The sequence below is a fragment of the Cherax quadricarinatus genome, chromosome 16, assembly GCF_038502225.1.
Source record: "Cherax quadricarinatus isolate ZL_2023a chromosome 16, ASM3850222v1, whole genome shotgun sequence".
In the NCBI taxonomy this organism is placed as follows: Eukaryota; Metazoa; Arthropoda; class Malacostraca; order Decapoda; family Parastacidae; genus Cherax; species Cherax quadricarinatus.
The window spans coordinates 47,629,696-47,878,158 of record NC_091307.1 but is presented as its reverse complement, the minus strand read 5'-3'; the positions used below and the strand labels follow the sequence as shown (position 1 = coordinate 47,878,158).

Below are 248,463 nucleotides of genomic sequence, written 5' to 3'. Positions count from 1 at the left end.
GTATAATTTAAAAAAAATAAGAAAGTAGAGGAAAGATGACAATAACATATTTCACACATTATCCATATCTGAATAAATTGTATTTCATAAATCCACTGAGTACGAATGTGAATAAGTGTTTTTTTGTATTTGTTGCGATTGTTGTTGAAGAATGAATCAGAGTATTATAAGAATATTCTGACGATATTATTGGGGTCCTTATTTATTTCTGCCTTTTAATTGTTTGGGAAGACAAACGTGTTTAGTGAGTTCTATCATGTTTTATTCTATGTATTATATAAATTTTATGTTGGCTTAATTCTCACTCACTAATTAGCTCAGGGTAAACCTGCATACATATCTTCAAATATAACGGGTTGTTTCTGTGTAGTAAGGCTGATGCATGCAGGGGATGAGATGAAAAGCTGTAAGCCTTCTCCCTGAAAGCTGGCTGCCTTGGATCAAACGTGTAGCTCATGCTACACGCCAAGGTATTGTCCAGTGTGGGTAGATTGGTAAAGCATTGCGTACCTTGTCCTAAGGTTCGTAGGTTCGAGTCTCCTTCAGCCAGAGATCAGTGTTTGTGTATATTTCGCATCCTCTCGCGAATTCCTTGCATTGTTCAAATCTCTAGTAAGGCTGATGCATGCAGGGGATGAGATGAAAAGCTGTAAGCCTTCTCCCTGAAAGCTGGCTGCCTTGGATCAAACGTGTAGCTCATGCTACACGCCAAGGTATTGTCCAGTGTGGGTAGATTGATAAAGCACTTCGTACCTTGTCCTAAGGTTCGTAGGTTCGAATCTCCTTCAGCCAGAGATCAGTGTTTGTGTATATTTCGCATGCTCTCGCGAATTCCTTGCATATATATATATATATATATATATATATATATATATATATATATATATATATATATATATATATATATATATATGTCGTGCCGAATAGGCGGAACTTGAGATCTTGGCTTAAATAGCAACTCTCATCTTGCCATATAGGACAAGCGAAAATTTGTGTATGCAATAATTTCGCAAAAATTATTCTGAACCTAACGAGAAAAATATATTTCACTACGTTTGTTTAGTATTAAATTATTGTAAACAAATCTAAAATATATTTAATTTCGTTAGGCTAAAATAAATTGTTCTTGTTATAATAAGGTTAGGTAAGTTTTCTAAGATTCTTTTGGAGCAAAATTAAAATTTTTTACATTAACATTAATGAAAAAAATATATCTTTAAACGTATAAGAGAAAATTTTAGAAAGGACTTAATTTTAAATGAGTTCTTGCTAATTGACCAGTTTTACATATTCGGCACGTCATATATATATATATATATATATATATATATATATATATGTATATATATATATATATATATATATATATATATATATATATATATATATATATATATATATATATATATATATATATATATATATACATATATATATATATATATATATATATATATATATATATATATATATATATATATATATATATATATATATATATGTATATTAATATATGTTCATTTATTTATTTATTTATATATATACATATGTATATACATACAGTATATATAAATATATATATAATTATATATATATATGTATATATATATATATATATATATATATATATATATATATATATATATATATATATATATATATATATATATATATATATATATATATATATGTATATATATATATATATATATATATATATATATATATATATATATATATATATATATATATGTATATAAATGTATATATATATATATATATATATGTATATATATATATATATATATATATATATATATATATATATATATATATATATATATATATATATATATATTCATATGCAATAAGATCACAGTAAACAGGTGATTTCAGAATATGCAAAACGACCACTCTGAAAGAATAGAGAAATTCCAAACGCTTTCGTGACTACTCACATTATCAAGGAACTATGGAAAATATATATATATATATATATATATATATATATATATATATATATATATATATATATATATATATATATATATATATATATATATCGTGCCGAATAGGCAGAACTTGCGATCTTGGCTTAAATAGCAACGCTTATCTTGTCATATAGGACAAGTGAAAATTTGTGCATGCAATAATTTCGCCAAAATCATTCTGAACCTAACGAAAAATATATATTTCACTGTGTTTGTTTAGTATTAAATTATTGTAAACAAATCTAAAATATATTTAGTTGGGTTAGGCTAAAATAAATTGTTCTAGTTATAATAAGGTTAGGTAAGTTTTCTAAGTTCCTTTTGGTGCAAAATTATAAATTTTTACATTATCATTAATGGAAAAAATATATCATTAAACATATAAGAGAAAATTTTAGAAAGGACTTAATTTTAAATGAGTTCTAGCTAATTGGCCAGTTTTACATATTCGACACGACATATATATATATATATATATATATATATATATATATATATATATATATATATATATATATATATATATATATATATATATATATATATATATGTATATATATATATATATATATATATATATATATATATATATATATATATATATATATATATATATATATATATATATATATATATATACATATTTATATATATGTATATATATATACATATATATATATATATATATATATATATATATATATATATATATATATATATATATATATATATATATATATATATATATATATATATATATATATGTATATGTCGTGCCGATTAGGCAAAACTGGTCAAATAGCAAGAACTCATATATATATATATATATATATATATATATATATATATATATATATATATATATCTATATATATATATATATATATATATAAATATTTATAAATATACATGTATATATATATAAATACATATATGTATGAATGTATATATATGTATATAAATATATATATATATATATATATATATATATATATATATATATATATATATATATATATATATATATATATATATATATATATATATATATATATATATATATATATATATATATATATTCTTTTTCATCAAGTTGGCCGTCTCCCACCGAGGCAGGGTGACCCAAAAAAGAAAGAAAATCCCCAAAAAGAAAATGCTTTCATCATCATTCAACACTTTCACCACACTCACACATAATCACTGTTTTTGCAGAGGTGCTCAGAATACAACAGTTTAGAAGCATATACGTATAAAGATACACAACATATCCCTCCAAACTGCCAATATCCCAAACCCCTCCTTTAAAGTGCAGGCATTGTACTTCCCATTTCCAGGACTCAAGTCCGACTACATGAAAATAACCGGTTTCCCTGAATCCCTTCACTAAATATTACCCTGCTCACACTCCAACAGATCGTCAGGTCCCAAGTACCATTCGTCTCCATTCACTCCTATCTAACACGCTCACGCACGCTTGCTGGAAGTCCAAGCCCCTTGCCCACAAAACCTCCTTTACCCCCTCTCTCCAACCCTTTCGAGAACGACCCCTACCTCACCTTCCTTCCCCTATAGATTTATATCCTTTCCCTGTCATTCTACTTTGATCCGTTCTCTCTAAATAACCAAACCACCTCAACAACCCTTCTTCTGCCCTCTGACTAATACTTTTATTAACTCCACACCTTTTCCTAATTTCCTCTCTCCGAATTTTCTGCATAATATTTACACCACACATTGCCCTTAGACACGACATCTCCACTGCCTACAACCGTCTCCTCGCTGCTGCATTTACCACCCAAGCTTCACACCCATATAAGAGTGTTGGTACTACAATACTTTCATACATTCCCTTCTTTGCCTCCATAGATAACGTTTTTTGACTCCACATATACCTCAATGCACCACTCACCTTTTCTCCCTCGTCAATTCTACGATTAACCTCATCCTTCATAAATCCATCCGCCGACACGTCAACTCCCAAGTATCTGAAAACATTTACTTCTTCCATACTCCTTCTCCCCGATTTGATATCCAATTTTTCTTTATCTAAATCATTTGATACCCTCGTCACCTAACTCTTTTCTATGTTAACTTTAAACTTTCTACCTTTACACACATTCCCAAACTCATCCACTAACCTTTGCAATTTTTCTTTAGAATCTCCCATAAGCACAGTATCATCAGCAAAAAGCAACTGTGTTAATTCCCATTTTGGATTTGATTCCCCATAATTTAAACCCACCCCTCTCCCGAACACCCTAGCATTTACTTCTTTTACAACCCCTTCTATAAATATATTAAACAACCATGGTAACATTACACATCCCTGTCTAAGACCTACTTTTACCGGGAAGTAGTCTCCCTCTCTTCTACACGCCCTAACCTGAGCCTCACTATCCTCATAAAAACTCTTTACAGCATTTAGTAACTTACCACGTATTCTATATACTTGCTACATCTGCCACATTGCTCCCCTTATCATATGCCTTTTTTAAATCCATAAATGCAATAAAAACTTCCCTACCTTTATCTAAATACTGTTCACATATATGCTTCAATGTAAACACTTGATCTACACGTCCCCTACCCACTCTGAAACCTCCTTGCTCATCCGCAATCCTACGTTCTGTCTTACCTCTAATTCTTTCAATTATAACCCTACCATACACTTTTCCTGGTATACTCAATAAACTTATTCCTCTATAATTTATACAATCTCTTTTGTCCCCTTTTCCTTTATATAAAGGGACTATACATGCTCTCCGCCAATCCCTAGGTACCTTCTCCTCTTTCATACATTTATTAAACGAAAGTACCAACCACTCCAACACTATATCATCCCCTGCTTTTAACATTTCTGCCATGATCCCATGAGTTGCAGCTGCTTTACCCCCTTTCATTCTACGTAATGCCTCACGTACTTCCACCACACTTACATTCTGCTCTTCTTCACTCCTAAAAGATGGTATACCTCCCTGACCAGTGCATGAAATTACCACCTCCCTTTCTTCCTCAACATTTAAAAGTTCCTCAAAATATTCTCGCCATCTACCTAATACCTCCCTCTCCCCATCTACTAACTCCCCTTCTCTATTTTTTACTGACAAATCCATACTTTCCCTAGGCTTTCTTAACTTGTTTAACTCTCTCCAAATTTTTTTCTTATTTTCATTAAAATTTCTTGACAGTGCCTCTCCCACTCTATCATCTGCTCTCCTTTTGCACTCTCTCACCACTTTCTTCACCTTTCTTTTACTGTCCATATACTCTGCTTTCCTTATAACACTTCTGCTTTGTAAAAACCTCTCATAAGCTAACTTTTTCTCTTTTATCACTCCCTTTACTTCATCATTCCACCAATCACTCCTCTTTCCACCTGCCTCCACCCTCCTATAACCACAAACGTCTGCCCCACATTCTAATACTGCATTTTTAAAACTATTCCAACCCTCTTCAACCCCCCCACTACTCATCTTTGCACTAGCCCACCTATCTGCCAATAGTCGCTTATATCTCACCCGAACTTCCTCCTCCCTTAGTTTATTCACTTTCACCTCCCTCTTTCTTGTTGTTGCCACCTTCCTCTTTTCCCATCTACCTCTTACACTAACTGTAGCTACAACTAAATAATGATCCGATATAACAGTTGCCCCTCTATAAACATGTACATCCTGGAGCCTACCCATCAACCTTTTATCCACCAATTCATAATCTAACAAACTACTTTCATTACGTGCTACATCATACCTTGTATATTTATTTATCCTCTTTTTCATAAAATATGTATTACTTATTACCAAATCTCTTTCTACACATAGCTCAATTAAAGGCTCCCCATTTACATTTACCCCTGGCACCCCAAATTTACCTACTACTCCCTCCATAACATTTTTACCCACTTTAGCATTGAAATCCCCAACCACCATTACTCTCACATTTGATTCAAAACTCCCCACGCATTCACTCAACATTTCCCAAAATCTCTCTCTCTCCTCTACACTTCTTTCTTCTCCAGGTGCATACACGCTTACTATAACCCACTTTTCACATCCAATTTTTATTTTACTCTTCATAATCCTTGAATTAATACATTTATTGTCCCTCTTTTCCTGCCACAGCTTATCCTTCAACATTATTGCTACTCCTTCTTTAGCTCTAACTCTATTTGAAACCTCTGACCTAATCCCATTTATTCCTCTCCACTGAAACTTTCCCACCCCCTTCAGCTTTGTTTCACTTAAAGCCAGGACATCCAGTTTCTTCTCATTCATAACATCCACAATCATCTCTTTCTTATCATCTGCACAACATCCACGCACATTCAGACTTCCCACTTTGACAATTTTCTTCTTCTTATTCTTTTTAGTAATGTTTACAGGAAAAGAGGTTACTAGCCCATTGTTCCCGGCATTTTAGTTGACTTTTACAACACGCATGGCTTACGGAGGAAAGATTCTTATTCCACTTCCCCATAGATATAAAAGGAAAAGTAATAAGACCAAGAACTATTAAGATAAAATCAAAGAAAACTCAGATGAGTGTGTATAAATAAATGTGTACATGTATGTGTAGTGTGACCTAAGTGTAAGTAGAAGTAGCAAGACATACCTGTAATCTTGCATATATATGAGACAGACAAAAGACACCAGCAATCCAACCATCATATAAAACAATTACAGGCTTTTGTTTCACATTCACTTGGCAGGACGGTAGTCCCTCCCTGGGTGGTTGCTCTCTACCAACCTACTACTATATATATAGATATATATAGATATATATATACATATATATATATATATATATATATATATATATATATATATATATATATATATATATATATATATATATATATATGTATATATATATATATATGTTATTATTTTTTATTATCACACCGGCCGATTCCCACCAAGGCAGGGTGGCCCGAAAAAGAAAAACTTTCACCATCATTCACTCCATCACTGTCTTGCCAGAAGGGTGCTTTACACTACAGTTTTTAAACTGCAACATTAACACCCCTCCTTCAGAGTGCAGGCACTGTACTTCCCATCTCCAGGACTCAAGTCCGGCCTGCCGGTTTCCCTGAATCCCTTCATAAATGTTACTTTGCTCACACTCCAACAGCACGTCAAGTATTAAAAACCATTTGTCTCCATTCACTCCTATCAAACACGCTCACGCATGCCTGCTGGAAGTCCAAGCCCCTCGCACACAAAACCTCCTTTACCCCCTCCCTCCAACCCTTCCTAGGCCGACCCCTACCCCGCCTTCCTTCCACTACAGACTGATACACTCTTGAAGTCATTCTGTTTCGCTCCATTCTCTCTACATGTCCGAACCACCTCAACAACCCTTCCTCAGCCCTCTGGACAACAGTTTTGGTAATCCCGCACCTCCTCCTAACTTCCAAACTACGAATTCTCTGCATTATATTCACACCACACACTGCCCTCAGACATGATATCTCCACTGCCTCCAGCCTTCTCCTCGCTGCAACATTCATCACCCACGCTTCACACCCATATAAGAGCGTTGGTAAAACTATACTCTCATACATTCCCCTCTTTGCCTCCAAGGACAAAGTTCTTTGTTTCCACAGACTCCTAAGTGCACCACTCACTCTTTTTCCCTCATCAATTCTATGATTCACCTCATCTTTCATAGACCCATCCGCTGACACGTCCACTCCCAAATATCTGAATACGTTCACCTCCTCCATACTCTCTCCCTCCAATCTGATATTCAATCTTTCATCACCTAATCTTTTTGTTATCCTCATAACCTTACTCTTTCCTGTATTCACCTTTAATTTTCTTCTTTTGCACACCCTACCAAATTCATCCACCAATCTCTGCAACTTCTCTTCAGAATCTCCCAAGAGCACAGTGTCATCAGCAAAGAGCAGCTGTGACAACTCCCACTTTGTGTGTGATTCTTTATCTTTTAACTCCACGCCTCTTGCCAAAACCCTCGCATTTACTTCTCTTACAACCCCATCTATAAATATATTAAACAACCACGGTGACATCACACATCCTTGTCTAAGGCCTACTTTTACTGGGAAAAAATTTCCCTCTTTCCTACATACTCTAACTTGAGCCTCACTATCCTCGTAAAAACTCTTCACTGCTTTCAGTAACCTACCTCCTACACCATACACTTGCAACATCTGCCACATTGCCCCCCTATCCACCCTGTCATACGCCTTTTCCAAATCCATAAATGCCACAAAGACCTCTTTAGCCTTATCTAAATACTGTTCACTTATATGTTTCACTGTAAACACCTGGTCCACACACCCCCTACCTTTCCTAAAGCCTCCTTGTTCATCTGCTATCCTATTCTCCGTCTTACTCTTAATTCTTTCAATTATAACTCTACCATACACTTTACCAGGTACACTCAACAGACTTATCCCCCTATAATTTTTGCACTCTCTTTTATCCCCTTTGCCTTTATACAAAGGAACTATGCATGCTCTCTGCCAATCCCTAGGTACCTTACCCTCTTCCATACATTTATTAAATAATTGCACCAACCACTCCAAAACTATATCCCCACCTGCTTTTAACATTTCTATCTTTATCCCATCAATCCCGGCTGCCTTACCCCCTTTCATTTTACCTACTGCCTCACGAACTTCCCCCACACTCACAACTGGCTCTTCCTCACTCCTACAAGATGTTATTCCTCCTTGCCCTATACACGAAATCACAGCTTCCCTATCTTCATCAACATTTAACAATTCCTCAAAATATTCCTTCCATCTTCCCAATACCTCTAACTCTCCATTTAATAACTCTCCTCTCCTATTTTTAACTGACAAATCCATTTGTTCTCTAGGCTTTCTTAACTTGTTAATCTCACTCCAAAACTTTTTCTTATTTTCAACAAAATTTGTTGATAACATCTCACCCACTCTCTCATTTGCTCTCTTTTTACATTGCTTCACCACTCTCTTAACTTCTCTCTTTTTCTCCATATACTCTTCCCTCCTTGCATCACTTCTACTTTGTAAAAACTTCTCATATGCTAACTTTTTCTCCCTTACTACTCTCTTTACATCATCATTCCACCAATCGCTCCTCTTCCCTCCTGCACCCACTTTCCTGTAACCACAAACTTCTGCTGAACACTCTAACACTACATTTTTAAACCTACCCCATACCTCTTCGACCCCATTGCCTATGCTCTCATTAGCCCATCTATCCTCCAATAGCTGTTTATATCTTACCCTAACTGCCTCCTCTTTTAGTTTATAAACCTTCACCTCTCTCTTCCCTGATGCTTCTATTCTCCTTGTATCCCATCTACCTTTTACTCTCAGTATAGCTACAACTAGAAAGTGATCTGATATATCTGTGGCCCCTCTATAAACATGTACATCCTGAAGTCTACTCAACAGTCTTTTATCTACCAATACATAATCCAACAAACTACTGTCATTTCGCCCTACATCATATCGTGTATACTTATTTATCCTCTTTTTCTTAAAATATGTATTACCTATAACTAAACCCCTTTCTATACAAAGTTCAATCAAAGGGCTCCCATTATCATTTACACCTGGCACCCCAAACTTACCTACCACACCCTCTCTAAAAGTTTCTCCTACTTTAGCATTCAAGTCCCCTACCACAATTACTCTCTCACTTGGTTCAAAGGCTCCTATACATTCACTTAACATCTCCCAAAATCTCTCTCTCTCCTCTGCATTCCTCTCTTCTCCAGGTGCATACACGCTTATTATGACCCACTTCTCGCATCCAACCTTTACTTTAATCCACATAATTCTTGAATTTACACATTCATATTCTCTTTTCTCCTTCCATAACTGATCATTTAACATTACTGCTACCCCTTCCTTTGCTCTAACTCTCTCAGATACTCCAGATTTAATCCCATTTATTTCCCCCCACTGAAACTCTCCTACCCCCTTCAGCTTTGTTTCGCTTAGGGCCAGGACATCCAACTTCTTTTCATTCATAACATCAGCAATCATCTGTTTCTTGTCATCCGCACTACATCCACGCACATTTAAGCAACCCAGTTTTATAAAGTTTTTCTTCTTCTCTTTTTTAGTAATTGTATACAGGAGAAGGGGTTACTAGCCCATTGCTCCCGGCATTTTAGTCGCCTCATACGACACGCATGGCTTACGGAGGAAAGATTCTTTTCCACTTCCCCATGGACAATAGAAAAAATAAAAAAGAACAAGAGCTATTTATATAAATATATATATATATATATATATATATATATATATATATATATATATATATATATATATATATATATATATATATATATATATATATATATATATATATATATATTTATATATATATATATATATTCATATATATATATATATATATATATATATATATATATATATATATATATATATATATATATATATATATATATATATATATATATATATAATTATATATACATAATATATATATATAAATATATATTATATATATATATATATGTGGTGCCGAATATGTAAAACTGGTCAATTAGCATGAACTCATTTAAAATAAATCCTTTCTAAAAATTTCTCATATACGTTTAAAGATATATTTTTTCATTAATATTAATGAAAAAAATTTAATTTTGCACCAAAAGAATCTTAGAAAACTTACCTAACCTTATTATAACAATAATAATTTATTTTAGCCTAACCCAACTAAATATATTTTAGATTTGTTTACAATAATTTAATGCTAAACAAACACAGTGAAATATATTTTTTTCGTTAGGTTCAGAATAATTTTGGCGAAATTATTGCATACACAAATTTTCGCTTGTCCTATATGGCAAGATGAGCGTTGCTATTTAAGCCAAGATCGCAAGTTCTGCCTATTCGGCACGACATATATATATATATATATATATATATATATATATATATATATATATATATATATATATATATATATATATATATAAATATATAGTCCATGGGGAAGTGGAAATGAATCTTTCCTCCGTAAGCCATGCGTGTCGTATGAGGCGACTAAAATGCCGGGAGCAATGGCTAGTAACCCCTTCTCCTGTATACAATTACTAAAAAAGAGAAGAAGAAAAACTTTATAAAACTGGGTTGCTTAAATGTGCGTGGATGTAGTGCGGATGACAAGAAACAGATGATTGCTGATGTTATGAATGAAAAGAAGTTGGATGTCCTGGCCCTAAGCGAAACAAAGCTGAAGGGGGTAGGAGAGTTTCAGTGGGGGGAAATAAATGGGATTAAATCTGGAGTATCTGAGAGAGTTAGAGCAAAGGAAGGGGTAGCAGTAATGTTAAATGATCAGTTATGGAAGGAGAAAAGAGAATATGAATGTGTAAATTCAAGAATTATGTGGATTAAAGTAAAGGTTGGATGCGAGAAGTGGGTCATAATAAGCGTGTATGCACCTGGAGAAGAGAGGAATGCAGAGGAGAGAGAGAGATTTTGGGAGATGTTAAGTGAATGTATAGGAGCCTTTGAACCAAGTGAGAGAGTAATTGTGGTAGGGGACTTGAATGCTAAAGTAGGAGAAACTTTTAGAGAGGGTGTGGTAGGTAAGTTTGGGGTGCCAGGTGTAAATGATAATGGGAGCCCTTTGATTGAACTTTGTATAGAAAGGGGTTTAGTTATAGGTAATACATATTTTAAGAAAAAGAGGATAAATAAGTATACACGATATGATGTAGGGCGAAATGACAGTAGTTTGTTGGATTATGTATTGGTAGATAAAAGACTGTTGAGTAGACTTCAGGATGTACATGTTTATAGAGGGGCCACAGATATATCAGATCACTTTCTAGTTGTAGCTACACTGAGAGTAAAAGGTAGATGGGATACAAGGAGAATAGAAGCATCAGGGAAGAGAGAGGTGAAGGTTTATAAACTAAAAGAGGAGGCAGTTAGGGTAAGATATAAACAGCTATTGGAGGATAGATGGGCTAATGAGAGCATAGGCAATGGGGTCGAAGAGGTATGGGGTAGGTTTAAAAATGTAGTGTTAGAGTGTTCAGCAGAAGTTTGTGGTTACAGGAAAGTGGGTGCAGGAGGGAAGAGGAGCGATTGGTGGAATGATGATGTAAAGAGAGTAGTAAGGGAGAAAAAGTTAGCATATGAGAAGTTTTTACAAAGTAGAAGTGATGCAAGGAGGGAAGAGTATATGGAGAAAAAGAGAGAAGTTAAGAGAGTGGTGAAGCAATGTAAAAAGAGAGCAAATGAGAGAGTGGGTGAGATGTTATCAACAAATTTTGTTGAAAATAAGAAAAAGTTTTGGAGTGAGATTAACAAGTTAAGAAAGCCTAGAGAACAAATGGATTTGTCAGTTAAAAATAGGAGAGGAGAGTTATTAAATGGAGAGTTAGAGGTATTGGGAAGATGGAGGGAATATTTTGAGGAATTGTTAAATGTTGATGAAGATAGGGAAGCTGTGATTTCGTGTATAGGGCAAGGAGGAATAACATCTTGTAGGAGTGAGGAAGAGCCAGTTGTGAGTGTGGGGGAAGTTCGTGAGGCAGTAGGTAAAATGAAAGGGGGTAAGGCAGCCGGGATTGATGGGATAAAGATAGAAATGTTAAAAGCAGGTGGGGATATAGTTTTGGAGTGGTTGGTGCAATTATTTAATAAATGTATGGAAGAGGGTAAGGTACCTAGGGATTGGCAGAGAGCATGCATAGTTCCTTTGTATAAAGGCAAAGGGGATAAAAGAGAGTGCAAAAATTATAGGGGGATAAGTCTGTTGAGTGTACCTGCTAAAGTGTATGGTAGAGTTATAATTGAAAGAATTAAGAGTAAGACGGAGAATAGGATAGCAGATGAACAAGGAGGCTTTAGGAAAGGTAGGGGGTGTGTGGACCAGGTGTTTACAGTGAAACATATAAGTGAACAGTATTTAGATAAGGCTAAAGAGGTCTTTGTGGCATTTATGGATTTGGAAAAGGCGTATGACAGGGTGGATAGGGGGGCAATGTGGCAGATGTTGCAAGTGTATGGTGTAGGAGGTAGGTTACTGAAAGCAGTGAAGAGTTTTTACGAGGATAGTGAGGCTCAAGTTAGAGTATGTAGGAAAGAGGGAAATTTTTTCCCAGTAAAAGTAGGCCTTAGACAAGGATGTGTGATGTCACCGTGGTTGTTTAATATATTTATAGATGGGGTTGTAAGAGAAGTAAATGCGAGGGTCTTGGCAAGAGGCGTGGAGTTAAAAGATAAAGAATCACACACAAAGTGGGAGTTGTCACAGCTGCTCTTTGCTGATGACACTGTGCTCTTGGGAGATTCTGAAGAGAAGTTGCAGAGATTGGTGGATGAATTTGGTAGGGTGTGCAAAAGAAGAAAATTAAAGGTGAATACAGGAAAGAGTAAGGTTATGAGGATAACAAAAAGATTAGGTGATGAAAGATTGAATATCAGATTGGAGGGAGAGAGTATGGAGGAGGTGAACGTATTCAGATATTTGGGAGTGGACGTGTCAGCGGATGGGTCTATGAAAGATGAGGTGAATCATAGAATTGATGAGGGAAAAAGAGTGAGTGGTGCACTTAGGAGTCTGTGGAGACAAAGAACTTTGTCCTTGGAGGCAAAGAGGGGAATGTATGAGAGTATAGTTTTATAAACGCTCTTATATGGGTGTGAAGCGTGGGTGATGAATGTTGCAGCGAGGAGAAGGCTGGAGGCAGTGGAGATGTCATGTCTGAGGGCAATGTGTGGTGTGAATATAATGCAGAGAATTCGTAGTTTGGAAGTTAGGAGGAGGTGCGGGATTACCAAAACTGTTGTCCAGAGGGCTGAGGAAGGGTTGTTGAGGTGGTTCGGACATGTAGAGAGAATGGAGCGAAACAGAATGACTTCAAGAGTGTATCAGTCTGTAGTGGAAGGAAGGCGGGGTAGGGGTCGGCCTAGGAAGGGTTGGAGGGAGGGGGTAAAGGAGGTTTTGTGTGCGAGGGGCTTGGACTTCCAGCAGGCATGCGTGAGCGTGTTTGATAGGAGTGAATGGAGACAAATGGTTTTTAATACTTGACGTGCTGTTGGAGTGTGAGCAAAGTAACATTTATGAAGGGATTCAGGGAAACCGGCAGGCCGGACTTGAGTCCTGGAGATGGGAAGTACAGTGCCTGCACTCTGAAGGAGGGGTGTTAATGTTGCAGTTTAAAAACTGTAGTGTAAAGCACCCTTCTGGCAAGACAGTGATGGAGTGAATGATGGTGAAAGTTTTTCTTTTTCGGGCCACCCTGCCTTGGTGGGAATCGGCCAGTGTGATAATAAATAAAATAAATATATAATTATATATTATATATATATTATATATACATGTATATATATATATATATATATATATATATATATATATATAGGTAGTAGGTTGGTAGACAGCAACCACCCAGGGAAGTACTACCGTCCTGCCAGATGACTGTGAAACAAAAACCTGTAACTGTTTTGCATGATGGTAGGATTGCTGGTTTCTTTTTCTGTCTCATAAACACGCTAAGATAACAGGGATATCTTGCTACTCCTACTTACACTTTGGTCACACTTCACAGACACGCACATGCATATATATATATACATACATCTAGGTTTTTCTCCTTTTTCTAAATAGCTCTTGTTCTTTTTTTTATTTCTTCTATTGTCCATGGGGAAGTGGAAAAGAATCTTTCCTCCGTAAGCCATGCGTGTCGTATGAGGCGACTAAAATGCCGGGAGCAATGGGCTAGTAACCCCTTCTCCTGTATACAATTACTAAAAAAGAGAAGAAGAAAAACTTTATAAAACTGGGTTGCTTAAATGTGCGTGGATGTAGTGCGGATGACAAGAAACAGATGATTGCTGATGTTATGAATGAAAAGAAGTTGGATGTCCTGGCCCTAAGCGAAACAAAGCTGAAGGGGGTAGGAGAGTTTCAGTGGGGGGAAATAAATGGGATTAAATCTGGAGTATCTGAGAGAGTTAGAGCAAAGGAAGGGGTAGCAGTAATGTTAAATGATCAGTTATGGAAGGAGAAAAGAGAATATGAATGTGTAAATTCAAGAATTATGTGGATTAAAGTAAAGGTTGGATGCGAGAAGTGGGTCATAATAAGCGTGTATGCACCTGGAGAAGAGAGGAATGCAGAGGAGAGAGAGAGATTTTGGGAGATGTTAAGTGAATGTATAGGAGCCTTTGAACCAAGTGAGAGAGTAATTGTGGTAGGGGACTTGAATGCTAAAGTAGGAGAAACTTTTAGAGAGGGTGTGGTAGGTAAGTTTGGGGTGCCAGGTGTAAATGATAATGGGAGCCCTTTGATTGAACTTTGTATAGAAAGGGGTTTAGTTATAGGTAATACATATTTTAAGAAAAAGAGGATAAATAAGTATACACGATATGATGTAGGGCGAAATGACAGTAGTTTGTTGGATTATGTATTGGTAGATAAAAGACTGTTGAGTAGACTTCAGGATGTACATGTTTATAGAGGGGCCACAGATATATCAGATCACTTTCTAGTTGTAGCTACACTGAGAGTAAAAGGTAGATGGGATACAAGGAGAATAGAAGCATCAGGGAAGAGAGAGGTGAAGGTTTATAAACTAAAAGAGGAGGCAGTTAGGGTAAGATATAAACAGCTATTGGAGGATAGATGGGCTAATGAGAGCATAGGCAATGGGGTCGAAGAGGTATGGGGTAGGTTTAAAAATGTAGTGTTAGAGTGTTCAGCAGAAGTTTGTGGTTACAGGAAAGTGGGTGCAGGAGGGAAGAGGAGCGATTGGTGGAATGATGATGTAAAGAGAGTAGTAAGGGAGAAAAAGTTAGCATATGAGAAGTTTTTACAAAGTAGAAGTGATGCAAGGAGGGAAGAGTATATGGAGAAAAAGAGAGAAGTTAAGAGAGTGGTGAAGCAATGTAAAAAGAGAGCAAATGAGAGAGTGGGTGAGATGTTATCAACAAATTTTGTTGAAAATAAGAAAAAGTTTTGGAGTGAGATTAACAAGTTAAGAAAGCCTAGAGAACAAATGGATTTGTCAGTTAAAAATAGGAGAGGAGAGTTATTAAATGGAGAGGTAGAGGTATTGGGAAGATGGAAGGAATATTTTGAGGAATTGTTAAATGTTGATGAAGATAGGGAAGCTGTGATTTCGTGTATAGGGCAAGGAGGAATAACATCTTGTAGGAGTGAGGAAGAGCCAGTTGTGAGTGTGGGGGAAGTTCGTGAGGCAGTAGGTAAAATGAAAGGGGGTAAGGCAGCCGGGATTGATGGGATAAAGATAGAAATGTTAAAAGCAGGTGGGGATATAGTTTTGGAGTGGTTGGTGCAATTATTTAATAAATGTATGGAAGAGGGTAAGGTACCTAGGGATTGGCAGAGAGCATGCATAGTTCCTTTGTATAAAGGCAAAGGGGATAAAAGAGAGTGCAAAAATTATAGGGGGATAAGTCTGTTGAGTGTACCTGGTAAAGTGTATGGTAGAGTTATAATTGAAAGAATTAAGAGTAAGACGGAGAATAGGATAGCAGATGAACAAGGAGGCTTTAGGAAAGGTAGGGGGTGTGTGGACCAGGTGTTTACAGTGAAACATATAAGTGAACAGTATTTAGATAAGGCTAAAGAGGTCTTTGTGGCATTTATGGATTTGGAAAAGGCGTATGACAGGGTGGATAGGGGGGCAATGTGGCAGATGTTGCAAGTGTATGGTGTAGGAGGTAGGTTACTGAAAGCAGTGAAGAGTTTTTACGAGGATAGTGAGGCTCAAGTTAGAGTATGTAGGAAAGAGGGAAATTTTTTCCCAGTAAAAGTAGGCCTTAGACAAGGATGTGTGATGTCACCGTGGTTGTTTAATATATTTATAGATGGGGTTGTAAGAGAAGTAAATGCGAGGGTCTTGGCAAGAGGCGTGGAGTTAAAAGATAAAGAATCACACACAAAGTGGGAGTTGTCACAGCTGCTCTTTGCCGATGACACTGTGCTCTTGGGAGATTCTGAAGAGAAGTTGCAGAGATTGGTGGATGAATTTGGTAGGGTGTGCAAAAGAAGAAAATTAAAGGTGAATACAGGAAAGAGTAAGGTTATGAGGATAACAAAAAGATTAGGTGATGAAAGATTGAATATCAGATTGGAGGGAGAGAGTATGGAGGAGGTGAACGTATTCAGATATTTGGGAGTGGACGTGTCAGCGGATGGGTCTATGAAAGATGAGGTGAATCATAGAATTGATGAGGGAAAAAGAGTGAGTGGTGCACTTAGGAGTCTGTGGAGACAAAGAACTTTGTCCTTGGAGGCAAAGAGGGGAATGTATGAGAGTATAGTTTTACCAACGCTCTTATATGGGTGTGAAGCGTGGGTGATGAATGTTGCAGCGAGGAGAAGGCTGGAGGCAGTGGAGATGTCATGTCTGAGGGCAATGTGTGGTGTGAATATAATGCAGAGAATTCGTAGTTTGGAAGTTAGGAGGAGGTGCGGGATTACCAAAACTGTTGTCCAGAGGGCTGAGGAAGGGTTGTTGAGGTGGTTCGGACATGTAGAGAGAATGGAGCGAAACAGAATGACTTCAAGAGTGTATCAGTCTGTAGTGGAAGGAAGGCGGGGTAGGGGTCGGCCTAGGAAGGGTTGGAGGGAGGGGGTAAAGGAGGTTTTGTGTGCGAGGGGCTTGGACTTCCAGCAGGCATGCGTGAGCGTGTTTGATAGGAGTGAATGGAGACAAATGGTTTTTAATACTTGACGTGCTGTTGGAGTGTGAGCAAAGTAACATTTATGAAGGGATTCAGGGAAACCGGCAGGCCGGACTTGAGTCCTGGAGATGGGAAGTACAGTGCCTGCACTCTGAAGGAGGGGTGTTAATGTTGCAGTTTAAAAACTGTAGTGTAAAGCACCCTTCTGGCAAGACAGTGATGGAGTGAATGATGGTGAAAGTTTTTCTTTTTCGGGCCACCCTGCCTTGGTGGGAATCGGCCGGTGTGATAATAATAAAAAAAAAAAATATATATCAATAACAACATTGCATTAGCCAAGGACTCGAACCCGTGTCGTCCTGGCCCACCTCATGTGGTTCTAGCTCACCATGAGGCGACCCAGTACAACATGGGTTCGAGTCCTTGGGTAGCGCAGTGTTTTTATTGATCAATACCACTCGTTCGTGGTTAGCTCCAAGTGAAGATAAAAAGATCAAAACAACGGTTCAAAATGTGCAAGTGACTGTATTATACGCTAAATGACAAGTCAAGAATTAGACGGGGTGGTAGAAAAGTACCAAATGATTGATGGCACCAAACTTCTGCTTAATCATCATCCAGGTTATGGTGCAAGATGTTCAACTGATTGTAAGATGATCCAGGCGACATTAACAAGCTTCTAGATGACGATACAAGGAGTTCAAGTGATGTACACAATTTCCTAAGGAAGATACAAGGAAATCCTTAGGTGATGCAGGGTTTCTAAGCGACGGTGTGAAGCTTCCAATGTACGTCCTTTGATCATAAAGTGACGGAACACTTAATATAAGTTACAGCATCTAGCAAATAAATAAATAACGGAAAATAGAGAGGCGCGTTTACTATGAATGCTTAACTTGAACAAGGAAGACACGTTAGGATCTCCTAACTGTAAATTCTTTCGTTATTCACACTTATAAAAATTCAAGTGTATAAGAAACGTAGATTGATTCAAAGTATTACCTCTCATTCATGACGTTATCACGTCCACGTATTTCAGTACAACGCAACATGCAAGAAGGACATTCACTGTAAGAAGTTACTGAACCTCGATCATCTGTCACACTTCTCGAGAGACAGAAACCCTTATCTTGTAGTTAGACTTTCTCTTCAAATCTTCCGTGAGTTAGAGAAGCAACTTTGAATCAGTCTTTACTGTTTCTGTTTAAGCTTGCATTAAGCGGTAATGATTATAAAGAAAAATCGCTGACAGTTTTCTTCGTATGTCCACAGAGGAACATTATGCGGCCGCGGCGTCACAAGTGTGAACCAACAGCTCTGAGTGAGCGAGCCAAGTTTGTGAGTATGTGGGTGGAAGGTATGTCCCTCCGTGCCATCTCACGAGCAACTGGTTCCAGTGTGTCCACAGTGTTCAGGTGGATACACCGCTGGCTGAGGGAGGAAAACGTCGACGCTAAGCGTTGGGAGCACAGGATCCGCAGCAAAAATAAGAAAGTGAAAACAAAAGTAGTGCATAGCGGAATATCACAAGCTCCTATTTTAGTGATGGACAATATACCTCTGCCGAATTGTATCTGTTGGCCAGGAGCTTATATTCACTATTGTCCTGAAAGTCAAATCCGTCAATTTTCCTCATCGTTTTCTGATTGCTTGAGACTTCTTGCAGCAATTCATAATTATTGTCCTACACGAGGATTTTAAGTTCCAGAGAAAAATGCAAAACTTTTATCTGGCATAAAGACACTCAGTTTGTAAGCGACTCCGAGTATAAAACCATATAATATTTTGACTAAAGACACCTATTAAAAAATCTACAAGAGAGAGAAGAAAATGCTAAATGAAAGAATTATCAAATTCGTGTATCATTTAAATTATGATAACCTGTCAAGTGTTAACAAGCAATTCATCCTTAAATTGTCAGTTGTCTTCACTATAGTCTTGTTATCCAATATTCTTTGTAATGCTCTATTTCACCTTATTATCCTCCGGTTTTTATTCATATTTATTATCTTTTATTTCTTATCATTACTATGTTCAAGAATGTCTCTTCTGAGCAGAAATAAGAAAACGTTATTTTATTGGTGATCTTGGGGAAATTATCTTAATGTACTTTTATGTGTCTATAACATCTGTGCTCTCAATACCATTTGTTGAACTGTCTGTTTTTATTTTCTACTTCCAACTTTCGTTTTGATTTTGTCATTAACTTTATAATGGCTCATCCAGACAGCTTTAAAATTTAAACAGTTGTACATGGTTACCAGAGCAAGATTCTAGGAACAGTTGGCATAAGCAGCTGTCTTGATAGTGTCCCTGTAAATGGCTTGGATAACTTCAATAATCCTCAGTGGTGGAGCTTTAAACATTAAACTGTTTTGTCTTTCGTTCTTCGACAACGGAGGACAGTGGAAGCCAGGTGTATTCTCCTAGTTGTGGTTGCAGGGGTAGAGTCACAGCTTTTGGCCCCACCTTTTCATTGGGTCACTCTTACTGCTCCATGAGCTTTATCATACCTCTTCTTAAAGTTATGTATGGATCCTGCCTCTACTACAGGTTTGACCATTTTGTTTGGAAACCAGTGAGAAATTTATTCTCCCGTTAAAACGTGTTACATGCATTTAAGTTTACTTCTTCTTAATAGATTCTGTAATAAATGGCTCATTCAACTTGCTGCCCTGATGGCCATTGTAAGTTTTGTTTCCGTGTTGGTAAATTTCTTGATGTAGTAAAAAGCTTAAAAAACAAATGAATCATTGGAATCCGTGTTATAACTAGAGAATCACTCATCTGATTGGCTTCAAATTTTCATCGTTGGTGTGGTTTTCTGAATGCTGGAGTTGTACTGTAATTGGTTGCATGAGGCTAAATGCAAGAATTTTGTTTAATGTATAGTGAAATTCATCCATATTCAACAACTAAAGAATACTTCTGATCGTGATTAAAATATTAATTTTTATTTAATATGTTCCATGAATTAAATATGGAATTCCTGTTTTGACTCACCTGATACTCTGATCACTGGTGTATCTTAAATGGGAATATTCATTAATGGTGTTCGGTGTCAGTTTGCCCATTTAATTAAATATTTTTTTATCTTGTTGGATTTTCTTAAAAAAAAAAATCAAATATCTGTCTTAAAGGAATGAGGAGAACCTGAAATAGCATGTAAATGAGAAAATAAAACTGAAAAAACTCGCATTTTTAGGTTGTTTTTTTAAGGTGAATGGGAATAAACTTTACTATTTTCGAAACATCTGTTTCCAAACTCTGCCGATTCCTACTTCTAAATTTTCGTTTATAACTCAAGAATGTACTATTAGATCGACTTCTAATGTTTAACTCTGGTGAACTTCATCACAGACAACATCTACAGGAATATTTGCAAGAGTTAGTACATTATGGGCAATGTAACAAAGGCCATTACTAGATTTTCCTTCAGTGTTATAACTGGAGAATACCTATATATATATATATACATATATATATATATATATATATATATATATATATATATATATATATATATATATATATATATATATATATATATATATATATATATATATATATATATATATATATATATATATCAATAACAACACTGCCCTAGCAAAGGACTCGAACCCTGCCTCATGGTGGGCGAAAAAACATGACGCCCTTATCCACTGAAGCATACTATCCTTAAGAGTAGGGCATCCAGAGGAACTGGATATGGTACTCCCTACCCAAGGACACAAGATGGTGTGGATGACTCTAGGCTAATTTCATTCTAGTCCCTGTTTGGTGTACTAGTTCAACGAGCAGTATACATTATTATTATTATTATTATTATTATTATTATTATTATTATTATTATTATTATTATTATTATTAACACACTGGCCGATTCCCACCAAGGCAGGGTGGCCCAAGAAAGAAAAACTTTCACCATCATTCACTCCATCACTGTCTTGCCAGAAGGGTGCTTTGCACTACAGTTTTTAAACTGCAACTTTAAAACCCCGCCTTCAGAGTGCAGGCACTATACTTCCCATCTCAAGGACTCAAGTCCGGCCTGCCGGTTTCCCTGAACCCCTTCATAAATGTTACTTTGCTCACACTCCAACAGCACGTCAAGTATTAAAAACCATTTGTCTCCATTCACTCCTATCAAATACATTCATGCATGCCCGCTGGAAGTCCAAGCCCCTCGCACACAAAACCTCCTTTACTCCCTCCCTCCAACCTTTTCTAGGCCGACCCCTACCCCGCCTTCCTTCCACTGATACACTCTTGAAGTCATTCTGTTTCGCTCCATTCCCTCTACATGTCCGAACCACCTCAACAACCCTTCCTCAGCCCTCTGGACAACAGTTTTGGTAATCCCGCACCTCCTCCTTACTTCCAAACTACGAATACTCTGCATTATATTCACACCACACATTGCCCTCAGACATGACATCTCCATTGCCTCCAGCCTTCTCCTCGCTGCAACATTCATCACGCATGCTTCACACCCATACAGGAGCCTTGATAAAACTATACTCTCATACATTCCCCTCTTTGCTTCCAAGGACAAAGTTCTTTGTCTCCACAGACTCCTAAGTGCACCGCTCACCCTTTTCCCCTCATCAATTCTATGATTCACCTCATCTTTCATAGACCCATCCACTGACACGTCCACTCCCAAATATCGGAATACATTCACCTCCTATATACTCTCTCCCTCAAATCTAATATCCAATCTTTCATCACTTAATCTTTTTGTTATCCTCATAACCTTACACTTTCCTGTATTCACTTTCAATTTTCTTCTTTTACATACCCTACCAAATTCATATATATATATATATATATATATATATATATATATATATATATATATATATATATATATATATATATATATATATATATATATATATATATATATATATATATATATATATATATGTATATATATATATATATATATATATATATATATATATATATATATATATATATATATATATATATATATATGTGTGGGGGAAGTTCGTGAGGCAGTAGGTAAAATGAAAGGGGGTAAGGCAGCCGGGATTGATGGGATAAAGATAGAAATGTTAAAAGCAGGTGGGGATATAGTTTTGGAGTGGTTGGTGCAATTATTTAATAAATGTATGGAAGAGGGTAAGGTACCTAGGGATTGGCAGAGAGCATGCATAGTTCCTTTGTATAAAGGCAAAGGGGATAAAAGAGAGTGCAAAAATTATAGGGGGATAAGTCTGTTGAGTGTACCTGGTAAAGTGTATGGTAGAGTTATAATTGAAAGAATTAAGAGTAAGACGGAGAATAGGATAGCAGATGAACAAGGAGGCTTTAGGAAAGGTAGGGGGTGTGTGGACCAGGTGTTTACAGTGAAACATATAAGTGAACAGTATTTAGATAAGGCTAAAGAGGTCTTTGTGGCATTTATGGATTTGGAAAAGGCGTATGACAGGGTGGATAGGGGGGCAATGTGGCAGATGTTGCAAGTGTATGGTGTAGGAGGTAGGTTACTGAAAGCAGTGAAGAGTTTTTACGAGGATAGTGAGGCTCAAGTTAGAGTATGTAGGAAAGAGGGAAATTTTTTCCCAGTAAAAGTAGGCCTTAGACAAGGATGTGTGATGTCACCGTGGTTGTTTAATATATTTATAGATGGGGTTGTAAGAGAAGTAAATGCGAGGGTCTTGGCAAGAGGCGTGGAGTTAAAAGATAAAGAATCACACACAAAGTGGGAGTTGTCACAGCTGCTCTTTGCCGATGACACTGTGCTCTTGGGAGATTCTGAAGAGAAGTTGCAGAGATTGGTGGATGAATTTGGTAGGGTGTGCAAAAGAAGAAAATTAAAGGTGAATACAGGAAAGAGTAAGGTTATGAGGATAACAAAAAGATTAGGTGATGAAAGATTGAATATCAGATTGGAGGGAGAGAGTATGGAGGAGGTGAACGTATTCAGATATTTGGGAGTGGACGTGTCAGCGGATGGGTCTATGAAAAATGAGGTGAATCATAGAATTGATGAGGGAAAAAGAGTGAGTGGTGCACTTAGGAGTCTGTGGAGACAAAGAACTTTGTCCTTGGAGGCAAAGAGGGGAATGTATGAGAGTATAGTTTTACCAACGCTCTTATATGGGTGTGAAGCGTGGGTGATGAATGTTGCAGCGAGGAGAAGGCTGGAGGCAGTGGAGATGTCATGTCTGAGGGCAATGTGTGGTGTGAATATAATGCAGAGAATTCGTAGTTTGGAAGTTAGGAGGAGGTGCGGGATTACCAAAACTGTTGTCCAGAGGGCTGAGGAAGGGTTGTTGAGGTGGTTCGGACATGTAGAGAGAATGGAGCGAAACAGAATGACTTCAAGAGTGTATCAGTCTGTAGTGGAAGGAAGGCGGGGTAGGGGTCGGCCTAGGAAGGGTTGGAGGGAGGGGGTAAAGGAGGTTTTGTGTGCGAGGGGCTTGGACTTCCAGCAGGCATGCGTGAGCGTGTTTGATAGGAGTGAATGGAGACAAATGGTTTTTAATACTTGACGTGCTGTTGGAGTGTGAGCAAAGTAACATTTATGAAGGGATTCAGGGAAACCGGCAGGCCGGACTTGAGTCCTGGAGATGGGAAGTACAGTGCCTGCACTCTGAAGGAGGGGTGTTAATGTTGCAGTTTAAAAACTGTAGTGTAAAGCACCCTTCTGGCAAGACAGTGATGGAGTGAATGATGGTGAAAGTTTTTCTTTTTCGGGCCACCCTGCCTTGGTGGGAATCGGCCGGTGTGATAATAATAAAAATATATATATATATATATATATATATATATATATATATATATATATATATACATATATATATATAATATATGTGTATATATATATATATATATATATATATATTTCAACAAGTCGGTCGTCTCCCACCGAGGCAGGGTGACCCAAAAAAGAAAGAAAATCCCCAAAAAGAAAATACTTTCATCATCATTCAACACTTTCACCACACTCACACATTATCACTGCTTTTGCAGAGGTGCTCAGAATACAACAGCTTAGAAGCATATACGTATAAAGATACACAACATATCCCTCCAAACTGCCAATATCCCAAACCCCTCCTTTAAAGTGCAGGCATTGTACTTCCCATTTCCAGGACTCAAGTCCGACTATATGAAAATAACCGGTTTCCCTGAATCCCTTCACTAAATATTACCCTGCTCACACTCCAACAGATCGTCAGGTCCCAAGTATCATTCGTCTCCATTCACTCCTATCTAACACGCTCATGCACGCTTGCTGGAAGTCCAAGCCACTCACCCACAAAACCTCCTTTACCACCTCTTTCCAACCCTTTCGAGGACGACCACTACCCCTCTTTCCTTCCCTTATAGATTTATATGCTTTCCATGTCATTCTACTTTGATCCATTCTCTCTAAATGACCAAACCACCTCAACAACCCCTCTTCTGTCCTCTGACTAATGCTTTTATTAACTCCACACCTTCTCCTAATTTCCACACTCCGAATTTTCTGCATAATATTTACACCACACATTGCCCTTAGACAGGACATCTCCACTGCCTCCAACCGTCTCCTCGCTGCTGCATTTACCACCCAAGCTTCACATCCATATAAGAGTGTTGGTACTACTATACTTACATACATTCCCTTCTTTGTCTCCATAGATAACGTTTTTTGACTCCACATATACCTCAACGCACCACTCACCTTTTTTCCCTTATCAATTCTATGATTAACCTCATCCTTCATAAATCCATCCACCGACACGTCAACTCCCAAGTATCTGAAAACATTCACTTCTTCCATACTCCTCCTCCCCAATTTGATATCCAATTTTTCTTTATCTAAATCATTTGATAACCTCATCACCTTACTCTTTTCTATGTTCACTTTCAAGTTTCTACCTTTACACACATTCTCAAACTCATCCACTAACCTTTGCAATTTTTCTTTAGAATCTCCCATAAGCACAGTATCATCAGCAAAAAGTAACTGTGTCAATTCCCATTTTGAATTTGATTCCCCATAATTTAATCCCATCCCTCTCCCGAACACCCTAGCATTTACTTCTTTTACAACCCCATCTATAAATATATTAAACAACCATGGTGACATTACACATCCCTGTCTAAGACCTACTTTTACCGGGAAGTATTCTAACCTGAGCCTCACTATCCTCATAAAAGCTCTTTACAGCATTTAGTAACTTACCACCTATTCCATATACTTGCAACATCTGCCACATTGCTCCTCTATCCACTCTATCATATGCCTTTTCTAAATCCATAAATGCAATAAAAACTTCACTACCTTTATCTAAATACTGTTCACATATATGCTTCAATGTAAACACTTGATCTACACATCCCCTACCCACTCTGAAGCCTCCTTGCTCGTCCGCAATTCTACATTCTGTCTTACCTCTAATTCTTTCAATTATAACCCTACCGTATACTTTTCCTGGTATACTCAGTAAACTTATTCCTCTATAATTTTTACAATCTCTTTTGTCCCCTTTCCCCTTATATAAAGGGACTATGCATGCTCTCCGCCAATCCCTAGGTACCTTCCCCTCTTTCATACATTTATTAAACAAAAGTACCATTTATTAAACAAATATATATATATATATATATATATATATATATATATATATATATATATATATATATATATATATATGCTGCATTTTGGGCACGCGCCCCAGCTCTGAGGAGCTGGATGAGATTTTCGCCTTAAAATCGGTGATACACAAGTAACAACATGTACCGTATATGCCACCTTTATATCAACAATGTATCTCTTAAATCTTCTGTGCCATATTATGTAATAAAATATTCCTATTGGTAAAAAAAAAAATAGTTTAAAAGATGGGGTGGTAGGGGAAGTGGAATATTCAAATGGCTTCAGGAAGAAATCCAAATATTCTTCCTTGAAGCCTTTTTATCCACTTCTCCGAGGCTATGGGTCCCACAATTTACACCGGTGGACCCCATATATATATATATATATATATATATATATATATATATATATATATATATATATATATATATATATATATATATATATATATATATATATGTATATACATATATATATATATATATATATATATATATATATATATATATATATATATATATATATATATATATATATATATATATACATATATATATATATATATATCTTATATACATATATATATATATATATATATATATATATATATATATATATATATATATATATATATATACATATATATATATATATATATATATATATACATATATATATATATATATATATATATATATATATATATATATATATATATATATATATATATATATATATATATATATATATTATACATATATATATATAATATATATATATATATATATATATATATATATATATATATATATATATATATATATATATATATATATATATATATATATATATATATACATATATATATATATTATATATATATATATATATATATATATATATATATATATATATATATATATATATATATATATATATATATATACATATATATATATATATATATATTATATATATATATATATATATATAATATATATATATATATAAATATATATATATATACATATTATATATATATATGTCGTGCCGAATATGTAAAACTGGTCAATTAGCAAGAACTCATTTAAAATTAAGTCCTTTCTTTAATTTTCTCTAATACGTTTAAAGGTATATTTTTTTCATTAATGTTCATGCAAAAATTTTTAATTTTGCACCAAAAGAATCTTAGAAAACTTACCTAACCTTGTTATAACAAGAACAATTTATTTTAGCCTAACCCAACTAAATATATTTTAAATACGTTTACAATAATTTTGTACTAAACAAACACAATCAAATATATTTTTTTTCGTTAGGTTCAGAATGATTTTGGCGAAATTATTGCATACACAAATTTTCACTTGTCCTATATGGCAAGATTAGCGTTGCTATTTAAGCCAAGATCGCAAGTTCTGCCTAGTCGGCACGACAAGTAGTTATATATATATATATATATATATATATATATATATATATATATATATATATATATACATATATATATATATATATATATATATATATATATATATATATATATATATATATATATATATATATATATATATATATATATATATTCCTAAAAATATAGGGAGGTACCACCTCTGGAACTTTACTGGGCACCCTCATCCTAAGAGAAGTCAATAAACGTACTTCAGGAAAGTTCATGGTTCGCCCCGGCTCCGTTTGAATATTTTCTTCACTTACCACCCCTTATATTTTATATTGTACATGAATTTTTATTGATGGAATGCATTGACAGAAAACACAAACATGAATACATCGGTACAATATATAAAAAATTATGAATCTCCTCCAGCTCCTCCGAAGCCGGAGAAGAGCCAAGTATGCAGCATGCATTTTCCCTCTGGATGGCCATGCTGAGGTGCTGGAACATGAAAGTGGCTGCCCGTGGGTGCCTCGTGGTGTCGATGAGTCTGGATCATAGTTCTTTAAGGAAACGTGTGGCATTTTTCCCCATGATCCCAAGGTCTCTGATCCCACTGGAACAAATTGATAAACTTGCCTTTTGTCCTTGTACTTGATCTTGTTCTCTGTGATCAGCAGCTCCTCCCTGTCATCCGACACTGTGATGGAAGTATGTGTCAGCCAGCATGGATACACAAGCATAGTCCCATGGTAAGAGCTTGCAATTCTTCCAAGGATAGATGATGATCCCATCCGGGCGGTTTGTTGGGTTGTGGGTATTGTTAGCTGTTAAAGAGCCCTTGCTACAGCTGGGCATTCAGCTGTAGCAAGGGTTCTCTTTATGATGTCGTTAACTTCATTGTGTCTCGCATGCCAACTCTTGGTTTTGGAACAGTTAAGACTCTGTAGACCATATTGGTCGGCTTGCACATCGCCGCAAATACAAGTATATTCCGTGTGAACTGGGGCAGCAAGGCGCAGAGCCACTACAATACGGAGGGTCTTAGGGTAGAGGCATGCTCCCATTACCGAAATGGGAGCTGTTTGGAGGAAGTACCCAGAGTGAAGTGCACTCACAGCTTGGAGATGGGCAGTCTCACTGTCTGATGTTACAGCCCTAAACATGTTGGCAAGGACCTTTTTAGCGATGGTGCCATCCCAACTTCACTGTTTGTAGGCCAATCCTGCACTAAGTTTTCGTGCTGGAGCAGCAAGAGTCTCCCATTCAGTGATGTCATTGCATAGCTAGGGTCTTGTATTCCTGCTGAGTCACTGAGGTTGTCCGAAAAAATTTGTTTTATTAACTCATTTGATGCTATGGAAGAGGATAGGAAAGCTGGTAGGGCAATCTGGGAAGATTTGCGTACTCCCAGCCCCCCAGGCCTGACTTGAAGTGAGGCTTGCAGCCACTGTCCATCTTCGAGGGAAAGATTCAATACTCTCTGTAGCATGGTCTTAGGATAGAGTTATATTCCTTGAGTTTCGGACAGCTGAAGGCTGGGGAGCATCTCAAGAAGTAGGTAAGTTTTGGGGTTGAGAGGCACCTGGTGAGTAGGTGGAAGGCATCATGTGTGTCGATGTCTTTCATCCTGACATCCATCGTCCTGAGGTCTGAGATTTTTTTTTCCAGGATTAAATCGATAGTATTGGACCCAAGAGAGGCACCAAGTTTTATCTAACAAGTGTAAATTCTGGTGACAAATGTAAAGTTACATAATTACAAAATCTCAGTAGGTTCATGTACATTTGCTGCAAATGTTTTATTTTCGGTAAGTGATCTGAATGTATGAATTCATACACATACATCAATGAATATGTAATTGCTTTAAATTTATAAGCGTTTCTCCCGTAAATATTAATTATAACATTCGACTATGGCAGTACCATCAATGCTGCTACTTGTGTTGATCCTGCTGCTGCTGCTTCTAGCTGCTAGTGGCACTGCAGGAGCTGCCCTGTTGCCTCCTTCTTATGGTATGTACAGACCTCTCACAGTTCTGTTAAATGGCTGTATTTATATCTATAACTAATGTACGTCATTTTAATATTTTTCTCTAAGAAAGGGACAGTGATTTTTAGTTTCCGTTATCATTCCTTCTATTAAATTCATATTTTCTCTCACTACAATTTGGATCAGCCTTCAAATGAATTTATATGTATATTCTAATTGCTTCTTAACGAAGGTTGAGGAGTCTTGCACTCTGCACACCGACATTAAGAAATGTGTGAAGCCGATAAAATTAGGAAAATATCAGTTAAGCAAATACAGATTTTTTTTTAATTAAAATATAGCAGGATATCGGATATCATCTTATTTCAAGAATTTGGTCTTCGCTACCGTGCACAAATGTTAAATATTGGAAGCCGGTTGATTGAGATGTTCTAGAGTTATAAGCATAATTAACTAGAAAAGTTAGAGGAAGGAAAATAAAACAGAGCTACATATATTTCTTACGCTGAGCGTTAAGAAAAATATATCCCCCCGCAAAGCATAACCTCGGTTCCCAATGCAGGCAACTGGAATAATGGAGAGAATGGCATAAGTTAATGCAGTTAAAATTTAGAATTTAATAATTGAAGGGAATCAGAAGGGGCAGTCTTTCTAATCTCAACAACTCTCTCTGTTCCTTACACATCAAACTTACTTTTTGCCAAACTTTGTAGTAATCTGGTTCGTACCTCTCATCCTTCTATTAATGCCTCAGGAGTCTAGTCGATTTCCTATTCCTCTTGTCTTCTTCAATACTTCGGAGAGGCTGGCTGCTCTCTTTCTGACAGACTTCAAGTGTACAAAAGAGGCGTTAGACATGCCGACACCAAAAGTTCTCTCTTCTGTCATGTTAGAGATCACAATCTTCCTACTGACTGGTCTCCTCAGCTAATATTGTCAACCCTTCTTCTAGCCTTCACAGAGGCCGTCATGGTTAAGCATTCTGTACACAACTTTCCTGATTTGAATCTTAGTCCTGGCTTTCTCCCCCTCATGCCTTCCTTCCGATTACATTGTCAGATGCCCCATACTTCGGAGTTCTCGTGACCTGACCTGATCTTTTCTTCTCCTTTTCTTCCGCCTAGCTGCGTTCTGTCCCTAAGGGTTCCCCCCTCTGCTCTTTTTTTAGGTCCCACCTTTGTGGGCCATTACCTCTCCAGCAGTGCTCTTTTTTTGTTTTGTTTTTTGTCCTTACCTGGCGCCTGTCCAGGTAAGGACAAGGGAGCTAGGGGCCCACAAAGGGTAGGAACAGGAACACAGAGGGGGAAAAAATGGACCAAATACCCAAGGAAGAAAACCCAAAGGAGAAGAAGGAAAGGGAAAGAGGGAATTCCTACAAAGTTAAAAACTCGTATCCTAAAAATTGCTCACAATTCTACTTAGGAGGACATTTGGGTGTCACTAAAACCCTATATATAGTCTTAAAATATTTTTTATTGGCCGTGTATAAGACGAGATGTGCGTAGTTACATCCTTTCCAATTGTGAGTGTCAGCAAGTGGGTAAGCCAGGACACTATATTAGACCCGCAGATGGAGAGCCTTTTGCGGACATAATTATTGACTGTATAGGACCATTACCAAAGGCCAAATCAGAAAACCAATACCTGTTTACTGTTTTTGATAAAAATTACTAAGCGTAGAATAAACACCAAGGCCATTCGTAAAGCCATGATTAAGTTTATTTTCAGCTTGCATTTCTCAGTCTGTCCAAAGTGACCAGGGCACTAATTTTACAGTAAAATCATTTAAAGAAGCTTTAAGTAGGCTAGGAATTCGACAAAAGCTGTCCACAGCCTATCATCCTCAGTCCCAAGGTGCTTGGAACGGTTTCATCACTCCCTTTTGAGTGCGTATTGCATGTTGAGTGAGTATTGCATGCATTTTTCTACAGACTGGGATGGTCAGTTGTTTCAATAAGCCAAGGAAACTTTCCACAATAGTCATCTTCACCCTTAAGTGAAGCTCAGTTCTGGCTAAGTTAGGTTCTGAGTAGCAAGGAATTTTATGCATTCAAGGATTCTCTTCAAGATATCCCGCCACTTCTGCTTTCCCTTCTCTGTGATTGAAGTTCTGCGTCAATATCTCCTCTATCTTCAGATAAATTTCACTCCATGTCTCTCCACTGTGTGAAGCACTCCCGATGACTAATAGCTCAAATGGAGATTGATCGTCTGACCTGGAAAAGAGAAGATAACACATACAAAATATAGACCTTTTAGAAGGGGAATAAACTAGCCATGAGCGAGTCACTTCCTCACCATAAGCATTTCCCAATTCCCTCTGGAACAAAGTTTTGTTGGTAGGTAAGGCCCCCTCTCTGTTCTGGAAACACTTCGATCCAAGATATAGCTTATGTTCTCAACGCATCAGGCAGAATTGCTTTTTCAGTATCCTTATCAGAAGTCCACTGTCACGCAATTTAATCACTTTTGGTATGACAGTTCTAGGCTCTTCAACACCATCCAGTTCACAAGGTTCATTATCGCCTGGTTCAATTACGGCAGGTTAAATTTCGTCAATAAACTCAACATCTCCACCACCACCATCGTCTTCACCTGCTGTCATGTCCACGTTCTCTCTGGCATCCTCACTTTTAATCTCGCCAATATCTGATTTATCTGACTTGTCTTTCTCCTTGGCATGTGATGCCAGGTGCAGGCGACTCCATGGACCATGTCGAACAACTTTTTCTTAACTTGCTGACTTCCTCCACGTCCAACTTTCGTCTCTTCCGTCTTTCAACTCCACTTTCATTCTTCTTTGTAAAGAAATGTTTCATGGTCTTTTTTACACAATGCTCGGAAATAACGAAATGACACTTTTAAAAAGAACATTAAATTTAATATGTTTTGCAAAAAAAAAAAAAAAATAGATTACCTCACTAGTTTGCGCACATGAACGGCAGGTGGCACTGAGCAGTGGTACTGTGAGGTACGTGGGTAATGTAGCTCCCAGCACTGTATTTTAAGTAATAATTGATATAAGTGGTTTAACAATCTATTCATCCAAGTGCTTCTCACGAGTGATAATCTAAGACATCATTCATCTGAAGAAAATTCTTTTTTTTTTTACACTATCCGAGGATGGCTTGTCTGACTTTAAAAGAAACAGCTCAGTAGCGCTTAGGTCACATGCCATATCTGTCATACCTTAGGTACGCCACTACATGCAAAACTCCTTTACCGCCGTCTCCAACTTTTTCTATGGCGAACCCTACTAGTTATCCTATTTTTCTCCACCCTTTCTAAATGTTCAAACCCCCTCATCAATCCCTTCTCAGCCCTCTGAATAATACTTTTAATAACATAACACCTAGTTCTAATCTCCAAGCAAAGAGTTCTCTGCATAAAATTCACACCACACACTGCCCTCAGAAACGGCTTCTCCACTGCCATCAGCCACCTCCACGCTGTAACATTCACCACCAGTGCTTCACTCCCATATCAAAGTGTTAGTACCACTGTACTCTCATACATTTCCCTCTTTGCCTCCATGGATAACGTTCTTTCCCTCTACAGATTCATCAATGCTCGATTCATATTTTTTCCCCTCGTCAGTTTTGTGGTTCATCTCGTGTCTTATAGATACACCGACACGTCCACACCGAAATATCTAAACATACTCACTTGTTCCATGATCTCTCCCTCGAGTCTAATATCCAATCTTTCATTGCCTAATTTTTTTAACTCTCGTCACCTTGCTCTTTCCTGAATTCAAAGGCAATACTTATTTTTATTTTTTTATTAATTCTGCTCAGTTCAATTGTTTCACAGCTTATCTGAGGATCTTCTTGGATCCTGATGCTTAACCAGTGAGCAATCAGCAGGATATCTCGTATAAACTGTTGGTAATGAGTCATAGTGTACCTGCAATTTTTTTGAGGATTTAAAATAAGATTTTCATATGTCGCAGATGCACAAGCAAGAGCATTAACAGAGGGCGCTATGCTTGACGCTGTGTTGTCAACAGAGATGCGTCCTCCTTGCTCTGTTTTTATCATCACAGATGACAGCACATCTACCTCTCCTACCAACACTGTAAGGAAAGTGAACGAGCAATAACGCATTTGTGTTTGGTTTTGGACTAAGAATTTTGTTAATCATTTGATACTGCCATCACAATCAAGTTCTATTATTGTATGTTTCTTCCAGTTAATAAAAACACTACGGATTCCTGGAAGTGTGGCCATTTTTACGGTAAAATCACGAAACGCAATGTTAAACCTAACACATCAACAGCTTCCCAAAGTTTTCTCGGACGCTAAAATTGTAGGTGGCTCTCTTCTTACAATAAAAATAAAATTTAATATACATTATTTCTGGGACTGAATGATCACTCATATATTAGAGCTGATGTAGTCAGGCCACACTCGCATTACTGCTGAGGCAGTTAGGTCACAGAACATCTACCATTTTACTCTTAACAGCTGCGGCAGGTGTCATGGTGCGTGACGGTGGTCGTGGTGAGTGACGATACTCTTTTCCTGACTGCCTTCGCTGAGTGGTCCCTCAAGGGTCGTCTTCAGGTGTGGTCAACTAGGTTCCTCGTCGTCACTCGTTTGAACCTAAATCAACTGCAGTTCCTCCACACGACTTTCTCCATGACAAACTCCATGTTCCTTATTATAGAAGAATCTTCAGGGAACATCAAGTAGTTACCATATATTGTATTAGTACATGGGCCATAACAGATGTTGCTGCCACCTGCAGTGGCAAAACTTTTCAAGTATAAATTATTTTGACCGTAATAAACTTTATCATATATTTTATACAAGAAATCTTGTAAACACAGCCATTACCATTTCTGAGGGATAATTTTTTTTTTCAATTTTTTTTTTTACTGTATCAATATTTTTAAATTCAACTTTGATATTAAAATTATTAAGCAGAGAAAGCATATCAAGTACGTTTTCACTGTAAAGGAGAGCCAACGTATTTTTATCTGAATAAGGTTGGTTGCCCTTTTCGAATTGTATAAAGTATTTGTACCAATTTTAAAGGATTTATCAATTAAATTTCTTGGGTATTTCAGATCACTAGCCATTTCATAAATTTTGGATATTTTCTCATCTATGAATTCTGGACTACAAATACGCAAAGCTCTCAAAACACTGATTAGAAAATAGACAGTATAACTTTATCTTGATGTGAAGAATAATAGTGTACACTGGAACAGCTATGTCTACTTAATATGTTATTTCTACCTTACTATGAAAACTTGGTTGTTATGCCTTCTCTACTTAATAATTTTAATATCAAAACTGTATTTAAAATTCTTGATACAGTAAAAAAAAACTTTTGATGAAAAATTGCCACAGAAATGTTGACGTCTGTGTCTACAAGGTTCCTTGTAAAATGTGATAAAGTTTACTACGGTCAAACTGGTAAAAGTCTTGAATTAAGAATAAAGCAACATAAGTATAGTATTAGAAGACGACAAGATTCTAATGCTCTGTTTATTCGTGTGAGAGATTTTAACCATCCAATTGATTTTCAAACGGTTGAGAAAGTTGTATCTAGTAAATCCATTGTCGATAAGAATACAAGAGAATCAATCCTCATAAAAAATAGTTTTGAAAATAATATGAATATTGCTTTTGGGTTATACAAATTGAATTCATTTATAATTAATAAAATCTGGGAAAAATTTAAGATACATTAGATAAAATAATTTTTTGGGTAGAATGTAAGTTGTTTTACAGGGATCGTTAACTACCAACCTAGAAATCGTTAACAGCAATTTCATTAAAACAATTAAGTTTCTACTGAAAGGCAAAGATGAATTAGTCAAACAATTTACTTCCACTAATCCATCTTTACCTTACATGTATGGACTAATAAAAACACACAAACCAGGGAATCCAGTCAGACCAATTATTAGCTCCATAGGGTCAGTTTCATATAAATTATCCAAACTGCTTGTTGATATTTTGAGCCCTATTGTTGGCAAAATTTCTAACTTCAATGTTAAAAACAATATAGATTTAGTTGATAAATTAAGCTCCTTGACTGACTTAAATGATTTTAACATGGTTAGTTTTGATGTTACTTCCTTGTTTACGAAAGTTCCTGTTGATGATTTATTAAGTTTCTTATCTGAAGATCTCGTTAATTATGATTTACCATTGCCAGTTCCTACTATCATTAAACTTATTAAACTTTGCATTGTTGATGCAAAATTTGTATTTAATGATAAGTTTTACACTCAGAAGTTTGGTATGGCAATGGTAAATCCTCTTTCACCTGTTCTTAGTAACCTATACATGGAATTTTTTGAAACAAGGTTGCTTAACACAATCCTCCCTAATAGAGCTAAATGGTTCAGATATGTTCAGAAATGCTTTTTACAATCCAAAAAGGGACAACCAGCGTTATTCAACTAAAAATATGTTGGTTCTCTCTTACCATGAAAACTTGGTTGATATGCCTTCTCTTCTTAAGACTTTTAATATTAAAGTTGTAAAAAAACTTTTGATAAAGAATTCCCCCCAAAATGCTGATGGGTGTGTCTATAAGATTCCTTGTAAAATTTGCGATACTTTATTACGGTCAAACTGGTAAAAAATCTCGAACTAAGATTAAAACAACATAAATATGGCATTAGAACTGGACAAGATTCCAATGCTCTATTTATTCATGTGAGAGATTTTAACCATCCAATTGATTTTCAAAAAGATGAGAAAGTTGTATCAAGCAAGTCCATGGCCGAGAGGAATATAATTTGAAAGTTAAGACACATGTGCAACATCTGGATATCTTTATTGTAGACGTTTCGCCATCCAGTGGCTTTATCAATACAGATTCTAGGACATAATAGGAAGACAGTAGAACTATATACAAAAGATGAGGTAATCAGTCCCTCGGCCTTGGAGTTAGTGTTCACAGCATCGTGGTGGAGGAGAGTCTGGAGCAAAGACAAAAAGACTGGCGTTTATATAGGCGTCAGTGGAAGGGACGGGCAGCAGACGAGGGCAGTCACTGGTAGGCGGGATTCCCCAGTGGAAGTAGGTCCTTCCCAAAGAGATGGGTTAGTTGCAGCAGCCGTGAAGAAGGTCTTGTAGATGTCCTCTGAACCAAGATTCCATGATGTTGCAGTGTCTGACAAGTTGTGCAAGAAAGGTATAAAATACCGACAATATGAAAGTTAAGACACATGTGCAACATCTGGATATCTTTATTGTAGACGTTTCGCCATCCAGTGGCTTTATCAATACAGATTCTAGGACATAATAGGAAGACAGTAGAACTATATACAAAAGATGAGGTAATCAGTCCCTCGGCCTTGGAGTTAGTGTTCACAGCATCGTGGTGGAGGAGAGTCTGGAGCAAAGACAAGAAGACTGGCGTTTATATAGGCGTCAGTGGAAGGGACGGGCAGCAGACGAGGGCAGTCACTGGTAGGCGGGATTCCCCAGTGGAAGTAGGTCCTTCCCAAAGAGATGGGTTAGTTGCAGCAGCCGTGAAGAAGGTCTTGTAGATGTCCTCTGAACCAAGATTCCATGATGTTGCAGAGGACATCTACAAGACCTTCTTCACGGCTGCTGCAACTAACCCATCTCTTTGGGAAGGACCTACTTCCACTGGGGAATCCCGCCTACCAGTGACTGCCCTCGTCTGCTGCCCGTCCCTTCCACTGACGCCTATATAAACGCCAGTCTTCTTCTCTTTGCTCCAGACTCTCCTCCACCACGATGCTGTGAACACTAACTCCAAGGCCGAGGGACTGATTACCTCATCTTTTGTATATAGTTCTACTGTCTTCCTATTATGTCCTAGAATCTGTATTGATAAAGCCACTGGATGGCGAAACGTCTACAATAAAGATATCCAGATGTTGCACATGTGTCTTAACTTTCATATTGTCGGTATTTTATACCTTTCTTGCACAGGAATATAATTGAATCTTGTTTCATAAAAAGCAGTTTTGACAATAATATGAATATTTCCTTTGGTTTATATAAATTAGATCCATTTATAATTAATAGAATTTGGGAAGAATTTAATAATTTATTGGACAAATAATAATTTTTAAAATTCTTATTTCTTGGGTAGAATAGTTTGTTGGTGGGTTGCGTGAAGGACCTGTCTAGTTGGGCCGGCGGGCCTGCTACAGTGTTCCCTTTCTTATGAGTCGCGCATCAGGTATTTTCTTTGTTGTAGGATTTGATAGTGAGGTGTGGGCTAGACCCTCATATATACCTTCCTTTGATGTTCTACTTTCATTGTTCCTTGATAATGTGAGTAGTCACGAAAGCGCTTGGAACTTCTCTATTCTTTCACAGTGGTTGTTTTGCATATTCTGAAATCACCTGTTTACTGTTATCTTATTGCATATATATATATATATATATATATATATATATATATATATATATATATATATATATATATATATATAGATATATATATATATATATATATATATATATATATATATATATATATATATATATATATATATATATATATATATATATATATATATATATATATATATATATATATATATATATATATATATATATATATATATATATATATATATATATATATATATATATATATATATATATATATATATATATATACATATATGTATATATATATATATATATATATACATATATATATATATATATATATATATATGTATATATATACACATGTATATATATACACATATATATATATATATGTATATATATACACATATATATGTATATATATATACATACACATATATATGTATATATATATACATATGTATATATATATATATAATATATATAACCATATATACATATATATATATATATATATATATATATATATATATATATATATATATATATATATATATATATATATATATATATATATATATATATATATATATATACATATATTTATATATATATGTATATATATATATATATATATATATATATATATAAATATATATATATATATATATGTATATATATATATGTATATATATATAAATATATATATGTATATATATATATATATATATATATATATATATATATATATATATATATATATATATATATATATATGTTTATATATATTTTTTTTTTTTTTTTTTAATTTTTTAATATAGGGAAGTACCACCTCTATGGCTGGAATGGGGACCCTCATCCTCAGAGAAGACAATAAACGTACCTCAGGGAAAACTCAAGGTTCTCCACGGAGCTGTTTGAATATTTTCTTCTCCTACCACCCCCTATATTTATATTCTATGTGAACATTTATTAATAAACAAAATACATTTACAGAAAAAAACATAAATATGAATACAATGGCACAATGTATCAAAGATGATGAATTTCCTCCAGCTCCTCCGAGGCAGAACAGGCAGAATAGGCAGAACTTGCGATCTTGGCTTAAATAGTAACGCTCATCTTGCCACATAGGACAAGCGAAAATTTGTGTATGCAATAATTTCGCCAAAATCATTCTGAACCTAACGAAAAAAATATATTTCACTGCGTTTGTTTAGAAGTAAATTATTGTAAACAAATCTAAAATATATTAAGTTGGGTTAGGCTAAAATAAATTTTTCTTCTTATAATAAGGTTAGCTAAGTTTTCTAAGATTCTTTTGGAGCAAAATTAAAAATTTCTACATTAACATTAATGAAAAAATATATCTTTAAACGTATAAGAGAAAATTTTAGAAAGGACTTAATTTTAAATGAGTTTTTGCTAATTGGCCAGTTTTACATATTCGGCACGACATATATATATATATATATATATATATATATATAAATATATATATATATATATATATATATATATATATATATATATATATATATATATATATATATATATATATATATTTATTATTATTATCACACTGGCCGATTCCCACCAAGGCAGGGTTTCCCGAAAAAGAAAAACTTTCACCATCATTCACTCCATCACTGTCTTGCCAGAAGGGTGCTTTACACTACAGTTTTTAAACAGCAACATTAACACCCCTCCTTCAGAGTGCAGGCACTGTACTTCCCATCTCCAGGACTCAAGCCCGGCCTGCCAGTTTCCCTGAATCCCTTCATAAATGTTACTTTGCTCACACTCCAACAGCACGTCAAGTATTAAAAACCATTTGTCTCCATTCACTCCTATCAAACACGCTCACGCATGCCTGCTGGAAGTCCAAGCCCCTCGCACACAAAACCTCCTTTACCCCCTCCCTCCAACCTTTCCTAGGCCGACCCCTACCCCGCCTTCCTTCCACTACAGACTGATACACTCTTGAAGTCATTCTGTTTCGCTCCATTCTCTCTACATATCCGAACAACCTCAACAACCCTTCCTCACCCCTCTGAACAACAGTTTTGGTAATCCCGCACCTCCTCCTAACTTCCAAAATACGAATTCTCTGCATTATATTCACACCACACATTGCCCTCAGACATGACATCTCCACTGCCTCCAGCCTTCTCCTCGCTGCAACATTCATCACCCACGCTTCACACCCATATAAGAGCGTTGGTAAAACTATACTCTCATACATTCCCCTCTTTGCCTCCAAGGACAAAGTTCTTTGTCTCCACAGACTCCTAAGTGCACCACTCACTCTTTTTCCCTCATCAATTCTATGATTCACCTCATCTTTCATAGACCCATCCGCTGACACGTCCACTCCTAAATATCTGATTACGTTCACCTCCTCCATACTCTCTCCCTCCAATCTGATATCCAATCTTTCATCACCTAATCTTTTTGTTATCCTCATAACCTTACTTTTTCCTGTATTCACCTTTAATTTTCTTCTTTTGCACACCCTACCAAATTCATCCACCAATCTATGCAACTTCTCTTCAGAATCTCCCAAGAGCACAGTGTCATCAGCAAAAAAGCAGCTGTGACAACTCCCACTTTGTGTGTGATTCTTTATCTTTTAACTTCACGCCTCTTGCCAAGACCATCACATTTACTTCTCTTACAACCCCATCTATAAATATATTTAAACAACCACGGTGACATCACACATCCTTGTCTAAGGCCTACTTTTACTGGGAAAAAATTTCCCTCTTTCCTACATACTCTAACTTGAGCCTCACTATCCTCGTAAAAACTCTTCACTGCTTTCAGTAACCTACCTCCTACACCATACACTTGCAACATCTGCCACATTGCCCCCCTATCCACCCTGTCATACGCCTTTTCCAAATCCATAAATGCCACAAAGACCTCTTTAGCCTTATCTAAATACTGTTCACTTATATGTTTCACTGTAAACACCTGGTCCACACACCCCCTACCTTTCCTAAAGCCTCCTTGTTCATCTGCTATCCTCTTCTCCGTCTTACTCTTAATTCTTTCAATTATAACTCTACCATACACTTTACCAGGTATACTCAACAGACTTATCCCCCTATAATTTTTGCACTCTATTTTATCCCCTTTGCCTTTATACAAAGGAACTATGCATGCTCTCTGCCAATCCCTAGGTACCTTACCCTCTTCCATACATTTATTAAATAATTGCACCAACCACTCCAAAACTATATCCCCACCTGCTTTTAACATTTCTATCTTTATCCCATCAATCCCGGCTGACTTACCCCCTTTCATTTTACCTACTGCCTCACGAACTTCCCCCACACTCACAACTGGCTCTTCCTCACTCCTACAAGATGTTATTCCTCCTTGCCTTATACACGAAATCACAGCTTCCCTATGTTCATCAACATTTAACAATTCCTCAAAATATTCCCTCCATCTTCCCAATACCTCTAACTCTCCATTTAATAACTCTCCTCTCCTATTTTTAACTGACAAATCCATTTGTTCTCTAGGCTTTCTTAACTTGTTAATCTCACTCCAAAACTTTTTCTTATTTTCAACAAAATTTGTTGATAACATCTCACCCACTCTCTCATTTGCTCTCTTTTTACATTGCTTCACCACTCTCTTAACCTCTCTCTTTTTCTCCATATACTCTTCCCTCCTTATATATATATATTCTTTCTTTCAACACACCGGCCGTATCCCACCGAGGTGGGGTGGCCCAAAAGGAAAAACGAAAGTTTCTCCTTTTACATTTATTAATATATACAGGAGAAGAGGTTACTGGCCCTTTGCTCCCGGCATTTTAGTCGCCTCTTACAACACGCATGGCTTACGGAGGAAGAATTCTGGTCCACTTCCCCATGGAGGTAAGTGGAAATAAACAAGAACAAGAACTAGTTAGAAAAATGGAAGAAAACCCAGAGGGGTGTGTATATACATATATGCTTGTACATGTATGTGTAGTGTGACCTAAGTGTAAGTAGAAGTAGCAAGACGTACCTGAATTCTTGCATGTTCATGAGACAGAAAAATGGACACCAGCAATCCTTCCTTCATGTAAAACAATTACAGGTTTCCGTTTTACACTCACTTGGCAGGACGGTAGTACCTCCCTGGGCGGTTGCTGTCTACCAGCCTACTACCTAGGATATATATATATATATATATATATATATATATATATATATATATATATATATATATATATATATATATATATATATATATATATATATACGTATGGATATGTGTGTGTGTGTGTGACCTTGTGTGTGTATACATATCATATATTAATACTAATAATATTTTTCTTGTTATAATTTCTTATTCTTCAATAAAATGAATATTCACAAGAAAATATTTATCATTACTAAAGTATACAGAATATAAAAGGTATACTTAACATGCAGTTCTCCTCGTACAGGTGCAATATATACATACATTTACCGTACAGTGGCAGAAATTCCCAGGCTCTTCAGGTAGCCACCTGGACGACCCACCGAGGCCTTGTTCTTACCTCTCATCTCCTGCTCTTCCCTGACAAGTTCTCCAGGTATGACAAAAAAAATATGAATTACAAATGAGGCATTCTAAAGTTGTACAATTTATGGTGATAGAAAAAGTTTCAGATAACCACTTAATGGTCCCTTACGGGGATATCTAATAAAACTCACAATTCTATTATTCTAACATTTCACAAGAAGCTACAACCTACAAAAGAGACTTGAAGAGACGTTTCCGTCCATCATGAACTTGATGATAGTCCAGGATAATCCGAAATGACGTCAAAAACTTCTTCTTTAAGTGTGGGTTATATGTGAAATTATTAGAAGAATTAAACATTAATGTCATTTAGAGTGACTGATACTGACAGACACGATAACAAATGTAGGAGAAAGACAACTAAGAGTAAATAACATATCGTCCTTAACCAAGATGAGTGCTATTATGTACCATATTTACAGTGGAGGGGAGATATGTTACAGTTTTTGAACTGAAGTATCAGCTTGCCCCTGGAGCGACGGTGATGGGATGAGTGATGATGAAAGTGTTTCATCTTATTCTGGTCACCCCTGCCTCGGTGGGAAATGGCCGTTGTCTTAAAAAATATTACGGAATATATACTGTAAAATAATATATTAACGAGACACCAGTGAGAACCGTGCACGACCAGACTTGGAGGAAAGGTCGGAAATGTTGTTTAACGTGTCCCAGACATCGCTCCACAACTTTGACCGTTTTCTCGTGATTTGCAGAGCTGTTAGCATAGCAGGTGAGCCTTGTTATACTCTTAACAGCTGTTCCATTGATGTGGAGGGCATTCCTACATGGGCGTGTGAGATGGACCACTGGTAGGGAGGGGATGCCTACGTGGGCGAGAGATATGGACCACTGATAGGGAGTGCATACCTACGTGGGCGTGTAAGATGGTCCACTGGTAGGGAGGGCATGCCTACGTGGGCGTGAGAAATGGACCACTGATAGGGAGTGCATGCCTACGTGGGCGTGTGAGATGGTCCACTGGTAGGGAGGGCATGCCTACGTGAGCGTGAGATATGGACCACTGATAGGGAGTGCATACCTACGTGGGCGTGTGAGATGGTCCACTGGTGGGGAGGGCATGTCTACGTGGGCGTGAGATATGGACCACTGATAGGGAGTGCATACCTACGTGGGCGTGTGAGATGGTCTACTGGTGGGGAGGGCATGCCTACGTGGGCGTGAGATATGGGCCACTGATAGGGAGTGCATACTTACGTGGGTGTGTGAGATGGTCCACTGGTGGGGACGGCATACCTACGCGGGCGTGTGAGATGACCTGAAAATATGTAATGTACTCTTATTGATTTACTGAATTTACAAACTTCTGTAAAAACAAATAAATATACCGTTATGTGAAAACAAAACTTGTTAAACATGGAAACAGATGTTTATGATTACAGTGGTCTGTATTTTGTTTAAAATATTTAATCATCCTAGTCACTGTATGAAACTAGCAAATGAATAATATTCAGATGACTACTGGAAGGACATACGGTTTTATATGTGAAAAGGTACACACTTAGAGGAAACCTGGAGAGGGTTTCGGGGATCAACGCCCTCGCGGCCTGGTGTGAGACTATGCCTCGTGGTGGATTAGGGTCTGATCAACCAGACTGTTACTGCTGGCAGCACGCAAACTGATGTAAGAGCCATAGCCAGGATGATCAGGTACTAACTTTAGGTGCTTGTCCAGCGCCTTCTTGAAGACAGCCAAGAGTCTATTAGTAATCCCCCTTATGTATGCTGGGAGGCAGTTGAACAGTCTTGGGCCACTGACACTTATAGTATTGTCTCTTAGCTTACTCATGGCGCCCCTGGTTTACGTTAGGGGAATGTTGCATCTCCTGCCAAGTCTTTTGCTTTCATAGCGAGTGATTTTCGTGTGCAAGTGTGGAACCAATCCTTCTAGGATTTTCCGAGTGTATATTATCATGTATCTTTCTCGCGTGCGTTCCAGGGAATACGAGTCAAGGAATTTCAATCGTTCCCAGTAATTTAGGTGCATTATCGTACTTATGTCTGCCGAGAAAGTTATCTGTACACTCTCCAGGTTAGTCATTTCGCTTAAATTGAATGGAGCACGTACGTAGACAGCCTCTACTGTCTGCACAGACAGTCTATGCTGTCTGCCAGCTTAGTTCATATTTCGCGGCACTAAGGTGCTGCCCTCTGGGCCAGCCCAAAGTGAGTGGGACACTGGGCCCACACTCTCTCACTCACACAGCGGCCTAGCAGCAAGACACAAGACCTACTAGCTCTCTCCCTCTCGTGGGCACAACACACAAGCCTGTGTACCCACCACGACATTGGCAAAGCAAGAAGAACCCTCTGCAGCCCTATAATTGACTCCACGCCACTGCAGCTCACCAATTAATCTCGTTCATATTGGTAGCAGCGGTGGTCACAGCAGTTGTGTTTGCCCGGAGAGATGAAGGAAGAGGTATGAAATCATCTTCACTTCATCACCATACACTAGTAACATCCGTCTCTCAACGAGTTATCCTGATTTCGTGTCTGCACGTTTCAGCATCCAGGCACAGGTACAAGCCGGAACTAGCCGAAATTTGCTGAATTTCTCCGAGAATTGTAAGTGGCGTCCCAGTGACCCCACGCTACAGCATCCCACGCTGTTTCTCAAGTAACGTGTTCAGCATCACTTGTATGTTCTGCTACTGTTGTTCAGCTCAGCACAGCTATTTCAGCAAGCCAGAGGTGAGTTTTGTGGAGATTTCTGCATCCAGTGTGTCTCCCTGTGTTTGTGGGTGGGGGAGGAGGAGGAGGAAGTGGCCGTTTCCTCGCCTCGCCCATGCTCGCCCTACTCACGCTCACCCGTCTACCATACACTCGCCACTGCCCACTCCCTCTGCTGTGTTTTCTGCTGTTTTTCGTGTGAATTCTTTGCCAGTGCTGTGTATCCGAGTGCCCAAGGCCACTAGAAGTCACGTGGATCAGCAAGCCACGTGGATTAGCAAGCCACGTGGATCAGCAAGCCACATAGATCAGCAAGCCACGTGGATCAGAAAGCCATGTGGATCAGCAAGCCACGTGGATCAGCAAGCCATGTGGATCAACAAGCCACGTGGATCAGCAAGCCATGTGTATCAGCATGCCATGTAGATCACGACACCACGTGGATCCCGATGCCACGTGGGTGTGGACGATGTCACGTGGATCTACAAGCCACGTGAGTTGCCAGATGTCCCAGGCCACATGCTGTGGTCTGCTGCCCGACTTCATGACGTCACGATGTCTGCCTGACGTCACCTCGAGATGTCTGCTGACGTCACAGTGCTGCTGACGTCACCTCGTGACGTTATGTCTGATATCACATGATGTCACATTGAGTGTTCTAGTAATTTTGTCAGTATTGTCGAGAAGATTGAGAGAAGAGATATGTCGTGTGTTAATTAATTCTACTCAGTCAGTGTTCTCATGTGTTAGTGTATGGCTTAGTGTCAATTTTGTTCACAGAAAACCATCATTTGCTAGTTTAAGCCATGTTGTACCGCATGTACAGCGGGTGTGTGTAAAGTTTTCCGTGTGTCCAGTGGTCTTGAGCCAGACCCCTGAGTAGCACCACTGTGTTAAGTCACCTGGTGTGACCAGCGCGTTTGACAGCTGATGTTACTCAGCCCCGAGCGACCGAGCCCCCTTGTACAGAAAGCTTTTATTGTTTGCCACTCGTGATGTTCTGCAGAATCGTACCTGCTACGATTCCCATCGAGATTTGTTTCACTTCACCTCCAGACCTTCAGAGTGCAGTTATATGTAGAGAAACAGGTCTGGGGATGCTTAGACTAACCTCTGCTATAACTCCAACTGCTGAGAGAATGACACTCGTCAAGCCGCAGTTAGCCCTGTCGGCAGGCGCTGTGTCAGCCTCGTGTCACAAGCTTCAGTGAGCTCCTGCTCAAAGAAGATGTCACTTTGACTGCTAGCTCGCTCACTGCAGTTTGGTGTATGATGTTACGACTCCCGGATATTTCACCCAGTCGTCTCTGCCACGACTCGCTTCACGACTCACTCCATGCTCTCTGGCAGTGACAGCCCAGCGACAGTACCAGTCGAGAAGTGTCCTCCTGAGTTGCTTGCCAGAAATCCTGCCCAGTTGCCGAGTTTTGACGGCGTCTCACTCGAGGGAACCAGCAGGCTGTGCCCCAGGTTGAGTGAAAACCTGCAGTGACTCCTACGATGGCTGTTTCACCGTTCTAGAGAAGACCGTACCTCGTTACGTCACAGCTCAGCCGCAGCGATGTCTCCTGTGTTGTAGTATCTGTCCAGACACAGGAAGGCGTGCAGTGATGCCCTTCGATGCTCACTGCCTATGACCACGATGTTTCTCGCACCCCACATTTTTTCCATGTCTATATGTATATACATGTTTTTTTATTTGTGTTCTGTGCCCTGTTCCTATGAGAGAGAGACCGAGTTTTTTTTACCACCAGCATTGTCGCATCGGGACGACGCGAGGGGTGGCCGAGTGTATGTAGACTGCCTGTACTATCTGCATAGACAGCCTATGCTGTCTGCCAGCTTAGTTCATATTTTGCAGCACTAAGGTGCTGCCCTCTGGGCCAGCCCAAAGTGAGTGGGACACTGGGCCCACACTCTCTCACTCACTCAGCGGCCTAGCAGCAAGACACAAGGCCTACTAGTTCTGTCTCTCTCATGGGCATGGCCCTACCGGGCCATGGGCACAACACACAAGCCTGTATACCCACCACGACATTACAAATAAAGTAAGAAGCCTCCGAAGACGAATCATTCACTCACCCACTACCAGTTCACCAATTAATCTCGTTCACAGTTAGTGAACTGCAGTATTCCAGCCTAGAGAGAACAAGCGAGGATCATCATGGGCTTGGCGTCCTTAGTTTTGAAGGTTCTCATTATTCATCCTATCATTTTTCTAAGAGATGAGGTAGATACATTGTTGTGGTCTTTAAAGGTGAGATCCTCTGACATTATCACTCCCAGGTTCTTCACATTACTTTCTCGCTCTATTGTGAAGTTAGAATTTGTTGCATACCCAGTTACAGTTTTAATTTCCTGAAGTTTTCCATATTCGAGTAGTTGAAATTTCTCTTCAGTGAACTTCATATTGCTTTCAGTGGCCCATTTAAAGATTTGGTTCATATCCACTTGGATGGAGGTCACTGTCATGGCAATATGAGTATCATCTGCAAAAGAACACATGGAGCTTTGGCTTACATCTTGGTCTATGTCAGATATGAGGATGAGGAATAGGATGGGAGCGAATACTGTGCCTTGTGGAACAGAGCTTTCACTGTGCCCTATTTCACCGAAGGCTTTCGCAAAGTCTGTGAATACTGCATCTGCATTCAGTTTATTCTCTATAGCATCCAGGACCTTGTCACAGTGGTCCAGCAGCTGGGACAAGCAGGAGCGATCTTCTCTAAACCCGCGTTGCCCTAGGTTGTGTATTTGATGGGTATCTAGGTGGTTGGTGATCTTGCTGCTTAGAACTCTCTCAAAGATTTTTTTTGATATGGAATGATAGTGCTATCGGTCTGTAGTTCTTTGCAATTCCTTTACTGCCACCTTTGTGAAGTGGGGCTGTGTCTGTTGTTTTAAAAAGTGTTGGCTGACCCCTGTGTCTATGCTCCCTCTCCACAGAATGCTGAAGGCACGTGACAGGGGCTTCTTGCAGTTCCTGATGAACACGAAGTTCCATGAGTCTGGGCCTGGGGCAGAGTGCATGGGCATGCTATTTATTGCCTACTTGAATATTATTCTGAACATAATGCTATGGTTATATAAGTTTGAAGCATTCTATGTAAAATCTAGCCACTCTTGAGTCATCCATTTTATCGTGTCAGGGATTTAAGTAATGTTTATTAACTGATGTTAGTGTCATTCATGTTTTTTGGCAAAGTAATTGATAAATGTAGATATATATGGAATAAATTTAATTATATTTATTGTGATCAAATTTCATATTGACAGTAGAGAGGTAACACAACATATATCGATACCTAAGATAATTTAACAGCACCAATACAGTTGAATTATAATAAAAAATCTCAGAGAAATAAACCAAAATATTTTTAGGAAATTTTTGATCAGTAACATGAAAATAGTTTAAGAGAATAATAACAACTTTTGATTTAAATAGATATATTACTTATAGTATCGTCATACGATTTTTTCTCTCGTTAGATTCCTTCACCGACCAACTCTTCAGGTGGCCACAGAAGTCAACCCACTGAACGTACTGACTGACGAGGAGGAAGCTTCTGTTCCCTCAGGAAAAATACTCAAGTTTAAAGGACCAGCGGCTGAGGTTGTGTCATATCTCTCAGAGGGAGTTAACTTCTCGTAAGTGACAATGTTATTCTGGCTAAGTTTATAGGTAAGCAAGGACGATTTATTACCAGAACATTTATGCCTTTCTTGTAAAGAATTTTGAACTGGAAGATACTATATATTTTAAACGTCTTTAATTTATGAATTCAAGGAATATTCAGGTAAACTTTAAATCCCTTTTAATGACGAATGAGTGAAATGCTTTCATTAATTTTTCGGAGTATTATCTCCATGACTCCAATATTATTAGTAATGTTATAACAACAAAATTATTTATTATTTTTAATAATAATGAGAGTTTTATTAAAAATTATTATATTATTATTACTCTTATTATTATTAAGAAATATTATTATTTTATCACAATAATAATATCAACATTATTATTATTGTTATTATCATAATTATAATCCTGCTTCCCGAACCAAAGAATAAAAAATGATGTACAATAAATAGCATATAAGTACATGTAAATAATTGTCTGTTTCTTCCAGACTCTACTACCACTAGCACTGTGCTAGTTATTGTAATGGAGTAAAATACTGTCAGCAGAAATACTGTCAGCAGAAATACTGTCAGCAGAAATACTGTCAGCAGATAATACTGACCGCGAGCTATTTATGCAGTCTTCACTGCTGTACGGAACAACAGAATTTACTTCAATGGTTCTCATTCATCAGAAAATGTGCCACCTACTTTGTCTTCCAGTATACACACATTATTATACAGTTGTTCAGAAAAGAAACCATACCCCGGCCGGGATTGAACTCGCGGTCAGAGAGTCTCGAAACTCCAGCCCGTCGCGTTAGCCACTAGACCAGCTAGCCACAATAAGATTCGTCCAACTAGGTATATTTCTACACCATAGGAAGGTGTAGAAATATACCTAGTTTGACGAATATTATTGTGGCTAGCTGGTCTAGTGGCTAACGCGACGGGCTGGAGTTTTGAGACTCTCTGACCGCGGGTTCAATCCCGGCCGGGGTATGGTTTGTTTGCAATCGTGTCATTACGATTTCGTGAGTCACAGTTGTTCAGTATTGAAACCTCTACGGTTAAAAAGACTCTCATTAGTGTATTTCTTGATGTGCAATGGATATTTGGTGCTGTGTGCTCAACACATATAGGTGAGTACAAATCGGAAGCACGTCTGTTTCGCGCTCAGCAGACGGAGGATCAAGCCTCCACCACCTCTTGCGCTAAATGACCTACATGGGTTTAGCGCTTAACATGAATTAATTCCTTTGTGTGCTCAACGACTAAACATTTTTCATAACACAGATGTTAGGTTCTAGTAAAGGACATTGATGCCATCTTCAGATGACATCCATTGTCATGCACACTCGGTATTACGTCATCAGAAAAACAGAGGCAATTATTTATAGTAAAGGACATTGATGCCATCTTCAGATGATATCCATTGTCATGCACGCTCGGTATTACGTCATCAGAAAAACAGAGGCAATTATTTATATTTAAACATGTTATTTAATATATCTCTAATAGTGATTATTAGAAGAATATATGTAGCTGAAACGAATATATCATGCGATATAGTATGATTATTATTATCTATGCAGGCAATCTCGAGAGTTTTGATAGGTTGTCCTGTGCTTCTTCTTCTTGATTCGCCGGTACTCTCCCGGCCCGGGCATTTTCCAAGTGGTGACCCAGTCTTGGCTCTCTTTCTCGGGAGCATCTCAGACAAATGTCTGCCATGGGAGGAGGTGCAAGTACCTCCTCATCTTCGGGACCAACTGTCACCAGGCCTAGCCACATTCCCCGCTCACACGGGGCTCGTAGGGAGAAGCTAGGCCTCTCTGGTCTGCCATCCCCACCCCAAGGGGGCTAACGGGAATGGCAGTCTTGTGAGCTGCAATCTCTGGCTCAGTCACCTACCCTACCCTAGAATAGCTGGGCATGGTGTCGATCTGCCCTGTGCTGGTAAAGAGTTTTTTTTTTTTTAGAACCTCAGAATGCATCAGCATGGCCTCGTGCCTCCAGACGCTGAATCAGCTTGAGAAGATAGTCATTTTTCTATGCTCTTGTCATGCAGATATAGTTTTATGGTAGCATATTATCTCATTATCTCTGTGGAAGTCTGTTCCCTGAGTTTTATTTAGAGTTAGCGATTTTTGACAATTGTATTGTTATGTTGAGTCACTGAGCATGATTCAGGTCCCAAGTCGAACTCTCGAGTTACTTTGCTCTGACTGGGACTGGAAGTTGCTGAACTCAGATTCGGTAATTTAAGAGTTTTTACCTTTTTATGGAGGGCTTGTTCTTTGTCCTCAGTTAGATCGGGATCCTGAGTTTCTTCCTTATGTGACCCAGTGCTGCTCATGAACTGCTTTATGTAGTTTGTTGTTCAACAAACTGGTCGATGTCTTGACAAACAAGCTGGTCTTAGTTTTTCTTTGTTGGTCAGAAGTTAGTTTATTTACGGAAATGTTAGGCACTACTCATACTCACACACATTACTTTTTCTAGTACGCTTGAGTACAATGTCGTACACTAATGTGCCACATAATGCACTTTTTTAAAGTATAATAATATTTAAATTAATGTACATATATACTGAATAGTCATAACAAAATTACAGACATAAAACACCTAGTGGTTTGAAGAGGATAAATTCCAGCATTATTATTTTTTATAACATTTATTAACCCTAGACATCGTTTTTCAGTCAGTAAAGGTATTAAACTTTTTAAAGCTAATATAAATTCTTCCTACTGTAATCCTATTACAAAATCCTTAGCAATGACGCAATGTTTAGGATAACTGGTCCAACAGACATAATATTGGCAAATTTGATACATGCCACAAAGAGGCTAAATGCTATATGGACATCAGTAGGTTGGCCTAACTTTTTTTGGAAGATGTCTTTACTATAAATATTGCATTTTGCATCAGTAAAGGAGGTGGTCGTGGAAGAGGTGGTAGTGGGTGTGGTGGATCTCGTCGTGGTGGTGGATGAAGTGGAGGTGGTATTGTTGGAGATATTGATTGGCGGTGTGGAAATTGTGGAAGTATCAGTTGTGGTCGTGATGATGGTGTTAGTAGTAGCTGTGACAGTGATGGAGGCTGAGGTCTTAGTGGTAGTGGTGGTGGCGGTAGTCCTGATGTGTAAAGGTGATTATGGTGATAGTAATGGTAGCAGTAATGGCGGTGGTCTTGGTAAAGGTGGTAGTAATTGTCGTAGCTGTGGTGATCTGCTGTGCTAAATAAAGGATGTGGTGATGGTGGTGCTGGCGGTGGTGACAGGTGGTTTTGTGTGGAAATAAAGAAGATAACTTGAACAGGAGTTTAATGACGGATGAATGCTGGCGGATAGAGTTTGAGGTGGCGGCGAGAGCCACAATAAACCAAACATAAGAGATTATCTCCCAGACATCAGATGTTTTTCCTCTAACTTTCTGTGACTATTTGCACCTTTTAAAACTGAATTTATCATTATGTACTAGTGAAATGAAATGCTTTAATAAACCGAGACTAGAATGGATCCCTCTTCTCTACAGGTACTTGTACGTGAGGCCGCCAGATAGTTCTTGGGGAATTAAACGCGAAGATGGAACCTGGTCAGGGATGGTAGGCATGGTCGTCAGTCAGGTAAATCTTTATCCCTGCATTAAAAAAGTAGAGTAATACAAGGAAAATGCATTAATATCTGAGGTGTAATATTTAAGGTGAATGTCTAAAGAATACTGTGGAAAATTACATTTACCTGGATGAATTTCATTAGATACATACCAGTAAATGGTAACAAAGATAATTATTATTTATCAAAGTTACAGAGACAAGTAGGAATTTTTAGGACACCCAGGTCGCAAAAATGTCCCCCTTCGATACTTACCATAATCTATCTCTCCACAAATTGCTCTAGACCTTTATTAATTGCTAATCAAATGTACATCACCAGGAATTCTGGTAAAATTTAATATAAATTTGTGGACTGTATATTAAAATTAATAAATGATTACATATACACATTTATATAACAGAAGGAGAATTTATAATCATAACACTCACCAATTTGTCTGGAGATTACTGTGTATAATACTCAAAAACCTCCCTGTCTATATTTATGAAAATATTACTGGCCAGAACTAAACATAAATATAGACATCTTATCTGAGGTTCCTGGAGCTGTCCTGTCCATCTGCTTAATGCTCAAATTATGCAGGACTGCACATCCAACAATTTCAGTTCCTATTTGAGAGGTTTTAAGCCCAATATAACCCCTAGAGCGACGAAAATTAAGCACATTACACTAGCGTGCCTGTATCACATTCAAAAAAACAATGGTGACCTTGGCTCCAACAACGCTTCTCTCCATCGCTGGTTCCATTTCTCGTTTACAAATTAATTTTTATTAAATACAATGTATTGCACTAATTTTCATAAAAAATACGCTGGATTTTTTCGGAAAATGCATTATTTTCCACAAATATTGTGCCATACAAGACCGCTATTATTTAATTATGCTTAATAAAAATGTGATCTGGATTATTATACAACAACTAAAACTATATATTTTTGAGATTTACAACGGAGTTGTAGGAAATTTTGCATGTACATATATTGTGTGTCAACATAAGATGACTCTCTCTGAGACATCATCTATGATTTATCGGAAACCTAACGTCTACCCTCATGCACTTCCTCTTCACCAAAGCTCTCCTCACAGATCATAAATTATACCACTTTCCAGAAAAATATATTAGTAAAAATCGTAATACTGTAATGTTCGTAAACACACGAAAGAAAATATATTGATATGGTTGTCTTTGCCCTGCGCTATCACCTAATGTTTACAGGCAAGCTTCCTTATATATATTGACCATGTTTACCTCTCTTTAAATATGTATAGAAGTGTTGGCTAATTGATGTCGGTCGTATTATGGAGAGGTAACGATAGAATGCCGTAAATAAAAGCGTGCATTGAAGCAAGATAAGGTAGCAGATCTCAGCTCTAATTTGCAAATTCAACTGTATGAAAGTCTAACTCGTGAACACTCAAAGTACTCACGAGAATTAACCTGGACACTCTGAGTGTAAAACATGAGAAACTCTAAATTTCTCGCTGGAATGTTCAAGTGCCCCATGGTTTAAGTTACTGAACCCATCCCACCAACCTGGAATGACTTGAATAACTTCCAAAACCCTTGATGGCGTTGCTTCATATGTTCGAAAAGGTTGTTCCTAATCCGATGACGGAGAGTGAAATTTGAGTGTATATTAGTGCGAAATTTTTATTCCCGTTAAATACCCCCCCCCCCAAAAAAAAAAAAAATCAGTATACTTAATCTGAATGCTTTTAGTATTTTATAGACTGATAACATAATATACTCATCAAGTTTTGTTTGTGCACAAGCCTTTTTTTTTTATTGAAGTAAAATACGTAATTGGAATTCATCTTATAACTCGATATTTATTCACCTGATCGGTTTTAAATAGTTACCATTGTGTTGTTTTCTACCAACAAGATTTATGTTGTTATTGGCTGGTATTAGCCCCAATTTACCAAGTTTATGAAATTAATAGTGATATACATTTTTATTTAATAACTTCTTCTGACTGGCTTAAAAATATTATTGAGGATGCACTCTTTCAGATTATTATTATTATAATCAAGGGGGAAGCGCTAAACCCGGAGGATTATACAGCGCCTGGGAGGGGGATGTGGAAGGCATTCAGGTTTAATTCGGGGAACTGGAGCACAGATCCAATTCCCTAAATCAAGAGCCCCTCACCAACATCAAGGAACCTTCCTTGAGTATGCACTCTTTCAGAAGAATGATTCTTCATTATTTAAGTCTGAGTTGGAAACAGTTCTGAAATTTTACATAAAATTGTTATTACCTTGGAGTCGATGGAACCGCATCATTTACCAGAGAACACTTTTTCTGATAGCCTTAAAACTTTTAGCATTGTCTTGCTTGATTAAAACACACTTAATCACTCACTTTGAGCTGTGCAAGTTTCATTTTTGCCAATTTTATTAAGCGATTTTTTTTCTATGCTATACACAGAAAATACCTGTTGTCACTGTCTTCCAATGGTAAAGGCTGGTGTATCATAATTGGAAGAATTTTCTTTTAACAGTTTTGGGTTGTGTGCCAATTGACAATTTCCTTGCCAACTTTATCAAACTGTATTTCCTTTGAAAAATTAAAAAATGAAATATTTTTTATATTACAGGTTTCTAGTGAATTTTACGTGTAATGAAATGAGCAACAAAACTGTAGAAAAATAATATTGTCGTTTTTACTGTAATTTTAGTAAAAGTTGGAGAAACTCCAGCTTCGGGAACAATTATTGTTGTGTGGAGAAGTGCAGACGTGGGGGGATAAACTTCCGTTTCTGTCGAACATTCGGGTGAAATTGCTGTGAATAAGTGACAATGGCTTCCATAAGATTAACTGAATCAGTTACCAAACAAAAACTGTCTAGACAATATACCCTGGTGGGAAAATGAGTAAAATAATATCTGAAGTGCTGTTGTTTAAGAGTGTACAGAATATTCCTTGTGTTCCCACGCAAGGAGTATGTTTTTGTGTATATACGGATATTATGAGAGGTGAATACGGTAAGGCAACATGGAGGAGAGAGCCCGATGTTAATGATCAAAAGAATAAGTCTAGTGAAAAAAATAAAAAAAATTAGTCTGGAATAAAAAATAATTTGTGGAATACCACGAGTGGAAATATTGGTGACATAGGCCTATCTTTAGAGTCTGCAGAGCTAAAGGGAAGAATTTAAGCAAGTGAACAGTGTACATTGCAGTCACAATTATATTACCCCGAGACCAGTGGTCAGGGTTGTATAAGCCGTCAGCTTTTAACTCTCCATAAGTCCCTCAACTTCAACGCTGGAGTATAGTTATAACCATATAATGGGGTGTTACTGAGTAATATAAAATAGTGAAGAAAACATTAGAAGGTATCAGTAGACAAAAGTGAGGCAAATAACTGTATGTTAAGTGTCGGGTATATGGTGAAGGAAGAAGAGAGGAAATTATTGCCTGGCAGTACTGCTGGACTTATTACTACGAGTGCCAAGATCAGTTTAATTATGTTTATAACAATGCTCACAAGCAGTGTCCTGAATATGTTGCTACCTAGTTTGTCGAGGTTAGGAACTAAAACCTGTATGGTACTAGGAGAAGCAAACACAATATTTTTTACCTACAGTAGGTGATCAGGGCTCAGACACTTTTTATTATACAGCAAGGAAAGAGTGGAATGGATTTCATGCACGTGTCAAAGCCTATCCTAGCATGAGCCAGTTCAGGAAGAAATCTAAAAAGTACCTAATGAATGAAGCTACAAAAGGGGCCTATTATGGTAGGCTAATCCTCTCTATAAGGTTCATGTAAATAATTCGGTTCACTTTATTCTTATTTTATCTCTTTTTACTGTAAATATTTTTCACACAGTTTAGTTACGTACCTGTTATAATTTTTATAGTTATAACCATGACGGATTTCTACTGTAACTTACAACTAGGATTTCAACAAGATATTACAAGAACCCCTGTGGAAATAAGTCATTTTCTCTGATATTTTTGGGTTATTCTAGGTAATTTACATGTAAGTTAATATGAATGATAAACGAACTTATGTGTACATGTACCTAAATAATCTTCCTTTCTTTTCAAAATTCTCATTCTGAACAAATTTCCATAAATCTTGCCCGATAAACGTGCGTTTCGTGAGCTTAAACTTTAACAAAACCTTAAACCAGTCAAAATCGATTGATAAAATTTAAACAAACTGCTTCATTATATCACGTTTTATGCATTGAGACATATTTGTTTTTAACAACACTTGGTCATTGTTTCTGGGACCAGAATGGACTATTTATTCTGTTATGCCATTCATACAAGAAAAGCAGAAACGTTATTTATTGGGACGTTGACCCCGGAAATCCTCTCCAGGTATCAGCAATATATAAATTACATTGAAACATCCAGCATACCCAGATGCTGTAATTCATAGTAGCTTACATGTTCTCCTGGACCCGCCCCCAGGATGAATCTCACCATTTTGTTCTGAGTGATTTGTGCTTGATGAAGAAAGGAGCATTGATTCCCTTCAAAGATACTATGAAACAGTTTTAAAGTAACAAAGACCCAAGCCATAAATAAACCATGAGCTAAATGTTGGAGAAGCTCAATACATTGGGATGTATTATGACTCTCAAAGTATATTTCACGGATGCTCTTTTCGACTACTTTCCGGAAAATGTGGAAGCTGCAGTGTAAGGTCAGGTGAAATGTTTCACAAGGATATATAAAAGTTGGAGAGAAGTACCAAGATAAACGGCGAGTCAACATGATGGCAGACTGCTGCTGGATGTCTCACAGAGAGACATCACTACAAAATGCATAAACGGAGTAATAACCATCTCAGTTTTGAAAGAAAATATAAAAAAAAATTAATGAGGAGTCTCGTCTCATTAGTTGTAAATATTATAAGTATTTTAAATGTAACTGGTTAAAACTTTAATTATTACACATTTTTAATCATTTCTTTTATTTGATAACGTAGTAGTTACATAAAAGATGAAACAAAAAACTTATATGGAATCAAAATAACTGAAACAACTTTTATCTTGTCATATTTTTTTAAACCTGTGTAAGGGATTTAGAATCACGATGATCAAATTTCCCACAGAAGTGTTATCTATGATGCTTCATATAATTTTGTGAAGCAAATGTTGTATAAGAACAAATGTATCTTAATTATTTACTTGTAATCGTGTTTCCTGTGGTTTATCATTTGCAGGAAGTAGATTTTGCAGTTGGTCCATTCGGTATTAGTGAACTTCGAGCTGAGGTGGTTGACTTCACCGAGGCAATATTTATAGACTATTGGAGGATTCTGGGTGCTCGAGGACGTCCTGAGGTAGACCCTTGGGGCTTCCTCTTCCCACTAACGCCAGTGGTGTGGGCGGCCATCCTAGTGGCGCTGCTGGTGCTTCCTGCTGGAGTGTTATTTATGGCCTCCCACTTCCCACTTAAGACCGACAATCAAAATAATATGCTCCCAGATACATCTTCCTACTTGCGTGTTTTGTTGCAACAAGGTAAGTTTTATAATAAACACGAGTATGGAGACAACTCCATCTATGTTACCGAATATGAATCACGTCTCTTGTTCTGGGATTAATATGTAAAACTGGAGTACAATTATTTACGGTTAAGTGAACCCAGGTAAGAAAAGCTGGGACTGAGACAGATGTTAAAAGCTAATGAGGAATTGATGTCTTTGTTTAGAACGTGCATAGAAGAACGGAAAGTACTTAAAGAATGTCGAGAGAGCATGCATAGTTCATTTGTGTATGAGAAACTGGGAAAATACTGTAAGAATAATAGGAAAGTAAGTTGCACTAGTATAACTGGTTAAGTGGATGTTAGAGTAATTATCTTCCCTCGGCGGGGGACCTTTTAAGTATTAATCAGATCTTTCTTCAACAAAGTTTTTACGATTTCGCACAAAATTAGAGAAGGCTTTACCATACTGGTTTAACATTTTTAATGCTGCAGTATGGTAATTAGGGCAAGTTCTTTGAATAATTGGCATCGGCAATTGCTTTTTGACCAAAGTTGTTGAACCTGTTTCCAGCCTCCTGGAATGGCTCTGATAATAAAATTCAAATGTGTAAAATCATAATTGTTCTTTTTATATATAAAAGAGAGTGATTTTTTTTCCTTGTTAAATCAGGGTAAATAAATTTTAGTCTTCCTCTTCTGCCAACATCAATATGTAATAAATAATGCATTTTAAGGTCTGGTGTTACAAAATGTGACATCTGGTAAGTGAAGATAATCTTCAGAGAATACTAGATGGTCGACTTGTTGATCCACCTTCAGTATATAACTTGTTAATGGTTTTGTAACGGTTTGAGAGATATAAAACAGACTAAATAGAGCAAAGTGGGAGTTCCCAACATAATAACCCGGATTTTGCTATTAACCTGTCGAGTGTTGGGCTTACCAGGGACCAATAGACAGCTCTAGGATATGGATTAAGTTTCGCGCCTACTAATGGGGCATTATGTTGACCTTACATGGAGTATACCTGGAGGGTGTTCCGCGGATCAATGCCCCCATGGCCCGTTACATGATCAGGTTTCACGGTGGATCAGGGCCTGATGAACCATGGTGATACTGCTGGCCACACTTAAACCGACGGGTCAGGTACTGACTATAGTTGTCTGTCCTGCTCCCTCATGAAGACGACCAGGGGTCTATTGGTAATCTCCTTTTTCTATGCTGGGAGGCAGTTGAACAGTCTTGGGTAATCTGGAGAAAACAAGGGGGCTTATCCCCAGAAACGTTCGACATTTGGAAAGGCATGGTATACAGGGCTTTGCTCAGACCTGAGGAACCAAACTGTCGTCAAAGATTTGTTATGTCATATCATGAAATAAGTTAATACCCTATACTTCACTTTACGATAGGAGACAAAGCAAATGCGAGAATAATTATGCATAAGGTAGATTATATTGGAAAAATGAACATGATTTTAGAAGACAGGGAAACATACGTACCCTTAATAAGAACCCTAAGGATCAAGTTAATATTAAGTTTAATTAATAACTTCTAACCTAATGGAGAGGAATTGATTATCAACTAGATATCAACTAGATCGGATACACTCCATTATATGTATGGTTTCATAAAATCCGCTAAGTCCAGTTTTCCAGGATGACCTATTATTCGCTTGGTGGAACTGGTTACTTACGCCTTCTTAAAATGGTTGGTAAAAACTTTACCTCCAGTACATAGCAACATCTCGGAAAAAAATGTTAACATTAACGACTTTACACTAGTAAGTTTTGACGTCACGGTGTTGTTCACCCGAGTGCCTGTTGCTGATTTATTATCTTACCTGGAACAAGAATTAAATGAGTTCCCCATGCCATTCGATAAGAACAATATTACTAAGATTATTAACCTGAGTGTAGCTGATTGCAAGTTTGACTTTCATGAGAAATATTAAGCTCAAAGGCAGGGAATGGCTATGGGAAATCTATTGTCTCTCCAATAAAGCAATCTGTCTGTGGAGCGTTTTGAGATTAAGCTGTTTTAAAATATCCTACCCCGTGTAGCTAAGTGATTCAGATATGTGGATGACATCTTGTGTCTTTGGCCGAATAATTTTGACATGAACACATTTTACCGAGACTTGACTCTCTCTTGTCCCATCAATACATAGAGTATACCGGGAAAGAGTTCCGGGGGTCAACGCCCTCGCGTGCTGGTCCGTGACAAAGCCTCATAGTGGATCAGGGCCAGATCAACCGGGCTGTTACTGTTGGCCGCACGCAACCCGACATACGAACCACAGCCCACTGGTCAGGTACTGACTTTAGGTGCCTGTCCAGTGCATGCTTAAAGACAGCCAGGGGTCTATTGATAATCACACTTTTGTATGTTGGGAGGCAGTTGAACAGTCTTGGGCCCCTGACACTTACTGTGGTCTCTTATCGTGCTAGTGGCACCCCTGTTTTTCATTGGGGGTATGTTGCATCGTCTGCCGAGTCTTTTGCTTTCATAGTGAGTGATTTTCCTGTGCAAGTTTGGTACTAATTCCTCTAGGATTTTCCAAGTGTATATAAACGTGTATCTCTCCTGCCTGCATTCTAGGGAGTACAGGTTGAGGAACTTCAAGCGTTCCCAGTAACTGAGGTGTTTTATCGCAGTTATGTTTGCCGTATAGGTTCTCCGTACATTTTCTAGGTCAGTAATTTCACCTGCCTTGAAAGGCGCTGTTAGTGTGCAGCAATATTCCAGCCTTGATAGAACAAGCGACCTGAAGAGTGTCATCATGGGCTTGGCATCCTAGTTTTTGAAGGTTCTCATTTTTCTAGCAGATGCGATTGATACAATGTTATGGTTTTTGAAGGTGAGATCCTCCGACATGATCACTCAAAGGTCTTTGACGTTAGTTTTTCGCTCTGTTGTGTAGTTGGAATTTGTTTTATACTCCAATGAAGTTTTAATTTCCTCACGTCTTCCATATCGGAGTAATTGAAATTTCTCATCATTGAACTTCATATTGTTTTCTGCAGCCCATTTAAAGATTTGGTTGATGTCCAACTGGAGTCTTGCAGTGTCTTCAATGGAGGACACTGTCATGCAAATTCGGGTGTAATCTGCAAAGGAAGATGCGGCGCTGTGGCATTTGCCCCTGTCTATGTCACATATGAAGATGGGAGAGAGTACTGTGCCTTGTGGAACAGAGCTTTTCACGGTAGCCGCCTCAAACTTTGCTCTGTTGACTACTGCTCTTTGTGTTCTATTTGTTAGGAAATCATAGATCCATCTATCAACTTTTCCTGTTATTCATTTATCACGCATTTTACACCATGGTCACACTTGTCAAAGGCTTTTCCAAAGTCTGTGTATATTACATCTGCATTCTGTTTGTCATCTAGAGCATCCAGGACCTCGTCATACTGGTCCAGTAGATGGGACAGACAGTAGCTTTAAACCCATGCTGTCCTGGCTTGTGTAACTGATGGGTCTCTAGATGGGTAGTGATCTTGCTTCTTAGAAGCCTTTCAAAGATTTTTATATGAAACGTTAGGGATATCAGTCTGTAGTTCTTTGCTATTGCTTTATTGCCCCCTTTGTGCAGTTGGGCTATATCTGTTATTTTCAGTAGCTGTGGGACGACCCCAGTGTCTATGCTTCCTCTCCATAGGATGTAAAAACACGTGATAGGAGCTTCTTGCAGTTCTTCATGAATACGGAGTTCCATAAGTGTGAGCCTGGGGCTGAGTGCATGGGCACGTCATTTATCGCTTTCTCGAAGAGCATGTTGATCAAGAATTCCCCAAAACACTGTGCAGGTGGTTCAAAAAAGGTAATAATCTTTTAAATCTTACCTTGTATTGATAAGAAAGTCTAACTTCTATTTAGATTTACAATCTAACGCCTTTAATCTCAGCCATCTTATCCTACAAATTATACAAAATCAAGGAACCTTTCATAAATATAATATTTAATGGGACACTATGTATTAACAAAACAAAATACTCCCTCATTTTTCCAGAACAACAAGAAAATAATGAATTTAAAAACAGTCCATGCTGCCTTAAAGAATATATATATAAAGTATAACAGACACTAAAAAAAGACAAAGCCCCCACTCTGAATATAATTAATTTCCTTCATCTCACCACTCTAATGATTAAACTAATTTCCCCTATTAAATTCAAAGTTGGAGGAGCAGCTATATTTCCTACAGCCAATAAAAACCACCATAAACCTATTCTTGGTATGATATTTAGCAAGCCCTTCCTGATTATCAAACTCCGCCTCCCTAAACGTTCATGAACTATATTTGCCAAACAAAATAAACCTGAAGAACACAAACCGTGCCCCACCATCACCACTACAGCTCCATTTAAACCTCAACCCCTCATAGCAACAAGTCCCCCTAACACCAAACCCATGTGAGCCACAGAAGAATAAGCAATTAAAGACTTTATATCTACTTGGCGGTGTACAGGATTCGGTGCCAAGGCTACATCATATCTAATATTTAATGTTGGAAGGACTAGCAAACCTCTAGATGTTAGAATAACATATCAATATTCAGTAAGAAGAGCTTAAAAATAAAATGCGATATTCAACTATACACGTTTGTAAGTCTTGCTAATTTGTCGGAAGTCGAAATCCTAGTTTCATGTACTTCATGTCTGAAAATAAATATTTTAGAATCAACTATAAAACATGATAAACATTCATTATGTAATAATAAGTGTGGATTATTCAAGCAGGATTCGTTTATCGTTAAGGCTACTGTGAATAACCAAAAACTGGATTCATATACAAATGCTCTGGATTGTCTTAAGTGTCATCGTTTCACTCAAAGGAATTAGGGCATGTGTCCCTGCCATCTTGGGTTAGACCAGTGTCTGCATAAAGAGTATGGTAGGAAAGATAAGCTATGGTTGTCTGCCCTTGAATAAACTATCGATGTCTTCCTTTAGTTTTGAGTCTGCTGTGCACCTGTTTTCTTAGTAATAAGGAAAATTCCTAAGACAAATGACAGATACATCTATATTCAGAATGTAAATCTTTTTATAATGGCCCTAAGTCTTGCCAGTTTTTTTTAAAAATTGTCATATCACTAATGTTAAGTTTACTAGGTAATCACTCTATTACAAATGGTTATGAGTAGACTATCTTCCTATAATAGTCAGTCTTGCAGGCACTTCGTACTGTTATGTTTGTGGCACTAAGTGTCTCCCGCCTCCCTACCTCATTCACAGCAAGAATGTTCCTCCGAACAAATCTGCTGGAACCTCCTACTCATTTATGCAGTTCAGTTAATCTCTCTGTCTCTCTCTCTCTCTCTTATATATATATATATATATATATAGATATATATATATAGATATATATATATATATATATATATATATATATATATATATGTGTGTGTGTGTGTGTGTGTGTGTACTCACCTAGTTGTACTCACCTAGTTGAGGTTGCGGGGGTCGAGTCCGAGCTCCTGGCCCCGCCTCTTCACTGATCGCTACTAGGTCACTCTCCCTGAGCCGTGAGCTTTATCATACCTCTGCTTAAAGCTATGTATGGATCCTGCCTCCACTACATCGCTTCCCAAACTATTCCACTTACTGACTACTCTGTGGCTGAAGAAATACTGTGTGTGTGTGTGTGTGTGTGTGTGTGTGTGTGTGTGTGTGTGTGTGTGTGTGTGTGTGTGTGTGTGTGTGTGTGTGTGTGTGTGTGTGTGTGTGTGTGTGTGTGTGTGAGTGTGTGTGTGTGTGTGTGTGTGTGTGTGTGTGTGTGTGTGTGTGTGTGTGTGTGTGTGTGTGTGTGTGTGTGTGTGTATGTATATGTATATATGTGTGTGTTATAGATGTCAGAGGAACATGATCGATTTTTTTATTATTGCCACGTTAATTTCGTTTAGACTATTACAATATCAATGTTTGTGGGTTTTTTCTAATGCAATAATATGCCTATTTCTGGCTATGGGTACTGTTTGTGCCTGGTCACGTCCGGTTCCCTCTCCTCTCTCTCTCCCTCACTCCTGTAAAGGCGGTCCTCTGGCAACGTTATTTACTGGACACTTTCCTCTTTTATGCAATTTTGCAAGCTCCTGATAATGTGGTGATTGCAACACGAAAGGCCTAGAGCTATCATTCTACTCCCCCGTAGTTGTTTTGCATCCTGTATCGCTTGGTTTGCGTGGACCACACACAATTATATATATATATATATATATATATATATATATATATATATATATATATATATATATATATATATATATATATATATATATTAATTGAATTTGGGGTAAAAAAAATACCGAGGCACAAACCATAACCTAGAAACCTCTCCTAACTTTACGTATCTTGTTTTGTCAAAATTCAATTAAATCTCTTATAAATCTATTCAAATTTACTTAATATTTCATAAAGTTACCGATACATATTTTTAACACTATGTTCAGGGCAATTTTAGAAGGATAAGTTCTTTCTCAAATTTTCACTTACGTTACTTGCCAGAAATTACCCTTACTTCCACGGCCAAACTCATCGGTTCAACTTCTTCGGCACGACATACATATGCGGCTAAAAAATTCATATATTGCACGTCGAGAATTTTGTGTATTCGCATTTTGAAGGCGAAAATGAAAGACATCATTTTACTGCGTGAGTCTTTTTTAACTACTTTTCTCTACTCAGAGAAATACAATAACTACACATTCATTTGACAGATATGTTGCAACCATCGCCAGGGACGTGGTGGGAGCGAGTTGTGTTGGTAGTGTGGGCGATGGTGACGTTTGTCTTAACACGGAGCTACTCTGGTAACCTGATGGCTCTTCTGGCAGTAAGAAATATACCTGAGCCCTACCAGTCGTTAAGAGCAGTGCTGGATAACCCGTCGGTTATCATGATCTGGGAGAAAGACTCTACCAACATGCAGTACTTTAAAGTATACTGTTAAAACTTCTATATCTTGGCAAAGAAATAAATGCAATAGGGCATTATCGTTATTCTTTTTGAAAGTTTGTCGTGGTAATAATATAAATAATACATATTGCTGTTTAAACTTTTATTATGTCATGCAAATATATGAAATAAAAATAGTTGATCGACACTGAATAAAAAAACCCATATAATACATTTATCTTTCAAGATAATTTTGCTATGATAGATAAGAAATTGTCCTGACATTTCTTACATACCCCCTTGTAATTGTCAAACATTTATTTATTATTTTTATCACTCAAGAAATACATAAAAAGTATGTATGACGAAAGCAAAAAAATAAATGTTTACTAATAATGTATAAACATTAACACTTGCAGTCTGTCGAGTCTGGAATATACCGTGAGATTGCTGATCAGGAGCAGAAAGGTCGCCTCATATACAGGACTCTGCCAGAGTTCCCGGAGAGCACCGACACACTGGTGAGGCGCGGTGACCACGTTCTCATGGAAGTTGATTTCGGCTTAAAGACGCTCATTTCTCGAGACTTTACTAAATCTGGTAATGAATACGTTATGTAAAACTGATACACTTTTTGACTGGGAACTGAAAATTTCCCAGGATCGTATAAACTCAAACCCAGAAAAAATTTGGAAAATGATAAGTCTGTCTGATACTAATATTCATAAACATTATATACATCTTTCTTTATTTCATTAAAGGGCAGTGTTTCTTTTACGAGTCTAGAGAAGAATTTATGCCGCTCGTGTTCGCTATGGTCGGCCAGAAGGATAGTCCAGTAGTTCCAGCTCTGAGCAAGAGGTATCTGTCTAATATAATTAGATATTGCCAATATGTGTGAGAAGCTAATTTTCCCCCCTTGATGATGGGCGTTCAATGTGCCTCCAGTTTATTTTATGTACTGTGCAGTATTTTTGAAATTTACGTTACTATCTTCATTTATATTTGAACATCCGTGATAACCTCCACAAATGTTATATATTGAACTGTCTTAATAAAACTTCCAACAAATTGTTCTTGCACAAAATTCCATTAGTAGTTGTAAGTTATAAGTAGTTTAAGATATTTTAATTAAAGCTGCACGAAATTATTTGCATATCAAGAGACTTTCAATATGTCAGTAACCATACATTACAGAAATGTAATTTTTGATTTATGATTTACGAGGGTATCAAGCCCTAAGGATGGCTCACCGCATCTCACGCCACTTCTATAACAAGTCAGACTGCATATTATATATAATATCTGCACACATATACATTTAGGGTCCTAACTGTCATGGAAATAATAATTTGCCTTAAACGGTATTCATATTATTTGTAGTTTTATTACCAGTTTTGAAGTGATATCTTTATTACTGCACTTGTAGTTGCATCTGTAATGTATTCAATTCCCATGTGACTAATTTAGTCTGCTGATGCGAATGATTAAATGATAACTAATAAGTTTGAGTAATATAAATGGGGAAAGGTTTACTTCCTCGCCTATTTTTGTGATGTAATATTTTCATAGTCCAAATTCGATCAGATATTTTCCAGTTATTCATTTAGAAATATCAGGTTTTCTCACAATATTAATAGTATTCAATATTAATAGTAGTTTTGTTCAATAAGTATTTTTTAGGTTTCTTCAATTTTAATTTGTAATTCTAATTCTCCAATAGATTATTTATTAATCCAGTAAAATCGGATGGTTCCATGATCAAGTTCGGGTCAGGTTCCAGTGCCTTCGTTCTTACATGCTGATATTTAGACCTCACGTTCATTTTTATCATGTTCGATACCCATTAACTGTTTGGGATTTATAAAGCAACAGTCTGCAAAGTGATTAGTTTCTCTTAACCCTAATCATTAGCGAATATAGTAAAATGTTAGTGTATCTGTAAAACTCATGAATTTCTCTCAACAGGATAAGGGCGATGACTGAGGCAGGACTCTTCCTCCAATGGATGAAAAACGCCGAACCAAACTACACCGTGTGTTATCATGCACCTGCAAAAATCACAGTTGAAACGCCCCTTTCTCTTAACAATATCTGGGTAATGAAGTTGTTTCATGTCTTCTGATATAAATATATATAATTAGTTTCTTTTTTTAACTATCAAAGCTCTTATCTTCTCATTAAAGCCTTCACGAAGAGTGATCGTCTTACCCACTAATGGAGTAATATTTACTGTTTCAGGGAATGTTTGCTGTCTTCATTTCCGGTCACGCTCTTAGTTTGATTGTGTTCTTCCTAGAGTTCCTCATCACCAAAATTAATGCAAATCTGATAAATATACCCTTAACTACTGACGACATAAATTAATTTCAAAATTGTAGAGCTTGAAAAATAGTCCCAAATGACCTGGTTTGGACTACATCAGAGAAAACTTAAGTGTTCCTTAAGTGAGTGTAGAATACAAAAAATCATGTTATGTTTAGTGAGAGAAAATAAATGCCATTTGCATGTGTTGACAAGTTTTTACTGTTTACAGTGGTTGAGTGGGAATGAACAATAAATATACGTGAAATATTTGCAAACTTACATGTGGAAGTAAAATACATTTCTCATAAAAAATAATTAGAAAAAAGGCTAAAAATATATTATAAAAATTTTTAAACATGGGAAGCAGTCATGTTTCCATTCATACCTTCATTAGTAATGATCAGTTTTGAACGTCCCGGTAGTTTAAGTGTAAAACCTTTTATACTATCCTGCAAAGATCAAAACAGGTCTTCACTCGTTTAAAAGATTCTGTCAAGTGTAGTTTTAAGTTTATTTAAAACTTTTTACTAAATAAATATTGAGAGAATCCACAACCCTAGATTCCACGAACAATGGATTCCAAGTCGTTTTAAATGTACAATTTTTTTTTTTTAGCATATTATGTCTTAAGCATTACTCTTAGACAACTCTTTAGTTCAGTTGTACTTGTTTTATATATGTAGTTTTAATATGAAATATAATAGCATTTAAAACATATAAAGAGAAAGCACTGCAACTGCCGTATGAACTATGCTAGCAGAGTCCTACTGTCACAAAATCTTTGAATCTTGTGTATTTGTTTTTTTATTAATACACAATAACTGTGTAGTTTATTCCACATAGCAACATCAATTCTGCCATGTGCTTTGATATTTTCTTTAATGTTTAGTTAATGTACTGTATCTAATAAACAATAATTCTTTCACACTTTGTAAGGTTTGTGAGAAAATGACCACTGGACACGGTGCCATATGCCTCATCCTGCCTAAAGAAATTAAAGATTTTTTTTTTTAATTTTGTTATAGTTAGATAATTATATGGAATTACAGGATAATATAAGTTTGTGTGTGTGTGTGTGTGTGTGTGTGTGTGTGTGTGTGTGTGTGTGTGTGTGTGTGTGTGTGTGTGTGTGTGTGTGTGTGTGTTTGTGTGTATGTGTGTATGTTCATAAATATAAGTTCATAATATAAGTTTGTGTGTGTGTGTGTGTGTGTGTGTGTGTGTGTGTGTGTGTGTGTGTGTGTGTGTGTGTGTGTGTGTGTGTGTGTGTGTGTGTGTGTGTGTGTGTGTGTGTGTGTGTGTGTGTGCGTGTGTGTGTGTGTGTGTGCGTGTGTGTGTGTGTGTGTGTGTGTGTGTGTGTGTGTGTATGTGTGTATGTTCATAAAGTCAAAATAAGTTAATTACATATACAATGGAACCTCGGTATTCGAACTGATTTCGTTCCAGAAGGCTGTTTGAGTGGCGATCTGTTCGAGTACCGAACCATTTTTTCCCATAAGGTATAATGTAAATTTGATTAATTAATCCATTTCAGACCCCCAGAAATACACTTACAGCGACTTTGCGGTGTATTTTCGTATGGTATTTATGATTGTTTTCGCATTTTCTTGATCTCATTTAATAGAATGAAAGATATATTACAGAAGTAGAGATAAATTTGAATGGTTTACAGAATAAATGCACCTTGAAATTGAGCTCAAATTAGAGGAAATGTTCGAATTTTGCTGAAGTTCAATACACTTCCAATACAGTCAACTGTTGGGTCTAATATGCTTTCACAAATGCGCTGATAATATTTATATTATTTTTTCAACAATGTAGTAGTCTGCATAACAGTAAATCTTCTATTTTTTGTGAATAAAAATTCAAAATGGAAAACAAGGATAATATAAGAGGGTCCCAAAGTGAGAGGAGCTACTGGAGAGGGAGGGAGGGGCCAGCAGAAGGAGCATTCAGTATCTGATGAGTCGTCTTCATAGCCGGATACTAGCGGTAGTGTAAATACAGTGTTGAGTAATTTCGCAATTAGTAATGAAGGTTATCTATCACATTTATTCCAGCTTGATATCAGAAGCATGATAGATAACCTAGAAGCACAATATAGAGGCTAAAATTAATATAAAACATATATGGAGAGGCGGAGGCTGTGTTTACATCAGGGCAAACACAATCTAACCAATTTTCTTTTTGGTTGACTGTTATCAGAAATTTTCTTAGGCCCCATGGTGACTTTTTTATACAATATAAAAAATGCGAAGAAACACGAATTAGTTTACTGTGAAGTTCAGCTGAGTTTTGGACTGAGCGACAGCTGCGGGGAGACTTTTTTTTTGTTTGTTTGGTCGAGTGCTGAGCAAACCGTCGACTACCGAGTGATTTTTTTTACCCAACAAAGCGTTCAAGTACCGAACTGTTCGAGTACGGAGCTGTTCGAGTACCCTACTAGCAAAAGTGCAAGTGACAATGGATTGTGTTGCATTATATTACTAAATAAATTTTATCATTCATAAAATTGATGATTCTTTCGAATCATCAGATATGTTTAATGTTGGCTGTCAGATATTCAACACAGAGTATTGATAGACCGACAGCGTATCCAGCAATAAGGATGACGAACATTCCCTGAAAATAGCAGTAAAAGTCTATTAGAGGAAAGCCAAGTATCAAAAGTGTATGCATATATAATCATAAAATCTATTATTTTATTAAAAAAAATACTGCCTCTGTAGCTTCCAAAAAAAGCATTGCTTGTAATATATTACCCAAACATTACTCATAGCTAGTCTGGTCTTGACTGTGATCTTGGTTGGGGCGTGGTTACACACAGTGGAGTTCGGGTCTGCAGATTTCATCCACTGGAAGAACAGTCCAGCCTCCGTCATCAGCATAATTCTGTAATGACAAATTGAAATATTATATGTTCATGCAGTTATTACCATTTTAATTATAGGGAAAATTGTTCAGTTACAAATTGTATTCATCGTGGGTAAATAATTTGAACACGGGTAGGTAATACTGACCGACAGAACTTAACTGAAAAGCATCACTATATTATAGCTAACACTGGTCTGCATTTGGAATCTTTTTAATTTTTATTTTAATTCACGGTTGAGATCTTACAAATTCTTGGGCTGCTGATTGTAAATATCTAAACCAACTGACTCTATCACGTAAGAATTTTGAATAAAATACAAATTAGTGATAAAAATTGTGAAGTTTTAATAAATTGTTAATTTATTAAAATTAGACAAGTAATCATGGAAAAGAGCATTCTGTTAGTTTTAAGAAAATATGAATTCCAATTCATCGTGAATCAAATCAAATGATTTTATTAAAAGAATATGCTCCTAATGGTTACCCTACATATTGAATCAAAGGAAGGAGAACCGATCTGATTTTAGCTTGTGCTGTGCATCGAGACCATTACGTTTCAATGACCAGCAGTAATCTGCCATCATGCTGACATTACATTTGCCCTGGTATCGAGTTTCCGTGGGGTAAATATCCTGATGGAACCGCTCTTCTTGTTCCTCACTGTAGTCCCCACAATTGTTGGGAAAATAGTTAAGATGTGAGTGCAAAAGTGCATCTTCACACTCATTCTAGACCCAAGTTGGTGGAAACTTGAAATCAAGTCTTGAATCATTTTATCATATTCGGGGTAGCGCCTGTTTCTCAGGAAGTTGTGAACAATCTGCTTGAACGAAAACCAGACATTCACCTCGACACCTGCTAATGCTTCATCAAAATGCTTGTCCTTCATCAATTCCTGAATCTGAGGGCCAACAAAGATTCCTGCCTTTAGCTTGCCTTCACTTATACGAGAAAACTTTGACTCCAGGTACTTGAAAGCAGTTCCATCCTTGTTCAAGGCCTTAACAAAATTTTTCATAAGCCCTAATTTGATGAGGAGTGGTGGCAGCAGAATTTTCTTGGGGTCAACTAGTGGCACAGTTTTCATGTTGTAATTTCCGGGTAAGAACCTGGTTCTTGGTGGCCAGGCTTTATGTTGATAATGCTGGTTGTCTGCCCTACTATCCCAAAGACACAGAAAACAGGGATACTTGGTGTAACCGCCTTGAACACCTAGTAGGAGAGCAATAACTTTTAAATCACCACAAATGTGAAAATTGTGTTTCTAGTACTTGATTGCAGATATTAGACTCTTCATATTTGCGTAAGTTTCTGACATTTGGACACTATGACCAATTGGCACAGGTGCAGCTGCGTTGCCATTTTAGAGAATTACAGCCTATAAACTTCTTTTAGAAGAATCAATGAAGAGTCCCCACTCATTTGCTTTGTATGATATCCCTATGTGTTCAATAAGGCCAGAAATATTTGAACAGAAAACTAAAGATTATTTTTTGTCAAGGAACTGAGTGAATTCTGCTTCACGATGACGGTTTCAAGCGAACGTTGTTCCAGGAGCTAGAAGCCTTTATTACTTCAGTCTAGAGCCAAGTAACTGTACACGTTCTTTTGGAAGGTTAAGATCTCTCAACAAACCATTGAGCTCAACTTGGTTGAAAGGTTTGGGATGGTCACTGGTATCAGACTGATGAAATCTGCCATATCTCTGGTGGCACAGGTACAGGAATGTCTTCAGAGTATGGAACAAGCCTTATTGCTGAAGGAATATTTGGGTATATTATGCGATCTTTAGTCTTCTTGTTGAATCCAGCTACTTTAGTAATACAAAAGTAATACAAAAGTAGCAGTCATCATGGTGATTCATCTGCTTCCGCCATTCTATTGGTACTCCAAAGTTTTCCAACTGACCACATTTGGAGCTTACTGATGCAACTCTTGGAAGCCTTGTGTGGTGCGAATGGTTTATCCTGGTCTCCAAGTTTGCAGCCAAAATAAGCAAAGTAGTAGCGCTTCAATAAAGGAGTAACGTTGCTTGGGGAATCTGAAAGTGGAAATTGCCTTTCTACTTCCAACTTCAACAGTCGCCGTCTGGTTGAATCCTCCCTAATACGTAACTTTCCTTGTTTGAATTTTAGTCCTGGCTTCATCTCAGTAGATGCCTTCCTCTCCCACTACATTGTAAAATGCTCCAAACTTCAGAACAATCGTTACCTAACCTGATTCCTCCTTTTTTTTCTTCTCCCTCTTCCACTTTCCTCTTTCCTTTTTCTCCATTGGGTTGTCTTTCTTCTGCCCTGTGTATTTGTTCCTTCTTTATTTATTTATTTGTTTCCCTCCCCCCTCGATGTTCTTGCTCCTACCCTCTGTGGGCACCTAGCTCCCTTGCAGTGCTCCTCTTTCTTAGTATTTGACTGGCTCCTCCTACTCTTACTACCTTACCACTACTACTTCCTTCCACCTCCACTACTACCACCTCCTGCCTATATATACCCATCATGCTCTCCTTTTCGTTATTATGACTTTGTAAATGGTCCAAGTCGGACTGAAACATCGTCGTAAGCTCCTCTCTTTTATGTGCGGGTAATTTGTGTAAAGTAAAATATATCTGGTGAATTTATGTAGCCTCTAGACATATTAATAATCTGAAAATGAAGAAAAAATATATTAGATTTAACATTTAAGTCAATATAAGGTAACCATTTTAATTAGTAATGCCACTTTCTCAACTACTTATGTTATACGAAAAGAGAAAAGTAACGTTTCCGTATAACTTGACAACCTGATGTGATAGAGATTAATAAAAAAAAAATGAATCACTATTTTCCATATATATACCGAAAAGATACCATAGAGTCAAAAATAAAATCATGCTGACAAGTGTAATGAATCACACTCTCTTTGACTACTTAATGGGAGTCAGTTTGGTAGTTAAATTTTGTGGATGCATGAGGTATGTAAATATCACATTAAAATAGTGTTTATATTACCAATGAAGTTTTCTATACTGTATATAAATTGATGTCAAGCTTAAATGTGTAAGACACAGGCTCAGCCACTTTGATGAGGGGACATCAGTTTTATTTGTTGCAAAAGTTATTGCTTAGCAGAAAACTTTTATTTACCTTCAGATGTCTTTAGTGAAATTTAGTCCCTAATGTAATTTCCCTAGAATGTAATTTCAAATTTTCCATCCGGAAAAGACGAATAAACTCACAGACAAAAGTTAGATTAATTATTTAAAATGTTTTTATAATAAGTTTTAAGAACAGAAATTTACGTGATAACAATATAAGTCTAATGTAGCAACACGCTGTGTCAGTATTGCAGATTGTTGATGTTCTGTGAAGCGAAGATATTCATTGAGAAATATTAACGTGGATTTCTGGAAGGAAAGTTCTTCCTTGCAAATTGGTTGTAGTTCTAAAATGTTGCAAATGAAGAACAAAAAAATTGATAATGATAATAATTTGAAGTATTTAAATGTTGACTAAAATTTATCTAGATTTTATCACACAAAATTTTATCCTCCAAAAGCTCCAGCTTTTCATTATTTTGAGATTTATTTGGACTACCAGACAGCTGAAAGGCTGTTGTGGAAATCAAATTATTCATATCTGCATGCAAACTTAAAGCTACTTTATTCAAGCAACATTAGAGAGAACTTCGTCTTGGTCCGCTATCGACTCTTCAATCATATTCTTTACAGATGAGTTAGTCGTATTTGTAGCATTAAAGTTATAAGCCTTCGATGCCGACACGTTGCTTCAGTGACAGAAATAAAAACTTATTATCACTAGTTCGGTGTGTAGGTCCAAGATCATGACAAACTGTGAACTCATCAACTCTGTTGCGTAACTTACTCCAGCTCCTTGAGTAATTTCATGAAATTTTAAGTCATGGAAGGAACCAAAGGCTTACACCATGGATTATGTTTGTGTCACAAGAAAGTCAGAAATTTCATCAAAAATCAAATTCAAAATAACATATAGATCTTTCCTTTGCAATCAGACTACGAGAACATTCAGAGAATCTCGTTGTTCCAGTACAACCATTCTCGAAATATGTTTCTCTTGGATGATGAATAAACCACTAACTCAGATTCTGAGTTTGAATCAGCTGCAGTAAACAACCAGGAGTGACATCCAGAGTAAAAGTGACCTAAACGATCTTCAGCGCAATTTAAATTTATCCAAGGAATAGTCAAAGCTATTTGGTGCAAAACTACGCTAGTGGAATTTAATGAACTCTGACGCACGAAACAGTTTGGAAAAAAGTAGAAGAAACTCTTGAAACTTAACTGAATTTTGGAGGAATGAATATGTTACTGTTGCGATGCTAATGGACTTTTCAATGCTTATGGTAAACAGTATGATCTTGTAATGATACGTTTACTTATTGACTCCAGCAAACAAGTCTGAAGGCAATCATTCCTCACACCGGCAACATTCTACCAAGTCTGCCTTTACCTCTCGCTATGGACAGGAAAGAACCACATATGGAACAATCCAAAAGAGAATTGGTGGAAAATTTGTGGTGGCCTTAATGTAATAGATTTGCTACTGGTAGTGAAAGGTGTTTTTATGAAGTACTGCTGTTTCCTGTACCTGTGGGACAGTCGACATAAAAAGCAGCACTATTTTCAACGTACGTTGTCAACTCACTGAGTCTGGGGTGAGAACGTTTAAATGAAGCCATTTTTCGATCAAAGGGACATAATTCTTCCGCCTTTACGCATTATAATTTAAACATCAAGTTTTGGACAAATAATAGGAAGAATTAGCTCACATTAAAAAAGTGGTTTTCCAATGTTACTAACGCCACAATGATGGTACATATCTTCACCGGAGCTCTAATTCTGACGTTACTATTTGACCATATTTTGGCGAGTTTCCGAGATGTTGAGCTGAGAGCATGACTGGCACTCAGAAACACATTCACAGGTTTCTTGGGCACTCATCATGATGATTATCGTAAAAATATTGTACACGAGCTACTGACAGCATGTTATCTACTGAGATGTCGGATGTCTCCTTAAGATTCATTTCTTCTATTCTCACCTTGACTTTTTCCCGCATAACATCTGTAATTTAATGAACTATTTCATCCAGCCATTATGAGGAAGAGATGTCAGGGAACCTGACGATCAGTTTGATGACAGAATAATGATGGATTCTGATTAGGTATAGCGAAAATGAACACGAGTGAAATAGCCTGAAAACTGTAATGAAAATATATTCGCATGTCTGTATAAAATTTTTATTAGTTTTCGTTTGCATATATACGTAATAAATTTGTATTAAGAAAAAAATCTTTATATTATTGCATACTCCACACTTAATTTTTTTGAATACTCAGGCCGTCTCCCATCAAGAAAGAATGACCCGAAAAAAAGAAAACAATAGCTATTGTTTTTATATTTATCAATTTATACAGGAGAAGGGGGTTACTAGCCCTTTTCCAGCATTTTAGTTGTCTTTTGCTACAAGTGTTGCTCACTGAGGAAGGATAATTTTTCACTCCCAAATATCCATCTACACTTAATATGTTCACTATATAACACCTGTGACTGTTGGGAAACATTTTTCATCAGTTTCTTCAACAAAATTTCTTCATATAATTTCAAAAAAAACATTACGTGATAGAGATTAAATAAGTTTATCAAAGTAAGTTTAAAACAACCATTGTGTTTTCCAAACTGGAAAAAATAATATTTTAGGTTAATTTAACTAAACATGTCATGAATAACATGAAGATCTGAGAGATTGTTTTCTACTTCTGGTTCTGCATGACTGCATGACTGCATGACTGTATGACTGCATGACTGCATGACTGCATGACTGCATGACTGCATGACTGCATGACTGTATGACTGCATGACTGCATGACTGCATGACTGCATGACTGCATGACTGCATGACTGCATGACTGTATGACTGCATGACTGCATGACTGCATGACTGCATGACTGCATGATCTGAATAACATCGATCAGTCGGCAATCGTGCATGTAAAAAAAAAAAAAAATCAGCATAGGTAAGCAACATTTATTATCAATATTTCAATTAGTTATGGTTAAACCAATTTCCAATTATGAATCTATTTAAGTTCTCTTTTTTGTGTTTTTGTGAATGGTTTGAAAATTTTAGAATGATTGTTAAACATTATTTAAGAGACGATTAAATTTTGATGATCGTGCTGAAAACTTTTGCTTACAATTTCTCAAGGAGTTTGATGAATTGCATGACAAAATATGGATATAAGATTCATTTTAAATTCACGAGGCTGAAGGGATCTGTTATATTTGTGAATTTCACATTAAATTTGGTAGTGCTAGAACAAGACAGAATGACTTATAAGATACATGTATTTTTAATGTTCAGTGCACGTTTCAAGTATTTTCTTTATATACTTCTCTTATATTTTGCAGTTACTGATGCCTAAATAAAGCTGTAAAGTCTCAGTGATATTTACGGTATTCAAAGTCACCCATAAAATTTCGAATATAATATTTTAAGCTAAATTTATTGATTCCATTATCATGAATGACATTTCGAAAGTGAAATCTGAAAAGGAACTATACTGAGGTTGTTAAGAACATACTCAATAATTTTGATCAACAGCGTATACGTAAGACAAAACAATTCTAGCATCAAAACTGCCATCTTTATGATCCCTTATATATCCTAGCTCTACTTTCCACTGTTTTTACAAGGTTACTTTCTATATAATTTACCTTTTATTAAGAGCTGGGATGATTGGATTGTCCAGAGGGGCAATCATACCAAAGACAAAAGGCAAAAACGTCTCTTTCGAAGCGTAAAATGAACATTCGCCTGAAATAAACAAATATTATATACATAATTAAGTTGAATGAATATATCAGAAAAATAATGTCAAATAATTCGATGCATAAGTTATTTATAAACGAAGATAATGGATTCCCCATAGCCATACCATGGTTTAAGGCATAGTATTTTCCCTAAAATACGAATTTCCAATCGACTTCAAACAGTTTAATTACTTCACTGATAATGTTCTCTAGGAATGACATAGGGAACTTATCCACTTCACCTTTCAAATAGGATAACTGGCACTCGCGTTAATAACAGAAATATCAAAACTTATCAATGTGAAATCATTTGAAAAATTCAGATTATGCAGTTTTTCCATAAAATCTACTCTGCTTTTTTTAAACGCGTATACGAGATGTTACTAACCATTGGGGTTAGTAACATCTCGTCGATATACGTCGTAGACGCAGCGGAACTAATAATGAATATTGCTGGAATTCTTGGCTAATGAGTTTTAATGAGCACACACATATATAAGATTATTATTATTATTATAATCAAGGGGGAAGCGCTAAACCCGGAGGATTATACAGCGCCTGGGGGGGGGGGGATGTGGAAGGCATTCAGGCTTAATTCGGGGAACTGGAGCACAGATCCAATTCCCTAAATCAAGAGCCCCTCACACATATATAAGAGTGTCGCAGGTCTAGCTGACAGTTGTTGTGTCAGTTCATCATTACCTTAAGTTAATTTGTAATTAAGCTATTTATAAAACATATTGTTAACTTGGTCGAGAGGGTTATCAATGGGAATGTATGATCTGTGTCCTCTAGTAAATTCTTCATGTTCTCCAAACAGTCTATCTACCTTGTCCATTACTAAATTCGAATTTTCTGCATTTGTAAGGTGACGTCTAGAATTGTTTCATAATTGTTGATATAACTTTAAACACCCCTGGGGGTGTTTGCACATGGTGATTGTTTCCGGGGTTAAATATGCGTGTTTTTTCTAAATTACTGAAAGACTTAGAGAGATCCACTTAGCGTCTCCTTTTGTTGGCACCAAACTTAACCTATTCCTGAAGGCTGTTTGGTGCTCCCGCTGAACACAATTTTTATTGATAACAAAATCGGGTTTAACGTGATGACATCATCCACTCTGTACTATTAGGGTGTACCATTAATTTTAATCCCTTGTGTACATAGTCCGGTAAACGATAGTGACATCACTCTGGTACCGTGTTTAAATATATATTTTCAGCTCTTCTTACTTCAACAAATAACATCTTTCTTTCGCCTCTTACTCTATCAATATTCTTAGAAAAGAATAAGCTATGTCGATGATAATTCAGGTATATACAAAGTAAAAGAGTAAAAGACACGAGAAAAGAGTATTGCTTCTTAGAACAACACGAAAGGACATTAAGTGAGTCTATTTTAACTTTTGACAAGTGATTAGAAATATGACATTCTGTTTATTACCATGCCTGCAGCGCTTATGGATTAATCTATCTTTTTCTATTGCTCTTAATATATATATATATATATATATATATATATATATATATATATATATATATATATATATATATATATATATATATATATATATATATATATATATATATATATATATATATATATATATATATATATATATATATATATATATATATATGCAAAACAACCACTCTGAAAGAATAGAGAAATTCCAAGCGCTTTCGTGACTACTCACATTATCAAGGAACTATGATAATGTGAGTAGTCACGAAAGTGCTTGGAATTTCTCTATTCTTTCAGAGTGGCTGTTTTGCATATTTTGAAATCACCTGTTTACTGTGATCTTATTGTATATATATATATATATATATATATATATATATATATATATATATATATATATATATATATATATATATATATATATATATATATATATATATTCAACACGTCGGACGCTTCCTATTGAGGCAGGGTGACTCAAAATGAAAGAAAAACCCGATAGGAATGAAAAAACTTTCATCATCATTCAACACTTTCACCATCACTCATACATAATCATTGTCTTTGGAAAGGCGCTGAAATACGACATAAATATGACTCAGACTGAGTCATATATTAGCTGGTACCACCCCGCTACCATACTCTGAAAAAACTTATCTTATATCTCCCTTTGTTGCCCTTGCAACAAAGGGCATTGTTAAAATCAATCAGGACAGGCCAGGTGTCGAATGAACTCTTTAAATAAACACGTCAGCTGTTGCAATCACCCACCGGGGTGGACTGCCGCCCTGATAATGGTACCAAACAGTTTCACCACAGAAAGAAACATAATTGAGTCCTCCCTCTTGAAACATGATAGAAATGCCGTATATAACTCAAATTATGGGATGTTCAAACTCGACAGTTATTTAATGGAGTATATTGTGCACAGCCTTAAACAACAATGTTACACAAAACGCAAGATTAATCCTAATGCCAGGGGGGGTTTCGTGATGTTTCGGTTATGTTGGAACAGGCTTCAAACTGATCATCGTACTCCTGTCGTGAACGTGGATATATATAACATCTTTTCAAGTCCGCCGTGAACGTTGACATTTAACATGTTAGGTCTGCCATGAACGTCATTATAAAACCGGTGGACAAATTGAGAGATTTATTTCCACTGTTTCATTAGTTAGAAGGTTGTAAATGTAGGCATATAAATGATCCTTTATTGAAATGTAACTTTTTGTGTCACATGACCTGTCTCCAGCGTTTAGAAGCTTAGGGATGACTATTAACTATCTACTAATTATTTTAATTCATGATATCTACAAACTGTGAGGCTACTCCATCCGACCCTATATGGGGTGAGGTGTGGGGGTACTGGTATGTGGTTGGTATTCCGCTTAGACTGGTTGGTGCCACCGCACTACCATACTTTGAAAACTTACCCTACTTCTCCTGCTGTTGCCTTTGGAACATTGCACAGCTCCTGATGACGCACTGAGAAGTGTGAAAGTACTTGAGCTAAAGATTTCCACCCCCAGTGGCTTGTCTTGCATATATATATATATATATATATATATATATATATATATATATATATATATATATATATATATATATATATATATATATATATATATATATATATATATATATAAGAACATAAGAACATAAGAATGTAGGAACACTGCAGAAGGCCTACTGGCCCATACGAGGCAGGTCCTTATCAAAACGACATCTACCTAAAGCTACTCAAGAAATAACTCCCGTACCCCTTGACACCAATCAAACCCAGCCCCTCCCACTCATATATTTGTCCAGTCTCTTCTTAAAGCTACCCAAGGTCCTAACCTCTAACACCCCACTGGGAAGACTGTTCCACGCATCTACAACTCTGTTAGAAAACCAGTACTTACCTATGTCCTTTCTAAATCTAAATTTATCCAACTTAAATCCATTATTCCTGGTTCTTACCTGGTTCGACACCCTCAGTACTTTATTAATGTCTCCCTTGTTTATGCCCGTCATCCACTTATACACTTCAATGATATCTCCCCTCATTCTACGCCTCTCCAGAGAGTGGAGATTTAAGGCTTTAAGTCTATCTTCATACGGGAGGTTCCTTACACAGTAAATCATTTTAGTCATTCTTCTCTGTATGGTCTCTAATGAGTCTATGTCCATCCTGTAGTAAGGGGACCAAAACTGAGCAGCATAATCTAAATGAGGCCTCACTAGTGATGTATAGAGCTGTAAAATAACTTTTGGACTTCTGTTACTTATACTTCTTGAGATAAATCCAAGTAATCTGTTGGCCTTGTTGCGCACACTGAGGCACTGCTGTCTTGGCTTTAGATTTCTGCTTACCATGACTCCCAAGTCTTTTTCACATTCTGTATGACCAAGCTCTACTTCACCTAGATTATAGCTTCGAGGGTTATTTTCATTACCAAGGGCAAGTACCTTACACTTATCCACATTAAACTTCATCTGCCATTTCTCAGACCAAGACATTAATTTGTTCAAATCGTCCTGGAGTTCATTGATATCCTCCTCAGAGTGAATTATACGGCCTATCTTTGTATCATCAGCAAACTTACTCATGTCACTAGTAATCCCTTCATCAAGGTCATTAATGTAAATTATGAACAAGAGAGGGCCTAAAACTGATCCTTGTGGAACGCCACTAGTGACTAATCCCCATTCAGATTTCACTCCATTAATGGTAACTCTCTGCTTTCTATTGGTAAGCCATGCCTCAATCCATGCTAGAACTTTACCTCCTATACCATGAGCTGCCACTTTTCTTAAGAGTCTCTTGTGAGGTACTCTGTCGAAGGCTTTACTAAAATCCAAATAAACAATATCATATTCCTTATCACTGTCAACTGCCTCAAATGTTCTATTGAAGAACGTCAGTAAGTTTGTCAGGCAGGAACGACCTCTCGTGAATCCATGCTGAGATTCATTTATCAAGTTATGCTCTTCAAGGTGACTTCTGATAATGTCAGCTATAATTGATTCTAATAACTTATATATGTATATATATATATATATATATATATATATATATATATATATATATATATATATATATATATATATATATATATATATATATATATATATATATATATATATATATATATATATATATATATATGTGTCGTGTCGAATATGTAAAACTGGTCAATTAGCAGGAACTCATTTAAAATTAAGTCCTTTCTAAAATTTTCTTTTATGCGTTTAAAGATATATTTTTTTCATTAATGTTAATGTAAAAAATTTTAATTTTGCACCAAAAGAATCTTAGAAAACTTACCTAACCTTATTATAACAAGAACAATTTATTTTAGCCTAACCCAACTAAATATATTTTAGACTTGTTTACAATAATTTAATACTAAACAAACACAGTGAAATATATTTTTTCGTTAGGTTCAAAATGATTTTGGCGAAATTATTGCATACACAAATTTTCACTTGTCCTATATGGAAAGATGAACGTTGCTATTTAAGCCAGTATGGCAAGTTCTGCCTACTCGGCACGACATATATATATATATATATATATATATATATATATATATATATATATATATATATATATATATATATATATATATATATATATATATATATATATATATATGTATATACAAAGATAATCAATAAATTACCTGTCCTCGTAAAGTCCTGAGAGATCAATGCCTTCATGGCATTGTCAACCTGTATTAGGACGTGGTCACCCTGCTTCACCAAAGAGTCCATAAGTTCAGGAAACTGAGCTTGTGTTCTCCATATAAGACGCCCGGTCCTCTCCGCGTCGGCCATCTCACGATATAAACCTGATTCAGCTGACTGAAAAACTATAATCCAATCAGACACTTGACTTACTATTTAATGTCAATAATTAAATTTGTGTTATTAAAGTTCTTTTAAAATAATTTTAAAGATGAGATTCTTTTTAATCACCTGCAAAACTTCTTCCAGACCGGAGCCTACCATCCATATCATTGTAACGGAAGTGTCATCCAGCACCTGTTGCCGGGACTGGTAAGGCTGTGCTATGTGTCTCACTGTCAGGAGGGCCATAAGGTTGCCTGAGTAGCTCCGTGTTAACACTAGCGTTCCCATCATCCACACCACCAACAATATACGTTCCCACCACCAGTACACCGGTACAGACAAATCTGTAGCATTTACCGGAAATGATCTATGTTAATATGAGTGTTAATCATTTTCCACATTATCATCACCTCCAGTTCCCTCTTCCATAAATACACACACTAACCTTGCTGCAATAATATTCGTAGGTAGTCAAATATGACCTGTAACCAAATGCCTTGAACAATGTACTTGTATGAGAACCACAAGTTCATGAGAAATATTGCGGTCGCAAGCACTAGCATCACAGCCAAGATGGCCGCCCACACCAGCGGCTCCAGAGGGAATATGAAACCCCAGGGGTCCTCCTCAGGAACACCTCGAGCACCCAAGATCCTCCAGTAGTCTACAAATATTGAGGCAGTGAAGTCCACTACTTCAGCTCGATCTTGACGTATCATGAATGGGCCAACAGCAATGGCGACTTCCTGCATTAAAAATCCCATACATATTTACAATATTATAAATCCGTGAAGCATTTTATAACTAAATTTCGTATCCAGCTGAAGTAATAATAAAAGACAATTACTTTAAACATTCAGTTTTTAAGTTTTCTGATTTTAGGGTTTTATACTGAACTCAGTTGACAGGTGCACAAAAAATGGGAATATTTTATGCCCTAAATTAGGGATTTAGGGAATGAACCTACCTGGTTGGGTTGTAATCCCCTGAAGCTAGTTGCAATCACCATATTCTAGTCCCTGACTAAAGTCGCCTAACCTCATCGTACTTGTACCCATATGATACCCTCATGCAGCTGTACCTAAAGGGCTTACCACTATTCGATATATATTATATTATGACAACGGGCTAGACAACCTTCCATTGCAGGAGAAACATGCAGTAAAGGTGCGGAGAAGCAGTATCTAATGTCACCAAATCTTCACAATCCTTGGCGGCATAATGAGCAATCCTGGGATTTTGTATAGCATTGTTGCTTAAGGATGTGCACAACAAAATTTACTAAATAGCTATCTAGTTTGTTCAACCCGTAACTTGAATTATATTAGTCATTCCTATCGTGTTTCAAGAGCCAGGGTTCAATAAAGATCTGAACAGCAGCCCACTCTGGTGGGTGACTACAAGAAATGACAAAGCTGAAGACAGCATTCGACTCCTGGCCCGGCCTCATTGAGCATAGATTGCATGAGACGTCGTAACCACCGCCAACCCACGCCGAATTTGCCGAACAGGAAGAACTATAAAAGTTGGACTATTCTAGAAATTATTATTTATTCATTAATAGAGTTAATTTTTCATTGAAAATGATGTAAAAAAAAATTCTTATCAAAACTAACTTAGAAACCACACCAAACCTAACATATGGCAAAAACAAATCTTTATTCTGCTTATCTGGCAAGATAAACTCATCAGTTTGATAGTAGGTTGGTAGACAGCAACCGCCCAGGGAGGTACTACTGTACTGCGAAGTTTGTGTAAAACGAAACCTGTAATTGTTTTACATGATGGTAGAATCGCTAGTTCTTTTTTGTCTCATAAACATGCAAGATTTCAGGTACGTCTTGCTACACATGCATGTAAACGTTTAAGTATATACATTAATAAGCATTTTCTTTGATTTTATCGTAATAATTCTTGTTCCTTTTACTTTTCCTTTAACATCCATGGGGAAGTGGAATAAGAATCTTTCCTCCCTAAGCCATGCGTGTTACAAAAGTCAACCAAAACGTCGGGAACAATGGGCTGGTAACCCCTTTTCCGGTACAGCTTACGAAAATGAAAAAGAAGAAAACCGTCAAAGTGGGATTTTTGAATGTGCGTGGATGTTGTGCGAATGATAAGAAAGAGATGATTGTGGATGTTATGAATGAGAAGAAACTGGATGTCCTGGCATTAAGTGATACAAAGTTGAATGGGGTGGGAGAGTTTCAGTGGGGAGAAATAAATGGGATTAGGTCAGGGGTTTCTAATAGTTAGAGCTAAGGAATGAGTAGCAATAATATTGAAGGATAAGTTATGGCAGGAAAAGAAGAAATACAAATGTATAAATTCAAGAATTATGTGGAGTAACATAAGGGTTGGATATGAGAATTGGATTATAGTAAGAGTTTATGAACCTGGAGAAGAGAGAGCGAGAGAGAGAGAGAGAGAGAGAGAGAGAGAGAGAGAGAGAGAGAGAGAGAGAGAGAGAGAGAGAGAGAGAGAGAGAGAGAGAGAGAGAGAGAGAGAGAGAGAGAGAGAGAGAGAGAGAGAGAGAAAGAGAGAGGGAGAGAGAGAGAGAGAGAGATTGATTTTGGGAAATGTTGAGTGACTGCATGGGGAGTTTTGACCCAAGTGAGAGAATACAAGTGGTTAGGGATCTCAATGCTAAAAAAAATGTTGTAGAGGGAGAAGTAGGTAAATTTGGGGTGCCAGGGGTAAATGAAAATGGTGAGCCTTTAATTGAACTATGTGTAGAAAGAAGTTTTGCAATAATTAATTTATATTTTATGAAAAAGAGGATAAATAAATATACAAGGTATGATATAGCACATAATGAAAGTAGTTTGTTAGATTATGTATTGGTGGATAAAATGTTGATGGGTAGGCTTCAGGATGTATATGTTTACAGAGGGCAACTGATATATCGGGTCATTATCTAAATGTAGTTACAGTTAGGGTAAGAGGTAGATCGGATAAAAAGAAAATGGCAACAGTAAGTAAGAGAGAGGTGAAAGTTTATAAACTAAGGATGGAGGGAGTTAGGGTGAGATATAAGCTACTATTGGCAGAAAGGTGGGTTAGTACAAGTATGGGTAGTGGGGAGGTTGAAGAGGGATGGGATACTTTTAAAAATGCAGTATTAGAATGTTGGGGCAAACGTTTGTGGCTATAGGAGGTTGGGTGCAGGAGGAAAGGTAAGTGATTGGTGGAATGATGAGGTAAAGGGTGCGATAAACGAGAATAAGATACCTTATGAGAAGTTTTTACAGAGTGATATAATAAAGGCCGAGTATATGAAGAGTAAAAGAAAGGTGAAGAGAGTGGTGAGAGAATGCAAAAGAGAGCAAATGATAAAGTGGGACAGGCACTGTCAAGAAATTTTGCTGAAAATAAGAAAAAAATAACTGCAGTGAGATATGCAAGTTAAGAAAGCCTAGGGAACGAATGGGGAGTTAGTAGATGAGGAGATGGAGGTACTGGGTAGATGGCGGGAATATTTTGACGAACTTTAAAATGTCGATGAAGAAAAGGAGACAGTAATTTCATGCACTGGCCAGGGAGGTATAACAACTTTTAGGAGTGAAGAAGAACAGGATATGAGTGTGGGGGAGGTGCGTAAGGCATTACGTAGATTGAAAGGGGGTAAAGCAGCTGTAACTGATGGGATCATGACAAAAATGTTAAAAGCAGCGGGGGATATAGTGTTGGAGTGGTTCGTTTTTTTTATTTAATGAATCCATGAAAAAGGGAAGGGTACCATGGACTGGCAGAGAGCGTGTATAATTCCCTTACATAAAAGGAAGGGGGACAAAAAAGTTTGTAAAAATTATAGGGGAATAAGATTACTGAATATACCAGGTAAAGTGTATGGCAGTTATTATTATTGAAGGGATTAGAGGTAAGACAGAAAGATGGATTGCAAATGAGCAAGGAGCCGTCAGAATGGGTAGGGGATGTGCAGGTCAGGTGTTTACATTGAAGCAGATATGTGAACAATATCATCAACATATCTGAACCATTTAGCTCTATTAGGGAGGATTGTGTTAAGCAGCCTTGTTTCAAAAAAATCCATGTATAGGTTACTAAGAACAGGTGAAAGAGGATTTCCCATTGCCATACCAAACTTCTGAGTGTAAAACTTATCATTAAAAACAAATTTTGCATCAACAATGCAAAGTTTAATAAGTTTAATGATAGTAGGAACTGGCAATGGTAAATCATAATTAACGAGTTCTTCAGATAAGAAACCTGTTGATGATTTATTAAGTTTCTTATCTGAAGAACTCGTTAATTATGATTTACCATTGCCAGTTCCTACTATCATTAAACTTATTAAGCTTTGCATTGTTGATGCAAAATTTGTATTTAATGATAAGTTTTACACTCAGAAGTTCGGTATGGCAATGGAAAATCCTCTTTCACCTGTTCTTAGTAACCTATACATGGAATTTTTTGAAACAAGGCTGCTTAACACAATCCTCCCTAATAGAGCTAAATGGTTCAGATATGTTGATGATATTTTGTGTCTTATGCCCAAAAATGTAGATATACACCATTTCCTTGGCAAATTAAATAGCTTAGCCCATTCTATAAATTTTACTGTTGAATTTGAAGAAAATAACTCATTGCCTTTTCTAGATGTTTTAATTATTAAGGGTAATAATTATTTCAAATTTAAAATTTACAGAAAACCTACAAATAACTGTTCCTAAGTCCACTATTATTCTTCCCATCAAGATAGAGTTAAACTGTCTGTTTTCTCATCAATGTTTTTTGAGAGCTTTACAAATTTGTAGTCCAGAGTTCATAGATGAGGAAATATCCAAAATTTATGAAATAGGTAATGATTTGAAATACTCAAGAAATGTAATTGATAAATCTTTTAAAGTTGCTAGAAATACTTTTTACAATCCAAAAAGGGACAACCAGCCTTATTCGACTAAAAATATGATGGTTCTCACTTACCATGAAAACTCGGTTGATATGCCTTCTCTTCTTAAGACTTTTAATATTAAAGTTGTATTCAAAAATCTTGATACAGTAAAAAAACTTTTGATAAAGAATTCCCCCCAAAATGCTGATGGATGTGTCTATAAGATTCCTTGTAAAATTTACGATAAAGTTTATTACGGTCAAACTGGTAAAAATCTCGAACTAAGATTAAAAAAACATAAATATAGCATTAGAACTGAACAAGATTCCAATGCTCTATTTATTCATGTAAGAGATTTTAACCATCCAATTGATTTTCAAAAAGTTGAGAAAGTATAATTAAATAATTGAATCTCGTATATAATTGAATCTTGTTTCATAAAAAGCAGTTTTGACAATAATATGAATATTTCCTTTGGTTTATATAAATTAGATCCATTTATAATTAATAGAATTTGGGAAGAATTTAATAATACATTGGACAAATAATATTTTTTTAAATTTCTTATTTCTTGGGTAGAATAGTTTGTTGGTGTGTTGTATGAAGGACCTGTCTAGTTCGGGCGGCGGGCCTGCTGTCTCGCGTCAGGTGTTTCGTTGTTGTGGGATCTGATAGTGAGGTGTGGGCTACCCCTTTATATACCTTCCTTTGATGCTTTACTTTCATTGTTCCTTGATAATGTGAGTAGTCACGAAAGCGCTTGGAACTTCTCTATTCTTTCACAGTGGTTGTTTTGCATACGTTATTTCTTATTATCACACTGGCCGATTCCCACCAAGGCAGGGTGGCCCGAAAAAGAAAAACTTTCACCATCATTCACTCCATCACTGTCTTGCCAGAAGGGTGCTTTACTCTACAGTTTTTAAACTGCAACATTAACACCCCTCTTTCAGAGTGCAGGCACTGTACTTCCCATCTCCAGGACTCAAGTCCGGCCTGCCGGTTTCCCTGAACCCCTTCATAAATGTTACTTTGCTCACACTCCAACAGCACGTCAAGTATTAAAAACCATTTGTCTCCATTCACTCCTATCAAACACGCTCATGCATACCTGCTGGAAGTCCAAGCCCCTCGCACACAAAACCTCCTTTACCCCCTCTCTCCAACCTTTCCTAGGCCGACCCCTACCCCACCTTCCTTCCACTACAGACTGATACACTCTTGAAGTCATTCTGTTTCACTCCATTCTCTCTACATGTCCGAACCACCTCAACAACCCTTCCTCAGCCCTCTGGACAACAGTTTTGGTAATCCCGCACCTCCTCCTAACTTCCAAACTACGAATTCTCTGCATTATATTCACACCACACATTGCCCTCAGACATGACATCTCCACTGCCTCCAGCCTTCCCCTCGCTGCAACATTCATCACCCATGCTTCACACCCATATAAGAGCGTTGGTAAAACTATACTCTCATACATTCCCCTCTTTGCCTCCAAGGACAAAGTTCTTTGTCTCCACAGACTCCTAAGTGCACCACTCACTCTTTTTCCCTCATCAATTCTATGATTCACCTCATCTTTCATAGACCCATCTGCTGACACGTCCACTCCCAAATATCTGAATACATTCACCTCCTCCATACTCTCTCCCTCCAATCTGATATTCAATCTTTCATCACCTAATCTTTTTGTTATCCTCATAACCTTACGTATTTATATATATATATATATATATATATATATATATATATATATATATATATATATATATATATATATATATATATATATATATATATATATATATATATATATATATATATATGTCGTGCCGAATAGGCAGAACTTGCGATCTTGGCTTAAATAGCAACGCTCATCTTGCCATATAGCACAAGTGAAAATTTGTGTATGCAATAATTTCGCCAAAATCATTCTGAACCTAACGATAAAAATATATTTGATTGTGTTTGTTTAGTACTAAATTATTGTAAACGTATTTAAAATATATTTAGTTGGGTTAGGCTAAAATAAATTGCTTTTGTTATAATATGGTTAGGTAAGTTTTCTAAGATTCTTTTATTGCAAAATTAAAAATTTTTACATTTACATGAATGAAAAAATATATCTTTAAACGTATAAGAGAAAATTTCAGAAAGGACCTAATTTTAAATCAGTTCTTGCTAATTGACCAGTTTTACATATTCGGCACGACATATATATATATATATATATATATATATATATATATATATATATATATATTATATATATATATATATATATATATATATATATATATATATATATATATATATATATATATATATACATATATATATATATCACTGAGACTAGCCGAGGACTGGAACCCATGACGGTTTGGCCCTCCACATGATGAGCGAAAATCACATGAGGTTCTAACCCACAGGATCATTCGACCCTACAAGAATCAGGCACCCAACTGAGCAATGAGTTTTACCGTGATCAGAGGACATACGGTGGTGTGGGTGTGTGCTAATTTCATTCTATTCCCCGTTTGGTGTACTAGCCTTCTCAATCAGCATATATATTATTGTAAGCACGAACGATGGGTATTTAATAAATAACGAGACTGAGGCTAGCTGTGACTAGATGGAGGAAGTAGGTCATTCCAAACATTTGTTTAGCAGTAAAGTTCTCTCTAGGCTGAGGTATTGAGTACCTCAGAATTCGGTATTTCTCACGGTTTTCAATATTACAATCATCTTTGAATTCTACTTGAAAAGTCTTCTGTGCAGGAGAATCTTTTCTGCAATATATTCCTAAGTGATGAAAATATGTCATGAGTATCAACTTATCGGTGTTGTATCAACAGTAAGATACTTGTAAGACACAGCTAGAAATGGCTTAGACTATTTTAGTTTAAAATTACATTGATAATTAAAAATTCAATAAATATATTAAGCTTTTTCAAGATAAAAATTGGTGCACTTTTACAGAGTTATTAAGCTTACCAAACTATAACAATAACTGAGTGTAATCTGAGTCTTTATTCCCTGTGTTTGCTGAGATTTCAATGATGCAATTAATATTTAACTAGTTTCAATCCTCTTTACATAGTCAAGGGTTTGTTTATCTCACATTATTTGGTCTCTAAGAATCGAAATGATTTTCACTAAGAAAGAGTTCAACTAAATTGTAATCAGTCTTACATTTCTGAATTGATAATACATACAAAACAAAGTATTTGAGTAATACATAACAGATTCTTAGATTGAGTTACTAAGCAGCATTCAAATGTATTACAATAAATAAATTTGGGTGTGTCCCTCTTTTCTGTCAGGAGGTAAAATATTTTTTTTAAAATACGATTACACTTCATTGCACTCACGACTCAGGAAATCGTAATGACACGTTTGTAAACAAACCATACCACTGGTATGGTTTGTTTGCAATCGTGTACCACTGATATGGTTTGTTTGCAATCGTGTCATTAAGATTTCGTGAGTCATGTTGACGGCTTTGAGGGGACTTAAGCTAGAGTTCGTCACGGCCACGCTAGCTGGAAATTCGTCTGTAAAACTTGCATTTGTGGTCATAGTGGTGCCTATGTTAACCTTCCTATGGTGTATAAATATACCTAGCTGGATGAGTCTTATTGTGGCTAGCTGGCCCAGTGGCTAAAGCGTCGGTCTGGGGTTTTATGACTTTCTGTTTGCGGGTTCTAGCCCCGCCCGTGGTATGGATTGCACTCACCTCTGTCATGACCATCCTCATCATTCCGGTCCATGAGCCGTTACCAAGCTTAGAGCCCCAGACTCCATCAGGAGGTCGGACGTTAGAGTAACTGGTGAAACAATTAATAATTTTACAATTCATTATACATAGATAATCATTTATATACTTATTTTTGCCTGGGTGTTGGTGTTATTAGCAACTGTTTCCTACTTTGCTCAAATCCTAGTTCTTTTTTCCTCACCTTGGTCTAGGTCCATTCATCCCCGATGAATTGGCCTAGTGTATGTGTATGAGTATATTTGACAATTATGAGGTCTTTTTCCTAGTTGACAGGTTCAGGTCTATTAGTCTTCATAATTAAGCCGTGACATCATTCTCTCTTTGAAGGTCTACAGATTTATAGTTTTCCTTCTTCATGAGTGTGGCAAACGCCAAGTGCACTACAATTTATTCGGCGACGTTCACCGCGTAGACAGCAGCCTGAGTGGACGTTCAGTCAAATCTCCAACTTTTCCGAGTGTAGTTTGCCTGTGTGCACATTTACCACGGAATTGAGGAAACTAGTAAACACAATTGGCATTGAACTTCGGAAGGGAGCTGTAATGCCTCATGTGTCCAACGTGCTGCTGCCCACCATATTTAGGGACACACATGGAATTGCTGATGGAGATCTCTATGATTTAGCGATGAATAGGGCGGCACGATTGTAAAGTTACTCTCTGCCGAGGTGTTTGACTACATGTTTAACAAATATCAGAATGTAGTGATAGTGGCGAATGAAGACGTCAGAGTGCACAAATTCGTGATGTTCCTTTTGCGGCACACGAAACTTACATGTGTTCAATCGGTTTGGCAAGATACATGCGACACAGCTAGGTATATGGGTGCATGGAGTGTACACTGGTTTACCTCAGGGGAAACATACTCTCTCAAAATGTTTTTAAAGTAGCCATTTCCTCCTTTTTCATCCTGCCAGATTTCGGATCGCAGGTGATGGTGTCCTATGCAGGGCTGAGATGAACTTTTAAAACTTGTGAAGGATACTACCATATGGCTGTGGAGAATCCTTGCTGGAAGATGCAAGAGTGGGCCTAGTTCATCATCATCGGGGAAGGAGCAAGTTCCCAGGTCATGGGGTATGCGTCGCTCCTATGAGGGCCCAGAGACAACGGACGTCGCCTTGGAGAGTTATGTAGTGGTGGACGTGGAGACCCCTGCTCAAGCCGAGGAGCCCATCCCTGTGTTAAAGGGGGAGGCTGGTGTACACATGGACTTGGAGGCTGCTCAAATGGGTGACGAACTAAAGTGTTAATGGAATTTTTATCCCTCCCAAGGGAAAAGAGATTGTTCGGTGATTGAGTAGGGGCCAGAGGCTCAAGTGTGTGAAGTGGAGGCACTGGAGTCCGCGAGAACTTCCATTGCATCTGTGCTGATCGTGGAATCTGAGAGTATGTGATGTGAAGGTGCATCAGGCTGCATCGATTGCAATCTCCGAGGTGAAGGAGTCCAGTATCTGGTAACGGGCACCAGCATCGGAATCTAATGATGTATTAACCTCGGCACAAAGGCAGTCCGGTAAGAAGTCCAGGGCAGAAATGACCAGAGGTACTGGAGGTGTGATGGGTTAAGTCGATTAGAACCATTAGACCCAAATCACCAGAAAAACTTATGACCAACTGCGGCGCAAGTAATAAGGGCTATAACAACAACGTAAGGAGTCGAGACTGCTGGAAGAGAAACCCTTCCAACATTCCTACTGTATGTTTAAAAGCTGGTGTGGCCCTCATTGTCGAGAAGTCATGTCTGTTAGTGTATCATCGTAGTGAAAACGGTGGAGATGGTCTCATTATGCAGGTGGAGTGAGAGTGGCAGGACTGCTTTGCGGATGGCACTGTCAGGGTTAGAAATAATTTAATAAGGAAAGATTTTAGAATTTTTTCTTAAATTTTTGCCAACATTAGCCTTTGAACGGGGGAACTTGAATTGTGTAGTTTGGATGAAGGATGTATCCCCCAGAGGCGTGGGTCATTATTCTCCAGTTTTAAGCGAGATGTTACGTGATGTGCCATCACAATTGTGAGGAAGGATTATGGATCGAGATAGGGCAGAAATTCTGTTAAATAACCTGTAACATTGTGTTCAGTACGGTTTTTTAGATCGTCGGACAATTCTAACAGAGGTGGGGTGGGATTCATAGGCGGTGCAGCGTAGACGTCACTGGAAATTGAATCCTTGGCTCTTAGAAGACGAGAAAGCGGTAGCGGATTTTGAGAGCTGTTGGGAAAGTGATAACGGGCTGGTGTAGTGATGGTGGTGGGACGAGGTAGCAAAACGGGCGGTCCGTAAGTTTTCTGTAGGGAAAGGTAGGAGGCTAAATATTATGCGATGTGGGTTATTGAATAATTAAAAGGATAGACTACATCACTGTCATTTTTTTTCGCACGAAAAAAAATAAAAGGTTAGAAGGTTATAATCAGGGGGCTCTCATAATGAGCGGGATGATACTGTGCGGATATAGGCGGCAGTGGAGGAGGCGTTAGAGGGAGACAAACCCTCTGCGTGTGTGTTACGTGAACAGCAACAGCGGAGGCAAGCGAATACTATATCAAGAAGTGCATTGTAATATGGAAGGCTTCAGGCCTGCAAACCACTGATGCAATGAGCGTTTTTGTGGACAGGTGGAATGAGATTTTTGGGAGAAAGTGGAGAATTGGGCTGTGGCTTACGTTTGTATGGGAATTTTGTGTAAACTTAATTTAGGATAATGATAGGATTGAGTCAAGGGGAGTTATTGAAGAGGAGGAAATCTGTAGGGCATTGGCAGCAATGGCTAAGTGTAAATCTTCAGGGCTTGATGGAATACCAGTAGAATTCTATGTCAAGCATTGGGAGTTATGGAGGGGGATTTTTGGTGCACAAGAGCACGATAAAATAGGTCGTTGTGCTCATCCTAAAGGAAAGAAAAGCTGTTAGTAATCCGTGAGCATCATTCTATTTCGCCTTTGTGTGCGAATTATAAAATCTTTCGTAAGGTGTTGGGAAATCGTCTAAAGAGTGTCGTGGGATGTGTCGTCACACTGGGTCGTTATGGTATTCCGAGGAGATTCGTGTTAGCGTGCCATTCCGTTATAGATGATTTTATGAGTGCAATGGAAGAGAAAGGAATGAGGGATGCATTATTCGCCTTGATTGGAAGGGTGCGTAGTGTTCCGCAGAGAGGGACACTTTGCATAGAATAATACTTAAACAGGGTTTTAGGGAGGAACCTAACGAAAAAAATATATTTCATTGTGCTTATTATTAAATTATTGTAAACTTATCTAAAATATATTTAGCTGAATTTGTCTAAATTAAATTGCGCTTGTTATAATAAGGTTAGGTAAGTTTTCTAAGGTTCTTTTGGCACAAGATTAATATTTTCTGCATTAACATAAATTAAAAAAAAATATATCCTTAAACGTATAAGAGAAAATTTTAGAAAGAACCTAATTTTAAATGAATTCTTGTTAACTGACCAGCTTTACCTATTCCGCACGACATTATATATATATATATATATATATATATATATATATATATATATATATATATATATATATATATATATATATATATATATATATATATATATATACATATATATATATATATATATATATATATATATATATATATATATATATATATATATATATATATATATATATATATATATATATATATATATATATATATATATATATATATATATATATATATATATATATATATATATATATATATATATATGTGTGTATTATGCTAGTGCTGATTACTTTCTCATAAACTAGGGAAATATAAAAGTAGTCAATTAAGTGTAATTTTCACAGATAACATTGTTTAGCCATATTATTACGGTACGTTGGAATGATGTATATATGTCTTATGCATATATAGTTTAAATATACTGCTAATATTGATTATGCTTGAAAAGACTTCAGATGTTATGTATATAAAATTTTAAATTAACCAAAAAATAGGTGTTTATCACACACACATTAGTGCATATCCTGTAGACAAACTCACAGTCAGGTTACAACACTTAGTTTGCAATATGTGTCCCACAGTTATTTTTTCTGTTCAGTTTTAATGCCAACCAATTGAGGGTGACAGCTGGCACTTAACAAAATTGAACTTATGCTTCCTGACCTGGTTGGGAAAAACGCATAGTGTTGAGTTTTACATATTGCACATACATAGATGAAAGGAACACAGGCAAAAAAAAAAAAAAAAAAAGGCACTTCACGTTTGACTTTGCTAAAGTTTACCTGGATAGGTGTCTCTGACTTCAGTTATTTTGCACTCAATCTAGTGGTTATAAAACAATATCTTAACACTGAGTTCAGTACTTGACGATTTGGTTTTATTTCCAGCCTCAATGATGTCTTCCATCATTTGAATCTAATAATTCTCTAGGAGTTGTTTTAAATTTGATTTCTATTTTTTCGTTTGAAATTTGGTTTCTTTTTTCATATAATATCTTAGAACTGTTCTCCATATTACCCGTCGTAAGTTTGTACAGAAAAACTTCGATGTTTCATTTGCCAGTTGTGAGTGTGGGGGAAGTTCGTGAGGCAGTAGGTAAAATGAAAGGGGGTAAGGCAGCCGGGATTGATGGGATAAAGATAGAAATGTTAAAAGCAGGTGGGGATATAGTTTTGGAGTGGTTGGTGCAATTATTTAATAAATGTATGGAAGAGGGTAAGGTACCTAGGGATTGGCAGAGAGGATGCATAGTTCCTTTGTATAAAGGCAAAGGGGACAAAAGAGAGTGCAAAAATTATAGGGGGATAAGTCTGCTGAGTATGCCTGGTAAAGTGTATGGTAGAGTTTTTATTGAAAGAATTAAGAGTAAGACGGAGAATAGGATAGCAGATGAACAAGGAGGCTTTAGGAAAGGTAGGGGGTGTGTGGACCAGGTGTTTACAGTGAAACATATAAGTGAACAGTATTTAGATAAGGCTAAAGAGGTCTTTGTGGTATTTATGTATTTGGAAAAGGCGTATGACAGGGTGGATAGGGGGGCAATGTGGCAGATGTTGCAAGTGTATGGTGTAGGAGATAGGTTACTGAAAGCAGTGAAGAGTTTTTACGAGGATAGTGAGGCTCAAGTTAGAGTATGTAGGAAAGAGGGAAATTGTTTCCCAGTAAAAGTAGGCCTTAGACAAGGATGTGTGATGTCACCGTGGTTGTTTAATATATTTATAGATGGGGTTGTAAGAGAAGTAAATGCGAGGGTCTTGGCAAGAGGCGTGGAGTTAAAAGATAAAGAATCACACACAAAGTGGGAGTTGTCACAGCTGCTCTTTGCTGAAGACACTGTGCTCTTGGGAGATTCTGAAGAGAAGTTGCAGAGATTGGTGGATAAATTTGGTAGGGTGTGCAAAAGAAGAAAATTAAAGGTGAATACAGGAAAGAGTAAGGTTATGAGGATAACAAAAAGATTAGGTGATGAAAGATTGAATATCAGATTGGAGGGAGAGAGTATGGAGGAGGTGAATGTATTCAGATATTTGGGAGTGGACGTGTCAGCGGATGGGTCTATGAAAGATGAGGTGAATCATAGAATTGATGAGGGGAAAAGAGTGAGTGGTGCACTTAGGAGTCTGTGGATACAAAGAACTTTGTCCTTGGAGGCAAAGAGGGGAATGTATGAGAGTATAGTTTTACCAACGCTCTTATATGGGTGTGAGGCATGGGTGATGAATGTTGCAGCGAGGAGAAGGCTGGAGGCAGTGGAGATGTCATGTCTGAGGGCAATGTGTGGTGTGAATATAATGCAGAGAATTCGTAGTTTGGAAGTTAGGAGGAGGTGCGGGATTACCAAAACTGTTGTCCAGAGGGCTGAGGAAGGGTTGTTGAGGTGGTTCGGACATGTAGAGAGAATGGAGCGAAACAGAATGACTTCAAGAGTGTATCAGTCTGTAGTGGAAGGAAGGCGGGGTAGGGGTCGGCCTAGGAAAGGTTGGAGAGAGGGGGTAAAGGAGGTTTTGTGTGCGAGGGGCTTGGACTTCCAGCAGGCATGCGTGAGCGTGTTTGATAGGAGTGAATGGAGACAAATGGTTTTTAATACTTGACGTGCTGTTGGAGTGTGAGCAAAGTAACATTTATGAAGGGGCTCAGGGAAACCGCCAGGCCGGACTTGAGTCCTGGAGATGGGAAGTACAGTGCCTGCACTCTGAAGGAGGGGTGTTAATGTTGCAGTTTAAAAACTGTAATGTAAAGCACCCTTCTGGCAAGACAGTGATGGAGTGAATGATGGTGAAAGTTTTTCTTTTTCGGGCCACCCTGCCCTGGTGGGAATCGGCCAGTGTGATAAAAAAAAAAATAAAAATTTCACGATTTTCAGTAATTTTTGTCTTTATACTTTTGTGTTTAGTGACCTTATACCATAAGTAAAAAATTTTATTTTACATGTCTTCATATTTGTGCTCTTGTGTTTGTATGGATATGTTTTTGAGTGTATGTGTATATGTTTGTGTATATATATATATATATATATATATATATATATATATATATATATATATATATATATATATATATATATATATATATATATATATATATATATATATATATAATATGAAACTTATATTTTAAGAACAAACAAATTATTGTGAAGTTCAAACTTACGAGAAGTTGAGAGCTTCAGCCAGATAGTCCAGCAGGTCCCCCATGGGTCCTCCGAAGTGAAATATCTGTTTCCCAGGAGTCACAGGATCATCAGTTATTATCATCCTATGAAATGGACTCTCCTCTGACGCCGCCAGTAAATGAGGCTGGTGAACGAATCTGTAGTATTGAAAATTTATAGTAGAAATTTCGTTGTGTTAAATATTTAGAATAGAATTGAGGGCCAATTACTTATTGCATTCATAGAAACCTTCACTTTAATCTGATGTGCGGATTTCACTTTAATTATTATAAGAAAGAGAAACGCTCCAAAATCTTGGCATTGTTCTTGAGATCGTCGTGTTTATGTAGCCACATATATTGAAGAAAATTACTTCAAATGCTGAGACTGTCCGTGAAATACAATAGCTAATCTAATACAAACCAGTCGAAAACAGAAAGACGTTATTATTAGACGATTAATCCTCTGACATCACTGCAGTTTGAATCCACACTAGGAATTCCCTCACACACTTATATGGAAAGATCCTCACAGGTGGACATCATCACTTCCCAGAAATTTCTCTATATACCTTCAGATGATACACGGCAAATAATAATTCTTGGACTGCATGCAATGGGGAGATATTAAACGAGAGAATAAACTTAAGAGTCTCTGTCAAGTGTTTTAACCTACACCAAACACTAGTATCCTTCAAGACAGGAAATAACTGAGATAGTTTGGCTTGTGTTTTAACCTACCCAAGATACAAGCATCCTAAAGGGTAAGAAATCACAGTGATTGTTTACTTTGTTTTCCATCCTTTATCAGACACTACCATTCCTCTAGGTGAGAAATAAGAATGATTATTTTGTGTTTTAACCTTCTCAAGCCACATACATCCCGGGTAGAAGAGTTGAACTGAACGTTATAATTTCCATTTTTCCCATTACCTGTAGTCTGACTTTCCCACATGGACTTACTTGGAGAATTTTTCAGGAAAAAGAGGGAGATGAGAGGTAAGAAGGAGACCTCGCTGGGGCGTCCAGTAGCCCACTCGTAATGGTAGCGTTTCTTGGGGACTGAATGGCAAATGTACGTACATATTGCACCTGTAATGATAATACTGAGTAGTATTACACACACACACACATACACACACACACACACACACACACACACACGCACACACACACACACACACACACACACACACACACACACACACACACACACACACACACACACATATATATATATATATATATATATATATATATATATATATATATAAATATATATATATATATATATATATATATATATATATATATATATATATATATATATATATATATATATATATATATATATATATATATGTCGTGCCGAATACGTAAATCTGGTCAATTAGCAAGAACTCATTTAAATTTAAGTCCTATCTAAAATTTTCTCTTATACGTTTAAAGATATATTTTTTTCATTAATGTTAATGTAAAAATTTATAATTTTGCACCAAAAGAACCTTAGAAAACTTACCTAACCTTATTATAACTAGAACAATTTATTTTAGCATAATCCAACTAAATATACTTTAGATTTGTTTACAATAATTTAATACTAAACAAACACAGTGAAATATATCTTTTTTCGTTGGATTCAGAATGATTTTGGGGAAATTATTGCATACACAAATTTTCACTTGTCCTATATGGCAAGATGAGCGTTGCTATTTAAGCCAAGATCGCAAGTTCTGCCTATTCGGCACGACATATATATATATATATATATATATATATATATATATATATATATATATATATATATATATATATATATATATGTGTGTATATATATATGTATATATATATATACATACATATATATCGTTCCGAATAGGCAGAACTTGCGATCATGGCTTAAATAGCAACGCTCATCTTGCCATATAGGACAAGCGAAAATTTGTGTATGCAATAATTTCGCCAAAATCATTCTGAACCTAACGAAAACAATACATTTCACTGTATTTGTTTGGTATTAAATTACTGTAAAGAAATCTAAAATATATTTAGCTCGGTTAGGCTAAAATAAATTGTTCTTGTTATAATAAGGTTAGGAAAGTTTTCTAAGATTCTTTGGAGCAAAATTAAAATTTTTTACATTAACATTAATGAAAAAAATATATCTTTAAACGTATAAGAGAAAATTTTAGAAAAGACTTAATTTTAAATGAGTTCTTGCTAATTGATCAGTTTTACATATTCGGCACGACATATATATATATATATATATATATATATATATATATATATATATATATATATATATATATATATATATATATATATATATATATATATATATATATATATATATATATATATATATATATATATATATATATATAGAGAGAGAGAGAGAGAGAGAGAGAGAGAGAGAGAGAGAACCGACATCGGTTCTCTAGATTAAAGATGCAGCAGCAGGATCAGAAGCAATGCACGATGCTCCTCTGCTGTCCGCCGTTTCCATTCTGAAGTGAAGTTCACGCAGCTAACACTCTAAACTAGACAGGTCCTTCACACAACCCACCAACAAACTATTCTACCCAAGAATTAAGAATTTTAAAATTTATTATTTGTCCAATGTATTATTAAATTCTTCCCAAATTCTATTAATTATAAATGGATCTAATTTACATAAACTAAAGGAAATATTCATATTATTGTCAAAACTGCTTTTTATGTAACAAGATTCAATTATATTCCTGTCGACCATGGACTTGTTTGATACTACTTTCTCAACTTTTTGAAAATCAATTGGATGGTTATAATCTCTCACTTGAATAAATAGAGTATTGGAATCTTGTCCAGTTCTAATGCTATATTTATGTTGTTTTAATCTTATTTCGAAACTTTTACGAGTTTGACCATAATAAACTTTATCGCAAATTTGACAAGGAATCTTATAGACACATCCATCAGCATTTTGGGGGGAATTCTTTATCAAAAGTTTTTTTTAAGGTAACAAGATTTTTAAATACAAGATTTTTAAATACAACTTTAATATTAAATGTCTTAAGAAGAGAAGGCATATCAACCAAGTTTTCATGGTAAGGGAGAACCAACATATTTTTAGTTGAATAAGGCTGGTTGTCCCTTTTTGGATTGTAAAAAGTATTTCTAGCAATTTTAAAAGATTTATCAATTACGTTTCTTGGGTATTTCAAATCATTACCTATTTCATAAATTTTGGATATTTCGTCATTTATGAACTCTGGACTACAAATACGTAAAGCTCTCAAAAACATTGATGAGAATAGAGACACTTTAACTCCATCTTGATGTGAAGAATAATAGTGGACATAGGAACAGTTATTTTGGGTTTTCTGTAAATTTTAAATTTGAATTCATTATTACCCTTAATAATTAAAACATCTAGAAAAGGCAATGAGTTATTTTCTTCAAACTCAACAGTAAAGTTTATAGAATGGGCTAAGCTATTTAATTTGCCGAGGAATTGATGTGTATCTACATTCTTGGGCATATGCCCAAAAATGTAGATATACATCCCGAATATGTGGATGCATTCAATTCTTCCACAGTCTTATCTAAATTCTGACTCACTAAATCATATTAACACTGTTGCAAATGAATCACCAGACGGGTTAATCTCAAACACATTGTTAGAAGGTACAAAATCTCACAAGCCGAGTGGTTTGCTCACTGTCCTGTGAGTTTTAGAACTCGCTTGCCATGAGTTCTTGCTCCAACCGTTCCATAATTTACCTTAAGCCTGCTTGGCTATCGGTGATGATGAGCAGCATTTCATTCATCTTGGAGAGAGAGGTGTAGTAGGACTGGAGGTGCGCTAATGTTAGTCGGGTGACAGTGAGGAGCCTCGTCGACCACACCGCCAGCCGACCCTTCAGGGACCACTTCACGAACGAACCCACGAATTCGAGTTCATCGCTTATCACAACAATTGTAGTGTATGATGAGAGTTGACGTATCTATCGGAATAAAGTCCCATTTCATTGTGTGGAAGGATAATTTTGTGATGTGATTTACAACTTAATCCTAAAGACTTGTTTCCTAAACCCCATTTTTTAATTAAATTAAAATATAAAGGCATTATCACAGAGTAACATCCACGTGACACCTATTGATATTACACAGATTTATAGTGAAAGTTGCTTAAAACTTTAACATGTGATTTTCCTATAAGGAAATGGACATGAATACATTCACTCATAAAATGTTTGACAACACTTCGGTTCTTGGTCTTTCATTATATCAAGTAATCAACGTCACCATAGAATCGTTCTCAATACAGGTGCATAAAGTACTTATATTCCTGTCCATTTTTCGGGCAGTTGTTGGTTTTTCCTGCCTCCTTATTACTTACTCTCCTAGCATGGGGGATCACTTGTGACACTTGAGTATCCGTCTTGTTGACGTCCAGGACACTCACTTCTGCCTCAAATGTCCCAACACCTGCTGGGATGTCTAGATGATCTATTATCTAAAATATACAAATTTTTCATGGAAAAAGAAGGACATTGGATCAATGGTACACTTCAATATTTGTTTAAATTTGTTCATACTAATTTATTTATGAAAGTAAAATGCTTACAGTAAATATAGTAGATGCAGAGGTGGTGCCATCTGTGAAGAAGAAAACGGAGTGACTGAACTGAGACTGGTCGGTCAGTACAGCCTTCACCAGCAACTCCACTGATGATGACTTGTGTTTACCTGATGGATGAACATGTTTGGTGTTTGCTAATGTAAAGTATAAATTTTTCTCATGCCAGTTAAAGTAACAGTCAGTTTCTTACTAGAGCTATGCTTATTATTTACATATTAGCAGAAATTTACTTGGATTCTCCAAGTTTGATTACCAGGATTAACTAATTGATGAAGTTCAGATTACAAAAGAGGAAGGAGAGATTATGCAGCCGAGTTACTTTTTAAAAATTGACAGAGTGCAGTTAATAACTCGTCACTAAACATAAATATGTTTATATTCTAAGTCACACAATATCCTTTTATGTTAATGTTAAGTGAAAAAAATCTAAGCAGAAATCATGAAAAATTAATAACTTAACAGTTTAATAAAGTTTTCCTTCCATGTAGGCGCTCATTCATTATTATTTTATTCTATTATGCTCCTTATAATGGGTAATTTCAACCACAATGAAATGGATGACTGTAACCGGGAACCACAAGGGATCTGGAAACATGAAGTGCTAAGTTGATGAAGCTAATTAGGGAAAATTTGTACGTGTCAGCATATTTAGAACTAGCAAAACAAGAGGTAATTATCACTGCAAATACACCTGGCATAGGAAAAAATTGAAAATGCGAGACCTCTAGGCACTAGTTACCATACTGCAGTAAATTTAAAGCTTCATTTGAAATTAAATGAGGGAAGAATGATAAATGAAGGATGCTAGATGACAGAAATAAGACGACGAAAGAAGGTATGAAAAAATACCATAACAGAGTGCAGTAGAAACTGGAATTAGAGGTTGAATGTTTAAGATGGGGTATCTAGCTGGAAAGTGACAGTAGGCAGAGAACATCATACCATGCAGAAGAATGGAAATAGAATCATAAAGAGCTCTTAACTCAATGATGCAGAGAGGCAAAACTTGGAAAACTATATAAAGAAATGAAGAGGGGAAAAAGTAGTGAACTGGTTGGCCTGAAGTGAATTTGAAAAGATGAAGAAAGTGACTGAGGAGCAAAGACCAAATCTTAACCATAATTGATTCACAGTTGCATGAGATGGAAGACGACAGTAAAAGACAAATTAATTTGACTTTGAGAGGAAGAATGAGAGTTGACGAGAACTGTTAGTTCAAAGTGTTGAATTAACAGTTCAGCCAATTAGAGTAATCGTCTCATTGGAAGCAGAGACAATTCCAGAAGACCATGAAAGTGAAAGCTAATACCTACATCATAAAACAAAGAGCTGACAAAAACACCATTACAGCTACATTTTCACATATGATACTACTCCACGCTGATTTCCTGCTCCCAGGTCAAAAGCGTATTAGATGACCTGATTCTTTCATATAATCTTCACGACTTACATACTTTTTCCTAATGTTCTCTCATGCCCTTCTATCATTTGGAGTAAATAAGGTAACAAGAACGAAACGTATTCAGTAAAAATGTGATAGGAAAAAGAAAAACTTTCACCATCATTCACTCCATCACTGTCTTGCCAGAGGTGCGCTTATACTGCAGTTATAAAACTGCAACATTAATACCCCTCCTTCAGAGTGCAGGCACCGTACTTCCCATCTCCAGGACTCAAGTCCAGGCAGCTAGTTTCCCTAAATCCTTTCATAAATGTTACCTTGCTCATAGTGTAACAGCACGTCAAGTCTCAAAAACCATTTGTCTCTATTCGCTCCTATCTAACACGCTCAAGCATGTTTGCTCGAAGTCCAAGCCCCCTCGCACACAAAAATTCCTTTACCCCCTCCCTCCAACCTTTCCTAGGCCGACCCCTACCCCGCCTTCCTTCCACTACAGACTGATACACTCTTGAAGTCATTCTGTTTCGCTCCATTCTCTCCACATGTCCGAACCACCTCAACAACCCTTCCTCAGCCCTCTGGGCAACAGTTTTGGTAATCCCTCACCTCCTCCTAACTTCCAAACTACGAATTCTCTGCATTATATTCACACCACACATTGCCCTCAGACATGACATCTCCACTGCCTCCAGCCTTCTCCTTGCTGCAACATTCATCACCCATGCTTCACACCCATATAAGAGCGTTGGTAAAACTATACTCTCATACATTCCCCTCTTTGCCTCCAAGGACAAAGTTCTTTGTCTCCACAGACTCCTAAGTGCACCACTTTCCCTTTTCCCCTCATCAATTCTATGATTCACCTCATCTTTCATAGACCCATCCGCTGACACGTCCACAACCAAATATCTGAATACATTCACCTCCTCCATACTCTCTCCCTCCAATCTGATATCCAATCTTTCATCACCTAATCTTTTTGTTATCCTCATAACCTTACTCTTTCCTGTATTCACTTTTAATTTTCTTCTTTTGCATACCCTACCAAATTCATCCACCAACCTCTGCAACTTCTCTTTAGAATCTCCCAAGAGCAAAGTGTCATCAGCAACGAGCAACTCTGAAAACTCCCACTTTATGTGTGATTCTTTATCTTTTAACTCCACACCTCTTGCCAAGACCCTCGCATTTACTTCTCTTACAACCCCATTTATAAATACATTAAACAACCACGGTGACATCACACATCCTTGTCTAAGGCCTACTTTTACTTGGAAATAATCTCCCTCTTTCCTTCATACTCTAGCTTGAGCCTCACTATCCTCGTAAAAACTCTTCACTGCTTTCAGTAACCTACCTCCTACACCATACACCTACACCATATATATATATATATATATATATATATATATATATATATATATATATATATATATATATATATATATATATATATATATATATATACATATATACATATATATATATATATATATATATATATATATATATATATATATATATATATATATATATATATATATATATATATATATATATATATATATACATATATATACATATATATATATATATATATATATATATATATATATATATATATATATATATATATATATATATTATTATTATTATTATCTTATTATCACAAAAGGCCGATTCCCACAAAGGCAGGGTGGCCCGAAAAAGAAAATCTTTCACCATCATTCACTCCATCACTGTCTTGCCAGAAGGGTGCTTTACACTACAGTTTTTAAACTGCAACATTAACACCCCTCCTTCAGAGTGCAGGCACTGTACTTCCCATCTCCAGGACTCAAGTCCGGCCTGCCGGTTTCCCTGAATCCCTTCATAAATGTTACTTTGCTCACACTCCAACAGCACGTCAAGTATTAAAAACCATTTGTCTCCATTCACTCCTATCAAACACGCTCACGCATGCCTGCTGGAAGTCCAAGCCCCTCGCACACAAAACCTCCTTTACCCCCTCCCTCCAACCCATCCTAGGCCGACCCCTACCCCGCCTTCCTTCCACTACAGACTGATACACTCTTGAAGTCATTCTGTTTCGCTCCATTCTCTCTACATGTCCGAACCACCTCAACAACCCTTCCTCAGCCCTCTGGACAACAGTTTTGGTAATCCCGCACCTCCTCCTAACTTCCAAACTACGAATTCTCTGCATTATATTCACACCACACATTGCCCTCAGACATGACATCTCCACTGCCTCCAGCCTTCTCCTCGCTGCAACATTCATCACCCACGCTTCACACCCATATAAGAGCGTTGGTAAAACTATACTCTCATACATTCCCCTCTTTGCCTCCAAGGACAAAGTTCTTTGTCTCCACAGACTCCTAAGTGCACCACTCACTCTTTTTCCCTCATCAATTCTATGATTCACCTCATCTTTCATAGACCCATCCGCTGACACGTCCACTCCCAAATATCTGAATACGTTCACCTCCTCCATACTCTCTCCCTCCAATCTGATATTCAATCTTTCATCACCTAATCTTTTTGTTATCCTCATAACCTTACTCTTTCCTGTATTCACCTTTAATTTTCTTCTTTTGCACACCCTACCAAATTCATCCACCAATCTCTGCAGCTTCTCTTCAGAATCACCCAAGAGCACAGTGTCATCAGCAAAGAGCAGCTGTGACAACTCCCACTTTGTGTGTGATTCTTTATCTTTTAACTCCACGCCTCTTGCCAAGACCCTCGCATTTACTTCTCTTACAACCCCATCTATAAATATATTAAACAACCACGGTGACATCACACATCCTTGTCTAAGGCCTACTTTTACTGGGAAAAAATTTCCCTCTTTCCTACATACTCTAACTTGAGCCTCACTGTCCTCGTAAAAACTCTTCACTGCTTTCAGTAACCTACCTCCTTCACCATACACTTTCAACATCTGCCACATTGCCCCCCTATCCACCCTGTCATACGCCTTTTCCAAATCCATAAATGCCACAAAGACCTCTTTAGCCTTATCTAAATACTGTTCACTTATATGTTTCACTGTAAACACCTGGTCCACACACCCCCTACCTTTCCTAAAGCCTCCTTGTTCATCTGCTATCCTATTCTCCGTCTTACTCTTAATTCTTTCAATTATAACTCTACCATACACTTTACCAGGTACACTCAACAGACTTATCCCCCTATAATTTTTGCACTCTCTTTTATCCCCTTTGCCTTTATACAAAGGAACTATGCATGCTCTCTGCCAATCCCTAGGTACCTTACCCTCTTCCATACATTTATTAAATAATTGCACCAACCACTCCAAAACTATATCCCCACCTGCTTTTAACATTTCTATCTTTATCCCATCAATCCCGGCTGCCTTACCCCCTTTCATTTTACCTACTGCCTCACGAACTTCCCCCACACTCACAACTGGCTCTTCCTCACTCCTACAAGATGTTATTCCTCCTTGCCCTATACACGAAATCACAGCTTCCCTATCTTCATATATATATATATATATATATATATATATATATATATATATATATATATATCTATATACATATATATATATATATATATATATATATATATATATATATATGTCGTGCCGAATACGTAAAACTGGTCAATTAGTAAGAACTCATTTAAAATAAAGTCTTTTCTAAAATTTTCTCTTATACGTTTAAAGATATATTTTTTCAATAATATTGATGTAAAAATTTATAATTTTGCACCAAAAGAAACTTAGAAAACTTACCTAACCTTATTATAACCAGAACAATTTATTTTAGCGTAACCCAACTAAATATATTTTATGTAAGTTTATAATAATTTAATAATAAAGAAACACAACGAAATATATTTTTCTTCTTTAGATTCATAATGATTTTGGCGAAATTATTATATACACAAATTTTCACTTGTCCTATATAACAAGATGAGCGTTGCTATTTAAGCCAAGATGGCAAGTTCTGCCTATTCGGCACGACATATATATATACATATATATATATAAATATATATATATATACATATATATTTGTATATATATATATATATATATATATATATATATATATATATATATATATATAATATATATACATATCGTGCAGAGTATGTAAAGCTGGTCAATTAGCAAAAACTCATTTAAAATTAAGTCCTTCCTGAAATTTTCTCTTATATGTTTAAAAATATATTTTTTCTCCTTAATGTTAATGTAAAATATTTAAATTTTGCACCAAAAGAATCTTAGAAAACTTACGTAACCTTATTATACAAAGAGCAATTTATTTTAGCCTAACCCAACTAAATATATTTTAAATGCGTTTTCAATAATTTAATACTAAACAAACATAATCAAATATATTTTTTTCGTTAGGTTCAGAATGATTTTGGCGAAATTATTGCATACAAAAATTTTCGTTTGTCCTATATTGCAAGATGAGCGTTGCTATTTAAGCCAAGATCGCAAGTTCTGCCTATTCGACACGACATATATATATATATACATATATATATATATATACATATATATATATATATATATATATATATATATATATATATATATATATATATATATATATATATATATATATATATATATATATATATATATATATATATATATATATATATATATATATGTATATATATATATATATATATGTCGTGCCGAATAGGCAGAACTTGCGATCTTTGCTTAAATAGCATCGTTCATCTTGCCATATAGGACAAGTGAAAATTTGTGTATGCAATAATTTCGCCAAAATCATTCTGAACCTAGCGAAAAAAATATATTTAGCTGTGCTTGTTTAGTATTAAATTATTGTAAACAAATATAAAATATAATTAGTTGGGTTAGGCTAAAATAAATTGTTCTTGTTATAATAAGGTTAGGTAAGTTTTCTAAGATTCTTTTGTAGCAAAATTTAAAATTTTTACATTAACATTAATGAAAAAAATATATCTTTAAACGTATAAGAGAAAATTTTAGAAAGGACTTAATTTTAAATGAGTTCTTGCTAATTGACCAGTTTTACATATTCGGCACGACATATACATATATATATATATATATATATATATATATATATATATATATGTATATATATATATATATATATATATATATGTATATATATATATATATATATATATATATATATATATATATATATATATATATATATATATATATATATATATATATATATATATATATATATATATATGTCGTGCCGAATATTTAAAACTGGTCAATTAGCAAGAACTCATTTAAAATTAAGTCCTTTCTAAAATTTTCTCTTATACGTTTAAAGATATATTTTTTTTCATTAATGTTAATGTAAAAATTTTTAATTTTGCACCAAAAGAATCTTAGAAAACTTACCTAACCTTATTATAACAAGAGCAATTTATTTTAGCCTAACCCAACTATATATATTTTAGATTTGTTTACAGTAATTTAATACTAAACAAACATAGTGAAATATATTTTTTTCGTTAGGTTCAGAATGATTTTGGCGAAATTATTGCATACACAAATTTTCACTTGTCCTATATGGCAAGATTAGCGTTGCTATTTAAGCCAAGATCGCAAGTTCTGCCTATTCGGCACGACATATATATATATATATATATATATGTATATATGTATATATATATATATATATATATATATATATATATATATATATATATATATATATATATATATATATATATATATATATATATATATATATATATATATATATATATATATATATACATGTGCCGAATATGTAAAACTGGTGAATTAGCAAGAACTCATTTAAAATTAAGTCCTTTCTAAAATTTTCTCTTGTACGTTTAAAGATATATTTTTTTCATTAATGTTGATGTAAAAATTTATAATTTTGCACCAAAAGGAACTTAGAAAACTTACCTAACCTTATTATAACAAGCGCAATTTGTTTTAGCCTAACCCAACTAAATATATTTTAGATTTATTTACAGTAATTTAATACTAAACAAACACAGTGAAATATATTTTTTTCGTTAGGTTCAGAATGATTTTGGCGAAATTATTGCATACACAAATTTTCACTTGTCCTATATGGCAAGATGAGCGTTGCTATTTAAGCCAAGATCGCAAGTTCTGCCTATTCGGCACTACATATATATATATATATATATATATATATATATATATATATATATATATATATATATATATATATATATATATATGTCGTGCCGAATAGGCAGAACTTGCGATCTTGGCTTAAATAGCAACGTTCATCTTGCCATATAAGACAATCAAAAATTTGTGTATGCAATAATTTCACCAAAATCATTCTGAACCTAACGAAAAAAATATATTTTACTGTGTTTGTTTAGTATTAAATTACTGTAAACAAATCTAAAATATATTTAGTTTGATTAGGCTAAAATAAATTGTTCTTGTTATAATAAGGTTAGGTAAGTTTTCTAAGATTCTTTTGGTGCAAAATTAAAAATCTTTGCATTAACATTAATGAAAAAAATATACCTTTAAACGTATAAGAGAAAATTTTAGAAAGGACTTAATTTTAAACGAGTTCTTGCTAATTGACCAGTTTTACATATTCGGCACGACATATATATATATATATATATATCTATATATATATATATATATATATATATATATATATATATATATATATATATATATATATATATATATACATATATATATATATATATATATATATATATATATATATATATATATATATATATATATATATATATATACATGTATATATATATATATATATATATATATATATATATATATATATATATATATATATATATATATATATATATATATACATGTATGTATATATATATATATATATATATATATATATATATATATATATATATATATATATATATATATATATATATATATGTATATATATATATATATATATATATATATATAAGCCAAGGAAACAGTGCACCTAACAGTGAAAGAAGAGGCACATATCAGGTGTGTGGATACGCCACGGGCACTCAACAGGAATGACCTTATACGTGCACACAATGGGTGTGTTGGATCACATACGGTTCCTGCAGAGAGCAACCCACAGCCTCCCCAGGCAGATGAAAGTTCCAACGGTAACCCTTTCAGTTGCGAAGATCTTTTGATGGCATTCAGATCCACTGCTAGCAGTACTCTATCTCACATTCCTAAAGCGGCTTATCCATATGCAGCAGGGAAATTTACAGATCTGGAACTAGCTATGTTGCAAACAGTAAAATTTCTCTAATTTCTTGACGTGCTTGACTAGGTGTGGGTTCCAAATTGGTGCTGCATTCTCCAGTAGGGGCCTGACGTACACGGTGTACAGAGTCTTGAACGATTCTTTACTGAGGTATCGGAATGCTATTCTCAGGTTTGCCAGGCGCTCATATGCTGCAGCAGTTATCTGGTTGATGTGTTCTTCTGGAGACGTGCTCGGTATTATACTCACCCCAAGATCTTTCTCCATGAGTAAGGTTTGCAGTCTTTGGCCACCTAGCTTATACTCTGTCTGCGGTCTTCTTTGCCGTTCCCCGATCTGCATGACTTTGCATTTGGCGGGGTTAAGTTAGAGTAGCCAGTTTCTGGACCACGTGTCCAGCCTGTCCAGGTCTCTTTATAGTCCTGCCTGATCCTCATCTGATTTAAATCTCCTCATTAACTTCACATCATCTGCAAAGAGGAACACTTCTGAATTTATCCCTTCCATCAAGTCATTCACATTTAACAGAAATAGCACTGGTCCTACGACTGACCCCTGTGGGACTGTGCTCGTCTCAGGCGCCCACTATGATACCTCATCACATACCATGACTCGCTGTTGCCTCCCTGTCAGATATTCTCTGATCCATTACAGTGCCCTTCCAGTTATATGTGCATGATCTTCTCACATCTGCACTAATCTCTTCTGAGGAACTGTGTCGAAGGCCTTCTTGCAGTCCTAGAAAATGCAATCAACCCACCCTTCTCTCTCGTGTCCTTTTTCTGTTACTTTGTCATAAAACTCCAGAAGGTTTGTGACACAGGATTTGCCTTCCTTGAATCCGTGCTGGTTGTCGTTGATAAACTTGTTCCGTTCAAGGTGCTCCACCACTCTCCTTCTGATAATCTTCTCCATTACTTTGCATACTATACACGTCATTGATACTGGTTTATAGTTTAGCGCCTCGTTTCTGTCTCCTTTCTTAAAAACTGGGACTACATTTGCCGTCTTCCATACCTTAGGTAGTTGCCCAATTTCAAGGGATGTGTTGAAAATTGATTAGTGGCACACACAGTGTCACTGCTCTCTCTTTAAGGACCCACTGAGAGATGTTGTCTGGTCCCACCACCTTCTTGTATCAGGTATTTCATCCAACACTTGTTGTGTATATTTTCTGTTGGTGTCCCCCTCTGTTCTGTCTTCTGAGAGTCCTTCCTGTCTCCACTGTAAATACTTCTTTAAATCTCATGTTGAGCTCCTCACACACCTCTTGATCGCTTCTTGTGACCTCCCCACCGTCTTTCCCTTGCCTGATTACCTGGTCTTTGCCTGTTGTCTTCCTTCTAATGTGGCTATACATTAGTTTCGGGCCAGACATGACTTTCGATGCTATGACGTTTTCGTACTGTCGCTGGGCCTCGCTCCTTATCTGTGCATACTTGTTCTTGCTGTTCGACTAATCTCCTTAGTTTCCTGGGTCCTTTGCCTTCTGTACTTATTCCATTTTCTAGTGCACTTAGATTTTGCCTCCCTACACATTTGGGCAAACCAAGGGCTCGTTCTGATCTTCCCATTATTTCTGTTGCCCTTGGGAACAAACCTTTCCTCTGGATCCTTACATTTTTTTTATTACGTATTCTATCATTTCGTTTACTGACTTTCCTACCAATTGTCTGTCCCACTGAAGCTCCTGCAGTAAGTTCCTCGTACATGTGTAGTCCCCCCTTTTATAATTTAGCTTTTCCCATTCAACTCCTGTTACCCTCTCTACTTGTAACTTTTTGTATTCAAAACTCAATACCACGTGATCACTAGGTCCAAGGGGCCTCTCATGTGATATCCTCATTACCTGAGTTGCACAGGGTGAACACAAGGTCCAATCTTGCTGGTTCATCCTCTTATCTCCTCTCTGGTAGTGTCCTTCACATGTTGATGCATGAGGTTTTCCAGTACCACATCCATCATCATGGATCTTCATGTTTCGGGACCCCCATGTGGCTCCAGGTTTTCTCAGTCGATCTCCCTGTGATTGAAATCGCCCATAACCAGTAACTTTGCTCTGCTTGAGTGAGCTCTTCTTGCCACCTCAGCTAGTGTGCCCACCATCGTTCTGTTGCTATCTTCATATTCCTGTCTTGGCCTCCTGCAGTTCTGTGGTGGGTTATAAATCACTGCAATGACTACCTTATGGTCCCCAGACTGAAATGTACCTACTATTTAATATTTTAATCCCATTCTCCAATCTCGTTCATTCCTTCCATTACCTCAAATCCCCGTCGGTTTTTAATGAGCAGTGCAACCCCCTCCTCCCCCTCTGCTCCTTCTGTCTTTCCTCAGGATCTGATATTCCAGTGGGAAGATTGCATTTTGTATTGTCTGAATGAGTTTCGTTTCTGTGACTGCTAAGATGTCGGAGACATCTCACTGATTTTTTCATGCCACTCCTCACATTCATTCGTTATTCCATCCTTGTTCATGTACCAAACCTTAGACTTCTATTCTAAAACTATGGTCTGGGGTGAATATTGGGGCTGGGGGAGCGGACGCCCTGGCGGGGGACTATGGGGGGTTGCAGTGTAGGTAGGGTTTGTGATAAGGGGGCTGGGGGCAGAGTGCCCATAGGGGATTGCAGTAGGGGTGGGGGTTCTGCTGAGGGGTGTGGGGACAGAGGGAACAGGCTGTTGGTTTTGGTTTAGATTGTTCATTTGCACTGGGGTTGTCATAGTTGGATTTCTTCTGTAGGTGTTTCTGGAGGAGGGTGTGTTTGCTCCTCCACCTGGGTCTGGGTTCTCCTGCTCATCTCTGTTACTGCCTCTCGTTCCTCTCATTCTTTGCATCCTCTCTTTCAGTATCATCGTTTCTTCTCGTGTTCTGTCTCGATCGAGGTACACTCTTTGTTACTCCGGTTTGTCCTTTAGCCGTGCTTTCTCCTGCAGGATCCTGGTCCGAGCTAATTCTGCAATGAAAATTACTTTGACAGGCTGTTTTCTTCCTCTTGCAAACCACCCAGTTCTCCAAAAATTTGTCAACTGGGTCATGTTGTCCTCACCTATTGCTTTCAGGATACTTCCAATCGCTTTTTTCTCCTCCTGTTTCCTTTCACCATAAGTTACCCCTTTGAGTTCCTGGAGCCCGTTGACAAAAACTGACCTCTCCCTTTCTTCCTTCCACTCTTTCTCCCTTTGCATCCTCTGAGGTGATTTAGTTCCTTCCATTGAAGCATTCCTTCCTTCACTCCCTTCCCGGCTTGATGCCCCTGTGCTCAGTGGTCTATCTTTCCTGTTCAGCTGTTCCTGGTCACTGCAATTGTCTGTTAGGCTTTGCATATAGCTTAGCTCCTTCATTGTCTGTAGTCCCCTCATTTGTTTCTGATGTTCCTGTGTGTGTGTGTGTGTGTGTGTGTGTGTGTGTGTGTGTGTGTGTGTGTGTGTGTGTGTGTGTGTGTGTGTGTGTGTGTGTGTGTGTGTGTGTGTGTGTGTGTGTGTGTGTGTGTGTGTGTGTGTGTGTGTGTGTGTGTGTGTGTGTGTGTGTGTGTGTGTGTGTGTGTGTGCGTACGTGCGCGCACTTCTCATACCGAATAGGTCAAATTCCCTTAAAAATTTAACTTTTAAAGAAATTCTGTTACAGAATGGCAGCTAATTGTTTTCACTGATAATAATTAAAAGGCTTTAACTTTTGTACCTAAAATATCTTAAAAAATTCACTTAGCCTCCAATAAACTAACCCAGTTTTTTTAACTAAACTATGCTATATATAAAATAGGACAATTTAAGTTTATTTAATATTATTTGAAATTAAATATGCATATTTTTTCTTTATTCTCAGATTGACTTCAGCTGATTTATGGAAAAAAATATCACTCTCCTTATTCTACATAGGGCTCTGGTGGTTAACGCTCTCGCTTCACACGGCGAGGGCCTGGGTTCGATTCCCAGCCAGAGTAGAAACATTGGACGTGTTTCTTTCCACCTGTTGTGTATGTTCCCCATCAGTAAACTGGGTACTTGGGTATTAGTCGACTGGTGTGGGTTGCATCCTGGGACACTGACCTAATTTGTCCGAAATGCGGAGCATAACAAGGGACTTTCTACACAGTAGTATGTCATTGTTGTCAGCTAGGACTGTATACCTTGTACATGTACTTGTAATAAATAAAGAAAAGATAGTAGACCTTTGTTAAATAGGGCAAACAATCCAGTTCAGGTTAACGAACACAATTAATGTATATATATTGTTCCAATAAACCGAACTTGCCGAACAAACAAAGCTCCCCTAAAAATTGATCTTTACCAAAACAGTTTACTGCAGACTGATTTTATTTTCACTGACAGTGATATATATACTGTATTATATTTTGGGGTGAAAACTAACTTGGATGCCTTGCATAACCTAACTTAAAATGAAGTATACTTTTTTTTAGCTAGATTCCTTTATGCATAGCATAGATCATTTAAATTTATTAATTATTACTTAAAATCGATCATATATATTTTTATGTTATGTTAAGATTCATTTCCGCTGACTTAATGCAAAAAAAAAAAATCATTCTTCTAATAGGTCAAAGTTGCAGAATCTGTTTAATCGGCACGACATGTATATATTCTCTATAGAAGAGTTACGTGAGAGAGACTTGGAAATCCAAAATTTATAGCTGTCCTGAAGAAGCATACTGAAAAATATTTAAACATTACAATTAATGAAGTATATTTTTCATTATGTCTGCAGGCCAGTGTAATTGAGTCATTAAATATCAAATTTATATACAAATCTCACATTAAAATAAATACAAAAATACCACAATAATTATTTTAAATCATCTTGGCCTAAGTTCCAGAAAAGCAACAGAATAGAATGGTTTTTCTCACCAACAAATCGTGAAAGATGTGTGACTCCTTCCGACACACAGCCAGGTACGAGGTACACAAGTGTCACATTAATCATCAGTATTTTCCAGCTCATTACTGTAAAAAAGAAAACCCGAATTATAAGCAAATTAAGAGAATTTATACTGAAGATTGAGACACTTATAAAATATAGGGGAATATTTATTTAGGAAACGTATCGCCACACAGTGGCTTCATCGGTCCAATACAAAGAAGAAAGGTGTAAGGAGAGGAGGGGTTTGAGGTAATCAGTCCCTCAGCCTGTAGTCGATGTGCTCAGTCCATCAGTCTTGTAGAATGTACAGCATAGGTCCGTAGACGTGGCTTCAGTACTCTAGTTAGGCGAGGCGAAGCAGGGGGAGGCGGGGTCATACTGGTACCATATACTAGTCGAAGTAGGTCTTCGTCCAAAGATTTGTCCATTCTAGGTGCTCTACCACGTCTCCTGATAATCTTCTCCATGCTTTGCATACTATACATGTTAGTGACACTGGTTTGTTTTTTAGTGCTTCGTGTCTGTCTCATTTCTTTTTTTTTTAATTGGAACTTTATTTGCTCTCTTCCATACCTCAGGTAGTTGCCCAGTATCTATAGAGGTGTTGATGATTGTTGTTAGTGGTACATATAGTGCCTCGGCTCCCTCTCTCATGACCCATGGAGAGATGTTATCCGGCCCCATCACCTTTGAGGTATCTAGCTAGCTTGGCAGCCTCTTCACTTCTTCTTCGGTTGTATGTATTGTGTCCAACACTTGATGGTGTACCCCAGATCTTCGTCTTTCTGGAGTCCCTTCTGTCTCCCCTGTGAACACTTCTTTGAATCTCATGTTGAGCTCCTCACATACTTCTTGGTCATTTCTTGTGATCTTCCTTTTTTCCTTCCTCAGCCTGCTAACCTTGTCTTTTACTGTTTTCCTCCTGATGTGGCTGTGCAACAGCTTTCGGTCATTTTCTTATTGTCATTGAGCCTCACTACTCTCCATTGCATATTCATTTTTGGCTCTATGACTGCTCTCCTTATTCTCCTGTGTCCTTTGCCTTCTATAATTTTTCCATTCTCTAGCACACTTGGTTTTGACCTCTCTACACCTTTGAGTGGACCAAGGGCTCATCCCGGTCTTCTCATTATTTCTGTTACCCTTGGGCACAAACCTCTCATCTTCGTATATTGTTCTCACATATTCCATCATTCAATTTCTTGACTTCCCTGCCAGTGCTCTGTCTCACTGAACCTCGTGCAGGATATTCTACATGCCTCTTATTCTGCTATGATATCGGTATCTGTACATACATATATAAATCGTCAGTGATATAGAAGTCAATGGCAATCATGGAGTAGCCACCCACGGGAAAGCGTGAAATTAGGGGCTATTTTTCCTGCATTTTCAGAAGGTTGAAATAGACCATTATTATTCATCCTTCCAATGCATTATTATTCATCCTTCTGGCTATGGGCACTGGTATGCCTATGGGCACTTCCTGTACCCTTCTATCTATTTATCTAGTTGGATGAATCTTATTGTGGCTAGCTGGTCTAGTGGCTAACGCGACGGGTTCAATCCCTGCCGGGGGTATGGTTTGTTTGCAATCGTGTCATTACGATTTCTTGAGTCAGGTTGAACCAGAGTTTGCTCAGGATTATGCGGGTTGAATAACTGTTGCCGTCTCCTTGTTATTACAGATGCTTCCCTCTTTATATGTTCCCGTTTTCTCATCCCATTAAATGGACACCTTATCCGAGTGGGTGGTTACTCCATAATTGCCAGTGAATTTTATATCACTGAGGATTTATTTATGTATGTAAAGTTACTGATATCACTGCAAAATATAACTGATTTTTTTTATTGCCACGTTACTATCGTTTATGCTATTACAATATCAATACTTGTGGGATTTTTCTAATGCATTATTATTCATCCTTCTGGCTATGGGCACTGGTATGCCTATGGGCACTTCCTGTACCCTTCTATCTATTTATCTGTTTATCTCTCTCTCTCTCTCTTTCTCTCTCTCTCTCTCTCTCTCTCTCTCTCTCTCTCTCTCTCTCTCTCTCTCTCTCTCTCTCTCTCTCTCTCTCTCTCTCTCTCTCTCTCTCTCTCTCTCTCTCTCTCTCTCTCTCTCTCTCTCTCTCCCTCACTCTACCTCCCTCACTCACTCCAGTGAAAACGTCCTTTAGGAATGTACTTGCTCGGACATTCTCCTCTTTTCTGCAGTTTTACAAGCTCCTGATGATGTGTTGATTGCAAAACGAAAGGCCTAGAGCTATCATTCTACTCCCCCCGTGGTTGTTTTGCGTATATATATACATTTACATATATATATATATATATATATATATATATATATATATATATATATATATATATATATATATATATATATATATATACACACACACACACATTATTGTAACCACGAACGAGAGATATTTAATCAATAACAACACTGCAGCTAGCGGAAGATTCGGACCCATGTTGTTTGGGCTCGCCTCATGGTGAGCGAAAATCACATGACGCCCTAACCTCCAGGACCACCAAATCCTACAAGAATCAAGCACCCAGCAGAGGTAGGTGTTTTACCTTGATCCGAGGATATACGGTGGTATGGGTACCTCTGAGCTAATTTCATTCTACTCCCCGTTTGATGTACTAGCCTCCACGAACAGTATATATATTATGTAACCACGAGCGAGTGTTATTTAATCAATACCTACACTGTGTGTATGTGTGTGTGTGTGCGTGTTTGTTTGTGTGTGTCTATTTGGTGTGTGTGTTTGCTCTCACCAGTCAGTAACTAAGGCAGGGTTGGTCGGAAATGAACACCTCATTTTCTCTTTCTCCACTGTGTAACAACTCTGGATGGTCAGAGTGGACTCATTTGAAACCCAATAATTTGCTGCAAAATGTTTGGCTTGATTGTGTTTTCATTATATACACTTGCACGTTCGTGACAGATTCAAATACTAACTATATTTTTTTCTATAATTGTTTTAAGTAAATATTGTTTTGTGCTTGAGGTACATTAAACAATGAAAATATTCGTTAAATCTGATTTGTTGTCTTAAAACATATGGAATGATGAATCATTCATTCATTTACCTTACGTCGCTGATAAGATATGAATGTCAATGGAAGTATGTGACTAATAACCTACGAGGCTTCAGGTAGGAAAACTTTAAAATGCCGTCTCAGACGTAACTCAGGTTTACTATATGCATTCAGGCCTTCTAAGAGGCGCAGACAGAATTTGAGAACACACATGGTATCTAAAGGTATTATGAGTTGCACCTCTGTTAAAAATATTATTGAAAGAGGGGACGGTTTGGTAAATCTTTCTTTCCAACATGTATTCAAAAGATTCTCAGATTGTTGGCATTTATTAGAATAAAAGGAATTAAAAAGAATACCATTGAATAGAAAATATTTTAAAATATTTTAATCATTGTTTATTAAAGCATTATATTAAAATTATGGTTTAAATGTTGTGTAATATAATAATAATAAAAACATTAGCCAAAGAATTTTAAACTGAGATGTTTATTTGGTGTATTAATAGATTTATTTTTGTATATATGTAAGGAACGTAAAAAGCGGATTGCTTATCGAAAATACGTAGAAACCAACATCATTTGTACAACGTTTAACGAAAATCAGCAAAAGAAAATAATTTTGGGGAATTTTTTTGAGTTAAACACTTATGGGTCAACAGAACGAAAATCTCGTTCATTTAGTAACTGTAAGTGTGCCTCTCGCAGTCGTCTAGAGGTAAGTCCAGTACTGATCCTCCGAACTGCCCAGTGTCTTCTATGCTTATTCATGAATATTTAGTTTAAGTGTTTTAATTTATTATCTTGATAATCCTGGTGCAGTCTTAATGATGCACAGAGTGATGATATTTTCTTTTTGTTTCAGGACGTTTTTGTGATCTTTTCTATTGTTATCAATCCAATCTTCAGCATTCCTCAAACGTGTGGAAATCACTTCGAAAATTTCTGTTACACATTACGGTTTATGTACACCTATATCACAACAATAAATTCACGATGACTGAAGTAAATTTGCTAGAATGCAGTTGTCAATTAGGCGGGCAATATGTGTGGGCGCCACATGTAATCTGTACCACTTGTTCGTATGAATGTAATGAATGTTTCAGTCAAAAGAATGCTTCGATGCCCTCATCATTCCCATATGGATGGAAGCAAGAAACCATCACGCCGACTGTTACTTATGAAAAGTGAATATACGTAGTGTCCGCGAAGAACGAATTTCCTATCGTTCATTCGAACCGGGATTTGTTGCGCGGACCAGTCCCTCACGATGACACGTTGCCGATTCTGTTTCCTCCAAAGGATGGATTAGTTGCTTCAAAGGACGATATGGAAGCTCGTGGGCGATTGACCTATATCCGTGATTTTTCTCCAGGTCCTGAGCAGTCAAACAAAAACTCTTGAGAAGAATATTTTAATATGTCATTATCCGAAACGAAATATTGATTTGGCAACATTCTTTACACAAGACAGTCCCTTCTGATGCCATGATGTCAGTTTTTTTTTATTAACTCGACACAGAAACACTGCATTAAACTGGCCACTGATCACCGATTCCTCAAAGCGAAGGCGTGCATTCAGGTCGTCCACTCCGTCCATCTAAAGGAGAAGTTTGATAATGTGAGAATACACTTCGATGCAGTCCAGTGCTGCACATATGAATAGAACATCTGTGATCTCAAATCATTGGTACATTACTAGGATTAAAAGAAGATTTCTCAGAATATTGATGTTTCGTATGCCTATGGTATAGTCATGATAGTGGAGATTACAATACACGTGAGTGATCAGGAAGAACAGGACCACAAACGAGCAAGATAAGAGCAGTGTCCACAGTGTTTCATTAGATGATGCATTGAAGATTTTCCTGCCTCCTTTCCACATTAATGAAACATTATGTTAAAGCATAATATTAAAGCGAGGGTTTCAATATAATTCTGATAAATTTTTGAAGTCAGTCCTACGAAATTAAAGAAGATAAGTTTTATTAGTCCTCAAATCAGTGAGGTCCTAGAGAAAGGAGGGTTCAACGAAAGCCTCAATATATTAAAATTAAAAGCGTGGCTGAGTTTCAGAGGGATATGTCGAAGCTGTTTCAGTAACTGCAAGTGTCCAGCACAAAGAAATAGATTTCAGAACCTTCTCAATGTAAATAAAAAAGACGGGGTGTCACATGTTGCTGACTATATTCTTCTTTATATCAAAATTCTTGGAGTTTTGAGTGACGATCAAGAACAACGCTTCCATTAACACATTCAGGACACGGAAGATCTTCAAGAATAAAAAGGCACAATACCGTGACGGGAACAACATACAAATAACTCGCAGTCTAAAAACAAAAAATTATTACGGCGTTACTATCTTACTTGAACTGTTATGTGGTTTCACAGAGAAGAACATTAGAAAAAAAGCCATAATATATATGAGAGGCGGCCGGAGGAAGGGAGATACATTTGTAGGAAGGAGCAGTAATATAGTAATATAGTAGTATTAGTGGTGGTAGCTAGTAGTAGTAGTAATAATAGTAGTAGCAGTAGTAATAATAGTAGTAGTATTAGAAATAGTGCAGCAGTGATAGAACTTTAGCTAAGAAATGGTAGTAGTAGTAGTTGCAATACTGGCGTTTGATACTAGGGGTAGTCTGAGGAACAAGAGTGCAGAGAAGCTAATGTGTTGTGTACGAATGGTATATAATACCGACAAGTTGAGATTAAGACACATGTGCAACATCTGGGTATCTTTATTGTAGACGTTTCGCCATCCAGTGGCTTTTTCAATACAAATTCTAGAACATAACTTGAAGACAGAGAAGCTAATGGCCAGAGGGGATAGAGCAAAATGCCTGCACCACAAAATCACATGGAACAGAACCCACCCGCAAAAGACAAGACATGCAATGAAAATATGGGAAAGAAAAAGAGGGATGAAGTGAAGGATATAAAGATCAGGTTAAGTCAAGAGTGTTCTGAAGTTTCATGCATTTAACAATGAAATACGAAAGGAACGCATCTACAGAGAAAAAGGCAGAGCCGAGATTCACATTAGGAATTTTGTTTATAAGGGATGCTTCAACAAGACGACGTCTGTGAAGGCTAGAAGAAGGGTAGACGACAGTTTTACCAGAGGACCAGGTAACGGGATAGCAGTGATCTCTACCTTGTAAGTAAAGAGCACTGTTAGTGTCGGTAAGGCTAACATATTTTTCGCGTTCTGCAAGTATGTCAGAGAATGAGAGGCCAGTTTCTCCAAGGTATTAGAGAAGACAAGAAGAACAGGAAACAGGGAAAACTTTGGAAGATTAAGTGGCAAGAGGAGAGAAACGAACATAATTACTTCAAAAAGCGTTAGTTATGCGATAAGTTAGTTTGATGTCTAAAGAACGAAGAGTGTCTTATTGATGTTGGATGCTGGAAATTTTAGTTTCAGTTTCCTATGTGCGAATTATTTTTGTTCTGGATCTTGCAATGCGACTTTCCAGAGAAAGATTACACACGAAAATTGTACTTTTAAGAAGAGATACGACGAAGATAATGAAGCAGGGAGAGTGTGAACCTAGTAGTGACCAGCGAAGAGGCAGGGCCAGGAGTTGTGGCTCGACCCCTCCATCCACAAATAGGTGATCACACGCATACACACTCAAGTATTCAAGTCAGAAACGATATTACACAATCTTGCAGCACTAGCCACTGTTTAAGGGTTTTCAAAAATAACAGTGAGTGTACTTCAACCGCGGCAAAAAAAAAAAAAAAAAAAAAACAGAGAGAAAGGGTAAGATAGCACCAGAGGCAGGAAGAGAGGACAGGACATGTACTGGCAGACAGGAAATCACACTTTCGAAGGGAACAGCAAACACAATCACCCACAGTATCCCTTCAAATCCTACCATGCAACACCAACCAAACAATAGAAAGAGCCTAGCCATACTCCAAACCCACAGCCCCTGCTCCCCGCCCCACAGCACTAATACTGCCACTCCAGCACACTTCCATAATATCCAAACCTGCATTCCACACCTACAACCAGCCTCAACCTTTCCCACCTTCCGGAATACAGATACTGTATGGTACTCCAATGTAGATGTAATTACACATAAGAGTGAGGAGTGGCAGGAAAGAGTCACTGAGAATCCCAGTAAATCATAGCAATAGCAGATACAAAGCAAATACAAGCGATAAAAATGCAATCTTCCTGCCCGGTTATCACATCCTGAGGAAAGACTGGGGTTGACAAGGATGAAAAAGAGTTGAATCGCTCACCGAAAACCATGGAGTTTTGAGGAGATGAGAGGACTATTCAGAGGGGTAGCAAATATCTGGCGTATACCTGGAGAGGGTTATGGGGGTCAAAGCTCCCCGCGGCCCGGTCTAAGACCAGGCCTCTTGGTGAATCAGGGTCTGATCAACCAGGTTGTTACTGCTTGCAGCACGAAAACCGACATAAGAACCACAGCCCGACTGATCAGGTACTTACCTTAAGTGCCTGTCCAGTGCCTTCTTGAAGACAGCCAGGAGTCTATTCGTTATCCCCTTTATGTATGCTGGGAGGCAGTGGAATAATCTTGGGCCCCTGACACTTATTGTGTCTCCTGGGCCTGGTCATGGACCGGGCCACGGGGGCGTTGATCCCCGGAATACCCTCCTGGTAGACCCTCCAGGTCGACACGTTTCGCCCCAGCTTTTCTTTGGGGGGATGCTGCATCTCCTGTTGAGTCTTTTGCTTTCGTAGGGGGTGATTTTCTTGTGCAAGTTTGGTACTAATCCCTCTAGGATTTTCCAAGTGTATATTGTTAAGTATCTTTCTCGCCTGCATTCCAAGGAATAGAAATCAAGGGACCTTAACCGTTCAAAGCAATATAGGTGATTCATCATTCTTATGTGTGTCATGAAAGTTCTCTGTGCACTCTCTAGGTCAGCAATTTCGCCTGTTTGTAGGAGGCAGTGTACAACAATATTCTAGCCTTGAGAGAACAAGTGATTTGCAGAGAAACATCATGGGCTTGCCGTCCCTAGTTTTCAAGGTTCTCATTATCTATCCTGTCATTTATCTAGCAGATGAAGAAGATTCATTGTTGTGGTCTTTGAAGGTGAAATCCTCTGATATTATCACTCCCAGGTCCTTCATATTATTTTTTTCCTCTATTGAGTGGTTAGAATTTGTTGTATACTCAGACACAGTTTTAATTTTCTGGAGTTTTCCATACCTGAGTAGTTGAAACTTCTATTCATTGAACTTCATATTGTTTTCTGAGACCAATTAATGATTTGGTTGAGGTGTGTTTGGAGTCTTGCAGTGTCTTCGACGGAGAACACTGTCATGGCAATTTGGGTGTCATCCGCAAAAGTCTATGTCGGATATGAGGATGAGGAACAGAATGGGAACAAATACTGTGCCTTGTGGAACAGAGTTTTTCACTGTAGCTGCCTCAGACTTCACTCTGTTTACTATTATTCATTGTGTTCTATTTGTTTAGAAGTTATAGATCCATTTACCAACTTTTCCTCTTATTCCTTCATCACGCATTTTGTGCGCTATTACACCATGGTCACATTTGTCGAAGGCTTTCGCAAAGCCTGTGTAAACAACATCTGCATTTTTCTTATCCTCTAAGGCATCCAGGACCTTGTATATTGGTTCAGTAGCTGGGACAGGCAGGAGCTAACTGCTCTAAACCCGTGTTGCCCTGGATTGTATAACTGATGGGTGTCTAGGTGGCTGGCGATCTTGCTTCTTAGAACCCTTTCAAAAGATTTTTATTATATGGTATGTTAGCACTATCGGTCTGTAGTTCTCTGCAATTGCGTTACTGCCACCTCTGTGGAGTGGGACTATGTCTGTTGTTTTAGTGAATGTGGGATGACCCCTGTGTCCACGCTCCCTCTCCATAAAATACTGATGGCGCATGACAGGAGCTTCTTGTAGTTCTTGATGAACGCGGAGAGTTCCACGAGTCCGAGTCGGAGGTAGAGTGCATGAGCAAGTCATTAATTGCCTTTTCGTAGTCTTGTGATGTAATGATAATATCAGAGATTGTTGAAATAACCAAATTTAGGGTCTAATTCATAAAAAAAAATCATTTATTTTGTCGACCCCTAGTCTGGTTAACGGCTCGCTGAACACTGAGTCATGTTGGGACTTTAGTATCTCACTCATTTCTTTGCTGTCATCAGTGAATGTCCCATCTCGTCAAAGCAGTGGTCCAATAATGGATGTTGTTTTTCCCTTTGATGAGGCATTAGAGAAGTATTATTGATTTCTTACAATTTCTTTTATGGCTTAAGTTCGATATTTGCTGTTTCTCTGACAAGTGCCTCCATTCGTATTTCAGATATACTAGCCCTTCTCAGCAGCTCTGTGATTCTTCGCCTTCGCCTGTAAAGGGAGCGTCTCTCTCTTTCAAGTTCACATCTTCCCTTTCTCTTTCGTAATGGAATGTGCCTTGAGCAGACCTCAAGTGCAAGAGAATTATTTTCTCTAGGCAAAGGTTCGCATCCAGCTTGTTTCATTTAGGATATGGTTGACTTGCTCATATGGTATATTTTTGTTACTGAAATTTAATTTTGTGAGTGCACACTCATAACCGATCACATTTTGCTGGTCAGCAGTCCTACGCATACATGTTTGCGCTTCTATTATGTTGTGATCTGAGTGTATTGTCTTGGATAAGGTTATATTACATATCATATCGTCGTTGTTAGGTCCAGAAAATTTTTTAATCTTTTAGGCTCTATTATTTGCTGGTTCAAGGTGAATTTGGTGCAGAGAGTTAATAGCTCGTGTGTGTGCGAGTTTTAATCTTAGCTGTCTGCTAGGGTCATCTCTCCTAACACATTATTTGCTAAACTCCTCCATTTTTAGGTGTCTCAATCTGAAATCCCCCAGTAGCAAGTTGTTTGGAGCATGAGTTGGGAGATTTTCCAGACAGTGGTTAATTTTCAAAACTTTTTCTGGAATTGTTGTTAAGTTGCATTCAGAGGCTTGCATACAACCACAATGAAAAGCTTTTGGTTTTTCGATCTTTACTGCCAAAACTTCAACTACATTTCAGGTGTTTAGTAGGTGTGAGCAAATGAGCGACTCTGACTTACAGACCAGCCCCTCTCCCCCATGTTGCCTATTTAGTCTGTCGTTTCTGAACAGTCTGTAACATTGTCAAAATGTTCCTTTATTTGTATCTTTGACTCCATGCTGTTATTCAAGGATGTCATGTTTTCTTAGAAATCATGACAGTCTTGTCGTTTAATATAGATGTAATTTTCTCCCACAGGTGTATCTCCTTTGGGTAGACTCAAAGACATGGCTATATATTTGAAACACTATACAGTAAGAGCAGCTAAGTGATGGTGGACACACTAGCCAAGGTTGCCAGAAGAGCCCACATGAGCAGGGTAGACTTACTCATCGTGGGGGATTTCAACAAGAAGAAGACTGGGAAAATCTGGAGCCACACGTGGAACCAGAGATGTGGAGAGCCAAGATGCTGGAGGCAGTACTGGAAAACGTCATGTACCAACATAAGGACACACCCAGATCTCATACTCACCTTGATCAGTTCAAACATTGGGGATATCATACCTGAAAGACCCGTAAGCACTAATGACCACAGGGTCTTCAGATTTGAGTTAACAATGGTGAGTGAAGCAACATGAGAAGGACAGAAGCCACAATACCAAAAAAGGGGGACTACACAAGTATGAGGTGATTCCTACATGAGGTGCAGCGGGCAAGCAAGCTATAGGGAAATATAGTAAACAAAATGATGGAACAGGTAACCGCAAAGTGCAGGGATGCAGTGGACTGGATCGTACCAAAGGGCAACAGAAACAAAGGGAAGACCAAAGTGAGCCCATAGTTTACCAGGAAGTGTGGATAAACCAAAACCAAGCAAGGTACAGTATGGAAAAAATATAGAAGGCAAAGGTCCCAGAAAAGCAGAGAGTTGACCTGAAGAGCCAAAAACGAATTTGCACGGATAAAGAGATAAGCCCAGCATCAGTACAAGAATGACATAGTATCAAAAGCAAAATCTGACCTACATCAGAAGGAAAACAACAGTCATGGACACGGAAATCAGGCTGAGGAAGGAAGGACGGGAGCTCATAGGGAACGACGGCTAAGTACATTTAGAGCTCAGCTCAAGATTCAGGGACGTATTCACAGTGCAGAGAGAGAGAGAGAGAGAGAGAGAGAGAGTTGGTAGAGTGAACCAGCAAGTGCTGGACACGACCAAGCAGGAGGTGAAGAAACTGCTAGAGGAACTATATACCTCGAAGGCGGTGGTCCCAGATAATATCTCTCCTTGGATCCTCAGAGAAGAAGCAGATGCACTGTGTGCCACTAACAACAATCTTCAACAACTCTCAAAACAGGGAAATTGCCTGGGGTCCGGAAGACAGCAAATGTAATCCCGATTTTTAAGTTAGGAAATGGACAGACTGCACTAAATTGCAGACCAGTATTGCTGACACGTATTGCATGTAAAATTGTGGAGAACATTATTAAGAAAAAAAGTAGTGGAATATATAGAATGGAATAGACAAATACATGACAACCAGCACGGTTTCAAAGAAGGGAAATCTTGCATTATGAACTTACTGGAATTCGGTGACAAGGTCAGGGAAACAGGACAGGATAGATTGGGATGGGTAAACTGCATTTTCTTGGACTTTAAGAACGCTTTCGACAGTGTATCACATAAGAGACTCGTTGAAAAGCTAGAGGAGCAGGCAGGAAGAGGAGAGTAAGTACTACAATGTTTCAGGGAATACCTTACAGGAAGGAAACAACGTTTGTGTACACAAGAGGAGGAGTCATTGTGGGTGCTTGTGGCGAGTGGGATTCCAAAAGGGTCAGTCCTAGGTCCGGTGTTGTTTATTGTATATATGAATGACATGACCGATGGGATAGAGTAAGAAATATCCCTGTTTGCAGAAGGTGTAAAACTAACGACGAGAATACAAGCAGAAGGATCAAGTAAGCCTATAAGGGGATCTGCTAAGGCCGCAACTTGGTCCAAGAAATGGCTCATAGAGTTTAACCCCAGTAAGTGCAATGTTTTCAAGCTTGTGGTAGGACAAAGGAGAACGCAGATGGAGTACAACCTAAAATGTCAAAGGCTGCAAGACTCAATCAAGGAAAGGGACATCTTCTGAGGCCTATATCAACTGAATAACTGTAGTAGCATATGGCCGCCTGGCAAACCTTGTAATAACGTTTCGACATGTAAGGAATCATTCACTACATTGTACCCCATGTACGTCGGGTCCATAATGAAGCATGCAGCACCAGTAAGGAACCCACACTTGGTCAAACATCACCAGACCCTGAGCTGAGGGATTTGTCCTACTAGGGGACATTAAGGAAACTCAACCTGAAAACAGTGAAGGAAAGGAGAGATAGGAGGGATGTGATACCTGGAGTATACTTGGAAAGGGTTTCGGGAGTCAACACCCCCGCGGCTAGGTCTGAGACCAGGACTCGTTGTTTAACTTTGCAGATCGGACGAGAAGCAGTGCGTTCAACGTGGTATGGTCTTTGATAACGACATAGCTAATACTGAGAGGAATTGACAAGGTGAACAGAGACAGAAAATTTAAGAGCTGTGACACAGCAACAAGGGGCCACCACTGGAGATTTTAGTAAGTACTTTTTCAGTCAGAGTTGTCAGGAAGTGAAACAATTTGAAGTGATGTAGTGGAGGCAGAATCCATACATAGCTTTAAGAAGAGGTATGATATTACATCCCAGGAGTCCAAAGGCCTGTTATCCTGGGTGTAAAGGGAGGAAAATAAACACAGCAGAAAAACTTTTGACTTACATTATCCTTCACTAAGTAAGAACAGAATTATGTACACTATATACACTATGTACAACAATAGGTATTAGTGCACTCCACGGTAAACAAGGCAGAATAGAAGCCACTAGAGAGCAGACCGTGCTTCAACCAGCTCTAGAATGGGAATGAGAAGGGTAGACAGGCGAGTGGTACCCACAACACCTCTGCGTTTGCCAAAACCATCTTCTCATAGGCTGGAACCTGGGTACTGATTGAACGATGGGGCCCTATCATCAACCCTTAGTGCCTGGTTCGCTGGTTGGGGGAGATAGCCTTTCAATGAGGGTGTGTACGTGCGCCGAATGAAGGGTATGTACTCTTTCCATGCCACATATGATAAAACTGATTGAGCAGGGAGAGAGTGGACCTTGTAGTGACCAGTGAAGAGGTGGGGCAAGGAGCTATGTCTTGAACCCTGCAACCACAATTAGGTGAGTACAGACACACACACATGCAATCATACACACGCACACACACACACACACACATCGGCGGGAGTAACAGCATCATATAGTGCTCGTGAATCTTTAGTGGTTTTTGTCCCGCAAAGGTCATTAGAAGGATGACAAAAGCTGTTAGTGTCAGTGAACAATCCGAGCAGTGAATTACAATTGCCCTAAATCAGAAAAGAGAGGTGAGGTCTACAATTCATATAAAAAACTTGAAAGTGAAATCAGTGTCAGGAGAGAGAGGCGGATGCCTAGTGCCGGGTGTGGGTGTTACCAGAAGCCAGTAACTGCAAATTCAAATGGAATAAATATGACCCAAGCCAGTGAGATAAGAGATTAGGATAGATGATGTAGTGAATAATGAAGCATTCAAAGAGATGGGAATAAGGATAGATGAGTTAGTGAGTAAGAAAAGAATCACAGTGAGTGGAACAAAAAGAAAAAATCTACGGGAAAATATCCAGTATTCTCGGGACTCTGGTGTTTTCCTGAAACAAGTGTGGAGAATATGAGTTTAAATTCTTCACCTGATAGCATAGTTCAAACCGATTCACATTAACTAGGTTAATGTGACTACAATAATTATAGAGAAGAAGAAACCAATGGGGAACCAGGGGGTCAGTAGTGCCATCACAACAAAAATCATCATGAGGCCACAACAGAGCCGGGATCTCAGATGACAGTTCTGCCAACCGTGATGGAACAAATCGCCTTTTTATGGTTGCATGTGTGATTATCATTGGGCCCTGCATCACTGGTAGCTGGGGGGGAGCTGAATATATATATCATTCATAGATGACTTAGCATTTAGTAAATAAGAAAAGGTTGGTAGAAAAGTTTGGGTCACCACATGTAGGCCAACACACACACACACAAGTGAGTGTGCGAGCATCCACTTAAGTCAGACAAATCTGCCTGTAAACAAACATACAGTAACATAGCTGCCAAAAAAGGGTAGGAGCAGTACAAAAAAGGTTTTTAGAACTGACGGAGTAATTTAGCACACAAGATGTGTACATACAAAGTGACTCATAAGCACACACATACCCACACATATGCATAAACACAAGTACACACAAAGGCACACAGCCTACTAACTGTTAGCGGCTCATATAAACAGAAACCACCCTCGTACTCACACATACACAAAGCCCCCACATATATACAATTACATGCACATACACACACATACACACACACACGCACACACACACGAACACACACACACACACACACACACACACACACACACACACATACACACACACACACACACACACACACACACACACACACACACACACACACACACACACACACACACACACACACACACACACACACACACACACACACACACACACACACACAAACACAAGAGATTGTAAATTTTCAGAGAATAGGGGGGTACTTGAAGGGGAGAAACGGACCGATCAAGCTGATTCTCAGGACAGAAACAGTACGGAACAGGATCCTCCAAGAGAAACCACGGTTGAAAAACTCGGAAGAGTACAGGAAGGTGTTCCTAGACAGAGACAGAACACAAACGGAGCGACAGCAGCTGATGGAGAGGACAAAAAAGCGAAAGGAGCTAGGAAAGGAGACAAGGATGGAACCAGCAGAGGTCAGTCAGAGCAGAACAGAGCAGCAAGGGCAAGCACACACACAACTATCCTTAGAATCCCACAACCTATCACACCATCCCAACACAAACTACAATCCATACCCACAGCTTCCACCCAACCCCCAACCATAGAATCCCACAGTATGCTACCAGGTCTCCCACCCCCACAGACCCCCCAAACCACAGTGTTGGAAAGGAAACTGAAGGTATGGTACACAAATGCTGATGGAATAACAAACAAGTGGGAGGAGTGGCACGAAAGAGTCAAAGAGACATCGCCGGACATCATAGCACTCACAGAAACCAAGCTTACAGGTATGATAACAGATGCCATCTTTCCAACGGGATACCAAATCCTGAGGAAAGACAGAAGGAACAGGGGGGGGGGGTGGAGGAGTTCCACTGCTGATCAAACACCAATGGAATTTTGACAAGCTGGAGAGAGGAGACAGCGGAGAAGAAAGTGATTACATAGCGGGAACGCTTCACTCTGGAGGTCCCAAGGTGGTAATTGCAGTGATGTATAACCCACCACAGAACAGCAGGAGGCCAGGGCAAGAGTATGACGAGAGCAATGGAGCGATGGTTGACACACTGGCTGCAGTGGCCAGAAGAGCTCATGCATGCGGGGCAAAGCTCCTGATCATGGGTGACTTTAACCACAAGGACATCGACTGGGAGAACTTGGAGCCACATGGGGGCCAAGATACATGGAGGGCTAAGATGATGGAGGTGGTACTGGAAAACTTCATGTACCAACACGTAAGGGACACTACAAGAGAGAGAGGAGAGGATGAACCAGCAAGACTAGACTTAGTATTCACCTTGAGTAGTGCAGATATTGAGGACATCACATATGAAAGACCCCTTGGGGCCAGCGATCATGTGATGTTGAGCTTCAAATACACAGTAGAGCTACAAGTAGAGATAGAAGCAGGAAGGCCAGGACAAATGAAACCAAGCTACAAGAAAGGGGACTACACGTGAATGAGGAACTTCCTGAACGAGGTTCAGTGGGACGGAGAACTGGCAGGGAAGCCAGTTAATGAGATGATGGAATACAGAGCAACAATGTGCAAGGAGGCTGAGGAGAGGTTTGTACCCAAGGGAAACAGGAATAATGAAAAAGCCAGGATGAGCCCTTGGTTCACACAAAGGTGCAAGGAGGAAAAAACCAAGTGTGCTAGGGAATGGAAGAAATATAGAAGGCAAAGGACCCAGGAGAATAAGGAGAGCAGCTGTAGAGCCAGTAACGAATATGCACAGATAAGAAGGGAGGCCCAACGACAATATGAAAACGGCATAGCAGCGAAAGCCAAATCTGACCCGAAGCTGTTATACAGCCACATCAGGAGGAAAACAACAGTCAAGGACCAGGTAATCAGGCTAAGGAAGGAAGGAAGGAGGAGAGACAACAAGAAATGACCGTGAAGTATGTGAGGAATTCAACAAGAGATTCAAACAATTGTTCACAGAGGAGACAGAAGGGGCTCCAGAAAGACAGAGAGGTGGGGCACATCACCAGGTGCTGGACACGGTACACACAACCGAGGAAGAAGTGAAGAGGCCTCTGAGTGAGCTAGATACCTCAAAGGCAATGGGGCCAGATAACATCTCTCCATGGGTCCTGAGAGAGGGAGCAGAGGCACTATGTGTACCCCTAACAACAATATTTAATACATCTATCGAAACAGGGAGATTGCCTGAGGCATGGAAGACAGCAAATGTAGTCCCAATCTTTAAAAAAGGAGACAGACATGAAGCACTAAACTACAGACCAGTGTCACTGACATGTATAGTATGCAAAGTCATGGAGAAGATTGTCAGGAGAAGAGTGGTGGAACATCTAGAAAGGAATGATCTCATCAACAGCAGCCAACATGGTTTCAGGGGCGGGAAATCCTGTGTCACAAACCTACTGGAGTTCTATGACAAAGTGACAGCAGTAAGACAAGAGAGAGAGGGGTGGGCGGATTGCATCTTCTTGGACTGCAAGAAGGCGTTCGACACAGTACCACAAAAGAGATTAGTACAAAAACTGGAGGACCAAGCAGGGATAACAGGGAAGACACTACAATGGATCAGGGAATACTTGTCAGGAAGACAGCAGCGAGTAATGGTACGTGGCGTGGTGTCAAAGTGGGCACCTGTGACCAGCGGGGTCCTACAGGGGTCAGTCCTAGGACCAGTGCTGTTTCTGGTATTTGTGAACGACATGACGGAAGGAATAAACTCCGAGGTGTCCCTGTTTGCAGATGACGTGAAGTTGATGAGAAGAATTCATTCGATCGAAGACCAGGCAGAACTACAAAGGGATCTGGACAGGCTGCAGACCTGGTCCAGCAATTGGCTCCTGGAGTTCAGTCCCACCAAGTGCAAAGTCATGAAGATTGGGGAAGGGCAAAGAAGATCGCAGACGGAGTACAGTCTAGGGGGCCAGAAACTGCAAACCTCACTCAAGGAAAAAGATCGTGGGGTGAGTGTAACACCAGGCACATCTGCAGCGCATATCAACCAAATAACTGCTGCAGCATATGGGCGCCTAGCAAACCTCAGAACAGCATTCCGACATCTTAATAAGGAATCATTCAGGACCCTGTACACCGTGTACGTTAGGCCCATATTGGAGTATGCGGCACCAGTTTGGAACCCACACCTAACCAAGCATGTAAAAAAACTAGAGAAAGTGCAAAGGTTTGCCGCAAGACTAGTCCCAGAGCTAAGAGGTATATCCTACGAGGAGAGGTTAAGGGAAATCAACCTGACGACACTGGAGGACAGGAGAGATAGGGGGGACATGATAACGACTTACAAAATACTGAGAGGAATTGACAAGATGGACAAAGACAGGATGTTCCAGAGACTGAACACAGCAACACGGGGACACAGTTGGAAGCTGAAGACACAGATGAATCACAGGGATGTTAGGAAGTATTTCTTCAGCCACAGAGTAGTCAGGAAGTGGAATAGTTTAGGAAGCGATGTAGTGGAGGCAGGATCCATACATAGCTTTAAGCAGAGGTACGATAAAGCTCATGGTTCAGGGAGAGTGACCTAGTAGCGACCAGTGAAGAGGAGGGGCCAGGAGCTTGGACTCGACCCATGCAACCTCAACTAGGTAAGTACAACTAGGTGAGTACACACACACACACACACACACACACACACATTGCGAGCCTAGCACTCTGGGAGGCTGCCGCGTTCCGCTATTAACCTCGTACTGCTGGGTCAGTGGCGGAATTCAATACAGAAAGAAGCAGTGAAGTTGAAACTCCTGAATTCATTGAATTTTTAACTGCATGAAAACCCTGAGTTTTGGGAACAATCTCGCATCATTTGTTTATGTATTATCATTAGACGAAACGATGGAGCTGATATATTGCTGGTCTGTTACTCGAAACATGTACTCATCTCCTTCCTTTACTGTGCATCAGGAAGCAGTGAAACTGTTCATATAGACAATTCACAAATTTCGACAGTTTATCAGATATTCGTAGCTTAACAAATGTACCTCACTGCATAATTTTTTCTCCAAAATGCTGAATGAAATATTTCTGCACTCAGGTTGGTAACGAGGTTTTTGGAAGGTCTTTTTTTGATCTTGTTGATAAAAAGTAATTGTATTATCTGCAACTGTTCACTTGTAAAATTCAATAAGCTTGTGTTTCCTCGCATATTAATAAGTCTCTAATATAATAAATTAACAAAGAATTCAGTAATATTAAAATTTAGCAGTAAAACATATTTTCATTTCCCTAAAATATAAATTAATGCAATGTTTATCGTATTGTTTAATCGCTGTTCTACTAATTAAGTCATCAGAATTTCCGGAAAATGAATCCGCTTCTCTTTCTTAATAATAATGATGGAAATGAGTTACAAACGACAGTTTAGTTTCAGCTTTGATCTTGTGTATTTCTGAAAGGAACTTTATATAACCTGAGAAAGGGTGTAGAATATTGTGGCGTATTGTCCAGTCAGAGTAATGTGAGAGGTAGTTTCCTTCACACCAATATTGTAGAGGTGCGTAATGCATCAAATTTGTAGGAAGCTGTATATATCTTGAAGGACTAGACGATACGCTGCACGTTGTATTTTCTTTAAGATGTTTGTGTTTGCTCCGTCGCGTGTTGACATTTCCTTCCTGCCGCCAGCGGTGTATCCACCTGAACACCGTGGACACGCTGACGCTGGATGATAGAGCAATGGCACGGAGGGACTTGCCACCCACCCACATATGCACAAATGTGACACGTTCACGTAAAGTTGTAGGCTGACACTTGCGTCGCACCCGCATATTGTTACTCTGCGGAAAAGTAATTAATATTGTCAGCGACGCTATCCAGGAACAATTAGTTAATGGACAGCAATTAGTGAATCAGCAAATATAGAAGACGGACATGATGTTTAAGTAGGATACGGCAAAATGATTGATTATCTAAAAAAAATCTAATCGGAACCAAATTGTTGAATAATGACAAACCTACGTTGAAGATGCTTTCGAATTCCCGGAAAAGTTTTCAGAGTATGTATAGAAAGGCACATGTGCAACATTTTGGAATCTTAATTTCGGAAAATTTTTGTCAGCCAATCTCGTCTATGAACTGAGGAACTGATTACCTCAGTCTCCTCCACATCTTCCACCGTTTATTTCTACAGTGAACTGAAGAAGTCACTAGCTGTCGAAACGTTCACAAGTCATTCACAAGTCTCTCGTTATTCTCCTTGTCGACTTTCTAAATTATTTATTCAAAACTAGACGTTCTTTACGAGGATAGTGAGGCTCAGGCTAGAGTATGTAGGAGAGAGGGAGATTATTCCCCAGTAAAAGTAAGCCTTAGACAAGGGTGTGTGATGTCACCATGGTTGTTCTATATATTTATAGATGGAGTTGTAAGAGAAGCGAATGATCGGGTGTTGGCAAAGGAGGAGGGTTAAAAGTTAAAGAATCTAACACATAGTGGGAGTTGTCACAGTTGTTCTTTGCTGATGACACTGCTTTTGAGAGATTCTGAAGAGAGGTTGCACAGGTTGGTGGATAAGTTTGTTAGGGCATGAAAAAGAAATTAAAAATTAAAAGTGAATGTAGGAAAGAGTAAGGTGATGAGGATAACAACAAAAAATATGTAACGGAAGATTGAATATCAGATTGGAGTGAGAGAGTATGGAGAAGGTGAATGTATTCAGATATTTGTGAGTGGACGTGTCATCAGATGGGTCTATGAAAGATGAGGTGAATCATAGAACTGATGAGATGAAAAAGGTGAGTGGTATACTGAGGAGTCTGTGGAGACAAAGAACTTTATCCATAAAAGCAAAGAGAGCAATGTACGAGAGTATAGTTATAACAATGCACTTTCATGGTTGTGCGGAATGGGTGGTGAATGTTGCAACAATGAGACGGCTGGAGGCAGTGGAGATGCCATGTCTGAGGGCAAAGTGTGGTAAGAATATAATGCAGAGAATCTGTAGTTTTTGAGATTAGGAGGAGGTGCAGGATTACCAAAACTATTATCTAGAGGGCTGAGGAGGGTTATTGATATAGTTTGGACATGTAGAGAGGCTGGGACGAAAGAGAATGACTTCTAGAGTGTATAAATCTATAGTGGAGGAAAGACGGGGTTGGGGTCGGCCTAGGAAAGGTTGGAGGGAGCGGATAAATTAGGCTTTGTGAGCTAGGAGCTTAGACTTCCATCAAGCGTGCATGAGCGTGTTAGATAGGAACAAATTTAGAAAAATGTTTTTTTAGGACTTAATGTACTGTTGGAGTGTGATCAAGGAAGTATTTATAAAGGGATTCAGGGAAACCAGCAGGCCGGACCTGATCCCTGGAGATGGGAAGTACAATGCAAGCTCTTTGAAGGAGGGGTGTTAATGTTGCAGTTTAAAAACTGTAGTGTAAAGCACCCTTCTGGCAAGACAGTGATGGAGTGAATGATGGTGAAAGTTTTTCTTTTTCGGGCCACCCTGCCTTGGTGGGAATCGGCCAGTGTGATAATAATAATAAAAAAAAACGTATATATATATATATATATATATATATATATATATATATATATATATATATATATATATATATATATATATATATATATAAATATATATATAAATATATATATATATATATATATATATATATATATATATATATATATATATATATATATATATATATATATATATATATATATATATATATATATATATATATATATATATATATATATATATATATATATATGTTAGGTAAGACACATATGCAACAGTTAGGTATCTTTATTTCGAAACGTTTCGCCTACACAGTAGGCTTCTTCAGTCGAGTACAGAAAAGTTGATAGAAGCAGAAGAGACTTGAAGACGACGTAATCAGTCCATCGCGCTTAAAGTTTTGAGGTGGTCAGTCCCTCAGTCTGGAGAAGAGCATTGTTCCATAGTCTGAAACAATATGGAACAATGCTCTTCTCCAGACTGAGGGACTGACCACCTCAAAACTTTAAGGGTGATGGACTGATTACATCGTCTTCAAGTCTCTTCTGCTTCTATCAACTTTTCTGTACTCGACTGAAGAAGCCTACTGTGTAGGCGAAACGTTTCGAAATAAAGATACCTAACTGTTGCATGTGTGTCTTACCTAACAACCTGTCGGTATTTTATACCATTTTAATGTTCATATATATATATATATATATATACATATATATATATATTTATATATATATATATATATATATATATAGATATATATTTATATATATATATATATATATATATATATATATATATATATACATTTAGATATATATGATTAAACAGAAGGGTTGAACTGACGTCCGTAAACTGACAGTCAGACCTTCTCCCATCCAGACTAACCTTGACCTGATAGTAAGGAATATTAATACCTACTGTATCGTATGCTGTCAGAACAACTCGGTCCAAGACCTTAAAAAGTAGATCTATTCTTACCCTCTCTATTCCACATCGTCCATGAGCTCATAAAATTGTATTAAAGATCTCTCCGTGATTACACAGAAGACTGGACAACGGAATTGACCAACGGTCCTCAAAGTTCGAATCTACCGTCCAGATCTGCCTGATATATGCCAGCAAGACTTCGACGATGATTCATCTTGTCTCATAAGAGAGCATTTTCTTAAAATATATTTCTTATTAGTCCGAATTCTCTTGATAATTCTTAGTAAAGCATTAGAAACACACACAAGAAACCAGGAACAACAACACAGGTTCAGGGTACAATATAATGCCTCTACAATGAAGAGGAAATTACTTACTCAGTTGTAGTGCAAGAATTTATTAACACATCTGGTAATACGATCGTTTCTGAGTGTTAATTTTTCTTATTAAATAATACAAGTGGTTTAGTGCACACAAGAAAACAATGAGTAACTGTTTACGTCACTTTTTTTTTCTATATATTTCTCGAAATATTTATATTCATTAAAATTTCTGAATGTTAGGTCAAATTGCCTAGAAATATGAGTATAGGTTTACACGATGTTAATAGTTCAAAGAATTTTACTAAGTTTTTTTTTCCCGTTGTAGCTCTTGTTCCATAAATGTGGATTATAAAGCAAGTTGTGTTAAAACACTACTCAACTTATAAGTTTTTTTATTATAATACTTTCAGAAAGACGAGAAGTTTGTCAAGACCTGTCAAGATAATATATACGTGGCTATTTATAAAATAACAATGCACATCAAAAGTTAATGATTTTCAGATAATTTCTTATAATAAACAAAAAGAAAGAATAGTAATCACCTAATTCTTAAAAGGCAGCCTTGCACAAGAAGAAACTGGGACGGAAACAGTGCTGATATCTCGACGACGAGGAGAGGAGCGGCAAGACACCGTCAGCTGCACCTCATTATATAGGAGCCACAAACCACATGCTCACGTGCGATTGGCCAATGTCGTGGTGTGGAAGAGCTTTAAAGTGGTGTGATTGGGTGTTGACAAAGAGAGGCGTGTCTTATGGAAATCACTATGTAATACTGCATACTTTGTTTCAATACCCTTCTCCCACACACAGATCCACACACACAACAGGATGTTCCAGAGATGGGACACAACAACAAGGGGTCACAGTAGGAAGCTAAAGACTCAGATGAACCACAGGGATGTTAGGAAGTATTTCTTCAGTCACAGAGTTATCAGAAAGTGGAATAGCCTAGGTAGTGATGTAATGGAGGCAGGATCCATACATAGCTTTAAGAAGAGGTATGAAAAAGCTCACGGAGCGGGAAGAGTGACTGGGTAGCGGCCAGGTGAAGAGACAGGGCCAGGAGCTGTGACTCGATCCCCGCAACCACAACTAGGTGAGTAACTAGGTGAGTACACATACACAAACACATATGAACACACACAAACACAAACACACACACAAACAAACACACACAAACACACACACTCACATACATAGACGATACTGGAGGACACCAGAGATAGGGGGATATGATAACGACATATTAAATACTGGGAGGAATCGACAAGGTGGACACAGACAGAATGTTCCAGAGATGGGACACAGCAACAAGGGGTCACAGTTGGAAGTTCAAGACTAAGATGACCCACAGGGATGTTAGGAAGTATTTCTTCAGTCACAGAGTTATCAGGAAGTGGAATAGTTTAGGAAGTGATGTAATAGAGGCAGGATCCATACATAGCTTTAAGAAGAGGTATGATAAAGCTCATGGAGCAGGAAGAGTGACCTAGTGGCGACTAGTGAAGAGGCGGGGCTAGGAATCGACTCATGCAACCAGTATTAGGTGAGAACAATTAGGTGAGTGAACATACACACACACACACACACACAGGAGCTGTGAGCGGGACCAGGAGCTGTGAATCGACGCCTGCAAACACAGCTAGGTGAGTACAAACACACACACACAGACTTATACACTCATACAGACCCACACACACAGACTCTCACACATAAGCAGGCCCACATACACACACATACACACACACACATATGACTCGGGGCCAGGAGCCATGACTCGACTTCTACAACAACATTAGATGAGTGCACACTCACACACACACACGCCCTCTCTTTCTCCTCCTCCTCCCTTTTTTTTTCTCTCCCCCTTCTTTCCCACTTTCCCTCCCCCTATTTCTCCCTCTCTCTCTCCCTCTTTGCTTTTTCCTATCTCTCTCTTCCTCTCCTTCTCTCTCCCCTACCTCCCCTCTCTTTCACTTCATCTCTCTCCGGATTTACCACTGTCTTCCCCTCCCGCTCTCTGTCCCTCTTCCCGTCTCCCTACTTCCCTTCCTCTGCCACACAAGATGAACAGAGACAGGATGTTCCAGAGATGGGACACAGAAACAAGGGGCCACAATTGGAAGTAGAAGACTCAGATAAGTCAAAGGGATGTTAGGAAATATTTCTTTAGTCATAGAGTTGTCAGGAAGTGGAATCTGGAGAGCGATGTAGCGGAAGGCAGGAATCATACATAATTTTAAGATGAGGTATGATAAAGCTTATGGAGCAGGGAGAGAGAGGACCTAATAGAGATTAGTGAAGAGGCGGGGCCAGGAGCTATATATTGACCCCATGCAACCACAAACAGGTGAGTACAAATAGGTGAGTATACACGCATACACATGGTATAAACCTTGATAATAAATACCGACAAGTTGGTTTAGAAAGACACGTAAGCAAACACTATGACATATTTATTAGAAAACGTTTCGGTCCTGGGACCTTGATCACTTCTAACATACAGAGGAAGAAAGACATTATATATATAGGCGGAGAGTGAGATGTGACGCACGTGACCTGAGGAAAGTCATAATAAATATGTCTAATAAATATGTTACAGTGTTTGCTTACGTGTCTTTCTAAACCACGCATACACATACACACACACACACACACACACACACACACACACACACACACACACACGCACACACACACACACACACACGCACACACACAAACAAACAAACAAACAAGCACACACACACACACATAAACACACACACACACACACACACACACACACACACACACACACACACACACACACACACACACACACACACACACACACACACAAGATCATATAAAATAAAGAACACTGCTGCAAGCCTATTGTCCCATGCGAGGCAGTTCCAAGTCGTCTACCGGCCTATGCCACTGACCCAACATAATCAGGTCCAGGTAGCATCCATTTACGGAAGGAGCAAGACATAAGATCTACTAGCACAACCTAGTCAGGTCCAACTCACATCCACCCACACTCACTCCAATATTTATCTAATCTATTTTTAAAACTTCACAAAGTCTTAGCTTCTAAGACGGTATTCGGGAGTTTGTTCCACTCGTCCACAACTCAATTACCAAACCAGTGATTTCCTCTATGCTTCTTGAATCTGAATTTTTCCAACATGAAACCATTTCTGAGTGTACTATCTAGGCTAGATTTTCTCAACATGCTATTTACATCCTCTATTTATTCCTGTTTTCCATTTATACAACTAAGTCACATCCTCCCTAATTCTGTCTTTCTAGAGAGTAAATTTAGGGCCCTGAGTCTCTCCTCACAAGGAAAATTTCTGATACACCGGATCAACTTTGTCATCCTCTTTTGTGCGTTTTCCAGTTCATTTATGTCCATTCTGTAATATGGTGACCAAAACTGTGCAGCATAATCTAAATGAGGCCTAACCAAGGATATATAGAGTTGAAAAACGACCTGAGAACATCTATTATTTATACTTCTTGATATGAAGCCAAGGATTCTGTTCGCTTTATTGCGAACACTTATGCACTGTTGTCTTGGTTTGAGATTACTGCTAACCAGAACTAAATCCTTTTCGTAATCAGTAATATTAAGACTTACATTAATTATATATGAAGTGGTTAATTTCTTGTCCAGTGTTTAGAACTTTTCTGAGGGGAGACATGATAGAAGTGTATAAGTGGAAGATAGGTATTAATAAAGGGAATATAAATAAAGTCTTGAGGATATCTCTCCAAGAGAGAACCCGCAGTAATGGATTTAAATTAGATAAGTTTAGATTTAGAAAGGATGTAGGAAAGTATTGTTTTTTAAATAGGGTAGTTGATGAGTGGAACAGTCTACCTAGTTGGGTTATTGAGGCTAGGACTTTGGGTAGTTTCAAATTTAGGTTGGATAAGTACATGAGTGGGAGGGGTTGGATTTGAGTGGGACTTGCATATCAGAGCTTATTTCTTGGGTAGCATTGAAGGTAAATGTTTTGTTAGTGGGATGAATTGTAAAGGACCTGCCTAGTATGGGCCAACAGGCCTCCTGCAGTGTTCCTCCTTTCTTACGTTCTTATGTTTGTGTATATTAAACCGCATCTGCCACTTCTCCAACCACTGCATCAGTCTATTCAATTCTTTCTGGAGTGCTCTAATGTCCTCATTAGAATGAATTAAGCAACCTATTTTGGTGTTATCAGAAAACTTGCTGATGTCGCTATTTATTCCCTTATCAATGTCGTGTATATAAATTGTAAACAACAAGGGGCGCATAAGTGACCCCTGTGACACCTCTTTTGACATGCCCCCGCTCTGATTTCTCCCCATTTATGCAAACTCTCTGCTGCCTATCTGTCAACTATGCCTCTTCCCAGGAAAAAAATTCTCCTCCTATTCCGAGTGCCTCATGTTTCCTCAATAGCTTCTGATGTGGAACTCTATCGAAAGCCTTACTGAAGTCAATATACACAATATCATATTCATTACTATGATCTACCTCCTCAAATACCTTAGAGAAAAAAGTTAATAAATTCGTAAGGCAGGAACGCCCCTTTGTAAAACCGTGTTGAGATTCATTAATCAATTTATGCCTTTCAAAATGGCTACGAATTGCCTCAGCAATTGATTCCATAAATTTTCCCACTATTGAGTTAAGGCGTTTTGGTCTATAGTTCGATGCGAAGGACCTGTCTCCTGTTTTGTAAATTGGTATTACATTTGCCATTTTCCACTTGTACGGCACTATGCCGGTTTGTAGTGATATGTTCAATAGATTAGACAAAGTTATGCTAAGTTCCTCTTTCCATTCCTTTAAAACCCTTGCATAAAGTTCATCTGGGCCTGGGGATTTGGTAGGTTTTAATTTCTCTATTTGTCTGAGGATCTTGACACTAGTTACCCCAATCGTGCATAGTTTATTATTGTCCATTTCTACATAATTTATTATTTCTGGAAGTTTGCTAGAATCTTTCTGAGTAAAAACTGAGAGAATGTGTTGAAAAATTCACACATTTCCTTATCACTGCCAGTGATCTGATCTGAGTTACATTTAAGAGATGGTCAGGGACGAAGAGCAAATACAACCTCCCTCAGAACCACCTACAGAAGGCCCTCAACCATAACAACTTCCTTGCACCCATACTAACCCAAAACCCACACACCGTACCCACTGCCCCCATTCAGGTCATCACAAACTCCACCTTCACAACAAACCCCCATAGTTCTCTGCCAGGTCTTCCGGTCCCTCAAACCCAACATACTCCCCAGACCACAGTGTTAGAAAAGAAGTGCCGCCACAGTGGCAGACACCTACTTGCCATACTCCGTAGTGGAACGGGGTGGAGCTGCCAGCCACAGAGAGACCCAGAAGATCCGCAAATATGAAGACCTTCCCCCTTGCTATAACTTCATCCCAATAGGGTCGGAGACCCTTGGAGCATGGGGCAAGTGTGCTCTAAAGTTCCTAATAGAGCTGGGCGAAAAGCTCATCATAGAAACCAAGGACCACAGGGCGACCAGCTTCCTCTTTCAGAGACTCAGTGTTGCGATCCAGAGAGGAAATACCTGCAGCATTCTGGGTACGCGGCCCACCGCCGGGGAGCTGGACGAAGTATTCGAGATGTAGCGCTGAGTTACCTATGTTGTTTTACTTTATATCGTATTTTTGTGAATGTGTTGTCAATGAATTTTGTCTTTAATTAAAATCTACATAAAATATAGGGGGTGGTAGGAGAAAATTCTCAAACAGCATCAGAGAGAACCTTGAGTTTTCCCTGAAGCAAGTTTATTCTTTTCTCTGAGGATGAGGGTCCCTATATATGTGTATATATATATATATATATATATATATATATATATATATATATATATATATATATATATATATATATATATATATATATATATATATATATTTCAGTTATTTTCACTGCGTGAAAGTCAAACTTTTTCTCGAGATGCTGGACATTCATCGGGCCTCCTGTTTATTGCTTGTCTTGTGTAGTAATTTTGAAATTTAGGTTATTATCTGCATTTATATTTGAACAACATCCGTGATAACCTCCATTAATGTTATTCTGAACTGTCTTAATAAAACTTTCAGCAAATTGTTCTGGCAAAAAAATTCGATTAGTAGTCGTTAGTTATAGTAGTTAAAAAATATTTAATTTACAGCTGCCCGAAATTCTCTGCATAATAGAGACTTTCAACATTCAGGTAATACCAGCTTTTCGTAACCAAATGTTAACTATACCTTATAGAAATGAAGTTTAAGATTTGTGATTAACGAGGAATGAAGTTTAAGATTTGTGATTAACGAGGAATGAAGTTTATGTTGATGACATAGATTAAAACCAAAATTTTAGAGTTTCCGAAATAGTCCCAAATAACCTGGTTTGGACTACGTCAGAGAAAATTAATGTGTTCCTTAAGTATTGTGTTGAATAAAAAATGTTATGTGCAAGACGTAGTGGGAGAGAATAAATGCCATTTGCGTATGTTGAGAAGTGTTTAGTATTTACAATAGTTAAGTGCGAATGAACAATAAATATATTCTTAATACATTCAAAATATAAGTTAGTCTACCACTATTATATAATCTAAGCAAAAAAAAAATCAATAAAAATCATGATTTAATCTTCATAATGGCAAAAAAACCTAAGACAAGCAATCCTACCTGCACTATCCTCCAGTTCATTACAAACAAATTTCAATACTTAATTTTATACCAAAAACAATAACATACTTAATTTTTTTCAAGAGAATAAACAACAGAGACCAACAAAGATAATCGTAAAGCACCCTGACAAGCAGTTATAATTAAAAAAAATAAATCATAAATACACCCTCTAACCCAACCCCAGCTATATTAATTTTAATTATAATAAATACACCCACCATAACAAATTCCAACCCTAACAAAATATTCAGTAAATGCTTGTGAAAATTTAGATGTAAATGTAAAATATATTCCTCCTAAAAATCATTTGAAAAAGTCTAAAAATATCTTATAAAATTATTTAAACAAGGGAAGCACAGGGTCAGTTCAAACATTAATACCTTCATTAGTAATAATCAGTTTTCAATCACTTTTGGTGAGATAGAATAAGTAATTTTGACAGCCTCGGTAGTTTAAGAGTTAAAACTTTTACACTATCCTGTACAGAACATCAAATAGGCCATTACTCATTTAAAGATTCTCTCAGAAGAAGTTTTATGTTTCATTAAAACTTTTTATTAAGTAAACATTTACTAAGAATCCACAACTCTCAATGTCCATTAACAGTGGATTCCAAGTCGTTTTAAATACACAATTCTTTTATCATATATAATCTCAACCATTACCCTTAGAAAACTCTACTTCAGTTGTATTTAAACACAGCAACAGCCTCATGAACTATACTTGGAGGATCCTCCTGTTACAAAATCTTTCCATCTTGTGAATTTGTTCATTTTCATTATTAAACAACAACTGACTAGTTTATTTCACATAGCAACATCTATTTTGCCAAAACCTCTGCTGTACTGTTTTCTCAAATATTTAATGTGCTGTATATAATGAAAAACAATCCCTCCAAACTTTGTAACGTTTGTGATAAAATGACCACTGGATACGGTGCCACATGCCTCCCTGCCCACACGGTGCCACATGCCTCCCTGCCCACACGGTGCCACATGCCTCCCTGCCCACACGGTGCCACATGCCTTCCTGCCCACACGTCCCAGTGACTTGTCTGAGTCTTCAGCTTCCAATCGTGATCCCTTGTTTCTGTGTCCCCTCTCTGGAACATCCTATCTCTGTCCACCTTGTCTATTCCGCGCAGTATCTTGTATGTCGTTATCATGTCTCCCCTGACTCTTCTGTCCTTCAGTGTCGTCAGTCCGAGTTCCCTCATCCTTTCCTCGTACGACATTCCCCTGAGCTCTGGAACTAGCCTTGTTGCAAACCTTTGTACTTTCTCTAACTTCTTGACGTGCTTGACCAGGTGTGGGTTCCAGACTGGTGCTGCATACTCCAGCATGGGCCTAACATACATAGTGTACAGTGTCTTGAACGATTGCTTATTAAGGTATCGGAACGCTATTCTCAGGTTTGCCAGGCGCCCGTATGCTGCAGCAGTTATTAGGTTGATGTGTGCCTCCGGTGACGTGCTCGGTGTTATGGTCACCCCAAGATCGTTCTCCCTTAGTGAGGTCTGTAGTCTTTGTCCACGTAGCCTATACTCCATATGCGGTCTTCTTTGCCCCTCCCCAATCTTCATGACATTGCATTTGGCAGGGTTGAATTCGAGAAGCCAGTTTCTGGACCACGTGTCCAGTCTGTCCAGGTCTCTTTGCAGTCCTACCTCATCCTCATCCGATTTAATTCTTCTCATCAGCTTCACATCATCTGCGAATAGGGACACTTCAGAGTCTATTCCTTGCATCATGTCGTTTGCATATATCAATAATAGCACTGGTCCTAGAAGTGACCCCTGTGGGACCCCCATCACGTACCATGACTCGTTGTGGCCTCCCTGTCAGGTATTCCCTGATTCACTGCAGTGCCCTCCCTGTTATATGCGCCTGATCCTCCAGCTTCTGCACTAATCTCTTGAGGAACTGTGTCAAAGGCCTTCCTGCAGTCCAGGAAAATGCAATCAACCCACCCTTATCTCTCGTGTCTCACTTCTGTTACCTTGTCATAAAACTCCAGAAGGTTTATGACACAGGATTTGCCTTCCATGAATCCATGCTGGTTTTCATTTATAATCTTGTTCCACTCCAGGTGTTCCACCACTCTCCTCCTGATAATATTCTCCATGACTTTGCATACTATACATGTCAGAGACACAGGTCTGTAGTTTAGTGCCTCGTTTCTGTCTCCTTTCTTAAATATGGGGACTACATTTGCCGTCTTCCATATCTCAGGTAGTTGCCCAGTTTCAAAGGATATGTTGAAGATTGCGGTTAGGGGCATGCACAGCATCTCTGCTCCTTCTCTAAGGACCCACGGGGAGATGTTGTCCGGTCCCATCGCCTTTGAGGTATCAAGGTCACTTAGCAGCTTCTGCACCTCCTCCTCGGTTGTTCGTATGTCATCCAACACTTGTTGGTATATTCCCTCTTGATGTTCCCTTCTGTGCTGTCGTCCTAGAGCCCTTCCTGTCTCTACTGTAAAAACTTCCTTAAAACTCCTGTTTAGCTCCTTACATACCTCCTGATCATTTCTTGTGAGTTCTCCACCTTCTGTCCTCAGTCTGATCACCTGGTCTTTGACTATTGTCTTCCTCCTAATGTGGCTATACAACAGTTTCGGGTCAGTCTTGACTTTCGATGCCATGTTATTTTCATACTGTTTCTGGGCCTCCCTCCTTACCTGTGCATACTCGTTCCTGGCTCTGCTACTAATCTCCCTATTTTCATGCGTTCTCTGTCTTCTGTACTTTTTCCATTCTCTATTGCACTTAGTTTTTGCCTCCTTTCACCATCGGGTAAACCAGGGGCTCGTTCTGGTCATCCCATTGTTTCTGTTGCCCTTGGGAATAAACCGTTCCACTGCCTCCTTGCATTTTGTTGTTACATATTCCATCATTTCATTTACTGGCTTTCCTGCCAGTTCTCTGTCCCACAGAACATCCTGCAGGAAGTTCCTCAAACTTATGTAGTCCCCTCTTTTATAATCTGGCTTTTCCTATTCAACTTCTGTTACTCTCTCCACTTGCAACTCTACTATGTATTCAAAGCACAGAACAACGTGGTCACTAGCTCCTAGGGAAATCTCATATGTGATGTCCTCAATGTCTGAACTGCCCAGGGTGAACACAAGGTCCAATCTTGCTGGTTCGTCCTCTCCTCTCACTCTGGTAGTGTCCTTAACATGTTGGTGCATTGTGTTTTCCAGCAACACATCCAACATCTTGGCTCTCCATGTTTTGGGACCCCCATGTGGCTCCAGGTTTTCCCAGTCAATCTCCCTGTGGTTGAAATCACCCATAACCAGCAACTTTGCTCTGCTCGAGTGAGCTCTTCTTGCCACCCCAGCAAGTGTGTTCACCATTGCTCTGTTGCTCTCTTCATATTCCTCTCTTGGCCTCCTGCAGTTCTGTGCTGGGTTATACATCACTTCAATGACCACCTTGTGCTCCCCAGACTGAAGTGTAACTACTATGTAGTCCCTTTCTCCTGTCTCGTCTATGCCTTCCATTTTCTCGAATTTCCATCTTTTTTTACGAGCAGAGCAACCTCTTCTCCCCCTCTGCCCCTTCTATCTTTCCTCATGATCTGATATCCTGGTGGGAAGATTGCATCTGTTATTGTCTCAGTGAGTTTTGTTCCTGTAACTGGTATGTCTGGGGACTTCTCATTGATTCTTTCTTGCCACTCCTCATATTTATTCGTTAATCCATCTGCATTTGTGTACCAAACCCTCAACTTCTGTTCTGATACTGTAACTGTGGTCCTGGGGAAAACTGGGTTTGGGAAAGCAGGAGCCCTTGTGGGAGCCTGTGGGGGGTTGCAGTGGAGGTGGAAGAAGAGCTCCCATAGGGGGTTGCTGTAGAGGTAGGGTTCGTGGTGCGGGGGGTGGGAACAGAGGGATCGATGTGTGATTGTTGGTTTAGATTGTTCAGTCGCCTTGGGGGTGTCGTGGTTGGAGTCCTTCTGCAGGTGTTTCCTGGGGGTGTGCTTGCCCTTCCACCTGTGCCTGAGTTATTCTGCTCTTCTTTGTCTTTTCCTCCCATTCTTCCTTTCGTTTTTGCACTCTCTCTTTCGGTATCATCCTTTCCTCCTTTCTCGATCGAGGTACACACTCTTGAACTCCTGTTTGCCTCTCAGCCGTGCTTTCTCCTGCTGGATCATGGTTCGAGTTGATTCTCCCTTGAAAATTACTTTGAGAGGCGGTTTCCTTCTCTCTGTGAACCACCCGATTCTCCAAAAATTTGCCACCTGGGTCATGTCTCCCTCGCCTATCACCTTCATGATACCTTCAATCGCTTTTTCTCCTCCTGTTTTCTTTCATCATAGGTTTCCCCTTTAGCTTCGTCTAGCCCATAGACAAAAACTGATCTCTCCCTTTCCACCTCCCACTGTGACTCCCATTGCATCCTCTGAGGTGTTTTAGTTCCTTCCTGTGGAGTGTTCCTTCCTTCAATCCCTTCCCTAGCTGTGACCCCTATGCTCTTTGGTTTGTCCTTCCTGCTCACCTGTTTCTGGCCCTCACAAGTGTCTGGTAAAGTCCCTGCATATGTCCTAGTTCCTTCAATGTCTTCTGACCTCTCATACTGTCCTAGTGTACTTGCTCCCTCTCTTTGTTTTGGCCCCGTGTGGGTTTGACAGGACCTTTGCATACAGTTTAGCTTCCATGCTCCCTCCAGACCATTTGTCTCTGTCTGATGTAAACATTGCTGAAGCTACTTCTGTATTATCTTCATCACTAGGCTGTTTCAGTTTTCTCAGCTCCTCTTCTAATCTCTGAAGTTTGGCTTCTGCTACTGTGGCATGTTGCTCCCACTTCTGCACTCTGCTGCTACCCTCTCCTCCATCTTCCTTGCAAGCTCATCTAACCTCCTCCCCAGTCTTTCTCCCTTTTTTCGAGCTCTGCCTCCCAATCCTCCCTCCCAGATTCGTCTGTCAGGCCCTTGGCTCTCATCCTAGTTCTTGGTTGCCCCATTGTACCACAGAAGGAAGTGGGAGAGGAACAGATGGTTAGGGGGAGGGGGATGGATGGTTATGGGGGAGGGGGAGGATGGTTATTGGAGGGGAGAGATGGTTGGGGGAGGGAGATAGATGGTTTGGGGGAGGGGGAGGTGGCTAGGGGGAGGGGGAGAGGTGCTTAGGGGAAGGGGGAGTATGTGTATGTGTGCTTGTGAATATGTGCTTGTGTATGTGTGTATGTATGCGTAGGAGAGAGAGGGATGGGATTAAGGGGGGAGGGAGGAAGGAGAGAGAAGGATGAGGGTAGAGTGACCCCTATAAAAGGGGAGATGTGTGTGTGTGATGGGATTAGAAGGGGAGGAGAGGTGGGGGGAGGGGAAGAGAAGGATGAGGGTAAAGTGACTGCTTGATACCGTGGTGCCTTACATGTGTGTGCGAGTGTGTGTGTGTGTGTGTGTGTGTGTGTGTGTGTGTGTGTGTGTGTGTGTGTGTGTGTGTGTGTGTACTCGCCTAGTAAGGGTGTGTGTGTGTGTGTGTGTGTGTGTGTGTGTGTGTGTGTGTGTGTGTGTGAGTGTGTGTGAGTTGTGTGTCTGTGCCTGTGTGTGTGTGTCTGTACTCGCCTAGTAAGGGTGTGTGTGTGTGTGTGTGTGTGTGTGTGTGTGTGTGTGTGTGTGTGTGTGTGTGTGTGTGTGTGTGTGTGTGTGTGTGTGTGTGTGTGTGTGTGTGTGTGTGTGTGTGTGTGTGTGTATGTGTGTGTGTGTGTGTGTGTATGTGTGAGGAAGAGATGTGTGTGTGTGTGTGTACTCACCTATTTGTACTCACCTAATTGTGGTTGCAGGGTTCAAGTCATAGCTCCTGGCTCGGCCTCTTCACTGGTCGCTACTGTGTCATCGCTACTATGTTTGCTTCCTGAATTCACTACGACTCTGTCTAGACTATTCCACTTCCTGACAACTCTATGACTGAAGAAATACTTCCTAACGTCCCTTTGACTCATCTAAGTCTTCAACTTCCAATTTTGACCCCTTGTTTTACTGTCCCATCTCTGGAACATCCTGTCTTTGACCACCTTGTCTATTCCGTGCAGTATTTTACATGTTATCATGTCTCCCCTGACCATCCTGTGCTCCAGTGTCGTTAAGCCAATTTCCCTTAACCTTTCATCGTAGGACAATCCCAGTAGCTCTGGGACTAGTACTGTTGCAAATCTTTGCACTTTCTCTAATTTCTTGACGTGCTGGACCAGGTGTGGAATCTAAGCTGGTGCTGTATACTCCAGTATGGGCCTCACGTCTATGGTATACGGAGTCTTCAACGATTCCTTACTGAGGTATCGGATCGCTATCCTTAGGTTTGCCAGACGCCCGAATGTTACAGCAGTTATCTGACTGATGTGCACCTCAGCAGATGTGCTCGGTATTATACTCACCCCAAGATCTTTTTCCTTGAGTGAGGTATGCGGTCTTTGCCCTTTACCGATCTTCATTACTTTGCATTTGGCAACGTTAAATTCAAGGAGCCAGTTGCTGGACCAGGTGTCCAGCCTGTCAAGGTCTCTTTGTAGTCCGGCCTGATCCTCGTCCGATTTGATTCTCTTCATTAACTTCACATCATCTGCAAACAAGGACACTTCTGAGTCTATCCCTTCCGTTATGTCATTCATATATACCAAAAACAGGACAGGTCCTAGGACTGACCCCTGTGGAATCCCGCTTGTCACAGGCGCCCACTCTGACATCTCGTCACGTACGATGACTCGTTGTTGCCTCCCTGTCAGATATTCTCTTATCCACTGCAGTGCCTTTCCTGTTATGTGTGCCTCATCCTCTAGCTTTTGCATTAATCTCTTGTGAGGAACTGTGCCGAAGGCCTTCTGGCATTCCAGGAAAATGCAGTCTATCCACTTCTCTCTTTCTCTTGTCTTCTGTCACTTTGTCAGTTGGTTGTGACACAGGAGTGTCCTTTCCTGAAACCGTGCTGGTTTTCAATTATACGCTTGTTTCTTTCCAGGTGCTCCACCACTCTCCTCTTTATGATCTTCTCCATGACTTTGCATACTATACACGTTAGTGTTACAGGTCTGTAGTGTAATGCCTCGTGTCTGTCTCCTTTCTTAAAAATTGGGACAACATTTGCCATCTTTCATACCTCTAGTAGTTGCCCAGTTTCAATGGATATATCGAAGATCTTTGTTAGTGGCACACACAGCATCTCTGCTCCCTCTCTAAGAACCCATGGAAAGATGTTGTCTGGTCTCACTGCCAATGAGGTATCAAGTTCACATAGCAGCTTCTTCACATCTTTCTCGGTGTGTTGGTGTGCCTCCCTGTTCTGAATTCCTGAAGTCCTACCTGTTTCCACTGTAAATACTTATTTAAATTTCATGTTGAGCTCCTCACATACCTCTTAGTCGTTTCTTGTGAACTCCCCACCATCCTTCCTCAGCCTGATTACTTGATCCTTGACTGTTGTTTTCCTCCGGATGTGGCTATACAACAGCTTTGGGTCAAACTCGACTTTCGATGCTATGTCATTTTCGTATTCTCTCTGAGCCTCCCTTCTTCTCTGTGCATATTCGTTTCTGGCTCTTCTGCAGATCTCTATTTTCATGGGTCCTTTGTCTTCTGTACCTTTTCCATTTTCTAGTACACTTAGTTTTTGCCTCCCTACACCTTTGGGTGAACCAAGGACTCGTTCTTGTCTTCCTATCATTTATCTTTCCCTTGGGAACCTCTCCTCTGCCTCATTGCATTTTACTATCACATAGTCCATCATTTCTTTTACATGTTTTCCTGCCAGTTCTCTCTCCCACTGAATGACTTGCAGGAAGTTCCTCATGCCTACGTAGTTCCCCCTTTTGAAGTTTGTTTTTTTTCCATCCTATTCCTACTACTCTCTGCACTTGTAGCTCAAATGTGTAATCAAAGCACAGAACTACATTATCACTAGCTCCAAGGGGCCTTTCATACGTGATATTCTCGATGTCCGAACTACTCAAGGTGAATACATAGTCCAGTCGTGCTGGATCATCCTCACTTTTTTCTCTGGTAGTGTCTCTAACATGTTGATGCAGGAGGTTTTCCAGTACCACATCCATCATCATGGCTCTCCAAGTCTCGGGATCCCAATGGGGCTCCAGGTTTTCCCAGTCAGTCTCCTTGTGATTGAAATCACCCATAACTAATATCTTTGCTCCCCTATATGAGTTCTTTTGGCCACCTCGGCTAGTGTGTCGACCATTGCTCTGTTGCTCTCATCGCATTCTTCTCATGGCCTCCTGTAGTTCTGTGGTGGGTTATACATTACTGCAATTACCACCTTATGGCCATCAGACTGGATTGTTGCTTCTAAGTAGTCCGTTTCGGTCATTCTATTAATTCCTTCCATTTCCTCAAATCCCCAGCAGTTTTTAATGAGCAGTGCAACTCCTCCTCCCTTTCACCTCCCTCTGTCTTTCCTGAGGATTTGATATCTGGGTGGAAAGATTGCATCCTGGTGTGTTTTGTTTCTGTGAGTGCTATTATGTCTGAGGATGTCTCCTTGATTCTTTCATGCCACTCCTCACACTTGTTTGTTATTCCATCTGCATTTGCATACCAAACCTTCAACTTCTTTTCTAAAACTGTGGTCTGGGGGTACATTTTGGTTGGGGAAGTTGGAGACCTGCTAAGGAACTATGGGTGGTTGCTGTGAGGGTGAAGTTTGTAATGAGGTGGGTGGGGGCATTGGATATGGCATGTGTGTTTTGGGTTAGAATATTTGGTTGCTTTGGGGTTGTCCTGGTTGGGGAACTTCTGTAAATGGTTGTGAGGGAGGCTGTGTTTGATCTTCCCCCTGAGTCTGGGATCTCCTGTCCATCTCCATCTTCATCTCTGCTTCATCCTTTCGTCTTTGTACCATCTCTTTCAGTTTCCACCTTTCTTCTCATGTTCTGTCATCGTTGAGATACACCTTCTGGTACGCCGGCATGGCCCTTCGTCTTAATTTCTCCTGCAAAATCCTGTTTCGAGTCGATTCTGCTTTGAAAGTCACTTTGACTGGCCGGGTTCTTCTTCTTGCAAACCCTGCTATTCTCCAAAAATTTGACAGCTGAGTCATGTCATCTATTGCTTTTATGATACTTTCGATCGCTTTTTTCTCCCCCTGTCTTCTTGCTTCGCAAGTTTCCCCTTCAACTTCTTTGAGCCCATGAACAAAACCTAACCTCTCACTTTCATCCTCCCACTGCATATCCCCATGTATCCCACGAGTCGATTTAGTTGCCTCCATTGCAGCTTGCCTTTCTTCAGTTTCCGCACTATATGTTGTCCTTGGGCCGAGTGGCATGTCATTTTCCCTTCTCAGCTTTCCCTGGGCATTGCTGTGCACTAACATTATATAAAGTCCCCTCGATTACTCCTGTGATTCTCTCTTTGTCTCAGGCTCCACGATGGTCTGATAGGGCCTCTGCATACCGCTTCACTTCCCCGTTCCCTACAGTCCCCTTGTTTGTGACTGCGTGCGTGCATGCACGCGTGTGTGTGCGTACGTGTGTACTCACTTATTTGAATCATCTATTTTGGTTGCAGGAGTCGATTCATAGTTACTCACCCTGCCTCTTCCCTGGTCGCAATTAGGCCTATTAACTCCTTACTCCATGAGCTTAATCGTACCTCTTCTTAAAGCTATATGGATCCTGCCTCCACTACATCACCATATAGATTGGTCCACTTCTTGACAACTACTCTATGACTAAACAAAAATTTCATAAAGTCTTTGGAATAGGACCATCATTTGTGCCACCTTCTTGCTGTGTCTCATCTGTGAAGCATTCTGTCCCTATACAGCTTGTCAATTCCTTTCTTTATTTTTATGTCTTTATCATATCCCCCTCTAGCCCTTCTATCCTCCAGTGTAGTCAGTGTGTGTCTGAGTGTGTTTGTAAAATGAAAATGAGTTAATTACTATTCTAACAATTTGCAAGTGACAATAGATGGTCATGCTTTAAATAAAATTAATGATTCTCGAATTATTAGATGTGTTTAATGTTGGCTGTCAGATACTCGATACAGAGTATTGACAGAGAGACAGCGTATCCAGCAATAAGGATGACGAACATTCCCTGGAAACAGCAATGAAAGTCTTTAAGAGGAAAATCAAGTCTCGATAGTGTTTGAACTAAAACATGCATATATAATCATAAAGACTATTATTTTATTAACAAAAATATACTGCCTTTGTAGCTTCCAAAAATGTATTGGTTGTAGTATATTACCCGAACATTACTCATAGCTAGTGTGGTCCTGACTGTGATCTTGGTTGGTGCGAAGTTACACACAGTGGAGTTCAGGTCTGCAGATTTAATCCACTGGAAAAACAGTCCAGCCTCCGTCATCAGCATTATTCTGTAATGACAAATTTAAAAATTATATGTTCATGCAGTTATTATCTATTTAAATATATAGAAAGTCGTCAACTTAAAAATTATATTCATCGTTGGTAAATAACTTGAACACGAAGATGTAATACTTACTAACAGAAGTAAAGTGACAAGCATCACTATATTATTGCTAGTGAATCACACCATATTTGACTACTTAATGGGAGTCAGTTTCGTATTTAAATTTTGTGGATGTACAAGGTATGTAAATATTGTAATTAAATACTGCATATATACCGGTGAATTTTTCAATACGGAATATAAATTGATCTCTAACTTATATGTGTAATCCATAGGCTCATTAACCTGGATGAGGGTACAGTAGCTTTAATTTTTTAATATGCTATTGCTTAGTTTGCTGAAAATTTTCGTTTACTCTCAGAAGTTTTTTAATAAAATTTAGTCCCTAACATATTTTTTTCAAAAATATAATTACAAGTTTTCCATCTAAAAAAGACGAATAAACTTATGGACAAAAGTTGAGTTACTTAAAACGTATGATAATAACTCTGTAGAAGAGAAATTTACATGCTAAAAATAAGACTAATGTAGCAGAATGTTGATGTTCAGTTAAACGAAGATATTCACTGAGGAATATTAATACGAGTTTTTTAGGAAGGAAGGTTCTATTTCGAAAATTGGCTGGAGTTCTATAACAATATGTTGCTAATGAAACAGAAATTATTTGATAATGAAAATAATGTGAAGTATTTAATTGTTGACTGAAATTATTCTAGACTTTTTCACTATCAATATTTGGACTAACTGACAGCTGAAAGGCTGTTTTGCAAATAACGTTATTCAAACAGTATACAGACTTAAAGTTGCGTTATTCCAGCAACATTATATATTTCACAAAGAATCACGTATTGGTCCGATATTGACTTACAGAACTTTTCAACTGTGTTGTTTACATAAGAGTTAGTCGAATTTTTAACATTAAAGTGAGAGAAATGTTTTTATTATTTTTGTGGTAGTTTTGCGCCGACAAACAGGTGGCGGAATTTCTCGCCTTTCCTAAAAAATAACTTATTTTCACTATTTTGGTATGTAGGTCCGAGATTAGGACAATCTGTAAGCTCCTCAACTCTGTTGCATAACTTGCTACAACTCCTTAAGTAAGTAGTTTCATGAAATTAGTCATGGAAGGAAATAAATGTTCACATCATGGACTGATATGTTTGTCACAAGTAAGTCAGAAATTTCATCAGAAACTAAATATAAAATAACATATTCAGATTTCTCCACTGCAATCAGACTAGAACAACATTCAGAGAAACACCTTCTTCCAGTTCAACCATCCTCTAAAAACATGTTTCTCTTGGATGATGAATAAACCTCTAACTCAGATTCTGAGTTTGAATCAGCTGCAGTCAGCAACCAGAACCCACATCCAGGGAGTACAAGTGACCTAAACGATTCTGAGGACAATTTAAGTTTATTCTAGGAATAGTCAGAGCTGTTTCGTTCGAAACTACGCTAGTGGAATTTAATGAACTCTGACACACGAAACAGTTTGGTCAAAAAGTAATAGAAAACCAAGAAACTTAGCTTCAATTTGGAGGAATGAGTATGTTCCTATTGCAATGTTAATGGATTTATCAATGCTTATGGTAAACAGCATGATCATGCAATGTTATACTTGTCTATTGATTTCAGCAAACAAATCTGAAGGCAATCATTCCTCACACCGGCAACATTCTACCAAATCTGCTTTTACCTCTCTCTATGGACAGGAAAGAACCATGTGAAACAATCCAGGAGAGATTTGGTGGAAAACATGTGGTGGCCTTAAAGTAAAAGATTTGCCACTGATAGTGAAAGATTTTTATACAAAGCACTGGTGTTTCCTGTACCTGTGGGACAGTCGAGATAAAAAGCAGCACTGTTTGGAACGTGTGTCAGCTCAATAATCATATGAGGCTGGCTAGAAGAGCGTTTAAATGAAGCCATTATTCGATCAAAGGGACATAGTTCTTCCGCCTTTACACATCACAACTTTGGACAGATACGGTGCAGGATTAACTTATATGAAGAAGTGGTTTTCCAGTGTTACTAGATAAGATAAGATTTCGTTCGGATTTTTAACCCCGGAGGGTTAGCCACCCAGGATAACCCAAGAAAGTCAGTGCGTCATCGAGGACTGTCTAACTTATTTCCATTGGGGTCCTTAATCTTCTCCCCCAGGATGCGACCCACACCAGTCGACTAACACCCAGGTACCTATTTGCTGCTAGGTGAACAGGACAACAGGTGTAAGGAAATGTGTCGAATGTTTCCACCCGCCGGGAATCGAACCCGGGCCCTCCGTGTGTGAAGCGGGAGCTTTAGCCACCAGGCCACCGGGCCACTACTAACGCAACAATGATGGTACGTATCTTCATCGGAGCTCTACTCGGACATAACTATTTGATCCTCATTTCGACGAGTTTCTGAGATGCTGAGCTGAGAGCATGAGTGACGCTCAGAAACACTTTTATAGATTTCTTGGGCAGTCATCATGGTGATGATTTTAGAAATATTACACAAAAGCTACTAACAGCATGTCATCTACTGTGATGTCGGATGTCCCCTTAAAATTAATATCTCCTATTCTCACCTTTTTACACTTAGCAATTTATATAGGAGAAAGGGGTTACTAGCCCCTTGCTTCCGGCAATTTAGTTGCCTTTTACGACACGTGTTGCTTACGGAGGAAGGATATTTTTTCATTCACACCTATGTATGTTTACTATGTAATAACTATGTCTGTTAGATAACATTTATCATCGGTTTCTTCAAAATTTAACAGCCAAAATAATCATCACAAGATTTCAAAAAACTTTGCTAAATAATCGCATGAAAGTACGCTTAAAACAATAATTTAGTTTTTTGAAATAGGAAACAATGGTATTGTAGGTTAATTTAACTAAATATACCAGTAATAATATTAAGTAATAACATGATTCTGGTTGAAATGAGTAACATCGATCTGTCGACAATCGTTGTGAATGAGTGTGAAATATTTCTCAGAATAGATAAGGAACATCCTTCTATTATCAATCTTTCAATAACTTATGATAAAACCCATTTCCAATTACTTATCTACGTCAGTCTGCTTTTTGTGTTTCTGTGAATAGTTTGACAATTTTAGAATAATTGTTAAACATTATTTGAGAGACGATGAAATTTTGATGATCGTGCTGAAAACTTTGGCTCAGAACTTCTCAATAACTTTGATGAATTCCATGACAAAATATGGAAATAGATTCATATCAAATTCCTGAAGGAAAATGGGCTCTGTTGTTCGTGAATTTCACATTCCATTTGGTAGCGCTAGAGCAAGACAGCATAAATTATTCTTGTATTTTTGATGTTCAGTGAATGTTTCAAGTATTCTATTTATATACTTCTGTTATATTTTGTAGTTTCTGATGCATAAATATACTGTAAAGTCTCATTTTTTTTTTTTTTTTTTTTTTTTTTTTTTTTTTTTTTTTTTTTTTTTTTTTTTTTTTTTTTTTTGACACAGCATAATAAGAAGAGTTTTCTCCAGGCAATGTTAAGATCGTTTCGCTTCTATTAGTTTCCATCTACAATAAAGAACAATTTTATTAAATAACGCTTGCATTTTACAAGTATGAACTAACCTTATTGATACTGAACTATTGTATTCGAACAATTAAAGTTGAAATGAATGGTTTTCTCAAATGAAACAAGTGTTTCAATGAATTAATCAACCTAATGTTTTAAATAAATGTCAGATAAGGAAAGGCCTAAAAAAATGTATAAAGTTCATTAAATTTATTCAGTTAACTTCTCTTATGCATAATCAAAAACTTCTGTTGGTCTTCATATTTTTTTCTAGGTCAGTATACTGAGGTTAACAAAATACTCCATAATTTTGATCAGCAGTTTATAGCTCAAGACAAAACAGTTGTCGCATCATACTGTCATCCTTATGATGCCTTTTATATATCATCCTGACCATTTTTCACTGTTTTTACAAGGCTACTTGCTATAAACTTTACCTTTTATTAAGAGCTGGGATGATTGGATTATCCATAGGGCCAATCATTACAAAAACAGAAGGCAAAAACATCTCTTTCGAAACGTAAAATGAACATTCACCTGAAACAAACAATTATTATATACATGTATTAAGCTGTATTTAAATTCAGCAAAATAATCTCAAAGAACTTAATATATAAGTTTTTCATAACTGGAGGTAATGACTTCCCCATTGCCATCCCATGATTTTGGGAATAGTATTTTCCCTAAAACATAAATTTGGAATCGACATCACACAGTTTAATTACTTCACTGGTAATGTTCTTTTGGAATGGCATATGGAACTTATCCATTTCATCTTTCAAATAGGGTAACAAGCCTGGTACTGGCACTAGAGTTAATAACAGAAGCATTAAAACTTACAATCGTGAAAGCAATGGAGATATTCAGATTATGCAGGTTTTCAACAAGATCGATTCTGATTTTAAAATGGGTATCCAAGACGTTACTAACTATTGGGATAATAAATGTCTGTATTTTTCTATATTTTTAAAAGATTTAGCAAGATCCACTTACTTAATCCTTTTATTTGTTTTATTATTATTATTATTATTATTATTATTATTATTATTATTATTATTATTATTATTATTATTAATATTTATATTATTATTATTATCATTATTATTATTATTATCATTATCATTATTATTATTATTATTATTATTATTATTATTATTATTATTATTATTATTATTATTATTATTATTATTATTATTATTATTTATATTATTATTATTATCATTATTATTATTATTATTATCATTATCATTATTATTATTATTATTATTATTATTATTATTATTATTATTATTATTATTATTATTAATATTTATATTATTATTATTATCATTATTATTATTATTATCATTATCATTATTATTATTATTATTATTATTATTATTATTATTATTATTATTATTATTATTATTATTAATATTAACAGACGGCCGTTTCCCACCAAGTGTGCCACAGGCCCACTTACACTCCTTCAGAGTGCAAACACTATACTTCCAATCTCCAGGACTCAAGTCCGGCCTGCCGGTTTCCCTGAATCCCTTCATAAATGTTACTTTGCTCACACTCCAACAGCATGTCAAGTCCTAAAAAAAATCTATCTCCATTTGCTCCTGTCTAACACGCTCACGCACGTTTGCTTGAAGTCCAAGCCCCTCTCATACTACACCTCCTTTACCCCCTCACACCAACCTTCCCTAGGCCGACCCCTACCCCGCCTTCCGTCCACTACAGATTTGTATACTCTCGAAGTCATTCTACTTCGTTTCAGCATCTCTATATGTCCAAACCATCTCAATAACCCCTCCTCAACCCTCTAGATAGTAGTTTTCGTAATCTCACACCTCCTAATCTCCAAACTACGGATTCTTTGCATTATATTCACACCACACATTGCCCTCAGACATGACATCTCCACTGCCTCCACCCTTCTCCTTGTTGCAACATAAATTATCCATGCTTCACACCAATACAAGAGTGTTGGTACAACTATATTCTAATACATCCCCCTCTTTGCATTAATGGATAAAGTTCTTTGTTTTCACAGACTCCTCAGTGCACCTCTAACATTTTTCTCCTCGTCAGTTCTATGATTCACCTCATCCTTCAAGACCCACCTGCTGACACGTCCACTCCTAAATATCTGAACACATTCACCTCCTCCATACTCTCTCCCTCCAATCTGATATCTAATCTTCCGTTTCCTAATTTTTTTTTGTTATCCTGAGCACCTTACTCTTTAAAATATTCACTTGTAACTTGTTATATATATATATATATATATATATATATATATATATATATATATATATATATATATATATATATATATATATATATATGTATATATATATATATATATATATATATATATATATATATATTTATATATATATGTATATTTATATAAATATTTGTTTTTTATTATCACACTGGCCGATTCCCACCAAGGCAGGGTGGCCCGAAAAAGAAAAACTTTCACCATCATTCACTCCATCACTGTCTTGCCAGAAGGGTGCTTTACACTACAGTTTTTAAAATGCAACATTAACACCCCTCCTTCAGAGTGCAGGCACTGTACTTCCCATCTCCAGGACTCAAGTCCGGCCTGCCGGTTTCATTGAACCCCTTCATAAATGTTACTTTGCTCACACTCCAACAGCACGTCAAGTATTAAAAACCAGTTGTCTCCATTCACTCCAATCAAACACGCTCACGCATGCCTGCTGGAAGTCCAAGCCCCTCCCACACAAAACCTCCTTTACCCCCTCCCTCCAACCTTTTCTAGGCCAACCCCTACCCCGCCTTCCTTCCACTACAGACTGATACACTCTTGAAGTCACTCTGTTTCGCTCCATTCTCTCTACATGTCCGAACCACCTCAACAAGCCTTCCTCAGCCCTCCGGACAACAGTTTTGGTAATCCCGCACCTCCTCCTAACTTCCAAACTACGAATTCTCTGCATTATATTCACACCTCACATTGCCCTCAGACATGACATCTCCACTGCCTCCAGCCTTCTCATTGCAACATTCATCACCCATGCTTCACACCCATATAAGAGCGTTGGTAAAACATACATTCCCCTCTTTGCCTCCAGGGACAAAGTTCTTTGTCTCCACAGACTCCTAAGTGCACCACTCACCCTTTTCCCCTCATCAATTCTATGATTCACTTCATCTTTCATAGACCCATCCGCTGGCACGTCCACTCCCAAATATCTGAATACATTCACCTCCTCCATACTCTCTCCCTGCAATCTGATATCCAATCTTTCATCACCTAATCTTTTTGTTATCCTCATAACCTTACTCTTTCCTGTATTCACTTTTAATTTTCTTCTTTCGCACACCCTACCAAATTCATCCACCAATCTCTACAACTTCTCTTCAGAGTCTCCCAAGAGCACAGTGTCATCAGCAAAGAGCAACTGTGACAACTCCCGCTTTATGTTTGATTCTTTATCTTTTAACTCCACGCCTCTAGCCAAGACCCTCGCATTTACTTCTCTTACAACCACATCTATAAATATATTAAACAACCACGGTGACATCACACATCCTTGACTAAGACCTACTTTAACTGGGATATAATCTCCCTCTTTCCTACATACTCTAACTTGAGCCTCACTATCCTCGTAAAAACTCTTCACTGCTTTCAGTAACCTACCTCCTACACCATACACCTGCAACATCTGCCACATTGCCCCCATATCCACCCTGTCATACGCCTTTTCCAAATCCATAAATGCCACAAAGACCTCTTTAACCTTATCTAAATACTGTTCACTTATATGTTTCACTGTAAACACCTGGTCCACACACCCCCTACCTTTCCTAAAGCCTCCTTGTTCATCTGCTATCCTATTCTCCGGCTTACTCTTAATTCTTTCAATAATAACTCTAGCATACAGTTTACCAGGTATACTCAACAGACTTATCCCCCTTTAATTTTTGCACTCTCTTTTGTCCCCTTTGCCTTTATACAAAGGAACTATGCATGCTCTCTGCCAATCCCTAGGTACCTTACCCTCTTCCATACATTTATTAAATAATTGCACCAACCACTCCAAAACTATATCCCCACCTGCTTTTAACATTTCTATCTTTATCCCATCAATCCCGGCTGCCTTACCCCCTTTCATTTTACCTACTGCCTCACGAACTTCCCCCACACTCACAACTGGCTCTTCCTCACTCCTACAAGATGTTATTCCTCCTTGCCCTATACACGAAATCACAGCTTCCCTATCTTCGTCAACATTTAACAATTCCTCAAAATATTCCCTCCATCTTCCCAATACCTCTAACTCTCCATTTAATAACTCTCCTCTCCTATTTTTAACTGGTGTGAATATAATGCAGAGAATTCGTAGTTTGGAAGTTAGGAGGAGGTGGGGGATTACCAAAACTGTTGTCCAGAGGGCTGAGGAAGGGTTGTTGAGGTGGTTCGGGCATGTAGAGAGAATGGAGCGAAACAGAATGACTTGAAGAGTGTATCAGTCTGTAGTGGAAGGAAGGCGGGGTAGGGGTCGGCCTAGGAAAGGTTGGAGGGAGGGGGTAAAGGAGGTTTTGTGTGCGAGGGGCTTGGACTTCCAGCAGGCATGCGTGAGCGTGTTTGATAGGAGTGAATGGAGACAAATGGTTTTTAATACTTGACGTGCTGTTGGAGTGTGAGCAAAGTAACATTTATGAAGGGATTCAGGGAAACCGGCAGGCCGGACTTGAGTCCTGGAGATGGGAAGTACAGTGCCTGCACTCTGAAGGAGGGGTGTTAATGTTGCATTTTAAAAACTGTAGTGTAAAGCACCCTTCTGGCAAGACAGTGATTGAGTGAATGATGGTGAAAGTTTTTCTTTTTCGGGCCACCCTGCCTTGGTGGGAATCGGCCAGTGTGATAATAATAATAATAATATATATATATATGTATATATGTATATATATGTATATATATGTATATATATATATATATATGCATATGTATATATATGTATATATATATATGTATATGTATATATATATATATATATATATATGTATATATATATATATATATATATATATATCTATATATATCTATATATATATATATATATATATATATATATATATATATATATATATATATATATATATATTTATGCATAAATATATATATATATATATATATATATATATATATATATATATATATATATATATATATATATATATATATATATATATATATATATATATAGTTATATATATATATATATATATATATATATATATATATATATATATATATATATATATATATATATATATATATATATATATATATATGTACATATATATATATATATATATATATATATATATATATATATATATATATATATATATATATATATATATATATATATATATATATATATATATATATATATATATATGTCGTGCCGAATATGTAAAACTGGTCAATTAGCAACAACTCATTTAAAATTAAGCCCTTTCTGAAATTTTCTCTTATACGTTTAAAGATATATTTTTTCATTAATGTTAATGTAAAAAATTTGAATTTTGTACCAAAATAATCATAGAAAACTTACCTAACCTTATTATAACAAGAACAATTTATTTTAGCCTAACCCAACTCAATATATTTTAAATACGTTTACAATAATTTAGTACTAAACAAACACAATCAAATAGATTTTTTTCGTTAGGTTCAGAATGATTTTTGCGAAATTATTGCATACACAAACTTTCACTTGTCCTATATGGCAAGCTGAGCGTTGCTATTTAAACCAAGTTCGCAAGTTCTGCCTATTCGGCACGACATATATATATATATATATATATATATATATATATATATATATATATATATATATATATATATATATATATATATATATATATATATATATATATATATATATATGTTGGTAGACAGCAACCACCCATGGAAGTACTACCGTCCTGCCAGATGACTGTGAAACAGAAACCTGAAACTGTTTTGCATGATGGTAGGATGAATGTATTCAGATATTTGGGAGTGGACGTGTCAGGTAATGGGTCTATGAAAGATGAGGTGAATCATAGAATTGATGAGGGAAAAGGGTGAGTGGTGCACTTAGGAGTCTGTGGAGACAAAGAACTTTGTCCTTGGAGGCAAAGAGGGGAATGTATGAGAGTATAGTTTTACCAACGCTCTTATATGGGTGTGAAGCATGGGTGATGAATGTTGCAGCGAGGAGAAGGCTGGATGCAGTGGAGATGTCATGTCTGAGAGCAATGTGTGGTGTGAATATAATGCAGAGAATTCGTAGTTTGGAAGTTAGGAGGAGGTGCGGGATTACCAAAACTGTTGTCCAGAGGGCTGAGGAAGGGTTGTTGAGGTGGTTCGGACATGTGGAGAGAATGGAGCGAAACAGAATAACTTCAAGAGTGTATCAGTCTGTAGTGGAAGGAAGGCGGGGTAGGGGTCGGCCTAGGAAAGGTTGGAGGGAGGGGGTAAAGGAGGTTTTGTGTGCGAGGGGCTTGGACTTCCAGCAGGCATGCGTGAGCGTGTTTGGTAGGAGTGAATGGAGACAAATGGTTTTTAATACTTGACGTGCTGTTGGAGTGTGAGCAAAGTAACATTTATTAAGGGGTTCAGGGAAACCGGCAGACCGGACTTGAGTCCTGGAGATGGGAAGTACAGTGCCTGCACTCTGAAGGAGGGGTGTTAATGTTGCATTTTAAAAACTGTAGTGTAAAGCACCCATCTGGCAAGACAGTGATGGAGTGAATGATGGTGAAAGTTTTTCTTTTTCAGGCCACCCTGCCTTGGTGGGAATCGGCCAGTGTGATAATTAAATATATATATATATATATATATATATATATATATATATATATATATATATATATATATATATATATATATTTTTTATTATATATTATCACACCGGCCGATTCCCACATATATATATATATATATATATATATATATATATATATATATATATATATATATATATATATATATATATATATATATATATATACATATATATATATATAATTATATATATATATATATATATATATATATATATATATATATATGTATATATATATATATATATATATATATATATATATATATATATATATATATGTATATATATATTATTTTTTTTTTATTTTTTTATCACACCGGCCGATTCCCACCAAGGCAGGGTGGCCCGAAAAAGAAAAACTTTCACCATCATTCACTCCATCACTGTCTTGCCAGAAGGGTGCTTTACACTACAGTTTTTAAACTGCAACATTAACACCCCTCCTTCAGAGTGCAGGCACTGTACTTCCCATCTCCAGGACTCAAGTCCGGCCTGCCGGTTTCCCTGAATCCCTTCATAAATGTTACTTTGCTCACACTCCAACAGCACGTCAAGTATTAAAAACCATTTGTCTCCATTCACTCCTATCAAACACGCTCACGCATGCCTGCTGGAAGTCCAAGCCCCTCGCACACAAAACCTCCTTTACCCCCTCCCTCCAACCCTTCCTAGGCCGACCCCTACCCCGCCTTCCTTCCACTACAGACTGATACACTCTTGAAGTCATTCTGTTTCGCTCCATTCTCTCTACATGTCCGAACCACCTCAACAACCCTTCCTCAGCCCTCTGGACAACAGTTTTGGTAATCCCGCACCTCCTCCTAACTTCCAAACTACGAATTCTCTGCATTATATTCACACCACACATTGCCCTCAGACATGACATCTCCACTGCCTCCAGCCTTCTCCTCGCTGCAACATTCATCACCCACGCTTCACACCCATATAAGAGCGTTGGTAAAACTATACTCTCATACATTCCCCTCTTTGCCTCCAAGGACAAAGTTCTTTGTCTCCACAGACTCCTAAGTGCACCACTCACTCTTTTTCCCTCATCAATTCTATGATTCACCTCATCTTTCATAGACCCATCCGCTGACACGTCCACTCCCAAATATCTGAATACGTTCACCTCCTCCATACTCTCTCCCTCCAATCTGATATTCAATCTTTCATCACCTAATCTTTTTGTTATCCTCATAACCTTACTCTTTCCTGTATTCACCTTTAATTTTCTTCTTTTGCACACCCTACCAAATTCATCCACCAATCTCTGCAACTTCTCTTCAGAATCTCCCAAGAGCACAGTGTCATCAGCAAAGAGCAGCTGTGACAACTCCCACTTTGTGTGTGATTCTTTATCTTTTAACTCCACGCCTCTTGCCAAGACCCTCGCATTTACTTCTCTTACAACCCCATCTATAAATATATTAAACAACCACGGTGACATCACACATCCTTGTCTAAGGCCTACTTTTACTGGGAAAAAATTCCCCTCTTTCCTACATACTCTAACTTGAGCCTCACTATCCTCGTAAAAACTCTTCACTGCTTTCAGTAACCTACCTCCTACACCATACACTTGCAACATCTGCCACATTGCCCCCCTATCCACCCTGTCATACGCCTTTTCCAAATCCATAAATGCCACAAAGACCTCTTTACCCTTATCTAAATACTGTTCACTTATATGTTTCACTGTAAACACCTGGTCCACACACCCCCTACCTTTCCTAAAGCCTCCTTGTTCATCTGCTATCCTATTCTCCGTCTTACTCTTAATTCTTTCAATTATAACTCTACCATACACTTTACCAGGTACACTCAACAGACTTATCCCCCTATAATTTTTGCACTCTCTTTTATCCCCTTTGCCTTTATACAAAGGAACTATGCATGCTCTCTGCCAATCCCTAGGTACCTTACCCTCTTCCATACATTTATTAAATAATTGCACCAACCACTCCAAAACTATATCCCCACCTGCTTTTAACATTTCTATCTTTATCCCATCAATCCCGGCTGCCTTACCCCCTTTCATTTTACCTACTGCCTCACGAACTTCCCCCACACTCACAACTGACTCTTCCTCACTCCTACAAGATGTTATTCCTCCTTGCCCTATACACGAAATCACAGCTTCCCTATCTTCATCAACATTTAACAATTCCTCAAAATATTCCTTCCATCTTCCCAATACCTCTAACTCTCCATTTAATAACTCTCCTCTCCTATTTTTAACTGACAAATCCATTTGTTCTCTAGGCTTTCTTAACTTGTTAATCTCACTCCAAAACTTTTTCTTATTTTCAACAAAATTTGTTGATAACATCTCACCCACTCTCTCATTTGCTCTCTTTTTACATTGCTTCACCACTCTCTTAACTTCTCTCTTTTTCTCCATATACTCTTCCCTCCTTGCATCACTTCTACTTTGTAAAAACTTCTCATATGCTAACTTTTTCTCCCTTACTACTCTCTTTACATCATCATTCCACCAATCGCTCCTCTTCCCTCCTGCACCCACTTTCCTGTAACCACAAACTTCTGCTGAACACTCTAACACTACATTTTTAAACCTACCCCATACCTCTTCGACCCCATTGCCTATGCTCTCATTAGCCCATCTATCCTCCAATAGCTGTTTATATCTTACCCTAACTGCCTCCTCTTTTAGTTTATAAACCTTTACCTCTCTTTTCCCTGATGCTTCTATTCTCCTTGTATCCCATCTACCTTTTACTCTCAGTGTAGCTACAACTAGAAAGTGATCTGATATATCTGTGGCCCCTCTATAAACATGTACATCCTGAAGTCTACTCAACAGTCTTTTATCTACCAATACATAATCCAACAAACTACTGTCATTTCGCCCTACATCATATCGTGTATACTTATTTATCCTCTTTTTCTTAAAATATGTATTACCTATAACTAAACCCCTTTCTATACAAAGTTCAATCAAAGGGCTCCCATTATCATTTACACCTGGCACCCCAAACTTACCTACCACACCCTCTCTAAAAGTTTCTCCTACTTTAGCATTCAAGTCCCCTACCACAATTACTCTCTCACTTGGTTCAAAGGCTCCTATACATTCACTTAACATCTCCCAAAATCTCTCTCTCTCCTCTGCATTCCTCTCTTCTCCAGGTGCATACACGCTTATTATGACCCACTTCTCGCATCCAACCTTTACTTTAATCCACATAATTCTTGAATTTACACATTCATATTCTCTTTTCTCCTTCCATAACTGATCATTTAACATTACTGCTACCCCTTCCTTTGCTCTAACTCTCTCAGATACTCCAGATTTAATCCCATTTATTTCCCCCCACTGAAACTCTCCTACCCCCTTCAGCTTTGTTTCGCTTAGGGCCAGGACATCCAACTTCTTTTCATTCATAACATCAGCAATCATCTGTTTCTTGTCATCCGCACTACATCCACGCACATTTAAGCAACCCAGTTTTATAAAGTTTTTCTTCTTCTCTTTTTTAGTAATTGTATACAGGAGAAGGGGTTACTAGCCCATTGCTCCCGGCATTTTAGTCGCCTCATACGACACGCATGGCTTACGGAGGAAAGATTCTTTTCCACTTCCCCATGGACAATAGAAGAAATAAAAAGAACAAGAGCTATTTAGAAAAAGGAGAAAAACCTAGATGTATGTATATATATATATATGCATGTGCGTGTCTATGAAGTGTGACCAAAGTGTAAGTAGGAGTAGCAAGATATCCCTGTTATCTTAGCGTGTTTATGAGACAGAAAAAGAAACCAGCAATCCTACCATCATGCAAAACAGTTACAGGTTTTTGTTTCACAGTCATCTGGCAGGACGGTAGTACTTCCCTGTGTGGTTGCTGTCTACCAACCTACTACCTATATATATATATATATATATATATATATATATGTGTGTGTGTGTGTGTGTGTGTGTGTGTGTGTGTGTGTACACACACACACAGAGTGAAAGAGAGAAAAACAATGAATAAATTACCTGTTCTCCTAAAGTGCTGAGAAGTCAATGCCTTCATGGCACTGTCAACCTGTATTAGGACGTGGTCACCCTGCTTCACCAAAGAGTCCATAAGTTCTGGGTACTGAGCTTGTGTTCTCCATATAAGGCGACCATTCCTCTCCGCGTCGGCCATTTCACGATATATGCCTGATTTAGCTGACTGAAAAACTATAATCTAATCAGACACTTGACTTACTACTTAATGTCAAGAATTATATTTGTTTTATTAAAGGTTTACGAAAATAATTGAACAAGAGATTTTTAATCACCTGCAATAGTTCTTCAAAACCGGAGCCTACCATCCATATCATTGTAACAGAAGGGTCATCCAACACCTGTTGCCGGGACTGATAAGGCTGTGCTATGTGTCTCACTGTCAGGAGGGCCATAAGGTTGCCTGAGTAGCTCCGTGTTATCACTAGCGTTCCCATCATCCACACCACCAACAATATACGTTCCCACCACCAGTACACCGGTACAGACAAATCTGTAGCATTTACCGGAAATGATCTATGTTAATATGAGTGTATCCTCATTATCATCACATCCAGTTCCCTCTTCCATAAATACACACTAACCTTGCTGCAATAATATTCGTAGGTAGTCGAATATGACCTGTAACCAAATGCCTTGAACAATGTACTTGTATGAGAACCACAAGTTCATGAGAAATATTGCGGTCGCAAGCACCACCATCACAGCCAGGATGGCCGCCCACACCAGCGGCGCCAGAGGGAATATGAAACCCCAGGGGTCCTCCTCAGGAACACCTCGAGCAGCCAGGATCCTCCAGTAGTCTAGAAATACTGAGGCAGTGAAGTCCACTACTTCAGCTCGATCTTGACGTATCATGAATGGGCCAACAGCAATGGCAGCTTCCTGCATAAAAAAAATCCTATACATAGCTACAATAATATAACTCCGTGCACCGTTTTTAACTATAAATTTTGTATGCAGCTTAAGTTATAACGAAAGTCTATTACTTTAAAGATTTAGTTTTTAAGTTTTCTTATTTAAGGCTCTAATATTGAAAAAGAATCATTAAGAACACAAGTGCACGTACATCGATAATTCTTTATTCCCTAAATTAAAAATTCAGTTGTTGTAATCCCCTAAAGCTAGTTGCAATCACCATGCTGCAGTCCCTGATTGCAGTCACATAACCTCATTGTACTTGTAAATGTACAATACTTTTACGCAGCTGAACTTAAAGGGCTTACTACTATTGGTTATATATTACATTATAACGACGGGCAGGACAGCTCCCCATGGCGGGCAAAAACGTACAGGAAAGGTGTGGAGAAGCAGCGTGTAGCGTCACCAAATCTTCACAAACCTTGGTGACATAATGAGCAATTATGCCATTTTATATGTCATTGGTTAAGGTCATATGGCATTCCTGTCAAGTTTCAAGAATAAAGATTTAATTAAGGTTATTTCAAAGGCAGAACTGTTTCGTAAAAATATCTGAGAGGCTGCCCACTATGATGGGTGATTGCAAGAATTGACAAGGCTGAAGACAGTATCATGAAAACAATTGGAGAGGATGACATGACCTAATTCATAAATTTTCTGAGAATAAGGGGGTTTTGCAAAAGGAAAAAAAAGCCCAGTTAAAGTGATTTTCAAGGAAGAATCGGTTTGAAACAGGATCCTGCAGGAGAAGGCACAACTTAGGGGCATACTGACGTACCAGAGGGTGTTCCTCATCCGCAACGGAACATAATGAGAGAGGCAGGCAAAAACTAAAAGAGAGGGTGCAAAAGTGCAAAGAGGAAAGAGAGGCAAAGACGAAGATGAGCAGGAGAACCCAGACACAGGAGGAAGAGCAAATACAGCCTCCCTCAGAATCATCTACAGAAGGACCTCAACCACGACATCCCTAATGCAACCAAGCAATCTAACCCTAAACCCACACACTGTACCCATTGCCTCTTTCCCCCCCCCATCACACACTCCACCCCCACAGATTCCCCCCATAGTCCTACACCAGGCCTCCAGCTCCCCCAACCCCAACGATCTCTCCAGATCACAGTTTTTGTAAACAAGTTGAGGGTTTCGTATATAAATACGGAAAGAATAACAAATAAATATGATTGACATGACAGAATAGAGGAGACGACCCCAGACATCATAGCACTTACAGAATCAAAACTAACTGGGATAATAGCAAATGCGATCTTCCCAGCCAGATATCAGATCCTGAGGAAAGATAGAGGGAGCAGAGGGTGAGGAGGATTTGCACTGCTCATTAAAAACCAATGGGATTTGAGAAAGTGGAACTAATGGACGAAATAGGCGAAAGGGACTATATAGTAGGTACAGTTCAGTCTGCAGGACATAAGGTAGTCATTGCAATGATATACAATCTACCACAAAACTGCAGGAGGCCAAGAAAAGAATTTGAAGAGAGCAATAGAGAAATGCTGGATACACTAGCTGAGGTGGCCAGAAGAGCTTACACGGGTAGAGCAAATATACTAGGCATGGTTATTTCAATAACAAGGAGAATGGAGAAACCTGCAGCCACATGGGGGTCTTGAAACATGAAGAGCTAAGTTGATGGATGTGATACTGGAAAACCTTATGCATCAATATGTTAGAGACACTACCAGAGAGAGAGGAGGACAAACCAGCAAGACTGGACCTTATATTCATCCTGAGTAGTTCTGACATCAAGGATATTACTTATGAAAGGCCCATGAAGCCAGTGATCATGATCATGTATAGTTACAAGTGAAAAGGGTAACAGTAGTAGGATGGGAGAAGCGGGAGTACAAAAGGGACGACTACACAGGCATGAAGAACTTCCTGCAGGAGGTTCAATGGGAATGGAAATTGGCAGGAAAATCAGTAAACGATATGATGGACTATGTGACAACAATATGCAAGGAGGCAGATGAAAGGTTAGTTCCCAAGGGCAATAGAAATAATGGGAAGACCAAAACGAGCCCTTGGTTTACCCAGAGATGTAGGGAGGCAATAACTAAGTGCGCCAGAGAATGGAAAACGTAAAGAAGACAAAGGACCCAGGAAAATAAAGAGATTCGTCAAAGAGCCAGAAACGGGTATGCACAGACAAGGAGGGAGGCCAAGCGACAGTACGAAAACGACATAGCATCAACAGTCATGTCTGACCCGTAGCTGTTGTACAGTCACATTAGGAGGAAGACAACAGTCAATGACCAGCTAATTAGGCTTAGGAAGAAAGGTGGGAAGCTCACATAAAACGACCACAAAGTATATGAGGAGCTCAACGTGAGATTTAAAGAAGTGTATTTACAGTGGAGACAGAAAGGTCTCCGGGAAGTCAGAAGAGGAGGGTAAACGAACAAGGGATATACCAACAAGTGCTGGGCGAGATACACACAACCGAGAAGGTGCAGAAGCTGCTAAACGAACTTGATACCTCAAAGGAGGTTGGACCGGACATTTCTCTGTGGGACCTCAGAGAAGGAGCAGAGATGTTGTATGTGCCACTAACATCAATTGTGAACACATCCATTGTAACTGGGCAAATACCTGAGTTATGGAAGACAGCAAATGTATTCCCCATTTTAAAGAAAGGAGACAAACACAAGGCACTAAACTACAGACCAGTGTCACTGACATGTATAGTATGCAAAGTCATAGAGTAGATTATCAAGTGGAGAGTGATGAAGCACCTAGAACGGACTAAGATTATAAACGACAACAGGGAAGGAAAATCATCCACCATAAACCTACTGGAGTTTTATGACAGTGTAACTGCAGTAAGACACGAGAAAGAGGGGTGGGTAGATTGCGTTTTCTTGGAGTGCAGAAAGGCCTTCGACAGTTTCTCACAACAGGTTACTGCAAAAGTCAGAGGATCAGGCACGCAGTGCAGTTGTTGGAATATGTGAATGACACGACGGAAGGGATAGGCTCAGAAGTGTCCCTGTTTGCAGATGATGTGAAGCTAATGAGGAGAATTAAATCAGGTAAGGATCAGGCAGGACTACAAAGAGACCTGAACAGGCTGAAAGCCTGGTCCAACAACTGTCTCCTCGAATTTAACCCCACCAAATGTGAAGTCATGAAAATCGGAGAAGGGCAAAGAAGGCCGAAGACAGAGTATTGGCTAAGGTGCCAAAGTCTACAAACCTCACTCAAGAAAAAGGATCTTGGTGGTCAGCATAATACCGAGCATATCTCTTGAGGTGCACATCACCTAGATAAATCCTGAAGCATATGGGCCACTGGTAAAACCGAGAACCTCATTCCGATACCTCAGTAGACATTCATTCAAGACTCTGTACACTGTACGTCAGGCCCATAATGGAATATGCAGCACAAGTTTAGAACCCACACCTGGTCAAGCGCGTCAACAAGACTTGCTCCTGAGCTATGGGGAATGTCCAACGAAAAATATTAAGGGAAATCGGCTTGACGACACTGGAGGACATGAGGGTCAGGAGAGACATGATAACATACAAAATACTGAGAGGAATTGAAAAGTTGGACAGAGGCAGGATGTTCCAGAGAAGGGACACAGAAAAAAGGGGTCGTTGTTATTCATTCAATACCACTCGTTCGTGGTTAAAATAATATAAAATACTGATCGTGGAGGGGAGAAGACCAAAAAGGGAGGAGAATGAAATTAGCGGCACCAACAATACCGTATATCCTCGGATAACGGAAGAACACCTAGCTCTGCTGGGTGCGTGATTCTTATAGGATTGCGTGGTCCTGAGGGTTAAAGCGTCATCTGGGATTTTCGCTCACCATGGGGTGGGCCAAAACGACATGGGTTCGAATCCTCGGCTAGTCGCAGTGTTATTGATATATGTATATATATATATATATATATATATATATATATATATATATATATATATATATATATATATATATATATATATATATATATATATATATATATATATATATGTATATATATATATATATATTTAAGTCAGTCAAGGAGCTTAATTTATCAACTAAATCTATGTTGTTTTTAACATTAAAGTTAGAAATTTTGCCAACAATAGGGCTCAAAATTTCATCTCAAAATTTCTAACTTTAATGTTAAAAACAGCATAGATTTAGTTGATAAATTAAGCTCCTTGACTGTCTTACATGATTTTAACATGGTTAGTTTTGATGTTACTTCATTGTTTACGAAAGTTCCTGTTAATGATTTATTAAGTTTCTTATCTGAAGAACTCGTTAATTATGATTTACCATTGCCAGTTCCTAGGATCATTAAACTTATTAAACTTTGCATTGTTGATGCAAAATTTGTATTTAATGATAAGTTTTACACTCCGAAGTTTGGTATGGCAATGGGAAATCCTCTTTCACCTGTTCTTAGCAACCTATACTTGGAATTTTTTGAAACAAGGTTGCTTAACACAATCCTCCCTAATAGAGCTAAATGGTTCAGATATGTTGATGATATTTTGTGTCTTATGCCCAAAAATGTAGATATACACCATTTCCTTGGCAAATTAAATAGCTTAGCCCATTCTATAAACTTTACTGTTGAGTTTGAAGAAAATAACTCATTGCCTTTTCTAGATGTTTTAATTATTAAGGGTAATAATGAATTCAAATTTAAAATTTAGAGAAAACCTACAAATAACTGTTCCTATGTCCACTATTATTCTTCGCATCAAGATAGAATAAAACTGTCTGTTTTCTCGTCAATGTTTTTGAGAGCTTTACAAATTTGTAGTCCGGAGTTCATAGATGAGGAAATATCCAAAATTTATGAAATAGGTAATGATTTGAAATACCCAAGAAATGTAATTGATAAAACTTTTAAAGTTGCTAGAAATACTTTTTACAATCCAAAAAGGGACAACCAGCCTTATTCAACTAAAAATATGTTGGTTCTCCCTTACCATGAAAACTTGGTTGATATGCCTTCTCTTCTTAAAACTTTTAATTTTAAAGTTGTATTAAAAAATCTTGATATAGTAAAAAAAAACTTTTGATAAAGAATTCCCCCCAAAATGCTGATGGATGTGTCTATAAGATTCCTTGTAAAATTTGCGATAAAGTTTATGACGGTCAAACTGGTAAAAATCTCGAACTAAGATTAAAACAACAAAAATATAACATTAGAACTGGACAAGATTCCAATGCTCTATTTATTCATGTGAGAGATTTTAACCATCCAATTGATTTTCAAAAAGTTGAGAAAGTTGTAAAAAGCAAGTCCATGGTCGACAGGAATATATTTGAATCTTGTTTCATAAAAAGCAGTTTTGACAATAATATGAATATTTCCTTTGGTTTATATAAATTAGATCCATTTATAATTAATAAAATTTGAGAAGAATTTAATAATACATTGGACAAATAATAATTTTTAAAATTCTTATTTCTTGGTTAGAATAGTTTGTTGGTGGGTTGTGTGAAGGACCTGTCTAGTTGGACCAACGGGGCTGCTGCAGTGTTCCCTTTCTTATGAGTCGCGTGTCAGGTGTTCCTTTGTTGTGGGATCTGATAGAGAGGTGAGGGCTAGACCCTTTATATAACTGCCTTTGATGCTCTACTTTCATTGTTCTTTGAAAATGTGAGTAGTCACGAAAGCGCTTGGAATTTCTCTATTCTTTCACAGTGGTTGTTTTGCATATTCTGAAATCACCTGTTTACTGTGATCTTTTTGTATATATATATATATATATATATATATATATATATATATATATATATATATATATATATATATACATATATATATATATATATATATATATATATATATATATATATATATATATATATATATAATATATATATATATATATATATATATATATATATATATATATATATATATATATATATATATATATATATATATATATATATATATATATATATATATATATATATATATATATATATATATATATATATATATATATATATATATATATATATATATATATATATTATTATTATTATTATTTTTTATTAACACACTGGCCGATTCCCACCAAGGCAGGGCGCTAGACTTTGATCCAAGGCAGTCAGCTTTCAGGGAGAAGGCTTACAGCTTTTCATCTCATCCCCTGCATGCATCAGCCTTACTAGAGATATTAAGAATGCAAGGAATTCGCAAGAGCAGGCGAAATATACACAAACACTGATCTCTGGCTGAAGGAGACTCGAACCTACGAACCTTGGAACAAGGTACGCAGTGCTTTACCAATCTACCCACACTGGACCAACACCTTGGCGTCCAGCTTGTGCTAGACTTTGATCCAAGGAAGCCAGCTTTCAGGGAGAAGGCTTACAGCTTTTCATCTCATCCCCTGCATGCATCAGCCTTACTGGAGATATTAGCAATGCAAGGAATTCGTTAATAACTCTAGTAAGGCTGATGCATGCAGGGGATGAGATGAAAAGCTGTAAGCCTTCTCCCTGAAAGCTGGCTTCCTTGGATCAAAGTCTAGCGCAAGCTGGACTCCAAGGTGTTGGTCCAGTGTTGGTAGATTGGTAAAGCACAGCGTACCTTGTTCCAAGGTTCGTAGGTTCGAGTCTCCTTCAGCCAGAGATCAGTGTTTGTGTATATTTCGCCTGCTCTTGCGAATTCCTTGTATATAAATATATATATATATATATATATATATATATATATATATATATATATATATATATATATATATATATATATATATATATATATATATTTATATATATATATATATATATATATATATATATATAATTGGTAATATCACTGCGTTCAGATTCTGCTTGTTATACTCCAGTTAATCAATGAATTGTCATTATATTAATGGTATTCAATACAGAGAAGTTGATGAATATAACGGATGTATAATGTCGAAACGTATCGTCTCGGAAGTAAGCCTCTTCAGAAGAATTCATTGGAGAGATTAATGCTAGAGACAGAGGACGTAGTAGAGAGGTACTTCTAAGGTGTTCAGTCCCTTAGCTTTGGTTGAAGGATGTCAGTCTCTTAGCCTATTACCGAAACTGGAAAAAATGTACTTATATTCTGGAGGAAGAGGTGAGGTGCAGCAGATCGAGACAGCGTCACGTGTAGGTGTGACAGACTAGACGAAGTAGGTCATGACAAACATTCGTTTAGCAGTAGAGGTGTTAAGGATATCCTCAGATTCTCTTAAGGCTGAGTTGCTGAATACATCAAAATCTGGTATTTCCCACAGTTTTTAATGTTAAAATCTCCTTTCAATTTGACAAGAAAAGTATTTTACGCAGATAAAACTTTTCGGGAACATAGAATCCGAAGTGGTGAGAATGTGTCATGATTATCAACTTGTCGGTGTTGTATCAACAGTACGATACTTGTTTGACACTGCTAGAAATGACATAATTCAAAAAGATTTTCTTTAAAATTAAACTTGCAATAAATATACAATAAATAAATATACGAAGCCTTTTCATGATTAAAATTGGCCCACTGTCACATATTATAGAGTTATTAATATCCTCAGACCATTAAAATAATTGAGCTTTCTCCGAGTCTATATTCCCTGGGTTTATTGAGAATTCAATGTTGCAAATAAATGTTTGAATTAATATTTAACTAATTTTAAACGAATGCTCTTTACATAGTCAAGGGTTTGTTTTTCTCACATTAATTGGTCTCTAAGAATCGAAATGATTTTCACTAAGACAGAGTTCAACTAAATTGTAATCAATCTTACATTTCTGAATTGATAATACTTATAAAACAAAGCATTTGAGTAATACATGACAGATTCTTAGGATTAATTGAGTTACTAAGCAACTTTCAAATGCATTATAATAAATAAATATGGGTGTGCCCCTCTTTTCTGTCAAGAGATAAAATATGTTTTTTTAAAACACGATTACACTTCATAGTACTCACCTCTGTCATGACCATCCTCATCATTCCGGTCCATGAGCCCTTACCAAGCTTAGAGCCCCAGACTCCATCAGGAGGTCGAACGTTAGAGTAACTGGTGAAAAAAAATCTTAATAATTGTACAATTCTTTATATATATATATATATATATATATATATATATATATATATATATATATATATATATATATATATATATATATATATATATATATATATATATATATATATATATATATATATATATATATATATATATATATGTAGTGCCGAATAGGCAGAACTTGCGATCTTGGCTTAAATAGCAACGCTCATCTTGCCATATAGGACAAACGAAAATTTGTGTATGCAATAATCTCGCCAAAATCATTCTGAACGTAACGAAAAAAATATATTTCACTGTGTTTGTTTAGTATTAAATTATTGTAAACAAATCTAAAATATATTTAGCTGGGTTAGGCTAAAATAAATTGTTCTTGTTATAATAAGGTTAAGTAAGTCTTTTAAGATTCTTTTGGTGAAAAATTAAAATTTTTTTACATTAACATTAATGAAAAAAATATATCTTTAAACGTATAAGAGAAAATTTTAGAAAGGACTTAATTTTAAATGAGTTCTTGCTAATTAACCAGGTTTACATATTCGGCACGACATATATATATATATATATATCTATATATATATATATATATATATATATATATATATATATATATATATATATATATATATATATATATGTATATATATATATATATATATATATATATATATATATATATATATATATATATATATATATATATATAAAATATATATATATATATATATATATATATATATATATATATATATATATATATATATATATATATATATATATATATATATATACATATATATATATATATATATATATATATATATATATATATATATATATATATATATATATATATATATATATATATATGTATATATATATATATATATATATATATATATATATATATATATATATATATATATATATATATATATATATATATATATATATATATATATATATATATATAATCATCATCATCATTTATATACTTATTTTTGAGTGGGTGTTGGTGTTATTAGTAATTGTATGTTGCTTTGGTCAAATCCTAGTTCTTGTTTCCCCACCTTGGTCTCGGCCCATTCATCCCCGATGAATGGGCCGAGTATATTGTGTCTGAGTATATTTGACAGTTATAAGGCATTTTTCTTAGTTGACAGGTTCAGGTCCATTAGTATCTCTTTATAATTAAGATCCGACATTATTCTCTCGTTGATCGTCTGCAGATTTATAGTTTTCCTTCTTCATGAGAGTGTAAAGCGTCAAGTACATTACGATTTATTTGGCGACATTCACAGCTAAGACAGCAGGCTGAGTGGACGTCCAGTCAGGAAGGAAGAGGGCGACACGATTGTTTGTAAAGTTGCTGTCTGCCGAGGTGTATGAGAAGATGGTTGACAAATGTTATAATGTCGTGATGGTGGTGAATGAAGACGTCAGAGTGCACAAATTCGTGATGTTCCTTTCGAGGAAGACTAAACCTGCGTCAAGTGTTCATTTGGTTTAGGAACGTAGTGAGACAACAAGGAGCGATCGCAAGTGATGGTATCCTATCCAGGACAGAGAAAACGTGTAAGACTTGTAAAGGATACAATCATATGGCTGTGGAGTGTCCTCGCAGGAAAATGCAACAGAGTGGGCATAGGTCATCATCATCGGAGATGATGTGCGTTAGGTGGTATTAGTGTATGTTGTGTTGGGTGAGTGTTGTGTTAGGATTGCACTGGTGTCATTATGTATTTAGGTTGTCTAGTTATGCTAGTGCTGATTACTACTTCATAAACAAGGAACAAATTAATGTAGTCAGTTTAATGTAATTGTGATATATAGCATTTTATAGCCATATTATTACTGTATATTGGAATGATCTGTGTATGGCTTATGTATGTATAGCTTAAATGTACTGCCAGTTCTGATTATGTTTGAAATGCCTTTGAATATTGTATATATAATTTTTTAAGTATAATAAAAAAATCGGTGTTTCTCACGCACACATTCGTGTATATTCTGTAGCCAAACTGACAGTGAGGTTCTGAGTTTGCAAATAGGGTCTCACAGTTCTAATTTTCTGTTCAGTTTAAATGCCAACGAATTGGGTGATAGATGGCACCTAGCAGAATTGAATTGACAGTACTGGTCTGTCTTGATTCTTACATTTTGTACATTCATAGGTGAAAGAACATATGGGTATAAAAACACACACTTCACATTTTGACTTTGCTGGAATTGCCGTCTTTAACTTCTGTTATTTCGTTATCATCCTAATGGTTATAAAACAATATCTTGACACTGTGTTCAATAGTTGACGACTTGATTTCAGTTCCAACCTCACTGATGACTTCCATCCTATGAATCTAATAATGATCTTGGATTTTCTTCGAATTTGATTTTTATTTATCGTTTGAATTTTTTGGTTTTATATATCATAGATCTGTTCTTCTCCAGATTACCCGTCGTCCTTTTGTACAGAAAACCTTCTATGCTTCATTTATTTATATTTTTTTACGATTTCAGTGAATTTTTATCTAGGTAATTTTGTGCTTAATAACCTTATACCACATCTAAAAAATAGATTATCGAAATTTCTGTCTTCGTATTTGTGCCTTTGTGTTTGTATGGATATGTTTGTGAGTATATGTGCATATATTTATATATTAAAAATATATGTAACTTATATTTTAAGAACACTTAATTTAAAAAATCTCTCCTTCTTTTCCCTCAGGCAAAGGACAAACAAAATATTGTGAAGTTCTAACTTACGTGAAGTTGAGAGCTTCAGCCAGATAGTCCAGCAGGTCCCCCATGGGTCCTCCGAAGTGAAATATCTGTTTCCCAGGAGTCACAGGATCGTCAATCATTGTCATCCTATGAAGTGGACTCTCTGCAGACGCTGCCAGTAAATGTGGCTGGTGAACGAATCTGTAATATTGAAGATTATTTCCTTGTGTTAACTATTGAGAATAGTATTGTGTGTCAGTTGTGTGTTACATTCAAAGAAACTTTCACTTTACTCTGATGTGCGTGTTTCACTCTGATTATTTTAAGAAAGAGAAACGTTCTTATTTTTTTCATTGTTTCCGAGATCGCCGCGTATTTTCTTCTTTGATGAAAATTGAGACAAATGCCGAGACTGTCATTGAAATACATCGGAAAGTCTAATACAAATCAGTCGATCGCAGAAAGACATTATAATTAGGAGAATAATCCTCTGATTACTGCACTTTGAGTCCACATTAGCAATGTCCTCACACAGGAGGCCTGGTCACAGACCGGGCCACGGGGGCGTTGACCCCCGGAACTCTCTCCAGGTAAACTCCAGGTAAACACAGATATCTGGAAATTATTATTATTATAATCAAGGGGGAAGCGCTAATCCCGGAGGATTATACAGCGCCTGAGGGGGGGGAAGGCATTCAGGCTTAATTCGGGGAACTGGAGCACAGATCCAATTCCCTAAATCAAGAGCCCCTCACCAACATCAAGGAACCTTCCTTGAGGGGAGATATCTGGAAAGATCCTCACAGGCGGACATGATCACTTCCCAGACATATTACCATATTCCTACAGATGATATAAGGCAAAAAAAAAAATTCTTCTATTGCATGCAAAGGGGAAATATTAAACGAGGAGAGAGTAAATTTAATAATATTATATAAATAACATAATAACAAAAACATAAGGAATAACACAAGTCGTTTGTTCAGTATTTTAATGTTCATCAGATATGTAGTGGTTGTTTAAGGTTGATCTGGTGACCAAACTTCTTTCATGGAGCGCTGAAAACATAGCTTCCTTATACACAAATAACCCGCACATAAAAGAGAGAAGCTTACGACGACGTTTCGGTCCGACTTGGAGCGACAATGGTCCAACTCGGACCGAAACGTCGTCGTAAGCTTCTCTCTTTTATGTACGGGTTATTTGTGTATCGTTCCAGACACGGTATTGTGCCTTTTAGTTATTTATAACTTCCTTATAGTGTGAAAGACATGTTTATGAAATTTGTGCCTAGTTAGAAAAGAAAAATAAGAGGAACCAGAACACGGAACCACAAATCAAAGGAGATAGTTTCTGGAAATATAAACACAATTGCAGTATAATGTGATCCTTTACTGACAACGTTTCGCCCACACAGTGAGCTTCAAAAAGCTCACTGTGTGGGCGAAACGTTGTCAATAAAGGGTTACATTATACTGCATATATATATTTATATTTCCATTGTGTCGGTATTTTATACCATTAATTTCCATTACATGAATGAATTATTCTAATGTATTTGCTGTTAATTATGAAGGCTGCATTTTTTGAACATAATGGATGGAAATAAATGGTAGAAAATACCGACACAATGGAAATATAAACACATATGCAGTATAATGTGATCCTTTATTGACTACGTTTCGCCCACACAGATCTTCCACCCCAGGTAGATCTGTTTATGGCTTGAAAAAGCCCACTGTGTGGGCGAAACGTAGTCAATAAAGGATCACATTATACTGCATATGTGTTTATATTTCCAACATAATGTATGTAGTTAGATTTCTTAGATTATGTTAGGCAGTTTGCAGATATCACTCTCAACCTTATTTCTTAGATTATGTTAGGCAGTTTGCAGATATCACTCTCAACCTTATTTCTTAGATTATGTTAGGCAGTTTGCAGATATCACTCTCAACCTTATTTCTTAGATTATGTTAGGCAGTTTGCAGATATCACTCTCAACCTTTCCTCCCCTTACACAGTACCTTCATGCAGAAATCTTCAATGCACCCAAACATCTTCAATGAAATTCAACTTCTGAAGCTGTGCTAGAACGAAACCTTATAACCTTTCACAGCTCAGGAATCTTCAATGGAATACTTCATATCTCCTTTTGCATGCTGAAGTTTCCCAACACAGTCTGACAGACTTTAACACTGTGTTGGAACCTGCCATCCTGTGTGTTGGATTATGACAGGAAAATTGCAAGCTTTTGTTCTCACTGAGAAACTGTGAAATAGAGTACCTGGAGTTTACCTGGAGAGAGTTCCAAAGGTCAACGACCCCGCGGCCCGGTCTGTGACCAGGCCACGTGGTGGATCAGAGCCTGATCAACCAGGCTGTTGCTGCTGGCTGCACGCAAACCAACGTACGAGCCACAGCCCGGCTGGTCAAGAACCGACTTTAGGTGCTTGTCCAGTGCCAGCTTGAAGACTGCCAGGGGTCTGTTGGTAATCCCCCTTATGTATGCTGGGAGGCAGTTGAACAGTCTCGGGCCCCTGACACTTATTGTATGGTCTCTTAACGTGCTAGTGACACCCCTGCTTTTCATTGGGGGGGATGTTGCATCGTCTGCCAAGTCTTTTGCTTTCGTAGTGAGTGATTTTCGTGTGCAAGTTCGGTACTAGTCCCTCTAGGATTTTCCAGGTGTATATAATCATGTATCTCTCCAGCCTGCGTTCCAGGGAATACAGGTTCAGGAACCTCAAGCGCTCCCAGTAATTGAGGTGTTTTATCTCCGTTATGCGTGCCGTGAAGGTTCTCTGTACATTTTCTAGGTCAGCAATTTCACCTGCCTTGAAAGGTGCTGTTAGTGTGCAGCAATATCCAGCCTAGATAGAACAAGTGACCTGAAGAATGTCATCATGAGCTTGGCATCCCTAGTTTTGAAGGTTCTCATTATCCACCCTGTCATTTTTCTAGCAGATGCGATTGATACAATGTTACGGTCCTTGAAGGTGAGATCCTCCGACATGATCACTCCCAGGTCTTTGACGTTGGTGTTTCGCTCTATTTTGTGGCCAGAATTTGTTTTGTACTCTAATGAAGATTTAATTTCCTCGTGTTTGCCATATCTGAGTAATTGAAATTTCTCATCGTTAAACTTCACATTGTTTTCTGCAGCCCACTGAAAGATTTGGTTGATGTCCGCCTGGAGCCTTGCAGTGTCTGCAATGGAAGACACTGTCATGCAGATTCGGGTGTCATCTGCAAAGGAAGACACGGTGCTGTGGCTGACATCCTTGTCTATGTCAGATATGAGGATGAGGAACAAGATGGGAGAAAGTACTGTGCCTTGTGGAACAGAGCTTTTCACCGTAGCTGCCTCGGACTTTACTCTGTTGACTACTACTCTCTGTGTTCTGTTAGTGAGGAAATTATAGATCCATCGACCGACTTTTCCCGTTATTCCTTTAGCACGCATTTTGTGCGCTATTACGCCATGGTTACACTTGTCGAAGGCTTTTGCAAAGTCTGTATATATTACACCTGCATTCTTTTTGTCTTCTAGTGCATCTAGGACCTTGTCGTAGTGATCCAATAGTTGAGACAGACAGGAGCGACCTGTTCTAAACCCATGTTGCCCTAGGTTGTGTAATTGATGGGTTTCTAGATGGGTGGTGATCTTGCTTCTTAGGACCCTTTCAAAGATTTTTATGATATGGGATGTTAGTGCTATTGGTGTGTAGTTCCTTGCTGTTGCTTTACTGCCCCCTTTGTGGAGTGGGGCTATGTCTGTTGTTTTTAGTAACTGTGGGACGACCCCCGTGTCCATGCTCCCGCTCCATAGGATGGTAAAAGCTCGTGATAGGGGCTTCTTGCAGTTCTTGATGAACACGAAGTTCCATGAGTCTGGCCCTGGGGCAGAGTGCATGGGCATGTCATTTATCGCCTGTTCGAAGTCATTTGGCGTCAGGATAACATCAGATAGGCTTGTGTTAACCAAATTTTGTGGCTCTCTCATAAAAAATTCATTTTGATCTTCGACTCTCAGTCTGGTTAGCGGCTTCCTAAAAACTGAGTCATATTGGGACTTGAGTAGCTGACTCATTTCCTTGCTGTCATCTGTGTAGGACCCATCTTGTTTAAGTAGGGGCCCAATACTGGACGTTGTTCTCGACTTTGATTTGGCATAGGAGAAGAAATACTTTGGGTTTCTTTCGATTTCATTTATGGGTTTTAGTTCTTCCCGCGATTCCTGACTCCTATAAGATTCTTTTAGCTTAAGTTCGATGCTTGCTATTTTTTTTTTTTTTTTTTTCTTTTTTTTTTTTTTTTTTTTTTTTACACAGGGTTTGACAAGGTTAAGGATCCCTAGCTTTATTGACAAGCTATTTACAGGTTAAGGATTCCTAATTTTATTGGCAAGCTAAGAGCTGTTACCTACATCAGCTCATTTGAAAGCATTTTTATTGTTATGAGACATACAAGTAGGGAACAGGATGAAGTTGGAGCCATCTGTGAGCCAGCATTTTCATTTGATCAGCTGACTTTATCTCGTTGACATCATTATGCTGTACGAATGTGTTCCATACTCGAGTCATCCTGGGTATGTATGATCTCAGATGGAGTGATGTTCTGGAGAAGGGTACAGCCAGAGTGAAGTTGCTGCTTTCTGCCCGTCTTGTGGCATAAAAGCTTGTTTCACGCTGTCCTCGAAGTGGATCCAAGTGTGGTATTTTGACAATATTGGCCTTGTACAAAACAGTAAGGCCACCCACATCCCTCCTATGTTGAAGGCCTGCTGAAATGACAGATCTATCCAGGATGGGTCCAGGCGAGAGATGAGACGTCTTGCTCTGTTCTCTACTCTGTCAAGCAGTCGCAGATGAGAGGAGGGGCAGGCAAACCAAGAAAGTGGAGCATACTCAAGGTGTGAGCGTACTTGTGCCTCGTACAGGATCTTGCAAGCCCTACTGTCAAGCAGATGGGAGATACGGCGAAGTGCTGTAAGCTTCATGGCTGCCTTGTTTGCAAGATTTACAACATGGTTCTTCATGGTTAGTTTGGAGTCAAATTTCACCCCAAGGATATGAACTTCTTCTCCAGGTGCCAACACCCTCCCATTCATCCTTACTACTGCACCAGCATTACCATCATGGTGCCTAGAGACGATCATCATTTGCGTTTTCTCAGGTGCAAATGTTACTTGCCATCTATTTCCCCAAGCTGATACAGCTCTCAGCTGGTGATTGATGTAGCTTAGAGCAGCTGGCATTACTTCTCTTGGATAAGTGAATGTCAGTGTACAGTCGTCTGCATATGCATGTGATTCTGGGATGAGACGAAGAAGGTCGTTGAAGTAGACATTCCATAACAATGGACCCAGCACGCTTCCTTGTGGAACACTTTCCCCAATAGGATGTCTTGCTGATTCCGTTCCATTGAGAACTACACTTAGAGATCTACCATGAAGGTAATCACTGAGGAGACATAGCGTAGAGCCTGCAATTCCCAGTGACTGGTGCCACTTAGTGGAGAGGCTTAACAACAGATCAGCAGCAGAGTATCCTTTCCTGAAGCCATAATGACGATCACAAAGTAGTGAGTGGTAGTCAAAAATCTCTGTCATTTGTCTTGAGTTTATTGTCTCAAGGATTTTACCAGTGATTGACAGGAGTGACACTGGTCTGTAGTTTCTGATTTCTGCTCTGCTCTTCTTTTTGTGAACAGGGACTACATTTGCCTCTTTCCATAGAGAGGGTCATTTACACTGTACTAGGCAGTGCTGAAAGATGCGAGTGTCTCCCTACCAGTGTCTCCCTACGCCTTTCAGATATATTGACCTCTTTTAGCCTCTCTGTTATTTTTTTCCGTCGCCTGTAAAGGGAGCGCCTGTCCCTTTCTATTTTACATCTACTCCTCCTTTTTCTTAGAGGAATAAACCTTGTGCATACATCGAGCGCCACCGAGTTAATCTGTTCTAGGCATAAGTTGGGGTCTGTGTTGCTTAGTATATCTTCCCAGCTTATATCAGTTAGGATTTGGTTTACTTGGTCCCACTTTATGTTTTTGTTATTGAAGTTGAATTTGGTGAATGCTCCCTCGTGACTAATCTCATTATGTCGGTCTGGGGCTCCGCGCATACATGTCTGAACCTCAATTATGTTGTGATCTGAGTATATTGTTTTTGATATGGTGACATTTCGTATCAGACCATCATTGTTAGTGAAGATGAGGTCTAGTGTATTCTCCAGTCTAGTAGGCTCTATTATTTGCTGGTTTAAATTGAATTTTGTGCAGAGATTTAAAAGCTCGTGTGAGTGTGAGTTTTCATCAGAGCTGCCTCCTGGTGTTATTACTGCAACAATATTATTTGCTATATTCCTCCATTTTAGGTGCCTTAAGTTGAAATCCCCCAGGAGCAAGATGTTGGGTGCAGGAGCTGGCAGATTTTCCAGACAGTGGTCAATTTTTAACAGCTGTTCCTGGAATTGCTGGGATGTTGCATCAGGAGGCTTGTAGACTACCACAATGACTAGGTTTTGGTTCTCGATCTTTACTGCTAAAACTTCCACTACATCAATTGAGGCATTCAGCAGTTCTGTGCACACAAGTGACTCTGCAATATACAGGCCAACCCCCCACCCCTTTTGCCTGTTCACTCTGTCGCATCTGTATAGGTTGTGTCCTGGGATCCATATTTCGTTGCCCAAGTGATCCTTTATGTGGGTCTCAGTGAAAGCCGCGAACATTGCCTTTGCCTCTGCAAGCAGTCCACGGATGAAAGGTATTTTGTTGTTTGTTGCTGGCTTTAGACCCTGTATATTTGCAAAGAAGAATGTCATGGGACTGGTGGTATTGTTGGTACTGGGGGGGGGGGTCCGGCATTAGTATCTGTATCTGTTGGTTTGGAGTGGAGGCCATCGACTGTGGTTCCACTCCAGGAATGACTGGATTTGGTGTACGATTTCTGCCATTTCCTGCCAGTTTTTTTTCTTCCTGGCACTAAAAAACCTCTCCCTCTTGAGTGGCTGTGGCTACCCAGGTTTTCCCATGGCCTGGATGTTTTGTATCTTTTTGTCCCCTTTAGATGGTGTGCCTGGGAATTTAAGTTACAGCACAGTCTTTCCTGTACTGAAGAGGGACACATTTCAGGGTGAAAAAGCTTACAGAAAGGGAGTTGGCATTTTCCTGTTGTCATATGGGCACGGCATTTTCTAGGGTGGTCATAGTTGCACGTCCCATCTGTTTTTCCAGATTTCCCATGCTTGCAGATACCAAGTGCATAACATGTGCACAGGCTTGGTTTCCGTTTGCCTTGGGTTCCTGTGACTGTATTCCCTGTTGGTGCATATTTACCTGTCTTATTCCTATCCTCCCTAGCACCAACATTACCTGTAGTCTGATTTTCCCTCATGGACTTACTTGGAGAATTTTTCAGGAAAAAGAGGGAGATGAGAGGTAAGAAGGAGACCTCGCTGGGGCGTCCAGTAGCCCACTCGCAATGGTAACGTTTCTTGGGGACTGAATGGCAGATGTACGTACATATTGCACCTGTAATGATAATACTGAGTAGTACTAAGATATATATATATATATATATATATATATATATATATATATATATATATATATATATATATATATATATATATATATATATGTCGTGCCGAATCGGTAAAGCATACGATTCTGTCTTAAACAGCAATACTCTTCTTACTGAATAAGGCAAGTGAAAATTTGTGAATGCAATAATTTTGCAAAAATCATTCTGAACCTAACGAGAAAATATATTTCATTTTGTTTGTTTATTATTAATAATTGTAAAATTATCTAAAACATATTTAGTTGGATTAAGCTAAATTAAATTGCGCTTGTTGTAATAAGGTAAGTTTCCTATTTTTTTTTTCTGGAACAAAATTATTAATTTTTACGTTAACATAAATGAAAAAGATAAATTATCTTTAAGTGTACAAGAGAAAATTTTAGAAAGGTCCTAATTTTAAACAAGTTCTTGCTAATTGACCAATTTTACCTATTCGGCACGATGAAATGGGTAGGACTCGATAGAAAGTACAAAAACTCACGAGCCGAGTGGTTTGTGCATTGTCTTGTGAGTTTTAGGTCTCTCCTGCCATGGGTTCAAGCCTCACTTATATCATGATTTACCTTAATTCATCTTGGCTCTCCTTGATGATGAGTAACATTACATTCATCTTGGAGAGAGAGGTGTAGTAGGGCTGGAGGTGCGCTAATGTTAGTCGGGTGATAGTGAGGAGCCTCGTCGACCACACCACCAGCCGACCCTTCAGGGACCACTTCACGAACGAACCCACGAATTCAAGTTCATCACTTATCACTACAATTGTAGAGTATGGTGACAGCTGACGTATCTAGCGGAATAAAGTCCTGTTTCAATGTGAGAACGGATAATTTTTTTATGTGATTTGCAGCTTAATCTTAAACTTCATTTTTTTAATTGTCTTAAAATGTAAGGAGGGAAGAATATTGTTTGTTCGAGGCTTTAACTCACAGATGGTAGGGCATATACCTATTCACTTTTACTGCTATTCTATGCCGCCTCACTACTACTACTGCCTCTACTTTCACTAGAGTTACCTTCCCCTTCTTTACCAGCTCCCTCTCGCCTTCTTTCATTATCGATTTTCCGAGACTTGTCAGCTGTTCAAGCTGGACCAAAATGTCATTACTTTCCAGTTGGCAGTGTAAGAAATAAGTGACGGTGTTTCTGATGCTATTACATAATGTGAAATTAGATCCAAAAACTGCCCTAGTAGGGACCCCACCCCCCACAAATCCTAGCCATCAGTAAATAAACTTTTGAAGATTCTATACCTGGTCTATCTGTAGGCATGAAATATCTGAAAAAAAAATTCGACGTCCAGTTTTAACCATAAAAAAGATTACCTCGACCTTGTCACCAAAGGTTTATGTTATTTTTCTTCATGTAACCTTTTTTTCACCCTGAAATGTGTTATTTATCAGTTCAGGAAAAACCAAGCTTCAACAGATCTTTGTTGTACAGATCTTTGGACACATTGGGAAACAAAATGTTAGTTACACCTAACCAATAGAAAGTGATTAAGTGCTAGGAAGAAGAAAAACTGGCAGGAAATGACAAAAATACTCCAGCCCCTGGTAGCCTTATTAGACTGAAGGCACAGTCAGTTGCCCCCATCTCAAAAAAAAAAAGAGTAAAATGCAATGTTTGAGGCTTTCACAGAAACCCACACAAAATATCATTTTAACAACGAAGTGGATACCAGGATACCAGGGAACAACTTATTTAGATAGGACAGAAAGTACAGGCATCAAGGTAGGGTTGGCTTGTATTTCGCACAGTCGCACATTTGCTCAGGATTACTTAACACCACAAATGATGTGACTGAAGTTTTTTGCAAAAAAGACTGACATCCAAAACGTAGTCATTGTGGTTGTATATGGTACGCCAGATGCAGCTTCATAACAATTCCAGGAACAGATAGTGAACATTTTGTCCACTCTGCAATATCTTCTAAAACTCACCCAACATATCTTATTGATAGGTTATTTCAGATTTCGACTTTTAAAATGGAAGAATGTGGCAAATGTTACAGCAGAGATAACCCCAGGAAGCAGCTCAAACGAAAATTCTCCCACACATGTACTATATTAAATCCAAATTCACTTTAAGCCAGGTAATAGTAGAGCCAACACGGCCGGAAAACACAGGAACAATACGAAAGACAATAAATTCGGATCACAACCTAATCGAAGTTGACTTCAATGCACAGGGATCCTGACCAGCCAAATGAGATCAGTTGTGATGGCTGTCATCACCTAATTCAACTTTAATAATAAGAACATCCAGTAGGATCAAATTAGCAATGTCAACGAAAAACTCTAGGGTGATGTAAGAAACGTGGATCTAAACAAGTAACTAGGAATGGCACATTTCCTAAGAAAAACAGAAAAGCAGATGCAAACTGGAAACAGAGAAACACTCCCTCTACAGGCAAAGACGAAGAATCACAGAGCTTCTCCAAGGGGCCATCCTATCAGGAATAAGGAACGAGGCACTGGCTTAAGAAACTGAAAATTTGGATATTTCCATAATTTCTAATATAACTAAGGCCACCGGACTTTGACTACATGAAACGCCTTTCGAGTACCTTAAGTACCATGAGGAGGGAGCACAGTCACGCGGATCAACCCAGAGTCACTAAAAACATCGGATGTAGCTACACTCTTCAAAGTTGGCACAAAAGTAATTGCAAAGAATTGTAGATCGATACCAGTAATGTACTATATCATCAAATTCTTTGAAAGGGTTGTAAGAGGCAAGGTCACCAGTCACTTGGATATCCAAAAACTACACAACCCAGGGCAACATAGGATTAGGGCAGGTAGCTCCTGCATCGCACAAGTGGTGGATTACTATGACATGGTCTTGGATGCACTGGAAGACAAAGTGGATGTAGTATACTCAGACTTTACAAAAAGCCATCGACACGTGTGATCATGGTATAATATCATGCAAAATGCGTGATAAAAGAATAACGGGAAGATTGGGTAGATTAATTTTAAACATTCTAACCAAAAGAACACAAAGAGTAACAGTAAAGAGTTAAGTCAGAGGCGACTACTGTGAAAAGCTCTGTTCCACAAAGTACAGTACTTGCTCCCATCTTTTTCCTCATCCTAGTATCTGACATAGACAGAGATGTCTATGTCAGTTACTGCAACTTCCTTTGCTGACAGTGACAGAATTTGCATGAGAGCCATTCATGGAGGACACTGTAAATTAATAAGAGGATATAAATCAAGTAAGCAAACAGGTCACAGAAAAAAAATATGAAGTTCGATGAGAAAAAAATTAAATTACTCTACTGCAGAAAACTTTAGGAAATTAAGACTAGATCGAACTTTAAAACAAATTCTAACCTCACAATAAACGGGAAACTGATGTGAAGAACTTGGGAGTGAAAATCAGAGGATCTCACCTTCAATGATAACAGCAATGGCATTATCACATCTGGTAGGAAAATGATAGGATTGACAATGATAACCTTCAGATCAAGGGACGCCATATCAATGATGATTCTTTCAGAATCATTCGTTCTCTCTAACGGCCCCTTTCCAGGCAGACGAAATTGCAGACAAGGAGAATTTACAGAAAACTTTCACTGATGTGACTGGTCCACTACTGGGACTATTTGAAGTGCCATGATCTGTACTCCTTGGTATGCTGGAGAGAAAGATATACCATAATTTACACCTGGAAAATCCTAGAGCGACTAGTCTCTAATCTGCTCGTGAAAATTATTCATCATGAAAGCAAAAGACTCGTCATGTGAAACAACGTCATCATAATGAAAAACAGGGGTACGTCTCTCAGCATACAGAACAAGGATTACCAATGACCCATATCTGTCTTCAAGAGGGAACTAGAGAGACACCTAAAGTCAGTACCTGATAAGCCAGGATTTGGTTCATACAATGAATCGCGTGCGATCGAAGTAACAGTCTCGTTGATTAAACCCTGATTCACCGTGAGGCCTTGTCATGGGCTGGGCCGCGGGAGCGTCGACCCCCAAAACACCCTCCAGGTACACTCCTAAGTGCGGCTTATTTGTTTATTATTCCAGTAACGGTATTGTGAATTTTTATTTTTCTTGCGATATTTTAATTCTTAGTTCCCCAAAACTTAAAAAAATATTTAGGCATTATTACATGGTAACATCCACGTGGCAATTATTGATTTAACACAGATTTAAAGTGAAGGTTGCCTAGTACTTTAAGATGTGATTTTATGCTAAGTTAAAAATGACGTGACTTACTTTCCTAAGAGGAAATGGACATGAATACATTCACTCATAAAGCCTTTATTGACAACTCTTCGGTTCTTGGTCTTATATCAAGTAAACAATGTCACCATAGAACCGTTTTCAATAAAGGTGCTTGAAGTTCATACATTCCTGTCCATTTTCCGTGCAAGAGTTGGTCTTTCCTGCCTCCTTATTACTTACTCTCCTAGCATGGGGGATCACTTGTGACACTTGAGTATCCGTCTTGTTGATGTCCAGGACACTCACCTCTGCCTCAAATGTCCCAACACCTGCTGGGATGTCTAGATGATCTATTATCTAAAATATACAAATTTTTCGTGAATAAAGGACATTCGATCGATGGCAGATTTCAATATTTGTTTAAATTTGCTCACACTTATTTATTTAGGAAAATAAAATTCTTACGGTAAATATAGTAGATGCAGAGGTGGTGCCATCTGTGAAGAAGAAAATGGAGTGACTGAACTGAGACTGGTCGGTCAGTACAGCCTTCACCAGCAACTCCACTGATGATGACTTGTGTTTACCTGATGGATAAACATTTTTGGTGTTTGCTAATGTTAACTATTAGTTTTCCTTTTGTCAGTCTAAGTGCCAATCATTTTCTTACCAGAGCAATGCTTATTGTTTATATATTCGCAAAAATTTGCTTGAGTTCTCCTAGTCTGATTACTAAGATTAACTGATTGATTAAGTTCAGATGACAAATGAGGAGGGAGTGATTGTGTTGCTGAGTTACTTTTTAAAAAGTGACAGAGAACAGTTAACAACTCGTCGCTAAATGTACAATGTTTGTAGTCTCAGTCATATAAAGCCCTTTCTTATTATCAAATGAAAAATTTTTAGAGATCATGAAAAATTGCAAACGCAACAGTCTAATATAGTTTCCCTTCCACGGAGGCGCTCATACATCACATGTGAGAAGCAATTATACATTCACGTGCAGAGCAGACGGAAGTTCAAGCCTCCGCCATATCTTGCGCTGAATGATCCACACTGACTGACGAAATCTTAATGACACGATTGCAAACAAACCATACCCGGGACGGTCTGGAGTTTCGAGACACTCTAATAGCGGGTTCAAACCCCACCCGTGGTATGATTTGACCCACACTGGTTTAGCGCTTAACATGAGTTATAATAATAATAATAATAATAATTTTATTATTCTTATGCTCCTTATAATGGGTAATTTCAACCACAATGAAATGGATGACTAACCGGTAACCACAAAGGGGACTGGAAACCTGGAATGCTAAGTTGATTTAGATAATTATGAAAAACTGTACATGTCAGCATGTTTGGAACGTGACAACAGAACCTTGAGGAGACGAACTAGCAAAACAAGAGCTAACTTGAAGTGCAGGCAAGAATGATAGGGGACGTGCTCCAATAGACCCGGTGTAAAGGAAGCACTGGGTAATGCTTCTTGGATTTGGTAATAAATAGCCAAAGATCTCTAAATAAATCTTAACAAATAGCTGCTAATTAGCTAATACCTGACAACTTCAGCTAAGAAACAGGTTAGGTTTGAGAATATCTTTACCGGGAAACCCTCGTGTTGATGGGCATAGTTATCTCCATAGATAAACTAAACGAGAACGAAAGCTGCATTCAGTCAGTGAACACAATGATTCTGCCCACTGCAAGTGTGAGAATACCATTACTTACCATTCGTAGTGTTACGAGATATTTCAATGTCACGAAATCTATTTTATAAACAGACAAAATGCTATGGATATATATACAGCTAAACAGGAACACCTTTAGACTTCATTCAACTGTATTTTTTTTCTCGATATATTAACATTGGAAAGGAAGTCTTGGAAGAAACTAGTGCATTACTGTTCAGAAGTGTGGGAAACGTTCTATGAGAGTTAAAAAATACCACGTAACAGGGAATTCCAAACATCTGCCTCTTCATCATGTCCACGAACTGACTGGTCCCCACAAGGAGATAGCACATTTTCAGGTGCTAGTGTGCTCCCCATTTGGGTACAGGTTCCTATGGTGTTACCATCCTGAACGTCACATGGTGTATCGGTCCCATGATCGGGCATGTGTCTCAACTGCTTCAAATTTGGACATGTTAAGATCTACTGCTTTGAAGAGTCCACATGTGATAAATGCGCTAAACCTCACTCCACAAGAAATTGTCACTAGCCTTGTAAGAGAAGTTTCCTAAAGTTGTGTTAACCAACAGGTGTAAGGGCCTGGCACCTTAACTGAAAAGCGGGCCCTCTGCCAAGAGGAGTCACTGAAACAAAGAGAGCTGATCTATAGAAAATCCACCACTGATAGGCGCCACTAAACTGAAACGTCTTCAGTTGCTAATACCAACACCAAAGAGCTGGCATAAACACCATCACAGCTACACTTTCACATATGATACTACTCAACGATGATTTCCTGCTCACACGTCAAAAGCATGTTAGATGACCTGATTCTTTCATAAAATCTTTACCACTGACCTACTTCCTCCTACCGTTCTCTCATTCTCTTCTATCATTTGGAGAGAACGAAGTAAAGGATCGAAACGTATTCAGTATAAATCTCCTGAATGCATGCATTAGTGTCCTCATGCACTAGTGTCCTCATGCACTAGTGTCCTCATGCACTAGTGTCCTCATGCACTAGTGTCCTCATGCACTAGTGTCCTCATGCACTAGTGTCCTCATGCACTAGTGTCCTCATGCACTAGTGTCCTTCCATCCTCACTAAAATATATCCTCATGTCATTACTTCCTCACATCAGATCACGACACCAGTTTATACATAGTAATCAAAATAATATAACATTATAATATTTTTCTTTCTAAATTTAGCAGAAATCTATACTGATATACTTAATTAAAAGTATTAATCTTCAGTGCATAAATTCAAATAATTTACTTGATTTAGGAATTTACATAATGTTTTTCCTATGGTTGTACATCCATCACTACATACATATAAGGTTTAACAAGTACCTTGATAACAATGGTTTAACAACAAAACACATCCAGGTACATTATTTTAATTATTATTTTTTTATTATTATATACCCAGCATTAGTATGAAAACACTTCTGAATATTCTTATTCGTTTAATTTTTTCCCATATATTAAATATTAACAGCACTAATTATAGAAGGATTTCTTTGTTGCTATAATCATGTTTTTATAATTAAGAAAATATATTATAATTAAAATTATATTGATAAGGAAGGAAGGAAGGTTCATAATTTATAACAAACTTTCGTAAGACCAGAACAAATTTATAAACTCTGCAAATTTTGGTAAAGTTTAGTTTAACTAGCGCTTCATGTGCATATTCCTTACACAAGTGTTACGTGAAGGACTTAAAATGTACACATTGATAGTAAAATATAAATACATACATATATATATATATATATATATATATATATATATATATATATATATATATATATATATATATATATATATATATATATATATATATATATATATATATATATGGGCTAGTAACCCCTTTTCCAGTAAAGATTACTAAAAAGAATAAGAAGAAGAAAATTGTCAAAGTGGGAAGTCTGAATGTGCGTGGATGTTGTGCAAATGATAAGAAAGAGATGATTGTGGATGTTATGAATGAGAAGAAGCTGGATGTCCTGGCTTTAAGTGAAACAAAGCTGAAGGGGGTGGGAGAGTTTCAATGGAGAGGAATAAATGGGATTAGGTCAGGGGTTTCAAATAGAGTTACAGCTAAAGAAGGAGTAGCAATAATGTTGAAGGATAAGCTATGGCAGGAAAAGAGGGACTACAACTGCATAAATTCAAGGATTATGTGGAGTAAAATAAAGATTGGATGTGAAAAGTGGGTTATAGTAAGCGTGTATGCACCTGGAGAAGAGAGAAGTGTAGAGGAGAGAGAGAGATTCTGGGAAATGTTGAGTGAATGCGTGGGGAGTTTTGAATCAAGTGTGAGAGTAATGGTGGTTGGGGATTTCAATGCTAAAGTGGGTAAAAATGTTATGGAGGGAGTAGTAGGTAAATTTGGGGTGCCAGGGGTAAATGTGTAGAAAGAAATTTGGTAATAAGTAATACATATTTTTTGAAAAAGAGGATAAATAAATATACAAGGTATGATGTAGCACGTAATGAAAGTAGTTTGTTAGATTATGTATTGGTGGATAAAAGGTTGATGGGTAGGCTCCAGGATGTACATGTTTATAGAGGGGCAACTGATATATCAGATCATTATTTAGTTGTAGCTACAGTTAGAGTAAGAGGTAGATGGGAAAAGAGGAAGGTGGCAACAACAAGAAAGAGGGAGGTGAAAGTGTATAAACTAAGGGAGGAGGAAGTTCGGGCGAGATATAAGCGACTATTGGCAGAAAGGTGGGCTAGTGCAAAGATGAGTAGTGGGGGGGTTGAAGAGGGTTGGAATAGTTTTAAAAATGCAGTATTAGAATGTGGGGCAGAAGTTTGTGGTTATAGGAGGGTGGGTGCAGGAGGAAAGAGGAGTGATTGGTGGAATGATGAAGTAAAGGGTGTGATAAAAGAGAAAAAGGTAGCTTACGAGAGGTTTTTACAAAGCAGAAGTGTTATAAGAAGAGCAGAGTATATGGAGAGTAAAAGAAAGGTGAAGAGAGTGGTGAGAGAATGCAAAAGGAGAGCAGATGAAAGAGTGGGAGAGGCACTGTCAAAAAATTTTAATGAAAATAAGAAAAAATTTTGGAGTGAGTTAAATAAGTTAAGAAAGCCTAGGGAAAGTATGGATTTGTCCGTTAAAAACACAGTAGGGGAGTTAGTGGATGGGGAGAGGGAGGTATTAGGTAGATGGCGAGAATATTTTGAGGAACTTTTAAATGTTGAGGAAGAAAGGGAGGTGGTAATTTCATGCACTGGCCAGGGAGGTATACCATCTTTTAGGAGTGAAGAAGAGCAGAATGTAAGTGTGGTGGAGGTACGTGAGGCATTACTTAGAATGAAAGGGGGTAAAGCAGCTGGAACTGATGGGATCATGACAGAAATGTTAAAAACAGGGGGGGGATATAGTGTTGGAGTGGTTGGTACTTTTCTTTAATAAATGTATGAAAGACGGGAAGGTACCTAGGGATTGGCGGAGAGCATGTATAGTCCCTTTATATAAAGGGAAAGGGGACAAAAGAGATTGTAAAAATTATACTCAGTTTACTGAGTATACCAGGAAAAGTATACGGTAGGGTTATAATTGAAAGAATTAGAGGTAAGACAGAATGTAGAATTGCGGATGAGCAGGGAGGCTTCAGAGTGGGTAGGGGATGTGTAGATCAAGTGTTTACATTGAAGCATATATGTGAACAGTATTTAGATAAAGGTAGGGAAGTTTTTATTGCATTTATGGATTTAGAAAAGGCATATGATAGAGTGGATAGAGGAGCAATGTGGCAGATGTTGCAAGTTTATGGAACAGGTGGTAAGTTACTAAATGCTGTAAAGAGCTTTTATGAGGATAGTGAAGCTCAGGTTAGGGTGTGAAGAAGAGAGGGAGAATACTTCCCGGTAAAAGTAGGTCTTAGACAGGGATGTGTAATGTCACCATGGTTTTTTAATATATTTATAGATGGGGTTGTAAAAGAAGTAAATGCTAGGGTGTTCGGGAGAGGGGTGGGATTAAATTATGGGGAATCAAATTCAAAATGGGAATTGACACAGTTACTTTTTGCTGATGATACTGTCCTTATGAGAGATTCTAAAGAAAAATTGCAAAGGTTAGTGGATGAGTTTGAGAATGTGTGTAAAGGTAGAAAGTTGAAAGCGAACATAGAAAAGAGTAAGGTGATGAGGGTATCAAATGACTTAGATAAAGAAAAATTGGATATCAAATTGGGGAGGAGGAGTATGGAAGAAGTTAATGTTTTCAGATACTTGGGAGTTGACGTGTCGGCGGATGGATTTATGAAGGATGAGGTTAATCATAGAATTGATGAGGGAAAAAAGGTGAGTGGTGCGTTGAGGTATATGTGGAGTCAAAAAACGTTATCTATGGAGGCAAAGAAGGGAATGTATGAAAGTATAGTAGTACCAACACTCTTATATGGATGTGAAGCTTGGGTGGTAAATGCAGCAGCGAGGAGACGGTTGGAGGCAGTGGAGATGTCCTGTCTAAGGGCAATGTGTGGTGTAAATATTATGCAGAAAACTCGGAGTGTGGAAATTAGGAGAAGGTGTGGAGTTAATAAAAGCATTAGTCAGAGGGCAGAAGAGGGGTTGTTGAGGTGGTTTGGTCATTTAGAGAGATGGGATCAAAGTAGAATGACATGGAAAGAGGGGTAGGGGTCGTCCTCGAAAGGGTTGGAAAGAGGGGGTTTTGTGGGCGAGGGTCTTGGACTTCCAGCAAGCGTGCATGAGCGTGTTAGATAGAAGTGAATGGAGACGAATGATACTTGGGACCTGACGATCTGTTGGAGTGTGAGCAGGGTAATATTTAGTGAAGGAATTCAGGGAAACCGGTTATTTTCAAATAGTCGGACTTGAGTCCTGGAAATAGGAAGTACAATGCCTGCACTTTAAAGGAGTGGTTTGGGATATTGGCAGTTTGGAGGGATATGTTGTGTATCTTTATACGTATATGCTTCTAAACTGTTGTATTCTGGGCACCTCTGCAAAAGCAGTGATAATGTGTGAGTGTGGTGAAAGTGTTGAATGATGATGAAAGTATTTTCTTTTAGGGGATTTTCTTTCTTTTTTGGGTCACCCTGCCTCGGTGGGAGACGACCGACTTGTTGAAAAAAAAAAAAAAAAAAATATATATATATATATATATATATATATATATATATATATATATATATATATATATATATATATATATATATATATATATATAAAATATGTATATATATATATATATATGTATATATATATATATATATATATGTATATATATGTATATATATATATATATGTATATATATATATATATATATATAAATATATATATATAAACATATATAAATATACATATATATACATATATATATAAATATATATACATATACATATATAAATATATATACATATATATATATATATTTATATATATATATATATATATATATATATATATATATATAAAAATATATATACATATATATATAAATATATATACATATATATATAAATATATATACATATGTATATATATAAATATATATACATGTATATATATATAAATATATGTCGTGCCAAATAGGCAGATCTTGCGATCTTGGCTTAAACAGCAACGATCATCTTGCCATATAGGACAAGTGAAAATTTGTGTATGCAATAATTTCGCCAAAATCATTCTGAACCTAACGAAAAAAATATATTTGATTGTGTTTGTTTAGTATTAAATTATCTTAAACGTATTTAAAATATATTTAGTTGGGTTAGGCTAAAATAAATTGCTCTTGTTATAATAAGGTTAGGTAAGTTTTCTAAGATTCTTTTGTTGCAAAATTTAAAATTTTTACATTAACATTAATGAAAAAAATATATTTTTAAACGTATAAGAGAAAATTTCAGAAAGGGCTTAATTTTAAATGAGTTCTTGCTAATTGACCAGTTTTACATATTCGGCACGACATATATATATATATATATATATATATATATATATATATATATATATATATATATATATATATATATATATATATATATATATATATATATATGTCGTGCCGAATAGGCAGAACTTGCGATCTTGGCTTAAATAGCAACGCTCATCTTGGCATACAGGACAGGCGAAAATTTGTGTATGCAATAATTTCGCCAAAATCATTCTGAACCTAACGAAAAAAATATATTTCACTGTGTTTGTTTAGTATTAAATTATTGTAAACAAATCTAAAATATATTTAGTTGGGTTAGGCTAAAATAAATTGTTCTTTTTGTAATAAGGTTAGGTAAGTTTTCTAAGAATCTTTTGGTGCAAAATTATAAATTTTTACATCAACATTACTGAAAAAAATACATCTTTAAACGTATAAGAGAAAATTTCAGAAAGGACATAATTTTAAATGAGTTCTTGCTAATTGACCATTTTTACATACTCGGCACGACATATATATATATATATATATATATATATATATATATATATATATATATATATATATATATATATATATATATATATATATATATATTATCACACTGGCCGATTCCCACCAAGGCAGGGTGGCCCGAAAAAGAAAAACTTTCACCATCATTCACTCCATCACTGTCTTGCCAGAAGGGTGCTTTACACTACAGTTTTTAAACAGCAACATTAACACCCCTCCTTCAGAGTGCAGGCACTGTACTTCCCATCTCCAGGACTCAAGTCCGGCCTGCCGGTTTCCCTGAATCCCTTAATAAATGTTACTTTGCTCACACTCCAACAGCACGTCAAGTATTAAAAACCATTTGTCTCCATTCACTATCAAACACGCTCATGCATGCCTGCTGGAAGCCCAAGCCCCTCGCACACAAAACCTCCTTTACCCCCTCCCTCCAACCTTTCCTAGGCCGACCCCTACCCCGCCTTCCTTCCACTACAGACTGATACACTCTTGAAGTCATTCTGTATCGCTCCATTCTCTCTACATGTCCGAACCACCTCAACAACCCTTCCTCAGCCCTCTGGACAACAGTTTTGGTAATCCCGCACCTCCTCCTAACTTACAAACTACGAATTCTCTGCATTATATTCACACCACACATTGCCCTCAGACATGACATCTCCACTTCCTCCAGCCTTCTCCTCGCTGCAACATTCATCACCCACGCTTCACACCCATATAAGAGCGTTGGTAAAACTATACTCTCATACATTCCCCTCTTTGCCTCCAAGGACAAAGTTCTTTGTCTCCACAGACTCCTAAGTGCACCACTCACTCTTTTTCCCTCATCAATTCTATGATTCACCTCATCTTTCATAGACCCATCCGCTGACACGTCCACTCCCAAATATCTGAATACGTTCACCTCCTCCATACTCTCTCCCTCCAATCTGATATTCAATCTTTCATCACCTAATCTTTTTGTTATCCTCATAACCTTACTCTTTCCTGTATTCATCTTTAATTTTCTTCTTTTGCACACCCTACCAAATTCATCCACCAATCTCTGCAACTTCTCTTCAGAATCTCCCAAGAGCACAGTGTCATCAGCAAAGAGCAGCTGTGACAACTCCCACTTTGTGTGTGATTCTTTATCTTTTAACTCCACGCCTCTTGCCAAGACCCTCGCATTTACTTCTCTTACAACCCCATCTATAAATATATTAAACAACCACGGTGACATCACACATCCTTGTCTAAGGCCTACTTTTACTGGGAAAAAATTTCCCTCTTTCCTACTTACTCTAACTTGAGCCTCACTATCCTCGTAAAAACTCTTCACTGCTTTCAGTAACCTACCTCCTACACCATACACTTGCAACATCTGCCACATTGCCCCCCTATCCACCTTGTCATACGCCTTTTCCAAATCCATAAATGCCACAAAGACCTCTTTAGCCTTATCTAAATACTGTTCACTTATATGTTTCACTGTAAACACCTGGTCCACACACCCCCTACCTTTCCTAAAGCCTCCTTGTTCATCTGCTATCCTATTCTCCGTCTTACTCTTAATTCTTTCAATTATAACTCTACCATACACTTTACCAGGTACACTCAACAGACTTATCCCCCTATAATTTTTGCACTCTCTTTTATCCCCTTTGCCTTTATACAAAGGAACTATGCATGCTCTCTGCCAATCCCTAGGTACCTTACCCTCTTCCATACATTTATTAAATAATTGCACCAACCACTCCGAAACTATATCCCCACCTGCTTTTAACATTTCTATCTTTATCCCATCAATCCCGGCTGCCTTACCCCCTTTCATTTTACCTACTGCCTCACGAACTTCCCCCACACTCACAACTGGCTCTTCCTCACTCCTACAAGATGTTATTCCTCCTTGCCCTATACACGAAATCACAGCTTCCCTATCTTCATCAACATTTAACAATTCCTCAAAATATTCCCTCCATCTTCCCAATACCTCTAACTCTCCATTTAATAACTCTCCTCTCCTATTTTTAACTGACAAATCCATTTGTTCTCTAGGCTTTCTTAACTTGTTAATCTCACTCCAAAACTTTTTCTTATTTTCAACAAAATTTGTTGATAACATCTCACCCACTCTCTCATTTGCTCTCTTTTTACATTGCTTCACCACTCTCTTAACCTCTCTCTTTTTCTCCATATACTCTTCCCTCCTTGCATCACTTCTACTTTGTAAAAACTTCTCAAATGCTAACTTTTTCTCCCTTACTACTCTCTTTACATCATCATTCCACCAATCGCTCCTCTTCCCTCCTGCACCCACTTTCCTGTAACCACAAACTTCTGCTGAACACTCTAACACTACATTTTTAATCCTACCCCATACCTCTTCGACCCCATTGCCTATGCTCTCATTAGCCCATCTATCCTCCAATAGCTGTTTATATCTTACCCTAACTGCCTCCTCTTTTAGTTTATAAACCTTCACCTCTCTCTTCCCTGATGCTTCTATTCTCCTTGTATCCCATCTACCTTTTACTCTCAGTGTAGCTACAACTAGAAAGTAATCTGATATATCTGTGGCCCCTCTATAAACATGTACATCCTGAAGTCTACTCAACAGTCTTTTATCTACCAATACATAATCCAACAAACTACTGTCATTTCGCCCTACATCATATCTTGTATACTTATTTATCCTCTTTTTCTTAAAATATGTATTACCTATAACTAAACCCCTTTCTATACAAAGTTCAATCAAAGGGCTCCCATTATCATTTACACCTGGCACCCCAAACTTACATACCACACCCTCTCTAAAAGTTTCTCCTACTTTAGCATTCAGGTCCCCTACCACAATTACTCTCTCACTTGGTTCAAAGGCTCCTATACATTCACTTAACATCTCCCAAAATCTCTCTCTCTCCTCTGCATTCCTCTCTTCTCCAGGTGCATACACGCTTATTATGACCCACTTCTCGCATCCAACCTTTACTTTAATCCACATAATTCTTGAATTTACACATTCATATTCTCTTTTCTCCTTCCATAACTGATCATTTAACATTACTGCTACCCGTTCCTTTGCTCTAACTCTCTCAGATACTCCAGATTTTATCCCATTTATTTCCCCCCACTGAAACTCTCCTACCCCCTTCAGCTTTGTTTCGCTTAGAGCCAGGACATCCAACTTCTTTTCATTCATAACATCAGCAATCATCTGTTTCTTGTCATCCGCACTACATCCACGCTCATTTAAGCATCCCAGTTTTATAAAGTTTTTCTTCTTTTCTTTTTTTAGTAAATGTATACAGGAGAAGGGGTTACTAGCCCATTGCTCCCGGCATTTTAGTCGCCTCATACGACACGCATGGCTTACAGAGGAAAGATTCTTTTCCACTTCCCCATGGACAATAGAAGAAATTTAAAAGAACAAGAGCTATTTAGAAAAAGGAGAAAAACCTAGATGTATGTATATATATATATATGCATGTGCGTGTCTGTGAAGTGTGACCAAAGTGTAAGTAGGAGTAGCAAGATATCCCTGTTATCTAGCGTGTTTATGAGACAGAAAAAGAAACCAGCAATCCTACCATCATGCAAAACAGTTACAGGTTTTTGTTTCACAGTCATCTGGCAGGACGGTAGTACTTCCCTGGGTGGTTGCTGTCTACCAACCTACTACCTATATATATATATATATATATATATATATATATATATATATATATATATATATATATATATATATATATATATATATATATATATATATATATATATATATATATATATATATATATACACACACACATACACACACATACATATACAATTAGCCTCTATGAAACGAGATTCAAAATTAAAGCTATCCTGAGAAACATATTGATAAATGTTTCAACGCTATAATAAATAGACTAACTTTGATTTTCATTCACTTACTAAAAAAAGAAAGCACTATTACGTCTGTAGGCCAGTGTAACCGAGTCATTTAATATCAAATTTATGAACAAATCTCTCTGAAATAAAAATAAAACTACCCAGCTATTTATTATGAAGCTTCTTGGCGTTATATCCAGATAAGCAACACTATAAATGCCTTTGTCTCACCAGCAAATCTTGACAGATTTGTAACTCCGTCGGTCACACAGCCAAGAACGAAGATCACAAGTGTCACACTAACCATTATTTTCCAGTTCATCACTAGAAAAAAAAAGAAAACCGGAATTAAAAACAATATATATATATATATATATATATATATATATATATATATATATATATATATATATATATATATATATATATATATATATATATATATATATATATAAATGGGCTAGTAACCCCTTCTCCTGTATACATTTACTAAAAAAGAGAAGAAGAAAAACTTTATAAAACTGGGTTGTTTAAATGTGCGTGGATGTAGTGCAGATGACAAGAAACAGATGATTGCTGATGTTATGAATGAAAAGAAGTTGGATGTCCTGGCTCTAAGCGAAACAAAGCTGAAGGGGGTAGGAGAGTTTCAGTGGAGGGAAATAAATGGGATTAAATCTGGAGTATCTGAGAGAGTTAGAGCAAAGGAAGGGGTAGCAGTAATGTTAAATGATCAGTTATGGAAGGAGAAAAGAGAATATGAATGTGTAAATTCGAGAATTATGTGGATTAAAGTAAAGGTTGGATGCGAGAAGTGGGTCATAATAAGCGTGTATGCACCTGGAGAAGAGAGGAATGCAGAGGAGAGAGAGAGATTTTGGGAGATGTTAAGTGAATGTATAGGAGCCTTTGAACCAAGTGAGAGAGTAATTGTGGTAGGGGACCTGAATGCTAAAGTAGGAGAAACTTTTAGAGAGGGTGTGGTAGGTAAGTTTGGGGTGCCAGGTGTAAATGATAATGGGAGCCCTTTGATTGAACTTTGTATAGAAAGGGGTTTAGTTATAGGTAATACATATTTTAAGAAAAAGAGGATAAATAAGTATACACGATATGATGTAGGGCGAAATGACAGTAGTTTGTTGGATTATGTATTAGTAGATAAAAGACTGTTGAGTAGACTTCAGGATGTACATGTTTATAGAGGGGCCACAGATATATCAGATCACTTTCTAGTTGTAGCTACACTGAGAGTAAAAGGTAGATGGGATACAAGGAGAATAGAAGCATCAGGGAAGAGAGAGGTGAAGGTTTATAAACTAAAAGAGGAGGCAGTTAGGGTAAGATATAAACAGCTATTGGAGGATAGATGGGCTAATGAGAGCATAGGCAGTGGGGTCGAAGAGGAATGGTGTAGGTTTAAAAATGTAGTGTTAGAGTGTTCAGCAGAAGTTTGTGGTTACAGGAAAGTGGGTGCAGGAGGGAAGAGGAGCGATTGGTGGAATGATGATGTAAAGAGAGTAGTAAGGGAGAAAAAGTTAGCATATTAGATGTTTTTACAAAGTAGAAGTGATGCAAGGAGGGAAGAGTATATGGAGAAAAAGAGAGAGGTTAAGAGAGTGGTGAAGCAATGTAAAAAGAGAGCAAATGAGAGAGTGGGTGAGCTGTTATCAACAAATTTTGTTGAAAATAAGAAAAAGTTTTGGAGTGAGATTAACAAGTTAAGGAAGCCTAGAGAACAAATGGATTTGTCAGTTAAAAATAGGAGAGGAGAGTTATTAAATGGAGAGTTAGAGGTATTGGGAAGATGGAGGGAATATTTTGAGGAATTGTTAAATGTTGATGAAGATAGGGAAGCTGTGATTTCGTGTATAGGGCAAGGAGGAATAACATCTTGTAGGAGTGAGGAAGAGCCAGTTGTGAGTGTGGGGGAAGTTCGTGAGGCAGTAGGTAAAATGAAAGGGGGTAAGGCAGCCGGGATTGATGGGATAAAGATAGAAATGTTAAAAGCAGGTGGGGATATAGTTTTGGAGTGGTTGGTGCAATTATTTAATAAATGTATGGAAGAGGGTAAGGTACCTAGGGATTGGCAGAGAGCATGCATAGTTCCTTTGTATAAAGGCAAAGGGGATAAAAGAGAGTGCAAAAATTATAGGGGGATAAGTCTGTTGAGTGTACCTGGTAAAGTGTATGGTAGAGTTATAATTGAAAGAATTAAGAGTAAGACGGAGAATAGGATAGCAGATGAACAAGGAGGCTTTAGGAAAGGTAGGGGGTGTGTGGACCAGGTGTTTACAGTGAAACATATAAGTGAACAGTATTTAGATAAGGCTAAAGAGGTCTTTGTGGCATTTATGGATTTGGAAAAGGCGTATGACAGGGTGGATAGGGGGGCAATGTGGCAGATGTTGCAAGTGTATGGTGTAGGAGGTAGGTTACTGAAAGCAGTGAAGAGTTTTTACGAGGATAGTGAGGCTCAAGTTAGAGTATGTAGAAAAGAGGGAAATTTTTTCCCAGTAAAAGTAGGCCTTAGACAAGGATGTGTGATGTCACCGTGGTTGTTTAATATATTTATAGATGGGGTTGTAAGAGAAGTAAATGCGAGGGTCTTGGCAAGAGGCGTGGAGTTAAAAGATAAAGAATCACACACAGGGTGGGAGTTGTCACAGCTGCTCTTTGCTGATGACACTGTGCTCTTGGGAGATTCTGAAGAGAAGCTGCAGAGATTGGTGGATGAATTTGGTAGGGTGTGCAAAAGAAGAAAATTAAAGGTGAATACAGGAAAGAGTAAGGTTATGAGGATAACAAAAAGATTAGGTGATGAAAGATTGAATATCAGATTGGAGGGAGAGAGTATGGAGGAGGTGAACGTATTCAGATATTTGGGAGTGGACGTGTCAGCGGATGGGTCTATGAAAGATGAGGTGAATCATAGAATTGATGAGGGAAAAAGAGTGAGTGGTGCACTTAGGAGTCTGTGGAGACAGAGAACTTTGTCCTTGGAGGCAAAGAGGGGAATGTATGAGAGTATAGTTTTACCAACGCTCTTATATGGGTGTGAAGCATGGGTGATGAATGTTGCAGCGAGGAGAAGGCTGGAGGCAGTGGAGATGTCATGTCTGAGGGCAATGTGTGGTGTGAATATAATGCAGAGAATTCGTAGTTTGGAAGTTAGGAGGAGGTGCGGGATTACCAAAACTGTTGTCCAGAGGGCTGAGGAAGGGTTGTTGAGGTGTTTCGGACATGTAGAGAGAATGGAGCGAAACAGAATAACTTCAAGAGTGTATCAGTCTGTAGTGGAAGGAAGGCGGGGTAGGGGTCGGCCTAGGAAGGGTTGGAGGGAGGGGGTAAAGGAGGTTTTGTGTGCGAGGGGCTTGGACTTCCAGCAGGCATGCGTGAGCGTGTTTGATAGGAGTGAATGGAGACAAATGGTTTTTAATACTTGACGTGCTGTTGGAGTGTGAGCAAAGTAACATTTATGAAGGGATTCAGGGAAACCGGCAGGCCGGACTTGAGTCCTGGAGATGGGAAGTACAGTGCCTGCACTCTGAAGGAGGGGTGTTAATGTTGCAGTTTAAAAACTGTAGTGTAAAGCATCCTTCTGGCAAGACAGTGATGGAGTGAATGATGGTGAAAGTTTTTCTTTTTCGGGCCACCCTGCCTTGGTGGGAATCGGCCAGTGTGATAATAACAAAAATATATATATATATATATATATATATATATATATATATATATATATATATATATATATATATATATATATGTGTGTGTGTGTATATATATATATATATATATATATATATATATATATATATATATATATATATATATATATATATATATATATATATATATATATATATATATATATATATATATACATACATATATATATATATATATATATATATATATATATATATATATATATATATATATATATATATATATATATATATATATATATATATATATACATATATATGTATTTATATGTATACATATATATATACATACATACATACATACAGCCACTGTGAAAAAATAGTGAAATTTCAAAGGCTTTCGTGGCTTCTTACGTTATTAAGAAACTATATAAACAAATCATAAACAGGTAGGCATATAAGGGCAAGACTGCAAGAAGGCGTTTCACACAGTTCCACACAAGAGATTAGGGCAAAAACTGGAGGACCAAGCAGGGATAACAGGGAAGGCACTACAATGGATCAGGGAATACTTGTCAGGAAGACAGCAGCGAGTCATGGTACGTGGCGAGGTGTCAGAGTGGGCACCTGTGACCAGCGGGGTCCCACAAGGGGTCAGTCCTAGAACCAATGCTGTTTCTAGTATTTGTGAACGACATGACGGGAGTAATAGACTCCGAAGTGTCCCTGTTTGCAGATGACGTGAAGTTGATGAGAAGAATTCATTCGATGGAAGACCAGGGAGAACTACAAAGGGATCTGGACAGGCTGCAGACCTGGTCCAGCAATTGGATCCTGGAGTTCAACCCCACCAAGTGCAAAGTCATGAAGATTGGGGAAGGACAAAGAAGACCGCAGACGGAGTACAGTCTAGGGGGCACGAAACTACAAAGCTAACTCAAGGAAAAAGATCTTAGAGTGAGCATAACAGAAGGCACATCTCCTGAAGCGCACATCAACCAAATAACTGCTGCAGTATATGGGCGCCTAGCAAACCTCAGAACAGCATTCCGACATTTTAATAAGGAATCTTTCAGGACCCTGTACACCGTGTACGTTAGGCCCATATTGGAGTATGCGGCACCATTTTGGAACCTACAGGTAGCCAAGCACGTAAAGCAACTACAGAAAGTGCTAAGGTTTGCAACAAGACTAGTTCCAGAGCTAAGAGGTATGTCCTACGAGGAGAGGTTGAGGGAAATCAACCTGACGTCACTGGAGGACAGGAGAGATAGGGAGGACATGATAACGACATACAAAATACTGAGAGGAATTGACAAGGTGGACAAAGACAGGATGTTTCAGAGATGGGACACAGCAACAAGGGGACACAGTTGGAAGTTGAAGACACAGATGAATCACAGGGATGTTAGGAACTATTTATTCAGCCACGGAGTAGTCAGAAAGTGGAATAGTTTGGGAAGCGATGTAGTGGAGGCAGGATCCATACATAGCTTTAAGCAAAGGTATGATAAAGCTCACGGTTCAGGGAGACTGACCTAGTAACGACCAGTGAAGAGGCGGGGCCAGGAGCCTGGACTCGACCCCTGCAACCTCAACTAGGTGAGTACAACTAGGTAAGTACAACAAACCCTGCGTCACAAATCATCCGGAGTTCTATGACAAGGTGACAGCAGTAAGACAATAGAAAGAGGGGAGGGTAGACTGCATTTTTTTGGACTGTAAAATGGATTTTGACAGTTCTACACAAGTGATTAGTGCAAATGCTGCAGCACCAGGCAGGTATAACAGGGTCGGCACTCCAATGGATCTGAGAATCACTGACAGGTGGGCAAGCGCGAGTTATGGTAAGTGACGAGTTGTCGGAGTGGGAGCATGTGACGAGCGGGGTTCCACAAGGGTCATTTCTAGGACCGGTGATGTTTCTGGTGTGAGTTAAATGACATGTCGGAAGTAACAGTTTCATATGTCAAGTTAATAAGGAGAATTCAACGGGAGGAGGAGGACCAGGCAGAACTACAAATGGATCTGGACGGACTAAAGGCCTGGTCTAGCAACCCCAACCAGTGAAAAGTCATGAAGATCGAAGAAGGGCAAAGAAGACCACAGTCAGAATACGGCCTAGGAAAGGGAAGCAAATACTTCAAACTGCACTCAAGGAAAAGGATCTTGGGGTAAGTATGATACCAAACATATCTCCTGAGGTTCACATCAACCCAATAACTGCTGCAGCATATGGGCGACAAGCAAAACTATAAATAGCTTTCAGACATCTCAGAAGGAGTAGTTCTGACTCTGTAAACCGTGTATATCAGGCCCATATTGGAGTATGCAGCGTCAGATTGGACCCCACACCTGGGCAAACACGTCAGGAAAAATAGAGAAAGTGCAAAGGTTTGCAACGAGACTAGTCCCGGAGTTAAAGGGCATGTCGTACGAGGAGAGGTAAAGGAAAATCGACCTGACGACACTGGAGGACATGAGGGACATAATAACATAAAATACTGAGAGGAATTGACAAAGAGGGCAGGGACAAAATGTTTCAGAGATGGGACACACTAATAAGCGGTCACAGTTGGAAACTGAAGACTCAGATGAGCCACAGGAATGTTAGGAAGCTTTCTTCAGTCACAGAGTTGTCAGGAAATGGAATAGTGTAGAAAGGGAGGTGGTGGAGGTAGGATGCATACACAGCTTTAAGAAGAAGAAGTAAGAAAAAGCTCATTGAGCAGGGAGTGAATTAGTAGTGACCAGTGAAGAGGCGGAGCCAGGAGATAGGAATCGACCCCTGCAACCACAAGTAGGTGAGTACAGTAAGGCGAGTACACACACACTCACATAAAGCAAGCCTATTGCATTCCGCTATTGACCTAAGAGTGCGAGGTCAATAGCAGGATGAAATATGGAAGGAAGCAACTAAGTTGAAACTCAGGAATTCATTTAATTTTTAATTACAAGAAAACTCTGGATGTTGGGAAAAACCTCACAACATTTGTATAATTATAAGAAGAAACGAAGCAGTTGATATATTGATGCTCAGTTACTCGATACATGTTGTACAGGAATGGTATACAATACCGAGAAGATGAAAATTGGACAAGTGTAACATCTTGGAATCTTTATTGTAGACATTTCGCCATCCAGTGGCTTTATCAATACAGATTCTAGGACACAATTGAAGACACTAGAACTATATGCAAAAGATGAGGTAATCAGTCCCACAGTCATGGAGTTGGTGTGAAGAGCACCGTAGTTGTGGAGATTCTGTAGCACAGACAAGATGTTGCACATGTGTCTAATTTTCATCTTGTCGGTATTGTATACCATTCATGTGGAATTTGTTAGACACTGCCTCCTTTACGGCTACTACAACTACTGCTACCACTAACCCATTCCTTGGGTATGACCTACTTTCACTGAAGAATCCCGCCTACCAGTGATTATGCCCTCGTCTGCTACCAGTCCCAATCCACCTGACGCCTATGTTAGCGATAGCCTCCTTGCCTGTATTCCAGAATCTCCACAGCTACGGTGCTCTTCACACCAACTCCAAGGCTGAGGGCCTGAGTACCTCATCTTCTGTATATAGTTACAGTCTTCAAGTTATGTCCTAGAATCTGTACTGATAAAGCCATTGAATGGCTTAACGTCTACAATAAAGATACCCAGATGTTGCACATGACATCTTCCTTTAGTGTAGCAGGAATCAGTGAAACAGTTCAGGCAGTTGGTCCACAAATTCTGACAGTTTATCATGTGTTTCTTGCTTTACGCTTGAACCTGTGTAAATTTGTTTCCAAAACACTGAATAAAACATTACTGCACGATGTGGTACTGAAACAGCTGCAATGTAATGTTTAATAGAATGAATTAGACAAATATGATGTAACTTCCTCTGCGCTGGGCCAGTCTGAAGGTGCCATCAGGTAAGTTAACACATGTTATACACTATACTAAAATTTCGTCTCAGAATTTCCTGATCATCCCACCTCGCATAAATTACAAGAAACAAACACAATCTGAGTGTTTCCACCAGTGTAATTATTCAGAGTTCAATCATTGAGGTTCGTAACGAGGATTTTTTAAACTGCTTTTGTATATTTGGTCTTCATAAGTACTTGAATTATCTGCAACTCTCTAATAAAATGCAATAAGTTTTTGTTTTTACTCATTTTAGTAAATTTCTGATTAATATAATAAATGAACAATGCATTAATATTAAAATTCAGAGTATTACAAATGTTCAGTGCCCCAAAATATAAATTTATAACTGATATTCGAATTGATTTTTTCTTCTCACTGAACGAATTGTCACGTAGTTTAACCACTTTTCTGCTAAGTAAGTCATTAAAATTTGGGGAAGTGAATCCGGTTCTCCTCCTTAATAATAATGACGGAACTAAATTAATAACGACAGTTTAGTTTTAGCTTCGATCTTGTGTTTCTGCAAGGAACTTTATATAACCTGAGAAAGGGTATAGAATATTGTGGCGTATTGTCCAGTTAGAGTAATGTGAGGGATAGTTTCCTTCACACCAATATTGTAGAGGTGCGTAATGCATCAAATTTGTAGAGAGATGTGTAAATCTTGAAGGACTAGACGATACGCTGCACGTTGTATTTTCTTTAAGAGGTTTGTGTTTGCACTGGAGTGTGTTGACGTTTCCTTCCTGCCGCCAGCGGTGTATCCACCTGAACACCGTGGACACGCTGACGCTGGATGATAGAGCAATGGCACGGAGAGACTTGCCACCCACCCACTTTTCCACGAATGTGACACGTTCACGTAAAGTTGTAGGCTGACACTTGCGTCGCACCCGCATATTGTTTCTCTGCGGAAAAGTAATTAATATTGTCAGCGACGCTATCCAGGAACAAATAGGACAGGAATTAGTGAATCAGCATATATTGAAGACGGATATGAAGTTTAGGTAGGATACGGCAAAATGATTATGTAAGAAAACTAATCGGAACGAAATTGTTGAAAAATAGCAAAGCTACGTTAAAGATTCTTTTTATAATTCCCCGAGAAGCTTTCAGAGTTTATATATATATATATATATATATATATATATATATATATATATATATATATATATATATATATATATATATATATATATATATATATATATATATATATATATATATATATATATATATATATATATATATATATATATATATATATATATATATATATATATATATATATATATATATATATATATGTATGTACACACACATATATATATATATATATATATATATATATATATATATATATATATATATATATATATATATATATATATATATGTATATATATATATATATATATATATATATATATATATATATATATATATATATAAATATATATATATATATATATATATATGTATATATAAACACTGAACTCTGGCTGTTTGTGTATATTTCGCCTGCTCTCGCGAATTCCTTGCATTGTTCAAATCTCTAGTAAGGCTGATGCATGCAGGGGATGAGATGAAAAGCTATAAGCCTTCTCCCTGAAAGCTGGCTGCCTTGGATCAAACGTGTAGCGCATGCTACACGCCAAGGTATTGTCCAGTGTGGGTAGATTGGTAAAGCACTGCGTACCTTGTCCTAAGGTTCGTAGGTTCGAGTCTCCTTCAGCCCGAGATCAGTGTTTGTGTATATTTCGCCTGCTCTCGCGAATTCCTTGCATTGTTCAAATCTCTAGTAAGGCTGATGGATGCAGGGGATGAGATGAAAAACTGTAAGCCTTCTCCCTGAAAACTGGCTGCCTTGGATCAAACGTGTAGGGCATGCTACACGCCAAGGTATTGTCCAGTGTGGGTAGATTGGTAAAGCACTGCGTACCTTGTCCTAAGGTTCGTAGGTTGGAGTCTCCTTCAGCCAGAGATTAGTGTTTGTGTATATTTCGCCTGCTCTCGCGAATTCCTTGCATATACATATATATATATATATATATATATATATATATATATATATATATATATATATATATATATATATATATATATATATATATATATATATATACTAGACGTTCTTTACGAGAATAGTGAGGCACTGCTTAGAGTATGCAGGAGAGACGGAGATTATTTACCAGTAAAAGTAAACATTAGACAGGGATGTGTGATGTCACCGTGGTTGTTTAATATATTTATAGATGGGGTTGTAAGAGAAGTAAATGCTCAGGTGTTGGCAAGAGGTGTGGGGTTAAAAAATTAGGAATCAAACACAAAGTGGGAGTTATTACAGTTGGTCTTTGCTGATGACACTGTGCTTTTGGGAAATTCTGAAGAGAAGTTGCAGAGGTTCGTTGATCAGTTTGGTAGGGTATGTGAAAGTGAATATAGGGAAGAGTAGACTAGACTACCCATGACCTGATAGTAAGGAATATTAATACTTACTGCACGTATTGTATGCTGTCAGACCAACTCGGACCAAGAATAGATCTATTCTTACCCTCTCTATTCAATCTCGTACACGAGCTCAGATAAAGTTGTAATAAAGAACTCTCCATTAATTCGAATCTACCGTCCAGGTCTGCCTAACATAGCCCAGCAAGACTTCCGCAATGATTCATCTTTGTTTTGTTCTTACAAGAGAGCATTTTCTTAAAATATATTCCTTATTAGTTGGACTTGTTATGGTGTTTCTCTTAATAAAGCATTACAAACACCAGGAACAACAACACAGGTTTAGGCTAAAAAATAATGCCCCGGTAATGAAGAAAAAATTATTTACTCAGTTGTAGTGCAAGAATTTATTTACACATCTGGTAATACGTTCGTTTCTGTTTTTTTATTATTAATACAACGTGTTTAGTGTACACAAGAAAATTTGAATAGCTATTTACGTCACTTTGCTTTTTCTATATATTTCTCGAAATACTCATATTTATTGAAATTTCTGAATATTAGGTCAGATAACGTAGACATTATATCTACGTTACATGATGTTGATAGTTCAGGGAATTTTACTAAGCTTTTTTTCTCGTAACATCTTTTGTTCTATAAATATGGATAAAAAAACAAGTTATGTTAAAACAGAAATAAACTTACAAGTTTTTGATTATAAAACTTCCAGAACGACGAGAAGATTGTTAAGACATGTCTAGACAATTAATACGCGGCATTTTATAAAATAACAATGCACGTCAAGAAAGTAATCACCTTATTCTTAAAGGCAGCCTTTCACTACAAGAAACAGTGACGAAAACAGTGCTGATATCTCGACGACGAAGAGAGGAGCGGCAAGACACCGTCAGCCGCACCTCATTATATAGGAGCCACAAACCACATGCTCACGTGCGATTGGCCAGTGTCGTGGTGTGGAAAAAGCTTTAAAGTGGTGTGATTGGGTGTTGACTAAGAGAGGCGTGTCTTATGGAAATCACTACGGAATACTGCATACTTTGTTTCATAATAAATACACAAGAATATAGGCAATCAATACAGATTCAAAACAGACTCACAAAACCCCACTCCCACACACAGACTCATATATACATACATACATACATACACACACACACACACATACACACACACACACACACACACACACACACACACACACACACACACACACACACACACACACACACACAACTAGGTGAGTACACACACACACAGTTGCTGGACAGGCTGCAGGCCTGGTCCAGCAACTGGCTTCTGGAGTTCAACCCCACTAAGTGCAAAGTCATGAAGATTGGGGAAGGGCAAAGATGACCACAGACGGAGTACAGTCTAGGGGGCCAGAGACTACAAACCTCACTTAAGGAAAAAGATCTTCGGGTGAGTATAACATCGGGCACATGTCCTGAGACGCACAACAACCAAATAACTGCTGCAACGTACGGGTTCCTAGCAAACCTAAGAACAGCATTCCAACATCTTAATAAAGAATCGTTGATGACCCTGAACAATGTGTACGTTAGGCCCATATTGGAGTATGCAGCGCCAGTTTGGAACCCTCACCTATCCATCACGTAAGGAAACTATAGAAAGTGCAAAGCTTTGCAACAAGACTAGTCCCTGAGCTAAGGGGTATGTCCTACGAGGAGACGTTAAGGGAAATCGACCTGACGACACTGGAGGACGCAAGGAGGAAAGAGAGACAAAGACAAAGATGGGAAGGGAAACCCAGAATCAGGAGGAAGAGCTAATACAACTTATCTGAGAGCCTCCTAAACAAGACCCTCAACCATGATAACTCCAGTGCAACCAAGCAATCTAACCCGAAACCCAGACACTGTACCCACTTCGCCCACCTCAATCATTACAAACTCCACCTTCAGAGCAACCCCCCAAAGTTTCCTGTCAGGTCTCCTACTCCCCCAACCCCAGCTTACTCCCCAGACCACAACAGTTTTAGAGAAGTTGAAGGTTTGGTGTACGAATGCGGGCAGAATAACAAATAAATGTGAGGAGTGGCATGAAAGAATCAAGGAGAATCAAGGTCAGTGGTCACATGTGGTCATACCTGCCTTAGCTCTTGGGAGTTAGCGTGAGCTGTTACCAAGCACCATGGCTTGTTGTAGTGTTTTAGAATCTCAGGTTCAAGTGTTGAAGAAGGAGAGTCTACTTCTTCAGGAGGAAAATAGGAGGCTGAAGCTTCGCATAGATGAGTTTGGGAGTGAGTGTGAGAAGGATTTAGCTGGTAAGGTAGGAATGGTCACCAGCAGTGATAGTGACAGCCGCTTTAAGTGGCAAGTGGTTCACAGTTCAAGAAGAAGGAAGATGAGGAGAGTTAACAGAGAAGATGTGAAGGTAGGAAATCGATTCTCTGCTCTCCAAGACGAGTGTACTTCAGTGGTTAGTGAGGTTGAAGGTACCATTGATTCCCCTGCTAATCAAGGTAAGAATATTTTAATAGTAGGCGATTCTCAGGTAAGATATATGGACCGTGCATTTTGTAACAGAGACAGAAAGGTCAGACAGAGAGTGTGTCTTCCTGGAGCTGGTGTTGGTGACATAGTCAGCAGGTTGGATAATATTGTTGCAGGTAATGGGAACAAGCCCATTATCTGTCTTAGTGCTGGGGGTAATGACATTGGAAAGGGCAGGAGACAGGAGCTGCTGGATAAGTACAGGTCAGCCATAGAAGTAGTTAGGTCTAAGGGAGGGATCCCAGTCATATGTAGCATCTTGCCTAGAAAGGGAGTGGGCAATGAATGGATGTCTAGGGCAATTGGTATAAATTGCTGGCTAGACAGGTACTGCAAGGAACTTGCAATCCCATTCATTGATAACTGGGACCTATTCTTTGGCAAACGTGATATGTATGCAAGGGATGAGGTTCAACTCTCTGGGGATGGATTGATTGCATTAGCCAATTCGATTGAGAGGGTAATTGATGATCTGTCTAGGAATTTAAACTGTTAGATTGTAGAGGTATGGGTGTTTGTGGGAAACAATCAGGCTGCAACATTAGGGTTAAAAACAACAGTTATTACCGGGATACCTCAGGGATATGTTTAAAAGACAATATTCAAAACAAAGTTGCTAGTAATGGCAAATTAATTGATCAACAAACAAAGAGAGATAGTAGAGGGCAACGAGTGACTAGCTTCCTTAAGGTTTACTATACAAATAGTAGGAGCCTAAGAAACAAGATAGATGAGCTAAGATTACTTGCAAGTGTAGGCAATATAGATATTATTGGCATAACAGAGACCTGGTTCAACCTGAAAGATAGAGAAATGCCTTCTGAATGCAACATACAGGGTTATAAACTATTCCACACTGATAGGGTCAACAGGAAGGGTGGTGCAGTGGCGATGTATATCAGAGAAAATTTAAATTGTTGTCTTAGACATGATATAAGATTAGAAACATCGAACACAGAATCTGTTTGGCTACAGTTTCTCGAGGGACGTGGCAAATTAATTTTGGGAGTGATTTATAGGCCCCCAAACCTTGATAGGGAGTGCAGTAAGCTGTTATGGGATGAAATTCATAAGGCATCTAGACATGAAAATGTTGTGTTAATGGGAGATTTTAACTTCAGACAAATTGATTGGAACAATATGACAGGAAATCTCGAGTCTAGTGACTTTCTTGATACGGTTCAGGATTGCTTTTTAGAATAGGTTGTGACAGAACCAACTAGAGGAAACAATCTGCTTGACTTGGTTCTTGCCAACAAAGATTCCCTAATTAATAATCTTGAGGTTAATGATGAGCTTGAGGAAAGTGATAAAAAATCACTTAGTTTCAATATATCATGGAATTACCCAGATTATTGCAATCAAATCTCTGTCCCAGATTTTCGCTTGGCCGACTTCATGGACTGAAAAATTACCTGGGTGGGCTGAATTGGAATGTCCTGACTATGGGTCAGGTAGGTGATCTTGGTTGCCAATATGACGTTTTTCAGAGCATATTTCTAGCTGCCTAGACAACTTTTGTTCCGAGTAAGGAAATTAGATCTAACAAAAATGATCCCAAATGGATGAACAATAGATTAAAACATCTCATTGGTCAAAAGAAAGCCATATATAGGCGTATAAAAAGAGGGGATGGGAAGTTAAGAAATCAATAGATTCAGTTAAAGAGAGAAATAAAGATAGGAATGAGAAAAGCAAAAAGGAATTATGAGGCTAAGGTTCTTTCTGGTATACAGAAGTAAGATTAGGGACAAGATAGGCCCACTTAAGAGTAACTCTGGTCAGATCACTGACAGTGATAAGGATATATGTGAAATTCTCATTACCTACTTCCTCTCAGTTTTCACCCAAGAAAATACTAGCGACATTCCTGAAATAATAGATTATGTAGAGCAGGATGATAATGAACTATGCACGATTGCGGTAACTAGTGACATGGTCCTCAGACCTGGAGTTTACCTGGAGAGAGTTCCGGGGGTCAACGCCCCCGCGGCCCGGTCTGAGACCAGGCCTCCTGGTGGATCAGAGCCTGATCAACCAGGCTGTTGCTGCTGGCTGCACGCAAACCAACGTACGAGCCACAGCCCGGCTGATCCGGAACTGACTTTAGGTGCTTGTCCAGTGCCAGCCTGAAGACTGCCAGGGGTCTGTTGGTAATCCCCCTTATGTGTGCTGGGAGGCAGTTGAACAGTCTCGGGCCCCTGACACTTATTGTATGGTCTCTTAACGTGCTAGTGACACCCCTGCTTTTCATTGGGGGGATGGTGCATCGTCTGCCAAGTCTTTTGCTTTCGTAGTGAGTGATTTTCGTGTGCAAGTTCGGTACTAGTCCCTCTAGGATTTTCCAGGTGTATATAATCATGTATCTCTCCCTCCTGCGTTCCAGGGAATACAGGTTTAGGAACCTCAAGCGCTCCCAATAATTGAGGTGTTTTATCTCCGTTATGCGCGCCGTGAAAGTTCTCTGTACATTTTCTAGGTCGGCAATTTCACCTGCCTTGAAAGGTGCTGTTAGTGTGCAGCAATATTCCAGCCTAAATAGAACAAGTGACCTGAAGAGTGTCATCATGGGTTTGGCCTCCCTAGTTTTGAAGGTTCTCATTATCCATCCTGTCATTTTTCTAGCAGATGCGATTGATACAATGTTATGGTCCTTGAAGGTGAGATCCTCCGACATGATCACTCCCAGGTCTTTGACGTTGGTGTTTCGCTCTATTTTGTGGCCAGAATTTGTTTTGTACTCTGATGAAGATTTAATTTCCTCATGTTTACCATATCTGAGTAATTGAAATTTCTCATCGTTGAACTTCATATTGTTTTCTGCAGCCCACTGAGAAACTAAAACCTAACAAATCCCCAGGTCCTGATGAACTGTTTGCAAGGGTGTTAAAGGAATGTAAAGAGGAACTTACCATACCTTTTGCTAATCTTTTTAATATATCACTACAAACTGGCATAGTGCCTGATAAGTAGAAAATGGCAAATTTAATACGTATTTACAAGGCAGGTGACAGGTCCTTGGCTTCGAACTATAGACCAATAAGCCTTACCTCCATAGTGGGAAAATTTATGGAATCAAAGCAATTCGTAGCCACCTTGACAGGTACAGATTGATTAATGAATCTCAACACTGTTTTACAAAGGGGCGTTCCTGTCTTACGAATTTACTAACTTTTTTCACTAAGGTGTTTGAGGAGGTAGATCATGGTAATGAATATGATATTGTGCATATGGACTTCAGTAAGGCTTTCCATAGAGTTCCACGCTAGAGGCTATTGAGGAAACTTAAGGCACACAGAATAGAATAAGAATTTTTTTCCTGGGTAGAGGTATGGATGACAAATAGGCAGCAGAGAGTTTGCATAAATGGGGAGAATTCAGAATGGGGGAACGTCGCAAGCATGTTCCTCAGGAGTCAGTGTTGGACCCGTTGTTCACAATTTTCAGAAACGACATAGATGAGGGAATAAATAGCTACAAAAGCAAATTTACTGATGACAGCAAAATAGGCCGTCCAATTCATTCTCATGAGGACACTAGAGCACTCCAGGATGATTTGAATAGACTGATGCAATAGTCCGAGAAGTGGCAGATGCAGTTAATATTGACAAATGCAAAGTTCTAAATGTTGGACAGGTAAATAGCCATGCCACATATAAACTAAATAATGTAGATCTCAATACTACTGCTTGCGAGAAGGATTTAGGAGTTCTGGTTAGCAGTAATCTAAAACCAAGACAACAGTGCATTAGTGTTCGCAATAACGCTAACAGAATTATTGGCTTCATATCTAGAAGTATAAATAATAGAAGTCCTTAGGTTGTTTTTCAACTCTATATATCCTTGGTTAGGCCTCATTTAGACTATGCTGCTCAGTTCTTGTCACCGTATTACAGAATGGATATAAATGCTCTGGAAAACGTACAAAGGAGGTTGACAAAGATGATCCCATGTATCAAAAATCTTCCCTATGAGGATAGACTGAGGGCCCTGAATCTGCACTCTCTCGAAAGACGTATAACTAGGGGGGATATGATCAAGGTGTATAAATGGAAAACAGGAATAAATAAAGGGGATGTAAATACCGTGCTGAAAATTTCTAGCCAAGACAGGACTCGCAACAATGGTTTCAAGTTGGAAAAATTCAGATTCAGGAAGGATATAGGAAAGCACTGGTTTGGTAATAGAGTTGTGGATGAGTGGAATAAACTCCCGTGTACAGTTATTCAGGCTAAAACGTTGTGTAGTTTTAAAAATAGGTTAGATAAATACATGAGTGGGTGTGGGTGGGTGTGAGTTGGACCTGACTAGCTTGTGCTGCTGAGTCTGGCGTCGTGCTCCTTCCTTGAGTGGAGGTGACCAGACTGGGTGGGTCATTGGGCTAATCCGGGAGGGGTGGGTCATTGGGTTAATCCGGGGGGGTGACATGGACCTGCTCCGCATGGGTCAGTAGGCCTGTTGCAGTGTTCCTTCTTTCTTGTGAGACATCTCCAGACATCACAGCATTCACAGAAATGAAACTCACTTATCCTTATCCTCATATCAGACATAAACAGAGATATACACCACAGCACCGTATCATCCTTTGCGGATGATACTAGGATCTGCATGAGGCTGTCATCTGCTGAGGACGCGGTTAACCTCCAAGAAGATATGAACAAAGTTTTTCAGTGGGCAACGGTAAACAATATGATGTTCAATGAGGACAAATTCCAACTACTCTGTTATGGAAAACTGGAGGAGATAATAACTAGAACAGAGTATATTACTGACTCCGGCCATACAATAGAGCGGAAAAATAATGTAAGGGACCTGGGAGTAGTAATGTCTGAGGATCTCACTTTCAAGGATCACAACAGTGCCACGATCGCACGTGCAAAGAAAATGATAGGATGGATAATGAGAACTTTCAAAACGAGAGATGCCAAGCCCATGATGATCCTTTTCAAATCACTTGTTCTCTCTAGGCTGGAATACTGCTGTACATTAACATCTCCATTCAAAGCAGGTGAAATCGCAGATCTAGAGAGTGTACAGAGATCCTTTACTGCACGTATAAGTTCTGTCAAGCACCTTAACTACTGGGAACGCTTGGAAGCACTTGACTTCTACTCGTTGGAACGCAGGAGGGAGAGATATATCATAATCTACACTTGGAAAATCTTGGAAGGAATGGTCCCAAATCTGCACACAGAAATCACTCCCTACGAAAGTAAAAGACTGGGCAGGCGATGCAAAATGCCCCCAATAAAAAGTAGGGGCGCCATTGGTACACTAAGGGAAAACACCATAAGTGTCCGGGGCCCAAAACTGTTCAACAGCCTCCCATCAAGCATTAGGGGAATTGCCAATAAACCCCTGGCTGCCTTCAAGAGAGAGCTGGACAGATACCTAAAGTCAGTGCCGGATCAGCCGGGCTGTGGCTCGTACGTTGGACTACGTGCGGCCAGCAGTAACAGCCTAGTTGATCAGGCCCTGATCCATCGGGAGGCCTGGTCATGGACCGGGCCGCGGGGGCGTTGATCCCCGGAATAACCTCCAGGTAACCTCCAGGTAACCACAATCTTCCCATTCGGATATCAGATGCGTAGGAAAGATAAAGGGAGCAGAGGGGAGGAGGAGTAACACTGTTCATTAAGAACCAATGGGTATTTGAGAAAATTAAAGGAATGCATGGAATTGGCGAAAGGGAATACCTAGGAACAGTTCAGTCTGGGAGCTCTAAGATGTTAATTGAAATGAAGTACAACCCTTCCCAAAATGGCAGAAGGCCAAGAGAAGAATATTAAGAGATCACACAGGTAGATTAAATCTGCTAGTTAGATTAGACTAAATTAAAGTGCACTTGCGATTATAAGGTTAGGTAAGTGTTCTAAGAGTCTTTTAGTACAAATTTATTAATTTTTACATTAACATAAATGAGAATAAAATATCTTAAAACACACCACAGACCAAACCGCGGGGCCGTTGACCTCTGAAACTCTCTCCAGGTATGCTCCAGGTATACACCTGGGGAGATTTTTGAGTTACTGATAAGATGAACGATTAAAATGACTTCAAGAATTTGTCAGAAATGTTCAAACCTTACAAAAAATCACTGAACTCATTGAAAAATCACTGGAAGCAGGAGCCGTCTGCATTCAAAATACGAAATAGCAATCAGTGTGCTGAACGTGCAATCAAAATTATGTAGGAACTGTGTGCTGCCTGCAGAAACAAAAACAAACTAACAACGGATTATAAGTAGTAATATATGTACAAACATGATAATAATGATGCTATAAGCTGTTTTGTTTGCTATTAATATTAAGTGCATTATGCATTCAAGTTACTTGGTTTCTTTACTTTTTTTTCCATTTAGGGGAGACATTTTCTTAAAAGATATTGAAATGAAAGATCATTTCTTTGCGTTTAGGCAAAAGTTCATCCGATTAAGGTACAGGAATATTACATTGTAAAAATGGTTAAGTTCAAGTCAAGTTCACTACCTTCCACGCACCATACCCACCCAGCATGTCATATTCCACTCCTATTGTCTAGTCTAGCAGATGGATGCCAACCAGGAGGAATCAAGCAGCCAGGGAAATGGCACGGTTGGCAATACTAGGAGAGGCAAGTGTCGGTCATGCTTACAGCTTCGTTGTCTCAACTCGAATGGTTTCCTCCGCAAACACGGTAGTTGCCCTGGTTCAGGATGTCCTCCTGTGGAAAGTGATGATCCAGAGCCACCTCAGGCACCTGAACCCTCTCCAACAGATTTCATCTCATCAGACAATCTCTTGGAAGCAATTAAAGCAACAGGTACCAGGACACTCACACATATTCCCAAAGCAGCCCGTCCACACGCAGCTGGGAAACTTACAGACCTCCTGAAAAAAGTAAACGATGGTTCCACTATCTTAAATGCTCCACCAACCATCAAGGCATGGCACAACTTGCTACTTTTTGGCAATGTCTGCTTAGCTGTGCCGGAAAGAAGGGGAAAGAGGCTAGCCTCAATGATAATTAAATCCTTAAGAGATTTTCCTAGAGTTGATAACCTCATTCGCCTTCCCCGTCAACACAAAAAAGGGAGAGGCAGAACCCCCACTCACTCTACTGACAGTGAGAAAGTCAGAGTCCAGGTGAGCAAGAAAATTGAAGAGGGCAACACAGTGGGGGCAATAAGAATTATTACCAGTGAAGATACAGTTGCTCCCAGGGATGCTGACACGGCTGAAGCACCTAGAGGAAAGCACCCTGCCAGGGAAACCAGTGGCACCAACAGTTCCAACACCTCTGTCCCCACTATGGAACCATTGATAGTGGAAGACTCAGACATTTACAAAGCAATAATGTCGTTCCCATCTGGCTCTGCTGGGGGTTACACTGGAATAAGGCCACAGCATTTAAAGGAAATGGTTAATCCAGTTATTGGGGAAATTGCAGAGACACTGCTTTCAGAGATCACAAGGTTCGTCAACAATTCCTTGGCTGGTCTGATCCCTGATGAAATTAGACCTTTCTTTTTTGGTGCAACACTTTGTGCACTTAAAAAGAAGGATGGAGGAATTCGGCCAATTGCAGTAGGCAACACCTTACGCCGCCTCGTATCCAAAGCTGCTGTCCGAAGTATTTGTGCACAGGCAGCCATGATGCTTCAACCAAACCAGCTTGGCTTTGGGGTCTCTCAAGGAAGTGAAGCAGCGGTTCATGCAACAAGGGCGTATATCAACAACCTGCCTGAGGACAATGCAGTGGTAAAATTAGATTTCAAGAATGCGTTCAATCTCCTGAAAAGAGACGTAGTATTAGCAGCAGTACAAGAACATTTCCCTGGTCTCTTCCCTTTTGTTTCAGCCGGGTATAGCAAGGATTCAATGCTTCTCTTTGGAGAGCATGAAATTACATCATCGGAGGGTGTCCAACAAGGAGATCCTCTTGCACCATTTCTCTTCTGTATAGCAGTTAGGGAAATCACAGTCAGACTGACCAGCGAGCTAAACATCTGGTTCCTAGATGATGGCACACTAGCAGGTACAAAAGAGTCCCTCCTACATGACCTTACACAGGTAATGACACGGGAACAGGAAATGGGTCTCATCCTGAATCCATCCAAATGTGAAATCATCTCAGTCAGTCAACAAGTGATAAATGCAGTGAGATCAAAACTACCAGGAGCAGCAGTCATTGCCCCCACAAATAGTGTCTTGCTAGGAGCACCTCTGGGAAGCAATGCCATTGACACAATTCTCAGGAAGAAATTGGAAGAGTTAAGGAGAATGGAACAACGAATAGGCAATCTGGACACCCACGATGCCTTGTACCTTCTCACTAAGTGCTTGAGTCTGCCCAGGTTGACATATTTCCTAAGATGTGCACCTTCATATGATAACCCTATACTGCACGAATATGACAGTATTCTGAGGCAGATTTTTACGAAAGTACTTAACCTTACTCTAGAAGACGGGCAGTGGAACCAAGCTACACTTCCAGTCAGACTAGGAGGCATTGGTGTCCGCAAGTCATCACAGATTGCGTTACCTGCTTTTCTGTCCTCGTGTATTGCATCCAGAGAGCTTGTAGCAGCGATTCTCCCTGAACTTCTTAGGGACAAGATAGGAGTCCAGGACCAAAAATTCATTGACGGAGCAATGATCTGGGATAATCTAACGGGCTCTGGAGCCAGACCTGCTCCCCCCAACAACTACAAACAATCGCACTGGGATGGTCCAGTAGTGGAAAATATTGCCTCAAAAATGCTTCAGAGTGTGTCAGGGAAGGATAGAGCCCGCCTCCTGGCAGTGAGAGCCCCTCATGCTGGGGACTTTCTGTTGGCTGTTCCCAACTCCAGCCTTGGCACACGTCTCGACCCACAGACCATCCGCATCGGTGTTGCCCTTCGACTTGCCGCCCCTATTCTCGCCGAACACAGGTGTATTTGTGGCAGTGAAGCAGCAGACCGATTCGGGTACCATGGTCTTGTGTGCTGTAAATCCGAGGGAAAGATTGCAAGACATGAGGAGGTTAATAACATTATCAAGAGGAGCCTCACAACAGCTGGATGCCCAGCAGTAAGGGAGCCACCCCAACTATGCAGATCTGATGGCAGCCAGAAGCGTCCAGATGGTATCACCCTTCAAGCCTGGACAGATGGGAAGCTGGTGGTGTGGGACTATACATGTGCATCTACCTTGGCTGATACCTATCTCCAATACACCAGGGAGGAAGGAGGGGCAGCTGCCAGCTTCAGGGAGTTCCAAAAGTCTAGAAAATATGGAGAACTTGCCCATCATTATATGTTTGTTCCCATAGGCTCAGAGACCCTTGGCTCATGGGGAAAGAATGCTTCTAAATTCCTTAAGGAGCTGGGAAAAAGACTCATCAGGGTAACTAGGGATCCCAGGGCAGCTAGTTTTCTGTTCCAGCGGCTCAGTGCGGCTGTTCAAAGGGGTAATGCCTGCTGTATTTTGGGCACACGCCCCAGCTCTGAGGAGCTGGATGAGATTTTCGCCTTATAATCGGTGATACACACGTAACAAAATGTACCGTATATGCCATCTTTATATCAATAATGTATCTCTTAAATCTTCTGTACCATATTATGTAATAATATATATATATAATATATATATATATATAATATATATATATATATATATATATATATATATATATATATATATATATATATATATATATATATGTATATATATATATATATATACATATATATATATATATATACAGGTTGGTAGACAGCAACCACCCAGGGAAGTACTACCGTCCTGCCAGATGACTGTGAAACAAAAACCTGTAACTGTTTTGCATGATGGTAGGATTGCTGGTTTCTTTTTCTGTCTCATAAACACGCTAAGATAACAGGGATATCTTGCTACTCCTACTTACACTTTGGTCACACTTCATAGACACGCACATGCATATATATATATATATATACATACATCTAGGTTTTTCTCCTTTTTCTAAATAGCTCTTGTTCTTTTTATTTCTTCTATTGTCCATGGGGAAGTGGAAAAGAATCTTTCCTCCGTAAGCCATGCGTGTCGTATGAGGCGACTAAAATGCCGGGAGCAATGGGCTAGTAACCCCTTCTCCTGTATACAATTACTAAAAAAGAGAAGAAGAAAAACTTTATAAAACTGGGTTGCTTAAATGTGCGTGGATGTAGTGCGGATGACAAGAAACAGATGATTGCTGATGTTATGAATGAAAAGAAGTTGGATGTCCTGGCCCTAAGCGAAACAAAGCTGAAGGGGGTAGGAGAGTTTCAGTGGGGGGAAATAAATGGGATTAAATCTGGAGTATCTGAGAGAGTTAGAGCAAAGGAAGGGGTAGCAGTAATGTTAAATGATCAGTTATGGAAGGAGAAAAGAGAATATGAATGTGTAAATTCAAGAATTATGTGGATTAAAGTAAAGGTTGGATGCGAGAAGTGGGTCATAATAAGCGTGTATGCACCTGGAGAAGAGAGGAATGCAGAGGAGAGAGAGAGATTTTGGGAGATGTTAAGTGAATGTATAGGAGCCTTTGAAACAAGTGAGAGAGTAATTGTGGTAGGGGACTTGAATGCTAAAGTAGGAGAAACTTTTAGAGAGGGTGTGGTAGGTAAGTTTGGGGTGCCAGGTGTAAATGATAATGGGACCCCTTTGATTGAACTTTGTATAGAAAGGGGTTTAGTTATAGGTAATACATATTTTAAGAAAAAGAGGATAAATAAGTATACACGATATGATGTAGGGCGAAATGACAGTAGTTTGTTGGATTATGTATTGGTAGATAAAAGACTGTTGAGTAGACTTCAGGATGTACATGTTTATAGAGGGGCCACAGATATATCAGATCACTTTCTAGTTGTAGCTACACTGAGAGTAAAAGGTAGATGGGATACAAGGAGAATAGAAGCATCAGGGAAGAGAGAGGTAAAGGTTTATAAACTAAAAGAGGAGGCAGTTAGGGTAAGATATAAACAGCTATTGGAGGATAGATGGGCTAATGAGAGCATAGGCAATGGGGTCGAAGAGGTATGGGGTAGGTTTAAAAATGTAGTGTTAGAGTGTTCAGCAGAAGTTTGTGGTTACAGGAAAGTGGGTGCAGGAGGGAAGAGGAGCGATTGGTGGAATGATGATGTAAAGAGAGTAGTAAGGGAGAAAAAGTTAGCATATGAGAAGTTTTTACAAAGTAGAAGTGATGCAAGGAGGGAAGAGTATATGGAGAAAAAGAGAGAAGTTAAGAGAGTGGTGAAGCAATGTAAAAAGAGAGCAAATGAGAGAGTGGGTGAGATGTTATCAACAAATTTTGTTGAAAATAAGAAAAAGTTTTGGAGTGAGATTAACAAGTTAAGAAAGCCTAGAGAACAAATGGATTTGTCAGTTAAAAATAGGAGAGGAGAGTTATTAAATGGAGAGTTAGAGGTATTGGGAAGATGGAAGGAATATTTTGAGGAATTGTTAAATGTTGATGAAGATAGGGAAGCTGTGATTTCGTGTATAGGGCAAGGAGGAATAACATCTTGTAGGAGTGAGGAAGAGTCAGTTGTGAGTGTGGGGGAAGTTCGTGAGGCAGTAGGTAAAATGAAAGGGGGTAAGGCAGCCGGGATTGATGGGATAAAGATAGAAATGTTAAAAGCAGGTGGGGATATAGTTTTGGAGTGGTTGGTGCAATTATTTAATAAATGTATGGAAGAGGGTAAGGTACCTAGGGATTGGCAGAGAGCATGCATAGTTCCTTTGTATAAAGGCAAAGGGGATAAAAGAGAGTGCAAAAATTATAGGGGGATAAGTCTGTTGAGTGTACCTGGTAAAGTGTATGGTAGAGTTATAATTGAAAGAATTAAGAGTAAGACGGAGAATAGGATAGCAGATGAACAAGGAGGCTTTAGGAAAGGTAGGGGGTGTGTGGACCAGGTGTTTACAGTGAAACATATAAGTGAACAGTATTTAGATAAGGCTAAAGAGGTCTTTGTGGCATTTATGGATTTGGAAAAGGCGTATGACAGGGTGGATAGGGGGGCAATGTGGCAGATGTTGCAAGTGTATGGTGTAGGAGGTAGGTTACTGAAAGCAGTGAAGAGTTTTTACGAGGATAGTGAGGCTCAAGTTAGAGTATGTAGGAAAGAGGGGAATTTTTTCCCAGTAAAAGTAGGCCTTAGACAAGGATGTGTGATGTCACCGTGGTTGTTTAATATATTTATAGATGGGGTTGTAAGAGAAGTAAATGCGAGGGTCTTGGCAAGAGGCGTGGAGTTAAAAGATAAAGAATCACACACAAAGTGGGAGTTGTCACAGCTGCTCTTTGCTGATGACACTGTGCTCTTGGGAGATTCTGAAGAGAAGTTGCAGAGATTGGTGGATGAATTTGGTAGGGTGTGCAAAAGAAGAAAATTAAAGGTGAATACAGGAAAGAGTAAGGTTATGAGGATAACAAAAAGATTAGGTGATGAAAGATTGAATATCAGATTGGAGGGAGAGAGTATGGAGGAGGTGAACGTATTCAGATATTTGGGAGTGGACGTGTCAGCGGATGGGTCTATGAAAGATGAGGTGAATCATAGAATTGATGAGGGAAAAAGAGTGAGTGGTGCACTTAGGAGTCTGTGGAGACAAAGAACTTTGTCCTTGGAGGCAAAGAGGGGAATGTATGAGAGTATAGTTTTACCAACGCTCTTATATGGGTGTGAAGCGTGGGTGATGAATGTTGCAGCGAGGAGAAGGCTGGAGGCAGTGGAGATGTCATGTCTGAGGGCAATGTGTGGTGTGAATATAATGCAGAGAATTCGTAGTTTGGAAGTTAGGAGGAGGTGCGGGATTACCAAAACTGTTGTCCAGAGGGCTGAGGAAGGGTTGTTGAGGTGGTTCGGACATGTAGAGAGAATGGAGCGAAACAGAATGACTTCAAGAGTGTATCAGTCTGTAGTGGAAGGAAGGCGGGGTAGGGGTCGGCCTAGGAAGGGTTGGAGGGAGGGGGTAAAGGAGGTTTTGTGTGCGAGGGGCTTGGACTTCCAGCAGGCATGCGTGAGCGTGTTTGATAGGAGTGAATGGAGACAAATGGTTTTTAATACTTGACGTGCTGTTGGAGTGTGAGCAAAGTAACATTTATGAAGGGATTCAGGGAAACCGGCAGGCCGGACTTGAGTCCTGGAGATGGGAAGTACAGTGCCTGCACTCTGAAGGAGGGGTGTTAATGTTGCAGTTTAAAAACTGTAGTGTAAAGCACCCTTCTGGCAAGACAGTGATGGAGTGAATGATGGTGAAAGTTTTTCTTTTTCGGGCCACCCTGCCTTGGTGGGAATCGGCCAGTGTGATAATGAAAAAAAAATAATATATATATATATATAATATATATATATATATATATATATATATATATATATATATATATATATATATATATATATATATATATATATATATATATATACATATATATATATACATATATATATATATATATATATATATATATTTATACATATACATATATAAATATATATACATATATATATAAATATATATGCATATATATAATATATATACATATCCATACATATATAAATATGTATATACATATATATATAAATATATATGTATATACATATATATATATATATATATATATATATATATATATATATATACATATATATTATTTATAAGCGTATACCTAGTTTTACATAATTTTATACCAAAAAACATTAACGTACTTAAATACCAAATCTTCTAAAATAATCTTTTCCGTAAGAATGAACAACTGAGATCAAAAAAGATACCCTGAAGCACCTTGACAAGCAGTTATAATTAAAAATAATCAGGAATACACTTTCTAACCCAACCCCAGCTATGTTAATTTTTATTATACCATATACACCTACCATAACAAATTCCAGCCCTAACAATATATTCAATAAATGGTTGTGAAAATTTAGATGTAGATGTAAAATAAATTCCTCATAAAAATCATTTGAAAAAATCTATATAGAATAAAATTATTTAAGCATAGTAAGCAGTCATGTTGTCAGGATAAAAACAGCAACGTCAGTTTCAAAGATTCATACAGTCATTAGTAACAATAAATTTTCACTCATGTTTGGTGAGATAAAATCAGTAATTTTGACAGCCTCTGTAGTTTAAGAGCTAAAACTTTTACACTATCCTGTATAGAACATCAAACAAGCCATTACTCATTTAAAAGATTCTATCAAATAAAGTTTTAAATTTAATTATAACTTTTTATTAAATATTTGCTAAGAATCCACAACTCTCAATGTCCATTAACAGTGGATTCCAAGTCGTTTTAAATACACAATTCTTTTATCATATATAATCTCAACCACTACCATTACAAAACTCTACTTCAGTTGTATTTAAACACAGCAACAGCCTCATGAACTATACTTGGAGGATCCTCCTGTTACAAAATCTTTCCATCTTGTGAATTTGTTCATTTTCATTATTAAACAACAACTGACTAGTTTATTTCACATAGCAACATCTATTTTGCCAAAACCTCTGCTGTACTGTTTTCTCAAATATTTAATGTGCTGTATATAATGAAAAACAATCCCTCCAAACTTTGTAACGTTTGTGATAAAATGATCACTGGATACGGTGCCACATGCCTCCCTGCCCACACGGTGCCACATGCCTCCCTGCCCACACGGTGCCACATGCCTCCCTGCCCACACGGTGCCACATGCCTCCCTGCCCACACGGTGCCACATGCCTCCCTGCCCACACGGTGCCACATGCCTCCCTGCCCACACGGTGCCACATGCCTCCCTGCCCACACGGTGCCACATGCCTCCCTGCCCACACGGTGCCACATGCCTCCCTGCCCACACGGTGCCACATGCCTCCCTGCCCACACGGTGCCACATGCCTCCCTGCCCACACAGTGCCACATGCCTCCCTGCCCACACGGTGCCACATGCCTCCTTGCCCACACGGTGCCACATGCCTCTCTGCCCACACGGTGCCACATGCCTCCTTGCCCACACGGTGCCACATGCCTCCCTGCCCACACGGTGCCACATGCCTCCCTGCCCACACAGTGCCACATGCCTCCCTGCCCACACGGTGCCACATGCCTCCCTGCCAACACGGTGCCACATGCCTCCCTGCCCACACGGTGCCACATGCCTCCCTGCCCACACGGTGCCACATGCCTCCCTGCCCACACGGTGCCACATGCCTCCCTGCCCACACGGTGCCACATGCCTCCCTGCCCACACGGTGCCACATGCCTCCCTGCCCACACGGTGCCACATACCTCCCTGCCCACACGGTGCCACATACCTCCCTGCCCACACGGTGCCACATGCCTCCCTGCCCACACGGTGCCACATGCCTCCCTGCCCACACGGTGCCACATTCCTCCCTGCCCACACGGTGCCACATGCCTCCTTGCCCACACGGTGCCACATGCCTCCCTGCCAACACGGTGCCACATGCCTCCCTGCCCACACGGTGCCACATGCCTCCCTGCCCACACGGTGCCACATGCCTCCCTGCCAACACGGTGCCACATGTCTCCCTGCCCACACGGTGCCACATGCCTCCCTGCCCACACGGTGCCACATGCCTCCCTGCCCACACGGTGCCACATGCCTCCCTGCCCACACGGTGCCACATGCCTCCTTGCTCACACGGTGCCACATGCCTCCCTGCCCACACGGTGCCACATGCCTCCTTGCCCACACGGTGCCACATGCCTCCCTGCCCACACGGTGCCACATGCTTCCTTGCCCACACGGTGCCACATGCCTCCCTGCCCACACGGTGCCACATGCCTCCTTGCCCACACGGTGCCACATGCCCCGCCCTGCCCAAAGACAGTCTCAAGTTTTTTTTTTTTAATTTTGTTTTAGTTAGGTAATTTCATGGAATTATTGGATAATATAAGTTAACATGTGTGTGTGTACTCACCTAATTGTGGTTGCATGGGTCGAAACTCAGCTCCTGGTGTGTGTGTGTGTGTGTGTGTGTGTGTGTGTGTGTAAAGTGAAACTGAGTTAATTACTATTCTAACAAACTACAAGTGACAATGGATGGTCTTGCTTTAAATCATTATTAAATAAATTAATCTTTCATAAAATTAATGACTCTGGAGTCATCAGATATGTTTAATGTTGGCTGTCAGATACTCGATACAGAGTATTGACAGAGAGACAGCGTATCCAGCAATAAGGATGACGAACATTCCCTGGAAACAGCAATGAAAGTCTTTTAGAGGAAATCCAATTATCGATAGTATTTTAAATATTACACGAATATATAATCATAAAAGCTATTATTTTATTAACAAAAATATACTGCATTTGTAGCTTCCAAAAAAGTACTGCTTGTAATATATTACCCAAACATTACTCATAGCTAGTGTGGTCCTGACTGTGATCTTGGTTGGTGCGAAGTTACACACAGTGGAGTTTGGGTCTGCAGATTTCACCCACTGGAAAAACAGTCCAGCCTCCGTCATCAGCATAATTCTGTAATGACGAATTAAAATGTTATATGTTCATGCAGTTATTACCTATTTAAATACAGGAAAAGTCGTCCACTTATTATAAATTATATTCATCGTGGGTAAATAACTTGAACACGAAGATGTAATACTTACCGACAGAACTACACTGTCAAGCATAAATAACTTGAACACGAAGATGTAATACTTACCGACAGAACTACACTGTCAAACATCATTATTTTATTGCTAGTGAATAACACCATATTTGACTACTTAATGGGAGGCAGTTTGGTATTTAAATTTTGTGGATGTATGAGTCCTGTAATTATTGTAATTAAATACTGCATATATTCCAGTGAATTTTTCCATACGGTATATAAATTGATCTCTTTCCTAAATGTGTAAGCTATAGGCTCATTAACTTTGAAGAGGGTACAGTAGTTTTAATTTTTTAATAAGGTATTGCTTAGTTTCCTGAAAATTTTGATTTACCTTCAGAAGTTTTTTAATGAAATTTTAGTCCATGACGTATTTTTTTTCTAAAATGTAATATAAAATTTTCCATTCACATAAGACGAATAAACTTATGGACAAAAGTTGGAATAAATACTTAAAAATTTTATAATTTTGTTGAACAGAAATTTACGTGCTAAGAATATAAGTAATGTAACAACACGTTGTATCAGTCTTGCAGATTGTTGATGCTAAGTTAAACGAAGATATTCACTGTGGAATATTAATTTCGGGTTTCAGGAAGGAGGTTTCTTCCTCGAAATTTGGCTGGAGTTCCATAATAATATGTTGTAAATGAAGCAGAAATTATTTGATACTGATAATAATGTGAAGTATTTAAATGTTGACTAAAATTAATCTAGATATTATCACTAACACTCAAAACTTTAGCCAACAAAAGCTTCAACTTTTCGTTATCTTGAATTATCTTGTGCAAATAACGTTATTCAAACAGTAAACAGACTTAAAGTTGCGTTATTCCAGCAACATTATATATTTCACAAAGAATCACGTCTTGGTCCGATATTGACTTATAGAACTTTTCAACTGTGTTGTTTACAGAAGAGTTAGTCGAATTTTAAACATTAAAGTGAGAGAAATGTTTTTATTATTTATGTGGTAGTTTTGCGCCGACAAACAGGTGGCGGAATTTCTCGCCTTTTCTAAAAATAGCTTATTTTCGCTATTTTGGTATGTAGGTCCGAGATTAGAACAAACTGTGAGCTCCTCAACTCTGTTGCGTAACAGAGAATAGATTCATGAAATTAAGTCATGGAAGGAATCAAAGGCTCACACCATTGATTGTTATGGTTGTCACAAGAAAGTCAGAAATTTCATCAAAAATCAAATTTAAAATAACATGTTCAGATCTCTCCTCTGCAATCAGACTAGAGGAACATTCAGAGAAACTCTGAAAGTATGTTTCTCTTGGATGATGAATAAACCACTAACTCAGATTCTGAGTTTGAACCAGCTGCTGTCAACAACCAGAATCGACATCCAGGGAGTAAAAGTGACCTAAACGATCTTAAGTTTATCCAAGGAATGGTCAGAATTATTTCGTCCAAAACTACTCTAGTGGAATTTATTGAACTCGGACACAGGAAACAGTTTGGTCAAAAAGTAACAGAAAACCTAGAAATTTAACTTCAATTTGGAGGAATGAACATGTTGCTGTTGCGATGGTAATGGATTTTTCAATACTTTTGGTAAACAGTATCATCGTGCATTGTTACAATTGTTTATCGATACCAGCAAACAAGTCAATAAAGCTAGGGATCCTTAACCTTGTCAAACCCTGTGTAAAAAAAAAAAAAAAAAAAAAAAAAAAGTCTGAAGGCAATCATTCCTCACACTGGCAACATTCCACCAAGTCTGCCTTTACCCCTCGCTATGGACAGGAAAGAACCACATGTGAAACAATCCAAAAGAGATTTTGTGGAAAATATGTGGTGGCTTTAAAGTAATAGATTTGCTACTGGTAGTGAAAGGTGTTTTTATGAAGTACTGCTGTTTCCTGTACCTGTGGGACAGTCGACATAAAAAACAGCACTATTTTCAACGTACGTTGTCAACTCAATAATAGTATGAGGCTGCCGTGAAGAACGTATAAATGAGGCCATTATTCGAGCAAAGGCACATAATTCTTAGCTTATATGAAGAAGAGGTTTTCCAATGTTACTAACGCTACAGTGATGGTACGTATCTTGATTAGAACTCTAATGCGGACGTTACTATATGATCCTCATTTCGGCGAGTTTCCGAGATGTTGAGCTCATTATTATGATTATTATTATCATGGGGAAGCGCTAAACCCATAAGATTATACAGCGCTTGTGGGGAGGGGAGAGATGGAATGTATTCAGGCATAATTCAGGGAACTGGAGCACAGATCCATTTCCCTAGATCAAGAGCCCCTTACCAGCATCAAGGAACCTCCGCTGACGGGTGCTTAACTGAGAGCATGAGTGGCACTCAGAAACACTTTCATAAGTTTCTTGGGCAATCATCATGGTAATCATTATAGAAATCTTGTACATGAGCTACTGACAGCATGTCATCTACTGGGATGTCGGATGTCCCCTTAAGATTAATTTCTTCCATTCTCACCTTTTTACATTTAGCAATTTATATAAAGAAGGAGGTTAGTAGCTCCTTGCTTCCGGCATTTTAGTTGCCTTTTACGACAAACGTTGCTTGAGGAGGAAGGATACTTTTTCGCCCACATTTAATAAGTATGTTTACTATATAATACCTATGATCGTTGGGAAACATTTATTATCAATTTCTTCAAAATTAAATAGTCAAAATATTAAGCATCATCAGATTTCAAATAACCTTACGTGATAGAGACTAAATAAGCTCATCAATGGTTTAAAACAAACATTTTGTTTGACGAACTAGAAAAAATAGTATTTTGGGTTAATTTAACTAAACATGCCATTAATAGCATGATCAGAGAGATTGTTTTCTGCTTCTGGTTCTGCATGACTCAGTATACGTGTAAGAACCTCTGACTCAGTATACGTGTAAGAACCTCTGACTCAGTATACGTGTAAGAACCTCTGACTCAGTATACGTGTAAGAACCTCTGACTCAGTATACGTGTAAGAACCTCTGACTGGATGATCTGAGTAACATCGATCTGTTGGCAATCGTTGTGATTGTGTGTGAAATATTTCTCAGAATTGGTAAAAAGCGTCTTTCTATTATAAATATTTTAATAACTTATGATAAAACCAATTTCTAATTACTAATCTTTGTCAGTTTGTATTTTGTGTTTCTGTGAATAGTTTGAAAATTTTAGAATTATTGTTAAACATTATTTGAGAGACGTTGAAATTTTGATGATCGTGCTGAAAACTTTGGCTCACAACTTCTCAATAACTTTGATGAATTACATGACAAAATATGGAAATAGATTCATATTAAATTCCTGAAGGCTAATGGGCTCTGTTGTTCGTGAATTTCACATTCCATTTGGTAGCGCTAGAGCAAGACAGCATAAATTATTCTTGTATTTTTGATGTTCAGTGAATGTTTCAAGTATTCTATTTACTTCTGTTATATTTTGTAGTTTCTGATGCAAAAAAAAAAAAACTATAAGGTCTCAGTGATATTTAGGGTAATCAAAATCAGCCATAAAATTTTGAATAAAAGTTTTTAAGCGGAATTTTTGCTCTCATTTACGAGAAGGGCATCTTTATTTCCTTTTTTGTTTCTTCAAAACATGTGAAGAAGAGATTCCTCCAGGCTGTGCTAAGATCGTTTCGCTTCTACTAGATTACCTCTACAATAAAGAACAATTTTATTAAATAAAACTTGCATTTTACCATTTTGTACAAACCTTATTTACATTGAACTATTGTATTCAAACAGTTGAAGTTCGAATGTAAGGTTTTCTCAAAACAAATGTTGCAATGACATAACCAATTTTTTAAATAAATGTCAAATATGGAAATGCCTAAAACATATGTAAAATGTTCATTAAATCTATTCAGTTAACTTCTCCCAAGGATAAGCAAAAACTTCTGTTGGACTTCACATTTTTTTCTCAAGATCACTATACTGAGGTTGTTGATAAAATACTAAATAATTTTGATGAATAGTGCATACCTAAAGAGAAAACAGGTGTAACATCAAAACTGTCATCTTTATGATCCCTTATATATCCTAGCTCTATTTTCCACTGTTTTTACAAGGCTACTTTCAATATACTTTACCTTTTATTAAGAGCTGGGATGATTGGATTGTCCAGAGGGGCAATCATACCAAAGACAAAAGGCAAAAACGTCTCTTTCGAAGCGTAAAATGAACATTCGCCTGAAATAAACAAATATTATATACATATATTAAGCTGTATGAAAATTCAGTAAAATAATCTCAAAGAATTCAGTGTATAAGTTTTTCATAACTGGAGATGGGGGATTCCCCATAGCCATACCATGTTTTTGGGTATAACATTTTCTCTAAAATATGAATTTGGAATCGACTTCACACAGTTTAATTACTTCATTGATAATATTCTTTTGGAATGGCATAAGGAACTTATCCACTTCATTTTTCAAATGGGATAACAAGTCTCGTACTGGCACTAGAATTAATAACAGTATCATCAAAACCTACCAATGTGAAAGTAATAGATATATTCAGATTATGCAGGATTTCAACAAGATCGATTCTGTTTTTTAAATGGGCATCCAAGATGTTACTATTTGGATAATCACTTTCAACAACTATTGGCACAAGTTATGCCTATCAGACGCAGCAGAACTAATAATTAGGTGATATCTAGGATTGTTTTAAAATTTTTGATGTGATTTAATATAGGCAAATACAATCAAACCGATCTGAATACAGCTCCATCAACCTTTGCAGATGGTGATTGTTTACAGGGTTAAATGTCCATGCTCTTTTTCTAATTTTTTGAAAGCCTTAGCAAGATCCATTTAGTGAATTCTTTTTTTTTGACACAAAACTTAACACCATTTCTAAAGGCTGTTTGTTGCTCCTGGTAACCTCATTACTCGGTAAGTTGATAACAAAATCGGGTTTAGTGTCGTGAGATCATCTGCTCCATACTATTAGGTTGCTCCATTTTTTAGAATTGTAACGTTCAGTCTTACGTCTAATTAATCTTAATCCCTTGTATACATAGTCCAGGAATGATCCTGCTATTCCTCTGGTACCGTGTTAAAAGCATGTTTGTTGGGCTTTCCTCACTTCTATAAACATCATTTTTTCGCCTCTTACCATATCAATATTCTTGGAAAGGACTAACCTATGTCGTTGATCAAACAAGATGACTTTTGACAAGTTATTAGAGATATAATATTCTGTTTATTACCATACTTGCAGCGCTATTGTATTTTTCTTCCTTAATTTTAAATGAGTTCCTGTTAATTGACCAATTTTACCCATTCAGCAACCACCCAGGGAGGTACTACCGTCCTACCAAGAGAGTGTAAAACGATAGCCTGTAATTGTTCTACATGATGGTAGGATTGCTGGTGTCTTTTGTCTGTCTCATAAATATGCAAAGTTACAGGTACGTCTTGCTACTTCTACTTACACATAGGTCATACTACACATACATGTACACGTTTATTATACACACTCATCTGAGTTTTCTTTGATTTTATCTTAACAGTTCTTGTTCTTATTGCTTTTCCTTTTATATCCATGGAGAAGTGGAATAAGAATCTTTCCCCCGTTAGCCATGCTTGTTGTAAAAGTCAACTAAAATGCCGGGAACAATATGCTAGTAATCTCTTTCCCTGTAATAATTACTAAAAAGAATAAGAAGAAGAAAACTGTCAAAGTGGGATGTCTGAATGTGCGTGGATGTTGTACGGATGATAAGAAAGAGATAATGGTGGATGTTATGAATGAGATGAAGCTGGATGTCTTGGCTTTAAGTGAAATAAAGCTGAAGGGGGTGGGAGAGTTTCAATGGAGAGGAATAAATGGGATTAGGTCAGGGGTTTCAAACAGAGTTGGAGCTAAAGAAGGAGTATCAATAATGTTGAAGGAAATGCTATGGCAGGTAAAGAGGGACTATAAATGTATTAATTCAATGATTATGTGGAGTAAAATAAAGATTGGATGTGAAAAGTGGGTTATAGTAAGCTTATATGCACCTGGAGAAGAGAAAAGTGTAGAGGAGAGAGATTTTGGGAAATATTGAGTGAATGCGTGGGGAATTTTGAACCAAGTGTGAGAGTATTTGTGTTTGGGGATTTCAATGATAAAGTGGGTAAAAATGTTGTGGAGGGAGTAGTAGGTAAATTTGGGGTGCCAGAGGTAAATGTAAATGGGGAGCCTTTAATTGAGCTATGTGTAGAAAGAGGTTTGGTAATAAGTAATACATCATTAATGAAAAAAGAGGATAAATAGATATACAAGCTATGATATAACACGTAATGAAAGTAGTTTATTAGACTATGTAATAGTTGATAAAAGGATGACGGCTTGGCTCCAGTATGTACACGTTTACAGAGGGGCAACTGATATATCGGATCATTATTTAGTTGTAGCTACAGTTAGAGTAAGAGGTAGAAGGGACAAGAGGAAGGTGGCAACAACAAGTACGAGGGAAGTGTAAGTGTATAAACTAAGGGAGGAGGAAGTTCGGTTGAGATATAAGCAACTATTGGCAGAAAGGTGGGCTGGTGCAGGTATGAGTAGTGGGGAAGGGGGGGGGCAGAAGTTTGTGGTTATAGGAGGGTGGGGGCAAGAGGAAAGAGGAGTGATTGGTGGAATGATGAAGTAAAGAGTGTGATAAAAGAGAAAAAGGTAGCTTAAGAGAGGTTTTTGCAAAGCAGAAGTGTTATACAAAGAGTAGAGTATATGGAGAGTAAAAGAAAGGTGAAGAGAGTGGTGAGTGCAAAAGGAAAGCAGATGATAGAGTGAAGAGGTACTGTCAAGAAATTTTAAACAAGTTAATTTAAACAAGTCAAAAAAGCCTAGGGCACGAATGGATTTGTCAGTTAAAAACAGATTAGGGGAGTTAGTAGATGGGGTGATGGAGGTATTGGGTAGATGGCGAGAATATTATGAGGAATTTTTTAATGTCGATTAAGAAAGGGAGGCGGTAATTTCATGCACTGGCCAGGGAAGTATTCCATCTTCTAGGAGTGCAGAAGAGCAGAATGTGATTGTGGGGGAGGTACGTGAGGCATTACGAAGAACGAAAGGGGGTAAAGCAGCTGGAATTGACGGGATCATGACAGAAATGTAAAAGCAAGGGGGGGGGATATAGTGTTGGAGTGGTTGGTAGTGTTGTTTAATAAATGTTTGAAAGAGGGGAAGGTACCTAGGGATTGGCGGAGAGCATGTATAGTCCCTTTATATAAAGGGAAGGTGGACAAAAGAGACTGAAAAAATTATAGAGGAATAAGTTTACTGAGTATACCAGGAAAAGTGTACGGTAGGATTATCATTGAAAGAATTAGAGGAAAGAGAGAATGTAAGATTGCGGATGAGCAAGGAGGTTTTAGAGTGGGTAGGGGATATGTAGATCAAGTGTTTACATTGAAGCGTATATTTGAACAGTATTTAGATAAAGGTAGGGAAGTTTCTACTGCATTTATGGATTTAGAAAAGGCATATGATAGAGTGGATAGAGGAGTAATGTGGCAGATGTTACACGTATATGGAATAGGAGGTAAGTTACTAAATGATGTAAAGAGTTTTTATGAGGATAGTGGTAAAAGTAGGTCTTAGACAGGGATGCGTAATGTCACCATGGTTTAATATATTTATAGATGGGATTGTAAAAGAAGTAAATGCTAGGGTGTTCGGGAGAGGGGTGGGATTAAATTATGGGGAATTAAATACAAAATGGGAAGTGACACAGTTACTTTTTGCTGATGATACTGTGCTTATGGGAGATTCTAAAGAAAAATTGCAAAAGTTAGTAGACGAGCTTGGGAGCGTGTGTAAAGGTAGAAAGTTGAAAGTGAACACAGAAAAGAGTAATGTGATGAGAGTATCAAATGATTTAGATAAAGAAAAATTGGATATCAAATTGGGGAGGAGGAGTATGGAAGAAATGAATGTTTTCAGATATTTGGGAGTTGACGTGTCAGCGGGTGGATTTATGAAGGATGAGGTTAATCATAGAATTGATGAAGGAAAAAAAGTGAGTGGTGCATTGAGGTATATGTGGAGACAATAAATGTTATTTATGGAGGCAAAGAAGGGAATGTATGAAAGTATACAAGTACCAACACTCTTATATGAGTGTGAAGCTTCGGTTGTAAATGCTGCAGCGAGGAGATGGTTGGAGGTAGTGGAGATGTCCTGTCTAAAGGCAATGTGTGGTGTAAATATTATGCAGAAAATTCGAAGTGTGGAAATTAGGAGAAGGTGTGGAGTTAATAAAAGTATTAGTCAGAGCCTTGAAGAGGAGTTGCTGAGGTGCTTTGGTCATTTAGAGAGAATGGTTCAAAGTAGAATGACATGGAGAGCGTATAAATCTGTATTGGAAGGAAGGCGAGGTAGCGGTCGTCCTCGAAAAGATTGGAGGGAGGGGGTAAAGGAGGTTATGTGGGCGACGGGCTTGGACTTCCAGTAAGCGTGCGTGAGTGTTAGATAAGAGTGAATGGAGACGAATGATATTTGGGACATGACAAGCCGTTGGAGTGTGAGCAGGGTAATATTTAGTGAAGGGATTCAGGGAAACCGGTTATTTTATATTGCCGGACTTGAGTCCTGGAAATGGGAAGTACAATGCCTGCACTCTAAAGGAGGGGTTTGGGATATTGGCAGTTTAGAGGGATATGTTGCGTATCTTTATACGTATATGCTTTTAGACTGTTGTATTCTGAGCACCCCTGCAAAAACAGTGATTATGAGTGAGTGTGGTGAAAGTGATGAATGAAGATGAAAGTATTTTCTTTTTGGGGATTTTCTTTCTTTTTTGGGTCACCCTGCCTCAGTGGGAGACGGTCGACTTGTTAAAAATATATATATATATATATATATATATATATATATATATATATATATATATATATATATATATATATATATATATATATATATATATTTATATATATATATATATATATATATATATATATATATATATATATATATATATATATATATATATATATACATATATCTATCTATATATATATATATATATATATATATATATATATATATATATATATATATATATATATATATATATATATATGTAAATATATATAGGGCTGTGAAGCAGCTGCCCACGCAGCACGAGTATATATCAAAAACATGTCCGATGAGAAAGCCTTGGTCAAATTGGACTTTGCCAAAGCTTTCAACTCTGTCAGAAGGGATGCTGCTCTCCAAGCAGTTTATAGAAACTTCCCTTTCCTTTACCCCTTCATAGATTCGTGTTATAGTGTGACTTCCAAACTATTGTTTGGGGACAATGAAACTGACTCATGTGAGGGCGTGCAACAGGGGAATCCTCTCGCCCCCTTTCTATTCTGTTTGGTCATCAAGGAAGTCACAGAAGCACTCTCCAGCGAGCTCAATATGTGGTTCCTGGACGATGGTACCCTAGCTGGCACAACAGAATCTCTCCTAGAGGACATCAGTAAAATTAAAGACATTGGAGAAAGCCTGGGCCTTTCTTTAAACCCAACCAAATGTGAAATAGTTTCTTCCAATCAATAGATGATCCAGAATATTAACGCCGTTTTACCAGGAGCACGAGCCATTGATCCAGCCAATAGCACTCTCCTTGGTGCTCTTCTTGGGTCCAATGCCATCGATCCGATCCTAGAAAGAAAATTCTCAGACCTCCGGAAGATGGAAAGCAGGATGAAAGACATTGACACGCACGATGCCTTCTACCTACTCACCAGGTGCTTGTCAATCCCAAAACTTACCTACTTTCTGAGATGCTCCCCAGCCTTCAGCAGTCCAAAACTCAAGGAATATGACTCTCTCTTTAAGACCCTGCTAGAGAGTGTATTGAATCTTTCCCTTGAAGATGGACAGTGGTTGCAAGCCTCACTTCCGGTCAGGCTTGGAGGGCTAGGAGTACGCAGATCCTCCCAGATTGCTCTACCAGCTTTCCTATCCTATTCCATAGCATCAAACGAGTTGATAAAACAAATTCTTCCTGATAACCTCAGTGACTCAGCAGGAATAGAAGACCCTAGCTATGCCAGTGCCATCACTGACTGGAAGACTCTTGCTGCTCCAGCACCAAACCCTAGTGAAGCACTGGCTCACAAACAGTCAAACTGGGATGGCCCGAGGGCCATGGGCTGGCATGCAAGACACAATAAGGTCAACGACATCATTAAGAGAACCCTTGCTACAGCAGGATGCCCAGCCAAGAGGGAGCCCCGATCACTAGCAGCCAACAATACCCACAACTCAGCAAACCGCCCCGACGGGATCTCCATCTATCCTAGGAAGAATGGCAAGCTCTTAGCATTGGACTATACCTGTGTGTCCACACTGGCTGACACCTATATCCATCACAGTGTGGGGCGACAGGGAGGAGCTGCTGACCAAAGGGAGGAATACAAGATCAGCAAATACAGGGACATAAGCCTACAGTATCAATTTGTCCCAGTGGGATCAGAGACCTTGGGATCATGGGGAAAAATATGCCACACGTTTCCTTAAAGAATTGGGTTCCAGACTCATCGACACCACCAGGGACCCAAGGGCAGCCACTTTCATGTTCCAGCGCCTCATCGTAGCCATCCAGAGGGGAAATGCTTGCTGCATACTTGGCTCGCGTCCAGCCTCGGAGGAGCTGGAGGAAATTCATGATCTTTGATACATTGTGCCATTGAATTCATGTTTATGTTTTTCTGTAAATGTATTCTGCTTATTAATAAATGTTCACATAGAATATCAAATATAGGGGGTGGTAGGAGAAGAATATATTCAAAAAGCTCCGGGGAGAACCTTGAGTTTTCCCTGAGTTACGTTTATTGTCTTCTCTGAGGATGAGGGTCCCCATTCCAGCCATAGAGGTGGTACTTCCCTATATTTAAATATATATCTATATATATATATATATATATATATATATATATATATATATATATATATATATATATATATATATATATATATATATATATATGCACATACACACACCCACACACTTGAGTCTTAGAAATGGGAAGTACAATGTCTGCACTCTAAGGAGGGGTTTAGGATATGTACTTTGAGTGCTGACCTATACTTAACTCTGTGAAGAAGTGTCTTGTTTGCTCCCGTGGACTGAACCAAGATGCCCTCCATCGAGCAACTTTACCAGCAACTTAAGGAAGAATTGAGGGCAGCGAAGATGGAGATACGGCGATTGACCGAGGAAAACAAGAGGATTCGTAGTAGTCCTCCTGTTTCGAGTCCTCAGGTCAAGAAGGGATCGTGGTCAGTGGCTGGACAGCAGGGGACGACGAAGTTGACGATCAAGAAGACGAATGGAAAGCCAGAAACGATGAAGAAGAAAGAGACTGCTGTGGAAACTCCCGTGGAAACCTCCAACGCATTCTCGGTGCTACCCGACGAATGTGAGTCTACTACTGGGATCGTCACGACGAACGACAACAAGGAAGGTAAGAATATTGTTGTTGTTGGGGATAGCCAGGTTAGATACATGGATAGGGCATTCTGCTTGAAGGACAGGAGTAGGAGACAAAGGGTATGCTTTCCTGGGGCTGGGATAGAGGACATTGTTAGCCGGCTTGACAACATCATGAACGGTAATGGGATCAATCCTATTATTTGCCTCAGTGCTGGAGGCAATGATGTAGGCAAGCGTAGAAGTGAGGATTTAGTTAGAAAGTTCAGGACAGCTATAGACATGATTAGGAAGAAGGGGGGGCGCCCTGTTATATGTGGCATTTTGCCAAGAAGAGGTGTTGGTAATGAATGGTTGTCCAGAGCAATTGGCATTAATTGTTGGCTGGATAAACACTGTAAGGATAATGCAGTACCATTCATTGACAACTGGGACAACTTCTATGGCCGAAATGACATGTATGCCAGGGATGGGGTTCACTTATCCAGGGCAGGTGTGGGTTTTCTTGCTAACTCAGTTGAGGGGGTTGTTAGGACTTTAAACTAGGATTAGTTAGAGGTATGGGTTTAGAAATGATTAATAATGAGTATGGATATATTGACTTATGCTCTGATATTAAGAATCTTAATAGTAACTGTCATGTAGTAACTCTCGGTAATGATAATTTCAGAAATTGTGTAAAAACAAAGATGAATAGGAAAAATGTGCAGAAGAAAAAACACATGATGGTATTTTATGCTAACAGTCGAAGTGCAAGAAATAAAATTAATGAACTACGTTTGGTAGCATGTGCTGGGAACTTTGATATCATTGCATTAACTGAAACGTGGTATGATTTAAAGAGTCGGGATATGACTGCTGAGTGTAATATTCAGGGATTTAAGTTATTCAATGTGGATAGATGTAATGGGAAGGGGGGAGGAGTTGCATTGTATGTTCGAGAAAATATTAATTGTTGCATAAAAACAGGTATAAAAATAGATGGAGCAGTAACAGAGTCTGTTTGGGTAGAGTTCGTGGAGGGTCAAGAAAAACTAATTCTAGGTGTAATATACCGACCTCCAGGCTTGGATCACGATAGAGGGAGACTTCTTTGGGACGAAATTGTTAGGGCCTCTGGTCACAGTAACGTAGTCATAGTAGGGGACTTTAACTTTAGCCAAATTGACTTGAATTCTTTGACAGGTAATCTAGAGTCCAGTGACTTCATGGAAACAGTTCAGGACTGTTTTCTGAAACAGAGTGTAACTGAACCTACCAGGGGTAATAATTTGCTAGACCTAGTCTTGTCAAATAAGGAAACACTCGTGAATAATCTGGAGATCACTGAAGAGCTTGGCGCAAGTGATCACAAATCCATCACCTTTAGCATTAATTGGGAATGCAAGAATAATGATAATACAGTAAAAATCCCCGATTTTCGTTCTGCCGATTATAATGGACTTAGGGAACATCTGTCTAATCTTGATTGGGGTTATCTAGCTAATGATTTTATTGACGATAATCATACTTATGAATATGAAGGGATCTGCTTTTATGATTGTTTTCTTAATAATGTACACAGTGCCCAGAGTATATACATTCCCCAGAGAGAAATTAGGTCTAATAATAACGATCCCAAATGGGTTAACAGGAGGCTAAAGCATCTATTAGGGGAGAAAAGGGGAATTTATAGGCGCATCAGAAGAGGAGAGGTTAACCTTACTGACCAATATGTTCAGCTTAAAAGAGAAGTAAAAAAGGCGATTAGAAAGGCTAAACGTGACTATGAAATTAGAGTCGCTAATGAATCAAAGACTAATCCAAAGGGGTTCTTTCAAGTGTATAGGACGAAGGTGAAGGAAAAAGTAGGACCTCTGAAATCTGGGAATGGACAGCTGACGGATAATGAACTGGAAATGTGTTCCTTATTTAATGACTATTTTTTGTCAGTTTTTACACAGGAAGATGTAAATGAGATTCCAGTAATTAACAATTATTTAGTTCCTGATGAATTCAAGTTAACTAATATTACTGTCACGAGGGACATGGTTATTAAACAGATAGACAAACTGAAACAAAGTAAGTCCCCGGGACCCGATGAGTTGTTTTCAAGGGTACTTAAGGAATGCAAGATGGAGCTTAGTCAGCCATTAACGAGTGTATTCAATGCGTCCATCCTTACCAGTGTTGTGCCAGAGATGTGGAAGATGGCTAATGTGGTTCCTATATTCAAATCAGGGGATAAGTCCACTCCTTCAAATTACCGTCCAATAAGCCTGACATCTATAGTGGGCAAGTTATTAGAATCAATTATAGCTGACATTATCAGAAGTCACCTTGAAGAGCATAACTTGATAAATGAATCTCAGCATGGATTCACGAGAGGTCGTTCCTGCCTGACAAACTTACTGACGTTCTTCAATAGAACATTTGAGGCAGTTGACAGTGATAAGGAATATGATATTGTTTATTTGGATTTTAGTAAAGCCTTCGACAGAGTACCTCACAAGAGACTCTTAAGAAAAGTGGCAGCTCATGGTATAGGAGGTAAAGTTCTAGCATGGATTGAGGCATGGCTTACCAATAGAAAGCAGAGAGTTACCATTAATGGAGTGAAATCTGAATGGGGATTAGTCACTAGAGGCGTTCCACAAGGATCAGTTTTAGGCCCTCTCTTGTTCATAATTTACATTAATGACCTTGATGAAGGGATTACTAGTGACATGAGTAAGTTTGCTGATGATACAAAGATAGGCCGTATAATTCACTCTGAGGAGGATATCAATGAACTCCAGGACGATTTGAACAAACTAATGTCTTGGTCTGAGAAATGGCAGATGAAGTTTAATGTGGATAAGTGTAAGGTACTTGCCCTTGGTAATGAAGGTGACCCTCGAAGCTATAATCTAGGTGAAGTAGAGCTTGGTCATACAGAATGTGAAAAAGACTTGGGAGTCATGGTAAGCAGAAATCTAAAGCCAAGACAGCAGTGCCTCAGTGTGCGCAACAAGGCCAACAGATTACTTGGATTTATCTCAAGAAGTATAAGTAACAGAAGTCCAAAAGTTATTTTACAGCTCTATACATCACTAGTGAGGCCTCATTTAGATTATGCTGCTCAGTTTTGGTCCCCTTACTACAGGATGGAC

General features: G+C 38.1%; 4 protein-coding genes across 4 annotated transcripts in view; 1 reads left to right on the top strand and 3 right to left on the bottom strand.

Annotated features, from left to right (window-relative positions):
• The first annotated feature begins 29,580 nt into the window (after nucleotides 1–29,580).
• Nucleotides 29,581–67,215, top strand: LOC128688806 (probable glutamate receptor). Its single transcript, XM_070085670.1, has 12 exons — nucleotides 29,581–29,680; nucleotides 33,610–33,734; nucleotides 34,124–34,347; nucleotides 42,450–42,578; nucleotides 48,749–48,907; nucleotides 52,417–52,507; nucleotides 57,687–57,987; nucleotides 64,671–64,891; nucleotides 65,268–65,448; nucleotides 65,610–65,709; nucleotides 66,817–66,946; nucleotides 67,090–67,215. The coding sequence occupies exons 1-12, from the start codon at nucleotides 29,581–29,583 to the stop codon at nucleotides 67,213–67,215; spliced, it is 1,887 nt and encodes a 628-aa protein (XP_069941771.1).
• Nucleotides 67,216–69,687: 2,472 nt separating this feature from the next.
• On the bottom strand, nucleotides 69,688–147,898 carry LOC128688805 (glutamate receptor-like). The gene is made up of 14 exons (XM_070085669.1): nucleotides 147,638–147,898; nucleotides 134,486–134,852; nucleotides 102,023–102,144; nucleotides 101,795–101,911; nucleotides 101,176–101,399; nucleotides 98,374–98,502; nucleotides 97,411–97,569; nucleotides 90,754–90,844; nucleotides 82,605–82,905; nucleotides 82,286–82,503; nucleotides 81,991–82,171; nucleotides 76,763–76,862; nucleotides 69,918–70,047; nucleotides 69,688–69,777 (listed from the first exon to the last, which is right to left on the bottom strand). The coding sequence occupies exons 1-14, from the start codon at nucleotides 147,896–147,898 to the stop codon at nucleotides 69,688–69,690; spliced, it is 2,490 nt and encodes an 829-aa protein (XP_069941770.1).
• Nucleotides 147,899–154,441: 6,543 nt separating this feature from the next.
• LOC138852789 (glutamate receptor-like) lies at nucleotides 154,442–194,884 on the bottom strand. Its single transcript, XM_070085668.1, has 13 exons — nucleotides 194,713–194,884; nucleotides 193,230–193,351; nucleotides 193,005–193,121; nucleotides 189,145–189,368; nucleotides 188,401–188,529; nucleotides 181,033–181,191; nucleotides 178,170–178,260; nucleotides 169,894–170,194; nucleotides 169,585–169,802; nucleotides 169,295–169,475; nucleotides 158,860–158,959; nucleotides 154,685–154,814; nucleotides 154,442–154,531 (listed from the first exon to the last, which is right to left on the bottom strand). Exons 1-13 carry the CDS (start codon nucleotides 194,882–194,884, stop codon nucleotides 154,442–154,444), a joined length of 2,034 nt encoding a protein of 677 aa, XP_069941769.1.
• Nucleotides 194,885–233,415: 38,531 nt separating this feature from the next.
• Nucleotides 233,416–248,463, bottom strand: part of LOC138852788 (glutamate receptor-like) — a 57,713-nt gene continuing 42,665 nt past the window's right edge. Inside the window, exons 12-14 of the mRNA XM_070085667.1 lie at nucleotides 238,002–238,101; nucleotides 233,659–233,788; nucleotides 233,416–233,505 (exon numbers count right to left, since the gene is read on the bottom strand). Coding sequence (XP_069941768.1) covers nucleotides 233,416–233,505; nucleotides 233,659–233,788; nucleotides 238,002–238,101 — 320 coding nt within the window. The remainder of the gene's footprint in view (nucleotides 233,506–233,658; nucleotides 233,789–238,001; nucleotides 238,102–248,463) is intronic.

What these genes read in the sequence shown, in the direction of transcription:
- LOC128688805 (XM_070085669.1), bottom strand. Translation starts at nt 147,898, where the DNA reads ATGTATAACCCAGCACAGAACTGCAGGAGGCCAAGAGAGGAATATGAA. An exon ending in ACGAATATTATTGCAGCAAG is followed by an intron (nt 82,504 to 82,604) that starts GTTAGTGTGTGT and finishes TAAATGCTACAG; the next exon opens with ATTTGTCTGTACCGGTGTAC. An exon ending in ATCCCAGCTCTTAATAAAAG is followed by an intron (nt 70,048 to 76,762) that starts GTAAATTATATA and finishes TTGTCATTACAG; the next exon opens with AATTATGCTGATGACGGAGG.
- LOC138852789 (XM_070085668.1), bottom strand. Translation starts at nt 194,884, where the DNA reads ATGCCCGATCATGGGACCGATACACCATGTGACGTTCAGGATGGTAAC. An exon ending in GCTGAAGCTCTCAACTTCAC is followed by an intron (nt 178,261 to 181,032) that starts GTAAGTTAGAAC and finishes TTTTTTCACCAG; the next exon opens with TTACTCTAACGTTCGACCTC. An exon ending in GTTTTGAAGAACTATTGCAG is followed by an intron (nt 169,476 to 169,584) that starts GTGATTAAAAAT and finishes ATAGTTTTTCAG; the next exon opens with TCAGCTAAATCAGGCATATA.
- LOC128688806 (XM_070085670.1), top strand. Translation starts at nt 29,581, where the DNA reads ATGGCAGTACCATCAATGCTGCTACTTGTGTTGATCCTGCTGCTGCTG. An exon ending in TTCCCTGACAAGTTCTCCAG is followed by an intron (nt 42,579 to 48,748) that starts GTATGACAAAAA and finishes TTCTCTCGTTAG; the next exon opens with ATTCCTTCACCGACCAACTC. An exon ending in TCAGAGGGAGTTAACTTCTC is followed by an intron (nt 48,908 to 52,416) that starts GTAAGTGACAAT and finishes TCTTCTCTACAG; the next exon opens with GTACTTGTACGTGAGGCCGC.